Raw genomic sequence first — 255,154 nt, forward strand, 5'->3', positions numbered from 1 at the left:
CGTTTTAATGCGCATGCACAGGTTTCATCCTCGGCCGTTATCCCAGGGAACATCAGGGCGAAGCGGTCTGCAGCCGAGCTGATGCAGATCATGCAGAAAAGGTGGCTCCTCCTTAATTCAATCCATCGATTGGATGATTCAGTCAGTGGAGGTTAATGAAATCCCTCAAGCTTGACTGTAATTCTCTCCAGCTGTCTCCTCTTCGGACTTTCTCCTCTTTATCTTCTCTACACGTCAGTCATCTGCTGGGATTCAACCTCTGGTGAATTTTTTGTTTTTGGGGAAAACAGCAGCCACTAGAGTGATAATCAGCCTCCTGCTTCCTGTTTATTCTTAAAGATGCTGTGAATTAGTTATATATAATCAAATGTTATTGTTGAGTTATTCTCAAATATGAACATTTTATGAACCAAACTACATATTTTCCATGTTGTGCAATTAGTTCTAACCATGATCCTCTCTGAGATGTGGTTTACCATGAAGAAAATCTTTAAAATGGATTACTTTTTGAATTAAAGAAAAATTATGTACATGTATGTACATAAACCGGACTGCCCCCTGTTGCTTCTTATGTCTTGACTCTTCCTCAGTCTCCTGCTCTCTCCTCACTGCCCCCCCGCCCCTTCTTTCTTCACCACTTCCTCATCCTGTATCTCATCTTACCATTTCTCTTCCGCACTTTCACTTCCCAATTCTCTCCCACATGTGGTTATTCCTTTCCCTCTTTGTCTTCCTCCTCCTCCTTTTTTTCTTTCTTGTGATGTTGCGGCTACAGCTTCCTTACATTCACACTGACAGATAATAAACTGTCAATACAATAACTGAGCAGTGTTTGATGTGACAGATGGAGCAATATCACCAATTTGTTGTACCATCATGCGACATACACACACCCCAACCCCCGCCACTATAGCTCCAAAAACAAAAACCACACACACACCTCTGGAAATATTTATAAATATTTTATGATCGCGTGTTTGTTTGTTTGCTTGTTTCGAAGTGGTACAGTTCTACTAAAAAAACATGTCTAACCTTTTACATTGATTTTTTGAAGATGTTTACCTAGTCATTTATCTCCTTTCTCTTTTCGTTTATTATTGTCCTCCTCCTCCGCCTCCTCCTCCTCCTCCTCCCCTGCTGCTCCATCACCCCACTCTCAGCTGCATTATGACACACAACCTTCTCCCCCCTCCATTTACGTTCATCTCTGTGTCTGGCTGCCTCCTCTGGTTTTTCCCCTTGCCGTCCCCCGAACCCAGAGACACATTCATTTATCTTAATTAAACCTCAAGTGTTGTTGCCCACACACACGAAACACGAAACACAAACACTTTCTCATTTTCACTTTCCTTGTGTCTTTTCTTTCTGCTCTACAACTCGGGCTGCATCCTTTTGCTGTGCGTCGCCTTTTATTTCTCTCCTCCCTGATTCCCTTCATGTCCTGACCCAACTCCTCATCGCTTAATCTCTCCTCTTGTAGCCTCAGTGGTGAAGTCTCTTAATAATTAATAAGAATCTAAAATTCAAATGAAGCACAGAGCGAGAAAGACAGGGAGAAAAAGAGTGAGAGAGAGAAAATGAGAGCGATAAAAGGAGAAGTAAGCGAGAGAGAGGTACAGTATCTTTTATTAAAAATAAGCAGTCAATCCTCTTTCCCTTTTCGTTGGTTGTTTCTACGACATCTTTGTGTCTGTAGCTGCCTCTCACTCCCTTCCCAATGGTTGCCGTGACAACACTCTCTCCCATCCAAGAAATAGGGCTTATGAAGAAATGTCAACTCCTTCGTTAGATCTCCTGCTGCGTCTCTCTCCCTTAATTTATTGTAAACAAGAATAAACCCTAAGGCTTGTGTGCAGATATACAGATGTATCATAATCTAACCCAATAACATAAGAAACCCAGGAGACGTAGCTGTAATAACCTCAGTACTAGAGTGTCTACTGATGATCATGCCACTGGGTTTAAATGTTAACACATACCTACTGTATATGTTACTATTAAATATAGTAGTATACAGCAGTATATATAGTAGTAATACAGTAGTATTTCTACTATTGTTAGATGTTCTAGTTTATTGAAGACAAAGTTTTATAATAAACCTCAAAATTAATTAATGTCAAATTGGTAAATTGTGTCATTAAGCAATATTACCAAATAAATCCTTGTTGTGTTCTCATTAATGAAACTGTAACACATCAGGTCAATCATGTGCATCACAGGCATTTGGCTTCAAGATAAAAGGATGGAGACAAAAGCTGAGTACTACAGTGTGTCAAACAAAAATATATTATGGCTCTGGGCAAATGTTATACTGTATTTGTGTATATCTGTATCTGTAATGATCCTATTACATTTTCAAACCATTACAACTTAAATGAATAAACTTGGTTTCAGCCTTGAAAACTCACATTACAGCAAAACAAAAATGCAAATCACCCACGACCACCACAGGGCATCTCACCAAGGCTTCATGAAAAAAACAGACTGATCAGCAGGATGTTACAAACGCTCCCATCAAAACCTGCGGAAAGTCAACAAGAACAACTGAAAGAGGCAAAAGCACATCCAACAAAGTAACCAACTCATGAGTGATGCTAAAGAGTCAGAGGCCTATTAGCATAGCTAGCGCTACCTTCTGCAATATTTAACGCTAAACAAACAAACAAAACCTCACTCAAATTGTCAAAAATTAATTTTCCCATAAAATAATTCACGAGTCTCAGACTTGGAGGAGGTAGTATTGAACTAGGATTTATTCCCTTCAAACATGATCAAATATTTAACATCAGTTGTCAAGATCAAGTGTTTTTGATAAATGTATTGTGTACACCCATACTCATTCTGTGTGCTTCATAAAAGCAGTCGATTTAAGGCATGCACAGGCACAACAAAAGTCCAGTGGCAGGAGAAAGCAATCGATATTGAAGGACATAATAAATCCAGCAGACATTACACTCATGCTTGCAGCATTTAAAAAAAAGCAAGCAGGAAGCAGGTTATACTGAGCATTACAAACATTACAATGGAAATACAAAAGAGACCGAGGGAGCAAGGAAGAAATGGAAAAGCTCACTTTACAAAAGAAGTGAAAATGATCAACAATAAATGTACAAAACACCACCATTGAGAGCATGTGAGAGCGTTGGATTACTTCATGATCTGTGAACATCAACTGCAACGGCAGCTGATCAGCAGGTCCAGTCCTATGTGTTTTTCAAATGAGAGTCCTGAGAAAGATTGGTCAGGACCCCTTGTACTTTTAACTTGAGATTAATCTCAAGTATGAATGCTCAAATTTATTTAGGCTAATGTCACAAATTAGAATTTGCCAATGTAGTGTGTAATGTAATTAAGAAACTGAGTGTTCTATATGCATAATACATGTGTATTATGTGTATTAATACAAGTAAATTTTAAATTTAAAATTTTAAAAATTTTAAATTTTAAATTTTAAATTTTAAATTTTAGTCACAGGGTTAAAGTTAGGACATATGATAAAATCATGAGTATGTAATGTTCTTTTAAATGTCCCTGCTGCCTGAAGAACCTTCCTCAGAATTTCCCATTTCTTTATTTTCAGACAACTTGTCTTTCTGTTTGCAGAATGTCTGCCAGTCCTTTCCTGTTTTGTGTTTACGAGTAAAACCCTGCACAATGTTAGTAGTGATACTTTCTAAAAGTAGCGCAACAAAGCAAAACAGAAAGCACAGCAGGATTTAGAGTTAACAGTCAGATACGACGATCAATGTGACGCCATGTGAGGCTTGGTTAAGAAAACACTGTAGGCAGCTCTGAGAGGTAGCGCAAGCAGATTCAATACAAAACTGTGCTTGAGGAAGCCACCGATAGCAGAACTCAAGGAAGCGAGCGGTCACACCGACACTGAGCTGGGAGCTTTTAGACCTTTTGCATAATGTGATTAGTAAACAGGCATGCTACATACAGTACTGGAGTGGGGGGGAGGAGGTGGGAGTGGATTGGCGGTAACCTCATGCAGCATTCACTTCAAATATAGTTTATGTCAACGTCCAGAGTCTCTAAGTAGATATAAATATGAAAGAATAAATAATATGGAGCTGATAACCAAACTTAATGTAATCTCTAACAATCGTTCCCAAATGATGTGAACGCTGCACTGCAGATCTGTCCACTCTTCCTCCACCTGAGCCTTACGTCACCTGGACACAGAGACACTGTCTGCCCTAAACCCTCAAGCCAAGCTTTTTTGTTCATCGCCTCCTAAAAACCTTGCGGTTGATGTGCATTTTGATCGAGAATCCGTTAGGTCTCCTTAACATTGCAAAGAGAAAAAGCGAATATCACTATATGGTGAATACATTCTCATACACTTTATTTACAAGGTGCTATTCAGTTAGCGCTGCCGCTAAAGGAGGCTACAGTCTTATGTCAAAGCATTCTGTAATAAATAGTGTAAACATGCGCAGGTTATAGGGGTTGATTTAGCTTTATAACAACAACTCAGCTCCTCAAAGTTCATCCCATAAACAAACAGCGCTCGTACATTTGTACGCAGACAGGCTAAAACGGGTCTGAGTCTGGCACAGTGTGACACCATGCCTCTGAAATCAGAGAAAACGCTGACTACACAAGGTCCACATGAGCTTTAAGAGGAATGAATCGTTCTGTTAAACAACCAAAAATGTCCACCTCTAAACTCTTTAATGGGAACAGGGTTATAATCAGAACCAACAGAATGTGAGATTATAGGCCAGAGATGACACAAACAACACCAAAAGGAACTTTTACCAAAAATGAAAAGGACCTGAGCTGAAGGCATGGGAACCTGACCACTCTGTAAATGGAACCTTATGTAAATTAATAGGGGGCTTTGAAGAATCTACAGTCCATAACCTATTGTCCATTAAATGGATAAAGCTGTACCTTGTGTGGTCAGAGACATAATAAAATATATCTGAATCAGCTGGAGTCAGTTACAAGCGAAGCGCTGCAGACAACCGCAGCTCCTGTAAGTAAGTACACAACACACACAGTCTTCTTCTGCCCCAGACACACGCTTTATCTCTCGGACACGTCACGACCTCATGATTCTTACAATTTATGAAGTCTTCATGAATTCATTGTTCATTTAAAGCTTGAAAAGAAAAACAGTTTGGTTATGTCATTAAGCAGGTCTCAGTGAAAACCTGCCTTGTAATGTACGAAATGCAGCATCTCCACCGCACCAAAGATGGCGATGAGACCATGTGCTCACTGTCGCCATTTCTGTTACTAGCAACTTTTATAAAATGCTATTTGACGTGGTCCCAAACTTCTAGGTTCTGTTGCAGACGTCTGAAAAATGTCACTGGCAACTCAAAGAAATAAAAATGTTTCTGCTTGGTACACACTTCTTTTGATCTAAACACCATTTCCCATAAGCCCTAGATGCTGTTTTCAGTTTACCTACATGTACAGATACAGCAGATCTGTGTAGGCGGTTGATGAGGTATAGTTCCAACTTCCTAGTTGCACTAGTTACTGCACTGCCAATGTTGTAACCTTCTCTAGCTTTTCTAACCCTATGTTTCTCCTACAGTAGACGAAAGTCAACTAAAGGGACATGTCTAATGATCAATCATTGATGAGACGTTTGGTAAAACAGACGTGACGTCAGGCGGCACCAGTGTTGGCATTTCTACTTCTGTGTTCATGTGCAATAAACACAACGGGAACAGGTGGCTGATGAAAAATCCTCCTCATTAAAGATTTGTCTTTTTCTTTCCTGCCTTCACAGCGATACGAGCGTCGGTTCATCCTTAGTTCAGGTTGAAGAAGCTAAACCAACATGCCCATTTCAGTTGAGCCAGAACTGTGTTGTTGATGGCTAGACCTGTGGAATTGAGACTCATTGAGCATATTAATTCCATTTCCAAGGAGACAAATGTCCATTCCCATGACAACCAATATAGTGTTCAATGGTGAACTGAAAATCTAGTGAGAGTCTGCTACCACAGAATGGAATCAGCGCTTCCCAGTGTCCTGGTCTGTGTGCAGGTGGTGCTTCTGTGTTGGGAGGCGTCACCCGTCGCGTTAGAGGTAGAGTGTCAGGCAGACCATGCTCAGCGTGCAGGAAGAAACAAAAACAGCGAGGAACAGGAAGTGATCTGTGTTCGTTTTCATCTGGTGAAGGGGCTTGCGGCGTCTCGTCGTGAAGATGCGGTCGTGAAGTCGGGCTTGTGATTCCAGGTAGATTCATCAGGATTTCAGTATCACTGGAAACAGGAGACCACACAGAATGGGATCAAGGTTTAGCACTGTTTCGGTGAGCTGATACTGAAAGCACCTTACTTACATCCCCAGTTAAGAGCGATAGCGGCAGCGATGATAGCGATACCTCCTAGGATGGACACCACGGACAGAACCATGGCATTACGGCCCAAACGGCGGGCGCCATCTATGTTGCCTTGCTGTAGGCTGTTGCGGGACTGAAAGGAAAAAAAAAAAACATGGAATAGCACCACCACTGTAATTTAATCTGATCTGAACTTGGAGCTGCAGTCATACCATCACAGAGAAGGTGAGGGCCACGATGTTGATAGGCCACAGCGGGCAGAAGCAGGACAGGATGGCCAGGATCAGGTAGTCCCTCGGCTTGGATCCGTCCACAGCGGCCTCTGTGATTGCACTGGGCTGGCGGGTGAGCGAGGGCCTGGGGGAGCCCGCCGCTAACGAGCCGGACCGGCTGCCCAAGCGAGCCCGGCCATTGGACTGGCCTCCGGGCTTGGAGTGCAGCTTGGGCGACACAGAGGGCGCTGTGGGGGAGGAGTCTCCCATGACCGGGCCGATCCCGTTACCTGGAGGGGAAGTCAACGGAGAGGATTCGTTGGTGCGTCAATGGATGCGTTACACAGGGGCAGAGTGAGCGTCGTATTTACTGGTTTCCGTATTCTCATCGATCACTGTCAGGTGGTCCATGACTTTCCCTTCCTCTGTTGCTGCGGGGACGCTGTATTGCTCAGCGCTGGCTGGTTGAGAGGTTACTGGGGCCTGTTCAGGGTCTGCACCATCCTGGGCGCTGATTGGCTGCTGGGATTCCTCCATGCTGCTGGTTTCCTGGGTAACAGTGGCACTGGTGGCCATTAGACGGTGCGGGTGAGGGGTTGAAGGAGAGCTTCTGTCTGGAAAGAGTTTAAAAACGGCTGTTGGGTTTGCTTTTTCATCAAAACCCAACGTGAGTTGAATCAGCTGGTCTAATTGAGACTCTAACCGACATGTTCAGCTCAGTGAAGCTCTTTTAATTATGCTGGCAGTCCTTCAATGTTGATGGTCAGTCTTCACTGTTACAGTGCAGACACTCTGGGATGTTGGTTATATTCAGATTTGTTTACACCTACAGTAATACCTGCTGTATTTTTAGCCTGAGGGCGACTCCAGAGATCCAAGAGAGAATATGAAAACTGCTGCATGAAAGAATATTATTACATCTGTTATTGCTCTGCTGTTTTTAAGCCACAGATAAAGTGTGTGTAATCAGATATCTAGTGAAACAACATATGACTACCGTAGTTTCACATTTAAAACACCAACAGCAACATCTTCACTTCAGGATTTTCACCTTGTGGCAATTTTGTGGCCTTCGGTGATTTCTCAAGCTGTATCTAAACTCGGGACCATCTCTACATAAGGCAAAGTTTATATCACATCAAGTGTTAAATATCTATATTCCAGATCTGTGTGTGTGGGTTGACGAGGTCGTTCATTTGTTGCTGTGACTCAACGGTGTCTCAGTGGCGGCTGCTGAGGTTTCCGACTGCAGGTCTGTGGCGTAGGTGGACATCAGCTCAGTCTGTATCTTCTCATCGCTTTGTTAAGATTGTCTTTTTAAAGTCCATGAAGTAATACTGCAATTTATCAGCTACAGACGGATTTTTTTTTAAGGAATAGAGCATATTATGTTGTCAGTCATTCAGCTGAAGCGTGGAAGTGATTAATTATACAGGAATAATTATAGACTGTGAGGTGTTACACCTCCTGAACATGGTTGTTACGCTGTGTAAAAACAGTCAATTATCGAAGCACTGTAAAAATTTTTTCATTGGGCAAGAAGACAGACATGAACTGCGAGGGGAACATTTCAAAAGTTCAAGTTTGTTTGAATTCATAATATAAAACAATTAATTAATTAATTAATTAAATCTATTCCAAAAAAATACAAGCATTATTAAACCATTGCACAGCTTGTCTACTGCCACATGTGAATGTACCTTTTTCAATTACTGCTACTTTACATCACTACTGTAAGTTACTATACATGTATATTGTCAATGCATATAATAATAATAAACCTAATGAAGCTCTGAGTAAACTGTCATGCAGTGTTTTCTTACACTTTAATACATCCTGCAGCTTTTCTTCATGAATAAAAGCCGCCATTTGATTCACGGATGTTACGAGTGCAGCAGCTCATTGATCTGATCGACAGCCTGCAGGATGAACAGCTTGTTAAAGAGCAGGTTGTGGTGGTGGTGTGTGTGTGGCGGGGGGGCAGCTCCCTTGCAGCAACTCCACACTCTCCATTGTAATGACCTGCCACGGCTCGACTGATGACTGCTACTGTTTCTCCCCCGGGGAGCGAATGCTGCAGCGCTGCCTCGCTCTGTAAGAGCTGACAGACGCAACGTGTTCTGTTACAGGGGAACGCTCTATATCACTGCACGTTTCCTGACGTAGCGTATTTCTCCATAGCCGGACTTGCAGTGTAATTCAAAACATGTGTAATCTGAAGCACGCTGTTTTTCAAAGGACCTCCAAAACTCTGGAAGAAGTCCAGTCTTTTTTGTTTGTCACCCACAGAAGTGCCCATTGCTTAGCTGTTCAAATCCATCTGCCTCCGAAAAACTTATATTAACACTGTTATACTACTGTATATACTGTAACACTGTTATATTAACAAATAGTTTCAGTTTCTTTTCATTTTTGTGGACAGCTTTATGCTGGAGCATCTGGACAGATGTACATACTGTACTGTCACAGAACCACTTTTTTCAACAACATCTTTATAAAAACCTCTAGTTTACTTAAAATGCTGGTGGACCAAGAACAAGACACTGAGTCACTCAGTGAAGTGATATCTGCACCTAATTGACTGAGTCATCACACGATATAGACATTATCATTATACTGTATGTACTGTTTTGATCGATGACCTGATTGTTGTTGTGGTTCAGAAGGATCCAGGTTAGTCAGGTGTGATGATGACTAAATGATTCATACTAAATAAAATATAGGTGATCAGAGGAAATATGGGAGAACTGAAGTTTTAAAGTCAAATGTTACATCTGTGTTACTTCTTCTATGCCAAACACACACCTCATGGTACAGAATGACAAAAGTGACAAAATTGGGGCTAAAAATATTTTTTTAGATAAAGATGCTTTTAAACAATTATCTTCTTCCATTGATTTTTATTTTAAATGAGAAGTGAACGCAGCGGTTTTACTACATCAACTGTTACAGGGGACGTTCTGCGTAGAAGTAGTGGAGTGCAAATGTCTGTATCACGTGTGCTAACTTTACGTGTGCTAACTTTAAGGGCAGAGGGCTTTAATGAAACACTGACCTGTCATTAAAGGAGTGGGGGTCTAAACTGCTGAATCCCACAGCAATTAACCTGCTGCTGCTCTTGTCCCTTCTCACTGAGTGGCAGGATTAACGTGAGCTGCGTTGGTCACTTACGAATCACTGAGGAGGAGACCATTATTAAAACTGTCAGTGTGTGTTGTTTTTAGCCACACAGCAGCAGCAGCAGCATAATGACTCACGGCCTACTGTACACTATGTTTATTTTATGTCAGGTTAGACCATTAGCCATTGGATGCAGTGACCCAACACAGAACTTTTAATAAATACTGGATAATGGCTGTGCATCTTCATGCACCTTGTTATTAGCTCATTCTGCTCGTTGGTCGTTAGGCTATAAGTCGTGTTTAACATAGTGACTCTAACACAATCTCACTTTACAGATGTTGTGAGACACGCAACAGTTTGATTGTCCTAACTTTCTTCTTTGGACTGTGAGAAGAAGAAGGAGAAAACACAACTCTTCAAACTATCAAACAATGTCCCAAAAATCTACAAACTGCAATTGTCAAATTTGTAGACAGAATAAACTGAAGCACACATACTTTGCTTTATTTGAAGCTGTTTTAAGCTCAGATCAGTTCATCTTCATGCAAGTCAACGTCGGCTGGGTCAGCTCAACCCTGCATCTCCATCATGTGTGGACCAGGAGCGTATTAGCGTCCATTATCCTGCTGACTCGTCGACTGACACACAGAGTTGGTGTCTTGGCTCTCACAACTGTCACTTCAGGTTAATCACAACTTTGACTGCTTAGCTAAACGTGGAGGTAGTATTGTAGCCGCATTCCTGGAGCTCCACAAGCTCTGATACTTCCCTGTCGACCCGGCTTTTAAAATGTAATTGAAAGTGATTTTAAATCATTTGGAGCAATGTAAATGGGTTCAAGGCTAAATTATTAGTGGATCATTCGGTGAAATCAGCACAACTAAGTGAAAATCAGGTTTAAAGATTAGTTGCACTTGAATCGGTTGAAAAAAATCTATTATCGTTCACTTCAAGCACCTGTTTCCTTCAAACAAGATGCAGATTCATTATGATTTGAATAAGTAAACTAATAAATTTTGTATGCGTCATACCATGTATCATCTTTTCAGCATGAATTCTGTCAGATTGACAAAGATCAGTAGCTTCTCTTATGGTTTTCTAGAAAAGAAGGACTGTGAAGCAGAATAATAAGATAATCATGACTTCAACATGCCGATACACATGGATCATTTTAACACATATGTCACAAACAGAGATACAAGCAGTTGGAGCATAAATGCACTAAATGCATCAGCATTAAAGGCAGACAAAGGAGGAGGAAAAATCCAGATGGAATTGTGATGCAGCCGGAGCTGAGGGAGGGAGACACACCCACTGTGGTACCTTAACGGCACCACATGTTCTACACACCCAACATGTAAAATAAACCTCCTTCTTACCACAGCAGCTGATCTCTGAGCTATTAGTTGGTCCTAGTCCACAGGAAACTGCAGAAGGATGTTCATTTTCTCCTCAAAGGAAATAAAGGCTGTACAATCCAGGGATGTGAGAAGAAAAGAGTCAAATAAAGACCAAAACCTAAAGAGATGATTCTGGAATAAATGTTGAGTTCTAAAAAATGTTTCCTGATGTTTTCCGGGCTTGTATATATGTTTTATTTTGGTTTGGTGAAAATGCAAATTGGTAGAGTATCACTGCAGCAGCTCCCTGTCTCTTCCACTGCAAGAGGTACAAAGGAAGGGAGGGGATGGCTTAGAAATGTGTGTGTGTGTGTGTGTGTGTGTGTGTGTGTGTGTGTGTGTGTGTGTGTGTGTGTGTGTGTGTGTGTGTGTGTGTGTGTGTGTGTGTGTGTATGAGCAGGAGGCAGTCCACGGTCTCTCCCACCGGTGTGAAGCTTCAACAAGGTGTAGAAATACAGGTCCTGTGTAAAGCCTTCAAAATAATGGTCCACTAACAAACTACTAGGTCTCCAGATCTGTATTACAGTGAGGGACAGTTTTATCATTCAGATGTATTCTGGATAATGATAATAATTGTATTATTAATATTTTAATTAGTTAATTTTACATGACTTATAAATATATTTGATATAATAGCAGAAATGCTGTTACATTATTCACTTGATTTTAAGTCATATTTACATGCATATCATGTTTTCATACCGAAACATTCTTCTGGGCTAAATTTCTTTCTCCATATGCATGAGAAACACTGTTCTTGTAAGAGAACACGTGGACATATGGACCTTTGTACATTAAGTACTTATTTTGAAAAACAGGTTCAGCTTCCTGTCTAGCTTTGGTTAATGATGAGTCTAACTGCACTCTTTCATAGCGCCTTCCTGCTGTATTTCTGCTGACTGAGTACAAGCCCAACAATGCTCTATAGATTCTGCAACACCACATCCATCTGTGAGGATAATACAGACACTTACAGTACAGGCCTACTTAAAAAAGTGTTAATCACAGGTGAACAGAAATCTCATTAAGAAAATACACAGACCCATAAGGTCTGTGTATTTTCCTTAAAATAACAGCTGCTGGCTGTTATCATGAATATTCAATTGACATTTTAACCTAGGCAAAAAATGAAGGCTAAAAATTTAGGCTGTTTACTGGAAGTGAACTGAGATCAGTCTTGTTACATGATGAGCAGCGAGAATATTGCAAAATAGAAAAAAAGGTCTGAATAAATACAATACAAGATGTTGTTAAAATCACTGATGAAATAAATGAAACAGAAAGAAGCTAAGCATGTTTAGACATGTTGGTCTACATACATACAGTAACTGGAACAAAGAATTTGAACAATATTAAGAAGAGGACATACAAGACTGCGGGGTTTGCTGTGCCTTTTAAACACTGAATGAACTTTAAATGCATCCAGTAGGTTAATGCCAACAGCCATAACAGTCTAAAGAAGAAGGTAAAGAAGAAAAGTAGTTTAACAGTAGTGAACAATGCTATTTAGATGGAACTCAACATAGTATCTCTATTCATAGAGAACAATATACAACATATTTCTCAATTTGCTTAAAGAACCTCTCTCTCTGTTATGCTGCCACAAATAAAACAACTAATTTACTGTTTAGTGATGAACTCTAAAATGACTCTATATTTCCACATTTGACTTTTTAGATCATATTATCAGTCACAATAAAAGGTACATACTTATATAAGTAACACTGATAGGGACACACGATTCTTACAATAATTTCAAAGAGACTCACTTCATTTTAATAAGAATGTTATGAGGCTTCTGGATTTTGTGAAGGATGAGGAGCTAAAGCATCAACAGGGGGCGCTAAAGGTAAATCTAAAAAGTAGAATACTTTTACTAATTTAAGTAAAAACGTACCTCACATAAATCTATTAGAAATTAAACTAATATAAGATGACATTTTGTTGAAGCAAAGAGACAAATAATATTTTCCACAAAATGATATGAATATAATACTATACGGCAGCTGTTTGAAACCAGCACATTCTATATTATATTATATGCTTTGACAAAACCTTTGTTAATAGACTTTGAAACCTTTCATTATTTTACTTATTTGCTGAATTTAGCATTTTGAGATCTTTGCTGAAGTTACAATTTTTTTTTATTATGACGCCTATTATTTTTCAATGACTTTTATTGTGAAGGGGCATTATTGACGCCTCAGCGAGGTTCGTTTCCCGTTTCGTTTGTTGTTGTCCGGTTCTGCTTCCGCTGTGGATACGGCAGCACATACATTTTTTTGCTTTTATGGTTCCAAAGTCAACATGACCAAACTGCAGGTGCTGAACGCCTACCTGACGGAGCGGCTCACGGTGGTGGTCAAAGAGATCCTGGACGTGGTGGAGGACACGGTCACCGAGTACCGGGAGGAGACGGCCAGGACCAAGCGAGAGAACGAGAGCCTGCGGAGGCAGCTGCGGGACATCCTGCTGCTGGAGGCCGAGACCGAGTGGCTGAGTAAGGGCCGAGCTAGCGTCTAGCTCCCTGAACGAACCGCCGTCCCGAACCGCGCTGGCGAACAGGCCCAGTTAAACTGTTTGGCGGGATTTGACCATCAGTACCGGCCAAAAACGCGCACGTGAAAGTTGTTTCGTGTTGTGAACAGCGTCACTTCACACCCGGTGTCTGGTAAAATTGATCCAGACGGTTAAGAACGATGCGGCTTTTTTGTTGCAATTCCTTGATTTCGCTTGTTTGGAAGAGGAACGTGACCGTAAACGAGAGTCAGCTGTTTAGTAATGAGATTCTGAAGTAGCACAGGACTGATCAGCGTTATTCAGTAACGTTTGCACGGACTGATGTTAAACGTTATGGGATTAGTCATTTACCTTAAGCGACGATTTATTTTCATATTGTCGCATGACGTGTTTACAGCTGTAGGGCAACTCAGTTTTACAAATCGTTTAAAGCTTAATCGATTTCCATGATTGTTTCTTGTATTTGTAGGGTCTAATTTGGTCCAACTTGAAAGACACGGCTGTGATTCATATGCAAAAGTAGTTTTAATCTGGAGGCTTTAGCCAATAGAAAATCATCCGCTAACAATTTTAGTGATCCGTTTCTTCTTTTCACAGATGTATCTTTTTTTATCTAACCTCATGAAATTTTAACCCAACTCGTGTCAAATCCGATTCAAAGTTTTAACTGGCTAATTTATTCAGCTTGATAAAAGTGTCGGTTAAGTTTGTGGATTTTTGTATCAGTTTTCTATTTTTGTATTGATTGGTAATTTGTTACGTGTGCTTCAGGGTCCACTAGGTCCAGTCTTGGCTTTTCTGCACCAGAGCAGCCGCCCAATGATCCAGAGCCAAGGCCTCGCTCAGAAGAGTCCGACTCCACCCTGAACCAGCCCAGGCAGCCTCCATCTAACCCGGCCAAGCCGAGGCATGAGCAGGTGGTGCCTGTGCAGTTACTGTCGGTCCAGAGTGAGACTCCCCAAGGGCAAGGTGACAAGAAGGCTGAGTGCTGGGAGCCAGTACTGGGGCACAGCCCTCAACAGGAGGCATTAGGGAAACCTTCATCTCAACCATCCCACTCCTCCTTGAATTCTCCCCCCGTCCCGTACCCTAAAATCCACATTGATGTTCCCGTGGTCAAAGATGAAGCACAGACCCCAGCTCATATCAAAACAGAACCCAGGGAATGCAACGTGACAGAACCTGAAGGTCTCACAGACTCACTGACATCACCTGTGGCCACTCATGTTTCTCCAGAGGAAGCGTTGAGAACGGACGCAGACAGGACAGTGTTGGTGCTCGCTGAACGGAACAAGACGTCGTCCCAGGAGACCACGACCGGTGCGGCAGACGACGGCCCCGCGGTGGGGTTCGTCGCCGAGCTCGTCCACCGCTGCCCCCGCTGCGGCGAGGCCTTCGGCCAGGCCAGCAGCCTCCGTCTGCACCTGGAGCAGAAGAGGAAAACGTACGCCTGCGACTGGTGCTGCAAGTCCTTCGCACAGTCCGCCGACCTGCGGCGCCACCTGCGCACGCACACGGGAGAGAGGCCGCACCGCTGCACCTTCTGCTCCAAGAGCTTCAGCCAGAGGGGCAACCTGAGGCGGCACCTGCGCATCCACACGGGCGAGCGGCCGTACAGCTGCCCGTACTGCTGCCGCACCTTCAGCGATGGCGACACCATGAAGAAACACAAGCGCACGCACTCGGGGGAGAAGCCGTACCGCTGCGTCCAGTGCACCAAGTCCTTCACCAGCACCAGCGGCCTGCAGATACACCTGAAGAAGGACATGTGCTACCTGGCCAATGCATGAGCAGGCGCCAGGAGCGAATGATGCTGATGCTGAGGGGACAGACCCACAGAGACATGTATCACTCTTTTAATTAAATGTAAGTGTGTGACTGGGAGCTATTGCTAGTGGGCCACAGATATGATACATTATTATAGCAGTATCTATACAATAGATACTTTAACTTATGTGTAGTTTCTTGTGCATATTATCTTGAATTCCTGGTGGAGAACCTGTTACAACCAACCTTCGCGTGCAGCTAGATGCTCCATTCATTCTTTTGGTCTCTAATTGAAAAGCAGTCAGATTTGATGGCAGGTCAATGAACTTACATGATTCTCAAGACGTTTTCACACAGGGTCAATTTAGTTTAACCTTACCTGATAACGCTACCTCATCCATCACCATTAAGCAGTGAACAGAAGGTAGTGGGTGAAGCACGATCACAGGCTTGTTTCTGATTATGGCATTAGACAAGTAATTAATTCGTTTTTGATCGTGTCATGAGTCAGGATTTGTGGGTGAAGCAGAAAGGAAGCTCACACACTGGAGCACGTACTGTAACGTGAAGTGAAACCAGAACCCAGCTCAGAAGCATCAAGATATGAGAATTGCAAGAAACTTACTTGGTGCATTAAATAAGGTACGATTCATGTTTTACTGCCCAATATTTGAATGATGTAATAGCCTTCAAAGAACACGATTTCCCATCAGCCCTTTGGCATCAGAAGAGGCATGGCCATGTGTGAGTAGACAGCTTGCAGAAAGCTGAGGCGTGTCTGGAGAACCAGCAGGACAGAGCGGATCCAACGCAGCGGGCATTGAAATGCCGACTTCAGAGGAGAGGAGAGCTGAGTTCTATGAATGTGGATGAAACTCTCAGAGTCCTTAGGCCTCATCTGAGCAGAATCAGCTACACGCTGCAAATTAATTTGGTCAGTTGGTTAAAAGCCAATCTTCCGACAGCGTGACAGAACCAATATTTATTGCTGCTTTACCTGGACTTTAAATTATTATAACAAAAGGCTACTATATAAAATAAATATAAGTCAATAGTAAGATGAAACCAGCGGATGTTCCAGTAGAAGCAATAATGATCTACGTTAATAACATGCTCGAGACTCTACATGTTTGTTTCCTGCTGGCTATTAAGGAAGAGTCCTTCTGCATATGCATCCTCAATATTTATCTATTTATTTGTTTTTCTTTCTCAAGTTTTACAATGAAGGGAATGATCTGACAGAAATCTGAAGTCTCAGAGATCAGGCTGCGTCTCTTTGCTTTGTCCCTAAAAAAGCAATTGAAACTAAACTTATCAGACCACTAGCATCAGGCTGCATTTGATTCAATCAGCCGTGTTGAAAATGCTTGTGGTGGTGGTTAGAAAAGTGAGCAAGGCTCATCCAGCGCCTGTGACATGGAAAGAGCTCATTTACTAGAATACACAGAAGTAATGAATTCTCTGTTTCCCTTCAGCTCCTCACAGACTCGGGTTTGTTCCTGAGTTCAGGAGCTGTGCTCATCATCAACTCTGTGATTGTGGAAATCATCTAGTTACATTGTCATAAACATTTCTAAAATAATAGCACATTTCATTGAGTTGCCAACATGAAGCTGTGAGAGTTTGTCATAATAGTGAATAAGAATAATGGAGCGCTTGTTGTTGGTCAGCTGCCAGAGAGACGATGCTTCATCTAATCAGTATTAACAATGATTCACTTTCTAACTGAAGATCATTGCCGTTCTTGATGAAATGGTACATTAAGAAGTGGTATTAATAGTAGTAATAATATTTCAAATACAGGCTAAATATTTCTTCCAGTGAAGATTCAAGAAGCAGCTGTAAAGAGTCACAACCAGCCTTAAAAAGTCACCTTTTAAAGGTGTTTGTTTGTTTGTAGTTTTCAAACTTAATGAGCTTCCTGCGTCGTAGAGCAGACACACACTGACACAGGGTGCTGCATGTCACCTTATGCCTCCTCCATCTGAGCCAACAGTGGCCCATGAACCCACTACCAACACTACAGCCAAGTAGTTGACACCTATAATGTAACTAGTTCCTTCCTTGAAGGTTGTTGAGGTTAAACTCCCACAATGTTGAAGTAAACGCCGACCCTGAACCAAGAGTTTGGTTCGTCCGAGTTCCTCCTTGGTTACTGCAGTTGAAATGTTTTTGTGGTTTTGAAATATGTTTGTGTCAGTCACATTAAAATAAGAAATTTTCTCATTCCATGGGCCAAGTTGAGGCACAAGTAATGGTATGAGAGGAGAAGATAAATAAGCTCAAAGCTACATCTTCTAATTATTGTATTTGACTACGTTAGATGTCCAGTTAAACTGCGCTGATGAACAAATCAACAAAGTCTGAGTTTAGGGGATAAAGACAAATAGTACAGAACACAGGAGGCTTCAGTGCAGAGTCTGACTTCCTGTTTGACGTCTCTTGTTGCAGATTTGAATCTCAAGTGTCTCAATTAAAAGTCTATGAAGTGAAAATATACTGACGTGGCTGCTCACTGTTGTTCGTATCGTTCCCATCTTTCTGGGGCGATTACAAAGAAGAGAGCGATGCGTTGGCAGTTTTGAGTGGAATGTGAAGTTGCTTGCTGAGTCTTGTTTTTGCACGATAACACACTGCGGTGAAGTGGAGCAGGCCGCCGTTTCCTGCCCAGGTGACAGGTGTGTGTGTGTGTGTGTGTGTGTGTGTGTGTGTGTGTGTGTGTGTGTGTGTGTGTGTGTGTGTGTGTGCGCGCGCGTGCGTGCGTGCGTGCGTGCGTGCGATCGAGCCCCGAGAGAACAGAGATAGACGAGAGAAACTGTGAAATCTATTCAGGTTGTTGTGTTGTCGCTCTGCTGTGATTCTGTGGGCTGCTTAAAGCCTGGCTGCTGTGAAACTAATGATCTAAGTGAAGCACCCAAATCCGGTTCCAACAGGAAACTTTAAAGACAAAATAAAATACTTGTTTTCCTATTTTTCAAATCAATGTAACAAGGCTTTAAACAAAGTCTGTTGTAATCATTGGAAACTTCTAAACAGCTGATCCTTTTATTTTGTCTTGATTTACAACATATCTCAGAAGTGAAGCTTGTAAATATGTAGATCATGTCTGCAGAGCCTTTCTCAGTGTCACTGTCAGTGTTTTGTATTAATGTGTGTAAAACATGTTGGGTTTTTTAGACAAAATAAATGTTAAGTGAAACTATTTGATGATTTTGTTTTTGTTATCACTTATAATATTATAAAAGTTTGCAACAGCTGCACTTATCAGATGTTGCACTTGTGATTTGGATTTCATTGTCACATTGTTTCATTTCACGCTGTTTCATTGTAGGACAAGCGTAATCATTAGTCCCCTTTTTATCTATAAATAAATGTGATGTCAATTCACAATTTGTGACAATTTGTGTTAGACTTTAGCAGCACTGCTAGACTTGAACACACTGTCGTCGTGTTTGTGGGCGAACGGTGAATTTGGGCCGTCACCAAGGGAAAGAAAAAAAACGTGTCTGACCGCAAAGACTTCCGATTCTGAGAAGTCACTGTATGGTAGGAGTGAAGATCAGATCAGGGTCAGGCAGAGGTCACACAAGTCGCTGTTTGTTTGCTGGATGCTTATGTGGATCGGAAATGTACACCCGAGCTAACATTTGTCAGTTTAACAGGGACCTGTGTGTGCGGCCATGTCCCCTTCTTGTAGATGTGATGGATGTGAATGAACATAGTTTAAAAGGTACAGGATGAATTCCATTTATTATAATTATCAAAGGTTGTCTGCTTAAAATATATTTAGAAAAAAATATTCATCCATATACGTACAGTAAGTCATATCAAGTCAAGTATTGTTGTATTGTGTGACTATACCTTTGTATAAAGGTGAGAAGGCAAAGATTGATACTAGCAGTTGGTTACATATATGCAGATTTTTTATGTGTAGGCTAGCACAATTGTGCATGATCTATACTGGAGTACTGGACTTCTGACCACATTTGTCTTTGTGTAAAAATATACTTCCGTGCCAGCAGGGGGCAGCAGTGATCTACTGCTGAAGGCACTCGGGGAGACAAGACAACAAACCAAATCTGTTGCATTCCAAATTTATTGTTGCATTGTACATAAAACACCGAATAGAAATGTAAGAACAGCTGTAAAGCACAAGGTCAGTGTAAACAACGGTCCAACACTACTGTATAGAAAGCCACATTCATACATTCAGTCGTGCATAAATAATCAACGATAGCACTGTAAACAGAAGATTTGTTGTATCTTTTAAACGAACTGTACCTGAATGTTTCATTATGTCTCACTTCATCACTTTGAGTTAGAAAACAGGCAGGGGGAGTATAGAGATATAAAGAAGTATATCAACATATTGCATCATGCAACAACAAGGAAGAACCACTTTGATTGATAGAATATCAACATCATCACCACCACCACCATCAGATGTAGAGAATTATTGTAGGCTTTTTCACAGTCTTTTTACGGAGTGCAATAGGAATGGAGTCCATGTACTGTGGACATAACACAGAAATTTTATGCGGGGAATTTTGATATGCGCTGTATTTATACAGTATATCAGTATCTCTACTCTAGTGCTATTTCCTGATTAATGAACCCCCGCTCCCATCGTAGCTCAGTAACCCTGACTCATCTCAGCACTGTGTCAGCGTTTGAATTTGCATTTGGCTGTAAGAAAGTCAAGTGTAAGTGATTAGCATAAATAACGCACACACGCACACACAGATTAACTTGTTATCTGGCCCTCAGCAAAGTTTAGTTCCGGACTCTAAAGGATCATCCCTCATTCTGGAAATGTAGCCAACTCCTCCAGGTTCTGGATGGAACTGGATGAACTTCGCTAAAAATATTAACATTATTACTGCACCTTTAGAGCATAATGGTTGATCAAACACACTGCCCTCGTTACACACATTCAAACATTACACAAAGCAAGTTTAATTTAAGCGAGTGTGACGTTTGGATTGTTTAATAACTGTTTGGTCCCTTTTAGGTTTTTCCAATTATTGAGCTACATAAGTAATAACTAATTTAAGTTATATTAATATTTATAAGTTATATTTTACTTCCATTGCTCAGTTACTGTATGTGTAACCTTTTAATTTGTCTAGTTTCATATCTCACGCAATGTCACGGTTCAGTTAAGTCAGCTAAAAAACATACTTTCTTAATTTCCCCAGATTGAAGATATTGTAATCTTTAACAATCAGTTCACATAAGTAATGTACTCTCTGGCAAAGAGCCAGGTCAGTAACTCAGCTTTCAATACACGACACACCATAGCGCATCTGTTGCTAAAAAAGGATTCAACCCGGAGCAGTTGATCACTTTTCACGCTTGACAATGTAAGATTGTTGTGTTATGGAGATGCACATCACAGTTTGAGGGGTACAGGGAGTTTACTAGTTTACTGTAGCACAGTCTCACAGGCTTCAAGCTTCATCAAACCTATATTGCAGGATGTGGTGTATTTAATGATTTGGTGCATTTTATTAGTCAGACAGAGATGAGTCCAACCTGGAACATTAGTCTAACTCAAAGGAATGGTTGGGTAGAAGAATTACACCATGTTTTATTTTTGCCAATAAAGAGTAGCTTGTTTAAATCAGTGTGTACAGTGTGTATTTGATCTTTCCACAGAAACACACACGTGCGCACACACATGCGGGCGCACACACACACACACACACACTGGTATAACTTTCTCATAATTAACACCTTTCAGTGCCAGCTGACTCATCACCTCTGATGCTTCATAGACACTTATTGACTTGATGCTCTATGGGAGGCTGTTTGTCATTACATAAATAAGATATGTTAACATTTGCAACATTGAAGGATAATGTGAAGGAATCTGTGCCAGCCCAGCCTTAAGTGACCACTGGATCTTCCAGGAAGACATCCATGAAGACTAGATTCAGATTCGGCCAAACCTTTTTGAAGGACACTAAAATCAAGGAAGTAAAGTAAATTACAAACCTTGCAGCAAATTTGTCTTGTTTTTTTTTTAAGGTAATAAACTATAAAAAAATTAATTCTGATTATTTCCATAGAAATGTTCATTTTTTAAATATTTTTTATGAAGGGGGCTAATGAAAAATATAATGTTTTACATTCATCAGGTAGACAAAAACAACCCAGAAAGGATGCTAATCACACTAATTGTTCACTAGCCATAAATATCCTTCAGACACTTTCGTTGCAGGGCTTTTGTTCGTCTCCTCTCGTCCTCTGAGGTGATGGAGGTTTTAGCTTCGCAGCAGGCAGCCCGGCGTATGTTTGACATTAGCATTGAATGCTTTTGTGTTGATCATTCAGCGAGTCAAGGCGCAACACGATCATGCTTGGAAATGAAATCACAAAGATGTTTTCTTACATTCTGAATTCTCTGACTCCTGTACAGTAAACCTTGTATGACATGCTTTGGCAACACTGGTTTGTCAGGTCATCATAGTCGCTTTTGAACTGAACTCCTGAATAAAAAATAGGACATAAGGGACTATGCGAACGTGGCTGTGGCTCATCTGTGTGAAACAGATGCTGAGCTCTGGAACAACTATGTCACATCATGGCTATGTAGAGAGAAAACTGGTCATCAACAGACATACAGTAAGGAAAAATTAATGACACTAAAAATCTAATTCCAGAGAGCAGAGGACATATGATTAACTAAACAAATCTGTAAAAACATGCCTGTAAATTATGTCTACATCCATTTCATTTTCGTGTGTTCCACCCATCATAAGCGAAGAGACCCCATTTAGGCCTAGTGTTTACTGTGTTGTGTGTGTGTGTGTCTTAACAGAGCCAACAAGTGTTTTCCTTTTGTACGACTCACTGATTTGTAGTGAAGGCACACCACCATGCTGCTCCGGCTTCTCTCCACCCTCCAGCCTCCATGGTGGCTCTTTGTAATGACACATCTAGTCTTTGAATAAGCGCTCGTCCCTGTGATGATGTTGCTGAAGTCCCATGAAGAAGTCAAGAGGATCACAGGGAAGCCCGGGATCCCCGTGCATGGACGGAGCGCAGGGTTAGTCGTGGCTGAAGGTTCTTGGTAACTCGTTGGTCAGGACGTGCCAGCGCTCCACCCTCTGGCCCGTGTTCTTCAGGCAGTCCGTCCAGTGACGGAGGGCGTCTCCCTGAGACTGACAGCTCAGACAGACGCCACCTAAACAAGGTGAGCACAGAGTCTTTAGCAATTGGGGGGGACCAGGGGGAGAAATGGATTTACAGCTGGTCCTTTGGAGAATAAACCAGCTAGAGTTCACATTTCACTTTAATCAAATTTGTCAATAAATAGACGCAAATATACAGTAATCTGCCTTTTCTCTGCTGTGCTTACTAAGGCTCAAACTTTAAAACCTATTGATGATCAAAGCTCCGTGCAGTGGGTGCTGCAGTTCCACCCTGCAGGACAGAACTGGGTTTGGTTGCTCATAATGCACGTCCGATGAAGACGAAGAGTCTTATGTACATGTGTGATGTGTACACATTGTTTCTCTTCTTCTTCTACATGATACTGAGCCCATATCAGAACAATGATACAATCACAGGCTAGACAGTAATTAAAAACAGGGGGAGAGATGTGTAAGAGATGGGGATTTGCAGAAATAATAATACGCATACATTAGACTCTAGTTCACAGCTTTGGCAACACTGATAACAAGCATGTGTTAGATTTATTAATATTTATACTGTAGCTGTAGTATTTCCTCACAAATGACTCAGAGGGGGACCTGTCATAATAAATTCAATATATTTTGTGATTCTTTCCATTGAAGGGCTCTAATCCACTGTTCTGTGTCTTTTAGTTTTCTGTTGCTCCTCCAGCGGGTTGGCAATGTGGTCAGCCTCTCACCTATGAAATCATTGGAGCGTCCCAGGTCATAGTCCCACACCGTCACCTCCAGCGTCTTATTTGCCAGTTCCGACAGGGAGATCTCATAGAAAAACTCCTGCAGCGACAAGCACAAGCCACAGTCACAAAAAGACACTGACATGGATGTCTATTAAAATGCAGAGTGCTGAATGCCAGTGGCACTTGGGGGCAGGGTTTGAGTCCATAACCCTTAAAGGCATGTGGTATTCTAGTGTCTGCTGGCTGGAGCAATAAAGTCACATTCAACAGACAAATCTCTGGACTTACAGTGATCCTGGGACTCTGTTGTTTATTCTAACGTTCCTTGTGATATCGTAACTCTTAGCACTTCATCTTTAATAAACTACACAGGATGGCAACACGATCAATCCAGGGACTATATTCACTACATACAGGAAATGTAATTGTGCTTCCAATGAAATAGAATTATCTTATACTACATTCTTAATGTAATATAATAATAATAAAAAAAACACATGAAAGGTATGACTCAAAGTTAAGTCAGTCTTTTTCCAAATTAAATGTGTGGAAATTCATCAGCTTGTCTCACCGAGATCATGTCGCTCTCAACTGGAGGAATGTCTCTAAAAACCACCTTTAAAGACACATTCAGTTTGAGATTAAAATGTCCACTTGTGTTTAACGGTGAGCTGTCTCAGGGTTTGATCTTCTTAAGGGGGTGAGGAAGTTCGACTCTAGCCCAAGAGAATCACAGCTTCTATGCGACTGCTTACATGAAAAAAAATGAACCCTTGTTTTCCACAGAGAGGACGACAGGTGTTTAGAGAGGAAGAAGCGATGGAGCAGTGCAGATTGGGCCACAGAGCAGCGCTACTGCCTGCGAGCAGCGGGGAGCTGCACATGAGGAGGAATTTCAATAAAACAATGCCTTTAGAAGTGTACTGAGAGAGGATGAGCTGATTAGCATGGCTCCTCAGAGAGAGACCGGCCGCTGATGCGAGGCCTCTGCTCTGGGGCCTGAGGGGAGCAGCGGGGGGTCTTACCTCGTTGAATTCGGGGTTGAGGGTTTTTTTCATCACCGACGTTTTGTGCTTGGATTTCTTCTGTATGTCAGGCTTCAGGTATCTGGCAGGAGGGGGAGGGAGGATCACATCAGTGTATTCGGCCATTCATTTACACATGTAATGGTTTACCTGGTCAGTGGAGACCTTCAGTTCTGTGGTTTGTCTCAGAACATGTTTTAGAAGCATTTGGCTTTGCTCTGCTTGTGTCATCGCTTGGATCAGGATGTGTGAACGCACACATAATCTAACCCTGCAGCACGAGCTTGACAACGGACGTGCAGCGCCGCAACCCCTACCAAAACTTCTGAGTGTGTTTGTTATAGCACAAGTCGATGTGTGGAATAATGAGATTGTGGTTCACCTGCAATATTAGAAAACAACAACAGCCACAAAGTATTCTAATAAAAAATTCATTGCCAAACTTCGACCAGTCCCATTTTGTCCAACAAAAACAAAAAACATCTCTAAATGTTTCAGCCTCAGGTCTAAGACCTTTCAAGTATTTAAATGCTTATTGCAGATGGTTTGTGCAAAAAGCATATGTCAGCATCCTACTGTATGTCAGCATTTATACAGTATGACTCAGAGGGTTGTAGTTCATATCTACTTTATTACTTACAATAGGCAACAGGGAGACGGTGCACAGCAGGATGCAAAGAGCTCAACAGTATGAACAGTATTTGTTTCACTCCATTGTAACATTTATGGAAATTGTTATTGGTTCTGACCAGTTACTTTACATGATGACACACAGTAATAAAGGCAAGAGGAAGGCTGGACCAACACATTGAAACATACTATACTGCTCCGTGCTAAAAGCAGGAGAAAGCAGATCGAGGTAATTTTTTTGTCAAAGTAACTGATGTTAACTGACGTGCAGGAAATGTAACAGCTGGAACCTCTGGCTGGAATATTGGATCTGCTAGATTTCTCATTTCCTCTGACTCCAGTGTGACTCTGGAGATCAGTCATCTGAACACGCTGTGACCAGAGCAGCGATAGCTGGACAACAAGCAGAGCAGAGGTGGTGAGAACCAGTTCTCCTCAATAAAACACACCAATGTGTCTCTGAATATACAGACAGACACATATCGAAGCAGAGTAGGTAGACGGCACTGACTGGACCACATCTATAGCCAATACTGACCAGTTTAAACTAATTGGCTGGCAGTGAGCCAATATCGATACCGGATGCTGATATTAGACACGCTGCATCCATTCTGAAATGGGTAAATCTTTGAGCTCACATGACCCTGCAGCTGTCAGTTGCCTTCATGTTCTGATTCAGACTCAGTTCACATTCTGACAGCGTACAAATAAAAAAAGAAAATCCCCTTCACTTCAAAGTGTGCGCCTTTCACATACAAAAAGACACACTAAGATGATTTAAGGACTGCATCATTCATTATTTTGTGGTTTATTAAGAGCTACTCATCCATGTCTGTTCCTGTACAGGGCGGTGAATAAAACTACGATGTAGCAGCTGTACGAACGGATCGTTGTGGAAGTTCTGGGTTCTTACATTTTGACGTAGGGGTCAGAGAATCCATTGACATCCATGGCTGCCAGGTGAGCGCAGCGCCTCACTCCAACACAGAGGCCCCCGGCGCGACCACCTTCACCTCCCTCTGTGTCTCCTTCCTCAATACTGACCGGAGGCAAAAACTGCAGGGAGAGAAGAAGTCGGCCTCTCTCCTCCAGGCTGTGAAGCTGCTCGTTCTCCCACTGTGCACAAAAACAAAGTAAGTATAGGAGGGAGGGGGTGCACAGTGGTGTAGGAGTTAGAACTGTTGCTTCACAGTAAGAATGGCCAGGGTTTAATTCCCTTTCCATGGGGTTTGCAAGGCATCATGGGAACAAACAATTGAAAAGCACTGCGTTGCACCTTCACAAGATAAATTACCCTTGAACAAAAACGATCTTTGCAAGACAATGGTACTTAACATGACATGACAAAATGCTGGATCAGTGTGCAGCATGCTAACAAAATGAGCAGGAAGGAGTATTTATATGAAAGCTGGTGAAAATGATCGGCCGGTCAAACCAGGAAATTGGGTCGAAATTGGAGTAAATGGCGGTAGGGGGGTGTGGCTAGAGAGTCAGGAAATAAATATTCTTTACAATTCTTTCTGTCTTTGTGTTATTGTTCTAAACCATTGTTTGATCAGTGTCAACGATAATATGCGATTTTATTTGAAATCATTTATTAATTTAAATTCATTCTACTCTGCTATTAAACTCTCAGAACACATCACACACATCTGATCACCTTCATCTGATTGCTGTCATTTATATGTGAAAAAGGATGATGTTTTTACTGCCATGTGATTGTTTCTAGATCCAATATTGAAGCCAGCCTCTATTTATTCATATTGTGTATCAGAAAATAAACCCCTCTTCTTAAGGTGCCCACTGTCACCCAGATATAATTAATGAAGATTTGTTGCATACAATATTCTAATAAAATATCTGCACGTTGCACAGACTCAGTCAATCTAACAGATGTTAATCTGAGACAACTGTGCATCACAGACTGCAACAGGCAATATAAAGACACCAGCACATTCATCGCTCAGAGGTTCAGACCTGCATGATGGAAAATCTAAACTAAACAGAGAGAGGCCTCAAATGTGCATCTGACAATTCAAAATAGTGCATTATTTTTATTTATTGTTTTTGACTCTATGCCAATATGACATTCCTAGTTCAGACTTCAGTAAATAATAAAAAATAGGATGTTTGTTGGCTTCTCAGGAGACGAGGAAAAACAATTGTGAGCTTTGCCGCTTTCCTCTGTGAAAGTGTCAGCTGTGACTGGATAATGAAGGTATTAGCTCTGAATTTAGCTCCCTGTGGAAATAGAGCAGCGCTTTGTGGGAGTCATGTGCACCTAAACCCAGTGAGGTCAAGGATAAAACCATCACCATGTCCTCCTTCATGGTTTGTGTCCATCATAACTCTTTTCATCATATGTGTCTGATTTGATATTTTTAATTGTGACACAGCAAAGTGTGAGGAGATCGATCATTAAGTCCTCCATCTTTGTCTCACCCACTCTCCCTCCTCCCACCTTATCTGGAGTGATGCTTCCTGTTTCCATTAGCCCCCTCATTACGGACAGACTGTCTGAGCTCCCAGTTTAGAACCTGCCTCTCTCGCTTTGATCAGCTCGTCCTTCTTCACACTTTGACTTTTCTACAGTACATGTCTTTAAAAAGTTTTAAAAGATTTATTGTGATCTGTTTGAGCTTGAAGAGGGGAAAAAAAATTGAGATTTCTGTTTTAGCAGGTTTTTCTACAGATTCAGTTGGTATTCAGCTCCAGAGAACATGTGTCCCACCATCCTTCACAATGAAACCGCGGCTAAAAATGGAAAAAAAGGTCAGAAAATAAACAGATCGATGGCTTTTAGTGGGAGTCAGCACAGCTTGGCCGGATTTATTCACGCCCACCTGCAATTGGTGGGAGAGGCGTTTTGTGTGCTGCACAGGATCAGCTTCCAAGCATTTACAAAGACAGTCCAACTCTGGGTATCTGCACCAATCCACACCTAAATGAAAGATCTTCCCCTGCTGGAGGCAACTGGAGCCTGCAGGTTTAGGTTCTAGGTAAACAGATGATGGACAGCTGCTGCACATTACCTCACACGTAATCTGGAGCTCAGTTTGTTAAAGAGAATCCAGGAGACAGATTGGTCGTTGTTTAAAAAAACAATGACCAAAACAAAGATGAAAGGGTTAATCCAGTGTCCAGCCAAAACGGGAAACATGGCTCTCAAAGCCACATGAGGCAAGTAAGTGAAGTGATGAGAGCTGCTCTAACTAATTATCTCTGACTAATCAGGTATAATAGATAATAGATATAAACTGCCTGTCCTGTTATTGATTCTGTTGGTTGGCTCACATTCAGTCTAAGATTTCATCCAGGAACACATCCATGGTTAAAATCCAAATTGTCTGGGAAATTACACTCTGATCTTTGATTAAAGCTAGCAGCACATTATCAACAACAGAACGCACATTAACAGCTGTTTTACGAAGGTGATAATGACGATTATTGCGTGAACACAGGATTAAAGCTTTCATTGCCTTTTGTTAATCCACAACAGCCTCCTCTTGCTTTCTGTTATGGGCTGTGGGTTTTGTTTGTTTTTCTTTCTCTTTGTTGTTGGTACAAGTACAAATGTGTTTTACTACGTATTATTTATATATTATGTGTATTATGACTGTGATGGGTGACTGTGCTATGGGTGAGTCACACGTTTCGTTGTGTGCCGAAATTTATAACTAGAACTGAGTATGTACTGTATCAAAGATAGAAATCAGGGATACTATGAATACATCTACAGTAGCAGCTCATAATGTCACGTCTTTATCAAAGATAAACTGTGTGTTTATATTTAAATACAAGTAATATGCAGTCTAGGAAACTTCATAGCTTTCATACAGTATATAACCAATCCAGCCCTCCAGCTATTGGAGGTTGTTGTCTTTGTTCTGTGTGGTTTCTGTGCTCACTCTTGCTTCTCTTTGTTGGTCTAGTATAACGCTGATCACCTCCACCTGTGGCTTGTGTTATTTAAGGTTCTCTCCCTCATGGTTCAGTATCAGTTTCAAATGGATGTCACAATTGTTGGAAAGGTGCTGTCCTGTGTTGTTTGGTTATATGTGTAAGATCTGTTTGCTGTTTGTGTTCTTATCAAATTGAGTTAATTATTTATCTTGTTTACCTGTCTGTGTTTGTGCATTTAGGTCCTCCTCTCCTCTCCTGTCCTACTGGTCTGGTCAGAGTTCTAGGTTGAGCTGGCGGAGTTTTAACATTTCCCATTGAGGGTTAAATGTAGCTGAGGCCTTAGTAGCCTCCCTGGCGCGTGACAGCTTGTGACAGATATTGACTTGGGAGTTTTTCCACTTTCCTGTGCTTTTTGGTTTTTGACTCGTTCAGCAGAGGAAATGATAAATAATAAATATGCACAACAGAGGATGCATTAAATGTTAATTAGAATAGGCATCATAAATAAAGATGCTCTGGGACTGAAGCTGCTCATTAGACATACTTTGTGCTGCTATCGGTTTGTTTAATTAGAATTTTTGTCAGGGTGGAAAACCCCCTCAAGGGGCTCCAGTAGAAAAACCCATTCACAACATTTGTATGTGCTGTATCTTTATCCTGGAGTTCAGAGTAACAGTTCCCTCCAAATCCAATTAACCTCTTCATTTTTTATCACATCAGCGGAGAATATGTGAAAAGTGACATGGACCGTGCTTTTTCTGAGTTATTGCAAAAGGACAGAAAGGCTGAGATTTGTCTATTGTGTTTTGCATTAGGCTGCTCTCAGATCAGCAGACAAAGGAAGCAAAATAAACAAAGGCCAGTCATTAAGTAAAGACTTTTGCTTTACCGAGCAAGGTCAATTGACTGATACCCACCGGAGGCACTGCTCACACAATAAAACCTATAGCCTACGTACCTTCACCTGTGTTACCCGCTGCTGTGGTGAAGGGAGGCAGCTAATGAACTCACAGCAGGCTACAACTGCAGCACATGCTGATAAACCAGCGGGAAGCTTAGTGCTGCTTGCATCATTCTCACCAAACAAATCTTTAAAGGGGTCTAATTGGACCCCGAAGGGTCATGTCACGGCTAAAAGACTAAAGCAAAGCACCAGGGGCACTGCAAATGATGGACATACAGGAGCTTTGTGGTACCCTCGTAGATGGATGTTGCCTTACAATGACAGAAACAGACAAATCCCTGACTGAGACCTAAGTCAACAGGTTTAAATTCAGACCAACAATTGCAAAATGAAATTGAACTAGTCGTATGGTAAAAGAATCGTTGAGTTTGGTTGAAGCGCTAACGAAGGTTTTAAACCACCCAGTAAGTGAAATAATACATAATTTAATGAGACGAAATGAGTCCTGGATTTAAATACTGTACTTTAACTCCACAGCATCAACCAAAACAATATAAGTTTTTCTCTCTCACTGACACTGAAATTCGCCCTTTGATATATGTGAGTGAAAAATTTAGCTATTCACCACACTGACTGTACTTAGAGGCTACAAATCATCCAATACCCAGAAATAAACACACACAGGTCCATTAGTCGTCCCTGTAGACAGGCTGAGCTGTAGTTTGGTAAATGGATGTGACAGACTCATAACCGAGTACCGGGTTCTGTCATGGGGATGATTTCCCAACCCGCGGTTCAGAGACTCCCATAGGTCTTTAAGAGGTCCACGAGCCCTTCAGAAAAATGAGCCGTGGTTTCTTCTCATGACGGTTTAATGATCTCAGTTAGCAAGCACATAATAAAGGCTAATTCAGATAATGACTTTCACTCCATTCTGCCACTATTATCTGCCCACATGGAGTGGAGGACGTCTCAAGTGATGACAACAGATGCTCCTTCTGGGGATCACAGAGACTAAAAATGGAAATTTGAAAATAGTCTGTTTAGGCCATTTTTATCTGCTTTGATCCAGTTCAAACTTCAGTGATAATAGGTGCATTTCTCTTTACTTAATACTAGTGTTTTGAAAAGTATGCTAACTGTCTTTCTTTGTTTCTGGATGAGATTTCAGACATGCCTTAGGTTAAAACACAGAAGTTCACTGAAACCCGACTATAACCCAAATGCAGGAAAGACAAGTAGACAAGAAAATGACTTGATGTAACAAAAAGAAAACACAGCAACACTCAAAACCAATCACTAATAGTAGTGATTAGTACATAGGAAGGGCATTGCCCCCAGGAGGAAGGAGGGGTGAATTGTTAGGCATAAAACAAGCATAATCGAAATATTGTTGATTAAACATCCATCCATCCATCTTCCATTTCGCTTAGTCCCGTACGTGGGGTCGCAGGGGGGCTGGAGCCTAACCCAGTTGGCTATGGGCAAGAGGCAGGGTTGTCAGTCATAGGGCAACACATAGACAAACAACCATTCCCATTCACACACTTACACCTATGAGCAATGTAGAGTGACCAATCAACCTAATGCATGTTTTTGGACTGTGGGAGGAATTTGGAGAACCTGGAGAGAACCCATGCGAACACGGGGAGAACATGCAATCTCCACACATAAAGGCACCCTGTCCGTCTCCAGGAATCTAACCCAGGACCTTCTCGCTGTGAGGCGACAGTGCTACCCACCGCATTACCGTGCTGCCCGCTTTGAATAAACATTTTTTTCAATATGAGTTTGGTCCCTGTTATAGTTTAATGGACTTGTTTTAATATGGTATGTTGTTACTGTCTGGATGCTGACTGTAGTCTGACAGAGAGCAGATGGAGCCGACCGTCCGCTTCTAAAAGCCATCTGCTACTTCTCGTCCTTTATCTTCATGATTCCAGAGTATATTTTCAAAAACAATCCCCAGCCCCAAAGATTGGAGACTCCACCTCAGCATCTCCTACTTTTCAGGCTGTCAAGTTTGCTTGCATCATATCTGTAAAGTGACTAAACCCTAAACATGTGCTCACTGACTGTATCTAGCAACCGGTGCTCCAGCTATTGACTCTACACGTGCACTGAGCTGGAAAAGCAAATTATTGCTTCCTTTTCTGTTTGAGTACAAATTAAAGAAACCAGAGGCAGTGTGTTGGTCAAAGAGCTTTATGTTTGTCTGTACAGTAGGTGTATTATTAAACGTTTGACTGACAGCTCTGTACTTACTGAAAGCAAATAAGTGAATCTCCCAGAGTCATCCCTTCAATACTACACAGTGTCGTTCATGTACTGAAAGTGAAGCGCACTACAGTTAAATATAGACACCAAAGGGTGCCTGCATCTTTTTCTGGGGACAAGGCTCTAGGACAATGCTTTACGAGAAGAGTCTGTGTGGATGCCACTTTTTACCACCTTCCTAAATGTTGCTTCAGAAGTAGAACTCGTTCGTGATGAGTTACCGTCTGGTATCGGTCTGATCAATGTGTGTGATGTAGTGGACGTCAGATACAGTATGTGATATGATGTTGCATTCAAATGTGCAGAAGAAAAACAATAAAGCTCACTTAAAATTTAATGAAACCGAACCAAACAAAAGAGAAAAGTTGATTCTTCCAAGATTATTCTAAAACTACAGTCAGTCTCTATTCCCTCCTAAATCATCACAGAACCGGCCTGTGGGAGACATTAAGGGCTTCAGATTCTTGACTTAAGGTGCTCTAGAGTGTAGAGCTGTGATGCAGTGTCACCCCTTGACTACTACAACAGTTTTACATTAGATGTTTTTATCATAACCATTAGTTAATCTTCCTTTGGTGAGATTTGGACCTCTTTCAGAGCATTTTGAATGTTTAGGGTCCGGTAACTCGAAAACTTTTTTCCCCTCTGTCCTTTGTTGAGTTAAAGTTTGTAGCTGTCTTTTTAAACTCATCCCAAAGGACCCTTATTCATTTTTCTGTTTTCCTTTTGCTCACAGTTGTGCAACTTTTTGGTTAGAATGTTCAGCATTATGCTCTAAATCTCAGATTTCTTTCTAAGACAGCAACCCTAACAGGCCACAGCGGTATCTTCCTGTTTCACCAGCTCACTGATGCGATATAAGCTTGACTGAAAAATCAAAATCCAGACTGACGTGCTGTTTAAGCTCCTCTTTGCCCTAGACATCTATACAGCCAGACAGCAAAACTGCATATTTTTTACACGTTAGTTATTTTCTCATATTCCTGACCAGTTATTTAATTAAACTAGCTTTATTGAAGACGCCAGCCTCTGAGTTCTATCCCTTTCCCGACTCCAGCGTTGGTTCAAACTCCTTTGGGCGGGTCATCATCTGTCATTTCGTCACCCATCTGTCTCCTTCGGCTGTCACTCACTCCTCCTTTAACAAGCTATCTGTCATTTTTCCAGATGCCTGTCTTCTCCAAATTTGTGCTCTCTGACCCTGCTCTCATTTTGGAGGAGTATGTTTCTTTTGAAACTTTTTCAATGGCCTACATCTTGTGTCATGTTTGTTCTAAAGTCTGACAGTAGAAACAGTGTGTGTGTGTGTGTGTGTGTGTGTGTGTGTGTGTGTGCGTGCGTGCGTGCGTGTGTGTGTGTGTGTGTGTGTGTGTGCGTGTGTGTGTGCGTGTGTGTGTGCGTGTGTGTGTGTTAGCAGGTGGTGGAATTCCCTGACCTCCCTGGCATGTTTTTCTAGATTAGCGTCAGGACTGTGAGCAAGTTCTTTTTTTTTCTTCATTAGCATCGCACACTCCTGTACAAAGTGAGCTTCGTAGGCAGGATGATGGTCTTAATGGATGTGTGTGCAGTTTTAACCACATGTAGAGCACATCTGGATAGCAGATGCCAAATTTAGTCCCAGCCTCAGACCTTTTGAGTCTGTCGGTTACAGTACCTGTGTCCCCTGTGAATTATTTTCCTGTCATGAGTGGGTTTTTAGTAGAATCACATTAGCATCCACTGAGATTGAGACATATTTAGTTAATGGCCTTCAGGAAGGTTCAGCACTGCTGCTTCACAGCACAAACTCTTATTATGGGTTTTGCCATGTGGAGTCTCACACTGTTTAGTAAAAGCGACCCTCCGAGTGGGTGTCTCCCTATGAGATGGGTCCAGTGAAATGTTAGGTTTCATTTGATACTGCAAGTTTGGAGAATGTGAAGAGAAGTGAAGGATGCATGTATTATCTGTACAGTTCCACACTAACAACAGTAACACTGGGAGCATTTTCTCAGACGCTCTGATCTGTCAGACAGTGAATCTTGGATTGTGGTTTGGACTGACACCAAAATGTTTCCACATTAGCAGCTGACGTGGTGCCTGAAGTGAGTCAGGCCCTACGCTGACGCATCCTATGTAATGTACAAAACAACCAAATGACACAGAAAGCTGTCTACTGAAGAAACTGACTCACAAACTAATTGAAATGTAAATGTTAATTAACCTTCAAGAAGACTTCCCTACTTAATGTCAGGCTGTTTAAGAATGATACATGAAGAAAGTGACCCTGACGTCAACCATTTTATAAAGATTTTGATAGTTTAGACTTATTTAGACAAAATTATGAATGTACGGTATATGTACTGTATATCAATTGATTATAATTACTACATTACTAATGTTCTGTCGTGTTTGCATTTCAGTAGAGGTTTGATTTGTTATAGGTCCCAAGAGAAACAAAACCACCACAGGGAAGCATGATCCGTGCTGGGATGTGAGGAACAACGCTGCTGACTGTGGATAAGCTGGTGACCTTTCACTGCTCTGATTATGACTGCCTGTCCACTCACAGCAAACCCAAACACAGAAAGAAGCATGTATGGAGCCTTACTTCTCTTAAGTAGCAAGATATCCCTCGAAGGGCTTCACCCATGGCGGTAGGAGAAGGGAGCTGGATGAGAGAAGGTGAGAGAGAGAGAGAGAGAGAGAGAGAGAGAGAGAGAGAGAGAGAGAGAGAGAGAGAGAGAGAGCAGATGAAGTGAGTCCGTTCTTATTGAGAAGACAGGTGCGATGTCACACTTTCTCTAAATGTACAATTAGGGTTCTTTTGTAATTGTTTTTCTAATTGGGTTCTGTAAAGTAATCAACCTCAGTGGGAGCATGCCATGTAACATATGTAACACTTAGGAGACTATAATTACTTCAGCCACATCATGTTGAAACTAATCACGCAAAATAAGGCTAAAATAATCATGTTCTGATTTAACAGTGACAAAGCAGCCTGTGTTCTACCGGAGGCGGATGCTCCAAGCAGGTGTGGAAATGTTTGGTCTGATCAGGTTTCACACGTTTCAGAGGCACCCGGGACTCTCCAATTAACTCATTGTGAGTCAGCTTGTCCTCGTCGCACACAGACAACCTGCACGTAGAAACAGAGGAGACGTCAGTGTGGAACAAGCTCAGGATGTCGGTAGAATAATCAGCCTGCAGAGCAGATTAGGGCTGTATTAGTTTCATGATCACATGCTGTAACAGGCTGATTCATTTTCAGTCATGTGGGATTTGATTAATTAATACAAATAGAAGAAAAACAATCTCACACAACACAACATCTGGATTTCTGAGCCTGTAAGGATGAGACTTTCTCTGCATCTTCCACTCATAGCCTCCATCAGCCGCTGCAGGAGGCGAAGGAAAGTCCTTCTCCTGCTGCACACAAGCTAATAGCGGCGTCGATAAAGGTCACAGACGTGATGACGATCAAACGGTATCAGTGACAGTTGTAGAGCCAAATGTCAGATACTGTTCTGGATGTAGGATCAAAGGAATCTCCAAAGCCCCAGCACAATACAGTTCTCCATTACACTCATAGAGTTCCATCACAGTGGAAAGTAGTTGATAACAAGTGAAGTGAGCCAGACAGAATTTCAATTATTAATAGCGAAAGACATGTACATATGTAGGGTCTTGACATTAATAGTTATATATCTTTTTGTAAATTATGGAAAAGTAGGATCTTATGAAGGAATAGAACAATGTGATTTGTCCTAAAAGAGTTCTGTGGAATGATAAAGGCATTTACTGTATAGAACGTGAGGAACTATAAAAGTGAAGATCATTATATATGACAGGACATTCCTGCTAAGAGACTTACAGAGGACATGGGTCATAACTTAGAGACATTATGAGTAGAAAAAACAAGCATGGGTGTAGAAATAGTTCTTGTCAGCAGACAAATTTGTGCCTGTGAGGATTCCCTCAAGTGCAGAAGTGAATATTTACAGTATAACTAGGAGCAGGCTTCCCTCTCCCTGTCACTGACGTTGACCTCAAGTGACAGCTTGAAATAACAGGGGGAGCCCACGTCTTTCACACAGCAGCCACACCGAATGACAACAGATACGTTTCTGCATCTCAATAAACGAAATAAAACAGAACGGATGCAGCTCGCGTTTGTCTGTGGAGGAAGCGCCACGCCAGAAACACACATCCGCAGTAGACACAGGCTTGTTTGTAACAGGGGGCAACGCAGTCGAAGGTTTGGATTGAAACGAGCACAAACAGCATATTAAATGTGGAGGTAAACAAAGCGGAAGCGCTGGCTGGGAAACAGGCAGGGATGAGGGAGACGAGACGAGAACAGTCTGAGCTGAGAGCTGGGGAAAAATAGAATGTTCGTACTCAACAATAAATGAAATCACACAAAATATCATACTGTAAAACCTTCTTGGTACAATAATAACCCAGAGTGAGGGTGAGTATCAAAGTTGACCACTAAACCACATCCAGTTTACTTTTATTATTCATGAAGTGAATCATATTAAGATGTGCAGCCATTCATAGCGTGTGTTCGCTCCTTTCTCCTTCCACATCCATTCATTTAAAGGCTTTTACTGCAGCATTCTGACCCACAGTCTTCCAACTATTTATCTGGACACTATGTGTTCTCACACCCTACGAGCTAAACCGCGTCCGGGTCCCGTGTTGGAAACCTTTAAACACCATTTTAATGGAACGAGTCCCCGATGAAATGTCCTTATGTGCGAAAGTCCGTCTTAGAGTCTAAACCCGCTCCTTCAAGGACAGAACCACAGCGACCCTCACACAAACACCGGGGCCTTGGGGAAAGACCATGAAATGCCTTTTTTAGTCTGCTTGTGAAGCCAAAGAGGAGCGAAAAAAGTCCAATCCCAGTTGAAATCTGGTTTTCACCATGAAGGTTAGAGGGAGCACTGAAGCCCGTCACAGAATAATGTCCATTTCCTAATTAAATCTACCGCTCATGTTCTGAAAGGAGATGACCGTTTCATTTAACCATAAACAAATCATTGTACAACGTTAATGTTCATTGATTTCTACTTTGACAACCCTTGCATTGACTGAACAACAGACCTTGTGCTTCCTGTTCTTAATTCATCATAACCTGCACTGAAAACCTGCTTTGTAGCGACTCAACGTTTTACAGTTTGCTGCAACAATGAACATCAAGAAGGTTTTGGGGTAGAGAATGTTTTGCCAGAAACTGGTTTCAGAAGGAATCACTCCAGGAGAAGTCTCAGCAATTAAAATAGGGAGAGTTTTGTGATGCTTTGCCAAGACACATACACTTTTGTTTTTCCCTTCGAGGTTCGTTCATAATTACCCGCTGGCTCTGTGACATGTTTACTTGAGATTAAATGCTGTAATTAAAGAGTTTCTGCCATTTTATTTCTCACTTCTTTTGATTATTGGTCTTGTGTGATGCACCCACTTTCTTCACACCTCAGAGTCCGCTTAGGATCATGTGCATTCATGCCCGCTGCCTATTTTTGTCTGCCTATACGTTTGTGTGGTCAAGGGCAAAGATCTGTAATTCAGTGACAATTCAAGTCACAGCCGGGGTTCTGTCATGTCACCTTCGTCCCGCCTCATTTGCTCTGACATCCCATGTGATTGCACATCACCTCCAAACACTCTCAGGCTGCTACAGCACAAGCTGCTCGAGGTGGGAAGGATTCTCTGGATGACATAAGAGTTGCAGGAAAACTGTGTTTGGCTGCTTTTCTGCAATAATTGCACATTGTAAAGAAGCTTTGTTGATTGACTTTCAATTGTGTTGTGGATCTGAAACACAATATCATCAAACACTCAAAATTGGGTCCAAATGTGCAGTATGTTGTGTTTCACATGATTGTATCTCGTTTACAGAGAGAGAGGTGGGAAGAAACCGTGCTCTGGTGTTGAATTCAGTGTTAGCTTTAAATTAATTAAAGACATGACCACTGAGGTTCATATCTGAATGTCAAGACGTCCCTGTGCTTGATTAATGGCTCTAAGTGTAATCAGTTCAAAATGAGATCCAATGAAACCAGGCATGAATTATTCCTGATCTCACGCACGCACACACACACACACACACACACACACACACACACACACACACACACACACACACACACACACACACACACACACACACACACACACACACACACACACACAGACCTGAGCGTCTTCCTGTGCATGTCTTCCTCCGTGATGCCGACATAAGTGAGCGTTTCATTCCACACCGGATTGAGAGAGTTACGGATTGTTTTCGTTTTCAGCTTATTGGCCTGAAGGACACACAGATGGTGACACATTTCAATTTCAGTTTGGCATTTGACACTGCAGCAAAATACTGCAAAATACAGTGCGTTATAATAACTTTCTGTGTTTTGATCTCTAAGTCAAAACTTACATGCATATAATGAATGCAGATAAATGATATACAGCATTATATCAAGACTAATAAACATAGCGTGACATCTAGTTACAGTTGTGAAACCCCCCCGGTCAGCTCTCACCTTACAAGCTCCAGGCAGCAGGTGGAGTTTGACGTATGGATCAGACAAACCGTTGAAGTCCATGGGCTTCAGACCCTGCAGAGAACAACAGGAATCTGCTTAAATCAGTTCCTTATCAAGTCAAAGGGGCTCTAGCTGCTGCAGCGTAATGATGATTTAATACTGTCATTTCACACGACAACTCAGCTGGACTCAATAAGCAATTTAACAAAGTTAAAAAGGGAAATAAATGGTTGAAAACTGAAGCATCAGGGCCTGAAATGTACAGCATGGTTTTACTCCACACGTACATCAAACCACCTTATTATTATGACACTGTATGAATTAAACAGAGGATGACGGTCCAGGTTAGTGTGACCTCCTGTCTGTCTCATTCCAGTCAGTTCTATCACTATTGCCACAAATGTGTATTTAGACATTTCTGACAAACTCTGATCAACCCACTTTCTTGAGCTTTCATAATGACTTTCATTAAACCCTCTTTATTTACTCAGGCAAAAACCTAAAACCTAATTGCATAGAAAGCTCAATGTGTATGATGTGTACTGTATGTATGATTTGTATGATGTATGTATAATGTAAAAGAGAGATTCTGGTAAAAGATGACACCAAGCTTCCTCACAGTAGATTCTGAAGCTAATATTATGCCACCCAGGGTGGCTGTCTGACTCTATAGGGTCTGTCTGTGATTTTTAGGCCCAACAGGTTTTATCTGTATGCAGTTGAAGGAAGTTTTGGGACATCCAGGATTTCATGTCTTTTAAACGACTGTGACTTTTGGCTAGTTGATCTGTTTCATTTGGTTCCAAGGACAGATATAGCTGAGTATCATCTGCATAACAATGGGAATTTATACAGTAGAACGCTTCTTAATAATACCACCTAGAGAAGATATGTATAGACTGTAGACAGTATTGGACCAAGCACAGAACCCTGTGGTAGTCCAAAGCTAATGCTTGTCCATATGGAGGATTTGTCATTAACATGAATAGAATCTGTTCAACAAATAGGATTTAAACCATCCCAGTGCTGTTCCTTTTATTACGATGCTATGTTTTGGTCTCTGTATTAGAATGTAGTGATCAATTGTATCAAATCACCACTACGATCTAACAGGACAAGGACAGGAACTAGACCATTGTCTGAAGCTAGGAGAAGATCATTAGTGACTCTAACCAGAGCTGTTTGTTGTGCTATGATGTTTTCTAAATTCTGAAGAGAGTTCTTAGTTTTGACATCTGCTCTACAGATGTATGTCTTCTCTCATCTATCACTGTTGTTTTGGCTGCTGTTTTTTACTTTTGTCAAATATGAGCCACCAAGTTTGTCAGTCTATGAATATAAAAGCCAGTTACTGTAAATGAACCATAACGGTCTATACTATTAAGCGCGTGCTGATTTATTACTGTATCATTTCAGATTGAAGTCTCTGGTCAGAGCTGCCATCAGGTAGAGCCATGGAATCACTTTGCTCACACCAGAGGAATTTGGTTTTATCTTGTTCAAAAATTCCGTGTTTGAAGGAGCCATTGTTCTTGCTGCGCCTTTAAGGCGCCAGAAGACATCGATGCATTAAGCTTGGCAAATAATAAGCATCTGCCTCTTCAAACAGCCATGCTTTCATGCTTTTAGTGAATGGTGTGTCAGGTACTGTATCTGCAGTACCAAGGCATGTTTAGAATGTCTTATTTTGTAGCCTCACTGGTAAATTAGCCTTCATTTTTATTTTCAAAAAGCAGCCATCATGTAAAAAAGTCACTTATTTCTGATTTAATCTTCTGCACATGAATATGATTGTGTGTAGGTAGACTGCTAAATGAGAACGGCTTATTTCTCCACATACACATCTACGAGTCTTCACCCGAAATTGCAATTTAATAGCGTTGACATTTTCAGTGATGACAACCTTTCTTTTGGCAGCATGTTTACCACAGGACTGATGCACAACTATATCATAATTTGAAAGTGTATCTGTTATTAATTGAAGTGATGAATGGATGCCTGTTAATGATGCATCCCATGAGACTGACTGTAGCTACAGAGCTTACATGTATGCAGACATGTTATTGTGTCTAATAAGGATAAACATTTAGCCTCTTTGTGGGCATTTTCTTAAGTTACAGCGCGTTTAGCTCACATAAAGGCATCATTATCTGTCAGAAGCCCTGAAGCTTGTACTGTACTTCTCGTGTAGCAGGTGTGTTTATGCACCGGCTTCCATTAATTCCCATGTTTAGCGAAAGCAGGACTTACTGTATTTTCCACTCTTCGTAGCGATGATGCTCAACAGAATCTACACAGGTTGTTGTGAATCTTTCACAACAACCAGGTCTGATCTAATTCACCTCTTTATGTCGGAAACCGATTCGGGCCCCAGCGCTTGAACGAGTCAATGCCAGGAGGCAAATCATTGACATTCAAGTAGGCACTCAAATGATGAAAACATGTGGGGAAACAAAGAATACAAAGCTCAGTGTCAGCAGGAGCTCAGATTATCTGCCATTGCTGAGTTAATGAAACAATTTGCACCTGACGTCTCCTCTGTCTGTGTGCTTCTCTCTAATGTTCTCCCTCTTGCGCTCAGTCTGAGTCTGAGTCTTAGAATACGCTGGTCCAGTTATTAAATGTGTTATATTAAAAACTGAAATTGCCCCCAGAAATCCCTGCATGCAGGACATTAACAGGGTGGATCCAGCTACAGCAGCCTTTTATTTTGCTGCAGATCAGCTTTTGCGTTCACACCCCCCCTCCCATGGAGCTCAGTAGATTCATAGAGTGCAGCCACTCTGCAGGAGAGCTTTATGGTGCATTCACACATACTGTACGTGTGGCAGCAGCAGAGTTGACACACTGCCCTGACTGGATAGATGGATGGATGCTGTCTGACGGATCTGCCACTGTCTAAAGTTTTTTATGTCATGACTCTCACAAAACACATTTGATTAACTCTGAACTCCCAAAGAATGGTAGTTCCAGCAGACCGGAGAATAAAGCTGTTTACTACGAATGTACAATGAAAGGCAGAAAAAGCTGATCACTGCAATATGATCAAATCTTAGTCTTATGATATACAAATTTTATAAAATGTCAGATGGTTTTGGTTTGGAGTGATGCATGGAATCCCATAAAGTACAAACACAAGTCATGTAGAAGAAATGACCAACTAACTAAATGTCACTGAGTGGGAAAAAAACAATGGCACGTGAAATGATACATACTAACAAAAAACACTTACCAAAGTGAATGTCACTGTTTGAGTAGGATTGCTTGTCTAATAATGTCTAGGACAATCAGAAAAGCATTTACAAATGGAATACTAATGCAGTAAACCACACAACTCAGGACAAGTACAAGTACAGATTACAGAATAAAAGAAGCTGAGAGACAAACAAACTAGAAAGGCACAACTGACAAACTTACTAGTGGAAGAATCACACAGTGAACTGAAGTTGGAGCAGAAGTCTTTAATAGCTAGTCTGGGCACAGCTGTATGGAATTAAAACTGTCCAAAGAGCAACAGAAACTGGTAGTGATGTCAAAGTGAAGGTGACAGAAGGAGCTTCTACTCCTGGCATTATATCCCACAAGCCCCTGGTCTAGGTGGAACTAATAGGAGCCTTATGACATCACCAACTGTTGGCAGTTCTATTTAGGAACTTTTAAGTGAGCAAACTGGGCTGTTGTGACATTTTGTGAGGAATTACTGGAGTGGAACAGATTAAAATCAATAATGGTAATTCCGCCAGTTTTATTTTGATGCTCATTGCGTGCGACATGGCTGAAGATGACGCTTAGTGTAACGTATAGATCATTTCAGCTGTAACGGATAGAGACTGTCAGGCTAGGAACCGTTGGGCCTCTCCTGAGTTGCTGGAGTCCAGCGTCTCGCTGACCTACTAACGCTGAGCCAAAGAGCAGGTGTTAAATGTTGGGAGGTGAGATACGAAGCGGCGGAGCCTCGAGCTGCTGTGTGTTGTGTGTGAAGAGCAGGTGTTGAGTTGGCGTTGACAGGAATCGGCCCTGAGCCTCCCAGATCCTGTCGCAGCAGAACAAACACACACTCGCTAACAGATTGGCTGTCTGCTGAATTGTCTCCTATGGACGTACAGAGCCGCAACCTGTTGAGTCTTCCAGCCCCCAGTTGCGCTTTAGATATTGTTACTGACACTCAACTGGCTTCCTAACTGACTCCTTGACAAAGAACTGTAATTCTTGTCAATAACTTCATTTTTCCGTGTGGAAGAGGACCATCTGCCCCCACAGAGACCCTTCAGTGGAATCCAATGGGTCAAAAAGAGCACATCATTACCCTGCACCTGAAAGAGACATCCCAAACCAAAAGCTTCTTGCTTTAGAATTCTGAAACTACATAGAGTGAATTTAGATAAAAGAATTTTAATGGCCTATTAGCACCCCTGGAAGAAGGTCTGCTGAAAATCTTAGGTTGAAAGAATTTTAAAAGCCCATAAATTTAAATAATGAATGAGACGTCCCAATCAGCGAGAACCTGTGCTGTCTGGGGCGTGTATAACTATCTGTAAATGTCACATGATGACTGATGGTCCCGCTCTGCTCCATCTGGACATGAGAGTAACCGCATATGTGACATATACATGACAAAAGGGGCCATAAAGGTAAAGTGAGCATTAATGGCCAGGTCACGAGCTGGGTTGAAGCAGAACATCAGGTCATTGGCTGGATAGCTAACTGCTATATAGATATAGAATCTGTGAAGTTTTATTGTATGCAAATGTCCTCGAAGGCACAGAAATGAGAACTATTATGGAAAAACACTTAGGAATGTCATCGAGCTAAACATCTCCATTGTCAGCCTCACGGTCCTCCACAGCTGTTCAGAGGCATTTACCAAAATAGTACATTTATCCAGACTAAACCCAGAGGCGCTGTGAGTGCCAACGCAAATGTCAGGACTCACATTGTCCAGGCAGATCCCTGACACAGAATGTCCGTGTCAGGTCCTTTAGAGCCCATGCACAGTGTGAGAACAGCAGGCAATTGTGTGGAAAATCCAGCATGGCCACCAAAGCGCGTCTGCATCAGGGAACTCCCGCTGCCTGCTGTGACATCCGCCTGCCCTGACGCTGTCACGTCCATCCTGTTCCTCGCTCTGCAGGTGTGGGGCTTTTCTAGTAAGTGAAAATGGCGTCTGATGCAGACGAGGGCGACTCCTGATTCACCAAGCCAGCGCGGAGAATGACAAGAAGCAACTGCTTGAAGGCCGAGCGACCACTTTGACATGAAGGAGGAGCGCTGGCTCACAGTTCATTGAAAAAAGGAAATTGTAAAATGGCCATTATATGTGATCACACTGTACAACGTATGAAGGTTGTTTTCTCACACAATGACTGTGCAGCATGTTTGGTCTCCACTCTGGTGTCTGTTTGGGCCTGTGTGATCCTGTCCCACTGCACACCATGACATGAAGCAGCTGGAAGTGTTAAAGTAGCTGGGGGAACATGTTGAGCTTCTTCTAAACTTGGCTTAAAGCCGAGACTGAGATCATGTGATAAATTATAGCCAATACATGAAGACGAGTTAAGTTTCCGTGTGAAGTGGCGAGGTTCTGGGTGAAAGGATGGATTCTGAATTCTGCCATCGGACCTGCTGAAGGATGGGGGTGATGTGGTGAAATGAGGGGCTTAGAAATGTAACTGAAGGGTCCTCTCCAATTTATTTAGGTATATGAATTTTGCGTTCATGTTTTTGCACCACTGTACAATAGGTCTGACAGGGTGGAGAAGGTGGGCTGAGAAGGGTCAGCAGCATCTGCAACTGATGTAGAGCGCTTGGCTGAGAATGCTGCACATCCCAGGACTGACAAACTGAAAACGCACCAAGAGACGCGAAAGGCTGAGCTTCATGCAAATATCCTGACATGAGTGACAGCCACGTGAAAGCCAATCGTGAACGTCCAGCAGAGCTTCTCCGGCTCTGAAACGGCCAGGTTTCACCCACAAACTTCTGATTTGAGACAGTGACCAATACAAAGTCGTTCTTTCCAAATGAAGACAATATTTGTCCATGTTTGCTTACCTTGGCCCGGATCACGGTGCAGTGCAGCTCGCTATTGCTTTGCTCGTATCTCAGCTCGAACTCCAGCGTTCCCAGAGCAGCTGGGGGAAGCAACACACGGAGGCGGAGGAAAGAAGCACAATTATCATAACATCTCATAAAAGAAACATGATTTACAAACGCCGCATCAGTGGACACATTATTCTCAGAATAAATTGAGAGCATGCAGGAGGAATATTCCAGGTACTGCAGCGCGCTTTTGCAGCATCCAAATCCAATTTGTTGGAGCGTCTCCCGTCACATGAATCTAAACACAACACGTTACAGGAAAGAAGCCCTTTAGGAAGAGCAGCGAAGGCATTTGTCAGGGCAGACAGTGTGTGTGTGTGTGTGTGTGTGTGTGTGTGTGTGTGTGTGTGTGTGTGTGTGTGTGTGTGTGTGCGTGTGCGTGTGCGTACTGTACAGTGTGAATAATCAAGGTCCAGCCGACCCTACAGACATCGGCGCCAGAACACGTTGACACTGCTCAGTAGAAGCACCATACTCTGCTGCACACAACTGTGCTGTTGAGCCATAATTGCAGCCTCCCATTAAAGTGGCTCTGCAAGGCTCGGATCATGTCCACGGGACTTGTTTTCTCAGTAACTAAACCCTTCGTTTCATATGTATTTTCCGGAAAGCATTTTTGTCACATGCAGCTTGTCGCCGGTTGGTGAACCTTTTCCCACTTTTACAGTCGAGAGGCTCCGACTCACTGACCTTTTGACCATTGATCTAATTAGATGTCCAATGTTCCACCATTTGTTTTTGATTTGCACCAATTACCTATCCAGTCTTGTGGGGCCACGAATTATGCAGTGGCTCAAGATCAGTGCTTTTTGGTGTAATAAAGGCCAAATGAGTGGATTTTGCTTCTAACCAGGGTTCTGTCAGACACATGGTATGAGTGGTGGTGCCCCCGATTTACTTACAGTAGTGGTTTATTTTGAAATATATGAAATTGTGTAATCCTGGAAAAGCTGCGCATCTCTTTGGGTTTGCTAAGAACGTCCAGGGTCAAGGGTTCATAGCATCTGTTCAACAAGGAAGTTATTGTTTTTCATCTAAAATGTTGAAAGTAGAAACATCCTAATCCACAATACAGAGTGAGGAGATCAACAGAAGTAATGTTATTTCATGCATGTCTTCTCTCTGCAGGCTGCAGCATACTTCTCCGGCGCTCTGTAGAAATGAACGAGCTTTCTGTGCACTTTCCACTTGAATGTTTTCTGCCGGTTTGTCGGAATGTTTACGGTTCTCATTCCACCCACCTCTACTGACTTACAGCAGCCCGGGGCATCGACAACTGCCTGCTGTAATATCTCAGGAAAAGCCTACTCAAATACAGTCCTCTGTGTTCCAGCGCTCTGCAGTAATAAAACCTGGGCCTGTGGGTAAAACCTCTGTGGGATTTATCTGTGCCGTTAGGACAGATTCTGATAGGGGCGGGAAAGAGTGTTCATTGTTAATGAAAATGCCTTTTATGTTTGATCAAAGCCTGGAGTTTTAGTTACACGAGACAGACTGTCAAACTCTGACACTCTGCTCCTCCCTCAGGCTTTTCCCTGAACCGCTGCATCTAAAGTCTCATCATTAAGAAAAATACAATCCACAACCAGTGACTAAAGGACAAATCTGATGACAAATACATGTTGATGAGGAAATAAAAATGGTAAAAACACATAATTAGTGTGGACGTGAGTCACAGAGGAGCTCAAAAACATGTCAGCAAAGCTCTGAGGACGGCGTTCAGCCACACTCATTTCTCACAATTTGTCCCCGTTTTGCTGTTGAGGGGACGATGTACTGTAGGACATGAAGGAGAGAATCATTTTGATGTCCTTAACCATTAAAAAAGTCAACATCTATTACCACATGTTATTATTTGTTGTAGCTGGTGAATCAGAATTAGTTATTGCAGCCTGAATTCAATAGACCAATTTGTACAAACTGACAACATTCTTCTTTTTGTAAACCTTCATAGGATTGAGGAACAAATCCTATGTGCAGATACAAATTAGCATTTTAGCAGGTACGTTTTCATCAGGGAGGGAGAAGTCACCATGTTTCCACAGCAGAACATGTAATTACTGCAAAGTTCTGTCTGCTGTCGTTGGTTTAGCCTGTGCAAATATAAATGACTGTGCAAAACTGTAGCTGTGACAAACAATCCGAAATGAAACCTATACACCATGACAACGTCCTGTACTCTGTGTTTGCATCAGCAGTGAGAATGAAATGGCTTTGCCAACGTCAACAGTCTGAAAGCTAAATGTCAGCGTCGCTCTGTTTTCTACATAAAACAAGATAGCAGCAAATGAATCTGGAAGTTAACTCAAGGCAGTAGAACTGAACAAAGAAACTTTTTCCTCCTCACTAAAGTGGTTTAATTTGAACTGATAAAACCACTTGAATTAGCAGTGAAACGTTTCAACCCAAATGAAATCCACAAATTCACCTCACCTGGATGAGCTTGAATGTCCATGAACAAGTCAAGCTTCGTTTATGCATCATGTGATCTCCACCCTTACAAATGCAGACACTGCCTTGTTCCAGGACATGCACTTGGGGAAGGTAGAAGCTGGGATGATAAATGCTCTTGACCAAAAACCACTAAACGTTATTGCTCAGTTTTTACTGATGCGTAAAAACCAGCAAAATGGACTGATGTTCTTCATACTTCAGGTCTCGACATCACTGGAGAAGATTTACTTTGGATGAAGATAAAATACAGTATGCGCTGTTGCTTTTTCCACAACATGAGGTGTTTTTTCGACTCAACTCAAAGTGGAGGCGCTCCATCGTCGCTAATTGGGAGGTCATACAAAGGTAAAAATGAGCATGTTAACTGTGAGGAAACGCTGAAAGCCAGGCAGGATACCAAACAATCCACCTGTGGGAGTGGTGGCTGTCAGGCTCAGATGGCTTTGTGGAGACGATTTCTGTCCCAGTGACCATTAAATTAAACCGATGCAGCACATATTTAATCAGAATTCAACTTTAGATGTGATGTGAGGACGTCTAAGTCGTTGTATCTGACCCCAGGGTTCATGCTGTGTCATGCAGTAAGCACCTCCACCTGCAGCTACGGGCCTTTTACAGATGTGTACAGTCGCACAATAACACAGACACACAGACACATGCCAACAGCGAAGCTCACTGCAGTCGTCACTGTCAGAGCTGTTGATCTCCACCGATGTGTCCACGCTGCTGGTCAGGGACAAGGAGCCGCCGCCGCCCGCTCGCCCGTGGGCCAGCAGAGGCGACAGGAGGTGAGCCCGTCCCATCCCGGAGGCCACAGAGCCAGGGCTGAGGGCCAGAGGGGAGGAGGCCGGGTTCGGGGAAACCGGGGTGGGGGAGGTGGGGGACAGGCGGGGGAAATAGGCAGAGATCTGTTGGATGGGTCTGATGGGGCCGGGGCAAACGTCAATGGCCATGTGTTCCTGGATGGAGATGCTGAGCTTCTTTCCTCTTTGCACCGTCATAGAGTCTGAAAGTTGGAGAGAAAGGTTTCATTTACAAAACAGCCACAACAATGTGACTCCTGATTACAGTAGGTCACATTGTTGTGGCAGACCAAGAACAGAGAATAAGCTTTTCATTTAGTTTCAGTTCATTCTCTCATTTTAATTTAGTTATTTTTCCCTTTTGCTTTGCTTGAGCTTAACCTCATTTCCCCATTATCTTAGTAGAGTTAAAGTTTAGTAGTTCATTTAAATCACTGAGTTTGGTTATATATTATGCCATATTAATGATTCAGTCAGTTGCTAATCTACGTCAGACCTCTGACACTAATATATTAACATTAAAGAGTCAAATATTGTAGAGTTGACCCTAAATAAACCTGTGAATAATCTATCTGTATCCAATGTGTAGAAATTAAATAATTAAACAAAAGACATGAACGCATGAATATAATTGTACCCTGTTCAGGAGGCAGTGGACCTATTTAAACGCAACCACAGAGAGAGCACGCTAACGCTCCACCCGGCTGATGGACTGTAAGACACGCTGAACACTTGTAATTCATTAGCACCAGAAGGAGGCGGAGCATCCGATCAGGAGGGAGTAAACCCACGTTGATGCAGGTGAAGATAAACGACAGCATCAGACCGTGTCTGCAGCGGTTGGGGGTCATTACAGACAATATGTGCTGCACTGAGGCTATGGAGCCGTCCTCATTGTTCTGACCACCAGGAGTGACGCAATTCTCCCCCCCGCTGCAGGCTGCTGACAGCCGACATTTAATGAGGAACGTGCATGTGTGAGAATGCGCCGCATCAAACTGGAAAATGAATTGAATGTGCGTTAGGCAAAGCTCGGCTGGGAAGGAATCACGTTAGAGCCGGAGCACGCAAAAAAACAGAAAAGGTCTGCGACAGTGACTCGTGGCAGAATTCAAATAGTATTTCACAGGTTTATATGTCACAGTGGAGCTGCTGTGAGTTTCTGGTGTACAGTATTTGATTACAGGTTAAAGAAACTGAATCATCCATCCACCTGCTATTTGACCCCACCACCTTTTGGGCACTAGTTTCTATAATAAATTTATTTTGTGAACATTGCTGAAAATCTTTTATTTGTCTTTGATTCAACCACAATTCAGGGACAATGATGTAAGAAGGCGCAAACTTCTGAGTGACAGGTGATGAGCCTTTATGGTCTGACACCTGTACCTGTTCACCCCACATCACTCACATCGCTGCTGAATGGATGAAGCAGAGCAGCTGATGCTTCAGGGTCTGAATGTGACCTTTCCAAAGTGAATTTACTGGTCAAATCTGACATCAAGGACCTCACATCTTCACACATGAAAGAGAGCTGCTGCTGCTGTTGTTGCTGCAGGCTCGAAGGGACCGATCCGACGCTGAGTGACGAAAAGCAGATTTGTCTGAAGCGTCTGAGTCACAAAGTAAGAAACTACACAAACCAAGCTCATACAATATGACATCTTATACTGTAAACATCACTGGAGCAGGTTCTCGTGCACTAGTGGTCTATTACACCAGACAAAAATATTTGATGATTCCTTTATGACCTTATTCATAGTTTTTTAGCTGTTTCTTCCTTAAGAAATACTGAATTCCTCTGCTAGTAAGTTTTACATTACATACATTCAATCAATACTGTAAATAAATATTATTAACTATTTGAAATTCCCATAGGTTAGAAGGATGACTTCAAATTCCTTTGAATGAGCTACAGTAACGTCAAACTCTGACAAAACAACTGCGACAACAGCAGCTCTAACATGAGCAGCTTCAACGCCATCATCAGACGCAAACAGCCAAAAGTCCTGCACCTTCTCCCTCTCTCTCTCTCCCTTTTGCGTTGACGTCTGCCTCCTGTGTCTCACAGCTGGATACGCCAGCCTTCACGTTCATTCAGCTTCTTCCTGGTAGGTGCTATTCAATAAATAGTTCCCGCTATAATCTGCGGCTTGCTGCCTGTTGTGTTCTCTACTTGGGATCCCTGTTCTGGTGGTTTTTAGCAGTCATGACAAAAGCAGTAAGCTGCTCCATGATTTAGTATGGATGGAACTTTCAACACTATTGACTGAATTCCACTGTAGCACCACCATTCACCCCTTGAGGGTTTGAATACAGTAGAATGTCTTCAACTATTGAAAGAATTTCCATTAAAAACTTGTTCATACCTTCATGTTCCCTTCAGTATAAACAGCTATAACTTTAGTGATTCATTGTTGGCACCAATGCATATAATCATAATAATTGTGAGGTGCTGAGAAACATTGCCAAGGTTTCAATGTGGCCTCACTGGCTGACTGACTATTACCAACACCCATGAAGACAACCAATCACCTTCAGGACCTTGTTTTCATCTGCACTGACAAGTTTAGATTTGAATACATAAAGTATTTATTTATATAACAAACTTTACTGAAGTATCATTACATTCAGCAGTGCTTTTAGCTGCAAATTTAAATAGTTGTGGCATTTTACAGAGTGAGATGGGAAACGAACAACGCTCTGTTGCGTTCAGTGGCAGCTGAGGAAATGTCAGATTCAGCCACTGTAGCAGCTTAGAGTCTGAGCTTCTCAGCCCCCCGCACAAGCTGGACAGCCTGAACGTACATATTGACCACCCAATTGTCCGTCTCACCCAACAGAAGCAGCTCGTTTTCCATCCCTCACCGTAGCTTTGCTGGAGGCGAGGCATAAAACATGATCCAATCATTTCACAAAGTGACTATTGCTGAAAATGATCGTGTTAAGTGTCCAAGATGCAGGTGGACTTTTATTGGTCATCCTCAAATGTCGAACAGTTGGTTCACATTTTTCAAATAATACATTGCTGGAATTTTCTGCGAAAGCCCACACAGCTTCATTGGTGTTAACTTGCAGGAGCCGGGGATCTCAACTGAAGACGTTAATCAGTGGGAGAGCCTGATATTAGATGAGATATGTGGAAGTCTCTCCACTTTAGAGAGCTCCGCAGGGCGTCCGTGATGACACCCAGGCAGAGCCTTATGTCTAAAATAAAAAGAATGAGTGGGCTGAACAAACTGCGAAAAAGCACAACTTTTCACGTTATTGTCGTATTATACGAGTTTGAGATCCACTCCTGCTCATCCTACACTTCCCTGCACTCATTTGCTTTGTGTGGACAACTTGTTTTTGCACTAACTCTGAACTCTGTTTTTTAAAGCTCAAAACTTTTTTTTTCTGTTTGGGCCCTCAGAGAATTTAAAACTGCTGCTGTGAGCAGTAGGTAAGAGCTGATTCATGCATGAATCCTTTTGGTGCGCTCAGAATAAAGTCACGAAAATAAATTCTCCGATCTTCATATTCCAGTGGGGTTAAGTACCTCTGTATGAACAGCACATGCAGAAACAGGGTCTCTGAGAAGGCAAAGGGCTGCAGGCGTGGGGCTCCAGGTCCTTCACAGATAATGAAGTGGAATGAAGAAAGTCCGGTTTCAGTGACAGAACTATTTATTTTATGGTTCCACATGCTCCTAAAACCCTGCACAGCAATCTAGTTCACTGTAAAAAGGGACTTTACACATCAAAACTTTAGTGACAGTCATTTCATCTTGTCCTTGACTTCCTTTAAACTTATCAAAAACTAATTTCAAAAGATATTTAAAAAAGTGTGGTGCGGCGCTGGCTTCTACAGTAGCTGCTGTATGAGCAGGAGAAGAAATTCACCCAGAATTTATTGTGAATTTCATTTGCCTTCCACATATAGAAAATTGTCCTGAGGATCGGCTCAAGATCAAACCATAAAATACTGTAATAGAATAGACAAGACTTACAGTAAAGGGCCTAATTCTGAAGTCTATGTGATACACATATACAGTATAATGTTCTTCCCTTCATGATTGTAGTATACCACCAAGGTTTGATTGGGGTTTCATAGTGTTGCCTTGACAGGAAAGGACTGGTAGAGCTCCTTCAGCAGACACCCGCTGCCATAGGGTCTCTCACACCATCTCTGTGGACGAGCCTGCTAGTCACCGTCAGAGAGCTATTGCAACAGACATGTGACATGGGAACGACTATTTCAAGAGCTGCTCCTGCAGGTCACGGAAGAAGGTGGGGACAAAAGACCTCTGTGGATGCTGAGGTTGGATGACACGCTGGGATGTGTGTGCAATGCTTCACATGACTCCAGGTTCTGATTTGAAACACTAAAATCAAATTGCCTTTTTATTTCACTTTACGAAACTCGTGAACGAACATCTCACTGAGCGAGTTAGAGTCATCCAGAGATAAATTATATTTAATTATGATGATGAGATTTTTAGCAATAAATACCCTGCTGTAAAATATAATAAATTATTATTTTATACTACTGACTACTAGCAGATTAGTTTGGATATTACTGTATTACTAATCTACAGCCATATATGACTTTCCTGTCATATTATTCATGTTTATGTTAGTGTGTACGTTTATTTCATGGCTTTTGGGCCAAATGTAGAGAAATATAATCATGAAGAAATTCATAGGGAAGCTGCGTTTATCAGTGGAAACATACTCCCACATGAAAGTGGAGGCTGGCACATGTCCAGTGACTGATATTCAGTCACAGTGGGATTACTAGCAAGACTTCACAGTGGAGAGTCGAGCTGAGGAAAGGCACAGTGCAGTTTGCTTAGGACACGTAAAATGCTCCTTTTTGTGTCTCCCCACTCACTGTCCTCTTCTCTGTGCTATCTCACCTGGCCGTCACTCTGGCCGTTTTATTACCATTGTGGCTTCTTTAGATGGAAAAGGTGACGAGAGGCGGTTAGAGGCTGTAATGGATGGATGGATGGATGGATGGATGGATGGATGGATGGATGGATGGATGGATGGATGGATGGATGGATGGATGGATGGATGGATGGATGGATGGATGGATGGATGGATAGATGGATGAAGCTTGCAGCATTTGTTGAATCTATAAAACTTCAACTCCAAAGAACATGCATCAAAGTACAAACTGCAGCTATTAAGGGCAGGACGCCAAGGGGAACTCTCTGATCGCCTGACGGAACAGCTGTACCGAGAGCTGAGATCTTGACTAATACTGGATCGGTTTTGTTTGTGTCAATGGAGGAATTAGGCTGAATGTGTCTAATTTGGATATTTAGGCCTCCTTCCGCCAGCAATAGTCCAGCTGTGTGAAGATTTTATTCTTCACACAAAATCTGTCACTGTCATCTGCATGACGTTTGCCTTTTATTTGTTATTAATTCCATTTAATTCTGTTTTTTCTACAAAGCAACCCAAACGTTTCAGGTAACGGTCTGTTTGCATCCAGCAGACTCAGAGCTGCATGGTCGCTTATTTGCCGTGGTGCTTGTGTCCATCCATGAATTTAATTGGTTTTAGGTCTGTTTTTGGTCTCTACTAACTCCTGAAGGAAATCAGAGGCTCTTAAAGCACTAAATGCTTAAGCACAGATTGTATCCGTGTCTGGCAAGTCACCAAACAACCAAATGATACAGCTGGTGGGAAGAGTCCTGAATCTGCCACTTCTGGCAACTTGAACAACCGTAACACCAAGAGAAGGTCGCCTCCAATAGCATGCAGTCAAAGGTACTTTACTTATGGTTATGAGTAAATGCCAAAAATAAACAGTTTGCAGTGTCGTATTTATTATCAATGTCTTGTACTATTTATATATATTCATATTTAGCTACCGTTTAATTCTTTCCGAAATGTGCCACCCATCTTCCAGCAAGTACCCCAGAAACCTTTCTAGACTCACCATGTTCTACGTGTTGTTCTGTGATTTGTGTGACATTTTGCGTTGGATCAGTTCTTTTTCTTATTATTTATTGTTGTTGTGGGGATGCACTTACTCTCCCCACTTGTGGCATTGCATGATCAGTAAGTTTGGAGGGAGGTACTGTATTTAGTGAAGCAGCAGTGAAGCAAGGGTTCTATAACAATGTTTTGCTGGAGAGGCTGCTTTTTATCATTTTTATTAGACTAGGTCTAGTTTCAGTTCCTCATTAAAATTATGTAATTTGACTGTTAACACTGTCTAATGCTGTAAAATATTCACATACAACTGGAAATTTTGAATATCTGACTCTTCTCTCTGCTCCGTCCACCTCACCTGTTTACATTTGAACTTCACTGGGTCTCCATAGCTGCAGCTGCTGATTATTGAGCAGACAAATATTCATTTTTATGTTTTTGACTCCTCTTTCTTTCTTTAAATGCAAATCTCCCTCACAACTGCCAGCAACATCAGGTCTGTGTCAGCACTGAAGCAGTATCGATTTACATGCAGCTGTTGGTGGGTATGAATTATAATGTGGAGGCTCAATGAGAAGCAGAGAAACATTTTGGCAGCAGTGAGATAAACAGTTGTTCTTCCTAATTTCTGCAACACATGGTTGATTAGGTTGCGTGTTAAACCAGACAGTGAACTGTGTTAGTGTGGAGCCATGTGATGGGGAGAAGCTCTACAAAACTGAGTCACAGCCTTTATGTATGTACTGCAGGAAACATACACACAGTGATGAACATGTACATCACTACTGTCTGCAATGTAGTGGATACTTAACTGTAATCTATTCAAAATAAAAAAGCCTCATTATTTATGTGGAGAGTTTTAGAAGAATCATTATAATCCTAAAAGCAAATCTCAAATCAAGGAGCTCATAAAGCTCAAGCTGTCAAACTGTCCAGATGTTAGCTCCAGCACCTACTTATAAAATAATGTTTTTCTAGAAACACTGAGTGATGGTCAGCTGGTTGACTGGTTAGCTCTGCCACTGTAACAAGGATACTGGACTAAGTATGAGCAAAAGACAAGCACAAAAGGCTGTAGAATGGCTGCTCCAGCCTCATCCCACTGATTCCAGTGGTGGATGGAGCCATTAACCCCAGTCTTTACCAGCAATAGCTACTGCTTATGTTTGCTAATTATCTCTTGCTTATCCTTGGGGTCACAGCGGTGCTGGGTTAAATCCCGGCAGCGACTGAGGTCAGTGCTGCGCCCTGGACAGGTCACTAATCTATCCCAGGTCAGACAACCACTTGCACATGTGAGCAATTTAAAGTCAGAGAGAAGCCAAGCAAACACGGAGAACATGCCAACGCCACAGGGAGCTGGGACCCAAACCCAGGTCTGTGGCAGCTACTGCACCAACAGAACAAAATAGTTCATTGCCTCAAAGCACAACACTGACACAAACATCTTAAACTGTAAAGCTACAGATTATGGAATTGTGTTATACAGTATGTATTTACAGAACTGTAGATTAAATCCTGATATTAATCAAAAACGACTTTTATGAAGTCCATTTAAATAGCATACTTACTACTTTTCTCATATACAGTAGTTTATGCATATTTACTTTTTAATTATAAATATCTAAAACGCCTGACCTTAAAATGCCAATGATGCGTAGTGGAGCTGAAGTCCAACATAAAATGAAAAGCAAAACCATCGTCATCATCATGTAAAGCAGAAGTAAATTAGTTCAGTATTTGAGGAAATCTTGTTATTTACTTTCCACCACTGACGTGCAGCAACAGTGCAGCAGCATTGTGTACAGAAACCAAAAGAAAAGAGAGGAGAGAATAAGTGAATAATAAGAATGAAAGAAAAAAAACACACACCAGTGGGAGCAACAACTGCACCAGTATAAAGAAGACAAAACACAAGAGCACATAGAAGCGTAATATGATCTTCTTCTTACCTTTGATCGTGGGAGTGGAGGAGATTCCTACACAAACAAGTGGATGTCACTGCATGAGGGGTCCTCACTAACAGGTGGTGAGAGAGGCAGCGAGCAGCCGAGTGGTCGAGAGAGGTGGGGGGGGCAGGGAGAAAAGAGAGAGAGAGCGAGCGAAAGATCTCCCTGTTATAGATTTGGACTTTTAACCCTTTCTGCGCCCTCTTCGTCTGCCTTGTTTCCTGGCGCGTGTTTTGAGTGTGTTTCATATCCTTCCGCTGAGCTTCACATTCATCTAAAATGTCAGCAGCGATGAAGCTCGTCCTTTAATCACACTACACGTGTATTAGATTAACTCTCCCTCGCTCTCTTTCCCTCCTCCATCCCTCCTCCTTCTCCCTCTGCTCCTCTTTTTCCTAGAGCTGCAGATTGCAGGGGGGAGACTGGAGCAAAATAATGTGCCAACAGCAGCATCTGTCTTTCTCTTTCTCGCTGTATAATTTGTGGTTAATGATGCCTAATGATACGTGCGTGCATCCAACACACATATGTATATATGTGAAGCTGCGGGTTTTGTTTTCGTCCTCCCATCCAGGAAAAGGGTGTAAATGATGTGGCCTTCATTTTCCTTCTTTTATTTCACTTTTTTTGTTTTCTTCTTCTTCACCCCTCACCCTCCCTCCCTCCTTTTGTTCCTTCCTTCATCTTTTCTCCCACCATCAGACACAGAGGTGTCCCTAGGGCGAAGGAACCCCTTGTTAAAAGAAGAAAATCCCCCACCCCACCCATTTCATTCACTCCCGCCCTCTACCCTCCTCATCCTCCTCGCCGCGTCCTCTCCGCATCTTATCCACCCACTCTCCTCTCTCTCTACCTACCCATGCATGCAAAAATGGATGCGGAAACCCAGATATGATTTTCTTTTCACCCATACCTCTGCTCTGTCTCCATCTTTTTTTCCCCAACGTTGGCCGTAATATGCTTTAATACCCTGCAGGCCAGTTCAATACAATATAAAAAACACCATGGCTGTGCTGGTGATTGTTCCTATGCTGTTTTCGGTCTTTTGGAACTGTTTCCCTTTTTTTCAGCTGACTGTGGAGTCTAAAGGAAACCCAAGCCAAAGGAAAGCCAGTGTTGACATCAGTTATTCAGCAAACTTGCTGAAATAACTGAGTACACGGATAGTACATATTAACAGCAACTGCAGCTGTGGCACAGTTTTCAATCTTCTCTGCACAATTCATCCAAAACATATTTGGAATAATTTTGCAGATTGTATAAGTACTTTATTAGGTTTAGGTTCTCATGAATCTAATCATCCATCATAATTCATAAATATTCATAAATGTTTATTAAAATGATTAGCTTATTGATCAGTTCAGATTATTCACTCATATTTTAAATGAGCTGTCAAGCTGCTTGTCACTTATATTTTGCACATTTGTCTGACACAGAATCATTTATTCAGACAAGGCACCACAGCTCATCTGTATGAGCCATGTCAGGTCCTGAGCCAGTGGAACCAGTCAGGCACCAGCAGGACATGGAAAGAACCAATGAACGAATGAAAGGCTCCCCCACTCTGAGCACCCTCCACTGTGTCTGTGTGATCACATTCTTCATCAGTAGCATTTGCTTGTCATCTTCTCTTCCCCCATGCTCCACAGATAAGAACACAAACAAGTTTTAAGTACCATTGACTTCTGTCTTTTACATATTTATCATCAGAATCAAATCCTTAGATTTTAACTTTTGACCTTTTGACAGACCTTCACTCTAACGCGCCAACTCAGAATAATGTTATGAAATTACTGTTTATTACACTGGTCACGCTGATCTACTGTTTGATGACAACGGTTTAAAAATGAGTTCCACTGGTCATTTTTTATCAGGCAGAGGAACAAAGTTTATGCTCAACCAAACCCTTGGGATCCTGTTAATTATTAATGATAATGAGTCACATTTGAATTGAGTAGAAAACCCTCGACTCCTTCATATTTTCTAATGCACATTTGCTGGTTAAGACATTTATGTCATGTATTATGCAGATTTGATATTAACCCCAATGACCTTCAAAAATGAAACAACAACCACTTGTTGTAATTTTAGACTCCGTTCCTTTCTTTATAATAGTGACCTTCTATGAGGGAGTGTATGTTATCATACACTGCTTGTCAAATACTCTACTAAAACATGGTTTAATTTAAATGAGTGCGAACATTAACTCACTGTCTCATGGAATGAGGGAGTCACCTCTCAAGCAGGATTGTATCTAATCATCTTGGCCCTTGATTCCCTTAGTGATCAAATTAGTGTAAATTAAACCATGATCATTATTTAATTAAATCTAAATATGCTTATTCATTGTTAACTAGCAATTAGAAGTTGTAAGTGTTTTTTTTATTAAACATCAATTCATCCACTTTCTCTCCAGGGATAGAAATGACTGAGGAAATGATGATGTCGCTTTGAGTTTCCGTTTAATGCTGCTCACTGGCGACAGTGAATATAAACAAGCTGAGCTGCATTTGTCGCTCAGCTGTGGACTTATTGCAGATGTAGCTCACATCTCCATCCACTGTAACAGAACACTGGCTGTCTCATCTCTACATCTTTGAATGTTTCATGTTTCCACGCTTCAAATGTGCCTCTTTACTGGACTCAGTGAGGCATTCTAACTGAAGCGTTGCTCCCCGAGCTGGCATCCAACAACAGCAGCAAAACATCTGTAACACTTAAGCTCTGCTGGACATCATTAGCTATCCATAACATTCTCCTCATGCTGCATAGAGATTGCACACGACAGGAAGCAGCTCTCTCATCAGATGACCTAAGTATGTATGTATGTGTGTTACGTATAGAGTTCTGTTGTTTGCTACACTGCCATCAACAGTGTCAACCCGATGTGAGGAGGAAATTCCACCTCCTGCATAGTTCATCTTTATATAGGTATACGATCGATACCAAACCTGAAATTATTGCTTACTCGTACCCTCGATCTATATTTAAAAAACATTCAACAACATTGAAGAATTAAGAAAGAAAAAATTAAGAAAAGAAAAGAAAAAAAAGAAGGCTATAATGTATATTATATTTTATGTACTGTATTGGACTATAGTGGATTTTTTTTCTAGATAATGAAGACCAGAGCTACTGGTATTTCTGTATGAATTATGAACATTCATCAAATGAAAAGAAAAAAATAAATGGTGTGAGATAAAAAAGTAAGCAAAAAATGAAACAGTGAAGGAAAAAGACAGGAGGAAAGATGTTCTGTTGTTCTGTTTGATTGTCAGATTACCTCCCAGTTCGAACATCAGAAGCGAGTCGCAGGGTTGGGGTTTAAATCCTGTGAAAGGCAGGACTCCTCCATTTATCCTTCTTCGTGTGTGGTGGGCCCACAGAGAAGAAACCCCATGGGGCAGGGCTACTCTACCAATTACTGCTGAATTCTTGATATTCCTGGCTCATACAACTGGGAAGACACCTGAGGAAAGATCCAGAGCCTGTCCCATCTGGCTTGTAATTAAATAAAAGGAAAACGAATGGATGGATTGCGATGACAGAGCACATACTAAGAGAATTATTTGTTTTTTCTACTCTAATGCTTATTAGATTGATAATAAATACAATGATGAATATAGATAGTGCTCATGTTTGTGAAGGACTCATCCACTCAGATCTCTCTATTGTAGTTTTAGCCATGACACCAGAAAAATAATTATACAGGCATTAACACACGTCTTCTCTGTTCTCATCACTTTGTAGACAAAGGATTAAAAGTGTCTAGAAATATCCTGCTGTTACTTTCTAAATCTCTTAAACCCGTTGCTGACGTCGTAATGCAAATATTCTGATGGGCTGTAATGTTTCTATTAAGAAGAAGCATGAGTTCATTGACAGGCTTATGTGGATACGTTCAAACCAAATGCTCGCTATTGTGGTGAAGCTTCACATCATCTGCTCAGGCTTGATTGGATGTGGTGTCAGGCACGAGTCAGAAGGCGCCTGCTGGAGTTATGTGTGGCACAATTTAAAAAAGCAGTCCAAACATGTTTCAGTTCAGTTTGAGTTTTTTACACCAAACCAGTTTAAAATGAATAGATAGTTTAGCAACATTACCACAACTGCAAATAACAGCTGGCATTCCATAAAAAAATGTCAGGCATGACCCATTTTCATGATTGCAACGGCAGAGAGGAGTCAAACTCCGGCTTCCTGTGTGAAGGTGCAGCACTGTGTGGACCCAGCCATCTAGCCTGACCTCTCTACAAAGGTTCAGGGAAACGAGTCATGTTTACAACAGCTGCTTTTCTCTGGCAGCTGAGACTTCCAGCAAAGAGAACATGGCAGCTCACCCCCACTGAAATGTCTGGTCAATGGACATAAGTGAAGTTTCATGTTCTTCAATATTGTGTCAGATGTTTCAAAACATTATTTATTCATTCACAGTCAAACCTCAAGCTTTTCCACTTTGTCCCTCCTCCTTCCGTGATGGTGTCTGGATGCTTTGCCCTTTGCTGATTAAATTGGTGCTAATGATCTGAGGAACCTCTAATTCAGCTACCATCACTGGTTACCAATGTGATGTGTAATTATATACTTGTGTGTAAGTGATGTTTACAGGAGCCGTCTGAGGAGCAACGTGAGGATATGAACAGTGTCTGGGAACATTCCTGACTGTTTATGGCGACTAATCGCTGCCGGACCAGGAGCTGAGGTCATTGTGGGATAACGAGCCTGGTCCACTTTGATGTTTGCTCTCTCCCTGTGAGCCTCATTATATTATCCTCAAACTGTTCAGCTTCTGTTGCGTTTCTGTTCCCTTTCTTTCCACTGTAACTTCACAGGTCTATGCAGAGGCACAATGGTACCTCAGGGATTTTAATTTAGGGCACACTGGGATATGTTGTTGTTTTGTTATATTCTGACTTATTGCAGTTTTTTATTGTTTCTGTACAGAGACAAGCTTCGTAGGTAGGTAGGATTTGTATTGTGGAAAAACAACACCACAAGTTTTAGGATGGACTGAAAGAAGGTAGGTGCCCTCGAATGATGTAATCGAGTGATGTCTAAATTAATCTGATTATATGATACAGTGTCAAAATCACTGCAATATAATAATAAACCTCAGAAATATCAGCCTATTTAGAGATCTCAAGTGACTGTGGCTCAGTTTTACATTCCTCTCATGTCACTGTAAGATCGTACAGTTGCACAGAGGTTTGGTACTACACTAGCACTACTCTAAGACATCTAGAGTAGCCCCTCAAAAGAAACCAGCCGAGCTGCAAGACTGTTATCAGGCTGCAGAGTGAGTGACAGCAAGAGAGACCTCACATTGTTGCCATTAGTCCAATATGTGTGTTAAAAGATACAACATTTGTTTGTTTCAACATTGTTACACTTAATTTCCAACATCTTGACAAAACGCCCACCTGAACGTTTTCGTAGCATGCTTCCTGTGTTGACAGGTGGTTTCAATGCAGTGCACTAGGTCACTAGGTTAAAGCAATGACAATATCATAGTAATGACAGTCTGAGGTCTCTGATGGTGGTGTCTTCAGGACTGAGGACAGCTCCCTCTTCTAACTGGAATCCTTGAACATTGTTGGTATGAAGTATGTTTGATCATTTGTAAATAGGATCATGACAGAAAAACATTAAGTAATTTATGACAATTTTAATTCAATTTTATTTATATAGCGCCAAATCACAACAAGGTTATTTCAAGGCACTTTACAAAGTAAGGTTGAAGACCTTACAACAGATCCCACATACAGCAAGCATTTAATTTGACAGCAACAGTGGAGAGGAAAAACTACCTCTCTAACGAGGAAGAAACCTCCAGCAGAACCAGGGTGGATGTGGGCGGCCATCTGCCTCGACCGGCTGGGGTGAGGGGAGAGAGAGAGAGAGAGAAAAGCACAGCAACAACAACAAGCAACAACACGCAACAACAGAGCACAGACAGGATGGTTGGTTGGTTGGACCAGGGACTGGATACAGGCAGGATCCGCAGCTGCCCATCACAGACACATAGCTCTGGGTCCAATGATACCTGTAGGTGAGGACAGAGAGGGAGAGAGAGAGAAATCCGCGGAGAAGCACAACTACTGAAGAGAAAGAGACAAGGTTACTTGAACACAGAACAATGATGGGAGGTTAGTGGACAGAAAGGTAGAAAGAAACAGATAAGCTCAGTGTATAAATTAAGTCCCCCAGCAGTCTATGTCTATTGCAGCTTAACTAAGAGATAGTTTCTGAGACTAACAATCATTATCAGTGATCTGAACCATCTCTAACTATAAGCTTTATCAAAAAGGAAGGTTTTAAGCCCAATCTTAAAGGTGGAGAGTGTGTCAGCTTCTCAAACCTGAAGAGGGAGCTGGTTCCAGAGGAGAGGAGCTTGGTAGCTAAAAGCTCTGCCCCCGTTCTACATTTAAAGACTCTAGGAACCACAAGTAGCCCAGCGCTCTGAGAACTAAGTGTTCTGCTGGGAGCATAAGGAACTATGAGGTCTTTAAGATAAGAAGGAGCTTGATCATTAAGTACTTTGTAGGTGAGCCGGAGAATTTTAAATTCTATCCCACATTTTTCAGACAGCCAGTGCAGAGAAGCTAATGTAGGAGAAATGTGTTCTCTCTTTCTAAGTCCTGTCAGAACTTTGGCTGCAGCATTTTGAATTAGCTGTAGGCTTTTTAATGAGCTGTTAGGACATCCTATGAGTAAGAAGTTACAATAGTCCAGCCTAGAGGTAACAAATGCATGGATCAGTTTCTCTGCATCGCTCTGAAAGAGGATGCTTCTGATTTTAGCTATATTTCTAAGGTAAAAGTAGGCGGTTCAGGAGATTTGTTTAATGTATGATCCTAAAAGATCCTGGTCATAGATGACACCAAGGTTCCTCACAGTAGAATCTGAAGCTAATGTTATGCCATCCAGGGTGGCTATCTGACTCAATAGTGTCTCTCTCTGATTTTTAGACCCAGCGATATCTGTTTTATCTGAATTAAGTTGAAGGAAGTTATGGGACATCCAGGATTTGACGTCTTTTAAACAACTTTTCACTAGTTGATCTGTTTCATTTGTTTCCAAAGACATATATAGCTGAGTATCATCTGCATAACAATTAAAATGTATAGAATGCTTACAGAACCCTGTGGTACTCCATAGCTAATCCTTGTGCATGTGGAGAATTCCTCATTAACATGAACAAACTGGAATCTGTTCAACAAATAGGATTTAAACCATCCCAGTCCTGTTCCTTTAATTCCCGATTCTATGTTCTAGTCTCTGTAATAGAATGTTATGATCAATTGTATCAAATGCAGCACAAGGATTTAACAGGACAAGGACAGAGACCAGACCATTGTCTGAAGCTAAGAGAAGATCATTAGTGACTCTAACCAGACTGAAAATCTTCATACAGGTTATTCCCACTCAGGTGGTGAGATAATTGTTTATCCACTGCCGCTTATTCCCATAGGGTCGCGGGTGGTGCTGGAGCCCATACCACTTGTCTTTGGCGAGAGACAGAACGACAACCATTCATACACACACTTTCACCTAATGGGCAATCCAGAGTGACCAATCAACCTAATGCATGTCTGTGGACCATGGAAGAAAGCCAGAGAACCCGAGAGAACCCATGCGAACATGGGGAAAACATACAAACTCCACACAGGAAGGTCCTTAGTTTGATTCCCGGGGATTGCTGTAATTTATCACCAATTAGTCTTATTATTCACAGTTAAATATATATATATATATATGTATATATATATATATCCAGCGAGCTATCCAGCGAGCATATATATATATATATATATATATATATATATATATATATATATATATATATATATATATATATATATATATATATATATATATATATATATATATATATATATATATATATCTCATATCATGAGAGACAATGAACCACATGAGATACCGGCTCAGACGTCGCCCGGTCTAACAAGGTCTGCGTCAGGTGTTGGGGAACCAGAGCACCTTGGCGAGAAGTGGGCTACTGGAACAAGAAAGAAATGGCTGAGATGCGAGAACAAGGCTCTGTTGGAATGCTACTACTCAAGTAACCCTAGTCAGAGGGGTTACATGCAAAGAATGTGCGGTGAATGGGAACGGAGAAACCCACATTCAAGGCTGACGGCGAAGCAACTAGTAGCTCAGTGTTCCAACATCCACAAACGGCAACTGCTATCACAACTTGAGATTGACGAGATACAACACAAATGCTACGGCAAGGGGGAGCCAGGACGCCAGGTCAGAGGGGAGATTTCACCATCTCCCCAACCGGAAATTGGGTACGAAGCCCCAGTAAGCACAGATACGCTGAGCGAGGCAGCAACTGACCTGAAAGATAAGATCATGGCGAGACTGAACAGGCAACCCCGAACCCCACTACAACGGCTAAGTGAAGTACCATCAGAAAGTCTCATGGAAGATGTGAATGCAGCATTGAGAGCGATCCCTACCACAACAATCACAGAAACCAATGAGCTGATATACGCTTCAGCATCAGTGATCCTAGGGGTGCTTGGCTATAGGAGCAACCATGGGAGCCATGAGAAACAATACCCACCATGGAAACGAAGGTTGGAGGCAAAAATCAAGGCAGCTCAGAGGGAAGTGAGCCAAATGACAGAGGCCCAGAGAGGTGCAATGAAAAGACCGATGCCCAAGAGGTACAGTCAGATGCCCATACCTGAAGCACTCGAAACTGCCAAGCAAAGCCTACAAGCCTTGGCCAGCCGCCTAAAGAGATACACCAGAGATAACGAAGCCAGACGAATAAACCGGCTGTTCGCAACACAACCTGCGAAAGTGTACTCTCAATGGCAGGATAATAACAACAGAGCAGACCCACCAAGGCTGGAAACTGAACAGTACTGGAAGGGTATATGGGAAAGGGAGGCATCACACAACAGTGATGCACAGTGGCTGGTGGATCTGAGGGAAGACCACAGCAACCTCCCTGAACAGAATCCAGTGACTATCACAGTGGCAGACATCCAACATAGAGTCTCAGGTATGAAAAACTGGACAGCACCTGGCCCTAACATGATCCACGCCTACTGGCTAAAGAAGCTCACTGCAATCCATGAGCGCCTGGCAGCACAAATGAACCAGCTGCTAAGGGATGGGACTCACCCTGAATGGCTAACCGAAGGGCGAACAATCCTGATAATGAAGGATCCCTCAAAGGGCACAGTCCCATCCAACTACCGGCCAATAACCTGTCTCTCCACAACATGGAAGCTCATGTCAGGCATCATCGCAGCTAAGATAAATGGGCACATGAGTCAATACATGAGCGAAGCACAGAAGGGCATTGGTAAGGATACCAGAGGAGCCAAACACCAACTCCTGGTAGACAGAACAGTCGCCCAAGACTGCAGAATGCGACACACCAACCTGTGCTCAGCCTGGATCGACTACAAGAAAGCCTATGACTCAATGCCACACACATGGATCACTGAATGCTTGGAGCTGTACAACATCAACAGAACTCTAAGGGCCTTCATTGCAAACTCAATGAGGTTGTGGAGAACCACCCTTGAAGCCAATGGGAAGCCACTTGCCCAAGTATCCATCAAATGTGGCATATACCAAGGAGATGCACTGTCCCCACTGCTGTTCTGCATAGGTCTGAACCCCCTCAGCCAAATAATAAACAAGACTGGCTATGGATACCGACTCCGGAACGGGGCCACCATAAGTCACCTCCTCTACATGGATGACATCAAGCTGTATGCCAAGAGTGAGACATCGACTCGCTGATCCACACCACCAGGATCTACAGCTCGGACATCGGGATGTCATTCGGACTCGAGAAATGTGGGAGGATGGTGACAAAGAGAGGCAAGGTAATCCACACAGAAGGGGTCTCACTCCCAGAAGGAAGAATAGCAGACATTGAGGACAATTACAAGTACCTTGGAATACCACAGGCAAACGGCAACCTTGAACAGGCAACAAGGAATGCGGCAACAGCCAAATACCTCCAACGAGTAAGGCAAGTCCTAAGAAGCCAGCTCAATGGCAAGAACAAATCCCGGGCAATAAACAGCTACGCTCTGCCAGTGATCAGATACCCTGCGGGAATAATAAGGTGGCCAAAGGAAGAGATATAGACCACAGATGTTAAGACACGAAAGCTCCTCACCATGCATGGAGGGTTCCACCCCAAATCCAGCACCCTGAGACTGTACGCTAGCCGCAAGGAAGGAGGCCGAGGACTAGTGAGCGTGAGAGCCACTATCCAGGATGAAACATCCAAGATCCATAAGTACATCAAGGATAAGGCCCCAACAGATGACGTGCTGAGTGAATGTCTCAGGCAGTGGAGAACAGAGGATGAGATGCTGGAAGAGGGACCATCATGGGAGGACAAGCCCTTGCACGGGATGTACCACCGGAACATAACTGAAGTGGCTGATCTCAACAAATCCTACCAATGGCTTGAAAGGGCTGGGCTGAAGGACAGCACAGAGGCACTCATCCTGGCTGCACAGGAGCAGGCCCTGAGCACCAGAGCCATAGAGGCCCAGATCTACCACACCAGACAAGACCCAAGGTGTAGACTGTGCAAAGAGGCCCAAGAGACGGTCCAGCACATAACTGCAGGGTGTAAGATGCTGGCAGGCAAAGCATACATGGAACGCCATAACCAAGTGGCTGGCATAGTATACAGGAACATCTGCGCGGAGTATGGACTGGAAACCCCAAGGTCAAAGTGGGAAACACCTCCCAAGGTGGTAGAGAACGAGCGAGCCAAGATCCTGTGGGACTTCCAGATACAGACAGACAGAATGGTAATGGCGAACCAACCAGACATTGTGGTGGTGGACAAAGAGCAGAGGAAAGCCGTAGTGGTGGATGTGGCAATACCAAGCGATGGCAACATCAGGAAAAAGGAACATGGGAAACTAGAGAAATACCAAGGGCTCAGAGAAGAACTGGAGAAGGCTTGGAAGGTGAAGGCCACAGTGGTGCCTGTGGTGATTGGAGCACTAGGGGCTGTGACCCCCAAACTGGAGGAGTGGCTACGACAGATCCCTGGAAAAACATCAGAAATCTCAGTCCAGAAAAGTGCAGTCCTAGGAACAGCAAGGATACTGCGCAGAACCCTCAAGCTCCCTGGCCTCTGGTAGAGGACCCGAGCTTGGAAAGTGGATGAGACCACCCGCGGAGGGTGAGAATAGAGTGTATATATATATATATATATATATATATATATATATGGACAGTAACGTTTCTCTGCCACTTTAATGTCGTTCTGCTTCTTCGATCCAGCCGACGCAGACCCACAGGAATCTTGAAAAGGTTATTTATATTTATAAATATATATATATATATATATATATATATATATATATATATATATATATATATATATATATATATATATATATATATATATATATATATCATATATTATAAAACTGACATTTGTTCGGTAAAAACAGTAGGATAAATACACAGTATTTAAAACAGTAGGATAAATATATATATATATATATATATATATATATATCTATATATATATATATATATATATATATATATATATATATATATATATATATATATATATATATATATATATAGTGCAGGGGTGGACAATCCTGGTCCGTGAGGGCCGGTGTCCCTGCTGGTTTTTCAACTCTTCCTGCTGATCATCTTCATCAGGTGTGCCAGTTAGCTTTTTCAACTGACTAAACACACCTGGTCGCGGTAATCAACAGTAACTGGAGCAGGGAGAGTTGGAAAATCAGGAGGACAGCGGCCCTCAAGGACCAAGTTTGCCCACCCCTGATATAGTGTATACTGTAAAATCTGGACACTGAGTGTGTTGCATGTCTGTACCAAGCAATACTTCATAAAACATGCTGCATTTATACTTTCAGTTCTTACTAAGTTTCTTAGAAATGACTATTGTATCTTACTACATTGTATATTCTTTATCCCGGCTTTCCTCTGACATCATGCAAACAAAGTCAATGATAACTTCAAAGCATCAATGCAGCTGCACTTTTGACACACGTCACTGCTGTGACTACAAACCTTCAGGGAATGACAGGAAACACCTGCTCAGCCATGATCTAAAAGCCACAGTAACTGGTTTCGATGTCGCATTAGCAATCTGATGTTCCATAGAAACTCATATCCCACATCATCCTTGGTAGAAGAAGAAAACTAAAGAGCAGATTGGTAGCATGTGGTAACAGCGGTGTCACAGCAGAGGTTTAACAACGGACTGAAGCATCATTTCGGCTGTGACCATCATTCGGCTGTGTAGCATATTTAGCAGTGCCAAATACGTCTGGCCATGTTCCGTTTTCATGCAGTTGTTTCACCTGCAGCATCACCTTCATACAAAGACCTTTGCACACTTTGCTTTCGGACTTGTTTGACATAAATGGGTCGACTCACAGCACTGTTGTTTTTCTCAGCACAGTGATTCAATAAATTGTAGCTGCAGTTTCCGTTGCATCAGTTATTGCACTGTCACTAATCAGCCACAACATTGACTCCACCTGGCTGTTTAAGCGTTGTGGTGGACTGGTTAATCTCTAATGGTCCGATACTGGGACAGAGCGCAGGACAAACAGCTGTCAGAGGCTGAGCATGCCCTACATAGTGGTGAAGGATAGAAAGAGAAGTTGTGCCTCTGGTTTATGTAGTATAAATTGGTGTCATCTGTTCTATTTGATGTCATTGTTTTCCAGTTGCAGATTTATGTTTTTAATATCGTGTCCATATAAAGGCAGCAAATCTCTGCTAAGCACTGGTGTAAAACATTATTATCCACATGATTAGATATTTGTATCTTTCTCCATTCCTTCATTCATCCCTCAGCGATGCATTCAGGGACCAATTTATGACTTTTCAAGAATGTATGTACAGTATAACCAAGCGACAACTGATTCTCATTCACGTGAGCAATTCAGTTCAGATAAACTGTGCATGTGTCACATCAGCTTCACAGCCACTATTCATCTGAAGCCCTTTTTAATGTTCTCCTTTGGTTGTAATTGTGTTTTCATGAGGTCTCTGCTGCCACGAATGTTATGTTTTGGCGCGTGTTGATTTTTTGCTTTAGTCCAAGAAAATAAAAGTCACAAGCCCTGCATGTACTGTAGCACATGCTCAATTTAAAGGGTCAGTACAGAAGCTATTTAAAGTGAGAGAATCAGATTTAAACTGAGAGAATCAGAGTCTTGGATGAGCCTCATTTCTGTCTCTAATGTTCATTTTGCAGTGCAAAATCCATTTTTTCTGAAATTTAATTCAAAAAGCTAAAATGAGCCCTGTATGCCAAGTAATTATTGAGGGGGAGTCTGTGCAGGAAATAATTCCTGGTTTCAGGTTTGAAATAGATTATGACCTTAATAAAGCGTTTGCAAGCTAAAGACCTATAATGATCACTGTTTAACAGTTTAAATTAGGAGCCTCTAAGCGCTGACAAACTTACTAGAAGGAAATTTGCCCATTGAGCACTGTTGAAAACACACATTCAACTTTATGAGCTTTTAAAAAATAAAAAACAAAAAACCTCCTCCTTCTGTACTTCCTCACATCGCGATCTGCTTGTAACAAACCTGCTTGTAACTTGTGTGTGTGTGTGTGTGTGTGTGTGTGTGTGTGTGTGTGTGTGTGTGTGTGTGTGTGTGTGTGTGTGTGTGTGTGTGTGTGTGTGTGTGTGTGTGGCAGTGCCTCTGTTTATTGAACAGTGACATGCTTGGTGTGCTTGTGCAGGATCAAGGATCAGATCTCTTGCAAGTGTTCCGTTTATTAAAGTTTTTGTGCAGCTGTGAGGCGTTGACCTCTGTGTGAAGCACATTGCACAGACACACACAGTTGTACAGATCTAGTTATGACTTGATGTATAATGTGTCTGTTGGTTGCTGCTTTTCTTATGTTGGTCCTCGGCCAAAACGAAAACTCACAACTGGAATGTAACCAGCATTCTGAGCACACATGGATCACTGAATGCTTGGAGCTGTACAACATCAACAGAACTCTAAGGGCCTTCATTGCAAACTCAATGAGGTTGTGGAGAACCACCCTTGAAGCCAATGGGAAGCCACTTGCCCAAGTATCCATCAAATGTGGCATATACCAAGGAGATGCACTGTCCCCACTGCTGTTCTGCATAGGTCTGAACCCCCTCAGCCAAATAATAAACAAGACTGGCTATGGATACCGACTCCGGAACGGGGCCACCATAAGTCACCTCCTCTACATGGATGACATCAAGCTGTATGCCAAGAGTGAGACATCGACTCGCTGATCCACACCACCAGGATCTACAGCTCGGACATCGGGATGTCATTCGGACTCGAGAAATGTGGGAGGATGGTGACAAAGAGAGGCAAGGTAATCCACACAGAAGGGGTCTCACTCCCAGAAGGAAGAATAGCAGACATTGAGGACAATTACAAGTACCTTGGAATACCACAGGCAAACGGCAACCTTGAACAGGCAACAAGGAATGCGGCAACAGCCAAATACCTCCAACGAGTAAGGCAAGTCCTAAGAAGCCAGCTCAATGGCAAGAACAAATCCCGGGCAATAAACAGCTACGCTCTGCCAGTGATCAGATACCCTGCGGGAATAATAAGGTGGCCAAAGGAAGAGATATAGACCACAGATGTTAAGACACGAAAGCTCCTCACCATGCATGGAGGGTTCCACCCCAAATCCAGCACCCTGAGACTGTACGCTAGCCGCAAGGAAGGAGGCCGAGGACTAGTGAGCGTGAGAGCCACTATCCAGGATGAAACATCCAAGATCCATAAGTACATCAAGGATAAGGCCCCAACAGATGACGTGCTGAGTGAATGTCTCAGGCAGTGGAGAACAGAGGATGAGATGCTGGAAGAGGGACCATCATGGGAGGACAAGCCCTTGCACGGGATGTACCACCGGAACATAACTGAAGTGGCTGATCTCAACAAATCCTACCAATGGCTTGAAAGGGCTGGGCTGAAGGACAGCACAGAGGCACTCATCCTGGCTGCACAGGAGCAGGCCCTGAGCACCAGAGCCATAGAGGCCCAGATCTACCACACCAGACAAGACCCAAGGTGTAGACTGTGCAAAGAGGCCCAAGAGACGGTCCAGCACATAACTGCAGGGTGTAAGATGCTGGCAGGCAAAGCATACATGGAACGCCATAACCAAGTGGCTGGCATAGTATACAGGAACATCTGCGCGGAGTATGGACTGGAAACCCCAAGGTCAAAGTGGGAAACACCTCCCAAGGTGGTAGAGAACGAGCGAGCCAAGATCCTGTGGGACTTCCAGATACAGACAGACAGAATGGTAATGGCGAACCAACCAGACATTGTGGTGGTGGACAAAGAGCAGAGGAAAGCCGTAGTGGTGGATGTGGCAATACCAAGCGATGGCAACATCAGGAAAAAGGAACATGGGAAACTAGAGAAATACCAAGGGCTCAGAGAAGAACTGGAGAAGGCTTGGAAGGTGAAGGCCACAGTGGTGCCTGTGGTGATTGGAGCACTAGGGGCTGTGACCCCCAAACTGGAGGAGTGGCTACGACAGATCCCTGGAAAAACATCAGAAATCTCAGTCCAGAAAAGTGCAGTCCTAGGAACAGCAAGGATACTGCGCAGAACCCTCAAGCTCCCTGGCCTCTGGTAGAGGACCCGAGCTTGGAAAGTGGATGAGACCACCCGCGGAGGGTGAGAATAGAGTGTATATATATATATATATATATATATATATATATATGGACAGTAACGTTTCTCTGCCACTTTAATGTCGTTCTGCTTCTTCGATCCAGCCGACGCAGACCCACAGGAATCTTGAAAAGGTTATTTATATTTATAAATATATATATATATATATATATATATATATATATATATATATATATATATATATATATATATATATATATATATATATATATATCATATATTATAAAACTGACATTTGTTCGGTTAAAAACAGTAGGATAAATACACAGTATTTAAAACAGTAGGATAAATATATATATATATATATATATATATATATATATATATATATATATATATATATATATATATATATCTATATATATATATATAGTGCAGGGGTGGACAATCCTGGTCCGTGAGGGCCGGTGTCCCTGCTGGTTTTTCAACTCTTCCTGCTGATCATCTTCATCAGGTGTGCCAGTTAGCTTTTTCAACTGACTAAACACACCTGGTCGCGGTAATCAACAGTAACTGGAGCAGGGAGAGTTGGAAAATCAGGAGGACAGCGGCCCTCAAGGACCAAGTTTGCCCACCCCTGATATAGTGTATACTGTAAAATCTGGACACTGAGTGTGTTGCATGTCTGTACCAAGCAATACTTCATAAAACATGCTGCATTTATACTATCAGTTCTTACTAAGTTTCTTAGAAATGACTATTGTATCTTACTACATTGTATATTCTTTATCCCGGCTTTCCTCTGACATCATGCAAACAAAGTCAATGATAACTTCAAAGCATCAATGCAGCTGCACTTTGACACACGTCACTGCTGTGACTACAAACCTTCAGGGAATGACAGGAAACACCTGCTCAGCCATGATCTAAAAGCCACAGTAACTGGTTTCGATGTCGCATTAGCAATCTGATGTTCCATAGAAACTCTTATCCCACATCATCCTTGGTAGAAGAAGAAAACTAAAGAGCAGATTGGTAGCATGTGGTAACAGCGGTGTCACAGCAGAGGTTTAACAACGGACTGAAGCATCATTTCGGCTGTGACCATCATTCGGCTGTGTAGCATATTTAGCAGTGCCAAATACGTCTGGCCATGTTCCGTTTTCATGCAGTTGTTTCACCTGCAGCATCACCTTCATACAAAGACCTTTGCACACTTTGCTTTCGGACTTGTTTGACATAAATGGGTCGACTCACAGCACTGTTGTTTTTCTCAGCACAGTGATTCAATAAATTGTAGCTGCAGTTTCCGTTGCATCAGTTATTGCACTGTCACTAATCAGCCACAACATTGACTCCACCTGGCTGTTTAAGCGTTGTGGTGGACTGGTTAATCTCTAATGGTCCGATACTGGGACAGAGCGCAGGACAAACAGCTGTCAGAGGCTGAGCATGCCCTACATAGTGGTGAAGGATAGAAAGAGAAGTTGTGCCTCTGGTTTATGTAGTATAAATTGGTGTCATCTGTTCTATTTGATGTCATTGTTTTCCAGTTGCAGATTTATGTTTTTAATATCGTGTCCATATAAAGGCAGCAAATCTCTGCTAAGCACTGGTGTAAAACATTATTATCCACATGATTAGATATTTGTATCTTTCTCCATTCCTTCATTCATCCCTCAGCGATGCATTCAGGGACCAATTTATGACTTTTCAAGAATGTATGTACAGTATAACCAAGCGACAACTGATTCTCATTCACGTGAGCAATTCAGTTCAGATAAACTGTGCATGTGTCACATCAGCTTCACAGCCACTATTCATCTGAAGCCCTTTTTAATGTTCTCCTTTGGTTGTAATTGTGTTTTCATGAGGTCTCTGCTGCCACGAATGTTATGTTTTGGCGCGTGTTGATTTTTTGCTTTAGTCCAAGAAAATAAAAGTCACAAGCCCTGCATGTACTGTAGCACATGCTCAATTTAAAGGGTCAGTACAGAAGCTATTTAAAGTGAGAGAATCAGATTTAAACTGAGAGAATCAGAGTCTTGGATGAGCCTCATTTCTGTCTCTAATGTTCATTTTGCAGTGCAAAATCCATTTTTTCTGAAATTTAATTCAAAAAGCTAAAATGAGCCCTGTATGCCAAGTAATTATTGAGGGGGAGTCTGTGCAGGAAATAATTCCTGGTTTCAGGTTTGAAATAGATTATGACCTTAATAAAGCGTTTGCAAGCTAAAGACCTATAATGATCACTGTTTAACAGTTTAAATTAGGAGCCTCTAAGCGCTGACAAACTTACTAGAAGGAAATTTGCCCATTGAGCACTGTTGAAAACACACATTCAACTTTATGAGCTTTTAAAAAATAAAAAACAAAAAACCTCCTCCTTCTGTACTTCCTCACATCGCGATCTGCTTGTAACAAACCTGCTTGTAACTTGTGTGTGTGTGTGTGTGTGTGTGTGTGTGTGTGTGTGTGTGTGTGTGTGTGTGTGTGTGTGTGTGTGTGTGTGTGTGTGTGTGTGTGTGTGGCAGTGCCTCTGTTTATTGAACAGTGACATGCTTGGTGTGCTTGTGCAGGATCAAGGATCAGATCTCTTGCAAGTGTTCCGTTTATTAAAGTTTTTGTGCAGCTGTGAGGCGTTGACCTCTGTGTGAAGCACATTGCACAGACACACACAGTTGTACAGATCTAGTTATGACTTGATGTATAATGTGTCTGTTGGTTGCTGCTTTTCTTATGTTGGTCCTCGGCCAAAACGAAAACTCACAACTGGAATGTAACCAGCATTCTGAGCATACTTAAAACTTACTTACTTACGATAATTAAAAAAATAAATATTTAGCCTGTAGTATTAATATTGTAACTCTTGCACTGCAATGTAATTGATATAACTACAAATACATTTAGAAAATTTGAAAAATCAAAAATATATAAAAAAATATAGAAAAAATATAGAAAACAACTGCAACTGTTTATTATATATTTATTGAAATTTACTGTAATTTGGTGATATTTGTGTCATAACATTCATAAAATCCATTCACTGAAGTATATATTTTAGTTTTAAGTAAAGTAAATTATGTTTATTATACTAAAAATGACTTTGTTGCAATGTCTGTTTAGTTTTGATAAGTTTCCGCTGCCTCCACCTCTCCCATATCCTGTAATATGACGCACACATGTCACATATCAGATAGGATCTCCTTTGGCTGCGGCAGGATGTTGCTCTGAGCTCAGCAGTTTTCATTCATTTCATTGATATAACGTCATCTTCTGTCTTCTGTCTAACATTTCCTGATATAAACCCTGGGATATACTGACTTCTTTGTGTTGTTATTGTATTGTTTTGAATCCTGCTGTTTGACAAAGGTTTAAAGTTATTGATTTTCATTTTAACCTGCCTGCTCTGGCCTTTGAGTCTGGCTGGCTGTGACTAAACTGTTTCCTTTCAGCTGCCAATAAACAAGAGGGAGAAATTAGCTGCTGAAAGCTCAGAACAATGCGCAGAAAAGGTCGGTTTGTAGCTTCTGGGAGTTTCTCATGTTCTGTCTGTTGGCACTGGTACAGTATTAAAAGGCATCATGTAACTCAGCAAACTTGTCATTCTGATAAATGAACAATACTTACATTTCTGTTTGTGTCACTCAGCACTCGACTTAAAATGATGATGTGTTCACAGCCCGACAACCCAAGCTCCCACAGAAACCTCTCCTGTCATTACAGCTCTCCTGTCACCCTAACCCTCAGACGCTCAGCTGAAGCTACTGTACACGCTGCTGCTTCCAAGCTTTCCCAGCTTTGTCAACTTCCAGCTACCAGCCTCACACTTTCCCTGGAGACCCTGGAATCATATCCTGAACTTAAACTAGTCAGCGTGATGAAGATGTTGCAGAAGGTTGTATATTTCCCTGGTAGCAACAGAGCAGCTGTAGAATAATGTCAACTCACGTTTTATGAGCATAGCCCATCATGAAGACACTGTAGATTTCACAACACACTCATTAATAAAACATCACAAACTTCAGTGTTGGAAACTCTGTGCAGGTTCTCCTCCATCACGGCCGTCTGTCTACTTTCCCAGCTGTCAGCTGTGTCGCCGTGAATGTGTCCACTGTGAGGCACCATCCACATACCATCACAGACCCTGGACCCACACACACACAAACACAAACACACACAGCTACACAAACACACACTTACATGATATCATGAGATACACAGATCACAGACAAATGATCTGTGGTTTCTTGTGCCAATCTTGAGGAGTAGTTGCTAGGCAACCAGGGGAGTTTCTTAAAGCACTTGTATCTCCTCTGCAGAGGAGGGACGGGATGGGGGAGGACGGGGAGTGGAGCACAGAAACACTGAATAGGATGTTGTACGCTGACGATGGTTATGTAACACCGACTTGAAGTGTAGGATTGTCTCTATAAATATTCTTGATCCCCGCTTTCACATCAAAGCCAAATCCTGCCGGCTTGTGCACTTAGGCTACAGGTGTACAATGCATACAAACCATTCTGCTTCCTGTTTGTCAAGCAACAGCAGATTTACTTAACAGCATTAGCGCATTACTCTGCCAAACACCGAGAACCAAATGGTAAGTCAGGATTACCCAGAAATAGACGGTCGGGCTCTGTTCACATCACATGTAGCTGTTGTCGAGTACTCAACATGGTGGGATAATGTTTTCAGTTACAACCAACAGCTGGGGCTTGGACAGGACGTCCGTTGATTTAAATATGCAACCCTGTGTCACTGGGAAGTGAACGAGTAAAGTTAAGACTGTGGATGCTTCCACACATAGGCTGAGAGCAAATGCTTGCAATTCTCCTCATATTTAAGTCACAGTGGATTCATAGTGTGCTCAGACAATGTAAAGTCTTTCCATATCACACACAGCCATGGAATCACTGTGAAAGCATGTGGGCATCATTCAGTGTGTCTTACTCTTCCTTGAAGATTATAGTCTTTGGTCTACGTAGTCAGTGTTTTAATTTTTCTTCAGTATTCAGTGATGGTTTGTGGCACCAATGCAAACAGAAGTAGGAATAATTCAGCGCTCTGGTGATAACAGCGTTTTACCAGCTGTAAAACATAAAACAGGGCAAATCATAGCGGCCCATTTGACTTTTATGCGATCCTGCTCATGACTTGAATAACGTTTGTACTTGTACTGGTTTTTCCCTTTGTCAGATTGGCAGATCACAATAAACATATTTCATTTCCACACAGCAGGTCAGATTTTACACCGAGCTGATAAAAGTGTGGTGGGGACAAGCGTCTCTTTCTGCCGATAACAGAGATCTCCTTTAAATTACAAGGACGTGGCTCCAGACGGGATTTAAATTACAGAGGGACCAGCGACTTCACTCAGCACGCTCGGTCATTTTAGCAGTAATTGTTACTGGGGGAGGAAGTGAAAATTACCCACATCCGCACCCTGGACAGGATTTAAACCACTAGCCGAGCCAAGTAGTAGTGACATCACCACATCAACAACGCTGGAGAATATTGCTTCTTACCTGTAAGATCTTGGGGAGTATTGAAAGTTGGCCTCAGTTGATACAGTTTGATCAAAATGAAATAGCATCAGATAAATCCCTTTAATTCAGACTGAATAAAACGCTCTAGCACAGCACTTTAATAAATTCTGTGCTTAGACATCGGATAGAGGAAAGTACAGATGAGAATCTCTGGACACTATGACAGGCTCATATCAACAACATACAGTATATAAAGTGAGCAGTGGTATCGCTCTTCTTGCTGCCGAGGCCTGACTGATCTAAAGCTCTGATATGAGAGACGATAGTGTCAGCGAGCCTCCAAGCTGCAGCGGCCACTCTGCCGAACAAACCAAGTGAAACGTCGCATCGCTGCTCCTCTATCTGTCCATGTGAATCGAACACCTCGGGTCCACACTGCAGTTCATTTACATTCAGCTCCTGTGTACTGAGAACAGGCTGCTGCGGATAAAAGCAGGCTTCCCTCAGATGCTGGAACGTAGGCGAGTTCCCTCAGCCTGTGTCCAAATAGCTTTATTACTTTTGCTCAACCTCTTCATGTGAATAATTGATTAGAGTTTTTTAAATGAGATGTGTTAAACATTCAACATGATTTGTTGTAACAGAAATAGAAAAGTTGGGACTTTCTTCTAAAATATTTCAGTTACGTATCCTTTATTAAACATGTGGGTTGTTTTTAAATTAATTTCTAATCTTTAAAGTAAATCTTGTAAATAATAATAAACAAGTAATTCTTGAAGTGTTATTTTAGAGCTCTGACTATATTACAGTATGATCATCAGATTGTGCTGATTGACAGACCACTCAATTATAATACAGCTAATCTCCAGTCAGCTTTTCCTCTGATGGTGATGAATGAGAAAAAGAAAGAAAGCAAAAAAGTTAGTTTTACCCAAATAAGCTGCTCTTAATATAGAAAAAACACTGACACTGATTTATCTGCAGTTTTTTCCTTCACTGTGTCGTTTGATGAGCAGGAAACACGAAGAGAGATGAAAGCTGACGCTTTATTAGAACCATCTCCTGATATAAAAGTGGTGGCTGGCGCTCAGGCTGAGCTCTGCGGTCTGTTGCATAATCGCTTTCAGAAAACTGCAGTTCTGATACAGCAGAATGTAAACTCACAGTAGAAAGAACTTTGCAAAAGGTCTGAGTCAGTTCAATGTCAAATTAACCAGCACTTTCGTTACATCCTTTAAACTGACTTCATTACATCTTCAAACTGACTAGACACTAATCCATTAATGCTTTTAGGATAGCGTTTAGGCTCCTGCTCACTGTACTGGCTTCAGACCCTCACAGCCCCGGTGCACAGTTGACAGCTGCTACCACCTGCTGGTCAATACACATATCACCGGCTCCGATCGGATTCATAAACATGGTCCTTACAAGGTACGGTACTCAGCAGCTGTGTGTGTGTGTGTGTGTGTGTGTGTGTGTGTGTGTGTGTGTGTGTGTGTGTGTGTGTGTGTGTGTGTGTGTGTGTGTGTGTGTGTGTGTGTGTGTGTGTGGCAGTGCCTCTGTTTATTGAACAGTGACATGCTTGGTGTGCTTGTGCAGGATCAAGGGTCAGAGCTCGGTTGCAAGTGTTCCGTTTATTAAAGTTTTTGTGCAGCTGTGAGACGTTGACCTCTGTGTGAAGCACATTGCACACACAGTTGTACAGATCTAGTTATGACTTGATGAACAGCCAAAAAGTGTTTTCCTTTTGTACAACTCATTGATTTGTAATGAAGGCACACCACCATGCTGCTCCGGCTTCTCCCCACCCTCCAGCCTCCATGGTGGCTCTTTGTAATGACACATCTTGTCTTTGAATAAGCGCTCGTCCCTGTGGTGATGTTGCTGAAGTCCCATGAAGAAGTCAAGAGGATCAATGTGTGTGAAACTAGCATCTAGTTTATTTTCCTTCAGTTGCAGTTATTTTGGTCACTTTCACCTGCTTTAAGAAATTAGGTTAACTATTAGATTATTGTAGTTTCTGTAATATTTACAGTATTTCAGTTTTCAGCCACAGGTTTTTAAAAAATGATTGTCACGGATTCAATAAAAACAACATCAAAGCATTTCTTGATCTGGATCCAATTCTTTGCAAAAAGGCAAATTTGAAATTTGAAATTAGAAAGACACCAAATAGCAACAGGCTGCAATGACAATCAATGATGCACTGATTCACACTGAGATCAGTGTTTTGTATTTTGTTGTCCACTGTGTAATGACTGATTGGACGTGTTTATATACATTACAGTACATTTCTGCAAGTTGTGGTGTTTGAATACAAAATTACCTTTTGTTGCATATTTTATTTTCATTAAAAATGGACTTACTGTTTAGGCCTGTGTGTTAACTGAAAATGTGCAGTTTCAGTTGACAGCTCCATCAAGAAAAAACTGTAATCTGTCATGATTCATGTTACGTGTCACATCCTGTTTTATTTTGTTAACTTCCTGTCACGCTCCGGTTCTCATCATCCACACCTGTTGCTAATTAGTAATCAGCACCTGTACTTAACCTCCACCTCTCACCCACACCAGTCGCCAGATTGTTAGTTCATGTACTCTTTCCAGCATTCTATTGTAGCCATTCGTGTTTTGACCGTGACCGCCTCGACCTTAGAGATGGCGAAATCGAAGCCTCATGAATCACTGAGCAACTATGATACAGTTGGGCTGAAATCGACACATTGCTCGACACCATCACGACACAGTCACAACAGCGACATCTGCTGGTTGTGCGTGAGAACTGCTTGAGCAGACTGACCATCAAACCCTCGCTGATACGTGGTTGTTCAGGACCACAGTCTATGTTTTATTGTCAAATAAAACTTATTTAATCAAAGGTGTGTAATTGTGTTTCTCTCTGGATAATAATGTATAAGTAGCCTTGATGTGGCAAACATGTTTGATGTCCGATGTTATTAGAGCTGTATTTGTTCTTCTGCAACTCTGTTTATTACTACATTGAGGAGACATGTTTGTCAGTTAGTTTAATCAAAGACCTTTATTTCATTTTATTTTTCCACAGAACATGACTTTAATCACATTCTCACCACCTCTCCAGCTTTAGAGAGGAGCCGTTTGCACTGATGTCTGACTAATAAAGATATTTGTATTGGAATTGCGACTTGTCAAAATGTAGTTTTAGTCTTTAATTACATTTTGAACTTGTCATAAATACATTACAGAATGTAATGTGAAACCTGTCCATCTTATATATCGTCTATCATCTGATAGATCATCTCCGGACCGCTTGCCACGTTTGTAAAGCTCTGACATATTAAAACAACCGTCCGTTCATACTGCACTTAAGCCGCTCGGCAGTCACGTGACGTATCGACACCTCTCGCTCTCATTGGTCACGTGATTCGGAACGCGCTCGAGATTCTGCTTGACGACACTTCCGCTTCAAAAGATCGATGCTGAGTCGAGCGGGAGGTCTCGAGTTGGACATCTCTACTCGACCTTTGATTCTTGCCTGAACCCTGTTGATCCCGCAACCTGTGAAAGACCTGTGCCTGATAATCTGACCGTGAGTTTTTGCCTGATCCTTGTCTGTACTGTCGCCAAGTCTGCTCGTGTACCGAACCCTGCCTGGACCTTGATTCTGAGATTGCCTGCTCCTTTGTATATTGCCTACTGGAACGTACTGTGTTTGACCTGGACTGCCTGACTCTGATTCACCGAATAAACCTGCACTTAATCACATCTGTGTTTCTGCGCCGTGCATGTGGGTCCGACACCTGCCCAAGCCTGACAGAACAATCTGGCCAGAAATGGACTCCGCCGGTGCAGAGAACCTCCGTGCTCAGCTCATGGCTCAGGAGCAGCGCGCAGCAGAGCAGGAGGAGAAAACCAACGCCGCTCTCCAGAGATTGGCCGAGTGTGTTTTGCGACAGGAGACGGCGATGGCAGGATTAACTGAGGCAATGAATCGCCTGACCCAGAGCTCGACGGGAGAGACGAGACCGACCCCGAGCGCCACTGCCGCGGCAGCGCCCCTGGCAGCAGCGGTTCCCATGGCCGTCGCTCCAGACGCCAGGTTAGGCGCCCCGCTACGGTTCTCTGGTGAGTCAGGAGACTGTCGAGCATTTCTCACACAGTGTGAGATTCATTTTGAACTGCATTCACCCGCGTTTCCCTCGGAGCGCGCTCGGGTGGCATACGCTATTTCGCACCTGACGGGGGACGCGGAAGCATGGGCGACAGCGGAGTGGCAAAACGGCTCTTCCTGCGTGTGCACCTTCGCCGCCTTCGCCACCGCATTGAAACAGATCTTCCAGGAAGTCACCCCGGGACGCGAAGCGGCTCAGCGGCTGGTTAATATTCGACAGGGCGGCAGACCGACGGCGAAGTACGCAATCGAGTTCCGCACGCTAGCCGCAGAAGCCGGCTGGGACGCCACCGCACTGGGTGATGTATTTATCCGCGGACTCTCTCGGCGAGTCAAGGACTGCTTGGCAGCGAGGGATTTGCCCAGCAGTTTGGACGCTCTGATCGCCCTGGCGATACAAATTGACCGCAGGCTGGGGAGCAACGAACGGGAGCACCACCGAGAGGAAAGCCTGCGGGAGAACCGTCGACTTCGCACCACGAGCCCCAGGAGGGGGCAGCGTGAGCCTGGCGGTCAGTCCGTTCCTCGGAACCCGGAAGTGGGACCGCAGCCAGAGGAACCGATGCAGATCGGCCGCGCACGGCTGTCAGAGGAGGAGAGGCGACGCCGACGCTCCCATGGACTGTGTTTGTATTGCGGTCAGGCCGGGCATCTTGCCCTGCGCTGTCCACTAAAAGACATGGCTCATCGCTAGCACGGAGGGTAGCGGTGAGCCGAACAATTTTAGGTAGCGCCTCCGCTCGCTCATTGCCTACGGTAACACTAGTCTCCAGTACCCGATCCGTCCAGCAGGCGGTCCTCATTGACTCCGGAGCTGATGCCAGTCTGATGGACGCCGGACTGGTGGAGCGACTGGGCATCGCGGCCATTCCCTTGGCGTCTCCCGTGGAAACGGCCGCGCTGGACGGACGACGGCTCTGGAGAGTCACGCATCGAACTGAACCGGTAATAATGACTTTTTCTGACACGCACACCGAGAAAATCACGTTTTTGGTCGTGGAGTCGTGCTACCACCCGGTGGTACTGGGCCACACGTGGTTGAGGCTACACAACCCCACACTGGATTGGCGCAAGGGGGATGTGAGCCGATGGGATTCAGACTGCATGAACACTTGCTTTCAGCCCGCAGTCTCCCAACAGGCACCTGCAGGGGCGACGGCGACAATCGGTGAGGAGATCGAGCAGGCCGATCTGACGGGAGTCCCCGATTGCTACCACGACCTTCGCGCTGTGTTTAGCAAGGTCCGTGCGACCTCCCTTCCGCCCCACCGAAAGCATGACTGCGCGATCAACCTGCGCCCAGGGACCACGCCTCCCAAGGGGAGGTTGTATCAGCTTTCTCCCAAGGAAACCCGGGCCATGAAGGAATATCTGGACTCCGCGCTGGCCTCGGGTATCATTCGTCCCTCATCCTCTCCTGCAGGCGCAGGTTTCTTCTTTGTGGGGAAGAAGGACGGTTCCCTGCGGCCCTGCATTGATTACCGGGGCCTCAATGACATAACTGTAAGAGACTCCTACCCTCTTCCCTTATTATCCTCCGCGTTCGAGTTGCTAGCAGGAGCTACTCACTTTACCAAGTTGGACCTCCGTAACGCCTACCACCTGGTTCGGATCCGAGAGGGGGACGAATGGAAGACGGCCTTCAATACCCCGAATGGACACTATGAGTACCTCGTCATGCCCTTTGGTCTGACCAACGCGCCAGCGGTCTTCCAGGCGTTTGTAAATGAGGTACTCGGCCCCATGATAAATGACTTTGTCTTTGTATACCTTGATGATATCCTGGTCTTTTCCCGCTCCGAGGAGGAGCACATTGCTCATGTCCGCCAGGTCCTCAGGAAATTACTGGAACACCGATTATATGTTAAGGCAGAAAAGTGTGAGTTCCATGCAGACCAGGTCTCGTTTTTAGGATTTATCGTCAGCAGGGACAAGATCGAAATGGACCCAGCCAAGACCCAGGCAGTTCAGGAGTGGCCGGTCCCACAGAGCAGGAAGGAGGTGCAGCGCTTCCTAGGATTTGCCAACTTTTACAGAAAGTTCATCAGGAGGTTCAGCAGCATTGCCGCTCCATTGCACGCACTAACCTCATGTAAGACTGCTTTTCAGTGGACAGGCGAGGCAGAGGAGGCGTTTCAACGTTTGAAACGCAGTTTCGTCACGGCACCCGTGCTGCGGATGCCCGACCCACAGCGGCAGTTCGTGGTGGAGGTCGACGCGTCCAACTCCGGAGTCGGGGCCGTGCTGTCCCAGAGGAATCCCACGGACGGTAGGATCCACCCATGTGCCTTCATGTCCCGCAAGCTATCTCCCGCGGAGCGGAATTACGACATCGGGGACCGAGAACTGCTCGCGGTAAAGGTATCCCTAGAGGAGTGGAGACACTGGCTGGAGGGGGCAGACCAGCCTTTCCTAGTATATACAGATCATAAGAACCTTGAGTACCTGACAACGGCGAAGCGGCTGAACTCACGCCAGGCCCGATGGGCACTGTTCTTCAGTCGCTTCGATTTTCACTTGTCGTACCGTCCTGGATCCAAGAATGTGAAACCTGACGTTCTGTCTCGTCTGCATGACGCGCAGCAGGAACCAGCAGAACCTGAGTCCATCCTACCGCCGGGATGTCTGGTGGGGGCAGTCACCTGGTCGGTGGAGCGTCGGGTACGGGAGGCCAACCGCGACCGTCCGGTCCCACGCGGCGCCCCGCCCAACCGGCTGTTCGTGCCACCCGACCTCAGGGGAGAGGTCATCCAGTGGGCTCACGCCTCACTAGTAAGTGGACACCCCGGGGTGGCTGGCACTCTGTTTAGGCTGGGGGAAAGGTTCTGGTGGCCGACGGTGAAGAAGGACGTCCAGGAATACGTCGCCGCATGCCCCACGTGTGCCATGGGCAAGGCGTCGCATCAGCGACCGGCCGGTCTGCTGCGTCCTCTGCCGGTGCCGCACCGCCCCTGGTCACACCTAGCCCTGGATTTCGTCACCGGTCTACCACCCTCCCAGGGGAAGACAGTCGTCATGACGGTGGTAGACCGCTTCTCCAGGTTAGCCCACTTTATATCCCTACCCAAGTTGCCGTCAGCCAAGGCTACGGCCCAAGCCATGCTCGAGCATGTTTTTAAACTCCACGGCTTCCCCTCAGACATTGTGTCGGACCGAGGGCCCCAGTTCGTCTCGCGATTTTGGCGAGAGTTCTGTTCTCTCCTAGGGGCTGAAGTTAGCTTATCGTCAGGGTACCACCCCGAGTCCAATGGACAGGCCGAACGGGCCAATCAGCAGTTGGAGGTAGGATTGCGGCTCCTCGCCTCCAGAAACCCGGGGTCATGGGCCAGCAAACTCGTGTGGGTGGAGTTCGCCCACAACACGCTGCCCTGCGCCTCCACCGGACTGACCCCGTTTCAGTGCGCCTATGGGTTCCAGCCGCCATTATTTCCGGCTTCGGAGGAAGAGGTCCGCGTCCCGTCGGCGCACGCCCTGGTCCAGCGTTGCCGTCGCACATGGTTGCAGGCACGGCGCACCATGTTGCGGGCACGGGACCAGTACAAGCGGGCGGCCGACCGTAAGCGGATACCGGGTCCAGAATACAAGGTGGGCGATCAAATCTGGTTGTCCACCAGAGACCTCAGGTTGCAGGCCCAGACCCGTAAGTTGACTCCGAAATTCATTGGTCCATATACTATATCGCAAATTATTAATCCTGTTTCTGTGAGGCTCTCATTGCCCAGGACAATGAAGATCCACCCCACATTCCACATCAGCCGCCTCAAGCCCTATCGATCGTGCCCCATGGTTCCTCCACATCAACCGCCTCCTCCTCCTCGGATCGTGGACGGAGGGCCTGCCTACACGGTTCGGGACCTCCGCGACTGCAGACGTCGGGGGCGGGGCTTCCAGTATCTGGTCGACTGGGAGGGCTACGGGCCGGACGAACGCTCTTGGGTGCCGGCCCGGGACATACTGGACAAGTCCCTTATCAGAGACTTTCATGCAACACATCCTGAGGCCCCGTCCCCGGACGGGATGGGGCAACACAGCCACGGCTCTGCGGACGAGGAGGATTCCGGCGCTGGACCCTCCTCCTGATGTCCTCCCTCCCCCCACCCTGCTTCATCGCCCGGGCGAGGGGGGGTGATTCGAGCCCTCCTCCTGTTTCCTCCCTCCACCCGCCCTGGGCGGAGGGGGGAGGGGCTCGTTGGCGCCGTGGAAGACGCCATAGGGGGGGGGGTACTGTCATGATTCATGTTACGTGTCACATCCTGTTTTATTTTGTTAACTTCCTGTCACGCTCCGGTTCTCATCATCCACACCTGTTGCTAATTAGTAATCAGCACCTGTACTTAACCTCCACCTCTCACCCACACCAGTCGCCAGATTGTTAGTTCATGTACTCTTTCCAGCATTCTATTGTAGCCATTCGTGTTTTGACCGTGACCGCCTCGACCTTTGATTCTTGCCTGAACCCTGTTGATCCCGCAACCTGTGAAAGACCTGTGCCTGATAATCTGACCGTGAGTTTTTGCCTGATCCTTGTCTGTACTGTCGCCAAGTCTGCTCGTGTACCGAACCCTGCCTGGACCTTGATTCTGAGATTGCCTGCTCCTTTGTATATTGCCTACTGGAACGTACTGTGTTTGACCTGGACTGCCTGACTCTGATTCACCGAATAAACCTGCACTTAATCACATCTGTGTTTCTGCGCCGTGCATGTGGGTCCGACACCTGCCCAAGCCTGACATAATCATATCAATCATCAGTACAAATATGTATGATAAAAGTAACTACTGTACACATGTCCAGTTTTTATTTGTAATGACTTTTTTATTTTACAAAATCCACTAAAACCAGTCAACATCCTCTACCACATCCCTGGGTGCACCATCATGTTCTGAAGGGGAACCAGGTACACCCCACCACAGGTGAGGGCCTCACAGCACATACAGGCTGGGGAGCCACAGCTGGCTGCCCTTGACTGAAGCTGCAGCTGGAACATCTGGATCTGTGGACTCCCCTTCACGCCCAGGTTAAAACTTCGCCCATCGGAGCTTAAGACGCTCCTGCCGTCTGCACGTCTCGTTATGTCAGCCAAGGAGGCCATGGTCGGTGTCCGGGATAAGCCGTCCGGGTTGCCTGGGTTAAAAAAACATAAATCAGCTGAAAGTTGACCCTTCACACCTCCACCTCCTCACAAGATCCTGCAGGCTCATACACAAACAGCTGTTAAAATACTTTTTCAGTTATAGGAATGAGAAAGTTCATCTTGTTAAAATTGTTTCTCATGAAATAAAAATGATCATTAATCATTTCTCAAATATAAAACTGCTGCATTGCGGCAGAAAAACTAGGAGCACCTCAGTATTCACTCCTTGACTTTCTTCTCGCTGTTTTGGAGTTTTTCCACAATCTTGCGCTCATGTCCTGCTGGGTTGTGTCTGTTCGTGTTTTCGCTGGCCTCCTTCTTCGTCCTGCCTTTACGGGTTGAGCCTTCTGTAACATCACAAAAACAAAAACATCACAAAAAACACGTGTTTATTAATTTGGAAAGAAACTGAGCAAAGAAAACGTTCTCTCACCTGCATATTTATCGGTCAGGTTATAATACTCATATTCATCATAATACTGGTCTTCAAAACTGGTCGGCTTCATATTTTTCACGTCGACGTGACTCATGTTTGGTCCTCTGAAGTTTCGTCGACAAAAATCTGAAGGAAAAAAAGCAGCAGAACTCTTATTTGAATCTCTTTCTTCCCTCTGTTTCTAGAAACACGAGACATGTGTTTTCCAGACTCCTCAGTGTTTTTATAAAGATGCATCCAGCTCCTCCTCCTCGCTCAGAAACACTCCTCCTCCTGCTGCCCACCCACTTATTGCATCATGCTGTATAGAAGCAAGGTTTGCACATAACCATCCAAAATAAAGTCTTTAAAAACTTGAGTCAGATATTATTTATAGCTTAAATACAGTAGGTTTCATTTTCGTGATGGTATTTTTATAACAGTTAATAAATACTGTTGTTGGTCTTAATGTTGTTGTTGCACTAATTCACAACTAATGTTATCTCAAGGTTCTTTACAAGGTATGTTTAAGAGCTTAGACAACTAAAAACTCAATATTTTCATAAGGTCTGACCTTAGTTCCTGCAGCTGTGTTTCAGTTCATCACATGCTGCAGTATTCACACAGTTCTGACCTCATTTTTTATTTGTCCAAATACAACTGTAAAACCAGGACACAGTGTTTTCACGTGAGTAGGTGTGGTGTTATCTTAGTATCACAGTCACCTGTCGTGTTATTACGACACTGTGATAATACCTTTGTATTAAACTTGAAACATGACATTCAAAGGTCGAGGTTTTATTGTGTTTTGCAGGTAAACATGTCTCCAGTTAAAAATATTAGCATTTGAAGATTTTACGTCGCATTTTTATGCTTATTAGAATGTGCAAAAAAGGCCCTGCTTATGAATTACTGAGAGAAACAGAAAAAGGCAGTTTTTTTAAATTAGGTCCAAATGCATTTCTGTTTGGAAAAGTTTATGATGCCATGCTGAGTCTAAACCCCACTCACCCTAAAACCATTGCACTGTAATTACAGGCATCAAGTGTCTTCCATCATGATGTTAAACTATATTTCAGATGTTAAATTGAGTCTGGCTTGTTGAGCTGGAGAGGAACAAAACGAAATAGTTTTACTTTGTGATTAAAGCAGCAAAGTATCAAAATTAGTATTTCCAAGAAAGAATGCTGTTTTTTAGAAAACGTCTGTTTTCCAAGGACAAACAACATAATCACAGTGACATTGTGGCTTTGTGATTAAAACTGCACATGGTTTCTCCCCTGGGTCAAACGGTCCTACAGTTAGGAGAGAGAATTAACCAAGCTGCTGTGAATGGAGAGAATAAATGCTGTCAGACAGGTGGTAGTATGCACTGACTAATATGCACTGACCACCACCAAAACACAAGTGAAAGTTTTTTCCTCAATGATTCTGTGAGTCATTGAGGCCTTTTAACTTTTGGACCTCAACTTTAACCTACTGTTGTTGCTTCTGCTTCAATCGATTTTCTTTCTTGCAGACACAGATTTTAGTCATTTGACACAACAGCTTATAAACACAACAGGAGCAACTTGAGACATTTAGTGACATTACTTCTCACTGTAAAAAGAAAAAATATTCCTAAATGAAAATCATCTGTACATCTTGGACAACATGTCCTCAGACCCTTATGGGACTACATAGTGAGTCCAGCACTCACTAATACAATGTGTCAATAAAGTCAGCCAGAGCAGAGTCCACGCCAGTGCTGAAAAACGTGCTCACATACTTTTTTTAAACATAAAATGCAAATATTTCATGACTTTTGTACAAGACCAAATTTTACACGACTACATATAGGCCCACAGTTTTCGTTTCCACTGTTGGTAAATTACACAAGATTACACACGATGAGCCAAGGACTAAATTAAATTCTCTGACTCAAATGTCACCACCTCATCTAGTGTGCGTTTATGGAGCAGCTTCTGGGACTTTCCTGCTTTTCCTGCAGACTCCTCCTCTGCTCTGGAAGATTCCATGAAAACCTCCCTATTAGTGCAACATGACTCTTTGCAAGCAGAATGCTGTGTGAGGAGAAACCACTGCTGGCACAGTTCACTGAGTCACAGCCTGTCATAAACAAGACAAGAAAACAAGTTGCTCCCTGCGTATTACAATATGTCTGCGAGGATGTGGCCTGTTTGGTCTATTCCTCTGTTCATGGCATTGTAAATATTTGCAGAAATATGACCCAACCAATCTGAGTTATTACAGAATAACCTTGTGTCAGGTTGTAATGAAACTTGGCTTGTACACACAAACTTGTTATACAAAAAACATGCCCAGTGTACACACTGGAGATAAGATATCATCCATCGGTTATATGCTTCATAAACTGAGCTTTACTGAATAGTTTTAATTGAGCTACGCATGTTTAATTCACAACAATAGTTCCAGCTTAAAGCTACACTCTCATAACCCTCCCTCCTGACTCATTTCAGTAAAATGTTTTTTTATTAGATTTGTATACACTGGCCTCTGTTTGTCACCTGACCATGATAACAGAGCACATGTTGATCATTAATGCACAGGCTGGTCTCAAAGTGTGATGACAGTACAGTTTGTACAGCACATCTGGCACATAGGCCCTAGGTAGCACTGTGCACTTGTGTTATTCAAACATAAGAAAAGTAAAAGTAAACAGGACAAAATAAATAGAAATATGAATAGCAGCCACTGTCTAAAAGAGCTACTTTGGCAGACAGTATTGTTCTGAAATCAGACTTTCCACAAAGCGATGCCAGTTAATGTCTAGTTATACAGTAACAAAAATGTAGTTTGGGGGGGTTTGTATCAAAAGCAGTGGGTCAGTGCTGCAGTTCCTCTTTCGTCCGCCGGCGGCAGTGTGAACATTACAGTGAGCTTGTCATGTTGGGAATTACATCAAAGAAAAAGAATCTGCGTCGCTATTAATTCAGAATAAATAAACAGAAGAACTAGCGCGGTAAGAAGCTCTTGTGTCCGAATTAGACACGAATTGAAGCATTTGTGTGGAGTGTTTCCATAATATATATGTATTAGTGCTACTGTTGTGGTTTATCAGCACACACCCACGAGTTAGCTAACAAGTCCGCTAACGTTAGCGAAACATCCCAGATGCTAACCCAGTTAACTAGTAGCTCAGGAGATATGTTCCTCAATCGTTTGTGATGTTAAATATTTAAACTATTAAACTATTCTTGTGGATCTTTCTGAAACACGTTTTAGCTTTGGACTCAAATTCAATAGTAGAATTGTACCAAAGTGGATGCATCATGCTTTTAGCAAAACACTGTGCTGTTTTAATCAAGACATGTCTTAATGCAAGCTGTTACAGTCGTGGATGTAAAAGTTACAGATATGTCGGCGGATACCAAGATTGCCGAGCTGCTCACAGAGCTCCATGAACTCATCAAACAGACTCAGGTAAGTTGGGGACATTAGTTTTAACCAGTAAGCAGTAATAATGTAAATAATGTAAAAGCCAGTTGAAGGGAGCAACATCACTGGAGGGTTACAGTAATTTTTCCCTGTACACTTTTCAGGAGGAGAGGTCGCGCAGTGAACACAATCTGCTCAACATTCAGAAAACACACGAAAGGATGCAGACAGAAAACAAAAGTCAGTCAGCACATCGTTAACAGTGTTTTCATTTTCAGATTTTGTGTGTGGAAGACAAGGTTTATTTACAGTGTTTGTGTTGTTCCACTGTCTTCTCCAGCTTCTCCATACTACCGGACCAAGTTAAGAGGATTGTACACAACAGCCAAAGCAGATGCTGAGGCAGAGTGCAGGTGAGTGATCATATATTCCCCGTTTTCAAAATGTTACCAACACACTAAAGGCCCTGCGTGGATCAGTGGAGACACAGCAGCTAACAAGTTAAAGTAACATCCTGTTTTAGACATAAATTACATACATTTTTATCCTCACTTAAACTTTGCCATTGTTTTTTTTGTTGCTTTGTTTTTTTCAAAATTCTTCATTTCCCTGCAGTATCCTACGTCATGCTCTGGACAAAATAGCGGAGATTAAATCTTTGTTGGAGGAGAGGAGAATAGGTGAGTGTGCTTTAGGGTTTTTTTAAACCTTGTCAACTCCACACGTTAAAAAGGATTTCTTAAATTATAAAGTATTACACTCTAACATAGAGATTTTCTTGTTTCGCAGCTGCTAAGATGGCAGGCGTTTATAGCGACAGCGACCCTCCCAGGAAAACAATGAGGCGTGGTGTCCTGATGACCCTCCTCCAACAGTCAGCCATGACGCTTCCTTTGTGGATTGGAAAGCCAGGGGAGAGGTAGGTGGTGGTAATCCACTCAGAGAATGAGGAAGGGTTTCCTTCACTTGCTTGCACTGACATATTTACCAGATTATTCAATTCATATTACATTAAACAGCATTCTATGCAGGCAAAATGTTTAGTATTTATCTTTATCCTCTTATCTTTATCCTACAGCTGAAATATTTGTCATCATGTCATTAAAATGTGAAATTCTCCCCTATCTTAGCCCTCCACCTCTGTGTGGGGCGACCCCAGCTAGCGGTGACTATGTGGCCAAACAAGGAGACAAGGTGGCTGCCAGGGTGAAAGCTGTAGACGGAGATGAGCAGTGGATTCTTGCAGAGGTGGTCAGCTACAGCCACTCCACCAACAAGTAAGTACATCACACAGTTCAGACACAACCAGTGTAAAATATTACTGAAGATTTAGGCTTCAGGATGTGAGACCACATTTTAAGAGGATTATAAGAAAAATCAGATTTCACTATTATTTTCCTTTCCCTGTAGATATGAAGTAGATGACATTGATGAAGAGGGCAAAGAGTGAGTTAATTCTTCTCATTTTGTCAAATTTTTTAAATGTTCCTAACTTGCATCTTTTGTTAATGTGTTTGTTGCCTTTTATCATTTTCCCCTTTTTACCATGCATCTTTCAAATCCTAAATCTTCTCCACTAAGCATTTCAGCTGTGGTGGTAATTGTTTCTCTGTGTGATCAGGAGACACACTCTCAGCAGACGGCGAATCATCCCTCTTCCTCAGTGGAAGGCCAACCCAGAGACGGACCCTGAAGCCCTCTTCAGTAAGGACCAGCTGGTGCTGGCCCTCTACCCCCAGACCACCTGCTTCTACCGGGCCCTCATCCACACACCACCACACAGGGTGAGTCTTAGATTTAGATGTTAGACACCCTGCTAGAGCAATATTCTCTTCTGTGATGTCACAGATCTGTCAGGTGACATCACAGAGGTCATTTAGACCAAGAACCAGTGTCTGCCAGGCTAATGTAAAAAAATTAAGCTGTCCTAGAGAAGATTTGAGAGCCACACTATATGGCATGAAGAGAATGAAGAGCACCATTTATGAAAATATTTCTAAATTACAGTTTGTCCAGTATCTGTTTGTGAAATAACGTTCCTTTAGCCTTTAACCCCCAGCGTGTTTTTCTTGCAGCCACAGGACGACTACTCAGTGCTCTTTGAGGACACATCATATGCTGATGGTTACTCCCCACCTCTTAATGTGGCTCAGCGATACGTGGTTGCCTGCAAAGAGAACAAAAAGAAGTGATGAACAACCAGATATTAGGATCAAACTTATACCAAACCACTGCATTAAAGCCTCTTTGGCAGTATTCTTATATTTACAGGTGACATTGGTTTCAATTTTAATATAAATTATGATAATAAATTTTGTTAAATCAGAAATCTCTAAGCATTTGTAGCAGATAAACAAATATTCATCACTGCTCTAAGCCATATTGTACAAATTCAACAGGTTTTAAGTATATACAAAAATATATTGTAGCAGTTTCCTTAATGACTGAACATTTATTTGCAGAAGCATCCAATGGGAGGAACATTTCCACATATCTATATTTGCAACTGCTGTTTGTTTATTTTGTTATGAAGGGTAAGACCCTAAACTGTATTTTTTATAAGTTTTATATGTGTCCTGTGAAACAAAACAAAGATGAGAGATGAGGTGTTGAAAAACTGTGTTCAGTCTGTCTTGCTTCTTTCAGACACTAAAAAAACAACAAAAAAGTATTTAATGGGGATTTTCTGCAATAAAATTTAAACAGGTGGAGTGATTTTAGAAGTTCATCTTCTAGAAATATAGCATGTTACTGTTACATAGTTTGGATTTACAAATAAACATTTGTTTAATGCAATACATAAAATAATTTAATACAATTCTTTCTAAGTGAATATTGAAGAAAGGTAATAGTTTCCCAGCAATGTACGGAACGGAATTCAGGCTGCACAGGGCACGGGAGATGGTTTTATCCCTCAATCCTATGTCAGCCAATACCATGAGTGGCTTCTCGTAATGCAAAGTAAGACCGGTGGAGCCTGTCACAGACAACCTTCAGTAGTTGTTTTTCATTCCTGTCTAGCCAGACACAACCTAGACAAAACTATTACTGTATTGCTGCTGCACAGCGGATATTGTTCACAAACTTGTTTTTACAGTAATACAAAATAAAAGATCAGAAACTCTCTAACTATTATAACCACACTACTTTATGATTAAGATATGCCTGACTTTCCATCACGGTGCCGCGCTGTTTCTATTGTTTATAGTGCTCCATAGTGCTTCCTAGGCACCTGCTGTATTTCCCCACAGTACATGAAAGCAACCATGTCCGTGGGAAATTAATTCATGATATCCTACAGCCCGTGAAGGCAGCAGAAACGCGCGGAAACAATCATGGCTGAAGCAGTAAGTATTCACCTGCTGGGTTCATCATTAAAACGTTGTTTCTGTAAGATGTGTCCAAAAAGAAAAAGTCTAATTATTACACTTGACCATGATACCACCAGAACGGCTCAAACCGTCTTCTACTGGGAACAACTAACTAGCTAGCAGTTGTAGTTGGACTAGCTAGCTAACGTCACGTTCACTTTCATCTTCAAACCAAAGCTTTCAAAACGTCCACTATTTTTCTTGCTTTCACTTTCTTCTTTGCTTTCAAAGTTAATATGTGAAACGATAGAGAAGTTAAAGCTATTATCTAATGTTTTGGGGTATGTGATGTTAGCTAAGTCAACTTAAAGAAGCAGTTGCGTTGTTGAAACGGAAAGCTCCTCTGCAGCCAGTCCAAGTGTTCGCCGTAAAGTTGCGAGGCATAAGAAAATGATTCCACCCTTTTACCGTTGATCTGCAAAAGTGATTGGATTTCCTACTGATTAATGACTCAGGAAGCGCTCGTATTGTTGTAGATAAGACAGTGATGTGTTCATGAGGTTTGATTTTTGTTTGGTTGAAAATTAACAAAAAAAAACATTTTATAAACATCTAAACAGGTCTTAAAACTATTTGAAAAACATCTTTGTCAGCTTTAGCTTATAACCTGTATATATCAGTCAGGAAACAGTTGCAAGGAATCACACACAAAAAGTGTAATTGCAAAAGTATTATTTTCTGGTTAATAGTTTTCAATTACAGTCAAGACCCATAAATATTGGGATAGCAACACAATTCCAACATTTTTGGCTCTGTACAGCGTCACAATGGAATGAAACAAACAAGATGTGCTTCAACTGCAGGCTGTCCGCTTTAATTTGAGGGTATTTACATCCAAATCAGGTGAATGGTGTAGGTTGCATATATGCCTCCCACTTTTAATTAATGGCAAAGGGACAGAAAAAAACTCATAAATCAAACTTTCACTTTAATACTTGGTTGCAAATCCTTTGCTGTCAATTCCTTTTTCTGCTCTTTGGATCTCATCTTGAGAGTTGCAACAATGAATTCCAAATGCATATAGCACACTTGAAATGAACGCTGGAGCTATTATCTGTTCATTGTAATGGGGATAATGAGGGAATAACACACACCTGGCCATGAAACAGCTGAGAAGCCAATTGTCCCATTATCTTTGGTCACTTAACAAGTGGGAGGCACATATGCAAACTGTTGTAATTCCTACACCGTTCACCTGGTTTGGTGTAATGTGCAGTTGAAGTACATTTTGTTTGATTCGTTTCAAATCCGTTGTGGTGGTGTATAGAGCCAAAAATGTTGGAATTGTGTCACTGTCTCAATATTAATAGACCTGACTGTATTTTGATTCAGACACAGTCAGGCAGCAGTTAGTATAACTGTGAGCACTGTCTATTTTTTTGTGTTTTTTTGTTTTTTTGGTTGATTTGACTTTCAAGCAAGAAATATTGCCAGCACAGATCAGTACATCTGTCCTCTTTGTCCCCCAAATATCACAGTGTGAGGGGCAGGTTGTAAACCCACCACCCAAGCGCAGACGTATCCTGAATGCAAAAGCTATCAAGCCAGTGCCAGTCTACTCAAATAAGGTAAAGCACCTGTGCCCCATGATGAGATGATGATCTGGCCTTTTCCAAAAAGTGAAATTATGTGTTTTAGATGATTTAAATGTTTTTTTTAGGTTAACAGCAGTCTGCAGCTTAGACCGGTGGCATCAGCTATAAGTAAAAATGAAGAGACAGGTAAATCAGAGTTTGATAAAATTAAAGGCAGCAGGAGGTGATTTTTATAATATGCGTTTATCTTTGTGTTCAGATGATGGTGCAGACGACAGTTTGTGGTCAGAGTTTCCATCTAAAGAAAAATCTGCAGCCGTTGTCTACCTCAGTGAGTCCGAGGAGGATGAAGCAGGCTATGCAGCGAACCAAAGACAACAGAGGCAAATGTAAATAGTGAAGCTGATTTCTAATAACTGATTTACCCCCCCCCAACAAAACTCTCTCTACACATTTACTGTAAAACACTAGATTGGAATGGGTAACTATTCATTCCTTTTTTTCAAATTATATTCGAATGGTAAATAAAATATTGAAAATAAAAGATTTTATGGGCACTAAATTTCACTTGGACTTTCAAAAGAGCCAATTTTTTTAATTCCTGAATGTTAAAAAGTGATCTTTTTTTTCCAACTGATTATAGTATAATATTATAAATGTACCTTCATGCAGCTAGACATAATTTAATAAATGTACATCTTATTAAGATGAAAATATTATGCAATTATTTAAATTGAACTGCTGTGTTTCAGAGAGACTGTAAGCTGCCCATCTCCTCCACCTCTAAGTCCCATTCAGAAACAGTCCAGAAAGGTTAAACAGAAGCTCAGGTGAAGCTTTCTTGGTTCATTTGTTTTTTTTACTAAATGAAGACGTGTTTATACTGTAGTTTATTCACATTAATTACACCTGTATGATAATAGTTATAATAAATTGTAGACTGCAATGGTTACAGTAGTAATAATGGTAAAAAGTTGGTGCAGCTAGTTGTGCTGTAGTACTTGAGGAGTCAGGTGGTTTATGAACAGTAACAGTTGAAGTCAGAGGTAGTAAATTTCACATCTAAAACTATGTCTGTGTTTGTCTCCCACAGGGAACTCGACAGGAATCTACGTGCAGTGAACTCCCTCCTTTCTCCTGTGTGTCAAAACAGGACGAGCTCCAGACACACCCAAAGTTGCACGTCTTTGATGTTAGAGGAAGAACAAGATGATGAGGATGTAGTCATAGTTACCCCGGGGTCTGACACTTTCCCATACAGCTCATTGGTTCGGGAGATCCCTCTCAAGATCCGTTGCAGAACAGACATCCACAAGATCCCTGTGTTATCTGTAAGTATGAAGACATGCCACTTAAATTTAAGAACCTGTTTAAGAATGTGTTTTTTTGTCATTCTTATAGTCAACGCCTTTAAGTGATGTAGTGACTCAGCTGTCGGTCATCCTGAATGTTCCACCCCCTCGCCTCATGTTGTTGAGAGAGGAGCTAGAGCTGCCAACACAGTCGACCGTCAGTGAGCTCGGCCTCAGCATTGCAGATATTATAGGTGGGTCACGTAACATGACAAGTTTCTTTTTCTGTTATTGTATTACTTTTTATAGTATCATAAAATATTGCCACATAATGAATTTATAGCATAAGAACACAAATGCAGTGTACTGCACCATTATTAAGCTAAATGCTGTTCTACGCAACTAAAAGGAAGCTGTTTCACACTTACTGTATTATCACAATGACTGAGTCAAATGTTTGTAGTTTTTCATTACGTCACCAGAGGAAGACAAAGCACTGTTCATGTGATCGAACCATTTAACTGCAATCTCATTATCTAATTTTCTTACTTTTCTGCACTGTCTGTATTATTATTATTATTAGTATTATTATTATTATTATTAGTGTTGAATTTAATTTCATTATAATATTTAATTTCATTTATAATAATATAAACAGTAAATGTATGTACAATGTATATTGCTTGTAAACATGATTAAACTTGAGCAACCAATATAAACAATTTGAAAGCTGTCTAGGCAAGTTTCTGGACCAGACAGTGTTGCTTTCAGTGTAAATATAGTTTCAAGTGGAATAGAAGAAAGTTTCTTAAAATAGCTCAGATGTCTGCGAATTCAGATCTTTATAACAGACCACTTTGAGCACCTTTTTCGTTTTGCTTTTTCGTCTAGAGTGTGTTGTCATGGCAGCAGAGGATAGAAGTGAAGCTGATGAAGGCAGTAACATCACTCTGAGACTTCATGGCAAAGACAGAGACTCATCTCAAGAGTTTTCATTGCACAAAGTTTGTACCTTCTGTTTTTCTTTGTTGTGTATATGTGTGTTTGTCCTTGAAACAGATAGAAACTTAAACCTTTTGCATTACAGGATGCACCATTGGGCTCCATCTTCTCACAATACTTGTCCAAGATGCCTGTAAGCGTCCAGAGAAATGTCCGCTTCCATTTTGATGGCTCAAAAGTTACACACAGCCAGACGCCAGCTCAGCTCAGCATGGAGGATGGAGACATAATTGAAGTTTGGACTTAAAGATTTACATTACATGATCATAGACACAGCTTGAACAGAAGCTCCAGTGTACACCCATGTGCTTCTTTACTGGAGGTACCTGCATAGTTTGTGTAATTAAAAACTTCATAAAATGATTTACAGGCTTCAGTTATGAGCCTAAAGTTCAAATCTAATTTACACACTTAATTATTTAATTAGTAATAATTTAACATAAAATACAAAAGACACAGACCTGATTTCAGTGTAAAAATATGACTGAATGTTACTCATTCAAAAATATGACTGAATGTTATTCATTCAGTCATATTTTGTAAAATGTTACTTGGTTACTTTATTTGTATATTTTGAAAATGCAATGTTATTTAAAAGTGTTTTAGCTGCCCTGAAAACAAAAAAACAAAAAATGTCAGGACCTTCCATGGTTTATTCTAAACTTGTTTAGCATTTTTCATTGTAAAACATCCTTGTCTTATTACTTCTTGCATGTAACATGCTTGTGTAAATAATAAAATGAGTGCTTGATAATAATGTGAGTGGTGGACAAAGTATTGCATCTGTTTTTGATGCGTTTTTCTACTAATTTCACTGCGTTACACGTATTTACGTTGCCTTTAATCAAACGATGTCATGTGACTGACAGCTAACAAGTCATGTGAGCTGCCGACCGGAAGTTAGTCCGTTTCCATCATGGCGGCGCTAAAGATGCTTTATGTTTGAGTCCTTTTTCGGTTACTAGTGTACATTTGGCAGACGGTGTTCACGGGAGAACTATTTAGCACAAGCAGTCAGTATGAGTCTCGAGTAGCATTTATAGCTGTGTGTGAGACGGAGAGAAGCTTTGCAGCGAAAGAAGAAGCGTCCGTCCTGACTCATCCTCTCAGGTAAACATTACCAACCAACAACAACAACCGACGCAACTGGACGTAACGTTACGGTCGTAGAGTGTGAATTATTCTGACTTCAGTTTTCCCAAAGGCTTGTCAGGAAACGTTTGGGAAATTAATTAGTCACAGAACGTAAGCAGTATTCTTGTCAGTAGAAAGTGAGTGTAAGCTGATGCTGATGTTAAACTGCTAGCAAAAGTATGGGTTAGCTCATGTAGCGCAATAGTAATAATAGCTGTGTTACATGTATTTCATTTACCTATCTACATATACTTTATGTTCTGTTAAGACCGTTTCCACAAACCTGCTGTAGATACCGAGCCCTTATGTTGAGAACGCTGAGATTCCATCTAACGCTTCGTTTTGTTAAGCTATATGCGGCTAATTCTAAATAAACAGCCTGTGTGTAAAGTTTTTTGCAAAGCACCTAAAGCGGCCACATTTCTGAATGACGTCCCCAGCGCTGTTCTCCCAAGGCGTCTCTCCCTCTTTCACAGATTCATAGATTCATCCTAACACGTTGTAACGTCTCGTTGTGAAGAGGTAGAACAGTACACTACACACACACACTACAATTGACTTGGATTCTAACTAGTGACACGGAGACCGTGGTTGATTTCCCTAGCGGCCAAATTAAAATTGACATCATTTTAATCAAAACGAAACTCCGTGAAAACATTATTCTGCTGTTGTTTTTATTTAGTCGAGCTTGAGCATGAGTTAAAGCAGATGAGGAGCAATGTGGGTTTAGGAAGGGTTTGATTATTTGTGGAAAGCTTCCTGATCGGTGTGTTTGTTTACAAGGAGGCAAAGTCCAGGAAACTTGTTTCTTTTTTTGACGAGTCTTTCACTTTACTTCTGATGTTGTCTTGTCTTAAGTACACAATAATTCCAAGTAGGAACATTTTAGGAAGCTTCAATAACAAGACATTCATTCACACTTTCAATACGTTTCTAAACATTCTAAACATTAGTATGAGAATGTCATGGTAATTTGTTACCACAGCAAAATAATGCGAGAGGAAAAGAAGAGCAGCAGCAGTGAATGCAGGTCAGTGTCTCTATATATTTGCTGATGTCGTCAAACCTCCCCCCCCCCATATGTGAGTGTGACAATGAGCAGCAGAGTAAGTTCCTTTGGTGGAATGTGCCCACAAGTGTGAAACAGCTGATAATGTCAGACATTCAGCCACTTCCCAAAAGTCCTTTTTCATCACTACACAGTATCAGTCAAAAAAAATGTAACCTCTTTTAACCTCTCTGTACATGAAAAGTTTTAATGTGAACACACTGTGGAGACGAGCGGACCATAGATCAGTCATTGATTTGACTTAAGAAAGTTGGTTTATTCAGGTCTTTGCATGATTAAGTACACATAGCTCACAGCGTCAGCAAGTCTGGACACAGTTCAGTCCCTCGTTGACCCACATGTGATTGTGATCACATGGCATCAGTTTCACACAGTCATGCCTTCTCCATTCTAACTAGCTTCCTCATTTCTTTAGGCTCCACAGCTTTAATCTCTAAAAGTAATTGAAAGTGATTATTAGCCTCCTGCACTTGTCTTAATGAGTAGTCAACTTTTGTAAACTGACTATCTGTAGACGTTTAGTCTAAAATGTCTGACGGTGTCGACAACCCCATTGTGACAGATAATAAAGATTGTCATGGTTCATGATCTGATCAGGTCATTGTTAGTCGCAGCAATCAGTGTGTCCTTTGAGCAGCACTCAGGTGTCAAATGCAAACATGCACCATTAAAATGCAGACATGAAACACGCTGTACCTACAAATACACTTTCGATATCACTGTTACGGGAGACTGGGTGTTTACTCAGGTTTCTGATAAACCAATATGATCCCACATGACCAGACTGCTGGCAGGGCAGAGACTGAGAACTAGATTTTCCAGATCTAGAGTTGCTGCTCTCATGCTTGTATTCATGACTTAAAATTGTTTTTGGTTCAGTATATTAACTAACGTGGTACACATCATGCTCATCCTCATCAGTTCTAGGTTTATTTTTAGGACATATTTTTGATCTCATGATCCTTAAAGTTCTGTAAGTATTAAATAATAAGATTTAGGTCAATTAATTGAGGCTCTTCTCAGTGTTATTTATTGCTGGGGTTTCCGTTATTCTACAAAGATTTAAAAGTTTTGGTGATGAAATGTATCATTTGAAGTATAACAAACATTACTCCCATTTCCTCATTTACTCTTAAAACCTCAATTTCACCAGGGACATGGAACCAAGCTTGAATACAGGACAAAAGTACATTTAAATGACACCATTATGGTGGTGATGGTGCTGTGTGGACTTATTGTGCTGATCCCTCTCCCCAGCACCAACCATGTCTCAGCCCCTGTCTGACTCGGCGCCGTTCTTCTCTGATGACAGCGAGGCGGAGGGTCCAGAAGAGCAGGACAGGGTGGCGGGTCATGGGTTGGAAGAGGAATCGGCCAGTGGTGTATCTAGAATCCGAGCACTGCTGACCGTTCTCATCCTCTGCTACATAAACCTCCTCAACTACATGGACCGGTTCACTGTGGCAGGTACAGCACCACTCCAGTGGCCACACAGGAACCGATCAGCTGTTTTTCCAGTCTTCATATTTAAGATCTGTCCTAGATAAACTCAGGAAACATTACTGCATACACACACATTATTCCTGTTTACCCTAAGCTGGGGTCCACACAGTCTTCTGTCTGTTTATTTTGCTTGGTGTAAAATTAATGCCTTTTATTGACCCCCAACAGGTGTTCTGCCCGACATTGAGCATTTTTTTGGGATAGACGATGGAAAGTCTGGCTTGCTACAAACAGGTAGGAGAATTAAACCCACTGTGTAGATTATTATTTTGAGGAATCATTTTAATTGCATTTTTTAATGCTTTTAAAATCACAATGGTTGTCCTCCAGTTTTTATCTGTAGCTACATGTTCCTGGCTCCCTTGTTCGGATACCTGGGTGACCGGTACAACAGGAAGGTCATCATGAGTGTTGGCATTACATTCTGGTCCTTGGTGACACTTGCAAGCTCCTTTACCCCTAAAGAAGTGAGTTGCATGTTTTTAGCTGTGTCCACAGTGACATGATCACCTTGGACTTATGTATATTATTATTATTTAACCTTTTGAATTGGAGTCTCTTATCTAAAGCGTCTCGTTCTGTGTAATCCTGCAGCATTTCTGGGCCCTGCTGTTGACGCGAGGCCTGGTTGGAGTCGGGGAGGCCAGTTACTCCACCATTGCGCCCACTATCATCGCTGACCTCTATGTGAAGGAGAAGAGGACGAATATGCTCTCAATATTTTACTTCGCCATCCCTGTCGGCGGGTGAGGAGAGAGGTTCTCTTTTAATAATAGAAAGTTTCTCCATCTGAGTTCTTTTTCTTTCTTTTTTTTAAGTGGTCTTGGATACATTGTGGGGTCACAAGTCAGTACTGCAGCAAAAGACTGGCACTGGGCTCTACGGGTGAGTCAGGGAGGTTTTATTCTCCCGGTCTATTCACGCACAAGCCTGTGGAGTGTGTTTTACGTTTGTTTCTCCTCCAGGTGACTCCAGCACTGGGGCTGATCGCTGTGCTGCTGCTGATGTTCGTGGTGAAGGAGCCTAAAAGAGGAGCTATTGAAGCTCGTCCAGAGAATCATCTGCACCAGACCAGCTGGGTAACAGACCTGCTGGTCCTGAGCAAGAAGTAAGTTCACTTAGTCAGTCAGGGACTTTTTTTCTACAACTTTATTACACATTCTCCACCAAGTAGCTAAAACGAAACTAGTTTGGTTTGGTTTTAGACACCTTTTAACCAAAGAGTGTAAATTAAACATGTATCCAAATAGTTTATATTGCTCTCTTGACAATTTATACCAACATTCAGTAGGGCTCAGGCTTTTTGTTTTTTAAAAGGCTAATTTGGAGTCGACATGACAGTCATAAGTCCACATTCACTGAACCTTTGTAATTAAACTGTCTAACCTGTTTGACAAGGTGAGATCTTTGCTGCTGACCCACCAGGGTACTGTTTCACGCAGTCCACTATGTGATCATGTTTTTATTGTCTGACTTAAAGCCATACCAGCAGCTCGTATTTGAGCCGACTAGAGCCAAAATGTGCAGTTTCTAGTCACATGGTGCCATCCTCTGCAACATGCAACTCCAGCAGAAGCCTGCTGTCAAGCTGCCCCCAGGTGTGAAATACTGTGTCGACTCTGTGGCTCTACATGTAACCACCAGCTCATGTCTGAGTCACTTTGGAACGTTTATGTAGTGGAGATGTCAGAAGATTGTCACACAAGTCAAGCGGCCCGAGAGTCTCACATCTGACTTGAGGTGCTGTGGACTGAACTTAGCAAAATGTTCTCAAGCTGCTGGAAATTTTAAATCTGCATTCGGAGGTGTTATCGCACTTCAGCGACTTCTCAAACTCTGGAGGCCCCCCTTGTCATAACACCTTAAAACCTAAGTGCCCAAGATGAACTGTCCAATGACTCAGTGAGGACTGCAGTGGAGCTGCTGCTGATAAATCTTGTTTATTTTGCAGCTACAGCTTTGTGTTGTCCACTTTCGGCTTCACGGCGGTGGCATTTGTCACCGGCTCGCTGGCGCTCTGGGCGCCAACGTTCCTCTACAGAGCGGCCGTGTTCAGCGGGGAGAGAGCGCCCTGTGAGGACGGTCAGTGCGCCTCCTCAGACAGGTAACGTTTGTGTGCTCGTACAGCTGAGCATCCCATTCCATGGTTACTTGAATGAGCGAGCCCCATGTCTTTTCCTCTGCCCGCAGCCTCATTTTCGGAGCCATCACCTGCATCACCGGTATCCTGGGCGTGGCCAGTGGCGTGCAGGCCAGTCGGCGGCTGAGGACAAGGACGCCGCGAGCCGACCCACTGGTCTGTGCTGCGGGTTTGCTCCTCTCGGCTCCTTTCCTCTACCTGGCCATTGTCTTTGCTGAGGCCAGCACTGTGGCCACATATGTGAGTTCTCATCCTCCATATCCTATCACTGTACTTCTACTGAACACTAACACTGCTTTTCCATCTTCACTCTTATTCCGAACTCTTAAAGCAACAAATACCATAAATCAGAGATGTGAGAACTGATGAATGGGAAGAGTTGAGCTATGAACATGATGTGTTTTCTGCATTTCTCCAGATCTTTATTTTCCTTGGAGAGATGTTCCTGTCCATGAACTGGGCCATTGTCGCTGACATTCTCCTGGTGAGTCACCAGTTACTACTTGTTTCCACAGTAGTTCTTTGATTCATAAATTTTCCTTTGTGTACATGCAACAATATTGAAAATTCAGTAAATTAATGACCATTTTCTCAACTGTTTCTCAGTACGTGGTTGCTCCTACTCGTCGCTCCACGGCGGAGGCCTTGCAGATCGTCATCTCTCATCTACTGGGAGACGCAGGAAGTCCATACCTGATAGGAGTGGTAGGTGTAATTTGTGGGGTGATGAGAGGAGGGAGGTGGATGTCACTGGAGGCTGCAGAGGCTCCCTGTGGTATAATATATAAACCCTGTCCTCATCCTTCTGCCTGTCTTAGATTTCAGACTCCCTGAGGAAGTCAGACTCGTTCCTCTGGCAGTTTCGGTCCCTGCAGCTCTCTTTGCTGCTCTGCTCCTTCGTGGCCGTGGTGGGTGGCGGCTTTTTTCTTGCCACTGCACTCTTCATTGAACAAGACCGTGATCGGGCTGAGCGCTACGTCCCCACAGGTTGGAATCCACCGCTTATGTTTGATGAACTCCACAAAGTACCATTCTATATAAGTTTAAATGTCTGTAGCAAATAAACAATTGCTTGTTTGTCTTCAGATCGGAAACGGTCTAAATTCTTTCCTCGTTTATCTCCGGTTACAGATGACGAGCCGATTGTGGTACCAAAAAGCGGACGATCCACTCGGGTACCAGTCTCCAGTGTTCTGATCTGATTTGCTTCTTCTTGTACTGAGTCCAAGGAGGTTTTTTTTTTCTTGTGTACAGTTTGGACTATCTGCCATGCAGAATCTTTTAGAAGCCTTCTTTTGAGGTTTTGGCTTAATAATTACATTTATAACTTGCCAAGGGATGACGGAAAAGGAGCATTTTCTATTATGCGCTGCACAGAGTATGCAGGACCTGGTGGAGTCATGACGTTACATGCTAGCCAACACTGGTACACCTGACTTCTATAGCCTTTACATTATGTCAGCATCAAAACCAAATGATCTGGTAAAGCCAAGACAATATGGTCCATGTTCTTAGTATAACCACAACCAAAAACAGGAGTTTTATATGCAGATTTATTGATCAGTTTTCCTCTTTGGGTACGTTTGAGCTACTTTTATTAACACTAACCATCAAACAGTTTTGGATGTCAAGTGATGGCCGTCCTGAATATGGGAAGAACCTCACTACCTTTTATTCATTTTATGTTACTATTGTTTTGCAATCTGTCTTTTCATTTCTATAAAACATGTCCAGTCTTTTTATTGGAAATTTTCTTTTTAAGAACTAAGATTTTGCTGTTAGTCTGTTTTCAGGTGTCATCGCATCCAGCTCAGAGCGCTTCACTAAGTCCAAGTAGCTTGTCAGTTTGTTTCCAGTGAGGTTAGGCACAGCCTGTGCATAACATGTAAACTTTTATTTAAACTGAAGGGAAAAAAGCTTTTAAATGAATGTTAATAATTAAAATTGTTTAACTTTGCATTATTTTAGCAAATCACTTTGGTGAGGCATTAAACTATATTATTTTCAGATTTAATTGTGTAATTGTATTGATTTGGAGATAAAGTGTCTGCCAATAATTAACATGTTGCTGAACTAATTCTTTACAAATAATAGTCCTCTAATATTAGAAATATAAGAAACACCTGAGGTCATAACCTATGACTGATTGATGAGGTACAACACAACATAAATGCTACTGCAAGGGGGGGCCAGGATGCCAGGTCCGAGGGTGGACCTGGAGTCATCATCCTCCCCACAATCAGATTGACTTCCAAGCCCCAATAATAATAGAATTTAATGTGAGAGCAGGTGACCTAAGAATGAAGATCATTCACGGACACCAAGAATAAGTAAAGCACCTTCTGAAGCAGAGAATGAGCAGGCACATCTTAGCCGCTTCCGTTAACCGAAGGCTGAACAGTCCTGATCCCGAAGGACCCCAGAAGGCAAGAGTCCCATCTAACTACGGCCCAGTAACCTGCCTCCTGCTCCTGTCAGGCATCATAGAAGCCAAGATAAGGCACATGGATCAATATATAAGACATGCCCAGGAAGGCATTGGTAGCAACACCAGGGGAGCAAAACACCAGCTACTGGCAGACAAAGCAGTCCAAGACTGTAAGACCAGACGTACCAACCTATGCACTGCCTGGATTGACTACAGAATGCCTAATACATGAATCATGGAATCCTTGGAAATATACAAGATCAATTCTTAAGAACCTTCATCCAGGACTCAATGAGAAAGTAGAAAACTACAGGCCAACTACAAGCCAATGGCCCAAGTCAACATCAAGTGCAGCATATACTAAGGAGATGCTCTGTTGCTCTGTCCACTGCTGTTCTGTATATTCCTGAACCCCCTCAGCCAGATCATCACCAAGACTGGTTACGGGTACCTACTATAGAATAACGCAACCATCAGCCACCTCCTCTACATGGGTGACATCAAGCTGCACTGATACATACCACCAGGATACACAGCCAAGAAATCAGAATGTCATTCTGACTGGATAAGTGTGGTTGGATGGTAGCAAGGAGAGGAAAGGTAGTCAGGACTGAGGGGACAGAATTGGCAGAAGGCAAGATAGCAGATGTGGAGGATAGCTACAAATACCTTGGAATCCCACAGGCAAATGGTAACCAGGAAGATGCCGCAAGGAAAACAGCAACCATTAAGTAGCTCCAAAGGGAGGCAAGTCCTGAGAACTGGATGGGAAGATGAAATTCCAGGCGATCAACACCTACGCCCTCCCGGTCATCAGGGACCCCACTGGCATAATAAGCATGTCGACAAATCCTACCAGTGGCTGGACAAAGCTGGGCTAAAAGGCAGCATAGAGGCATTACTCCTAGCAGCACAGGAGCAGGCTCTAAGTACCAGAACACTGGAGGCTGGAATTTACCATACCTGGCAGGACCTCAGGTGCAGGCTGATGCAAGATGCTAGCAGGCAGGGCATACATGGAATGCCATAACCAACCATAGTGTACAGGAACATGCACCAACAGGCTGAAAACCCCAGAGTCCAAATGGGACACACCTCCAAAGATGATTAAGGATGACAGAACTAAGATCCTGTGGGGCTTCCAGATACAGACTGACAAACTGTCCAACCAACCCGACATAGTAGTGGTGGACAAACGATAGAACAAGGATGTAGTGATAGATGTAGCAATGCCAGGTGTCAGCAACATCAGGAAGAAGGAGCACAAGAAGGTCGAGAAGTACCAAGGGCTGAAAGAAGAGAAGAAGATGCGGAGAGTGAGGGCACAAGTGGTACCCGCAGCGATAGGAACACTAGGGGCTGTAACACCCAAACTGGAAGAGTGGCTTCAATAGATGCCAAGAAAAACATCCGAGATCTCTGTCTAGAAGAGGGCAGTTCTAGGAACAGCTAAGACACCGCGCAGAACCCTCAATGAAAAATGAAATGTACTGTATCACAATCTTTCTAGAATCTCCAGTCTTGTGTTTTCAAGCTGACAGGAAATAGGTTGGGGTAATAAAATAATCTTTCAGCATCTCTGCAAGTCACTGTTGAACCATAGACTTAATCCAACAGCAGTATACATGTTAAACCACGTAAATAGGTTCTCTTGGGCACCTATCAGCTGTTTACATGTAGGAGAAACCTCCAAGCCAAATAAAGCATTAACTGTTACAGTAGGTTACTTAATGAAACAATATTCTGTACATGATAAAATGATTGTGGTTGATCTTCCCACAAATAACATCCACCAGCTCAAATTTAATGAGTTCGCAAGCATTAAGGAAAACAGGTCAATTAATCCTGGTTAATCAAATGGTACAAGGACTTAAACACCCAGGTAACTACTTATCACGTATTACTGTACCACTTAATATACAGTGTTTATAATGAACCCATTTTAACCAGTGTGAAACTTTAACAGTAAATCAAGAACATTTAATGCACCACGACATCAGTAAGATAAAATTGGTCATTCTTATTATTATATACTCACTAAAATGAATATGTCTTATTACTGATACTAGTAATAATGTTTAACTTTTGATTTAAATTAGTTTGCTGATGATGTTTGTCTAATGTGTGTACTGTGGTGTTTTCCAGCCTCTTCCCCACAGGTGCCCCCTCGTTCTCCCTCGCGTACAGGGGCTTTCTCTCTTTCTCTTTCCCTCTCCTCTTCTTGCTGAATCTTCTCTTGACAGCAGGAGGAAAGAGGCCTAGTGAAGACACGAGAGGAGTGAAGAGGAGAGGACTACTCTACCGCCTCTCCGTGTGGTTTCCTGTTTGTAGGTGGGAGGATGTAAAGACGGTTGCTGCAGCGTTCGCAGAGTTGCAGCTTTTTAACACCCGGCAACAAACTGAGATGTCACATTTGCGTGTCCTGATTGGTTCGGGGTGTTTGTGTGGAGCTTTTTTTCTGACATTTTGCTGCTGTAAGCTGCAGGGCCCCCCTTTTCCAATTTCCACCGCCAGTTGCAAGTTGCAGTTGAGTGACTGAGAAAGGGCAGTTTAATCAACCCACACACCTCGTTCCTCACGAGAGAGATGTGAGCTTTTACGGTAGTTGTTTTGGTTAGTGACTCACCTTGTTGGTGAGTCATTCAACCTTCACAGAATGACCCTGAATAACTTGTTTTTAAAATCTTTGTCTTGTATCAAGTGACTTTTGATGATTCTCTCTCTCTTTTGAGAGACTGGAGCTTCCTCTGTTTGAATGCTTAATCTCTTTTCTTAGAAGAATCACTGAGGAAGACGAACTATCAGAGGATCTGTGGCGGGAGGCAAAACGAAACCCATCATCTCAGCTCGGGAGGTGATTGGGTGCAGTGCTGACGAAGAGGGAGGGAGGAATCGGCCAAGTAGGTTGCTGAAGGTGCAGATCAGACACCAGAGCAGCTAATCGACGAGTCAAAGTCGAGGTGCAGTGTAAATAGGTCCAAGGTGAGCAAAGACGTCCTCAAACATGACGGATGACGGGCTACATTAGGCGTCACATGTGGACCAGATACTGTGGGGGGACACGAGACCAGCTGCAGGCCCCAGAACTTCACCAATCCTCTGTCGTCCGCCTAATCGTGTCTTCAGTCCAAGGTTGTCCTCAGGTGTAGGTGAGTGTTTGGTTACATTGTTCCTTAACGTTGTAGCATCTCATCAGGCAGGAGATGGTTCCTAGCATGAACAGGGGGAGGTTCAGTTTTCACACTGAGGCCAAATGGGCCAAACCAAGCCAAGAGGTTGATGCTACACAGAGTGACCTCAGGCCATGCGACCTCTGGGTTTATCTTTGGCAGAAATCACACGTCAGATGAGTAAATGTCTGTAAATTCATGTAAATCATGTTAGATTTCAGAAAGTTATCAACTGCATGGTTGATCAACAGGCTTGTGCATTCTCAGCATTTTCATATGCAAATTAAAAATGTGAATTGAAAACAAATTAGCTGCTCACAGCTCTTGCTTTATCTCATGCACATTTGCTTTGGCTTTAAACAAGCTTCTCCCTCTGTTTCTATGACATCACCTGACTCTGGTCCTAGTTTCATGTGGGGTCGTGGGTGTTCTTTACCTGTCATCGCTCTGTGTAGAGCCTTCAAAAGCATATTGGCAAAAAACCTTTTTGTGTCATTGTCTAAAACTAAAACACATTTGTGGAGGGAATCTATTGATATTCATGAATAAAACTTTCTATTACATTGCATGTACTAAACAGGACTTGTTTGTTATTAATTTGTTACTTACTTAACATCCACCAACACAGATAAATGTTGTTTTAGACTTGAATTATATTTTTTATATTATATTTATAATATATTATACTATACAATTATTATTATATATATTAAATATTGGATAAAGACTTTTTTTTATAATGGCAAGACTAGAGATTTTGAATATGACGCTCAGCTGATTTGTCTATTAGATATTTTTCTGTCTTTCCCATCTTCCCAACCTATTTTCTCTGTGTTTGACCTATTCAATTTGGGGGGTTGGATTAATATATAATAATTTTTGTAATCTTTGAAAAGCTCAAAGTAAGTTTAAAGATGGAGGCCAATCTCACAAGATGGCTGCCTGTGCCTCAGTTGCGTCACTGCAGAGAATGTGCGCGCTTGTGGTGTTTATCTGGAGATTTCCATGTTCACGTTGTGAGTGGGTGCAGGTATTTCCTGTCAAGTGTGCGTTTCCAGGCCTCGGACTCAGCTGCACGTTGTTCAGAGGAGAGTTGAGTGTTACCAAGGAAAGAACGAGCTGAACCAGTCGGCGGCACCACGTGTTAAATGGTTTTCCTTCCTGTGCAGCACATCTCTGTGCTCAGGAGGTAGATTATTATCATCATGCAATAAAAAAACTAAGTTAGTTAATAAAACACAGCAGGTGGCTTCATCCTGTTTATTACTTGATCTGAGAATGTGTTCACGAATGAAAAGTGCAGAAGTTTTAGTGTGACTTTGTAAAGTGGGTCAGAGCAAACTGGTTGTTAACATTTATGGACTGTTTCCTTCCTCTCGGTCCCTAACCAACTATCTGTCCTCACCTCGTCACTGATCAAGTCTGACTGGTGGATGCTGTGGTTGTGGGTATGTCTGAATGAAGCCGTTAGGTCAGTCATAGTGTTATTTACCACAGAGACCTGTTGTCGTTTAGCCGACCATGTGGCTCAGAGGCTGTTCGTGTGTCTTTTAAACTGTAGCGTAGATACGCTTATTTGGCTCCTGCATTTTTACCTGATCTCGTGGTTCTTTCAGGAACATGTCATCTTGTTAATTTCAGCTGTGATGCTGTGAACCATGGCTTGTTCCTACAGTTTGTTCCCCGTGTCCCTGCTCATCTCAGTGATGATGGCTCTTATCATAAATACACATTTGTCTGTAAACGTTTTACCGTTTCTTAAAATTGAAATTTCCAGTTGTTGGTGTCTAAAACAGGAAACCCCCCAGATCGAAAAGCACCAAACATTTTGTTCACATTTAACAGGAAAGATTGTTATGGTGGATAATTGACAGATGTTTTTGAACACTGGGTTTGATTACACTTCCTGCTTCACTGTCAGATCAGATGAGACGCTGCTGATGATTCTGAGAGTAGAAGAGAGGAAGAGGAAAGGTTTGCACAGTGAAACGCAGAAAACTGGGCTGTTGTTTTCCTCTTTATGTATTTTTAAAACTGTGGTGGGAAAAGAAGGAACCCGTCCACCTAGATACTGGAAACTTTGAAACTTTGAACACTTTGTACACAAAAGCAACATTAGGGAAAAATGACCTGTAAAATGATTAAAAGCTGCGATTTAAAACTAATAATTGTTCAGTAAATGCAGAAATTTGAGGATATGCATCATAGAAAATCAATATATTCTCAGAAATATGACCTGAATAGAAGCTCCTTCATCTCACTGTACTCTCTTTTGTCCTTCTCAGATGAGCCATGGACGCCTCCTGGTTCCTCCTGGTTGTGTCTGCCGCCCTTTTGGTGTCCATGGTCCTGCTGGTCATCATGTGTCTGGACTGCAGGAGAAAAGGTCCCCTGGGTGAGATGCTTCAGTACAGACACTTAAAATGTAGTTTTAGAAAACAAATCATGTCATGTCCAGTATTTTCTGTTACTTTCACTGATTCCTCTTTGCACACATGGTTAATAGCTGCTTGACTTCACGCCCTGTGGTTGAGAGGAAAACTCTTTAACTGAACTCATGGCAACATTTTCACTTTTTGCGATGGTCAATATAGACTCTGTTATAAGATGTGAAATGTTAAGATATATTGTTTCTGTTTGATTTCAGTCTCCATCAGAGAAACAGATCCCTCAGATGAATACATAAAGTAAGTCGTCTAGCCTGAAGGCTTTGCTTAAAAATGTTACATAAATTAAAAGTTTATGAAAACTTTTTCTTCTCTCTCTCTTTCAGTCCCCCACCAATAACTCATCCATGTAAGTCTGAACCAACTTATTTACCAATAATAATACGATTTATATCAAAATAATACAGTAAACATTAATCCATTAATAATCATTTAATATGTTTTGAAATTTGAACAGTGGTGACTTGACTTTTGTTTGGGCGGTTTGCTTTGAGTTTATGCTGTTGACAGCGTAGTCACTGGCTGTAACAGTGTCTTTCTCTCCCGTTAGTTGGCGTCCAGCTAACCACCGATCTGAGATCCATCCGTTCTCCCTCCAGCTTGCTGTCCCCTTTGTGAGTTACCTTTTAATCACAAAGATCATTTGACAGTTTTAGCTCAGTTTGTTTGTGGGATCTTCAGTTTATTTAAATGCATGTTTCTCAGGTCTTCAGCCGACGCTGGCTCTCACTGGCTACACAGATCCGTCACCCCAACAGAGACAGGTGAGATCCTCTGTTTCCTTTTAAAGTGTGATTGATACATTTTATTTGTGTACAGTTGTATTCTTCAAGCTGATGTAGACAGTGGCCTTTGTCCTTTCTATCCAACAGAAAGTAATCCAAGTTATGAGAATCCAGTTCAAGACGGTACGATCACATCTTTTACCTTTTTTACCACACAACACACACACAACCTTCTTTTACTTTATTTAGTAAAGTTTAGATTATTATTAGACTTGAGAATTACCTGAACAAAATAACCTTTCATGTTCTTAACTTGGGCCATGTTTGCTGTAACATATGGACTGATTAATGATGGCTCATGTTCATCTTATACTTGTTGTCTTCATATTCATAGTTGTGGATGTTGGCATGAATCCTGTTTGTTTGCACATAAAAAGCTGGAAGCAACCAACTAAACAGAACAGAGTTTGTAAATGATTTGCCCCTTTGGTGCTTTTATCTGCAGGACCTGTGGACAGCGATGTAGAAGACCCTGGATACATGTAGGACTCCTGTTTCACATTAATTTATGGCATTTTGTTTCCCTGAATATATTTAAAATTATCTCTTTATATTTTTCTTGCAGAATCGTGTTGCCTAATGAAGACGTTTCTCCTTCGAACAATCAGAGCCGAGCATCAACCCCCAGTTTAGGTACAGATAGAAAATCGAAATGAAACCATCAGCTCAGTGGCGATTAGAGGTGTGTGAAATGATCCACTTTTTTTATCCACAGATCAACACGATTACGAGAACGTACCGGAGCAGAAGGTTCCATGTCCAGACTCTGAAGAGGACAGAGACTATCTGAATGTGGTACCGCTGCACTTTCAAAGTAAGACTTCCTTCATGTTGTTTCGTACAGGAAGCACTGCTGAGCATCTCAATATATCATCTTGACTCAGTGAATACACATGGTGATATTGTGGTGTACGACTTCCAAATGAAAGGCTTCTTTGTGATTATGTCCTCAGATTCAGCTCAGAGCTTCAAAACATTACAGAAGGATGAAGGTTGGTTTTGTTGTGGCTCCTAGACTTTACATTTTAAATGTGCAGTTATTGTTTAGGAAATTTTACTTTTTTGGCATCACTGCATGGCTGGCCAGCGTTGAATGTTTCTCATGTAGTCGTTCCCACTCGCCACGCTGCAGATAGACGCCTCTCATTTACTGGGAGATGAGGAATTCAGTGTCTGACAGGAACATATATTACACGGGGAGAGAGAGAGCTCACTTCCTGCTGTCGTCACCATTGACTTCATGATTAACTCAGTACAGTTACAGATACGCTGATAGATATGGTGAGACACAAAAAAAAACACCAAGGTAAAGAGAAAATGTGAAGACTCACCTTAAATATATCAAGTGAACACAGAATATAGCAAGGGCTTTTTGACAGTTGGCTTGATGCAGGAGATGTTGAATTGGCTGTACACTAGGTAACTGAACATTTCTCTAGCGCTAGTTAGTTTGAGAAAAAAAATTGTGTGAAACAGAGGAACAGACAAGCACTGATGAACTCGTCTTCAGGCGCCAAAGCCAAATCTTTGGGGTTTGATTCTGGGGCGTCAACCATTACGAAATTACAGTTAGTCTAAATGTCTACTTGATTAGCCAAAGGGTTTTCCAAATCCGTTATCTTCTAAATAAATAATATTTAAACTCTAGTTTTTACACGCTCAATAGCAATATTTAATTTCTAATTTTGTACAAACCACAGAATCACTGTCTCAAAGCAACACAGATGATGAGGACGATGAGAGTGATGATGACGGGGGGAACTACGTCAACGAACTACCAGTAAATTAAAGTAACCTACAGATATTTGAGCTTCTTGTTTAATGCCGGTCGTCTGAGTTTGACCTTCTTTTTTTTCAGATTTGTCACGCTCACTCCAGTGCATGACCAGCACAGATGAACCGAAACGTGTGATTGGCTTCTAGCAGCCTGACCACATTACAACCACCATGGCAAATTTCTTTGCCTCCACCACTTCTAACAATCTTTGACAATTACTATTTCAGGTTTTTTTAAACGGAGAAAAGAGACCACTTAGTTCTCTGAACTGAAAATCTGTGAGGTTTCAGTTTTATCAAGCCTCTGAAAACAAGAATCTGATGCCAATGTGTGTAGATTTATGGCCCAAACTGCTGAATTTCCGCTCCCACAACAATAATTACACCTTCAGTTACAGTATATGTGTACAAATGACTGGAAGTACAGCTTAAACCAAAACTGAATACTATCACCATATTGATGTAATGTGATATTTGATGTCCTTTTAGCTAAACTACAGATTTATTTCTTACTGTTACTAAACCAGACTCATCTTCAGCAAACTTCAAACCATTCTGAAACGATTAGAAGAATATAAATCCTCTAGGTATTATTAAAACATTTCACCCATAGATATCTTCATTTGCATATCGATTTCCTTCTTCCTCTGACATTACAAGAGGTTAATGAGCTTTAGTCCAATTTTACTGACAACTCCTGAGAATGTCTGAATTCACAGAATATTTTTTACAGTATATTTATATGTTGTTATGTCTTTGTGATGTGTAATCAAATTGTCTGAATTAGAAATGTTGAAGTAACTACAATTAAAATCTAAAACAACCTAGCAACCATCTCATTTTACTGACTGTACCAGTGTATTTTACACTGTCTATTTTATTTAGTATTTTATTTTACTAAGTCACTTCATTGGTTGTGAAATGGTGCCCTTTGGTCACATCCTCTGCCCAGATGAGCACATCAGACAGCAGAGAGGACAACTCCTGGCTCCAGGCCATGTCCAGCATGTACATTTAACTGGCTGATCTATCAGAAGCTGCTAAACCACCCTCAGCTGAAAGTCACCCATAATGTTCCCATCAAAGACACTTTTTTGTTGGGGTTTTAACATTATTTAACATTACGATTATGAATTACAAACACAGCTAAAATTGCAGTTTCTTTTTCAATGGTTTTATTATTAATGAACTGGTTTTGTCTGTAAAAGGTCAGAGGTGGAATCGTGAGAAAAAAATACAATTTTTACTGCAGTCAGTTTAAAGTTGTCACTTGTTTGTCTTCAGCTTCATGCCCATGTATGAAAACAGTCTGTACTCGCATATTAAAATCCTGAAAACTTTCAGTTTGAATTAGACTGAAACTCCTCCTTTGAGAACTTTCAGGTTTCTCACAGCTTCTCTAAAAGAGCTGGGCAAAAAATGAGGATGTGTTAATTTTGTGTCAGGAGGAGGTGGAATGTTTGAGATTCAATCAGGCAGCAATGCTGTTGTCCGGCATGAATCCAGATGTGATGAGGCTGTTTCAGTTTGCAGAGGGATGGAAGGACAGTTGCTGGGTCGGGTGAGGCTGAACCTGAACAGCTATAAACAGACACAGAAAGAAAAGTTATATTAAATTGTGACAGAACTATTAGAAACTTCTACCAGATTAAGAAAGGTGGGTCACACAATTTTTTGCGAACCAGATATGTTAACTGAAGTGGATATACAGATAAACACAATAGAGAAACAGGTACAATAATGAAAAAAAACAGAGGACATGGATGAAAGAAGCCTAAAAAAAGTTAATTTTAAGATATTATTAAGTTAACTATGATTTTGTCCATTTTGTTATTACATGACATTGGTGGTGTTCATAAAAGAAAATGATGAATTTATTTTAACAAAACTAGCTTATTTTATTTATTCATTATTTGTCATGTTTAATGCTGATCATTTCAACAGCGAAAAGCTGCTGTGCCTTACCTTGAGGAGGCCCTATGTAGAAGTGCTGTGGCGCTCCCTGTTGGGGTGGTGGCCCGTGCTGAGGGTTGGAACCACTGCCCTGCTGAGGAGGGCCATAATGCAGCATCACAGGAGGATGACCATGACCAGCCGAATGGTGAGGTCCCGACATACCTGCTGTGACATGAGCCTGCACGGGTCAAAACGGCAGAGTCAAGCTTCCAGTCATTCCCATAGGAATTTTAAACTACTGCCAGAAAACGTGTTAAAGCTGTTGGTGCTATAAAACTACTTTAGCAGATAAAGGCATAATAAGACCAGGCAACTAAGTTCACTAGATGGAAAACACAATGAATGATTACACAATTAACTAATAAAAATGTCAGATTTGGTTATTACATTAAATAAAATCTATTGTCCTCAGATGCTAACACAAACTCACTTTGAGCCTGATATTTGATAAAAACAAATATCAGTGTAATGAAAATAATGAATAGTTTTTGGTCACATATGCAAGTTAAAATTTTAATCTTTTACACCAGTTTCTCTTAATGCTAAACTGATTTGTGGAAGACAAAGTGAACCTGTGCGAGCTGGCTGATTGACGGGAAGCCATGTGGGAGAGGCTGGTGGGCGGGCAGGCCATATCCCTGCATGGTGTAGGAGGTCTGTGGAGAGCTGTGGCCCGTTGGCAGGTTAGGAGGAGTGTGAGCTGACAGTCCTCCGGTGTGGAACATAGACTGAGGCTGGGGACCACCCTGGTTTGTCTGAGAATAAAAGTGTGTGAAAACAATAAACAAGCCACCAAAGTAACCTCTTCGAGAAACAGACCAAAAATCCTGGCATTACTGAGATGTAACACTAAAATTTGCAGCCAGTCAAAGAAATGTCTGCAGCCACACAAACCTGGGCGTGTCCTGGACTTGGTGCAGTGTGGGGCTGACTCCCAGTGGGGGTGCTGGAGGGCTGAGGGGGATGAATGGAACCCGAGTGGTGCGAGAATGACTGAGGGGCTAACAGTAAGCAAGGACCGATGATCAGACAGACATCAAATGAAATTAACAAAAACAAACATTAGGTTTAGGTTGGATGTTATCATGCTCCTTTTTACTTACTATACATGGCCTGCGGTGGGCCTGCTGGGCCCTCAGTCTGACCAGGATATTGAGGACCAGGGGGACCCATCGGCTGAGGAGGGGCTCCAGGAGTCAACAACCTTGCACCGCCTTGGAGGACTGAGTAAACAGGCTGTTAATAAAATAATAGAAGAAGAAATTGAAAAAATAAAGCACAACAAGGATTTTATCAACTAAAAGACAGACTAAGAGGAAGATAACTTTTTCTATTACTTTCATATATCTATTATTACAATTCATTCTGATTTAATGTTTTTGATGTTTAATAATCATGTATAACTTTGCCTTTGACTTGATCAAAGTGCTTTGCATCAGGTAACCACAATGTTTCCGTGTATTTACCCACTTCTCTTCCTGTGTTTCACATGGGTAAACAGTGCTGTCACACTATCACCCCCCCCCACACACACACACACACACAGAAAAGCCCATGTCAAAGAGTCAGGTCCTGTCCAAAGTGAGTGAGGGACAAACAGTCACATGTACACAAAATAATGCAATAACCTACAAATCAATAAAGCAAAAAATGTTATTGCCCTAAAATTTTTTATAAACATCTTTCCAAAAAGCTGTACTTTTCTGTCAATTGTCATGTATCTGTCTTTAATAATTTAAAGATGTACCTGGCCATGGTAGTGTGGGGGCATTGCCTGAATCACTTGACCATATGGCAAATACGACTGTGGGTACGGTGAAGCCACCAGAGGGGGTCCCGCTGCTGACGCTGCAGCTGAAATCATGGGGGAGGCTGGGGACGTGTGGTGATCCAGCCGGGGTCCCACCACCGGGCCTGAAACAGCAGAACAGGAGTTCACTGACTTAGGCTCATTCTTTTCACACTGAACACTACTATAATGCTTACAAGGACATAAACAGGTGCTGAAGTTAAGCAGACCTCTTAAGTTTAAACTTAGCAGATATTCATTATTCAATTTTGTGTTTTTTAAAATGTATTTATGACTTAGAATTAGGCACTTGTTTGTGTGCACTGTGTACCTTTGGCTCTGGGGTATTTGCCCTGGTTAACGGTTGACACCGTGTACTGATACATTTGTGGAGCCTGAGGAAATGATCAAAGGAGTGACATCAGTCTTTACTACTATCTGACTACTGTTGTCAAAGTACATTATTCAAACAAATGTCATGGTTTCAAACCTGGATTGAGTGTCCCTGGATGGGTATGGGGGAGACGTAGGATAGGTAGTGTCCAGCTGGGCTGCTATAGAGGGCTCCAGGCTGGCCTGGAGGAGGCAGAACCACAGAGGGAGTTGGGGGAGTTGGCCGAGGAGGTGTGGGGGTTGAGGCAGGCTTCTGTCACAACAAAGAGACCATTCATCATTTTGTTAAGAAGGTATAAACTTTTAGGTAAGGTTTAGGTAAACCTTACTGAACTGTAATAATATTAATACAGTTTAAAATCAGTACTCAGTGCTCATTATGAGCACTTAACAAAGTATTAAATGCTGATAAAACACACTAACCAAGATAGAGTTTCCTTTTATGGGTAGAAATTCCTTTGCGTTCGGATTCAGTGTAGAGTTTTTCACTTGCCTGAAATACAGAAAATAAAGGTTATTAAGAGGTTATAAAAAACATAAACACACACACACATGCAGTCCCATCTGGAGGAACTGAAACAGCAAACTAATTAGTTTGTTTTTCATTTACAGGAAAGACATTTTGCCTCCTAGTGTGTTCATCTATTTAGTTATTTCAAACAATCTATAGAAATATATAAAACTCAAAAAGACTGAATGAACCATTTGATGATATGCCCCACAAGGTGCAGGTAACCACATTTGAACCAAATTTTTGACTATGGTAGACAAACTGAGCAGGGGCCATAGCAAGAATACTAGTTACTTACACCACAGCGGCAGTCACAGCCTCTGTCCGTTCACTGCTGTGTGGACAGGGCTCCTCGCCGCTGCTTGGGGTCAGGGTTGATTGCATTGCTCCAGGCTGATCTATCTCTGACCCTGAGGATTGGGGGCCAGCTTGAGCTGGGGGAGTCAGGGCAGAAGGAGAAATGGTGGGAAGAGCTGCCTCTGTAGATAGTTGCAATTCTGCAGCAGAGGTGGCAGGTTTGGGTGGGCTGGCAGAAGATGAAGAGTCTGCATGTGGTGAAGAGCTGTGCTGCAGAGGATCTGCCGAGGCAGAGCTTGCCGAAGGAGAGGAGCTAGGCTGCAGCTGAGAGACAGATAAGATGGCCAATGAAAAACTACAGTAATGAATAAAAACAAGACAAGGTAAACCCTACATAGTGCTACTAATCAAATCATATTGGAAATGAGCAGTTCAGATACAGGTAAGGACACATGTTCAAGACATCTACTGTAGCCTAAAAAAGAAATGATAAACTTTGGAAGCAACAGGTGCACCAGATGTTGCTCACAGCTGTCCTACCCTGAACTCTTTTCCAAACTTGCGTAGTTCCTCCAGCTGGGACCTCTGCTGTATTGATGAAACTGGAAAAGAGGAGAGGTTAAAATGTTGTCACCAGATTCACTACAGATATGTTTACAATGCCAGTGTTCATATAACATGGCTACCTAAAGCAAGTATTCAGATAAAAACCTACTAATAGACAGAATTCTTTTACCTCTGCTGCTCTTGCCTTCCTGTGGACTGGAAAGACTTTCTGATCGATCTTTAGTTGCTGCGCTAAGAATTTCATTTACTGTAAAAAACAAAAGTGTGAGTTTATGCATATTTGCTGCATGTAACGCAATAACATATTTAACAAATGCAATAACCCTAACCTACTCTAGAACATGAGGCTGAGTGCCGACTCAACAAGTTAAAGACAACCGCTTTAAACAATCTGATCAATTACAACATTCTCGAATATGTGTTGTACGTCAGTTGGAGTTTTACAATGGTCTCCAGATGCAGTGAGCAGAATATCCAGGTAGTCCTACATAGTGTAAATTACTTCAGTTAATATACTGTTCCTAAATGCCCCCTTGATGAGAAGCTCTGCTGTCAAAGAAAGCAAATGACCTGTGGAAATTTACTCATCAGTTACCCAATATAAATAAAATCAACAGTTTCACAGATAGTTGTGAATTGAATGAAAATGTTTTGTTTGCATTAGTCATGCTGCCAGTGTATTAGATTACACTGGTTATCACCAACTGATGTGTGAATTTAACAGTCCCAGTCCTAAAATTTAATTGTCTCACCATCCACAGGGAAGAGTGGGGTTGGGCCAGGGGGTTTGGTGGCAGGGGGACTTGCTGTTGTGTCAGCAGACATGGTAGACTCCAGGTAGGTAGAACCAAGATGGGGGAGGTCCTGATGAGGGGCATCTGGTTTTGGAGGACGAGAAGCTAATGGGAGGATTAGTAAGAAACAGAAATGAAGGGAAGTCAAAGAAGGAGTAGGAGAAGCTCCTAACGAAACAAAAAGATAAAGAGTGAATGTGGTTTACTTTATTTTACGTAGCAGTAAACCTGAACTGCTGTTGTCATTTTAAAATAAAACAGATGTAATTCAATTTTAGAAAAATGTTTCCAAGGTATAATATCATCATTAAATCGCTAACAAACTACTACAAACCAATGGAGGTTTGACGGTGACATTGGTCACATTAATACACAAGTTTTTTAGGCAGTGGATCATGGCAAAACCTATTTGTTATTATTGTAAATTAAAAAAAAATATGTCTTCTCATCTGTTCTATATTTATTACAAACCAACTATGACTATGGCTCATCTGAACTGTACAGTACTGTACTGTAAATGGAGCTTTACCTGCAGGTGAGGACTGGGAGTTTAGGGTTCGTAGATTTCTGCTGCTCTGAAGTCTTTGGGATTTTGGGGAGGTTCTCGAGGCGACTAAAAAAGAGAAATAGGAAGGCGGGACTGATACAACACTAGAAATGCACATACACAATAAACAAATGACAAAATATGTGATATATGTTTTTCTAAATCAGCTTTCATACTTCCATTAACTGCGTCGGAAAGTGCCGGTGGATGTGAAAGGGACTGTGGAAGAATGTGATTGGTGCAGGGTGGACTGCTGGCTGCAGGTGGGCTGCCCTGAGTTTGATGGGAAGAGAAGGAAGTTCTAACAGACAGAGGGCTGCTCCCATCAGCAGACGGTTTGGGTGAAGAGGAGCTAGGCGGAGGGTGTCTGGAGCTTGTTGATGCAGTACTTCGACCACTGGACACACCCCTCATGCTGCTGGCAGACAATCCCATTTCCCGAGCCCTTTGTGGAAGAGGTATGTATTTACCGTCTCTGAAAAAAAAAACACCAAAGACGAGAGGTTGTTTGAGAACTCTGATGAGACAGAGAAATCTGAGCAGGCACACAAAAAGCAGAGCACATGACAGGGTAACACTCAGACATGTTCTTGAGTACGGTATTCTATTTGGTTTGGCAGAGCAATTTTGAGGTACTTTTACCTAACTGTAGTACTATATGAAGTATTCGGGCACTTTTACCTGCTGGAGGAAGAGAATCCAGGACTGGCCCTGTCCTCTCTCTCTCTGACCACAGAGCTGTATTTTTCCTCTTCACACCTGCCTTCGTCATTCTCTAAAGAAACCCGCCGGCGGTACTGTAGGCTGCCCTCGATCTCACTGGCTAAACGAGCTGCACGTGCTTCTCGTTGTCTGTAAACCTCAGAGTTCCCTCTCTCTATAGGCATCCTAGAGGATCATGAGAAAATATAAACACAAATAATACTACTACAGAACATTTCATCATCACTCTTAAGACAATTCATCAGATTTGATTCAGCCTCAGCTTTAAATTTCATCTTTATGGATTGTTTTTGACATGTGCTGTATTGAATGGTCAGATATATGCCATCAGGTGAGTAGCACAAGTAATTAGGTTTTCCACATAGGCTCATCGCCTAAATGAAACAAACTTTGAATCTAAAACTGTGACAGATGGGGAGAAATACTCACGTGTACATGGAGAGGCTGGAGTCATAAGTGGACTTGACGCCATAAGTCTCCTCATTAAACTTGAACATCTCATTAGCATCCCAGCCATTTGACTAACAGAAGAAAAATGCTAAAGTTAAACACATAAAGCCACTAAATGCCTTTAAAACATAAAAATGTACAATGATACACCAGCTCAGCTGATTAACCATTCCGAATCTGAACCCTCTGGTTATTAAAAGCTAACTTAAACCAAAGTGAGCGTGTATGTGTTTGTGTGTGTTCTCACAATGTCTGACTCCAGCTCAAAGTTTTCTCCAATTCCATCTCCATCCCATCTCTGCAGCACCTTCTCTCTGTGCTCCCCATTCAACCGTGCTGAGCTAATGGCTGAGTCAGTGAACGTGTCTGTGCACACAACAGTAAAAACAGAGGTATGAACAATTCAGACCAGTAAAAAAGCAGCATTTATTTATAGGACACCTGTACTGAACCTGAAGACATTTTTGTTTGTACCTCTTACAGCAAAGTTGAGGTCAACATCCCGGCATGTCATAGTGACTAGTTCAGCTGGGCTGAAAATCATGGTGTCAGTGATATCCTCAATTCTGGGCAGAGATGATTGGTTTTCTCCCCCTCCTTCGTCACCTCCTCCTCCTCCATCTCCATTACCGCGCTTATGAACAGCATCCACAGCCAGCTCACACTAGGAGTAGAACCAGCCAAGTACATGCAAATAATTTTTACAATAATGTCCCAAAGTTTTAACCTGAGAAAATGTTTAAACAATGAGCTTCTACCTGTGAGCTCAGAGTCTTGAATATGCCCTCATACACTGTTCCATTTTTCACTCTCACATCACAGGTGGAACCCTGGAAGCAGTAGTGAAAAAGGTGTCAGTTCATCTTAAAGGATTGTACTGGGATCTGCCTTCAAGGTAGGCTAGATGTAAGACAGGTAGAAGAGTGCAGTGCTCACCACAACCGCTGTGAGAAAATGCAGCATACGGGCATTGTTGTAGACACCTTCAAATACCTACAAAGTAAAGGACACATGAGCAGTGAACAGATGTCCACATCAAAGCCATGTTTTGAATAAACCTGTTAAAATTTTAATGTTTATTTGGCTACAACCACATTTCCTAACAGTTTGTTTAACTGAGCAGTAAGAACTGTAAAGCAAGTAATATGGTATAATAAAACTATAATATGTCTGTATGTTGTAAAGTATATGTTTTGATAGGAAATTCTTGGAATTTTAACAGGTTATTAAATTAGTATAGGCATGTGTAAATTGGTAATCTTTTACAAGAGAATATGGATCTAAATAGAGAGTATTAAGTCAGAAAGTAGTAAAGTAGTACTAAATTATTTAATACTTAATGTAACAATGTGGCAGCAGTTACAGCTGACAGACGAAACTGAAACGTTAAAGCACAAACATGCAAATGTTGACAGAACTGAGAACAAGCAGTGAACAGGATGCTCATTATTCTTCCTGGCAACACAAATCACTTTCAATTTTAAAGGCGGACAAACAGGAGAACACCCAGCTCGAGTGAACGATTTAACAAGGGCTACCAATAATTACAATACAATAATTACTCACTAAACTGCGCACATGAGATGACTGAGCTTGTGATGGTGGTCTCATTGTGTTCCTTGTCCTGTAAAGGTTAAAAACACTGTCAGTTTGGAGCTGGTGATATCAGCTGCTCCTTCACCGAGAACAATAAACACAAGCTTCACCCAGGCAGCACAGCAACATTTACAGCTGACATGCAACTTAAATGTCGACATGGCATGCTTAGGGGGAAAATAAATTAACTACCACAATGTTAACTGGTACTATTGGAAATACAATATAAATGAGAAAATGTTTGATGTTGTTTTTGTCACAGAAGAGAAAAATTAGCTAGCTAAGCTAACGCGGCTAGCTTGGCGCAGACGACGAAATTTAGAAACGGACACAGACAACCCGCTTAAATGATGTTGGCAGCGCACTACATACTGACAGGTGAACAAATCCAAAAGTGAAAATTATACTTTTTAGTCATGTGCATCCCTCTTATCCCAGTTTCGTCTCTTCCAGGGAAAAGCCACACGATTTGACAGGCCAAACACGATACACCGCTGAAAAACAACAACAAAACACAGCAGCGAGTGCGTTTGATTTGTCAAAACCCGGTAACTGCGGTGCATGTGACAGGGCTTAGCTCTAGTGGGCGGACTGGATGTGATAATCCAATTACAGTATACACCTAATTATTTGTAATGGTACGAGCCATCAGGCTCTAAATTAAAGTTAAACATTTTTAACTAGTGTTGTTAGCAGGACATTTAAAAAATATCTCACATCTGTAGTACGTCAAAAGCCACCGCGCATAAACGAGCCTTGCAAGTAAACGCACCCATCGCAAATCCCGCCTATTGTTAAACCTGATTGGTTGAGACCCTGCCAATAATCTCTGACCTTTTATATTATAGGTTTACTCTCCTATCAATCTAAAACAAACAAAACTATATAATTTTCAACAAACTGAAACTACATCTATGCCAACATTTGTATTTGTTTTGGTGTTGTTTGATGTGAACCTGTTTGCTAAAAGGAAAGGAAAAGAAATTATATGAATCTCTAAACTGATGGTCAAACTCCTCTCTATTCTAAACAACACCTCCCACCCCCTACACAGTGCGCTGGCTGGACAGAGGAGCACCTTCAGCCAGAGGCTCATCAGTATTAGGTGCTCCACAGAGCGCCTTTGGAGATCCTTCCTACCGTTGGCCATCAGCCTGTACAATTCCCCCCTCTTTCTGTAAGGGTTGATCTTCATCTGGGCAATAACATGTATAATAAAACTTTATTTAGTATTTAGATGTGACTGTGTAAAGATGTGTTAGCATTTTTATTTTTAATCTCCCTACCACCTTGTGTGTACCTCTAACTGTGACAGCGATCAAAGGGTGCAAAATAATTTCTCTCTGGGATTAATAAAGCATTTTTCATCCATTTCATCATCACACATTTTAACTAATTGTAACTTTAATTCTCACACAGACTGAAATTTGAGACAAGAAAACAAAAAATTCCCAAATAGAGAATGTTGATCTTTCTCAATTAAAATATTTCAATTGTGTATTACATTTAACAAATAATTGATCATACTTTTATTTTAGTATCAAGTATTGATACATTATTAAAGATAAGACATTTAAAACCTGGAGAAAAAATGACCACAGAGAGACCATTATGTTTCACTATATTTATATTATATCATTATCATTAAATTCAATGTAGTACCTGAAACTAACCACAAAGGGTGGACAGACAACACTGCCCACCCTCAACACACGGTCCCAGCAAAGAGAGAAAAGAGACAGAGAAAGGCACAAAGAGTTTTGAAACTGAAAAAAGGACAAAGAACATGATGGCTAGGAGGAAAGGTGTATACAGACAAATACATAGAAAATGTGCTTCGTAAAGAAACAGTAAAGTCCTAAACTTAATGATGACATTGAAGACAGCATTAACGCAAAGGCAGGCAGAGGCGGATGATGAGATGAAAGACACAGAAAGGCACAAGTAGAAATTAAAATTAAAATTAGGTATTTTCATTGACATTTTCTGGTAATTGTATATATTTTTACTCTTGATGAATGGAGAATGAGGTAAAGGAGGAGAAGACAGCATGAAAAGAAAGTGACGAATACTATATAGACATGAGAATGAGGCATTATTACAAATATTACATTTTTTTTCCTTCTTTTATCTCAAAATAAAAAGGCACAAGACATTTCAACTGAAGTTGGAACAAGAGTTACATGGAGTAAGCATAAAAATTAAAAATTAAAACCAAATAAAATTAATACTATTATTCTGACCATCATTATTTCCATCAATATTATTGTTATTGGTATCATCATTAATTTCTCTCTGAAAGAAAACATCTCTACCAGTTCAGTTTTTTGTCTCAGAGAAAAAGAGAGAGAAAAAGCAAGAGAGACATACTGTGAGTGTGACTGAGGTAACTGTTTCCCGCCTGCTGTAGTCCATGTCTCACTTGGACACCAGTACATCACATTCTCCGCTGTGTCTCAATAGCATGGCAAACTCCGTTTAAAAACTGGTTTAATGTCATGGTAGCGTGCAAACAACCTTTAGATCTGCATATATTCAGCAGATAATAATCTAATTTTAATAATAACCCAAGGTCTTGCTCCTCTAAAATACACAGTGATGGCAAGAGGGCCTGCAGCTAATGGATATTTTGTTACAGGTAATGCTTTTTCTAGCATAGACTAGATATAAATCAAATATCCTATTAATATAAAAATATCCTGGAGCTTTATTTACAAAGGTCTCAGTATTGCTTATGTTGTCCAACCAAATAATGGGACAAGTTCTGATAATAAACAGAATAGTACAAAAATATGTAAGAAATTAGGATTGATCATTTACAGGTAAATGATTATCAACATTTTGTGATTAGCTTTCAGCTGATCAACAGATCCATCATCGAATTGTTTCAGCATTTTTGGTAAATACAGATGAATAGGTTTTGCAAAATGACAATTAAAAAGTGAGTGAGTTAAACATTATTCATCCTTTTAGCAATGCTTTAAAGATCGGTAAAGCAAAAATGCTGATTTTTAAGATCTGTTAGGTGTTCTGAAGTTTATAGTTAATTACCTAAGCAATAATGACAACTTTATAGTTGCATTACCATGCTGGCCAAGACTCATTTTTATATATGGACTATGAGTGACATAAAATCTAAATAAATGACAAATCAATAAATCATTATTAGGCACTTTAGTTGAATAAATAAATAAATACACCGAAGGTTCACCAAAGTGGCAGTACCGTTCTACACAAATCTAAACCTAAACCTGACTACAACACCTTCTTTTTCACTGAAGTTGAGTCCTTTGACCATCTGAAGTTTTAAGACTATTTATACATACTGTTATACATACATCTCTTTGCATTTTTCTTGCTAGTTCAATCTGAAAGGTACAATGGAATTTTGGATACAAGTGATTATATTCTGTAAATGCATCTCTTTTAGTGACAAAAATCTCAGTACCTGTTAGTTCTCTGAGCTACATGCAAATCAGTCCTACGCTGGTCCAGGTGGTGGACAGGTGATAATACATCCAATGCTGAACTCAGTAACTCGTGATTTAGCAGTGAACTGATCAAGCATTATGTAATAACAGCGTGTTAGTGTTTTTGTTGGCACAGGAACAGCTTCATAGTGTTATTTTAATGTAAATCCAGCAACCGTTGAAATTGAGCCTGCAGGCCATTTGCCAGAAATGCTTACTGTGCAGATAGACTTGGAAAGGTTGCAGAGATGTTTTTGAGAGACAAAAGCAGTAAACAGACTTTGAAAATATGCCTGTGATGCTTCCCACATGCATTTACACAGGGTCTCAGTTACTCACATGATGATTAAACGTAGCACATGTGGCAACAAAGCAGCAAACAGAAGTACAGTAGAACAACATCCTTTCATTAGCGTTTGTACTAGTACACATTCAATAACATAGTGTTTATAGCAGTTTTTAAACTAACATTTGTTTGGTGTTGTAGTTCATGTAAATCAAATGTAATTGTAATCAGTGTTTTAAATTGTTTTTTTTAAATGGAGTCTGCTGCAATGTTGTTCCTAGACCAATCAGAGTGTAACGTACTGGGTCAACATGCCACAGCAGAAATGTCTGTAGAGTATGTTTGACCTCTGGCTAGCATGTGCCGTCTTGGCAGGACCACTAAGAGGTATTGAACTGCTGGCTTCACAGGGATCAAGCTCTGACTACTGTTCACTTGCACAAATAAGAATGAGCCTGCTGTGAGGCATACAGGCAAAAACAAAGCTTATCGGACTAGAAAAATAAAAAAGTAAATGTACCGCTAGTTAGTGTTGTAAAGCTGCTTTCACCCGTCTCTCCGTCTGCTCCATTTTCTCTCTCTCTCTCACATAGTGTTAGTACTTTTACACTTTATACTTCCCCTCTTCTCCTCCACCTTCCTAACAAAAAATAAAAATACTGGTTATAAATGGCTATGATGCACTCCACCTCACCCAATCTTGTTTTCAGTCATACACACTGTGGGATGCACACAATGACGCACGCATATGCTCCTCCTCCACCTCCTTGATTTCCCTTCATCAGAAGAAGGAGTACTGGTTATCGATGGCTCTGGGCGCCCTTGACCCATCCCTGTCTTCTCCCTCCACAGCTTCAAGTTGGTGGAGAGGAGTGTCCCTGTCCCTCTCCTCCCAGTCCTCGACTCCTCCTCCCCCTCCACTGCTTCCACTTCCTCCTCCACTTGCTGCCATCGGCATTACAGTCACAGCGCTGCCTCCTCCTGGCTCTGTCTCAATTCCTCTCTCCTGGGGTGGAGTTGGGGGCGGCGGTCGGCCAGGCGGCAGGGGTGGAGGCTGAGGAGGACTACGGGGTCTGCTGGTCAAGTCTGTGTGGAGAAGACACAGGTGAGTATGGGAACAAAAGGAAAACAGGGGGGCAATGACAAGTGTAATAAAAGAAAAGAGGGGTTTGGGTAAAGTGTAAGAAGTAAAGTAAGGGCATAGAAGACACAAATAGAGAAAAGGACACTGAGTGGACAAACAGGCGATAGAAGTCATGGTGTATGGTCATGGAGTCCATGGCAGTCATGGAGGCAGTCCAATTAAAGGAGGCACACGCGCGCACGCACACAGACACACAGGCACACAGACATTGTGCCCTCTGTCATCACTTCACTTAGCTAAAGTGGGGTGATACCATAATCATCAGTTATCTGTGGTTTCCGGAGGTGTGAAGAAAAATAAAAGCCTTCAGTCAAGTAGACTGAGTTTAATTCAGCTGAGTTCAGGAGACATATTACTCACATTGTTTCAAGACTTGTCTTTGCAAGATGGGTTTCCTACTATAAAAAGTTAATGGCTTGACACAAACTTTTTACAATTACTGAATTATTTGTCAAAAATTCTAGAACAATTTGTTTGACGGTTAGCAGCTTGTAACCATTATCTTTTAACTTCAAGTGAATCTGTAGTCACTGTAGAACCAAAATACTTACACAACAGAGTGTAGCCAGACTCATTCAAAATGCTCCTACTTCCATCTTTGACTCTGTACTTTGAGGACAATGGATCTTCATTTTAATGACAACTTACAGGTTTACTTCCTGACTTACAGTATATTCAGCAGGCAGGAGGTGTTCCCTTGTGACGAATTGTATGCGTCAGTGCGTTCAGTTTGCACATTAAAATCTTAATACAGTAACTTACACCTCGTTCTCACAGAAACACTCCCACTCTTTCAGCCGAGTCCGGTCTCACTTACACACAGTCAGAGATGGGGGTTGATGGAGAGTCAGGATGACGCGTGGTGATGACATCACAGACTGTAGGCCGACTGCCTGCCCTGTCTCGGCCTGCAAAGGATGAGCCAACGAATACAACAAGACAACAACAGAGAGGTCAGAACCAATGGGTGCAGCAACACGGTGGGCAGATGAAATAGCCTGCTGGGAAATGAGTGAAGATTGCCACCAAAATGTTTACCGTTGTGGGCATTGTGGCCAGTCAAGTACAAAAACATGTAATACGATGAACTCTGGCAATCTTGTGTAAGATAAATGCATTTTAAGTCATCTAATAATTAAGTTAGCCTAACAGATAAAGGAAAACTGAAGTTAAAGAAGGCAGAATAAGTAAAAATAACTCAAACACAAAATGGCCAACATATATGCAAGCCGATACACAGGCAGTCATGAATGTACACACACATCATCACAAGTTTGTGGTGACCGTCCAGGCTTTTGCAGCTCATGTAGAGCAGTCTTAACCTAATTATTTGAGAACCAAGTGAGTTGCATACACTCTAAACCAAACTCCTATTCAGATGAGAATTATGTGACACTCAATTGCTCTCGGTTTCCGTTCTTTCTACTTCAGCTTAAAAAGAAGAGTCAGTCAAATTCTGACTTATTGGTTAATGTTACAGCCTTTCCTTTTTCTTGCTTGCAAGCACAAACCTTTTAGGAGAACATGTTTTACTGCTCAAAATCCTCAGTAATTTTGTGAGTTTAGATAGTGATACCCAAGTATTCAAAACTGCTCAAGTATTTGAGAAATCTGCAGGCTGTTGTATGAGGTCTAATCAACAATACAGAAAAAAGTACAAAGTCACCTTAGAAACTCAAACTAAAGTTATTTTTATCATTTGATGTTGTATGATGTGTAAAAGACATGATTGAATCCACGTTAAGTGTTACAGAAACAAACGACCACTACCTTCAGATATAAGATTAAATACAACATGCCATCTCATTTGTTTCCTATATGGTTACCACTGGTCTAGTAGCTAGCTTTGATGCTTCTTGTTAGATCTGACAGTTGGGGTCACGCATACCTGGCTGGCGAACAGTGGTGGCACCAACAAAGCTAATAAGCGTTACATCTGAGGCACCGCCAGATTCTAGGGGGATCGGGTGAACACGGAAGTGCTCCAACATGTCAAAAATGGACTGAAACCAAAGGTGCTGCACTCGACACTGACCATCCTCATTCAGGGACAGACGGAGGTGCTGAAGAGAAAAAAACAGTCAGGCAAAAAGCACATCTTTCCTACTGGAGTAAGAAATGTGTTTGTGTCATACAGTCTACAGTGCAAACCAAAAATACTGGACAAAACACAAAAGGGCTGTACACTGAAGAGCGGTGTATGCAGATAAATATCAACAGAATTTAACTTGAAGCATAATTTTTCAAATTGTTAATCCAGAAGTACTGACAGACCCACCTTGGCCTTGCCCTGAAAGTTAAAGGTAAGGACATATTCCCCACGCCGTGTCTCACTCTGGCGAACCAGAAAAACCCCGTGGCTTGCTGCACCTCCAGCCAACACCAGCTGAGCAGCTTTGAGGCGGGACAAGGTGCCGTGAAACCATTGACACTCACTGAGAGGGTGCTCTGCTGCCTCACCAGATGGTGCCTCAGAGAACAGAAAGGACCCTGGAGAGCATATAATGCTGTAATGCTCTATATGTTCTAGTCATTTATGATTCTAATCATTCTAACATGGCTGTTTTAGAAGAATGTGTTTCTGAGAAAATATTTACACACCTGTGGCATCTGGTGTCTCAGCAAAAGGTGTGCCCAGACTAGCTCCGCCTACCCCAAGAATACGACTGTCTGGTTCGTCGAGTGGGGCTCGAGGAGGCAATTCGGGAGGGAGAGGATCCATTAGGGGTGAGGAGCCTCCAATTCCTCCATAGCATACTTATATACAGGAGTAAGGTAAGAAATCAGAAAGTGAATTATAATGATGAACATGAAGCATGATACATAACATACAGATTAACTACTGCTCTAGGTCTTATTCACAAACATATCAAAAAATGACTGTTGATTGTTTTGATCACTTCTCATCTGAAGAGACTCAGTGCAGCTGTTAATTTCCTGTTCACATACTCAGTGAGATCTTGTTTCCTTCATTACATGGATTGCCACATCCGAGTTTGATGACACTGAAAACACTGTAGCCCTGTTGTGTGTTGCTGTTGCTGTAACAGTCAATATAACACACATACCTTGAGAAAAACGGTCAACAATCTCAGGTGTCCCACTGATGTCTAATTGTCCACCACACACACCTTCTACATCTTCCTGTTCACTGTTTGAGAAAAAAGTCTTTGTGATTAAGTTATACAAGCCTAGTCCTTATTCCAAATGCCATCAAGCCTAACCAAAAAGGAATCTATACTTTTGTCCGACCTAGAGCCAATACTCAAAAATTAATTTATAATTAATAAACATTATAAGTTGACCTCCGAAGGCAGGAAGTTAAATAAAAACACTACCGCAACTTTATCAAACTAATACACACAGAGCAACACACACAGGCTATTTGGACAGAAAAAAAAATGTTGAAATAACATATTGTCCCTTCATTACCTGAGACAGATGCCATTCCTGATGTCACTTAGCCAGGCTCTCATCTGAACAGCGTCTCGCGTTTCAATGACATATTGTGCCGACCCTTCAAGCTTAGAGGGAACAACAGCAGATATTTGGCACATGTGAACTGTACTAGATATTCAATTCTATTATTCATCTTTGTGGACAGAACACTAAGGCTTAGGGAGGATGAGCCAATGCAATACACAGAACCCATAGAGATGCCAATGAATGTGTTGGCCTTATTTATTACTATAGCTACAGGTAACGGTAACAGTTGCAGCAATCAAAGTGGATTTAGAACAGAATGTCAAAGAATTATATGGGTGATTACCTTTAGATTCTAATTTGTGAAGAAAGTTAGGGCAGAGCAACTCAAATGAAGAAGTGATTACCTGCAACAAAAAGGTGTTCTCCTTGTCAGGGACCTCCAATGCAGTGGTGCTCCTCACATCCACGATTGAGCAGCAAGGAACAGTCAGTCTAGGCTTTGAAGACTAGTAGGACAACCCAAGCAAGATCCAAAGATAAAAAATTGTAGCATTAGATATTTATATTCAATATCATATTATCTGCATTATATTATACTGTTTAATGAAAATATGTACTTTAGGTGGAATGAAGAATTCCAGGTAGTACTCTTCTCCTCTCTCACCACCCTCTCTGTCCCTCTCTTTGAGGACCAGACGACACTTGTGCCAGCGCCCTCCTCTCCAGGGCACATTTCCTCCACTGGCCAGAGGCTGCACTGGACTTGGCTGAGCTGCTGCTAATGAAGCAGACGCTGTGGTGTTGTTGTCTATACTGTGATGCAGTAGACTGAACGAGAATCCAGAAAAGCTGTGGTTCCCACTTAACTCGTCATTCGATGAGCTGACACTCACCCCTCCCTCCCGCACCAGCCGGCCAACCTTTCTCTGAGGTATTATGGCAATGGCAGAAGCACTGCTTGGAGGCAGCATGGAGGAGGTGGAGAGAGAGCCAGCTGTGGCTGGGGACAAGGCAGGAGGCGGCGATCTGGAGAGTCTGAGTTTCTCCAGACGGTGACTCCACTTCTCTTTCTCGCTGCCTTCACCATTGCTTCGCCGCCTATCCCGAGCTGCCTCTGACAGAGACAGAGAGGTAGCGCTACTTGATGATGAGGGGGGCAGAGAGGAAGATGAGGAGTGGGGAAGTGAAAGGGGCATAGACAAAGATACAGGCATGGAGGAGGTGGGGGTGGGAGGTTGGGTGCCAGAGTTCCTCTTTGATGCTGAAACCAAGTTAGCATCCTGTACACCCATAGTGTAGCTGTAGCTGGAGGGCAGCTGGTTCTGAGCTGAGTCACTTGAGGAGCTTCGCCAGTGCAGGATTCCTCTGACACTCCCCCGAACACTACGACCCACACTCCTCAGTGAAAAGCGCTTCTTTAATTTGTTTTTAGAAGAGTTGGGTGTACTGTTACCTTTAGTTCCAGGCAGAGGAGTGACAGAGGAAGGCAGAATCTGAGAAGTGTTGGAGGGCTCATTATTATCGAACTCTGTGGACTGTCCTTCCTGTTCATCTGGCTCTGCATCTTCCCCTACGGATGTCACTCCGAGCCAGCCGTCCTTCTCTTCCTCAACCGGTGCTTCCTCATTTCCAGGAGGAACCATAGTCCCTCTATCTTCACGCCTGCCATTGTTTCCTCCCACTGAAGAACAACATGATGATGATGAAGATGGAGGCAGCACTTGGCCATGAGCATAAGAATCTTGAAACCTGTCCCCACTACGGTTCTCCAACACTAGCCGTGTTGGCGCAGGTTTCGATGAGGCCCGTGTTGTGTTAGTCTGGGGACATGCAAGGACTGCTCCCCCCGACGTTGACAGGGGAGACACTGCTTCCTCTTCCAAGGAAGTAGCATCTGACTGGGGAGCCCAGATTACCATTTCGTCCCTTCCAGAAGCACAGCTTGGTGGGAGGGGCCCTTCCAGTTCACTCTGAAAGTGCCGAACGAAACGGTCAGTAAAGCGCCGGCAAAAGGCAGCAGCTGAATCTGGGGAGTAGTGAGGGTTTTCCAAAAGAAAAGCCCGAAAATGGCGTGCAAAGTCACCAGCTGCAACACGGGCATGGAGCTCACAGAATTCGGTCCAGCTAAGAGAAGGAGAGGGGGATGGTGTGGGGGTGTCTGAGAGGGAGGATGGATGAGTCGGGGGTGGAGGGCTCACTAGAGGTGGGAGAGGAGGTGGTCGAGGAGAAAGGGGTAGCAGAGATGGAGATGGAGGAGATGGAGATGGGGATGGTGAGGGAGGTAAAGGAGAGGAGTTTGCCACCCTTGGGCTAGGAGGGGTTAAAAGAGAGCCGTTCATTCTCTTAATAGAATTTATGGTTTGTCAAATCACTTCAAACATACAACAGAAACCTGAAGTGATTGCACAGCTGGGGCAAATGACTTGGGAGCAAATACAGCACATTGGTCTAATAATTCACAAATGAGTGTGAACTGAAGTGTTGCACATAGCCCCATCTAAAATGAGGAGTTAAACAACCCAGCAAAACAAGTTTGAATCGGTTTGTCAAACTCTATTTCTTGCTACATTCTATTGTGCTGGGACATATGTATCTATATTAATAAGGAAATATGAGTTTAAGAAACGAAGTGGATGAAAGGTTAGAAGGTCTAGAAGAGATAGATGGGATTCACTTGGTCAGTTCCTTCTTCACCATCTGTCACATATTTAGAGAAGCGTGGCCACAACCTGAAACACACACACACACACACACACACACACACACACACACACACACACACACACACACACACACACACACACACACACACAAATGTAAGCTCATTGCGCAGAAACCAGCATCCTAATGTTGTATGTTAAGGTAAAAGCTTAGTAGCTTGTCTGCCGTTTAAACATATGGTCCTAAATCTTATCTGAGTGCATTTAATCCTTAAAGAGAGTGTTAATATTATTCAAAGTAATTGACACAGCTGTATCTAGATAATATCTGTACCTGTATACAGCTACATCTAAAACAAAAAAACCTAAACTTCAAAGCCTAAATATTATGCCAACATGTTTGGCAACATTGCATTTTGTAGGTCAAGAAAAAAAATTGTATTACTACCTATATTAATAATTAGGTATGAGAAAGAACGTGTTTTTTAAAATTTAGAAGTTGGAAAAATTTATTATTACAAATGTTTTACTTTACTTAGATTATATTGAAACTAGTACACGTAACAGTGTATTAATACACAGAATACTCACAAAAGTTTTTATTTTATACATCGAGTGTAATGTTATTAATGCTTAGATAACATTTTCCTAGTTTCACATTAACAACATTAAAGGGATGTCTTAACACTTTTTATTGAATTACATCGTGACTTGCTGTTACTATTTACATCGTTAGCAAAAAAAACACTTCCTGAATTGCTTTTGGTGACGAGGATTTATCTTATCTTGACTATTTATGCCTTAGTGACACTTTCATATTACAGTAGACACAGTAATAATGTTTACAATATATATTACAATATGTTGCAACAGGGAAAATATTGCTGCGTGTACCTAAACATATCTAAAAGTATCTCTAAGAGCTGTAACTAAACACTGTATGGACTTGCTTTTAACGCTAGCAAGCTAACGTGAACTGGCAAAGTGTGTCTTGCTCATTCAGCTTTCTTAAAAACGAGTTACGTTAGCTAGCTAACAATAGCTAACCAACGTCTCCCTGCTTACAGACAAATTATTAGTTAAGATCTTCGCTCAACAGTATTACTTAAATATGTCTACATTCGCTATGTTTATGGTAACGTTTCTCTTAGATGACAACATTTCCAATCACCCAACAGCAGTAAACGCCAAAAATTCTTTGCAAGCTAAGTTAGCCGTTAGCCACTTAGCTAACCTAGCTATTAATAAACCACCTAGCTAGCTATCAATATTGTTTAGGCACAACGTGTAGGCGTTTCTCTACCTGTAAATCACGGTGTGGCGATCTCATCTTTGTCTTTGGGTGAAGCTGGCGCATATTCCATCATTCGTGTAGTCTACATAACGAAACAATAATTTTTGGAAAGATTGTTGTTGTTGCTAAATATGAATATTGCTATGCATTGCCTGGACCCCGTTCCTCTCGCAGTGCCCTGGTTCTCGCGATAGTCCGTGGGTCGGCGGGTGCAGTTTCGTGACAGCTGCAGATTAACGACTCAAGATTTTGATAATTGAAAAGTTATCACAATCACGAGAAACTAATGCGTAAAACACAAGCAGGCACCTTCCAGCTGGGATTTCAGGCCACCCCTTTACACAAAACAAACAAGCCAACCCACATTTATCCACCAGAGGCACAAACCCTGACGGGGTCCCAGTTCACTCAGTGCGCCTTTCAAGCTGATATTTACTCAGTGAAATCTGTCTATTTAATAATTACTACTGCATGGAGCCTAATAAAAGCCTAAGCCCTAATTAACAGTAAACGAGTGAAACGTGACAGGAGAGACATTTATCTAGAATAAGTTATGATTTTAAATGGTAAATATTTATCTTGATTTGATTAAAAAAAATCAATTCAGAGGCATTTGCGAAAACACAGTTTCTCTGGTGAAACACTGCAGCGGACAAATGTGTCACAGAAATGGTGACACAGATGTCTGAAGGACATAAAGAACAAGCCTCTATATTTTTCTTTTTCACTGTCCAGTGTAAACCTCATACTACAAAAACAACTAAGGTCACATGCTCTTGCTCAATGACACACCATTAATATCTGGTTAGGATTGTGTTCAGTACTCAGCTGTAGTCAGACTTGTCTACTACTCAGTGTACAGATGGATCTTAGCATCATCATTTATAGTAAACTGCAGCCCCTTTTCAAAAATAAATGAATTTAAAATATAACCTTGAAGCTAAAAAATAGAGAACTAATAAGGTCGGCAAGCAGACAGTGTAAATTTACAAATAAAAAGTAGTCGTTATTATAAAAGTTACAATGAAAAAAAGGAATAGGCATACTTACTTTTCAGGTCAAAAATGGGATGGCACAAAATCGTTTTACAAAATATATATTAAATAAAATAGCTCAAAATATAATAAAGATTATAAAGATTAAGGACTTGCACAAGACAATTGAACAGCCAGTGACCAAGGGCAACACTGCCCATGTATCGCTGTATCAAAAACAGATGCTAATGAGCCGCTATTTTAATATTGTTTGTACTATATCATTCTCACTTCATATTTATTTAATATTTTCTCTGACTTTCTTTTCTTTATATCTGAAGAGGAGATTTATTGTAACATAAAGCGATGGTACAACAAACATCCCTAGTCGTCTAATGCATTTTTGTAAATTTAAGCAAAGAAGTTTTATTGTAATGTAACTGAATGAATTCAACTAGAAGAAACTGTACACATAAATTTAGATACTTACATTTACTTACATTTAAAGAAAGATAATAAGAGTGCAAGTGTTCAGCCAAAAAATCATAGACCACTTTAGTCGACATGTTCAACGGTGGGTCCCTCAGCTCCAGCTTATGCCTGTTACCAGGCATTCCAGAAAAATGTATTTATTAACCTAAACATCTTAGAAATACAAACTTATATAGTGTATAGGCATACATATTACGTAAATTTATACAGTAGATTTACTTCTGGCAAATGCTTTGTCCTTCTCCATAAAAAGCTGGAGGACACTGGAATGAACAGATGAAAATAAACTGTAATCATGTGATTACAATAAACAGCAACACAGCAGCACAAATACTGCCAGTCACTATACTGTAACAAATGATTAATGCCTCAATACTTTGGAAACAGGAAATACTAATGGGCTTTAATGATGCAATTAAACGCATTGCAATACCAATAGAACAGGATCCCACACACCCACTTGATGAACATTTGATGTAGCTCCACTGACCTCCGTCCGCCCGCAGACACAGGGCTCTGAGGTGTAGGAGAGCATGCTTTGGACGAAGCCTAATCCCCTCAGTCATCACTTCACAGAATCAAAGACCCAGATGAACTATACTGTTTTTGCTGTGGTCTATTGTCTTCATTGTTATTATTGTCACTTCTGTTACGATCGTGGGCGGCATGGTGGTGCCTCACATCGGAAAAGGTCCTAGGTTCGATCCTTGGGTTTTGCATCTTCTCCCTGTGTTTGTATGAATTCTCTCAGGTTCTCTGGTTTCCTCCCATGGTCCAAAGACAGGCAGTCAGGTTGATTGGTTCCTTTACATTGCCTGTGGGTGTGAGTGTGTGTGTGTGTGAATGGTTAAACAGCCACAAAATGCTGTCTGCTGCAGCTCTGCCTGGGGGGCTCTGTGTGGGCAGCTTGGGTTGCAACACCTGCCCTCCTGGAACTGAAGATGTGTGGGCTCCCTGGCTGCTGGGAATTCCTTCCTCTGCTTGCTGGATGGGCGTAGTGGCGGAGCCCCTCACATCACCCTGGCTTCCACAAGTGGCATTGTTCATGCACCAACGTCTGCCTCACCCTTTGGGTGAATAATGTTAAGCTACAGCCTTACTAACCTTGTAGTGGGACACTTTCCAAATCCAACTGTAAGTATTACTGATACTTATCACTACTAATATGAATAATGTGTGAATATGGAATTTGTGGTGTTGTATGTCATGACTTTTATTAAGTAGTATGGGATATGTATAATAATGCACATATGTATGTATATTGTATGTATATGTTTGAATTAGTATGTGCACATACCTTATTGGTATTAGTATTAATCTCCAAGGTAAACCACAGTACAAAAATTGTTTAGTTATGAATGTGTTAGCCTAAGGTACATCCATGCTTCTTATTTAATTTTATTTATTTATTTATTTTTTTGCTCCGATTGTTTACTTAACAGATTTGCTTGGTTTCAGCAGCTGGTTGCTGACACCAATATATATATATATTCTATATATACTCTTCTTGTTAAAGCAAAGCTGTCCATCACAATGTGGCATTCAGCGTAATATATGCTGCTTGCTAAACTGCTGGACAGAACGAAAAAAAAAAAAAAAAAAAAAAAAAAAAAAAAAACAGCCACAAAATACCGAGAAGATTTCTTAATAAAATAGCTTTATTAAAGTCTTCAACATGGCGCAAAAGAAATGTGTATTTACATATTTAAATAGGTTAGACATACATTACAATCTGAATCAATAGTAGAGACACAAACAGCCACAATACCGTTCTTTAAATCAACATTCCTAAATCTGTGGAGGTTTAAAGGACATTCACATAAAAACAAAAACATGTAAACCGTTTCTTTAGGGCTGAACTATAGCATAATATGAGCAAACGTATAACGTTTCAGTTAATCATCAACACAGTCTCATTGATGTGAGTCCACAGGAAGAGCCAGTTCAGTCAACCTCTTCGATCGTGGGGCCCTCAGCGCCTCCTCGTGCCTGCTCTCTACAACTACCAGTGGGCATTCCTCCCTGATACAACTTGCTGATGACGGGGCTGCACACTTTCTCCAGCTCTTTCTGCTTGTGCTGGTACTCGTCTTTATCAGCCAGCTGGTTGTTCTCCAGCCAGGCGATGGTCTCGTCACACTTCTCCATCACCTTCTTCTTGTCCTCCTCACTAATCTTGTCCTTCAGGTTCTCATCCTGCACACTGCTCTTGACGTTGAAGGCGAAGGACTCCAGGGAGTTCTTGGCAGAGATTTTGTCCCTCTGCTGCTCGTCGTCAGCTTTGTACTTTTCGGCGTCCTGCACCATCCTCTCGATCTCCTCTTTGCTCAGTCGGCCCTTATCGTTGCTGATGGTGATCTTGTTCTCTTTGCCGGTGCTCTTGTCCACGGCTGACACGTTGAGGATGCCGTTGGCGTCGATGTCGAAGGTGACCTCGATCTGAGGGACCCCTCGTGGTGCAGGAGGGAGTCCTGTCAGCTCAAACTTGCCCAGCAGGTTGTTGTCCTTGGTCATGGCTCTTTCCCCTTCGTAGACCTGGATGAGGACTCCGGGCTGGTTGTCAGAGTAGGTGCTGAAGACCTGGGTTTGTTTAGTGGGGATGGTGGTGTTGCGTTTGATCAGGGACGTCATGACTCCTCCGGCCGTCTCGATACCCAGGGACAGAGGTGCCACGTCCAGGAGCAGCAGGTCCTGAACGTTGCCTGAGGTGTCACCCGTGAGAATGGCGGCCTGGACGGCAGCACCGTAAGCCACCGCCTCATCTGGGTTGATGCTCTTGTTCAGCTCCCTGCCATTGAAGAAATCCTGCAGGAGCTTCTGGATTTTGGGGATTCGAGTGGAGCCTCCCACCAGTACAATGTCGTGGACCTGACCCTTGTCCATTTTGGCGTCCCTCAGGGCTTTCTCCACAGGCTCTAATGTTCCCCTGAACAGGTCGGAGCACAGCTCCTCAAAGCGAGCTCTGGTGATGGAGGTGTAGAAGTCCACGCCTTCGTACAGAGAGTCGATCTCGATGCTGGCCTGGGAGCTGGAGGACAGGGTCCTCTTGGCCCTCTCACATGCTGTGCGCAGCCTCCTCAAGGCTCTCTTGTTCTGGCTGATGTCCTTCTTGTGTTTCCTCCTGAACTCCTCGACAAAGTGGTTGACCATGCGGTTGTCAAAGTCTTCTCCCCCCAGGTGAGTGTCTCCAGCTGTGGCTTTGACCTCAAAGATGCCGTCTTCAATGGTCAGGATGGACACGTCGAAGGTGCCTCCACCCAGGTCAAAGATCAGGACGTTGCGTTCTCCTGACCTGCCTTTGTCCAGGCCGTACGCGATGGCGGCTGCCGTCGGCTCGTTGATGATCCTCAGGACGTTCAGTCCTGCGATGACGCCTGCGTCTTTGGTGGCCTGTCTCTGGGAGTCGTTGAAGTAGGCTGGGACTGTGATGACTGCGCTGGACACCTTGTGGCCCAGGTAGGCCTCAGCGATCTCCTTCATCTTCACCAGGACCATGGAGGAGATCTCCTCAGGGTAGAAGGCTTTGCTCTCTCCTTTGTGCTCTACTTGAATTTTGGGCTTGCCTCCATCTGACACCACATTGAAGGGCCAATGCTTCATGTCAGCCTGCACCATGGAGTCATCAAACTTTCTTCCAATCAGTCTCTTGGCATCAAAAACAGTGTTGCTGGGGTTCAGAGCCACCTGGTTCTTGGCTGCATCTCCAATGAGCCTCTCTGTGTCAGTGAACGCCACATAGCTGGGGGTGGTCCTGTTGCCCTGGTCGTTGGCAATGATTTCTACTTTTCCATGCTGGAAAACCCCCACACAGGAGTAGGTGGTGCCCAGGTCAATGCCGATCGCCACACCTTTAGCTGCAGACATTTTCTCTGGAGGTGGTTGCCTGTCAAACAGTGAAACTATAGATTAGACCCAAGATGAAACTGAGCAACACACAACTGCATCAGTAAATTGCCTCACAGCAGCAGGGATGTTTTTTTAATTTTTTTTATTAGTGCTCCTTTTGAAAAGTTCTCAAAGTTTTAAAAACAGTGTTTAAATATTCTGTCTGTCAAGTAAAAGTAACGTAGAATTTATGAGAGCAAATATTGTTTATTCATTTAAACATCAGTATCTCAATCCAATAAAAACATACAAATATTTACACTAAGAAGTATTTTGCATTTTTAATTATGCCACTTGAAACTATCGCATTACTGAATCAACCGTTCGTTCACTGTCATGTCTCCTGATAAAAATAAAAGTTGAACTTACAGTTGGCTGCTCTGTGTTGTAGCTGGAGCCTCTCCGTCTTCCTCTCTGGCGCTTCTGCTGCTCTCTGATCAGATTCTGTCTCTGTTCTCCGAGGCGCCGCCTTATATCTGTGGGAGCGACATTCTGGCTGCTTCCAGACGCTTCACACAGCTCATTGTCAAGTCGCAATGTGTCGCAATAATAGCTTCCGGTTTGTTGTTCCACAATAAACTATTATACCTTTTACAGTTATACAGATATGGACCTTTTCTATATTACATGGACGTGCGTTTACATGTAATACATGCTCTTATGTCTGTATGTGTGTGTTGGGGGGGGTTCAGATATATTTTACTTTTTCGACTTTGAACTGAATTACTTAGCAAATCCCATATTGTGAAAGCACAACCGGAAATAAGGATAACTACAGTACCACGAGAAGTTTCTCGAATTAACCGGAAAAATTCGGGCAAATGCCAGAGACTTCGAGACAGAAAAAAAGTTCTAACCTTACTGCTTGTAAATTATACATATACTGTACACACAATTTATGTTTGTGTTCTATAAATAGTAATGGGCATTAAGTATTAAAACGTTTTTATAGAAGTTTTTAAATTGTTATTTTACAACTGAAAAGAGATTGATGGCAGCACATTTTCAAATGCTGAATAGCTTCAATTGTAGATGTATTTTTGTGATTTTACATGCAGAAAGGTTTTTTTTAGAAAGGATCTTAAAGGTGATGTAGTGAACTAGACGGCTACAAGACAAGATGGAAAGATCCTAAAAAATCCTTTTGACTACATCAAAGCTGTAGATGTCTGTCAGCCAGTCCAGTGATATAGTGAGATTGGTTGTTTGCACACACTCACCTCATGCTGTTTCATTTTCAAATTTGATGGTAAACGTTTCACTCACTCTCCAGAGAAGAAGATATATTGATGTACTAACATCACCACCATGTAACGTAGAAAGAATCATAAACAAGTCAATTATGTTAAATATGTTAAAATAATAATTTATTGTGAAAGTAAATCCAGTAAATTCAGGGGATGGAGATGATTGTAACCTATAAACGCAGCATTAAGCAAACTGTCATCTAATAGTGACAAAACAAAGTGGGCTGTGTATTAACATATTCTGAGATGATGTAAGAGCTCTGATCTATGATAAATATATCATTTATTTTATATGTTAAATATAAAAACACTACAGCCTAGACATGAGTTGCTACTAATAGCTACTGAGTAGTAAGTGCCCGTTTCTATCTCATTTTGAATGGAACATTGTTTAAGACTTTTTTAACACACACACTCCATCCTTTTTATTTTAGCTGAAGTGACCAATCAGAGCAGGGTGCGCATCCTCATGCTGGATGGAGTATTAGTCAGTCCTCTACCCTGCAACAGAAACTTCTAGAACACAGAAACTTCTACATTTCATCGTCATCAGCAGTTCAAAACATTATTACATTTATTTGTGGTCATTGGTTCATGGTATCATGTTCACTCTCACCTCCACTTTCACATGCATTCACATGATCCTCATTACCCGTTATTACCCTATCCAGTACTTAAGAGCTAGTACCCGATACATTAAATGGACTCATCCTGCCCAGTTTAATAAGGCTGTAATACGTATAACTATAAATCACTTCCTTCATGATGGGAAGCCACACTGGGAACCAGTTTGGAACACTGGGCACATGTGTTACGACTGAAAACTACAGCTCTAGTATTTCAATAATGAAAGAATGTGGCCCAGAGACGACTCGCGTAAAAGGTCCTAAACTTAGCACGCCTACGCTAAAAAACTCTTAAATATATGTTTTCAAGTTTATCATCTGAATGTTGTGTAGTTGTTTAGGATGACTCTATACTGGAAGCAATGGATCAGCAGGACCGACCTGTTACTTGAGTGGATTTATAACTGTGTGACTCTAAACTAAGAACACTACTGTTATGATTGTAGATAGATTATTAATCACTTGACAACAAACATGAGTTTAGTATTATTACTGTTGGGCATAGCTTGGGCATATACAGAATTGATATAATGTATAGGGATACATATTATGCAAAGTGATACAGTAGATTCACTTCTGCCAAATGCTTTGTCCTCCTCCATATAAAACTGGAGGTGACTGGAATGAACAGAGGAGCATTCACTGTAATCATGTGATTACAATAAACAGCAACACAGCAGCACAAATACTGCCAGTCACTATACTGTAACAAATGATTAATGCCTCAATACTTTGGAAACAGGAAATACTAATGGGTTTTAATGATGCAATTAAACGCATTGCAATACCAATAGAACAGGATCCCACACACCCACTTGATGAACATTTGATGTAGCTCCACTGACCTCCGTCCGCCCGCAGACACAGGGCTCTGAGGTGTAGGAGAGCATGCTTTGGACGAAGCCTAATCCCCTCAGTTATCACTTCACAGAATCAAAGACCCAGATGAACTATACTGTTTTTGCTGTGGTCTATTGTCTTCATTGTTATTATTGTCACTTCTGTTACGATCGTGGGCGGCATGGTGGTGCCTCACATCGGAAAAGGTCCTAGGTTCGATCCTTGGGTTTTGCATCTTCTCCCTGTGTTTGTATGAATTCTCTCAGGTTCTCTGGTTTCCTCCCATGGTCCAAAGACAGGCAGTCAGGTTGATTGGTTCCTTTACATTGCCTGTGGGTGTGAGTGTGTGTGTGAATGGTTAAACAGCCACAAAATACCGAGAAGATTTCTTAATAAAATAGCTTTATTAAAGTCTTCAACATGGCACAAAAGAAATGTGTATTTACATATTTAAATAGGTTAGACATACATTACAATCTGAATCAATAGTAGAGACACAAACAGCCACAATACCGTTCTTTAAATCAACATTCCTAAATCTGTGGAGGATTAAAGGACATTCACATAAAACAAAAACATGTAAACCGTTTCTTTAGGGCTGAACTATAGCATAATATGAGCAAACGTATAACGTTTCAGTTAATCATCAACACAGTCTCATTGATGTGAGTCCACAGGAAGAGCCAGTTCAGTCAACCTCTTCGATAGTGGGGCCCTCAGCGCCTCCTCGTGCCTGCTCTCTACAACTACCAGTGGGCATTCCTCCCTGATACAACTTGCTGATGACGGGGCTGCACACTTTCTCCAGCTCTTTCTGCTTGTGCTGGTACTCGTCTTTATCAGCCAGCTGGTTGTTCTCCAGCCAGGCGATGGTCTCGTCACACTTCTCCATCACCTTCTTCTTGTCCTCCTCACTAATCTTGTCCTTCAGGTTCTCATCCTGCACACTGCTCTTGACGTTGAAGGCGAAGGACTCCAGGGAGTTCTTGGCAGAGATTTTGTCCCTCTGCTGCTCGTCGTCAGCTTTGTACTTTTCGGCGTCCTGCACCATCCTCTCGATCTCCTCTTTGCTCAGTCGGCCCTTATCGTTGCTGATGGTGATCTTGTTTTCTTTGCCGGTGCTCTTGTCCACGGCTGACACGTTGAGGATGCCGTTGGCGTCGATGTCGAAGGTGACCTCGATCTGAGGGACCCCTCGTGGTGCAGGAGGGAGTCCTGTCAGCTCAAACTTGCCCAGCAGGTTGTTGTCCTTGGTCATGGCTCTTTCCCCTTCGTAGACCTGGATGAGGACTCCGGGCTGGTTGTCAGAGTAGGTGCTGAAGACCTGGGTTTGTTTAGTGGGGATGGTGGTGTTGCGTTTGATCAGGGACGTCATGACTCCTCCGGCCGTCTCGATACCCAGGGACAGAGGTGCCACGTCCAGGAGCAGCAGGTCCTGAACGTTGCCTGAGGTGTCACCCGTGAGAATGGCGGCCTGGACGGCAGCACCGTAAGCCACCGCCTCATCTGGGTTGATGCTCTTGTTCAGCTCCCTGCCATTGAAGAAATCCTGCAGGAGCTTCTGGATTTTGGGGATTCGAGTGGAGCCTCCCACCAGTACAATGTCGTGGACCTGACCCTTGTCCATTTTGGCGTCCCTCAGGGCTTTCTCCACAGGCTCTAATGTTCCCCTGAACAGGTCGGAGCACAGCTCCTCAAAGCGAGCTCTGGTGATGGAGGTGTAGAAGTCCACGCCTTCGTACAGAGAGTCGATCTCGATGCTGGCCTGGGAGCTGGAGGACAGGGTCCTCTTGGCCCTCTCACATGCTGTGCGCAGCCTCCTCAAGGCTCTCTTGTTCTGGCTGATGTCCTTCTTGTGTTTCCTCCTGAACTCCTCGACAAAGTGGTTGACCATGCGGTTGTCAAAGTCTTCTCCCCCCAGGTGAGTGTCTCCAGCTGTGGCTTTGACCTCAAAGATGCCGTCTTCAATGGTCAGGATGGACACGTCGAAGGTGCCTCCACCCAGGTCAAAGATCAGGACGTTGCGTTCTCCTGACCTGCCTTTGTCCAGGCCGTACGCGATGGCGGCTGCCGTCGGCTCGTTGATGATCCTCAGGACGTTCAGTCCTGCGATGACGCCTGCGTCTTTGGTGGCCTGTCTCTGGGAGTCGTTGAAGTAGGCTGGGACTGTGATGACTGCGCTGGACACCTTGTGGCCCAGGTAGGCCTCAGCGATCTCCTTCATCTTCACCAGGACCATGGAGGAGATCTCCTCAGGGTAGAAGGCTTTGCTCTCTCCTTTGTGCTCTACTTGAATTTTGGGCTTGCCTCCATCTGACACCACATTGAAGGGCCAATGCTTCATGTCAGCCTGCACCATGGAGTCATCAAACTTTCTTCCAATCAGTCTCTTGGCATCAAAAACAGTGTTGCTGGGGTTCAGAGCCACCTGGTTCTTGGCTGCATCTCCAATGAGCCTCTCTGTGTCAGTGAACGCCACATAGCTGGGGGTGGTCCTGTTGCCCTGGTCGTTGGCAATGATTTCTACTTTTCCATGCTGGAAAACCCCCACACAGGAGTAGGTGGTGCCCAGGTCAATGCCGATCGCCACACCTTTAGCTGCAGACATTTTCTCTGGAGGTGGTTGCCTGTCAAACAGTGAAACTATAGATTAGACCCAAGATGAAACTGAGCAACACACAACTGCATCAGTAAATTGCCTCACAGCAGCAGGGATGTTTTTTTAATTTTTTTTATTAGTGCTCCTTTTGAAAAGTTCTCAAAGTTTTAAAAACAGTGTTTAAATATTCTGTCTGTCAAGTAAAAGTAACGTAGAATTTATGAGAGCAAATATTGTTTATTCATTTAAACATCAGTATCTCAATCCAATAAAAACATACAAATATTTACACTAAGAAGTATTTTGCATTTTTAATTATGCCACTTGAAACTATCGCATTACTGAATCAACCGTTCGTTCACTGTCATGTCTCCTGATAAAAATAAAAGTTGAACTTACAGTTGGCTGCTCTGTGTTGTAGCTGGAGCCTCTCCGTCTTCCTCTCTGGCGCTTCTGCTGCTCTCTGATCAGATTCTGTCTCTGTTCTCCGAGGCGCCGCCTTATATCTGTGGGAGCGACATTCTGGCTGCTTCCAGACGCTTCACACAGCTCATTGTCAAGTCGCAATGTGTCGCAATAATAGCTTCCGGTTTGTTGTTCCACAATAAACTATTATACCTTTTACAGTTATACAGATATGGACCTTTTCTATATTACATGGACGTGCGTTTACATGTAATACATGCTCTTATGTCTGTATGTGTGTGTTGGGGGGGTTCAGATATATTTTACTTTTTCGACTTTGAACTGAATTACTTAGCAAATCCCATATTGTGAAAGCACAACCGGAAATAAGGATAACTACAGTACCACGAGAAGTTTCTCGAATTAACCGGAAAAATTCGGGCAAATGCCAGAGACTTCGAGACAGAAAAAAAGTTCTAACCTTACTGCTTGTAAATTATACATATACTGTACACACAATTTATGTTTGTGTTCTATAAATAGTAATGGGCATTAAGTATTAAAACGTTTTTATAGAAGTTTTTAAATTGTTATTTTACAACTGAAAAGAGATTGATGGCAGCACATTTTCAAATGCTGAATAGCTTCAATTGTAGATGTATTTTTGTGATTTTACATGCAGAAAGGTTTTTTTTAGAAAGGATCTTAAAGGTGATGTAGTGAACTAGACGGCTACAAGACAAGATGGAAAGATCCTAAAAAATCCTTTTGACTACATCAAAGCTGTAGATGTCTGTCAGCCAGTCCAGTGATATAGTGAGATTGGTTGTTTGCACACACTCACCTCATGCTGTTTCATTTTCAAATTTGATGGTAAACGTTTCACTCACTCTCCAGAGAAGAAGATATATTGATGTACTAACATCACCACCATGTAACGTAGAAAGAATCATAAACAAGTCAATTATGTTAAATATGTTAAAATAATAATTTATTGTGAAAGTAAATCCAGTAAATTCAGGGGATGGAGATGATTGTAACCTATAAACGCAGCATTAAGCAAACTGTCATCTAATAGTGACAAAACAAAGTGGGCTGTGTATTAACATATTCTGAGATGATGTAAGAGCTCTGATCTATGATAAATATATCATTTATTTTATATGTTAAATATAAAAACACTACAGCCTAGACATGAGTTGCTACTAATAGCTACTGAGTAGTAAGTGCCCGTTTCTATCTCATTTTGAATGGAACATTGTTTAAGACTTTTTTAACACACACACTCCATCCTTTTTATTTTAGCTGAAGTGACCAATCAGAGCAGGGTGCGCATCCTCATGCTGGATGGAGTATTAGTCAGTCCTCTACCCTGCAACAGAAACTTCTAGAACACAGAAACTTCTACATTTCATCGTCATCAGCAGTTCAAAACATTATTACATTTATTTGTGGTCATTGGTTCATGGTATCATGTTCACTCTCACCTCCACTTTCACATGCATTCACATGATCCTCATTACCCGTTATTACCCTATCCAGTACTTAAGAGCTAGTACCCGATACATTAAATGGACTCATCCTGCCCAGTTTAATAAGGCTGTAATACGTATAACTATAAATCACTTCCTTCATGATGGGAAGCCACACTGGGAACCAGTTTGGAACACTGGGCACATGTGTTACGACTGAAAACTACAGCTCTAGTATTTCAATAATGAAAGAATGTGGCCCAGAGACGACTCGCGTAAAAGGTCCTAAACTTAGCACGCCTACGCTAAAAAACTCTTAAATATATGTTTTCAAGTTTATCATCTGAATGTTGTGTAGTTGTTTAGGATGACTCTATACTGGAAGCAATGGATCAGCAGGACCGACCTGTTACTTGAGTGGATTTATAACTGTGTGACTCTAAACTAAGAACACTACTGTTATGATTGTAGATAGATTATTAATCACTTGACAACAAACATGAGTTTAGTATTATTACTGTTGGGCATAGCTTGGGCATATACAGAATTGATATAATGTATAGGGATACATATTATGCAAAGTGATACAGTAGATTCACTTCTGCCAAATGCTTTGTCCTCCTCCATATAAAACTGGAGGTGACTGGAATGAACAGAGGAGCATTCACTGTAATCATGTGATTACAATAAACAGCAACACAGCAGCACAAATACTGCCAGTCACTATACTGTAACAAATGATTAATGCCTCAATACTTTGGAAACAGGAAATACTAATGGGTTTTAATGATGCAATTAAACGCATTGCAATACCAATAGAACAGGATCCCACACACCCACTTGATGAACATTTGATGTAGCTCCACTGACCTCCGTCCGCCCGCAGACACAGGGCTCTGAGGTGTAGGAGAGCATGCTTTGGACGAAGCCTAATCCCCTCAGTTATCACTTCACAGAATCAAAGACCCAGATGAACTATACTGTTTTTGCTGTGGTCTATTGTCTTCATTGTTATTATTGTCACTTCTGTTACGATCGTGGGCGGCATGGTGGTGCCTCACATCGGAAAAGGTCCTAGGTTCGATCCTTGGGTTTTGCATCTTCTCCCTGTGTTTGTATGAATTCTCTCAGGTTCTCTGGTTTCCTCCCATGGTCCAAAGACAGGCAGTCAGGTTGATTGGTTCCTTTACATTGCCTGTGGGTGTGAGTGTGTGTGTGAATGGTTAAACAGCCACAAAATACCGAGAAGATTTCTTAATAAAATAGCTTTATTAAAGTCTTCAACATGGCACAAAAGAAATGTGTATTTACATATTTAAATAGGTTAGACATACATTACAATCTGAATCAATAGTAGAGACACAAACAGCCACAATACCGTTCTTTAAATCAACATTCCTAAATCTGTGGAGGATTAAAGGACATTCACATAAAACAAAAACATGTAAACCGTTTCTTTAGGGCTGAACTATAGCATAATATGAGCAAACGTATAACGTTTCAGTTAATCATCAACACAGTCTCATTGATGTGAGTCCACAGGAAGAGCCAGTTCAGTCAACCTCTTCGATAGTGGGGCCCTCAGCGCCTCCTCGTGCCTGCTCTCTACAACTACCAGTGGGCATTCCTCCCTGATACAACTTGCTGATGACGGGGCTGCACACTTTCTCCAGCTCTTTCTGCTTGTGCTGGTACTCGTCTTTATCAGCCAGCTGGTTGTTCTCCAGCCAGGCGATGGTCTCGTCACACTTCTCCATCACCTTCTTCTTGTCCTCCTCACTAATCTTGTCCTTCAGGTTCTCATCCTGCACACTGCTCTTGACGTTGAAGGCGAAGGACTCCAGGGAGTTCTTGGCAGAGATTTTGTCCCTCTGCTGCTCGTCGTCAGCTTTGTACTTTTCGGCGTCCTGCACCATCCTCTCGATCTCCTCTTTGCTCAGTCGGCCCTTATCGTTGCTGATGGTGATCTTGTTTTCTTTGCCGGTGCTCTTGTCCACGGCTGACACGTTGAGGATGCCGTTGGCGTCGATGTCGAAGGTGACCTCGATCTGAGGGACCCCTCGTGGTGCAGGAGGGAGTCCTGTCAGCTCAAACTTGCCCAGCAGGTTGTTGTCCTTGGTCATGGCTCTTTCCCCTTCGTAGACCTGGATGAGGACTCCGGGCTGGTTGTCAGAGTAGGTGCTGAAGACCTGGGTTTGTTTAGTGGGGATGGTGGTGTTGCGTTTGATCAGGGACGTCATGACTCCTCCGGCCGTCTCGATACCCAGGGACAGAGGTGCCACGTCCAGGAGCAGCAGGTCCTGAACGTTGCCTGAGGTGTCACCCGTGAGAATGGCGGCCTGGACGGCAGCACCGTAAGCCACCGCCTCATCTGGGTTGATGCTCTTGTTCAGCTCCCTGCCATTGAAGAAATCCTGCAGGAGCTTCTGGATTTTGGGGATTCGAGTGGAGCCTCCCACCAGTACAATGTCGTGGACCTGACCCTTGTCCATTTTGGCGTCCCTCAGGGCTTTCTCCACAGGCTCTAATGTTCCCCTGAACAGGTCGGAGCACAGCTCCTCAAAGCGAGCTCTGGTGATGGAGGTGTAGAAGTCCACGCCTTCGTACAGAGAGTCGATCTCGATGCTGGCCTGGGAGCTGGAGGACAGGGTCCTCTTGGCCCTCTCACATGCTGTGCGCAGCCTCCTCAAGGCTCTCTTGTTCTGGCTGATGTCCTTCTTGTGTTTCCTCCTGAACTCCTCGACAAAGTGGTTGACCATGCGGTTGTCAAAGTCTTCTCCCCCCAGGTGAGTGTCTCCAGCTGTGGCTTTGACCTCAAAGATGCCGTCTTCAATGGTCAGGATGGACACGTCGAAGGTGCCTCCACCCAGGTCAAAGATCAGGACGTTGCGTTCTCCTGACCTGCCTTTGTCCAGGCCGTACGCGATGGCGGCTGCCGTCGGCTCGTTGATGATCCTCAGGACGTTCAGTCCTGCGATGACGCCTGCGTCTTTGGTGGCCTGTCTCTGGGAGTCGTTGAAGTAGGCTGGGACTGTGATGACTGCGCTGGACACCTTGTGGCCCAGGTAGGCCTCAGCGATCTCCTTCATCTTCACCAGGACCATGGAGGAGATCTCCTCAGGGTAGAAGGCTTTGCTCTCTCCTTTGTGCTCTACTTGAATTTTGGGCTTGCCTCCATCTGACACCACATTGAAGGGCCAATGCTTCATGTCAGCCTGCACCATGGAGTCATCAAACTTTCTTCCAATCAGTCTCTTGGCATCAAAAACAGTGTTGCTGGGGTTCAGAGCCACCTGGTTCTTGGCTGCATCTCCAATGAGCCTCTCTGTGTCAGTGAACGCCACATAGCTGGGGGTGGTCCTGTTGCCCTGGTCGTTGGCAATGATTTCTACTTTTCCATGCTGGAAAACCCCCACACAGGAGTAGGTGGTGCCCAGGTCAATGCCGATCGCCACACCTTTAGCTGCAGACATTTTCTCTGGAGGTGGTTGCCTGTCAAACAGTGAAACTATAGATTAGACCCAAGATGAAACTGAGCAACACACAACTGCATCAGTAAATTGCCTCACAGCAGCAGGGATGTTTTTTTAATTTTTTTTATTAGTGCTCCTTTTGAAAAGTTCTCAAAGTTTTAAAAACAGTGTTTAAATATTCTGTCTGTCAAGTAAAAGTAACGTAGAATTTATGAGAGCAAATATTGTTTATTCATTTAAACATCAGTATCTCAATCCAATAAAAACATACAAATATTTACACTAAGAAGTATTTTGCATTTTTAATTATGCCACTTGAAACTATCGCATTACTGAATCAACCGTTCGTTCACTGTCATGTCTCCTGATAAAAATAAAAGTTGAACTTACAGTTGGCTGCTCTGTGTTGTAGCTGGAGCCTCTCCGTCTTCCTCTCTGGCGCTTCTGCTGCTCTCTGATCAGATTCTGTCTCTGTTCTCCGAGGCGCCGCCTTATATCTGTGGGAGCGACATTCTGGCTGCTTCCAGACGCTTCACACAGCTCATTGTCAAGTCGCAATGTGTCGCAATAATAGCTTCCGGTTTGTTGTTCCACAATAAACTATTATACCTTTTACAGTTATACAGATATGGACCTTTTCTATATTACATGGACGTGCGTTTACATGTAATACATGCTCTTATGTCTGTATGTGTGTGTTGGGGGGGTTCAGATATATTTTACTTTTTCGACTTTGAACTGAATTACTTAGCAAATCCCATATTGTGAAAGCACAACCGGAAATAAGGATAACTACAGTACCACGAGAAGTTTCTCGAATTAACCGGAAAAATTCGGGCAAATGCCAGAGACTTCGAGACAGAAAAAAAGTTCTAACCTTACTGCTTGTAAATTATACATATACTGTACACACAATTTATGTTTGTGTTCTATAAATAGTAATGGGCATTAAGTATTAAAACGTTTTTATAGAAGTTTTTAAATTGTTATTTTACAACTGAAAAGAGATTGATGGCAGCACATTTTCAAATGCTGAATAGCTTCAATTGTAGATGTATTTTTGTGATTTTACATGCAGAAAGGTTTTTTTTAGAAAGGATCTTAAAGGTGATGTAGTGAACTAGACGGCTACAAGACAAGATGGAAAGATCCTAAAAAATCCTTTTGACTACATCAAAGCTGTAGATGTCTGTCAGCCAGTCCAGTGATATAGTGAGATTGGTTGTTTGCACACACTCACCTCATGCTGTTTCATTTTCAAATTTGATGGTAAACGTTTCACTCACTCTCCAGAGAAGAAGATATATTGATGTACTAACATCACCACCATGTAACGTAGAAAGAATCATAAACAAGTCAATTATGTTAAATATGTTAAAATAATAATTTATTGTGAAAGTAAATCCAGTAAATTCAGGGGATGGAGATGATTGTAACCTATAAACGCAGCATTAAGCAAACTGTCATCTAATAGTGACAAAACAAAGTGGGCTGTGTATTAACATATTCTGAGATGATGTAAGAGCTCTGATCTATGATAAATATATCATTTATTTTATATGTTAAATATAAAAACACTACAGCCTAGACATGAGTTGCTACTAATAGCTACTGAGTAGTAAGTGCCCGTTTCTATCTCATTTTGAATGGAACATTGTTTAAGACTTTTTTAACACACACACTCCATCCTTTTTATTTTAGCTGAAGTGACCAATCAGAGCAGGGTGCGCATCCTCATGCTGGATGGAGTATTAGTCAGTCCTCTACCCTGCAACAGAAACTTCTAGAACACAGAAACTTCTACATTTCATCGTCATCAGCAGTTCAAAACATTATTACATTTATTTGTGGTCATTGGTTCATGGTATCATGTTCACTCTCACCTCCACTTTCACATGCATTCACATGATCCTCATTACCCGTTATTACCCTATCCAGTACTTAAGAGCTAGTACCCACAACATTAAATGGACTCATCCTGCCCAGTTTAATAAGGCTGTAATACGTATAACTATAAATCACTTCCTTCATGATGGGAAGCCACACTGGGAACCAGTTTGGAACACTGGGCACATGTGTTACGACTGAAAACTACAGCTCTAGTATTTCAATAATGAAAGAATGTGGCCCAGAGACGACTCGCGTAAAAGGTCCTAAACTTAGCACGCCTACGCTAAAAAGTTGTAGTAAAGGAACTATACTGTTTTTGCTTTGGTCTATTGTCTTCATTGTTATTATTGTCACTTCTGTTACGATCGTGGGCGGCATGGTGGTGCCTCACATCGGAAAAGGTCCTAGGTTCGATTCTTGGGTTTTGCTATGTTATGTTCTCCCTGTGTTTGTATGAATTCTCTCAGGTTCTCTGGTTTCCTCTGTTGTGTAAAAATTCATAAAGTTTATAAAGTAATTACTGTTGAGATTCCAGGAGACAATGTTACAAAATAATATGGCACCTGCTGTACTACAACAGAACCCAACAGCACCCACTCTGGCAGGTGTGGATAATAGCACTCACGGGGTAATGTGTGTAAGGAGGAGACCCTGTTATGCAACAGAAGTGTAGTAGCACCAAGACCATTAAAACTACAGTGTGTTTTACTGACCTAGATAAGGCAGGTGGGAGGAGTGCAGCTTCTGCAGCAAGCTCCTGACCTAGAGTAACCTGACCTTGGGAAAGTAAAGGTTTGGAGGGGAGCTGCCCCGCCCGGGGAGAAAAGGGCAGAGCAACAAGTGTCTTCACTTTGTTTGGGATTATGATTGGGTAAAAATATAATAAAATAATGGTCAAAAACACCCTAAAAGGTCAAGATGATGATCTAACGTCCGGGGAGCTGAATCCCACCCCGTGAGCAACAGGTATATAATGTGATGTTGTGACCAAAAATCCTCAGTCTGTCTTGTCTTCTGTCACTTTTCTGTGGAATAAACGCTTTGTCGACCCTGGATCTTATTGCTCTGGACTTAGTCATTTTTTGAGACCCTGCGGTTGGGACTTAGAATAATTTTAGGATCTGGCTACTGGGACTTAGAATAATTTTAGGATCTTGCTTTGGACTTAGTTTATTTTCCACACTTTGGGAGTTTTATTTCTTCACCTCTTTGGGAAGTTACTAATTTTCTGGAACCTTACTATTGTGCATTTTAGTTCATTTTTCTTCTTTTTGGGATTTACCATTTAATCTCTGGAATTTATATATTTAGAATTTTATTATCTCAATAAAGGATAATTTACACCTATTGGATTTATAAAAAGCTCAGTCAGATTGGAATACAAAATTTAAAGGCTTTAGTGTCGGACACGACATTTTGGCAAGCCAGCCAGGAGGATCGACTGGGGGAGAGACGGCGAAGCTCAGGGGCCCCAATCCACCATTAAGGTGAGCTAAATTTTCTTTTATTTATCTAATTTATGAGTCGAGCTGTCTACTCCTTCCAGCCCAAGGCCAACAGATAGTGTGGGCCTTTCCGAAAAAACCTAGAAATAAAATAAAACATTAAAACATATTTTTTAGAGAACAAGCAGTGTACTCCAGGACAGGCATTTAAAGGTGTTTGTCTGTGTTTTTGTGTGCAACTAACAATTTATGTTTGTCTGTATGTGTTTTAACTAACCACTCGTAGCGTCCTTATCTATGTGTGTGTAACCGAGTGTGACCGGATGTGAATGGGAGTGTGTGAGGCCTGTCATGATCAGTGTCTTTGTCTCTAGTTGTTCCCTGTTTTCACGTCATGTCCTCCTTGTCTTATTTTGGTTCCAGGTTCCAGTTCCGGTTTTATTTTGGTAGCACTCCCAGTTTCTGTTTCCGTTCTTGCGTTACTTCCTGTTATCAGTTCTGTTCTCCCTAGTTCATTACCCACACCTGTCGGTAATCAGTTAATCAAATCACTGTATTTAACCACCACCTGTGTCCTTAGTTCGATGCCAGATTGTCGTATTCTAGTTCCCTGAGTGTTCGTGTTTCCCGTGTCCTGTTCCTGCCCGTATCATGTATCCTGCCCGACCTTGGATTACCTACTTACCGTGAGTTTTTGCCTGTTCCCTGTCTGTACTTTCGCCGAGCCTTTTCTGTGTATGACCTGGACCGTCTGACCGTGCCTTTGAGAATAAACCCTTTTGTGGATTATAATATCGCCTCCGTGCTGTGCATGTGGGTTCGCCGTCTGCCTGCTTCGAGTTCCTGACAGAACAATCTGGCATGACTTGGACCCAGCCAGCACTTAGCCTCCGGTCAGGTCAGTGACTGTTTTTCCTTGTTTTTTTTACGGCGAATATAACTCTCCCGCGGAAGTATGGAGTTTACCTGCGCCGAGCTACCCAGCGACCTACATAAGTATTTCGAGATCCTTGCGGAGGATTACCGACGGGCTAGTAACTCGGAGGATCAGCGCAGCGCCGTAGAGGTGGCAATAGTGACGCTGGAGGACGATGACACCGCGTTAGATCACCCCAGCGTTCATCGCCTCTACGAGCGACTATGCGCGAAGTTTGATGAATTAAGCGACACGCTCTGTACCACGCCAGCGCCAGTCGCACCGCCTATGGTTTCGGTTTCCTCCTCCCCGCCCCGTCGGATCGTCGTGCCTGCACCAACCTGCCCAGCTCCATGGTTATTTCCCTGGGAGGATTTCCTGCTCTCACGCGGCCCTCAGTCTCCAGTTCCGCCGCGCGCTGCTCAGCCTCCAAGTCAGCCGCGCGCTGCTCAGTCTCCAGTTCAGCCGCGCGCTGCTCAGTCTCCAGTTCAGCCGCGCGCTGCTCAGTCTCCAGTTCAGCCGCGCGCTGCTCAGTCTCCAGTTCAGCCGCGCGCTGCTCAGCCTCCAAGTCAGCCGCGCGCTGCTCAGCCTCCAAGTCAGCCGCGCGCTGCTCAGCCTCCAAGTCAGCCGCGCGCTGCTCAGCCTCCAAGTCAGCCGCGCGCTGCTCAGTTCCCAAGTCAGCCGCGCGCTGCTCAGTTTCCAAGTCAGCCGCGCGCTGCTCAGTTTCCAAGTCAGCCGCGCGCTGCTCAGTTTCCAAGTCAGCCGCGCGCTGCCCAGACCCCAGTTCAGCCGCGCGTTGCCCAGGCCCCAGTTAAACCGTGTGTTACTCATGCCCCGGTGCAGCCCTGTCGTCTCCAGGCCCCAGCCCAGTCAAACCTAGTCCAGACCCCAGATCAGCCGTGTGTTGCCCAGACCCCAGATCAGCCGTGTGTTGCCCAGACCCCAGATCAGCCGTGTGTTGCCCAGACCCCAGATCAGCCGTGTGTTGCCCAGACCCCAGATCAGCCGTGTGTTGCCCAGACCCCTGATCAGCCGTGTGTTGCCCAGACCCCTGATCAGCCGTGTGTTGCCCAGACCCCAGATCAGTCGTGTGTTGCCCTGACCCCAGTTCCGTCCTTGTCCCCGTCAGAGGGCGCTGTCCGTCTGACGACTGTTAACCCCACCCAATCAGGCCCGACGTCTCCCCCGTCGAGCTCGGCAGCTGTAAGCTGTCATGCCAGCTCCGGAGGGGACGCCGCTCCAGTCCCTGTCGGCCATGTTGCGGCCGTTCCAGTCCCTGTCGGCCATGTTGCGGCCGTTCTAGTTCCTGTCGGCTCCTCAGAGGAGGACGCCGTTCCTGTTCCCGTCGGCCATATTGAGGCCGTTCTAGTTCCAGTTCCTGTCGGCTCCTCAGAGGAGGACGCCGTTCTAGTCCCTGTCGGCCATATTGAGGCCGTTCTAGTTCCAGTTCCTGTCGGCTCCTCAGAGGAGGACGCCGTTCTAGTTCCTGTCGGCCAAGCAGAGGCCGTTCCAGTTCCTGTCGGCCATGTTGCGGTCGTTCCAGTTCCTGTCGGCCATGTTGCGGTCGTTCCAGTTCCTGTCGGCCATGTTGAGGTCGTTCCAGTTCCTGTCGGCCATGTTGAGGTCGTTCCAGTTCCTGTCGGCCATGTTGAGGTCGTTCCAGTTCTTGTCGACCAAGTTGAGGTCGTTCCAGTTCCTGTTCCTGTCGGCCATGTTGAGGTCGTTCCAGTTCCTGTCCCTGTCGACCAAGTTGAGGTCGTTCCAGTTCCTGTCCCTGTCGACCAAGTTGAGGTCGTTCCAGCTCCTGTCCCTGTCGACCAAGTTGAGGGCGTTCCCGTAGGCCAAGTAGAGGGCGTTCCCGTAGGCCAAGTAGAGGGCGTTCCCGTAGGCCAAGTAGAGGTCACCCCTGTCTCTGACCCCGTTCCTGTCGGCCCTGTAGCGGTCGTTCCATTCCCCGTTCCCGTCGGCCCTGTAGCGGTCGTTCCAGTCCCCGTCACCCTTGGAGCCGCAGCGCCCGCCGGCCTCCAGGAGGAGGCAGCACCTGCAGTTCCTGCGCACCTCCAGGAGGAGGTCGCGCCAGTCGCAGTTCCTGCGCACCTCCAGGAGGAGGTCGCGCCAGCCGCAGTTCCTGCGCACCTCCAGGAGGAGGTCGCGCTAGTCGCAGTTCCTGCGCACCTCCAGGAGGAGGTCGCGCCAGTCGCAGTTCCTGCGCACCTCCAGGAGGAGGTCGCGCCAGCCGCAGTTCCTGCGCACCTCCAGGAGGAGGTTGCGCCAGCCGCAGTTCCTGCGCACCTCCAGGAGGAGGTTGCGCCAGCCGCAGTTCCCTGCGCACCTCCAGGAGGAGGTTTGCACCAGCCGCAGTTCCTGCGCACCTCCAGGAGGAGGTTGCGCCAGCCGCAGTTCCTGCGCACCTCCAGGAGGAGGTTGCGCCAGCCGCAGTTCCTGCGCACCTCCAGGAGGAGGTTGCGCCAGCCGCAGTTCCTGCGCACCTCCAGGAGGAGGTTGCGCCAGCCGCAGTTCCTGCGCACCTCCAGGAGGAGGTTGCGCCAAGCCGCAGTTCCTGCGCACCTCCAGGAGGAGGTTGCGCCAGCCGCAGTTCCTGCGCACCTCCAGGAGGAGGTTGCGCCAGCCGCAGTTCCTGCGCACCTCCAGGAGGAGGTTGCGCCAGCCGCAGTTCCTGCGCACCTCCAGGAGGAGGTTGCGCCAGCCGCAGTTCCTGCGCACCTCCAGGAGGAGGTTGCGCCAGCCGCAGTTCCTGCGCACCCTCCAGGAGGAGGTATGCGCCAGCCGCAAGGTTCTGCGCCACCTTCCAGGAGGAGGTGGCGCCAGCCGCAGTCCTGCGCACCTCCAGGAGGGGGGTCGCGCCCGCCGCAGTCCGGCGGACCCCCAGGAGGGGGGTCGCGCCCGCCGCAGTCCCGGCGGACCCCCAGGAGGGGGTCGCGCCCCCCGCAGTCCCGGCGGACCCCCAGGAGGGGGTCGCGCCCCCCGCAGTCCCGGCGGACCCCCAGGAGGGGGTCGCGCCCGCCGCAGTCCCGGCGGACCCCCAGGAGGGGGTCGCGCCCGCCGCAGTTCCTGCCGACCTCCAGGAGGGGGTCGCGCCCGTCGCAGTTCCTGCCGACCTCCAGGAGGGGGTCGCTCCCGCCGTAGTTCCTGCCGACCTCCAGGAGGGGGTCGCTCCCGTCGTAGTTCCTGCCGACCTCCAGGAGGGGGTCGCTCCCGTCGTAGCTCCTGCCGACCTCCAGGAGGGGGTCGCTCCCGTCGTAGCTCCTGCCGACCTCCAGGAGGGGGCCGCTCCCGTCCCGGCTCCGGCCGCACCAGCATCGGTTCCTGGCGGTCCGGCTCCGGCCGCATCTGCATCGGTTCCTGGCGGTCCGGCTCCGGCCGCATCTGCATCGGTTCCTGGCGGCCCGGCTCCGGCCGCATCTGCATCGGTTCCTGGCGGTCCGGCTCCGGCCGCATCTGCATCGGTCCCTGGCGGTCCGGCTCCGGCCGCATCTGCTTCGGTTCCTGCCTCTCGTCGCGGTGGTCCAAGGAGGACGCCGCTGGTTCCTGCCTCGTCTCTGCCTTTGCTGCCGGACTGGTGGCCTCGCCCTCGGCGCATCCTGCTGCTGGGATGGCGCTGCCTCCTGCGGCGCCGTCCGCCTCGACTCCTCAACCGCCTGGATCAGCGTCCGCCTGGAGGACGCTGCCATGCGGGGTGGTCCCCGGGGACATCGTCCCAGCTCAAGGGCACTAAGAGTGCCATCCTGGCTCAGCGGCTGCTGGGCAGGGTCTCGCCACGCCATCACCCTCCGTGAGGGAATCCCTGAACTTCATGTTTTCTTGGTCATGGACTTTTGTAGTGTTTGTGGACTCTTGCTTTGGCCCTCCTCCGGTCCTCCCTCCACCCACCCTGCTCATGTACCTTGAGGGGTGGGGATTCGGTCCCTCCGCCTGGGACCCCCCTCCGCCCGCCCTGGTTTGGGGGGGGAGGCTTCCGTAGGCGCCGTGGAAGGCGCCATAGGGGGGGGGGGTACTGTCATGATCAGTGTCTTTGTCTCTAGTTGTTCCCTGTTTTCACGTCATGTCCTCCTTGTCTTATTTTGGTTCCAGGTTCCAGTTCCGGTTTTATTTTGGTAGCACTCCCAGTTTCTGTTTCCGTTCTTGCGTTACTTCCTGTTATCAGTTCTGTTCTCCCTAGTTCATTACCCACACCTGTCGGTAATCAGTTAATCAAATCACTGTATTTAACCACCACCTGTGTCCTTAGTTCGATGCCAGATTGTCGTATTCTAGTTCCCTGAGTGTTCGTGTTTCCCGTGTCCTGTTCCTGCCCGTATCATGTATCCTGCCCGACCTTGGATTACCTACTTACCGTGAGTTTTTGCCTGTTCCCTGTCTGTACTTTCGCCGAGCCTTTTCTGTGTATGACCTGGACCGTCTGACCGTGCCTTTGAGAATAAACCCTTTTGTGGATTATAATATCGCCTCCGTGCTGTGCATGTGGGTTCGCCGTCTGCCTGCTTCGAGTTCCTGACAAGGCCCAGTGCTATGCTAAAGACGCTAAGTTAATTTGTCATATAAGAAAGTAAAAAGTGAAGATATGGAGAATAGTGATGGAAAAGTTTGAGAAGTGCTTGTTTAATGTTGTAATTGCCATTTGGCTAGGGCTGTGTTTTGCCTGTTTAGGAGGAATAATATGGTGTTTTGTAAAATACGAAAAGTGATTGAGAGCATTTGAAGCGTGTTCAGAAAGAATAAAATAGAACGGAGACGAATAACGAAGCGAAGTGTGAATGCAAACCCAGTGAAGGGTAGAGAAGTTTAGATAAGAAAAAGAGCTCATTAGGACCCGCGCCAGACAGGGGGGTCAAGAGGCGAGTCTGAATAGAAATCACTGTGCCCTCTCAGGAGTGATACAGACTTCGAAGCCTGAAGGCTCAAGTGTGACTACACGCCACCGTGCCCTCTCAGGGGTGGCACACACTGGTTTTAGCCTTGAAGTACAGCGCCTGGTTCAGGGCTGGAAATAGTAGCTACAGATAACAGAAAACAGAAAACCCTAAAAAAAAGGCCTTGTATATGTGTACAAAAAATTATAATAGTCCGTAGTAACAAGCATATAAAAGGGTGGTGTGAAGTAATTGAGGGTATATTATTGTAAATAATAATAAGAAAGTCAACGATAACTATAATAATTATACTATCACTAATAATAATAATTGTAATAATCATAATAATAATTGTAATTACAATAGTAACTATAGTATATATGAAATATATATATAATATAATATATAATATATATATACAATAACAGTAAATATATAGTAATATAGTAATAAAAGTATTAATAGTAATACGTAACTAAAGTAAAAGTAAAAAGTAAAATAGTATAATATATTGTAAAAAAAAAATAGTAACAATAATTGATAATATTGAGGTGCAAAAGTTGGGTACACTGAAGAACACCATAGATTGTGCTGACCATCTTATTTACGCAAAAGTGACAAAGAAAATGACAAGAAACATCAAAAGAAAAAGATAAAGAATGATGAACAAAGAGATGTTTTACAATATTTTAGAATAGAAGGAGCTCATAAGGAGATGATAGCTCAGAGCTCTATCAAAATAAAACCAACGGCACCCGAAGTTGAGACACGGCCGCCACCTTATGCCCAAATGACGGGGAGTGGACAGCTTCCCGTTATGACTGATAGGGAAATAGGAGGCCAATTTAGAGGAACTACACGAGACAGAGATAGACGTAGATGACACACCACATAACATAACACAGCACACTACACAGACAGTGCTGACCAGGAGCAACGAGAAAGAACAGTCATTCAGCATGACAAAATATCCAGACTTGTCTCAGAAGGGTGAAGAAGGCGACTTGCCCCACCACTATACAGACTTGAGTGGAGATGAACAGACAGTAGCTGAACTGCAAAGCAGGTGCAGGAAAGGGAGCCTGCACCAAAGAGGCGAACTCAACCTTGAACACCAGCCAAACGATAGATGTGAGCTGCAGCTGCTGCACGCACAAGGAAGATACAGCAAAGAAAGAGATATATTTAATTGCTGTGAGAAAGATCAAGAATCAAGAAGAGCGTATGGGAGTAGCCACTCCTGTCCTCCCACATGTGGGAAAGAAAACACAGGAGAGTGTGAGCGAAGAGACCGGGACCTGCTGCTGGCCCCCAGATCTGCCTGCAAATTAAAACAAGAGGCTGAGAGAAAAGCAGCACAACTTCAGCAAGAAATAAGAAAGTGTGAACGAGCAATAATGGAAAATGATGCCTTGCTGAAAGATTTCAAGGCCAAAATAAGTGGCGCTGATCAAAAGCCAACATGGGATAGGATTATCAAACAAGTTGAGAAAAATAAAGAAACTCAATCCATGAGCCCACAAGATGCTGCTAAGTGTCTTGAAGAGCTGCAACGTTTAGTGGCTCAAGAAGAAATAGGTAATGAACAAAGAAGAAAACCAAAAGGACTTATCAGAGTTGAGATGGATGGTAAGTTCCAAGCTATCCCTGAAAGGGAACAGAAATCTATGAGACTGCGGTCCCGAACACTTTCAAACTATTACAGAGACACAGATGAATCAGAGCCTGGGTCTGACAGTGAAGAGCCGGACAACTACATGGCACCACTGCTCAGTAAGGGACCTCACCAGCCAAACAGGTATGTGCCATGGAACTTTATGGACATGACAGGACTGGTAAACCAACTCCCAGCCCTAACAGATGGAGCTGACAAATGGATTACAGCTCTGGAGGAAAACACAAGTGGCATAACTTTGGCAATGGGAGACATTAAAGCATTGTTGATGCAAATAGCAGGACAGCAGACAACAAAAGAAATCCTACAAGAAGGAAGAACAGGAAAGGTTTTCTCAAACAATGACTATGATGCAACACCATTTGGACCGTACCGTCCAGGAGTATGGAAAGCTCTCAGAGCTAAGTTTCCTGCAAAGATGGATTCCTCTAAGCTGGAGAAAGAGACTCTACAAGATGGAGAGAGTCCCACACAGTTCCTATATGACTTTCAGAGAAAGTGGAAAAATGAGACTGGAAGTGAATGGAATACAAATGAAACCACGAAAACCCTCTTCAAATTAATGGTAAAGAAAGCCATGCCAGAGGAGGTCAGAAAGAAACTGGACAATGTTGTTGGACTGATGAGGATGGAATGGCCGATGTACTCTGAACACATTGTGCACTATGTGGAAACATACAGAGCTGAAAAACAAAGCTTGGAAGAACAAAACAAGATGCTGGCTGGAAGACTCACATAGCTTCAAATAGGAGAGCTGACAAAGCAGAAGAAAGACAGAGAAAAGGCTAAACTGCATGCACCAGTGACCACAGCAGCAGTGGAGCCTAAGTGTGAAACAGCACAGGAATCAAAGCCTAACACTAAGAACGATACAACAATGTTACAGGCCCCAGTTATTCCTGCCACACCAGCAGCACAGCCAGTATCACAAATTTTTCCACCTGCACAGCATCAATCCTATCAACCAGCAGGGGCTACACAGTTGCAGCAAACCCCTCCAATACATGTGCATCTAAATCAAGGCTACCCAACACAGGGCAGGGGCAGAATGAACCTAAGAGGAGGGTCCAATCAGAGAGGAAGATGGAGGAGAGGGCCCCCACTGATGCAGTACCAGACCCCACAACAATACCAAACAGGCCAGCAGTACCAAACTCCACAGCCGCTTGCAGGCCCACCTGGGCAACCGAGAGCAGCGCAAGGAGAGTGCTGGGGATGTGGGCAACCAGGTCACATGATGAGAAACTGTCCGACTAATCCCTGGATAGGCCCTGCAGCACAGTGGCCATAGGGAGGCCCAGAGAAGCCTAAGGGGGAAGTCATTACACCTGTCATCACTCAGCAACCGCAGCATGAACCAACCATTGAAATAACAATACAAGATACTAAACATCGTTTCATGGTGGACACAGGGGCAACTTATTCATGCATAGGAAAAGAAGGAGCTGGACTTCCCCTGTCATCATCAAAGATCCGAACTGTTGGCTTCTCTGGGAAAACACAAGTGATACCATTAACGGAACCTATTCCAATAAAGGTTGCTGGAAAAACAATCTATGCGCCCCTTCAATATTCCGCAGATACGCCAATTAATCTGTTGGGAAGAGACATATTATGCTCTTTAAAAGCAAGAATAATGTGCACCCCCGATGGGGTTGCCTTTGACATACCAGACGATAAGCTGAACACCATGATGACACTGATAAGACCGTCTGGAGATGAAGAATGTGAAACAAAAATCAGAGAAGCACTAGTTTACTGGCTGAAACTAACATCACCTGACTCACACCTGAAACAAGAATGGGAAGAATGGAAGCTGTTTGTAACCAACTACTGTGAAAAGGCACAAGAACCAACTCTCTCTCTCCACTGCACTATGCTGTATGATAACAACCAGAGCCAAGAGGATTATGGGAAATGCTGGGAGGAACTAATGAATAACACCACTACAGCAATCCAATATGATGACATCATCATAGGCCCTCAGGGAGCAGCAGCCATGGTCAAGCTTCCTGAGAGACTGCAAGGATGGTTTCAAGTTTCTGGTTCAGCACCACACATCACACTACTCATAGCAGAAGGGCATGAATCACATGAGTTAGGATCAATGATAAGAGAAGCCCAACAGGTCAAACAATGGATCCCCACTGATTGTGAGTTTATTCAACACTCCCCAGATCAACGCTTTATAAAAATTATTAGTAGACAAGCTGATGAGGTGATAGCAGAAAAAGTACAATTAGAATATGAAACCCAAACAATCATGACACTAACAGATGAACATGAAGAATTATTAAAACAGGTTCCCCCACATTTGTGGTCAGCCAGCAAAACAGACGTAGGATTAGTTAAATCAGCTTCACCTCTCCAATTTAAAGTTAAAGCAGGAATGAGATTACCATACCAAAAACAATATCTACTTAAAAAAGAAGCTATAGAAGAATTAGAGCCTATAATACAGGGACTAGTAGAGGCAGGAGTACTGATCAGGACTAGAAGCATGTGTAACACTCCAATCTTTCCAATAAAAAAGCCAAACACCAATGATTATAGATTAGTGCATGATTTAAGAGCAATAAATGCAGTAGTACAGGAAGAAACCCCAATTGTCCCAGACCCCCACACACTGCTGTCCAACATCCCACCGGGAACTAAGTGGTACACCGTGATTGATCTCTGCTCAGCATTTTTCAGTGTGCCTGTACATCCTAATTCTCAATTCTTATTTGCCTTCACCTACCAGGGTCAGCAATACACATATCAACGGCTGCCACAGGGCTTTGTGCATTCTCCCTCTATTTTAACAGAGTGTTAGCAGAAGATCTTCAACATTTAGACATCCAATCAACCACATTAATGTATGTAGATGACATTCTGATCTGCTCAGAAACCAAAGAACAGTGTGAAAAGGATTCAGTTGCAGTGTTGAACGCACTGGCAGCTGGAGGTCATAAGGTCAGCAAGAGCAAGTTGCAGTTCTGTCAACAGACAGTAGAGTATTTAGGACGAAAGCTTAGCGGCGAAAAGAGGCACATTGCATTGCTTCTTGGGCATGGCTGGATACAGCAGACCCTGGATCTGTGATTATGCCATAAAAGCAGCTCCTTTAAGAAATATGATACGTGCAGCTGGACAAAATAACCGTTCAGCACCTCTGGTGTGGACAGAGGAAGCAGAAGGAGCATTTCAAATTCTAAAAAGAGACCTGCAGACTGCCCCAGCATTTGCTAATCCTGATTATTAGAAACCATTTCATCTTTATTTGGCTGAGAGACATGGCTATGCATGTGCGGTTTTGATGCAGAATTCCCCTACAGGGAAACAACCGATAGCCTACTATAGCACCAAGCTTGATAACATTGAAGAAGGGCTGCCGCCTTGCTATCAGGGCTTGGCCGCAGCTGCGTTTGCTTACAAAAAGGCATCAGTTCTAACAATGGGACACCCAGTGACATTGTATACGTCACATCAATTGCATGCAATGCTAACCAGCCCTCGATTTGTATTTACACAGGCCAGAAGGACCGGTTATGAAGTTTTACAGTCAGGAAAAGAATTAACAATTCAACGGTGCACCACAATAAATCCAGCAACTAGAATTGTGCTACCAAATGAAGGAATCCCACATGACTGCATTCAGGAGACAGACAGATTTATGCAAGTACGAGAAAATTTGCATAATCAACCGATCCCATCAGAATTAACATTATTTGTGGATGGGTCTTGTATACGAGATGAATTTGGCACCCGTGCGGGCTATGGTGTTGTTCAGTTAAGACCTGATGGCACATTTGATAAAATCCAGTCGGTGAGCATTGATCAGCCATGTTCTGCTCAACTTGCTGAGATAAAAGCTCTCACTGCAGCCTGTAAGCTGGCTGCAGGAAAAACAGCCACTATCTACACTGATAGTGAGTACGGGTATGGAGTGTGTCACATTCATGCCTGCATCTGGAAACAAAGAGGCTTCATCCGTGCAGACGGCACACCGGTTGTGCATGGAGAAGCTGTGGCACAATTAATTCAGGCCATGCAACTACCAAAAGAGTTGGCTATCGTGAAATGTCCAGGACATCAAAGAAATGGCACCTTCATATCTAGAGGTAATAATTTAGCAGATGAAGCTGCAAAAGAAGCAACAAAAAGTGTAATACAATCTCCTGTTTTGAATGATGAAGATGCTATACCCATCACCAACTTAGCATCACTAATAAAAGCTCAGAACTCTGTTCCAGAGGCAGAGAAAAGGCTCTGGGTCCAAAGGGGGGCCATTAAAACAACCACCCCACATGCAGATTTATGGAGGAGTAGTCAGGGACATTTTGTGTTGCCGTTGTCACTCTTACCTTTTGCTATAAAGAAAATGCACGAGCCAGATCATTGTTCACGAGGCCAAGTGTTAAAGAAATTACAAGCTGTGTGGTGGTCACCTTATATGGCACCAATGGTGGATAGAGAACTGGCTTTGTGTCCACAGTGTCCTAAATATAATGTGAGAAAAACCTTCACCCACCCAATAGCTCACATACCAGTTCATGAAGGCCCTTTCAGACATCTGATGATGGATTATGTGGACATGATTCAATTCAATTCAATTCAATTCAATTTTATTTATATAGCGCCAAATCACAACAAAGTTATTTCAAGGCACTTTACAAAGTAAGGTTTAAAACCTCACACAACTAAACCCAACAAATCCCACATACAGCAAGCATTTAATTTGACAGCAACAGTGGAGAGGAAAAACTCCCTCTCTAACGAGGAAGAAACCTCCAGCAGAACCAGACTGGATGTGGGCGGCCATCTGCCTCGACCGGTTGGGGTGAGAGGATAGAGAGATAGAAAAGCACAGCAACAGCAACAAGCAACAACAAGCAACAACAGAGCACAGGCAGGATGGTAGGACCAGGGACTGGATGCAGGCAGGATGGTTGGATCCGCAGCTGCCCATCACAGACACCAAACTTTGAGTCCAATGATACCTGTGGGTGAGGACAGAGAGGGAGAAAGAGTGGGGGTGGGGGGGGGAGAGAGGAGAGAAGCACAACTACTGGACAGAAAGAGACAAGGTTAGTTAAACATGGGACAATGATGGGAGGTTATGGGACAGAGGAGGTAGAAGGAAACAGAGGAGCTCAGTGTATAAATTAAGTCCCCCAGCAGTCTATGTCTATTGCAGCTTAACTAAGAGATGGTTCCTGTGACTAACAATAATTGCCAGTGACCTGAACCATCTCTAACTATAAGCTTTATCAAAAAGGAAGGTTTTAAGCCTAATCTTAAAGGTGGAGAGTGTGTCAGCTTCTCGAACCTGAAGAGGGAGCTGGTTCCAGAGGAGAGGAGCTTGGTAGCTAAAAGCTCTGCCCCCTGTTCTACATTTAAACACTCTAGGAACCGCAAGTAGCCCAGCGCTCTGAGAACGAAGTGTTTTGCTGGGAGCATAAAGAACTATAAGGTCTTTAAGATAAGAAGGAGCTTTATCATTGAGTACTTTGTATGTGAGTAGGAGAATTTTAAATTCTATCCTACATTTTACAGGCAGCCAGTGCAGAGAAGCTAATGTAGGAGAAATGTGATCTCTCTTTCTAAGTCCTGTCAGAACTCTGGCTGCAGCATTTTGAATGAGCTGTAGGTTTTTTAAGGAGCTGTTAGGACATCCTATGAGTAAGGAGTTACAGTAGTCCAGCCTAGAGGTAACAAATGCATGGATCAGTTTCTCTGCATCGCTCTGAGAGAGGATGCTTCTGATTTTAACTATATTTCTAAGGTGGAAGTAGGCGGTTCTGGAGATTTGTTTAATGTATGATGTAAAAGAGAGATCCTGGTCAAACATGACACCAAGGTTCCTCACAGTAGAATCTGAAGCTAATGTTATGCCATCCAGGGTGGCTATCTGACTCAATAGTGTCTCTCTCAGATTTTTAGGCCCAACAATAAGAATCTCGGTTTTATCTGAGTTTAGTTGAAGGTTGATGATAGACAGAGTGAGAGGTAAGAGGTACCTGTTTGTGGTGGTCTGTCGATTCAGCAGGTGGATAGAAGCTTGTCCAACAGCCAATCCAGACCACAAAGCAGCAGCTAAGTTCTTGTGTACAGAAGTCTTTCCCAGGTTTGGAATGCCAGATACTATATCTTCGGATAATGGTCCTCACTTTGTGTCAAAAGTTATAAGAGAGATGTTTTACATCTTAGGAGTTAAGCAGAAGTTTGGATGTGTTTATCACCCTCAGTCACAAGGTTCAGTAGAACGAGCGAATGGAGCGCTTAAAGCTAAAATCTGTAAAATAATGGCAGACCGTAATAACAAACTGACATGGGTGGATGCATTACCACTGGCATTGATGTATATGCGCTCACAAACTAACCGACTAACTCATCTAACACCTCATGAAATGCTTACTGGCCGACCAATGCCTCTTCCACAGTATCGTAGAGGGACCAACACTGCACCAGCTTGAAAGAGAACTGGGAGATTATTTAAGGGGTTTGACTAAAATCCACAGACTTATCTTCCAACAGGTGAAAGAGGCCAACGGTACAGGAGAGAACAGAATACCACTGGATGTGAGAAACACCCAAGTAGGAGACCAGGTGTTCATACGCGTGTTCAAAAGGCAGTGGAATCAGCCTCGCAGAGAGGGGCCGTTCAAGGTTGTGTTAACCACACCCACTGCTTTAAAAGTAGAAGGTAAGGACTTCTGGTACCACCTTAATCACTGCACGCGTCACCGACCACCTAACCCGCCGGGGAACCTACCAGCCCCAGTGCATGCTGAAGGGGATGCGGACAGCACCCCACGAAGTAGAATACCAGCTTTACTTCCTTCTAACGGGGAAAGACTAAGATTAAAAGCAAGAAGACAAGTCACGCAAACCTCACAAAGGGAAATACCAGACCACACACATAGTAACACTGACTTTAATAATGCAACATCCACAGCTACAAGTGAAGGGTTCTCAGTCGAAGATGCTGCTTCCCTTGCTCCTGACCAGTCTGACGTACCTCTACACACACCAGCATGGGAAGGAGACGTGTCGGAGGAGCCTGAATAGCCCCCGCCGCCTTTCTCTCTCTTCTCCCTCTGTTCTTCTTGTGCTAACCCTTTTAGGCTTAGCAAGGGGGGAGCTACTACTGCTACATGACACTGCGTCTGAGCTAACCAGTACTGAAAAAGAGCTACTACTGCTACATGACACTGCGTCTGAGCTAACCAGTACTGAAAAAGGCCAACACCCACTAGCTGGTTGTGCGCTGGCCATGATTACACTAGCTGTTCATAAAGGCATAATAGAACCACGGAGCAACCGCCACTACACATATGTAAAGTCTAATGCATATGAGTTCACACTGACCACTAGTTTTTCAGAAACGTATTGGCTGGGAAATCCACACACTGATGACTGCCGAGGAGAAGGGATGATGACCATACAGGAGGAGAAAACACCTGTATAATGGACTTCCGGGGGACTATGGACACAGTAACTCCATAACCTGCATATTAAGAAGGACTGCTATTGATGGACACAAACCAATGTGTGATGTAATAAAAATAAACTCTGTATGATAAGGCTGTGCAGAAGGAAGGTACAAATGGTTAACAGTAGAGCTTAAGAGATCATATAAAATTAATTCTGAAAATAAGTAATTGGACAAATCCAAAAGGTGCAAATTAAAATTATTCAAATATTATTCAATAATGCTGAATAACATATATAAACATAAACAAACATAATAAACATACTATTATAAATTAACACAACTAGTAGAGACAGGAAGTTTACACTACCTGTGTGATGTTGTCAAAATGTAGTAGCATTCTGACCAGAACGATTAGGAGAAAGGACTAAGTAGGTCTGTAAAGACTGAAAAGTCAGGAAGGTTTCTTTGATTATTTTAAAAGTACTGGGCATTTAGAACCCAGTACTACACCTAAAGTGTTGAGCATGTAGGCTTGAGGCATAAGGTGTAAAGCTGCTCTGAGAGAGAACAATGTTGGAAACTTCTCTATAAAAAAAACAAGGTAACTGGTACTTAAGGAAAACTCCTTAGAAAGTTAAACCTAAAGTTCTGTGTAGCTTTATGAGCCAAAGATGAGTATTCTTGTTTTTGTTTTTTTCACTTATATTAAATAGCATATTTGAAGACTAGATGGTAGTAACCTGAGCACATACACATATTATGCATGTTTACTTATAATCTGTGCTCATAGATACACTTCTCCACACAAATATATATATTATGCGTGCTTATTTCATTTTCATTGAACATGTGTGTGAGACATTTATTCACTAGATTAGATTGAAATGTGTTTAGGGATCCGGACCACATGACGTGGCAATTTACCTCTCATGAGTGACATTGAAAGTGAGGGGACGTTTCCCGAGTCATGTTGTCCTGTCCATAGGTGTTCTGTCAGTGACGGCACCTGGGTGATCCATTTTGTACAGGTAAGTGCCTGGGATCACTTTTAGAAGTGCCTCATAACTGTTTTATTGATAGTTGTGACACATTCATTAGGGAGGCCCTCACTGTAGAACTCACATATCAACTGTCGTGTGCGACACTAAAGCCTTTAAATTTTGTATTCCAATCTGACTGAGCTTTTTATAAATCCAATAGGTGTAAATTATCCTTTATTGAGATAATAAAATTCTAAATATATAAATTCCAGAGATTAGATGGTAAATCCCAAAAAGAAGAAAAATGAACTAAATGCACAGTAGTAAGTTTCCAGAAAATTAGTAACTTCCCAAAGAGGTGAAGAGATAAAACTCCCAAAGTGTGGAAAATAAACTAAGTCCAAAGCAAGATCCTAAAATTATTCTAAGTCCCAGTAGCCAGATCCCAAAATTATTCTAAGTCCCAACCGCAGGGTCTCAAAAAATGACTTAGTCCAGAGCAGTAAGATCCAGGGTCGACAAAGCGTTTATTCCACAGAAAAGTGACAGAAGACAAGACAGACTGAGGATTTTTGGTCACAACATCACCTTATATACCTGTTGCTCACGGGGTGGGATTCAGCTCCCCGGATGTTAGATCATCATCTTGACCTTTTAGGGTGTTTTTTGACCATTATTTTATTATATTCTTACCCAATCATAATCGCAAACAAAGTGAAGACACTTGTTGCTCTGCCCTTTTCTCCCCGGGCGGGGCAGCTCCCCTCCAAACCTTCACTTTCCCAAGGTCAGGTTACTCTAGGTCAGGAGCTTGCAGCAGAAGCTGCACTCCTCCCACCTGCCTTATCTAGGTCAGTAAAACACACTGTAGTTTTAATGGTCTTGGTGCTACTACACTTCTGTTGCATAACAGGGTCTCCTCCTTACACACATGACCCCGTAAGTGCTATTATCCACACCTGCCACAGTGGGTGCTGTTGGGTGCTGTTGTTGTAGTACAGCAGGTGCCATATTATTTTGTAACATTGTCTCCTGGAATCTCAACAGTAATTACTTTATAAACTTTATGAATTTTTACACAACATTTCCCCCCTTTGGTCCTAAAAGGACCATCCATCAGTAACATACATGCAATTCAACAACAAAACATAGGATTATATGTCGGTATGTTGATATGTGAGTTCTACAGTGAGGGCCTCCCTAAAGAATGTGTCACAACTATCAATAAAACAGTTATGAGGCACTTCTAAAAGTGATCCCAGGCACTTACCTGTACAAAATGGATCACCCAGGTGCCGTCACTGACAGAACACCTATGGACAGGACAACATGACTCGGGAAACGTCCCCTCACTTTCAATGTCACTCATGAGAGGTAAATTGCCACGTCATGTGGTCCGGATCCCTAAACACATTTCAATCTAATCTAGTGAATAAATGTCTCACACACATGTTCAATGAAAATGAAATAAGCATGCATAATATATATATTTGTGTGGAGAAGTGTATCTATGAGCACAGATTATAAGTAAACATGCAAAATATGTGTATGTGCTCAGGATACTACCATCTAGTCTTCAAATATGCTATTTAATATAAGTGAAAAAAAACAAACAAAAACAAAACAAAAACAAGAATACTCATCTTTGGCTCATAAAGCTACACAGAACTTTAGGTTTAACTTTCTAAGGAGTTTTCCTTAAGTACCAGTTACCTTATTTTTTTTATGGAGAAGTTTCCAACATTGTTCTCTCTCAGAGCAGCTTAACACCTTATGCCTCAAGCCTACATGCTCAACACTTTAGGTGTAGTACTGGGTTCTAAATGCCCAGTACTTTTAAAATAATCAAAGAAACCTTCCTGACTTTTCAGTCTTTACAGACCTACTTAGTCCTTTCTCCTAATCGTTCTGGTCAGAATGCTACTACATTTTGACAACATCACACAGGTAGTGTAAACTTCCTGTCTCTACTAGTTGTGTTAATTTATAATAGTATGTTTATTATGTTTGTTTATGTTTATATATGTTATTCAGCATTGTTGAATAATATTTGAATAATTTTAATTTGCACCTTTTGGATTTGTCCAATTACTTATTTTCAGAATTATTTTTATATGATCTCTTAAGCTCTATTGTTAACCATTTGTACCTTCCTTCTGCACAGCCTTATCATACAGAGTTTATTTTTTAATACATCACACATTGGTTTGTGTCCATCAATAGCAGTCCTTCTTAATATGCAGGTTATGGAGTTACTGTGTCCATAGTCCCCCGGAAGTCCATTATACAGGTGTTTTCTCCTCCTTGTAGCATCCAGTTATCTTCTGGGGTCTCTGTCACACTAATAATACACATGATTATGTGGTTATACAAGTTCCAATATGATGTCGATACTAAGTGGTTACATATGTTCATATATGAAGCAAACACTGATGGTAGTGTCAGTTTTCATGGATAAGGTTCTGATAACCTTGGGAGCAATCGTGCCCTCTCCATTTCCACATGTTCATCACGAAGTATGTTGGGCCCATGGAAGTTTCCCTCTTGCATGTCACTTATTCCAGAAAGGAGCACGATTGTGTAATTGCAGCAGTGGTTGTATATACAGTTAATAGCTTGCCTGTATCGTTCCGCATCCATCCTGGCCCGGTTCCTTTCGTTCTCCATAGTGGCCAGTGATCTTTCGGCACGTTGAGCCCGCGCTCTAAGCTCCATGTTCTTATTCCGCTGTCGCGCTCTGCTCCGTATTGCCTTAAGAGCCCTTCTTCCCTCCTGTGATAGGTTCCGAGTAGTAAGAAAAAAGGTGTGGCGTGACATTGAGGCAATCTCCTCCTCAAAGTCACGTGCCGTGGTATAGGTATTCCATGGGCGCGACAGGTATCTGCCCATTAGGTTACCATCTCCCTCAGAAATGTGATGACGTCGTGAGGGAAACAGCCGTCTGTTGAGGTCCTGGTTGGCCAGCTCAGAAGATTCTGCTGGAGATGTTGGATTGGATGATGGCTCCTCCTCATCATCATTCTCTGGATGATTCACTGCTGGGTCTGGAGGCAAGTTGATCTGCTGCCATGGGTCGTTGTTCTCCTCTGGATGCTGGGGTTCCTCTAATGTTGATGTCGCCGGTGTAGGTGGTGGTGGTGGTGGTGGTGGTGGTGGTGTCAGTACTGGTGGCAATGGTGATGGTGGAGTCAGTGCTGGGGATGGTGGAGGTATGGTCCTGCGGTGTGGTCGAACCTGGGCAATGGCCGCTCCGAATGGTGTTGGCATCAAAGGTGGAAGTCGATGCTGGTAAAAGGATTGCTGCCTCCCTCCTTCACCGTTAGATCCTGCCTGTATCATGGTGGTCAGAATAGGTGTTTCCCTGGATGATGTGGCTATGTGATAAGGTGCTGCTAACATGTGTGATGGGCCTGGTCTGTCGGTCCCATCGTCCTGACTGCCAGACGCCATGGCTGCCTGCCAGGTCCAGAAAGCCTCAGCCATTGTATAGTCTTTATGGAAAATGAATAAAATGGTTATAGTTGTGTATTTACATATGTACATAAATATGTTGCTTTTGTGTTGTTCACATTCTTTTCTACTGATTTTGAACACTGTACATACCTTAATGGAGAGGGATGATGACCTTGGTTTTTAGTTTTTAATCATCTATATCCCCTGTGCTGTTACTGAAGTCACTAATGCTATCGTCAAATTCGGTCAAAACAATTTCATCACCATCTCTTACCTGTAATGGGAACTGCCCTGTCACACTTTGCAGCACTTTGGAGATCAGGATGCGTAGCAGGGGCAAGATGCAGCAGATTATTATTAAAATCAACACAAAGAATCCTCCTATTGTCACTCCTATCATTTTAAGCCACCTCAGCCAGCTCATTTTGCTAAGCCAGTCCCACAGACTTGCCAATCTTGTGTTCCAGTTTGAGTTATTAACGTGTTCGTCCCGCACTTTCTTCATGGCATTTAATACTTGTGTCAAGTCACCCTCCTTTGCTGTGTGGAGAGGTATTACGGTACAACACTCCTTTCCAAACTCTTCACATACTCCTTGACCTGTGGCCATTATGGACTCAATCACAAATCTGTTTTGTAATGCCATAACTGACGTGGGATGCAGTTGGTCTTTTACCAATTCAAAGCCTAACAGGGTGAAATTAAAAGGTAAAAGGATTGCTGCCTCCCTCCTTCACCGTTAGATCCTGCCTGTATCATGGTGGTCAGAATAGGTGTTTCCCTGGATGATGTGGCTATGTGATAAGGTGCTGCTAACATGTGTGATGGGCCTGGTCTCTCGGTCCCATCGTCCTGACTGCCAGACGCCATGGCTGCCTGCCAGGTCCAGAAAGCCTCAGCCATTGTATAGTCTTTATGGAAAATGAATAAAATGGTTATAGTTGTGTATTTACATATGTACATAAATATGTTGCTTTTGTGTTGTTCACATTCTTTTCTACTGATTTTGAACACTGTACATACCTTAATGGAGAGGGATGATGACCTTGGTTTTTAGTTTTTAATCATCTATATCCCCTGTGCTGTTACTGAAGTCACTAATGCTATCGTCAAATTCGGTCAAAACAATTTCATCACCATCTCTTACCTGTAATGGGAACTGCCCTGTCACACTTTGCAGCACTTTGGAGATCAGGATGCGTAGCAGGGGCAAGATGCAGCAGATTATTATTAAAATCAACACAAAGAATCCTCCTATTGTCACTCCTATCATTTTAAGCCACCTCAGCCAGCTCATTTTGCTAAGCCAGTCCCACAGACTTGCCAATCTTGTGTTCCAGTTTGAGTTATTAACGTGTTCGTCCCGCACTTTCTTCATGGCATTTAATACTTGTGTCAAGTCACCCTCCTTTGCTGTGTGGAGAGGTATTACGGTACAACACTCCTTTCCAAACTCTTCACATACTCCTTGATCTGTGGCCATTATGGACTCAATCACAAATCTGTTTTGTAATGCCATAACTGACGTGGGATGCAGTTGGTCTTTTACCAATTCAAAGCCTAACAGGGTGAAATTTATGAACCTCTGTTGATTGTACCATAAGTAATTAACCCATCGACTATTTCTTGCTATGTATTGAGCATTGGGTATTTGACCAGTGAGCGGGATGCTTCCTGCCACTCTACCTGACTGTATCCAATCTGAGCCTATTGCCTCATATTCACCTGGGACTCCACTTGGTACCTGGTCCCATGTGATATATACTTCTGCTGGTTGGTATGTCCATGTCCAATTGGCTAGGGTGTACTGCTGTGGTGTATTTCTTTTTGGTCGGGAACTAGCTGGTGCAGTTTTCTGGGTGATTAGCGTCAGTTGTCCAGTCAGCATTACTGGGGCACATATGCCCGTCCAATTTCTTGGTAATTGAGGCATTATTGTGGCATTGTTTTCACAGGTCCAGAAGATGTCTCCTAATGGAGCTGTGCCTTCAGCAAAATCTAATAGTCTATATTGTGAGATTGTAGTAAGGTTTCTCTCATATATTACATGTGCTCCGTTTGAAACAACTTGGGTGCATTTCATGCGGGCTTTTGGGCTGGTGGTGCACATTTTGATGGTGGCTGTCACATTACTTGTTGCTGTTCTTGGGTACCATGTTTCCTTGCTGCATTTCACCAATCCTGCCGCATCCTTCATCTTTGGTGTTCTTCTGCCTGTTGTCATGATTCATGTCATCTAGTACATCCTGTTTTATTTTGTTAACTTCCTGTCACGCTCCGGTTCTCATTATCCACACCTGTTGCTAATTAGTAATCAGCACCTGTATTTAACCTCCACCTCTCACCTACACCAGTCGCCAGATTGTTAGTTTACGTACTCTTTCCAGCATTCTCTTGTTAGCCACTCGTGTTTTGATCTTGACCGCCTTGACCCTCGATTCTTGCCTGAACCTTGTATACCCTGCTACCTGTGAGAGACCCGTGCCTGATAATCTGACCGTGAGTTTGCCTGATCCTTATCTGTACTTTTGCCAAGCCTGCTCGTGTACCGAACCCTGCCTGGACATTGACTCAGAGATTGCCTGCTCCCTTGTGTATTGCCTCATTGAACGAACTGTGTATGACCTGGACCGTCTGACCCTGCTTCATCGAATAAACCTGTACCTAATCACCATCGTGTTTCTGCGCCGTGCATGTGGGTCCGACACCTGCCCAAGCCTGACAGAACAATCTGGCCAGAAATGGACTCCGCCGGTGCAGAGAACCTCCGAGCGCAGCTTATGGCTCAGGAGCAACGAGCAGCAGAACAAGAGGAGAAGACCAACGCCGCTCTCCAGAGGTTGGCCGAGTGTGTTCTGCGACAGGAGACGGCGATGGCAGGATTAACTGAGGCAATGAATCGCCTGACCCAGAGCTCGACGGGAGAGACGAGACCGACCCCGAGCGCCACTGCCGCGGCAGCGCCCCTGGCAGCAGCGGCTCCCATGGCCGTCGCTCCGGACGCCAGACTGGGCGCCCCGCTACGGTTCTCTGGTGAGTCAGGAGACTGTCGAGCATTTCTCACACAGTGTGAGATTCACTTTGAGCTACATTCACCCGCGTTCCCGTCGGAACGCGCTCGAGTGGCATACGCTATTTCGCATCTGACGGGGGACGCGGAAGCATGGGCGACAGCGGAGTGGCAAAACGGCTCCTCCTGCGTGTGCACATTCGCCGCCTTCGCTACAGCGCTGAAGCAGATCTTTCAGGAAGTCACCCCGGGACGCGAGGCGGCTCAGCGGCTGGTGAACATTCGGCAGGGCGGTAGATCGACGGCGAAGTACGCAATCGAGTTCCGCACACTAGCCGCGGAGGCAGGCTGGGACGCCACCGCACTGGGTGACGTATTCATCCGCGGACTTTCTCGGCGGGTCAAGGACTGCTTGGCAGCGAGGGATTTGCCCAGCAATTTGGACGCTCTGATCGCCCTGGCGATACAAATTGACCGTCGGCTGGGGAGCAACGAACGGGAGCACCATCGAGAGGAAAGGCTGCGGGAGGATCGTCGACTCCGCACTACGAGCCCCAGGAGGGGGCAGCGTGAGCCTGGCAGTCAGTCCGTTCCTCGGAACCCGGAAGTGGGACCGCAGCCAGAGGAACCGATGCAGATCGGTCGCGCACGGCTTACAGAGGAAGAGAAGCGGCGTCGACGCTCCCAGAGACTGTGCATGTATTGCGGTCAGGCCGGGCATTTCGCCTTGCATTGCCCGCTAAAAGACATGGCTCATCGCTAGCGCGGAGGGTAGCGGTGAGCCGAACGGTTTTAGGTAGCGCCTCCGCCCGATCACTACCAACTGTAACATTGGTTTCCAGTACCCGATCCGTCCAGCAGGCGGTCCTCATTGACTCTGGAGCTGATGCCAGTCTGATGGACGCCGGACTCGCGGAACGACTAGGCATCGCGGCGCTCCCCCTAGCTTCTCCCGTGGAGACGGCAGCGCTGGACGGACGACGGCTCTGGAGGGTCACCCACCGCACAGAGCCGGTAATAATGACATTTGCAGACACTCACACCGAGAGAATCACGTTTCTGGTCGTGGAGTCGTGCTACCACCCGGTGGTACTGGGCCACACATGGTTGAGGCTGCACAACCCCACGCTTGATTGGCGCAAGGGGGAGGTGAGCCGATGGGACCCAGATTGTCTGAACACGTGCTTTCAGGCCTCAGTTTCCCAACAGGCACCCGCGGAGGCAGCGGCGACGGCCAGTGAGGAGACTGAGCTGGCCGATCTGACTGGCGTCCCTGATTGCTACCACGACCTTCGCATGGTGTTCAGCAAGGCTCGAGCGACCTCTCTACCCCCCCATCGGAAGCACGACTGCGCCATCAACCTGCGCCCAGGGACCACACCACCCAAGGGGAGATTATATCAGCTCTCCCCAAAGGAGAATCGAGCCATGAGGGAATATCTGGACTCTGCGTTAGCCTCAGGTATCATTCGCCCGTCATCCTCTCCTGCGGGCGCAGGGTTCTTCTTCGTAGGGAAGAAGGACGGTTCGCTGCGTCCCTGCATTGACTACCGGGGTCTCAATGACATTACGGTTAGAGACTCCTACCCTCTTCCACTACTGTCCTCCGCTTTTGAGTTGCTAGCAGGGGCTACTCACTTCACGAAACTGGATCTCCGTAACGCGTACCATCTGGTTCGGATCCGAGAGGGGGATGAGTGGAAGACGGCCTTCAATACCCCGAATGGACACTATGAGTACCTCGTCATGCCCTTCGGCCTCACCAACGCGCCAGCCGTTTTCCAGGCCTTCGTGAACGAGGTACTAGGACCCATGATTAATGACTTTGTGTTCGTTTACCTTGATGATATCCTGGTCTTCTCTCGCTCCGAGGAGGAGCACATAGCACATGTCCGCCTGGTCCTCAAAAAGCTTCTAGAACATCGGTTATATGTAAAGGCGGAGAAATGTGAATTCCACGCAGACCAGGTCTCCTTCCTAGGATTTATTGTTAGCAGGGACAGGATTGAGATGGATCCGGCCAAGACCCAGGCGGTCCAGGATTGGCCGGTTCCCCAGAGCCGCAGGGAGGTGCAGCGCTTTCTAGGATTCGCCAATTTCTATAGGAAATTCATTAGGAGGTTCAGCAGTATTGCCGCTCCACTGCATGCGCTAACCTCTTGTAAGACTGCTTTTCAGTGGACGGATGATGCAGAGGAGGCGTTTCAGCGGCTGAAACGCAGTTTCATCACGGCACCCGTGTTACGGATGCCCGACCCACAACGGCAGTTCGTGGTGGAGGTCGACGCGTCCAACTCTGGAGTTGGGGCTGTTCTATCCCAGAGGGACCCCACAGACGGTAGGATCCACCCATGCGCGTTCATGTCCCGCAAGCTATCCCCCGCCGAGCGTAATTACGACATCGGGGACCGAGAACTGCTCGCGGTGAAAGTAGCCTTAGAGGAGTGGAGACACTGGCTGGAGGGGGCCGACCAGCCCTTCCTAGTCTACACGGACCATAAAAACCTTGAATACCTCAGATCGGCGAAGAGGCTGAATTCGCGCCAGGCCCGATGGGCACTGTTCTTTAGTCGTTTTAATTTCCACCTGTCATATCGCCCTGGGTCTAAAAATGTGAAGCCTGACGTTCTGTCTCGCCTGCATGACGCACAGCAGGACCCAGCGGAGCCAGAGCCCATTCTACCACCTGGATGCCTGGTGGGAGCAGTCACATGGTCTGTGGAGCGTCGAGTACGGGAGGCCACCCGTGGCCGTCCAGCCCCACGCGGCGTCCCACCCAACCGGCTATTCGTGCCACCCGACCTCAGGGGGGAGGTGATCCAGTGGGCCCACGCCTCACTGGTAAGTGGACATCCAGGGGTTTCTGGCACCCTGTTTAGGCTGGGAGAGCGGTTCTGGTGGCCGACTGTGAGGAAGGACGTCCAGGAGTACGTCGCAGCATGCCCCACGTGCGCCATGGGCAAGGCGTCGCATCAGCGACCGGCCGGCCTGCTGCGTCCTCTGCCGGTACCGCACCGCCCATGGTCGCACCTAGCTCTAGACTTCGTCACCGGTTTACCATCCTCTCAGGGGAAGACCGTCGTCATGACGGTGGTAGATCGCTTCTCCAGGTTAGCCCATTTTATTTCTCTACCCAAGTTGCCGTCAGCCAAGGCTACGGCCCAAGCCATGCTCGAACATGTATTTAAGCTCCATGGCTTCCCTACAGACATTGTTTCGGACCGAGGGCCCCAGTTCGTCTCGCGATTTTGGCGAGAGTTCTGTTCTCTCCTAGGGGCAGAAGTTAGTTTATCGTCGGGGTACCACCCCGAGTCCAATGGACAGGCCGAACGGGCCAATCAGCAATTGGAGGTGGGATTGCGACTCCTCGCCTCCAGAAACCCGGGGTCATGGGCCAGCAAACTCGTGTGGGTGGAGTTCGCCCATAACACGTTGCCCTGCGCCTCCACCGGACTGACCCCGTTTCAGTGTGCCTATGGGTTCCAGCCACCACTGTTTCCGGCCTTGGAGGAAGAGGTCCACGTTCCGTCGGCGCACGCTCTGGTTCAGCGCTGCCGTCGCACATGGTTGCAGGCACGGCGCACCATGTTGCAGGCACGGGACCAGTACAAGCGAGCGGCCGACCGTAAGCGGACACCGGGCCCAGAGTACAAGGTGGGCGACCAGGTCTGGTTATCCACCAGGGACCTTAGGTTGCAGGCTCAGACCCGTAAGTTGACTCCTAAATTCATTGGTCCATATACGATATCACGTATCATTAATCCTGTCTCTGTGAGGCTCTCATTGCCCAGGACTATGAAGATCCATCCCACTTTTCATATCAGCCGCCTCAAGCCCTATAGATCGTGTTCCATGGTCCCTCCTCATCAACCGCCTCCTCCTCCTCGGATCGTGGACGGGGGTCCTGTCTACACGGTCCGGGATCTCCGCGACTGCAGGCGCCGGGGACGGGGCTTCCAGTATCTGGTCGACTGGGAGGGCTACGGGCCGGATGAACGTTCTTGGGTGCCGGCCCGGGACATACTGGACAAGTCCCTCATCAGGGACTTTCATGCAACGCATCCTGAGGCCCCGTCCCTGGACGGGATGGGGCGACGCGACCACGGCTCAGCAGACGAGGAGGATTCCGGCGCTGGCCCCTCCTCCTGATGACCTCCCTCCGCCCACCCTGCTTCGTCGTCCGGCCGAGGGGGGGGATTCGAGCCCTCCTCCTGCTACCTCCCTCCACCCGCCCTGGGCGGAGGAGGGAGGGGCTCGTTGGCGCCGTGGAAGACGCCATAGGGGGGGGGGTACTGTCATGATTCATGTCATCTAGTACATCCTGTTTTATTTTGTTAACTTCCTGTCACGCTCCGGTTCTCATTATCCACACCTGTTGCTAATTAGTAATCAGCACCTGTATTTAACCTCCACCTCTCACCTACACCAGTCGCCAGATTGTTAGTTTACGTACTCTTTCCAGCATTCTCTTGTTAGCCACTCGTGTTTTGATCTTGACCGCCTTGACCCTCGATTCTTGCCTGAACCTTGTATACCCTGCTACCTGTGAGAGACCCGTGCCTGATAATCTGACCGTGAGTTTGCCTGATCCTTATCTGTACTTTTGCCAAGCCTGCTCGTGTACCGAACCCTGCCTGGACATTGACTCAGAGATTGCCTGCTCCCTTGTGTATTGCCTCATTGAACGAACTGTGTATGACCTGGACCGTCTGACCCTGCTTCATCGAATAAACCTGTACCTAATCACCATCGTGTTTCTGCGCCGTGCATGTGGGTCCGACACCTGCCCAAGCCTGACACCTGTTACCTGCTCCAATTCCTCCCCCCGTTTTATACAGATAGGAAAGGTCATGGAATCAGGTTTTCTTACAATTGGAGGTATTATGGTTGCTATGTCAAACTCTCTATGCTTTCGAGTATATCTAGATGGGCAAACTGTTAGTACATCGCTCCATTGCTGCAAATCTCCTGCCATGTGTAATGCACAGTGTGCGAAACATACTGACAAATCAGGACAGCTTCCTATTTCACTTCCTGGCAGTGGTTTAATTTGGGGTATCTTTTTGGCATTATAGCAAGCAATACAGTCTTGCTTTTTTCCTCCTTTTGCATTGAACATTGCTTCAGCCGAATATTTTAGCCACTGTTGAAATAGATTAGTGTCCCATTTGGACGTTTTTAATTTTTCTACATCACGTTTCTCTCTCCCATGTATTAAGTGGAATAATTGATTAGCTTCTAACACTGTCATGGGCTCTCCTGCATCAGCTTCCTGACATATCGTTTTCGTGCATGTTACCTGTATGGTCATCATCCCTTCTCCTCGGCAGTCATCAGTGCGTGGATTTCCCAGCCAATACGTTTCTGACAAACTAGTGGTCAGTGTGAACTCATATGCATTAGACTTTACATATGTGTAGTGGCGGTTGCTCCGTGGTTCTATTATGCCTTTATGAACAGCTAGTGTAATCATGGCCAGCGCACAACCAGCTAGTGGGTGTTGGCCTTTTTCAGTACTAGTTAGCTCAGACGCAGTGTCATGTAGCAGTAGTAGCTCCCCCCTTGCTAAGCCTAAAAGGGTTAGCACAAGAAGAACAGAGAGAGAAGAGAGAGAAAGGCGGCGGGGGCTATTCAGGCTCCTCCGACACGTCTCCTTCCCATGCTGGTGTGTGTAGAGGTACGTCAGAGTGGTCAGGAGCAAGGGAAGCAGCATCTTCGACTGAGAACCCTTCACCTGCTGTTCCAGGACTTGTAACTGTGGATGTTGCATTATTAAAGTCAGTGTTACTATGTGCGTGGTCTGGTATTTCCCTTTGTGAGGTTTGCGTGACTTGTCTTCTTGCTTTTAATCTTTCTGATCGTCTTTCCCCGTTAGAAGGAAGTAAAGCTGGTATTCTACTTCGTGGGGTGCTGTCCGCATCCCCTTCAGCATGCACTGGGGCTGGTAGGTTCCCCGGCGGGTTAGGTGGTCGGTGACGCGTGCAGTGATTAAGGTGGTACCAGAAGTCCTTACCTTCTACTTTTAAAGCAGTGGGTGTGGTTAACACAACCTTGAACGGCCCCTCTCTGCGAGGCTGATTCCACTGCCTTTTGAACACGCGTATGAGCACCTGGTCTCCTACTTGGATGTTTCTCACATCCAGTGGTATTCTGTTCTCCCCTGTACCGTTGGCCTCTTTCACCTGTTGGAAGATAAGTCTGTGGATTTTAGTCAAACCCCTTAAATAATCTCCCAGTTCTTTTTCAAGCTGGTGCAGTGTTGGTCCCTCTATCGGACCACGATACTGTGGAAGAGGCATTGGTCGGCCAGTAAGCATTTCATGAGGTGTTAGATGAGTTAGTCGGATAGTTTGTGAGCGCATATACATCAATGCCAGTGGTAATGCATCCACCCATGTCAGTTTGTTATTACTGTCTGCCATTATTTTACAGATTTTAGCTTTAAGCACTCCATTCGCTCGTTCTACTGAACCTTGTGACTGAGGGTGATAAACACATCCAAACTTCTGCTTAACTCCTAAGATGTAAAACATCTCTCTTATAACTTTTGACACAAAGTGAGGACCATTATCAGAAGATATAGTATCTGGCATTCCAAACCTGGGAAAGACTTCTGTACACAAGAACTTAGCTGCTGCTTTGTGGTCTGGATTGGCTGTTGGACAAGCTTCTATCCACCTGCTGAATCGACAGACCACCACACACAGGTACCTCTTACCTCTCACTCTGTCTATCATGTCCACATAATCTATCATCAGATGTCTGAAAGGGCCTTCAGGAACTGGTATGTGAGCTATTGGGTGGGTGAAGGTTTTTCTCACATTATATTTAGGACACTGTGGACACAAAGCCAGTTCTCTATCCACCATTGGTGCCATGTAAGGTGACCACCACACAGCTTGTAATTTCTTTAACACTTGGCCTCGTGAACAATGATCTGGCTCGTGCATTTTCTTTATAGCAAAAGGTAAGAGTGACAACGGCAACACAAAATGTCCCTGACTACTCCTCCATAAATCTGCATGTGGGGTGGTTGTTTTAATGGCCCCCCTTTGGACCCAGAGCCTTTTCTCTGCCTCTGGAACAGAGTTCTGAGCTTTTATTAGTGATGCTAAGTTGGTGATGGGTATAGCATCTTCATCATTCAAAACAGGAGATTGTATTACACTTTTTGTTGCTTCTTTTGCAGCTTCATCTGCTAAGTTATTACCTCTAGATATGAAGGTGCCATTTCTTTGATGTGCTGGACATTTCACGATAGCCAACTCTTTTGGTAGTTGCATGGCCTGAATTAATTGTGCCACAGCTTCTCCATGCACAACCGGTGTGCCGTCTGCACGGATGAAGCCTCTTTGTTTCCAGATGCAGGCATGAATGTGACACACTCCATACCCGTACGCACTATCAGTGTAGATAGTGGCTGTTTTTCCTGCAGCCAGCTTACAGGCTGCAGTGAGAGCTTTTATCTCAGCAAGTTGAGCAGAACATGGCTGATCAATGCTCACCGACTGGATTTTATCAAATGTGCCATCAGGTCTTAACTGAACAACACCATAGCCCGCACGGGTGCCAAATTCATCTCGTATACAAGACCCATCCACAAATAATGTTAATTCTGATGGGATCGGTTGATTATGCAAATTTTCTCGTACTTGCATAAATCTGTCTGTCTCCTGAATGCAGTCATGTGGGATTCCTTCATTTGGTAGCACCATTCTAGTTGCTGGATTTATTGTGGTGCACCGTTGAATTGTTAATTCTTTTCCTGACAGTAAAACTTCATAACCGGTCCTTCTGGCCTGTGTAACTACAAATCGAGGGCTGGTTAGCATTGCATGCAATTGATGTGACGTATACAATGTCACTGGGTGTCCCATTGTTAGAACTGATGCTTTTTTGTAAGCAAACGCAGCTGCGGCCAAGCCCTGATAGCAAGGCGGCAGCCCTTCTTCAATGTTATCAAGCTTGGTGCTATAGTAGGCTATCGGTTGTTTCCCTGTAGGGGAATTCTGCATCAAAACAGCACATGCATAGCCCTGTCTCTCAGCCACATAAAGATGAAATGGTTTCTTATAATCAGGATTAGCTAATGCTGGGGCAGTCTGCAGGTCTCTTTTTAGAATTTGAAATGCTCCTTCTGCTTCCTCTGTCCACACCAGAGGTGCTGAACGGTTATTTTGTCCAGCTGCACGTATCATATTTCTTAAAGGAGCTGCTTTTATGGCATAATCACAGATCCAGGGTCTGCTGTATCCAGCCATGCCCAAGAAGCAATGCAATGTGCCTCTTTTCGCCGCTAAGCTTTCGTCCTAAATACTCTACTGTCTGTTGACAGAACTGCAACTTGCTCTTGCTGACCTTATGACCTCCAGCTGCCAGTGCGTTCAACACTGCAACTGAATCCTTTTCACACTGTTCTTTGGTTTCTGAGCAGATCAGAATGTCATCTACATACATTAATGTGGTTGATTGGATGTCTAAATGTTGAAGATCTTCTGCTAACACTCTGTTAAAAATAGAGGGAGAATGCACAAAGCCCTGTGGCAGCCGTTGATATGTGTATTGCTGACCCTGGTAGGTGAAGGCAAATAAGAATTGAGAATTAGGATGTACAGGCACACTGAAAAATGCTGAGCAGAGATCAATCACGGTGTACCACTTAGTTCCCGGTGGGATGTTGGACAGCAGTGTGTGGGGGTCTGGGACAATTGGGGTTTCTTCCTGTACTACTGCATTTATTGCTCTTAAATCATGCACTAATCTATAATCATTGGTGTTTGGCTTTCTTATTGGAAAGATTGGAGTGTTACACATGCTTCTAGTCCTGATCAGTACTCCTGCCTCTACTAGTCCCTGTATTATAGGCTCTATTCCTTCTATAGCTTCTTTTTTTAAGTGGATATTGTTTTTGGTATGGTAATCTCATTCCTGCTTTAACTTTAAATTGGAGAGGTGAAGCTGATTTAACTAATCCTACGTCTGTTTTGCTGGCTGACCACACATGGGTGGGGGAACCTGTTTTAATAATTCTTCATGTTCATCTGTTAGTGTCATGATTGTTTGGGTTTCATATTCTAATTGTACTTTTTCTGCTATCACCTCATCAGCTTGTCTACTAATAATTTTATTAAAGCGTTGATCTGGGGAGTGTTGAATAAACTCACAATCAGTGGGGATCCATTGTTTGACCTGTTGGGCCTCTCTTATCATTGGTCCTAACTCATGTGATTCATGTCCTTCTGCTATGAGTAGTGTGATGTGTGGTGCTGAACCAGAAACTTGAAACCATCCTTGCAGTCTCTCAGGAAGCTTGACAATGGCTGCTGCTCCCTGAGGGCCTATGATGATGTCATCATATTGGATTGCTGTAGTGGTGTTATTTATTAGTTCATCCCAGCATTTCCCATAATCCTCTTGGCTCTGGTTGTTATCATACAGCATAGTGCAGTGGAGAGAGAGAGTTGGTTCTTGTGCCTTTTCATAGTAGTTGGTTACAAACAGCTTCCATTCTTCCCATTCTTGTTTCAGGTGTGAGTCAGGTGATGTTAGTTTCAGCCAGTAAACTAGTGCTTCTCTGATTTTTGTTTCACATTCTTCATCTCCAGACGGTCTTATCAGTGTCATCATGGTGTTCAGTTTATCGTCTGGTATGTCAAAGGCAACCCCATCGGGGGTGCACATTATTCTTGCTTTTAAAGAGCATAATATGTCTCTTCCCAACAGATTAATTGGCGTATCTGCGGAATAGAGAAGGGGCGCATAGATTGTTTTTCCAGCAACCTTTATTGGAATAGGTTCCGTTAATGGTATCACTTGTGTTTTCCCAGAGAAGCCAACAGTTCGGATCTTTGATGATGACAGGGGAAGTCCAGCTCCTTCTTTTCCTATGCATGAATAAGTTGCCCCTGTGTCCACCATGAAACGATGTTTAGTATCTTGTATTGTTATTTCAATGGTTGGTTCATGCTGCGGTTGCTGAGTGATGACAGGTGTAATGACTTCCCCCTTAGGCTTCTCTGGGCCTCTCTATGGCCACTGTGCTGCAGGGCCCATCCAGGGATTAGTCGGACAGTTTCTCATCATGTGACCTGGTTGCCCACATCCCCAGCACTCTCCTTGCGCTGCTCTCGGTTGCCCAGGTGGGCCTGCAAGCGGTTGTGGAGTTTGGTACTGCTGGCCTGTTTGGTATTGTTGTGGGGTCTGGTACTGCATCAGTGGGGGCCCTCTCCTCCATCTTCCTCTCTGATTGGACCTTCCTCTTAGGTTCATTCTGCCCCTGCCCTGTGTTGGGTAGCCTTGATTTAGATGCACATGTATTGGAGGGGTTTGCTGCACCTGTGCAGCCCCTGCTGGTTGATAGGATTGATGCTGTGCAGGTGGAAAAATTTGTGATACTGGCTGTGCTGCTGGTGTGGCAGGAATAACTGGGGCCTGTAACATTGTTGTATCGTTCTTAGTGTTAGGCTTTGATTCCTGTGCTGTTTCACACTTAGGCTCCACTGCTGCTGTGGTCACTGGTGCATGCAGTTTAGCCTTTTCTCTGTCTTTCTTCTGCTTTGTCAGCTCTCCTATTTGAAGCTGTGTGAGTCTTCCAGCCAGCATCTTGTTTTGTTCTTCCAAGCTTTGTTTTTCAGCTCTGTATGTTTCCACATAGTGCACAATGTGTTCAGAGTACATCGGCCATTCCATCCTCATCAGTCCAACAACATTGTCCAGTTTCTTTCTGACCTCCTCTGGCATGGCTTTCTTTACCATTAATTTGAAGAGGGTTTTCGTGGTTTCATTTGTATTCCATTCACTTCCAGTCTCATTTTTCCACTTTCTCTGAAAGTCATATAGGAACTGTGTGGGACTCTCTCCATCTTGTAGAGTCTCTTTCTCCAGCTTAGAGGGATCCATCTTTGCAGGAAACTTAGCTCTGAGAGCTTTCCATACTCCTGGACGGTACGGTCCAAATGGTGTTGCATCATAGTCATTGTTTGAGAAAACCTTTCCTGTTCTTCCTTCTTGTAGGATTTCTTTTGTTGTCTGCTGTCCTGCTATTTGCATCAACAATGCTTTAATGTCTCCCATTGCCAAAGTTATGCCACTTGTGTTTTCCTCCAGAGCTGTAATCCATTTGTCAGCTCCATTTGTTAGGGCTGGGAGTCGGTTTACCAGTCCTGTCATGTCCATAAAGTTCCATGGCACATACCTGTTTGGCTGGTGAGGTCCCTTACTGAGCAGTGGTGCCATGTAGTTGTCCGGCTCTTCACTGTCAGACCCAGGCTCTGATTCATCTGTGTCTCTGTAATAGTTTGAAAGTGTTCGGGACCGCAGTCTCATAGATTTCTGTTCCCTTTCAGGGATAGCTTGGAACTTACCATCCATCTCAACTCTGATAAGTCCTTTTGGTTTTCTTCTTTGTTCATTACCTATTTCTTCTTGAGCCACTAAACGTTGCAGCTCTTCAAGACACTTAGCAGCATCTTGTGGGCTCATGGATTGAGTTTCTTTATTTTTCTCAACTTGTTGTTTGATAATCCTATCCCATGTTGGCTTTTGATCAGCGCCACTTATTTTGGCCTTGAAATCTTCCAGCAAGGCATCATTTTCCATTATTGCTCGTTCACACTTTCTTATTTCTTGCTGAAGTTGTGCTGCTTTTCTCTCAGCCTTTTGTTTTAATTTGCAGGCAGATCTGGGGGCCAGCAGCAGGTCCCGGTCTCTTCGCTCACACTCTCCTGCGTTTTCTTTCCCACATGTGGGAGGACAGGAGTGGCTACTCCCATACGCTCTTCTGAGTTCTTGATCTTTCTCACAGCAATTAAATATATCTCTTTCTTTGCTGTATCTTCCCTGTGTGTGCGGCAGCTGCAGCTCACATCTATCGTTTGGCTGGTGTTCAAGGTTGAGTTCGCCTCTCTGGTGCCGGCTCCCTTTCCTGCACCTGCTTTGCAGTTCAGCTACTGTCTGTTCATCTCCACTCAAGTCTGTATAGTGGTGGGGCAAGTCGCCTTCTTCACCCTTCTGAGACAAGTCTGGATATTTTGTCACACTGAATGACTGTTCTTTCTCGTTGCACCTGGTCAGCAGTGTCTGTGCAGTGTGCTGTGTTATGTTATGTGGCGTGTCATCTACGTCTATCTCTGTCTCGTGTAGTTTTAGGGTAACAGTTCCTCTAAATTGGCCTCCTATCTCCCTATCAGTTATAACGGGAAGCTGTCCACTCCCCGTCATTTGGGCATAAGGTGGCGGCCGTGTCTCCACTTCGGGTGCCGTTGGTTTTATTTTGATAGAGCTCTGAGCTATCATCTCCTTATGAGCTCCTTCTATTCTAAAATATTGTAAAACATCTCTTTGTTCATCATTCTTTATCTTTTTCTTTTGATGTTTCTTATCATTTTCTTTGTCACTTTTGCGTAAAGCCTTTTCCACTGTGTCGCAGTGCACTGGATCAAAGGTGCCTTGAACGGGCCACTTTGCACTCCCCGATGTCATCCTGTTCCATCTGTTCATGCACTGCTGGATTTTACGTTTCTTTGTGGGATGTTTCAGCATTATCAGTTCCACTGGGGTTAAAGTATCTCGTTGTTTACTACTGACGGCTCCCATTGCCCTTCTCAGAGCGTTAGCGCAACACCCCAGACCCGTGACTGTAATCAACTGTTTTCAGACTTTTCTCCAATTTGCTTATTTCAGCAGACTTGTGGCTTTTCTAATTACTTTACACTAATGGTGCTGTTTTGTTCTTAATTTTACGCTATTTAACTTTTTAGAGACAAATAAGATCACAATCTATGGTGTTCTTCAGTGTACCCAACTTTTGCACTTCAATATTATCAATTATTGTTACTATTTTTTTTTTATATATATATATAGTAGTAATAGTATATATTATACTATTTTACTTTTTACTTTTACTTTAGTTACGTATTACTATTAATACTTTTATTAACTACTATATATTTACTGTTATTGTATATATATATTATATATTATATTATATATATGTCATATATATTATAGTTACTATTATTATTACAATTATTATTATGATTATTACAATTATTATTATTAGTGATAGTATAATTATTATAGTTATCGTTGACTTTCTTATTATTATTTACAGTAATATACCCTCGATTACTTCACACCACCCTTTTATATGCTTGTTACTACGGACTATTATAATTTTTTGTACACATATACAAGGCCCTTTTTTTTTTTAGGGTTTTCTGTTTTCTGTTATCTGTAGCTACTATTTCCAGCCCTGAACCAGGCGCTGTACTTCAAGGCTAAAACCAGTGTGTACCACCCCTGAGAGGGCACGGTGGCGTGTAGTCACACTTGAGCCTTTAGGCTTCGAAGTCTGTATCACTCCTGAGAGGGCACAGTGATTTCTATTCAGACTCGCCTCTTGACCCCCCTGTCCGGCGCGGGTCCTAATGAGCTCTTTTCCTTATCTAAACTTCTCTACCCTTCACTGGGTTTGCATTCACACTTCGCTTCGTTATTCGTCTCCTTTCTATTTTTTATTCTTTCTAAACACCCTTCAAATGCTCTCACTCACTTTCCGTATTTTACAAAACACCAAATTATTCCTCCTAAACAGGCAAAACACAGCCCTAACCAAATGGCAATCACAACATTAAACAAGCACTTTTCAAACTTATCCATCACTATTCTCCATACCCTTTCTTTTTTACTTTCTTTTATGACGAATTAACTTAGCGTCTTTAGCATAGCACTGGGCCTCACACACTCCCATTCACTCCCGGGCACACTCGGTTACACACACATAGATAAGGACGCTACGAGTGGTTAGTTAAAACTTATACAGACAAACAACATAAATTGTTAGTTGCACACAAAAACACAGACAAACACCTATAAATGCCTGTCGATCCTGGAGTACACTGCTTGTTCTCTAAAAAAAATATGTTTTAATGTTTTATTTTATTTCTAGGTTATTTCGGAAAGGCCCACACTATCTGTTGGCCTTGGGCTGGAAGGAGTAGACAGCTCGACTCATAAATTAGATAAATAAAAGAAAATTTAGCTCACCTTAATGGTGGATTGGGGCCCCTGAGCTTCGCCGTCTCTCCCCCAGTCCGCCGCCTCAGACACGGGCCGATCCTCCTGGCTGGCTCGCCAAAATGTCGTGTGCGACACTAAAGCCTTTAAATTTTGTATTCCAATCTGACTGAGCTTTTTATAAATCCTAACTAAATCCTAACTAAATGCACAGTAGTAAGTTTCCAGAAAATTAGTAACTTCCCAAAGAGGTGAAGGGATAAAACTCCCAAAGTGTGGAAAATAAACTAAGTCCAAAGCAAGATCCTAAAATTATTCTAAGTCCCAGTAGCCAGATCCCAAAATTATTCTAAGTCCCAACCGCAGGGTCTCAACATACATACCGACATATAATCCTATGTTTTGTTGTTGAATTGCATGTATGTTACTGATGGATGGTCCTTTTAGGACCAAAGGGGGGAAGTGTTGTGTAAAAATTCATAAAGTTTATAAAGTAATTACTGTTGAGATTCCAGGAGACAATGTTACAAAATAATATGGCACCTGCTGTACTACAACAGCACCCAACAGCACCCACTGTGGCAGGTGTGGATAATAGCACTCACGGGGTCATGTGTGTAAGGAGGAGACCCTGTTATGCAACAGAAGTGTAGTAGCACCAAGACCATTAAAACTACAGTGTGTTTTACTGACCTAGATAAGGCAGGTGGGAGGAGTGCAGCTTCTGCTGCAAGCTCCTGACCTAGAGTAACCTGACCTTGGGAAAGTGAAGGTTTGGAGGGGAGCTGCCCCGCCCGGGGAGAAAAGGGCAGAGCAACAAGTGTCTTCACTTTGTTTGGGATTATGATTGGGTAAAAATATAATAAAATAATGGTCAAAAACACCCTAAAAGGTCAAGATGATGATCTAACGTCTGCGGAGCTGAATCCCCCCCCGTGAGCAACAGGTATATAAGGTGATGTTGTGACCAAAAATCCTCAGTCTGTCTTGTCTTCTGTCACTTTTCTGTGGAATAAACGCTTTGTCGACCCTGGATCTTATTGCTCTGGACTTAGTCATTTTTTGAGACCCTGCGGTTGGGACTTAGAATAATTTTGGGATCTGGCTACTGGGACTTAGAAAATTTTTAGGATCTTGCTTTGGACTTAGTTTATTTTCCACACTTTGGGAGTTTTATTTCTTCACCTCTTTGGGAAGTTACTCATTTTCTGGAACCTTACTATTGTGCATTTTAGTTCATTTTTCTTCTTTTTGGGATTTACCATTTAATCTCTGGAATTTACATATTTAGAATTTTATTATCTCAATAAAGGAGAATTTACACCTATTGGATTTATAAAAAGCTCAGTCAGATTGGAATACAAAATTTAAAGGCTTTAGTGTCGGACACGACACCTCCCATGGTCCAAAGACAGGCAGTCAGGTTGATTGGTTCCTTTACATTGCCTGTGGGTGTGAGTGTGTGTGTGAATGGTTAAACAGCCACAAAATACCGAGAAGATTTCTTAATAAAATAGCTTTATTAAAGTCTTCAACATGGCACAAAAGAAACGTGTATTTACATATTTAAATAGGTTAGACATACATTACAATCTGAATCAATAGCAGAGACACAAACAGCCACAATACTGTTCTTTAAATCAACATTCCTAAATCTGTGGAAATTTAAAGGACATTCACATAAAAACAAAAACATGTAAACCGTTTCTTTAGGGCTGAACTATAGCATAATATGAGCAAACGTATAACGTTTCAGTTAATCATCAACACAGTCTCATTGATGTGAGTCCACAGGAAGAGCCAGTTCAGTTGACCTCTTCGATAGTGGGGCCCTCAGCGCCTCCTCGTGCCTGCCCTCTACAACTACCAGTGGGCATTCCTCCCTGATACAACTTGCTGATGACGGGGCTGCACACTGCCTGTCTTTGGACCATGGGAGGAAACCAGAGAACCTGAGAGAATTCATACAAACACAGGGAGAAGATGCAAAACCCAAGGATCGAACCTAGGACCTTTTCCGATGTGAGGCTCCACCATGCCGCCCACGATCATAACAGAAGGGACAATAATAACAATGAAGACAATAGACGACAGCAAAAACAGTATAGTTCATCTGGGTCTTTGATTCTGTGAAGTGATGACTGAGGGGATTAGGCTTCGTCCAAAGCATGCTCTCCTACAACTCAGAACCTTGTGTCTGCGGGCGGACGGAGGTCAGTGGAGCTACAGTAAATGTTTATCAAGTGGGTGTATGGGATCCTGTTCTATTGGTATTGCAATGTGTTTAATTGCATAATTAAAGCCCATTATTATTTCCTGTTTCCAAAGTATTGAGGCATTAATCATTTGTTACAGTATAGTGACTGGCAGTATTTGTGCTGCTGTGTTGCTGTTTATTGTAATCACATGATTACAGTGAATGCTCCTCTGTTCATTCCAGTCACCTCGTTTTATATGGAGGAGGACAAAGCATTTGGCAGAAGTGAATCTACTGTATCACTTTGCATAATATGTATCCCTATACATTATATTAATTCTGTATATGCCCAAGCTATGCCCAACAGTAATAATACTAAACTCATGTTTGTTGTCAAGTGATTAATAAGCTATCTACAATCATAACAGTAGTGTTCTTAGTTTAGAGTCACACAGTTATAAATCCACTCAAGTAACAGGTCGGTCCTGCTGATCCATTGCTTCCAGTATAGAGTCATCCTAAACAACTACACAACATTCAGATGATAAACTTGAAAACATATATTTAAGAGGTTTTTAGCGTAGGCGTGCTAAGTTTAGGACATTTTACGCGAGACGTCTCTGGGTCACATTCTTTCATTATTGAAATAATAGAGCTGTAGTTTTCAGTCGTAACACATGTGCCCAGTGTTCCAAACTGGTTCCCAGTGTGGCTTGCCATTATGAAGAAACTGATTTATAGTTATACGTATTACAGCCTTATTAAACTGGGCAGGATGAGTCCATTTAATGTGGTGGGTACTAGCTCAAAATACTAGATAGTGTAATAACAGGTCATGAGGATCATCTGAATGCATGTAAAAGTCGAGTTTAGAGTGAACACAACACTATGAACCAATGACCACAAAAAGGATGATGTGTTTAACTGCTGATTACAATGAAATGTAGAAGTTTCTGTGTTCTAGAAGTTTCTGTTGCAGGGTAGAGGACTGACTAATACTCCATCCAGCATGAGGATGCGCACCCTGCTCTGATTGGTCACTTCAGCTAAAATAAAAAGGATAGAGTGTGCGTGTTACACAGGTCTTAAACATATTTTCTTTCAAAATAAGATAGAAACATAAGCTTTCCAAAATATATTTAAAGCCAAATGCAGGTTTCACTTTTATTTCGAAAGTCTTAAACGGAACTTCTTCTCCTCTCGGGCTTTGACTTGACTAGGTAACTCTTCTGAAACGTCTAGAAACAGCTAGAATGCGATGCCTGGAGTATAAAGCAGCTGGTGGAAGGACAGAGAAAGAAAGAAAAGAAAGAAAGACAGCACCAGCACCAGCAGCGGCACGGGCACCGAACCGAAACGAACCGAACCGAACCGAACTGAACTGATGTGAACTGTGAGTACAAAGCGCTCGAGTTGTGATTCTACTTTAGCAGTAACAGCAGAGTTGAAGCTTCTTTGTTGTGATTTGGGGGAGTTTTGTATTTGCTGAAAACGTGTTTTGTTCATCGCAGAAATCCTCCCTGACGCAATGATGTTTCATATGAAGATAACCTTTCAAACGCTTCAGTCACAGAAGTTCGCAACAGGCCTGACGCACACAGCTTTCGGGGTTAATATTGATTTTTTCTGACTTAGCTAAAGCAATGATGGGAACGTTTTATTCGACATCGCTGTAAACGTGTGGCGTAATTTAGGAAGTGGACGGAAGAAGGAAGTTTTTTGAGCCGCTCTTTTCAATTAACTGATGAGATGTAACACACATTATATGCAATGACACGTGTTCATCTAGCGAGGTGATCGACTGAGCATCTGCAGCGTAGTGACATAAATTATTTAATACTGACTTATGAAAACTAAAAAATGTATTAGAGTGTGCAGGTTGACAAACAAACAACAACTTTGCCAGTTTGCAGAAAAATACAAATGAATAAGATAAATTGATACGATGACATAATAGGCTAGCTCATTGGATTATACTGGGTAATCAATCTTCATGTTCCATAAAGAGATTTTATAAATATAAAAAGCCTGTAAATATTTTATACATATTTTCTTTATGAAGGCAACTAGGACACAGAGCTTTTACCTGGCCTGATCCGATGTCACTCAGCCTCTCAGCTTTTGTGTTTTTAATTTGAGATGCACAAAGATGAACAAAGAACTGGTTAAAGTCTGAACAGAGCATCAGGTTCACATGTGTAGCCCTTACAGGTTATCTTTCTAGTTTATCATGTTGGTTGTATGTTACGTTGCCAACAGCTGAAGGTATGGTGAATCTGTTTACAAAGCTGAAAAAGCTCCCCAGACTTAGTAAACGGGCTGTCGGTATCACTGCTGCTAACTGTTCCTCCCTCTAGCAGGTGCTTCCCACAAGATGTGAGGTGAACTCACATAAAGTAAGGACTCCAGAAAGTAGAAAGTAGTAGTAGCAGCAGCAGTAGTAGTAGTAGTAGAGATAAGACGGAGTCAGACCATATCAAATTCCTTGCTTGTCCTGTGCAAACTTGGCTTAGGCTGATGCTAATTAAGAAAAATCTATTTTAAAACTAAACCACTAAAACAATCTCTTAATTTTATTTCACTTTTGTTTTTCTACTGACATTATTCTCCTGCTCGTACATTTTCGAGAGCAGCGTTTTAATAAATACCAAGGTTAAACAGTGACATCTAGTGGTCGTAACCAAATTAGAGGCCGCAGTCAAACGTTTTACGGTGAAAAGGGCATTCCAGCTGTTCAGTACAAAAGATCCAGTAAAAATGTATGTCAGTCTAGAATAAAAGTTTTCTGTTTTAATTTTTTCACTCGACTTTTTCAAAAATTAAGTCTGGTCAGTAGCTTTTAATTTTAGTTTGGTCAGTTAACATTTATATTGTGGTGTAAAATAAGGTGCTTAGCTTTGTCCATCTTAGCCAAGTGTCCTATAAACAGTTTAGCTGTGGAAGGGAAACAAGTACATTTTTTCATTTGCATGGTTGTATTTTTAGTATTTACAGGGTTAGCAGTCATGTGCTGCTCTTTAAGCTAAATCAAAGGAATTTTTAAAATATGCCAAATGTAGTAAATGTGTGGTTTATAGGTGGAGCTTTGCTATGAATTCAGAATATTCATATTATAAGGGTTATACTCTAGGCACATTGAGTCTTTCCATTATAAAGTCCTAATGCAGATATAGATTTGGTACCTGAAGCAGTAAAATGTACACGTGAAAAATAATGTAAACCTGAAATAGTATGATAAATATACCTTAAGATGCAATGAAAAATGCTAAGCTATATTTCTTCTACAGAAATAATAATAATAATAATTATTATTATTATCAGGTCCAACAAGGCATCACAAAAAAATCCAACCATTTAGTTTGCAAAGAATCAAGTATAGTTAAACAGTATAAAGCAACTCTGAGTAATTACAATAATTCACTTATTATAGTCTGCTGCTGGACTGCTACAATGTAAATAATGTCATATGAGTGAAAATACAGCCTACCATTACAAAACTGTTTTTGTATTGTGTGGTGAATTTACAAAGTATCTAAAGCAGTTACATATCAGAAGTGGAGTAAAAGAGAAATAGTTTCCTCTAATTCATAGCTGACCTGCAGAACCTAATCTAAAAGGCAAATGCTCCAGTAAAGTATCAAAGTCAGGCACTGAGGTACAGTATATGAGAAAATTACTTCCCATCTCTCAGGACTAGACACTTGCAGTATAAGTACACACATTGGCTACATGTAGTTCTATAAAGATGAAGCTGCAGACAGGCAGTAAGACTTCCAACCATCAAATATTTCTTTATTTTTTTTAATCTGCTTATGTTTGTTTTCTTTTAATCATTTGATGAGATCTGCAGGTGGCCTTTGAAATTCTATTCACTTATGATGAGAAGAGCAGACATTTGAACCAGTTAGTTACCAAACTGCCATTTGACAATATGAAATTGATTGATGGGTGAATTCAACTTGACACATTTGGGAAAACATGACTCTTTAACATAATTAGATTTTACAATCTGGCTATTTAGAAGCAATATTCATCCTACTAATAATTTTGATTACAACAGAAGTTAAGTAAAAACAAAATTTGAAACAAAATGACGTGATATAACTTTAAAGTTAAAAATCAGTAACACAATATACACATATCTGACATAACACATAAGTTTATAAGTTCTCATTTTGTATTAACAATGACTAAAAATATAAGTGTTCATGTCTTTGTCTTCCTCATTACTTTGGAAATTTAATTTTATAAATTAAGTAATTGTGTTTTTTAAAGTAGCCTGACCTTTTATTTGAAAGGTTCCAGCTTCAGACCACAGGCCAGTTAGTCTTAATTTACTTCTGGTGTCCATGCTCATCACTTAAATATTTTGAATTTAGAATAAATTGATTCTCTGGTAGGGCGGCACGGTGGTGCGGTGGGTAGCACTGTCGCCTCACAGCAAGAAGGTTCTGGGTTCGATTCCCGGAGGCGGCCCTGGTGCCTTTCTGTGTGGAGTTTGCACGTTCTCCCCGTGTTTGCGTGGGTTCTCTCCGGGTTCTCCGGCTTCCTCCCACAGTCCAAAGACGTGCATTAGGTTGATTGGCTTCTCTCCATTGCCCGTAGGTGTGAGTGTGTGAGTGAATGGTTGTCTGTCTATGTGTTGCCCTGCGATGGACTGGCGACCTGTCCAGGGTGTACCCTGCCTCTCGCCCGTAGCCAGCTGGGATAGGCTCCAGCACCCCTGTGACCCCGCACTAGGGAGTAAGCGGTTAAGAAAATGGATGGATGGATGATTCTCTGGTACTGTTTTGTTATAATGTCTAAAACTGTTGCTGCTGATATGCTGTCACCATATGTTGTAAAGCTATGAACAGTGACTTGATGATGATGATAATGATTTTTAACAGCTAAATAAAAGGTTTTAGGACGTTTTCGGTTCACTGTTGTTTACCTGTTTAAGACGTTCTAACACGGCCAACCTCTACTATAACGACCTGCCTGATCTAAAGAAAGCATTTAACTCTAATGCAAGACCTGAGTGACAAATAGCAGTAAATCCAGATACTACAGAAAAACAGTAATTCCACCACTAACTGAATAATGATCCCAGTTGTCTTATATTCAGGAAGGAGTTCTATTCCTAGTTTAGTTGTTGGACTGAGATAATTTGCTGAGAGGAATTCACACAGAGGCAGTAATACAGTTTTAATAAATGTATCTGAACTTACTCTAAATCTTGGGTCAAAATGATTTTTGAACGCAGAGATACAGAAGCGCGCGTGTGCGTGTGTGTGTGTGTGTCCATCAGTTCCCTTTCTTTACTGAACCTGAGAAGTGAGAGTAAAAAGGACAGAAAACACGCACAAGAAGAAAAACGATAGACACATCTGGGAACATATATGTTTATTACTTTTAATCATTATCGACAGCTATAAGAATTAAGTCACAGTAACATGATTTAATCAGAATCAAATTAAAGACTGACTAGTGATTGTTTATTCTTCATGCATATGAATGTGTGTATGTTTGAGAATACAAGTCCATGAAGGATATCTGTCACTTCTCTAGTTCCTCATCTTCATCTCCATCCAGTGAATCCAGTCAGACAAAGGAAATAGGTCACTTCTTCACTCCTCTGTTTAACAGCTGCATCCATAACATCTGTTTCATCACCGCTGTGAGGACCAAACTACCCTTCTCCTCTTTACACAAACCTCTCTCGTATGTCTGTTTGCTCTTAGATAGCACAAACTAACTTAACAGCTTTTCAGCTGAAAAACTAACAAGGTCCCTAAAATGTACAGTAAAAATATAATGTTGACCACGCTCACTAAACCTAATGAAAAGGAAGATGACCCAAAAGCAACCCTCATAATAATGTAATCAGGAGGCACATGCATAGAAACAACTACAAACAGATAAATAGGTAAGTTAGTGATTAAGCAAAACTAACAAGAACCCAACCTGGAAACGTGGGAGCAGAACATGAACACACCGAGCAGAGAGCTATTCAGTCAGAACGAACAAAACAAACAAACTAGGCACACAAATGACACAAGAACAATGCACTGAAATGAAACGGTGATCTCTGATCACCTAAAATACACAAACTAAACACACTATGTTTACCAGACCCAGACAGGAGACGACACCAAACTAACAGACTCCAGGCGAGACAAAAGATGACAGTGGACATAACATGTTGCTCATCATGTGATGGAGATCAACAACACTTGGCCGTTTCCCTGTGAGCCTCCTTGATCTCCAGTGTTTCTGCTCCTGACCCTCGTGATGAGTCATCTGCTTTCAGATGGTATATGGCTCCAGTGCTTGGCCTTCGAGCTGCAGCTTCAACCTGTGGGCGGATAGCTGAGAGGCAGAGAGACACAAACCATCCTACAGAGCCATAGTTAGAACACTGAGGAGGATTAGCAACTGTGGGCTTATTTGTTGCACACAGGTAAAGCACATTGACAGCCACACCCTCCTCTCATACCGACATGATCTGTGGAAGGTTATAAGAGCTGGAGGTCAGCAGATAGAGAGTAAAATCAGCTTCTGCTACTTCGTGTGCCACAGTCAGGGACTTCAGCTGTGCAGAGCAATGTTGCATTCCTAAATAAGCACCACCCTCATGTTATCACTCTTGTCTTGCAAGACTAAAAATCCTGCTTTGGGGGCATCTCTCTCTTTGCAGCAGGAGCCATCTTCAACAAGGACTGCACCTTGTAGGCGAACAAGCATGTAGCAAGTCACATCCAGACACTTCACTAGTCTTTTACAGTCACAGAGGCACGTGCTGTCAGCACACACTTACCTCTCTCTGTTTCTTGCCACAAACTACTGAATTTAACAATCTCAGTGGGAGAGTCCTCTATCATTGACGCCTTCTCAAACTGTACAATAAATGTTTTTCAGCCAAATGATGATTACAGGTAGAAAGTCATAGTTCAACCCATGTTAAGCTACTAGCTGTTCATGTGTTTCAACACCGGCCTTTTGAGCCATGTGAACAGACATGGTCTTGTTTCCATGGAGCTTACTACAGTAATGTTTTCTCATAGACATTGAGAGTCAAAGCCAGAAAGTAGCAAGTATTAGTATTAGTATTAGTATTAGTATTAGTAGTAGTAGTAGTAGTAGTAGTAGTAGTAGTAGTAGAGAAAAGATGGAGTCAGACCATATCAAATTCCTTGCTTGTCCTGTGCAAACTTGGCTTAAGCTGATGCTCATTCTAATTAAGGAAAGTCTTTGTTAAAACTAAACTACTAAAACAATCTTTTAATTTTGTTTTACTTTTGTTTTTCCACTGACATTATTCTCCTGCTTGTACATTTCGAGAGCAGCGTTTTAATCAATACCAAGGTTAAACAGTGACATCTAGTAGTCGTAACCAAATTAGAGGCCGCAGTCAAACGTTTTACGGGGAAAAGGGCTTTTCAGCTGTTCAGTAGAAAAGATCCAGTAAAAATGTATGTCAGTCCAGAATAAAAGTTTTCTGTTTTGATTTTTGATCAAGTCGAGTGAAAAAATTATTTAAGTCTGGTCAGTAGCTTTTAGTTTTAGTTTAGTCAGTTGACATTTATATTGTGGTGTAAAATAAGGTGCTTAGCTTTGTCCATCTTAGCCAAGTGTCCTATAAACAGTTTAGCTGTGGAAGGGAAACAAGTACATTTTTTCATTTGCATGGTTGTATTTTTAGTATTTGCAGTAGTCGTGTGCTGCTTTTTAAGCTAAATCAAAGGAAATTTTAAAATATGTCAAATGTAGTAAATGTGTGGTTTATAGGTGGAGCTTTGCTATGAACTCAGAATATTCATATTCTAAGGATTAGAATACATAAAGACGTAGGTTCATATAATATGAACTGGGATTAAACTCTAGGCACATTGAGTCTTTCTATTATAAAGAGCTAATGGAGATATAGATTTAGTACCTGCAGCAGTAAAATGTACTTGTGAAAAAAAATGTAAACCTGAAATAGTTTGATAAATATAGCTTAAGATGCAATGAAAAATGCTAGGCTATATTTCTTCTACAGAAATAATAATAATTATTATGATAATGGTATTTTAGTTCACACTGGACAGCTATGAATTATGGATTTAAAACACTCACATTACTTAAGTAAGCCTTTGCTCTGTCACCTTCCTGTTACAGACTAAGGGCTCAGGTCCAACAAGTCATCACAAAAAATCCATCCATTTAGTTTGCAAAGAATCAAGTACAGTTAAAGAATATAAAGCAACTCTGAGTAATTGCAATAATTCACTTATTATAGTCTGCTGCTGGACTGCTACAATGTAAATAATGTCATGAGTGAAAATACAGCCTACCATTACAAAACTGTTTTTGTATTGTGTGGTGAATTTACAAAGTATCTAAAGCAGTTAAATATCAGAAGTGGAGTAAAAGAGAAATAGTTTCCCCTAATTTATAGCTGACCTGCAGAACCTAATCTAAAAGGCAAATGCTCCAGTAAAGTATCAAAGTCAGGCACTGAGGTACAGTATATGAGAAAATTACTTCCCATCTCTCAGGACTAGACACTTGCAGTATAAGTACACACATTGGCTACATGTAGTTCTATAAAGATGAAGCTGCAGACAGGCAGTAAGACTTCCAACCATCAAATATTTCTTTATTTTTTTTAATCTGCTTATGTTTGTTTTCTTTTAAACATTTGATGAGATCTGCAGGTGGGCTTTGAAATTCTATTCACTTATGATGAGAAGAGCAGACATTTGAACTAAGTAGTTACCAAACTGCCATTTGACAATATGAAATTGATTGATGGGTGAATTCAACTTGACACATTTGGGAAAACATGACTCTTTAACATAATTAGATTTTACAATCTGGCTATTTAGAAGCAATATTCATCCTACTAATAATTTTGATTACAACAGAAGTTAAGTAAAAACAAAATTTGAAACAAAATGACGTGATATAACTTTAAAGTTAAAAATCAGTAACACAATATACACATATCTGACATAACACAAGTTTATAAGTTCCCCTTTTGTATTAAACAATGCCTAAAAATATCAGTGTTCATGTCTTTGTTTTCCTCATTACTTTGGAAATTTAATTTTATAAATTAAGTAATTGTGTTTTTAAGTAGCCTGACCTTTCTTAATTTACTTCCTGTATTTATGCTCATCATTTAAATATTTTTATTTAGAATAAATTGATTCTCTGGTACTGTTTTGTTATAATGTCTAAAACTGTTGCTGCTGATATGCTGTCACCATATGTTGTAAAGCTATGAACAGTGACTTGATGATGATGATAATGATTTTTAACAGCTAAATAAAAGGTTTTAGGACGTTTTCGGTTCACTGTTGTTTACCTGTTTAAGACGTTCTAACACGGCCAACCTCTACTATAACGACCTGCCTGATCTAAAGACAGCATTTAACTCTAATGCAAGACCTGAGTGACAAATAGCAGTAAATCCAGATACTACAGAAACAGAGTAATTCCACCACTAACTGAATAATGATCCCAGTTGTCTTATATTCAGGAAGGAGTTCTATTCCTAGTTTAGTTGTTGGACTGAGATAATTTGCTGAGAGGAATTCACACAGAGGCAGTAATACAGTTCAAATAAATGTATCTGAATTTACTCTAAATCTTGGGTCAAAATGATTTTTGAACGCAGAGATACAGAAGCGTGTGCGTGTGCGTGTGCGTGTGCGTGTGTGTGTGTGTGTGTGACCATCAGTTCCCTTTCCTTAATGAACCTGAGAAGTGAGAGTAAAAAGGACAGATAACACGCACAAGAAAAGCGATACACACATCAATGATTACTTTAATCATTAACGACAGCTATAAGAATTAAGTCACAGTAACATGATTTAATCAGAATCAAATTAAAGACTGATTAGTGATTGTTTATTCTTCATGCATATGAATGTGTGTATGTTTGAGAATACAAGTCCATGAAGGATATCTGTCACTTCTCTAGTTCCTCATCTTCATCTCCATCCAGTGAATCCAGTCAGACAGATGAAATAGGTTACTTCTTCACTCCTCTGTTTAACAGCTGCATCCATAACATCTGTTTCATCACCGCTCTGAGGACCAAACTACCCTTCTCCTCTTTACACAAACCTCTCTCGTATGTCTGTTTGCGCTTAGATAGCACAAACTAACTAAACAGCTTTTCAGCTGAAAAACTAACAAGGTCCCTAAAATGTACAGTAAAAAAAATAATGTTGACCAGGCTCACTAAACCTGCTCCTGACCCTTGTGATGAGTCCTCTGCTTTCACACACAAACCATCCTACAGAGCCATAGAACACTGGGGAGGATTAGCAACTGTGGGCTTATTTGCTGCACACAGGTGAAGCACGTTGACAGCCACACCCTCCTCTCATACTGACATGATCTGTGGAAGGTTATAAGAGCTGGAGGTCAGCAGATAGAGAGTAAAATCGGCTTCTGCTACTTCGTGTGCCACAGTCAGGGCCTTCAGCTGTGCAGAGAAACGTTGCATTCCTGAGTAAGCACCACCCTTATGTTATCACACTTGTTTTGCAAGACTAAAAATCCTGCTTTGGGGGCATCTCTCTCTTTGCAGCAGGAGCCATCTTCAACAAGGACTGCACCTTGTAGACGAACAAGCATGTAGCAAGTCACATCCAGACACTTCACTAGTCTTTTACAGTCACAGAGGCGCGTGCTGTCAGCACACACTTACCTCTCTCTGTTTCTTGCCACAAACTACTGAATTTAACAATCTCAGTGGGAGAGTCCTCTATCATTGACGCCTTCTCAAACTGTACAATAAATGTTTTTCACCCAAATGATGATTACAGGTAGAAAGTCATAGTTCAACCCATGTTAAGCTACCAGCTTATGTGATGTGTTTCAACACCGGCCTTTTGAGCCATGTGAACAGACCTGGTCTTGTTTCCATGGAGCTTACTACAGTAATGTTTTCTCATAGACATTGAGAATCAAAGCCAGAGCTGCACCACTGTTTTGATGGTTTCAAACACCATGTGACCCTTTGGGCTCCACATGAGCTTCCTCTGGGGTTTGCATCCCCTTCAGACCTTACCTTATCCCTTCAGGGTTGCACAACAGTGGAGTAACTAAATAACTCTGCATAAAAGGTTAATTTGACATAAGCAGTTACAAAGAATTGGATTCAACTGAAGAAATGCTGTGGTGCAATTTTTATTGAATCCATGACGATCATTTTTTCAAACTGTGGCTGAAAACTGAAATACTGTAAATGTTACAGAAAATGCATGTAAACCAACATACAGCCAAACCTATTAGGATAAGACACTATTAATACTCAGTTTCTGCTTTAGACCTCCTGCATCCATGCTGGTAAAGAACAACAGACCTGGCACCTGTTTAAAAATCTGAAGACTAATGCTGATTGAAGATTTGTATGAAGGAGAGTCTTCTATAAGCAAATGCAAAAATGTGTCAGGTGCCATCACTCACCAACCACAAGTCAATCGCTTTTAACCACTATTAACCACTATCACCAGAAAGAAAAAATTCAACAGCAAAACAGAGGGTGAATGCAGAACTTTGCCTTGAAAATTAAACCCTAACAGCAGTCACCAACCTATAATTACTTTTATCATTGACAGAATTATTGCTGCAAATGTTTTTTTTTTTCTTCAGCAGACAACAATGACCATCCTGCCTGTGCTTCTATTGATTCTGTCTCTCTCTCCCCTGGTTCTGATGACGGTTTCTTTCTAGTTAGAGAGAGAGGGTTTCCTCTCCACTGTTGCTGTCAAAATTATAATCAAATTAAGCTCTTTCTGAGCTGGTAATGTCCAGTGTTTTCAGGCTGGATCCTCGTTGGATAGCAAAATCTCAGCTCTCCATCATGAGCTCAGTCGCCCTGCTCCGAGGACCCTTGTAACCCCAGATTTTCCTTTGGCCTTCAGTGAGGACTCTGACACCTCCTCCACCTGCTCATGTCTCACCACAACCTCGTTCCTCATTCGTCTCAGCCCCTGCAAAGATTTCCCTGCTCTGTTGTGCAGTAACTTAGATGGCAGGAATTTACACCTGAAATTAAACTTTAGGCAGGTCTAATAACTAATCTCATCCCTAGTATCTAATTCCTTTGATCTTACCTGACTTACTAATTTTTAACAGTGTTATTCTCAGAAGACGTCCAATTAGAGTTTTAATTTTGTGTTAACTTTTTTCAAATTCTCCCTTAACACTGTTTATTTATATATTTGTTTTTCTCTATTTTTTTCACACTTCTTCAGATTTCATGTTCCCTTAGACCTCTGCACTCCGCTATGTGATGTGATTATGATTGGATATGTTTGACCTGAAAAATAATGATCTACAGTAATGAATTAGATGACAACCAAAGAGGTAAAACAGTGGAGTGTTTGATTATTGTTTATTTTAAGCAGCTTCAAGTCTTTTAACTTTAATTGTCTCAGTTGCATTTTTGTAAATTCTCATACTTTTCCTACTGCTAAACTTCAAATACAGTTATTAAGTTCCACAACTTCAGATGCTCTAACTTCCTGATTAAACCTTTCTGCAGCCTCTTATTGGTGATAATTTTGGAAAAAAGAGGCAAGATTCATCCAAATACAGTCACCTTTAGATCCATCCATTGTCTAAGCCGCTTGTTCCCTAATGCGGGGTCACGGGCGTGCTGGAGCCTAAACCAGCTGGCTATGGGCGAGAGGCAGGGTACACCCTGGACGGTCGCCAGTCCATCGCAGGGCAACAGAGAGACATACAACCATTCACACACACACACTCAAATGTACGGGAGAGAGTCCAATCAACCTAATGCACGTCTTTGGGAGGAAGCCGGAGAACCCGGAGAGAACCCACGCAAGCACGGGGAGAACGTGCAAACTCCACACAGAAAGGCCTGCCTCCGGAAACGAACCTAGAACCTTCTTGCTGTGAGGCAACGGTGCTACCCACCGCACTGCCGTGCCACCCCACCTTTCGATCAATTCTCTTAAAACTAGTGGAAGACACGCACGCAACCACAATCAATAATCAATTAAACACAATCCAATGGAACACATCTTAAACACCCAAACACAATGGTCTGTTTTTATACAAACAAGCTGCAGTTTGGGATCAGAGCCTCTGCTCCGTCCTCCCAATGATGTCAGAAAAAGATTTAAAAAAGATCCAGCACTCTCTCTTATTAGTGGTGTTCGCAGCTGAGGATTTTCAGCAGTATGCAGTTAGATATTTAAATGCACTGTATGGCTTTTTGGCAAATTAGAGCTTTGTTTGTAATTTACAGATATGATCAGATACAAATCAGTTGACCACTACATCATAATGTTGTGGGTTAGGGTTGTCCAGAGCCGCTGATGTCGCTCTTCCTGTGGCACCATGAAAAACAAGGCTACTGCTGGTTCCATAGTTGCCCAGTGCAGCATTCAGGCTGTTCCTCCAACCTTCTTCAGGGACAAAAACAAGTACAGAATTTTAAAAGTACAAGATATGATCTTTAGTTATTAAAAGCATCAAAATTACAGAGCTTGTACACAAGCTGGTAAATGTAAGTTTTGAACTAAGTTTGGCTAAGCCAAGTTTTGAACTAAGAGGTGGTTAGTCCATAGTAATACATTGTCACATATGACCTGTACAGTGGTTAGAAAAATTAATGGAGGAATAAATTACACATTTATGGATGAAGTTATTTCATATGTTTCCTGCTGTTAAAATTAAATAGATCATCACAGAGTCCGTTAAATATAAAGCGTTCAAAGAGCTAATTTAAAAGGTCAGGACCAGTTTGTGACCTCTGCATTCTCCTTCCGTCCTGGTTCTTAAGCCTTTGGTGAAAACTCTGTAGACGTTCCAAAGGCATGACTTTAGTTTTAATTAAGCTTCTGATAAATATAATGCTGATAAGTAACAGTTCTACTGTGTCAGCTTTAATCAAGGCAATATATATAAAAAACATTGTTGACATCTCTGTTCTGACTTGTTTCCAGCCACCAAAGACTTGATCAGCAGGAAAATACTTACAAATCAGCTGTTAATGACAGACACGTAGGTCATGGAATGGAGGGAGAAAACCAACAGCAGGACTGGATGGATGGACGTTCAGATCAACTGTTAAAGTATGACAGTGTCCTTGTTAAGGCAGATACAAGGTGTAGCTGAGACTGTATTTCATAAACCACAGAACAAATCAGAGAAAACACACTGTGACTGTGAAGCACAAAGCATCACTTTTTTAGAAATGTAGCAGAATTATGCAAAGTACTACAGTTAACATTAAATTATGTTCATAAACAGTCAAGCTATATTTTACAACCTTGTTTCTTTTATGTATTGTACCTGACCCTTTGTATATTACTGTGGGTTTGAAGCGTTAAATGCTAAAAATGAGTCAAATAAGAGAATAGTCCTGAAGTCAAACCAAACTTCATTTTATTTACTGTACCTGAGAAACAATGTGTGAGGCAGACATGCTCACACTATATGATAACCTGCTTATGTGAAAATGTTAGGAGCTAAACAAAGCAAGGAAAATAAACATTAAAATTATTAGACAATTAAAAAGGTGTGGATGGGAGAAGGGTGTTAAATTAAACGAGCCAAGATAATAGAAGAAAAGTTAGGCAGCTATTTGTCTGCTAATGAAATTGCAAATAAAGGTCATAAATTGTCATCCCCGGTAGATGGGGGTGGGGTGGTGGAGTGGCCCTTAAGGTCCGGGATCAAAAGATGAACATACAAAACAAATCAAATAACAAATAAAAACATTTGGAGGAGCAGAAACGACGACAACTGTTTGGTTGTGACTCCTGATTATTAAAAGGGTGCGTTCACGAGACCGACACTTAGGTCTCATAAAAACAGAAAAACAGAAAAGCAAACAGTATACATCCCCACTATATAAAGTATACAAAGCATTGACAGTATCAGACCCTCGGTTCATGTGTCTGTGTATAAGTAAACAGCTGAGGTAGAGAACTCTGAAATGATCGTGAGTGAGTTGCTCCTAGAAAAGGCTTTTTATCTTTTGAACATACTTGGTCATTTGAGTTCCAGTTTGTCTACCTAATAATAGACACACACTGTTTGCTTAATGACCTGAATGAATTCACCATTTGAAGTTGGGTCAGTGCTTGACCACAACTGCTTCTTCACCAAACAAGGACACATCTTCTGGTTCTTTTTCACTGCACTCAGAGAACTCTTCTTGAACTTTTCCTCACTTTTGGCAGCAGCGTCTAGTCGACTCATGTCATGTGTTGTGACGCCATGACTCGGGCTCTGACAGCGCCGGCTTTGGGCGTCCTCTGAACAGGCGAAGGGCTCCTCTGCAGATCAGTGTGAACCAGTAGAGCTGGAGAGGCCAGAGCAGAGCAGCTCCCAGGTTACACTGCCACGGAGCCACAAGAGGCACTGCGTACACCGGGATGGACGCGTAGCTGTGGCAGACATAGGCAGAGAGCTCAGTCCAAACATAAAAGGAGGTCTGAAGGGATCACAGATGGACAGACAGGGATGTTACCTGCTGTAGGCGTAGTACAGGTAGGGGAAGAGCAGCACTCGACAGCTGAAGAACGTGAGCAGCATGAGGACTCCGTTCACCTTGTGCAGGACCGTGTTCTGCTTCTTATACTGGTGAGATGAAGCGTCAGAGTCAGTCATTGATGAAAGGATGAATTTATCATAGTCAGGACGAACAGCGGAGTCGGTGACGTCTGCCTCCTGCATTTAGCTTAGCTCTGCATGCTCCAGCTGCTTAAACAGGACTTGTCCACCGTCATCACGCTTACCTGTATCAGGACCTTCCCCAAAGAGACGGACGGGGTGCTCAGCTCAGCTAGAAACAAAATGCCCTGGAAGTAGTCGCCTTTGCCCTGCCTCCAGAGCTGTCACACGGAAGGAGCAAATCAAATGAGAAATGTTGGAGGAAAAAAAAAGATATGTTCTTTATTCATTTTTCCATTATTTCCTCGAATGGTGAAATAGGTCAATAAACCGCTTATAACTGACAATAAAGATATAAAAATATATGTTATATTGTGTATTTGTAGTTTGTAGAAATACATATCACATCTGTATTTTTCTGCATTAATAACTGTACTTATTATGTACTAAAGATCAAGGATACAACCAGTATATGTCAGAGGCTCCACACAGGTAAACTCAAACATTTTAAACCTAGATGATAATGTGAAGGCATTCGCATGCTTGCCATATTTACCAATGAGGCCGGGCAGCAGAAGGCCACCATGAAGACGTGATGTAGCACCATGAACAGCTCCTGACGCAGGTAACCCCCCACGGCCACTCCCAGGGACCTGGCACCGCCCTTCTCCTCCTCGTGACCTTTGACCTGCTGCTTGTGCCAGTAACACAGGAACATGGCGTAGATGTCGTAGGCAAAGTAAGGTGTGGCAAAGAGGATGTAGCTGTCGGTCAGCCAGTGTCTGAGGAGGAAACCAGGCAATGAGTGGCAGGTTTTCACCAGACACCTTAGACCCGCTAATTAATGGAGGAGTGATGAATCTGGAAATAATGCGCTAAAGAGAGAGCATGTGGCTTATAGGAGCATGAAATAGCACAAACAAATGCTCCCAGTGTTGCACATTCGCTGTGTCTGGGTGTGATTTGATAAACAAATGCGCCTCAGTGCTCGGACAAACTTCCTCTCCGCTTTGACTGGGAAATGAAGGAGCTGGTTGAGGAAATCAGGGATTTGCTGAACCCACAATCACCCATCTGTCACCTGCCTCATCATTTCACCTCCCATCATCCTCCATGCGGAGGATTAGTGCTCTGCGTCTGAAATAGCTGCACTGCTGCTCGGCTCAGCAGACGAATTAGGCTCAGATTGTTAATTAGATTGTAGACTAAGGTTTTGTTACAAGAACCAGGCCACAGTGTGTTTATGTAAACAGAGGCAAATCAAAATGTATTAACATGATGCTGAATGAAATGACTGACAGGGAATACTCCAATAACATTTGCTTGATGCATTGCATTGCTAATTGTTTTTAATTATTAATTATCAATTATTATTATCATCTGGCGACTATGAACACAGGTTGCATAGCTAAAAAACTTTATGTACTGGACAAGAATAAAAGCTTCATATATATTTGTCTGTAGACAACATTTCTGACTGTCCTATGTTTACTGTTATATTATAACACGTTTATCTGGAAGGAGGATATTTTTATACTGGAGTATTGCTGCTTTTACACTTGTTGCTTACCTGTCCTCTATGACGTCCCGGCAAGACGTGATGATGATGCACCCGGCTGATGAGGCCATTATGGCTTGAATGGACGACACCAATCTGAGACAAGTGAAACAGTTACATCTGTCTGAAACATCATGTGTCAAATATGTGCTGAGCAGTTTGTAACAGAACCTAAATAGAGCGTAAGGAAACTTTTTTCACCTCTGTAAATCTGTTTCAGTACCAAATGCTGATTTTTAACATAATCAGGAGCCGCTGCTCAAACGCTTAATACCAGCGTCCTCTCAGCTATTCAAGTGTTCTGGTGCTATTTCTTACCTTGTGGACACAATGGCAGCATCCCCCTCGCTCCATCCCATCATGCGCTTCAGCATCTGTTTGGACAGCAGAAACAGTCCAGGGAAGACGAGGGAGCCGGCAGCCACGAGGTACAGCATGGCCCATGGGTTCGCTCGTGTGTGTGAATGAGTGGAGCAGAGATATTTGTGTGTGTGTGTTCTACCCTGCGTGCCTCGTCTGTTAAACAAGGGCAGGTTGTAGGAGCTCAGCATAGGGGATCAGCAGGGTGGAGTCAAAGCAGGAACTGGACATGGGCTTAACACGTTTTCATTCTCTAAGCAACTGAAATGTAACTTCTAGTTTAAGTAACACTGTGAGTTTCCCCTTGTGAATAAAGTCTCTTTCTTCTGTCTTCACGTGCTAATATACAAGCTTCTTTCCCACAGCTGTTGAAATGCTGAAATCTCAGCAGTTACTATATACATTGTTTATCCTGAACTTTCTGCTTATTGTACTTCTGGTTGGATGCTGAACTGCATTTTGTTCTTAAGTATTTATTTACATGTATAATGACAATAAATATGAATCTAAATGCTTTAATAGAACCTCTTCATGGTAAAATTACTAAGCTGTGGCTTTAAGCGAAAGTGAAAGAAAATTAGGACAAATGGAAACGGTTTGTAGAATCTGGATTACACAATTTCATATTAAATATAAAATTAAACTCATTAAAACCAAGTTCAAATGTGACTTAATACTGCAATAAATGAAAACAATAACAATGTGCATTAATGTTTTCTGTGTCTGTTGTAAATCCTGGTGAGAAAAGTACTGACTGCTCAACAAAGAAGAGGAATATTATCCAGTGTCCATTTATTTATCATTCACTACTTCAGGTCTAAACATTTTTTTAAGAAATTCAAGTATTTGTTGAAAACACAAGTCAAAAAAAACCCAAACTTTTTGCTAAAACAAAGACAAAAACATGTTCAAAACATCAGTTTCATATATATATTTATATATATGTATATATAATAAACATCAAGTTTTTTTTTCATAGAAGAAAACAAGTCTAATCTCTACAGATGACCAGCCTTGAGAGACTTGAGACACACTCGTCAGCTGATCTCAGAACAGAGTGCAGGGGAGGAAAGAGACCAAACACAGGTCATCTAGTTCAAAAACTGTTCCTAACCTGGAAGGAGCTCTACTAACACAACAGCAATAAAAAAAGAAAATCAAATTGAAACAAAGAATTTTAATGTAAATAACGAAACGAAAGGTTTTGATTAACTGTTCAATAGATGTCAAGATGTGCCTCGAAGTAACACCATCAAACACACTAATCACTTTATTAAAACTAAGTGTGTCACTCAAAATGGCCACGTCTCAGTGCTGATAATGTACAGAACAATTATCAAAACCTTTGCATCTCTGACTCTAAAAGGTCTAATTAGATCACAACAAAAACAAAGCAATAAAACAAAGTCACTTCCTAAGATTAATTAAATAAAAATTACCACAAAATGTACGTTTTTTTTTTTTTTTTTTTTTCCGCAATCGTTAATAAACTCAATCATTGCACAGCATTCAAACCCAAATGCTCTCCAGGGGGTAATAAATATACACATGCAGATATACAAGTTGGTCTGTGTGTTCCTGTAGAAGAGGAGCTGAGGTTCTAGGGGTTAAACTCTTAGGGGCTCAAAGAGGATGCTCAGGGGCCTCAACACAGCTTCACCAGCTTTCTAACACATGATCCAGAACTAAGCAGGAGCTAATGGTTCCTTCGGTGAGTTTTAGTTTCTGCCACATCACACAGAAGTGGATTAAAAACAAACAGCGTGATTAGAGACATAACGGTAGCACATCAAGCGTTTGTGGCCGCAGCTCCTAAGTTGTGTTTGCAGAGCGTCCAGCAACGTTTTCACTAGTGACCCATTTCATAAAGTTCCTGAGATCCTATAAAAGGCTCTTAGTAAAGTTCCTGCAGTTAAGGGACCGTCGCATCTGGACCACATGGAACCTGGAAGGGCCTCCCAAGCAAAGTTAGGTGATATAACAGGTTTTATTCTGAAACATTTCAATTACTCAACATTACTAAGATAGTTATATTCCACTTTATACATTCCACCCCCTCAAAACACTCATCGGTTTATTAGTATGAACATCCACTTTCAGAGACGGGAAGCTTCCAGATGTTGGTCTGTGGGTTTGCAGGTGATCACGAGCAACATTTGTAATCAATCCAAGAGACCAACAAACTGATGACTGATGTTTTAGGGGTTCCTTGTTTTTAACATGTGTAATAACTGAAGCTTGTATACAACTGACATGTGTGACATTAAAGTCAATAAAATTGTCCTGTAAAGATTTTTCAATTTTCTCTTTGATTAGAAATATCTGGGTTTTGCTCAAAAACTCCAATGAAATCATCTGGGGGACTTCAGGTCACATCATCAAGTTGCTCACAATCCAGAGTCTGCAATCTCAGTAGATCTGCTTCTCAGACACCACTGAAGTAATTGAAGGACTGTAACATTGACAAGTGATTATCAACAGGAAGCTTCATGTCTCTGCAGGTTTGGTTCATCGGCATCAGGGACAATTTGAAGCTGTAAACAGCAAAATTTGGACAACTTGCATTTTAAGGGCTGCACACGGAAATCTCACTGCTATGCTTCACTTTCACCTGAGGAGATCATCCCACAGACAGAAACCTTGGATATACTGTAATTCACATCCCACAGACAGGGAGCAGGAGCATCTGATTTCCCACAATGCAGATTCTGATGCAATTAGCTATTTCGGCTGGATCATCGCCCTGACAAGGGATCAATACTGGTGCATCCTTATGTGGCTTTATACAATTCAGTCTATGAGAAGAAACCTGAGCCTTTAACTGAATAGGGCCTAACAACAAACTAAGAAAAAAGAAGAAACAGCAGCATTTCACTGACAACATCCTCTCTGAGGGGCGGGGTGAGAGATGAGGAGTGAGCACGAGGTAAAAAGGAGTCACTGAAACTGGAGGAATGACATTAAGGTTGTGAAGGGAGGTTTTCAGATCACCAACATGCACTAACGTGGGGTCTGTGGTCTTCAGTTACTTTGCCCCCACCCCCCCATTCTTCAGGGTTTTAGGTAACAGAAACCACCACAGGTGGTCAGGTCACTTTAAACCAGAGGGGCTGAGACACACATTCTTCAACATACACTCAATAAATTAGAAATTTAAAAGAAAAAAAAAATATCTCCTCTGTCCACTGGCAGGGTCAAAGGTTAGAGGAGGTAAGTTGGTGAAATCATCCATAAGCTGTTCAGGTTCAATTTAACAAAGAATGTTGCCAAATGTTACATCTGCAGAAAAGTATCTTGTCAAACACACTGAAAGTCAATTTGCTGTCTTAATTAAAAAAAGGTCAACCTTCAACTCTGTTGAATGAAGTTTTTTTTGTGATCCACCCAAACTATACTCCATTCTCCGCTTCACAACGTGACCCTTCGTTTTCTAAAAGGAGGTCAAATACTGATCCACCACCAAACAGCTCACATCAAAGAGTGAAACTGAAAATGACGACAACAAAAGGTAAATATGAGTGAGGAAACCTGGGAACTGTGGTTAAAACCTGCTACATCTGTTAGATTGCATTATTACTGCTGCGCAGACGCACAGAGGCACAGCACATCCAAACACAGTGAGTGATGTTTCTTTAAAGGAACGGGAGCACCTCGGCTGGTGCAGGTGCCAGAGGCAGGGAGTTTGGCGGATGGTAACTTCTTATCTCATCGGAGCTGGGAGCTCTCGAGTGTCTGGCAACAACATTGTCCTGCCAGTTCAGCTCTCCCCGTTTGCTTTTTAAATTAAACCATATTGCACAGGAATGAACTGGAATGACTTCAAACTTAATTAAGCAACAATTCTACCAAACAATTAAAATCCTTATTCCTTAATGTCTCTACAAACTGAGGTGGAAATCCAATCAAGTACCAAGTTCAGCTTTTTTTCATCTTTCTTATTTCTCATCAAGCTTTTCAGCAGCATTTTTGTTTTTTTGTTGTTGTTTTTTTTTTGTTCAGCACCGAAAACCGTAAGCATCAGCTGTTTGGGTCATTTCAAAACATTAAATGATAGTTTCAACATTTAAGAAACTATAATATTTGAGGGTTCTCTGGTGGGTAGCTAGTTGATGTCCCACCAGTGTTGGTGGCTGTGTTTCCTGTCCACAGGTTTGACAGACACGGGGAGGAGAAAAAAAAAAGAAAAAGACCCAAACTCTTCGGTATTTTCAGATGCCATGGCTGATGAAATCCCGCCTCACGCTGTCGCTCCGCATCTTGAAGAGGAGGACTGTTCATCTCTCCTCCTTCCTGGACACCTTGGAGGAGTGCCACGCAGTGGACCTGAGGGAAAACAACTAATCTCGTTAGGCACAAAATGCGTGACAGAGCTGGCTGAAGCAAACTGACTTGTAGTATGTAGCGAACTAAAGGAAAACATTTAAAACCCCTTTTTCTCACCTGATGAAGGTCTTGAACGCAGCACTCTGAGGGTTGATGCACAGCGGCACCCGCTTTCCCTGCTGGTGCTCCGTTATGAAGCGGTGGATTAATTCTGATGTTGAGGGGGAAACAAATCTTTGGTCAATGTTTTTAAATTGTATCTCTCCCCATTTATCTTAAATGTGACACTTTTAATCTACAGCCGGTTCCCAATATGAACATAGAACATTCTAATTCAGCCCATTGGCCTACCTTTTCCCTGCCACACAGACAGCAGGCTGTTCTCGTAGCTGTGGCTGAATGGACGTTCGGCTACTGGCTCAAAGTCCCTGGTGTAAACGCGACCGCTGGGAACGGAGTAGCAGCACTGACACATGCAGGTGTGGTACCGCAGGCGACCTTCGTCCAGGTATGGGTGAGAAAGAGCGTCACTGCCAGAAATCCTTTTAGCCTGGAAGAGAACAACACTGATCCAGAAACAGCAACAAGGTTTGGCTTTTTATATGAAGCCTATACTTGAAGGCACGATAAGCTACATCTGAACCTGATACAGAACACACCATCCTTTGTGGTTCTGTTTTACCCTCATTAAGTTGTACCTTATCTAATCTAAACAACACCGCTTCACCATCAACAGTGACAAGAAGCAAATTTGCGTTACCGGATCAAAGACCAGCATCCGACAGAGCAGGTGCACAGCCTCGTGTGTGGCTCCGTCAGATAGCATGTAGAGCACAGACAGCGACGGCTGAGGAAGGAACAAGAGACAAGGAAAAATGCACTTCATTAGTTTGTCTGAGCTTTTTTTCTTTTGATGAGGTTTGTCAAAGTCATGATTCTTCTCATCATGTCGAAGACTTGCTGAGCTGATGCAACTAGTTTAACACTGTTAAAGGTTTTAATGCATGTATGTTTTTGACACAAGAACACTTGTCGACTGCCAAAACTCATTAACGTTGAGTCATTCAGTGCAGATCCCACTCTCTGCTCTGTTATTAGGTGTATGTTCCTTTCAGGCTGCCAAAGACTATAAATGTGACAACAGCAAATAACTGAACAGTCCAGGCCTTGAAATTTCTCACATCTATATTGTTCTACTCTGTTCTTTCTTGTTCACTGCGGAACACCTTGTTCCAGCAAACTCCTTCTAACCACTTCTGTGGTGATGATATTCACAATACTGTTTTCTGAACTGTACACAAAAAGTGTATAATATTGCAGTCATGTTGATTGACAGACTTTTTAATGTTGGGCTCATAGCTAACAATTTAAGATCTGAACATTTCTTCTGAGGTAGACTGTGGCCAAACCTTGTGGCTGCTGAGAGAGAGCAGATCATATAGTCACGTACCGGCTTGTGCGGCCCCCTCAGGATGTGGGCTCTAGCACCTTCACAGGCCGACGCCAGGGCTGACAGAGGAGGAGTTCCTAGCAGATCTGTGATCAGATCCAGCTAAAGCAGAGAACAATGTTATAGAAAGCGATACAGTGAACAACCATGAATGTTTTCTTTCCATCACAGCCATTAAACAATATGGTTCTGTGGTTCAGACCTGTACAACTTTAGACCACTGTTCCTAAATGAACTGCTTCAGATCAGCTACTATATATTCTTAGGACATCCAGTTTAACAAGAACATCATCAAGGGTTACAGTTTTATCTCCTAGAAATGTTGTGTTTGTTGACTTGGTGAACACCTAATCATCTTTCATGACCAATCTATACAGAGAATCAGGAAACTGACATTTTCCTTGTAACTGTATCTGACCTAATGCATCCTTCACCAGAAGGAAGAAATAAACAGGTATATAGATCATACTGAAGCAGTTTGTTAGAAGTAAACTTCCCCTGAAGATAAAATTTGAGCTGTTCCCTTGACAACCCCACCTGCTGAATCGGGCTCTGAGCTTGAAAGAGGATGCGTCGTCCCAGCAGTTCTGCAAAAATGCAGCCAACTGACCAAACGTCAATGGCTGAGCCGTAGTGCCGGCAGCCCATCAGCACCTCAGGTGCTCTGTAGTACTGAGTTACCACCTCCTGGGTCATGTGACGTGATGGGTCGGGCTCCTCCACGCGTGCCAGGCCAAAATCACAAATCTAACACAGACACAGAAAATGTTACATCATTGTGTTGCGCTGTTGGTCATGGGGGACACAACAAGAGACAAACTTACTTTAAGCAGGCAGTTACTGTTGACCAGCAGGTTTCCAGGTTTGATGTCCCTGTGCAGAATGCCAGCAGAGTGCAGGTACTTCAACCCTGAGCAGGAACAGAGTGTAATGTTATTTTTAAGAGAAACTCACTTTTCCAGAACACTTTTTTGTCTTTCTAAACAATGTTGTTACAATACACAACAACATGAGCCCTGAAAGTAGCCCCTCACCTCGAAGGATCTGATAGAGGAAGACCTTGATGTGGTCAGTGGTGAGAGGCTGTGGAGACACGATCACTTTGTGGAGGTCGCTCTGCATCAGTTCTGTGATCACGTAGCTGCGGGCGGCTTGTCAAGGGAATAAAAAGCTCGCCCGTGGACTGACCTCAACCCACATAAACACGATGCATCTCAGAGCACAGGTCTCATTTTCAGTAGCTGTGAACTGGACACGGTTGCTCAACAACAAGTGTTAATGCTTTTTCCTTTTTAAACCAGTCTCACCTCAACTACGCACATTAAATATTCAATATTAACTGGGCTCACGACTGCAGTGATGAGCTGGATTTAGACCAGAGACAAGCCGCTAAATTAAGCGAATAAAAAAAAAAAAGATGACGTACAGGACAGTCAAAGAAGAGAAACTGGGACAGAAACAGGAGGAGTTTGATGTATGGAAGGGAAGGGGAATACTAGGAAGTGCATTTAGTGTTAATATTAAACAAATGTTGAACTCTATGACTGCTGATTCAGTTTTATACAAAAAAAGGATACATTTCCTCAAAGCAGTCAATTTGTGGAGGTTGCAAGATGTCCAGAGCCGACAACACCTTCATGAACAGGAAGAAAAAAAAAACCACACACTTATCAAGTCCTTTAAGTCCCCTTTTAACATCCTTGATGTGTTTAAATGCCACATTGCCCCTTTGCTTAGTCCTTACATTGTCATGTTTGAAGAAGCACAGCATCCTCAGCTCTCTGAAGACCCTTTTACAGGACACCAGGTTCTGGAAGACATTAGGCATCTTCTTCAAAGCCACCTTCCGACCGTCACGGGGATCGGTTACTGACCTGTAAGAGATGGGCGGTCATATGATGGCTTTAAGAATCAGATTTCCCTGTAAGAGCTTGTTTCGTGACTTTTGTAGCATGCCTTGTACAAGATAATCCAAGTAGAATTAAAAGTGAAGCAAAAGTGATTCATCAATTTATGGCAAAACGATTTTTGGTCTGTTCAGAAGGCAAATGTTTCCAAATGTATAAAAATCAACTTTGCAAGCATTTGGGGGTTGTAGGTTTGGTGAAAACGAATCAGAAACCTCATCTTCTCTAGCTCTGCTCTCCAACGTGTATTGCATTTAAAGCCCACTCTAGAAGTGACAGCCAGCCGTTTAAATACTTCATATCAGATTAGGTCATATATTTTTTCAGTTCAAGGTGCGAGATTACATGTGAAGATGGTTTGAAGCCGGTTTAATGTGCAATGACACCAAACGGAAATGATATCTTTACGATCAGGAGCTACGCAAACTATTTGTAAGCGACAGTAAAAACTCGCACATCACAGGTTCAGGCCTTGGTCTTGTTCACGTACCAGACGACACCGAATGCGCCATAACCTATGGGTCGGTCCGGCTCCATCTCTGCGGGGCTGGGGACCTCGCTGGCCGGGTTGCTGTAGGGCTGAGGCACCGCTGCGCCGCCGCCGGTGCTTCCTCCGAGGGCTGTGGGGTGACGAGGGGGTCCCGGCTGGGGGCAGTGGGTCCGGTTAGGCACGATGTGGCGCTGAGGCCCGTAGAAGGGGCTCCGCAAGAAGAGTTGACACAAAAATACTTGTGGCCCAGCTCGGAGCCCGGAAACAAGTCTCCACAAACAGTCTTGCCGGCCTGCGCCGTGAAATGCCATCCCCGATAGAGTCCACTTCTTCTGAGCGGCACCGAGCTACGGCTGGCCGGTTATGCGAGGAGGAAACACGGCTTCTCACTCAGCATGGCCCTTTAGTTCCCTGTGTGTGCATATAGGGAAGACTGAGCATCAGATGCATCGATGTAAACAAGACACCTCGCTGTCGAGATAAAGAAAAGCAATAATGGTGTCAACGTATAATCCACGCAACCAGACAGAAGCGCGACTATTTAACCAACGTGTGAAAAACAATAAAAAGAATAAAGCATGTTGGTGAAACCGCAAATGAAGTCAGGCTGCGACTCTTCTCTTACACCCAATCAATGGTTTTAAAACTCAAATGTTTTAATCAGCGAGCTAAGCTACCTTTGTTTGTAGCAAGCTGCATTAACCTGGTTAGCGCAGTTGCTCTGTTCATTCAGCTACCGGTATCTGGCTAGCTAATGATGAGTAAAGACGTTCCAAAACGTGAAAAAAACGAATTAGCCGACTCCTTTTCCCCATAACCCGAAAAACGCTGGATCACTGATTAAAATATACAGAAGCATTTAAATATTCGTTGAACGCGACAGAAGTGTTCGCTAGCTAGCTATATTGCTAACCAGCTGTTGCAGCTAATACGTTAACCCAACAATGTCTGTGACCCACATAGCTATCATCGGTTCGGTATAGTGACCTACATACATCACAGAAAATGTTTCCCTGTGATAAATGATTAAAACGAACTTACAAATCAAGCTCGGATAAACCAGTGATGACATGGCTTCAAAACTGATTTTAAAAGGGCGAAAAAGCCGAGTTGAATTGCTCGTCCCCGGAGCTGCTGCCCCGGCTCTTGGGGCCAGCGGGGTTGTTAGCTACCAGCTAGCTGCAGCTAGCCTTGATTGCTCGCTAGCTGGCCATCGTGTCACATAATCCACCGCACGAGCGTCCCATGAAGGCAGTCTCGTGAGTTTTCCGTGTGGAGTCTCATCCAGCAGCTCAGCGCTATTATCAAACAGACTAGGTTATGGTCGCGTTTTCAGCGACCGCTAGGGCTAGCCTGACTGCGGTCAAGTGAGCCGTCGTTCGTTCATTCCGTCGTTCAGCCAGCCGCGCTTCAGAAACGTCTTGCGCCCGTATTACGCGCTTTACAGCAGAGCACAAAACACGCTCGTCGCGACTTTCTCTTTTCATAGCGACACGTCTGGTCTGTTCAAAATATTGAAAAATACGAAACAAACTATTGCATATATAGAAAAACTGTCGCCTAATAAAGATCTGTATACTTTTACTGTAAAATTAAGCATTTATTAGTATTTAAAACTACCATGTCATACTGTGAAACTTTAAATTAATAACTTAACTTTGGTGCATAGTTCCAGGCTCAGACCACTTTCCCCTTGTTCTACTAGAGATGTACTATTACCCCACAAAGATCTGTATATTTTTACTGTATAGTTTTGGATTTATTAGTATTCAAAACTACCATGTCATACTGTAATACAGTCAACTTTGATCATTAATAACTTGACTTTGGTGCATAGTTCCAGGCTGAGACCACATTTCCCCTGATCTACTAGAGATGTACTATCACCCCACAAAGATCTGTGTACTTTTACTGTATAGTTTTGGATTTATTAGTATTCAAAACTACCAGTTCATACTGTAACTGTATAGGCCGTATAGTCAACTTTAATGATCAATAACTTGACTTTGGTGCATAGTTCCAGGCCCAGACCACTTCCCCCTTGTTCTACTAGATGTGTACTATCACCCCACAAAAATTCATGTATTTTTACTGTATAGTTTAGGATTTAGCAGTACTTGAAAGTACTATGTCATACTGTAATACAGTCAACTTTGATAATCAATATCAAGATCTGTGTACTTTTACTGTATAGTTTAGGATTTTAGTAGTACCATGTTATGCTGAAATATGGCCCTTACAGTCAAGCATAAAACCAATAAGTACTGCACTACAAACAGTGTAGTGTGTAACTTTCTTTTTTATTGTTTTAAGTCTGTATTGTGAAGAGAGAATAATTGCATTAAATCTAATCCTGAATATTTGGTTATATACATTTTGTATTTACAATTTTAGTGTTCAAAACTAGATATTACAATGTGTAAGAACAGAGACGGCAATAACTTTGATAAAACAAACTTCAGACATGGGAAATGGTTTAATGAGAACAAATAACGATTTCGGTATCCATCCATTTTCAACTGCTTTTTCTTGGGGCGGGTCGCGGGGGCAACAGTCTAAGCAAACTCCAAACTTCCCTCTCTCCGGACACTTCCTCCAGTTCAGCCCAGCCCAGGACCTGTTTGCCTTGGGAGACATTTAGCCCCCGACAACATAGCTCCTGGGGTCATTCAGGCACACAAACTCCTCCACCACGTTAATGTATGTTTCACACATAAATATTCAGTTTTTGACTGTTCAATGACTTTACATTAAACAATAAACATTTAGTTTCAATATTAAAAGTCACACTTTGGAGTCCTAACAGATGGTAATAAAAGGATTTAATGTGTGTGTGCTTAGCCTCACTCACAGTTTTTATATGAAAAGTGACATAATCTGGGCCTGGCATTATGCACTAAAGTCAAGTTATTCATCATCATAGTTGAATATAAGTCCCATAGAGTATTACAGTATGACCTGGAAGTTTTGAATACTAATAAATCCTAAACTATACAGTAAAAATACACAAATCTTTGTGTGGTGATAGTACACTTCTAGTAGAACAAAGGGAAAGTGGTCTGGGCCTGGAACTATGCACCAAAGTCAAGTTATTGATCATTAAAGTTGACTATACGGCCCATACAGTTACAGTATGACTTGGTAGTTTTGAATACTAATAAATCCAAAACTATACAATAAAATACAAGAATCTTTGTGTGGTGATAGTACACTTTTAGTAGAACAAAGGGAAAGTGGTCTGAGCCTGGAACTATGCACCAAAGTCAAGTTATTGATTATCAAAGTTGACTGTATTACAGTATGACATAGTACATTCAAGTACTGCTAAATCCTAAACTATACAGTAAAAAATACATGAATTTTTGTGGGGTGATAGTACACATCTAGTAGAACAAGGGGAAAGTGGTCTGAGCCTGGAACTATGCACCAAAGTCAAGTTATTAATGATCAAAGTTGACTGTATTACAGTATGACATGGTAGTTTTGAATACTAATAAATCCAAAACTATACAGTAAAAATACAAGAATCCTTGTGTGGTGATAGTACACTTCTAGTAGAACAAAGGGAAAGTGGTCTGGGCCTGGAACTATGCACCAAAGTCAAGTTATTGATTATCAAAGTTGACTGTATTACAGTATGACATAGTACTTTCAAGTACTGCTAAATCCTAAACTATACAGTAAAAATACATGAATTCTTGTGGGGTGATAGTACACATCTAGTAGAACAAGGGGAAAGTGGTCTGAGCCTGGAACTATGCACCAAAGTCAAGTTATTAATGATCAAAGTTGACTGTATTACAGTATGACATGGTAGTTTTGAATACTAATAAATCCAAAACTATACAGTAAAAATATACAGATCTTTGTGGGGTAATAGTACACCTCTAGTAGAACAAGGGGAAAGTGGTCTGAGCCTGGAACTATGCACCAAAGTCTAATTATTAACGATTAAAGTTGACTATACGGCCCATACAGTTACAGTATGACTTGGTAGTTTTGAATACTAATAAATCCTAAACTATACAGTAAAAATACACGAATCTTTGTGTGGTTATAGTACACTTCTAGTAGAACAAGGGGAAAGTGGTCTGAGCCTGGAACTATGCACCAAAGTCAAGTTATTGATCATTAAAGTTGACTGTATTACAGTATGACATGGTAGTTTTGAATACTAATAAATCCAAAACTATACAGTAAAAATATACAGATCTTTGTGGGGTAATAGTACATCTCTAGTAGAACAAGGGGAAAGTGGTCTGAGCCTGGAACTATGCACCAAAGTTAAGTTATTAATTATAAAAGTTTCACAGTATGACACGGTAGTTTTAAATACTAATAAATGCTTAATTTTACAGTAAAAGTATACAGATCTTTATTAGGCGACAGTTTTTCTATATATGCAATATTTTGTTTCGTATTTTTCAATATTTTGAACAGACCAGACGTGTCGCTATGAAAAGAGAAAGTCGCGACGAGCGTGTTTTGTGCTCTGCTGTAAAGCGCGTAATACGGGCGCAAGACGTTTCTGAAGCGCGGCTGGCTGAACGACGGATGAACGAACGACGGCTCACTTGACCGCAGTCTAGCACTGGTAGCTTGTCAAGTAGGAGGAGCAGCAGAAGCCGGGGTGGGGGAGGGTCGACGCTTTTTCAGTCCGCTGTAAATAATGCTAACACGACCTAGCAGGGGACCACCACCACGGACAACGTGCATCAGTGCTGGCAGAGGTTGTAGCTCTGATCCTCCACAGGATCCGCATGATGAAAATGACGATCACAATAAATCACATAAATATGTTATAAGATCACATTATTATCCACAAGAAAAGCCAAGCCCCCAACAATATTTATCGTTATACTTAAAAGGACGACAATCGGCGTACTGATGTTCTCATTCGTGTATGAAAGTTACTAAACTTAATACAGATATATTCAACATCGGACAAAGGACCTTTTATATCGTTTACATGCACACACTAGCCAAATCCACATCCAAATAAATAAAGTCATATTTATAACAATATATAATTAAAACTCTGACGACTATGTTTTTATAGAGTACAATACCATGGCGGCTTTGCAGTCTGTACAAATAATAAATACAACTCTCTTCCTGGATTCATCCTCCACAGAAAGGCAAGTTCTAAACCTTTTGTCCTCAAAATTTACTAATGCGTGTTACTCCCAATGGTCAGGGGTTACAGGTACAACTGGAGATGTTGCCATACCATTAAACTACCAAGCAGTACTGAGTAAATGGTTACATGGTACCTGGTTACGTTCCACTCTTGTTTTGGATAAGTTGTACCACCAGCAATCACCCAAGACAACCATGAAGATGATTTTAACTTGAATCCACACATGCATTTTACTGCCTTTTAATACAGTAGTAACAAGGCGCTATGCACTATGCATCAAGTACAATCAATATGCACAGCCACAGAAAATGTGTCACCAAGGTAGCTACAAATTACATGGCAATTGTTAAGAATTACAAACCAGCATCCAGAGTAAGAACAAATCATATGAAGCAGAGAAGTTATGCACATTCAATGTTCATGGGGAGAATATACACAAACTATTGGTTTGCCTTTATCAGCTGTACAAAGGTGTGTCACTGTACATGATGGCCCATCTGAAACTGCTGTGCCCATGTCCTGTTAGGAGTCCATAGTCTATAGTATCTGACAAAGGCAAACTGGAGACCAATGGTTTGTAATAAATTAAGGGGACAACTGAGATAAGTCACGTTCTTAAGGTCTTAAGGTCATCATAAACAAACACTGATAACAGGGAATATAAATGTAATATGATGTAAAAACAGCAAAGGCTTTACAAAATCATAACAGGCTGTGCAAGTCAGTTATAAATCGAACAATGACGTGATGGTAAGTCTTCTGGCTTTTACCCTTTAGGTTTGTATCTGGAGTGTGCCACATGTACAATAAGCATGTTTTGTACTATTGGAGACATGTTAGTGGGTTTTATGCTACTGACAGAGCAGAAAACAAAAGTCTGCTGTCCTCATGTAGCCATGGTCAGCACTGAGGAATTCCACAGCAAGTCATCCTGGTCGTGGCCCACTGGTGGCAGTCTGTTATGAAATAATCCTAAAACTGAAAAACATCATCAACATCAATTGTTCAGTTAGTTTTCTGTCTAATTTACTGTAAACCATCAATACACATTATTTCTGTTTATACTACATGCAGATAAATAGCTCTCACACCTGTTTTGGCGCATATCTTTCCATGCCACTTCTCCAGGTATCCTTGTTTAACCTTCACCTTACACCCCCCGCCTCCATTCCCACCCATCCCACCCCCGCAAACCCCCTCGCCCTCCCAGCATGCTAGCTGTGGGGCTGGGGGGTGATACTGGAGCAGTCAGTTACCAGCAGTCCCACTGTGCTAGTACTGGACACAGTGACAGCCACGCTGGTGGTGCCCACGGGGCCTGCGCTTGTCGGGTCGGGGTTGCCGTCACCCTGATTGGCGTGGGTTCCCATGTGACCCTGAAGCTGTGTGGCCGTTTTACATTGCACCCCACACAGCTGGCAGAGCAACACCCCACCGGCCCCGGTGCCCCCAAATCCGCCCCGGGCCCCTCCGCTTTCCTTCCACTCCTGGCCATGGTGTTTCTGAGCATGAACACGCAGGTAGGTGAGGGTGGTAAAGCCTGAAAAACACAGATTAAAAATACTGTTGGTTTGTATACTAATTAGTATAAGTTTTTTATATTTCTTTAAACCTGTTAATAGTAATTCATAACCAATTAAGACGTATAAATATGCTGTTTGTCCACTGCAGTACAAGGTAAGCTAAAAAGCTAAGAGGACTGAAAGTTGAACAAAGAACAAATGCTGTGCAAATTTGAATTGTTTTGAATAGTTGTGTTTTTCCGTTTTTCCTCCATCTTACTGCGGTTGCAGAGGTGGCAGGCGTGGTGCTTGCGACTGGTTGTGGACCCTCATGTGGTCGGTGATGTAAGCAGCAGACAGCAGCTTCCCACAGATGTGACACGGGTACCTTCTCCTCATGACGGATCAGGTGGGCACGGAGGCGATCGCGTGTGGCAAACGCTGAGGTGCACGTCTGTGGAAAGCGGCAGGCCAAGCATGAATACAGTGCATACTCTAAGAGTAACAAAGAATGCAACAATAAAGTGAGTACATGCGTCAAATCTAACTATTTCAAGCAGTCCTTAAAGAATTAGGTGCTAATGAACTGTATCAGTTCATCCAAATTTAAAAATGCAAGTACTGGTGCTAAAATCCAATATGCAGTAACAGCAATAGGCCAATATCATGAAGTCTTGTTCACTGAAAACCCTGGATACTAAAAGAAACATGTCAGTCATGTTTTTATATGTAAATACCAGGAAACAAAATCTATGTATGTAGTTATATGTATGAGAAATGTAACTTTTAATTGCCCAGCAAAAACAATTAAACTGACCTTTACTTTGTGCCACTCTAATAGTTTTAAATGGGACTTTCATCTTTCCCTGATTTTCATACACAACCACACTCCGATTAAAAGGTAAATGGCTTTCTTCAAATTTGAGTGCTATTCAAAACGTGGTCTATCATAATGACAATCGCTATCATCTTACAATGTTTATGGCTCTGTATGTTTCACAAATCCATATTAGCTGAACAGACAGATGAAGTTGTTACCGTGCACTTGAACGGTCTCTCGGTGGAGTGCACCTGTCGGACGTGACTGTTGAGGTGGTCTGGCCTAAAACCAGAAAACACAAGCAACACAGTTTTTTTACAAATCATAAAAGATCTTGTCTCTACTACTTATACTAAAATACTAGTTCAAATATGGCTATGTACTTGTATGTATTTACTCATTATGTGTTTACGTAATGTAACACAACCACGGTTGAGGGGTCTTGTAAACAAGATGAATGAATGTTCTGTTGCATGACACCAGATTAGAAGAGAACTTGCTACATGTCTTTGCGTATCTGGGTTGCTACCTGGAAAAGGCTTTCGCGCAGTGAGGACAGATGTAAGGTTTCTCCACGCCGCCTTGATGTGAGCGGACATGATAACTCATCCTGTCTTTCCTCTTGAAGCGCTGCTGGCAGATGGGGCAGGAGTAGGGCTTCTCGTCTGAGTGGGACAGTCGGTGGCGGTTAAGGTGGTAGACGTCTCTGAAGGCCTTTCCACAGGCTTCGCAGGCGTGGTTCTTCCTCACCTGGTTAGTGCTGGGATTAGGAATTGGATTTGGGCTCTATCAAGCAAAGTAGACGCCTTTCAGTTAGGGATACCTTTGTGTGTTTCAGGTTGGTGAATGAGGCAAGGGCAAAGACCTGGAATCATCTTGTCCACTCTGAGCTTGTGTTTGCTGCTAAAGTAAAACCACCTCCTTTAAATGAAGTGTAGCTCTGGAGTTATATTGGTACACAGATGACAGAAGTGGAAAAATATCCAAACACAGTCAATACTAGTGGTGAAACAGGAAAACCCCTCAGAACGATGCCAGGGTCGGCTGCCACATCAAACTCCCTCCATACATTTTAAACACAATGACTCTCTTCTCCATGAACCCACCTGCTCCATGGATCCAACAACAACAACAGCTGCTTGGATGGGTTGAGGCGGTGCAGCCATGGTTACAGTTGCCGGGGGGATAGACACAGAGACCACTTGGCTCTCTTGGTTGGCGTGCTGACCAGGCTGGGGGAGGGTCTCCGGGACAGGGACAGGAGGAGGGAGAGGAGAAGGCTGTGGAGGTAGGGTGAGGTGGAGAAGCGAAAGGGGAACTGTCTGCTTCTCCACTCGCGCTCCCTTCCCTCCGTCCTCCTTCTCGCGACTGGCTCGGTCCTTCATTTTGATGCCCGTGTGCACCGACTGGTGCCGCCGCAGGTTGTAGCTGTTCTTGAACTCTTTATTGCAAGTGGCACAGATGTGGGCCGGCCGGCTCGGTTTAATGAGTGGTTTGACTGCACAAGACAAAAATTCAACATTAATTTTGCAATGCTATTTAAAAGATATTTTCATACAAGTTACCACGGCCCTTTACCACTGCTTGTTAGATATGATGCTGTTTCTGTATGTGGAGGAATGTATCCATCAAAACACTTCTGCACCTTGTTTAGTTATTTTCAAACAAATAGAATTATTCTATATAATAAATGTGTTGACCAAAGTAAATAAATTCAAGATACATCGAAACAAAAAAAAAAACAAATCAGCACAATAACTAAATTAATTCTCCCAGAATGAAGGTACCTTGAGACTTATCAATGCAGGGTATACGTATGTGTGTATTTTCTATTCCCAAACAGATCAACAGAGTATTGGTTATTTTACATTTACACCAGTGTGCATCCTGGCTTAATGGTTTACCAACCCTGGTTTAATTAATTTAAAAAAATCAATGTACAATACAATCAAAACTAGGCATGTTTCATGGTAAACTACAACAGAAATCCTCCCTGGCTCACCAGGTAGAGGCTCCTCACTCAGGGCGGCCGTGTCAACAGTAGACGGCGGCGTCACAATGTGCTCTTCTGAAGGACTCTGTGCAGCTCCTGTCAAATCAGGCAGCAGTTCAGACTGAAGGGGCGTCTCAGGCTGGCTCTGAGTCGACGGCGTCTGCCACAGTTAAACAAAACATGTTGGTTTAATCCCCAAGAAGCAGACAGGTTCCCTACGTTGAGGCTACTTCTGCTTACTTTTAATGATTCAACTGAGGATTGAACTACAAAGTTTAAAAATAGGACAAAACTTGATCTGAGATATCAGTACTGGAAAAACACTGTAGTATGGGAGCATTTCGGCCTTGTTTCAGTTGCTCATTATACTCTGTCTAAACTATCAAACATCTGGCAAGATTTGACATATAGAAGCAGAATCTGGGTTATCAACCTCTGACTGATTAATAGAAAGTAACTAAAGAAATTGTTTTTTTTTAATATTTCACTGCTTTTTGTCTGTGAAGTTATTTTTTACAGCCTTTAAATAAGTTACTTTATGCTGCACAGACATAGGCTTATTATTCCAATTCTAAATAACTGCTCCTCCTGATACCTCGTGTATCAGTAAACATCCTGCCATTAAAGTCCTATGCATTAACCTTCAAGTGAGCTGCTTTGAGCACAATATAATGTACAGAAATATGGAGGATGGCGGTGCAACGTTAGCTGAGCATTAAACACAAATTTATATGATCAGTGCCAGTGAAGACACTAGTAAAAAACAGCACAGAGCCCCCTCGTTTCAGTTTCTGTTGTTAGTGAATTTGCGCAAGAAGTGATCTAATCTAATACAGCCAAATATTTGATAAACATGTCTGCGTGTCCAGAGTCCTCATCCAAACCACAGCTGAGGAGCCAAGGTTCATCCTGACCCCTCGGTGACCTCCACCCTCCCGCTTTAACCCCATGCAAGAAATTAAAAAAAAAAGTCAAACACCCCGCTGTTTTCTCCTCATAGCACCCCCACCCCCTCCACAAAACCCCAAAGCTCCTCAAGCATCAATCAACACTTACCTGAAAGAGGAAATTGCTCCAGGAGGTATCCATCCTGCCGGACTAGACGCTAACCTGGCTGGGACTAAAGCAGGGGAGGGAGGAGGGCAACAGAGCCGAGGAAAGGAACGCTCCAGCTGCTGCTATGAAAACCAAACGTGAGGCCTGTACGGCTGCTCTGCTTCACCTGCCTGGCTCAATTAATGGAAATCTACAATGACACCGGACGATGTTTGGCGTAAATTATCTACGACTTATTAATAATTAGACCTCTGTGAGTTATGCACATCTGTTGGCAATATACAGACACTGTCAAGATGCTTTTGTAAATGCGACAAAATGGTTGGTATGATGCTTGCTTTAATGGTGCATTTTAATAGAATTTGCTTATGTCTACTGTAAAGACATTTTGCGAATTGCATGCAAAAAAGATATAATTTTTATGCATATGATGGATGAGTAATCGAGTCGTGCTAATCATAGTCAGCAGCTGGCGAGAAGGCATTTAATTTTGCCGTAGCTCCGAAAAGGCCGCAGCGTCAGGTCCCGAGCCTCGGCGTTGAGTAGAGTACGTCCCCTAACTAGAGAGCTCCTGGTCGGCCGCGGTCCATGGCTCCGCCTCGGTGTCTCAATCGACAGGATGACATCTTTCTCTTTTTTTTCAAAGTCTCTCCATCGCTCTCCCACCCTCCCTTTCTGTCTTTCTTCCTTTTCTTTTTTTATCTCTTCTTCGCCCCCTCTGTCCCTCTCCGCTTTAAAGGGAAAGTATTTTGTGTATGCACCCTCCTCTCCTAGCGGACCCCGTCTCCTCCTCTCCTCTCGTCCCGTCCCTCTCGCCCCCGCCGCCGCCGCCAGTTGTCGGTAGGCCGACAAATAATGAAATCGCACATTTACCGAATCGCTCCCTCCGTCAGTTTCCCCGTACTTGACAGCAAAGAAAAAAAATCCTTTTAGCGCTTCTAAACATCCGTCACCTGGACCGGGTTTGCCGGACACACCGAACTCTTAGCTAAAATGGTGTCGCGTTTAGCTAAAACAAGGCTTTATCTCAGAATCTTAAAGGTAACGATGCGCGCAAGTGCAACAGCTGGATATTGGCCGACTACGCGTGACGTCCAAACCAAACTCGGTTCAGAAATTATACATTTCAGGTTCGCCTGTTTGTTGAATGCTTATGTGATTAATTACGTTGACCTACAAGGAAGAAGGTATTTGTGAGAAACATCCCAATATTCGTCCTAGATTAGTTTCATTAATAAAAAAATAAACACCAGTTATTTTCCCACCTAAGGGTGAGCAAGAAAATGTGATGAGGTACAGTAAATGCACCATAAAGGGCATATGAAGGGTCTTTAGCAAAAACTGTAAATAAATGAATACACAACACTGAATGTTTGATAATTTTATGACTAGTTTATGGCTAAAGAATGCAAATATAATAAATCTTTCTGACTACTTTTTAAAAACACGACCATTTCATTTATTATTAAATAAAAGACATTTAATAGCAGCACAGCTCCTGGATTTAGGGGAACTAGGTAAAGAGGGCCTGAGTTGATGTGGGTTCGGGCTAAACAGGACTGGTGAACTGGGCTAAAATGTGGCCGGAGTGATGTTGAAATTACCTTGTGTATAAGACTGAGACAAAAATTCAGATGTTTAGTACAATATTATGTTGGCATTTTGGAATTATTTTAATACCTAGTAAAGTCTACAAAATGAGAAGCCAACAAACCTCCATTCAATTGTTCATTGTATTTATTTTGCAGATACTTTTAAAGTGAATTCAAACAATGTGAACACTTCATCCACTATTAATCTCTATCTTAACTAAAATACCAGTTTACATATAGTTTAAATATAACATTGTACTTTTTAAGATCACATTCTAGAACATGAGTTCCTTCCAAAACAAAGTAATATTTATATTTCAACACATTCTGCAATAAAACATTTTACATTTCATCTAATATAGCAGCACACAGTTCATCGACTTAACTTTAATACTTGGTACTCCTCATGTGAATTACAACTTTCATAACTGTTTCTAAGTAGATAAAAAAACACTCCTACCACCTATCTCGTCTGCGAGCTGACTCCCCCCCCTGAGCACAGGGTATATAAGGTGATGTTGTGACCACAAATCCTCAGTCTGTCTTTTTCTCTGTCACTTTTCTGTGAATAAACGCTTTGTGCGACCCTGGATCTTATTGCTCTGGATTAGCGTCCTTTTTGAGACCCTGCGTTGGGACTTCGAATATTTTGGGATCTGGCTACTGGACTTCGAAACTTTTTAAGGATATGCTTTGACTTAGTTTACTTTCCACCTTTGGGGTTTTTATTTAATTTTCTTCACCTCTTTATGGCAGAGTACTCATTGTTCTGGAGACCTACGTATGTGCAATTTATGAGTTCATTTTCTTCTTTTTGGGATTTTTACTATTTAAGTCTCTGGAATTTACATATTTAGAATTTTTTAGTTACTCTCAATAAAGGAGAAAAATGTTACACCTATGTGATGTCTATACAAAGCTCATTCAGATTGGTAAATACAATTTAACGGCTTTAAGTGTCAGGACACGACACCATCCCTATGGTCCAAAGACAGGCAGTTACGGTTGATGGTATCCTTTACATTGCCTGTGGGGTGTAGTTGTGGTGGTTAATAGCGTTAACAGCACAAAAATGACCGAAGAAGAGTTTCTTAATAAAATAGCTTTATTAACTAAGTCTGTCATACATGGCACAAAAGAAAGTGTGTATACATATTTAAATAGGTTAACATACATCATTACAATCTGAATCAATAGCTAGTAGACACAATAAAGCCACATACTGTTTTTCTTTAAATCAACATTCCTAAATCTGGTGGAAATTTAAAGGACATTCACATAAACAACCAAAAACATGGTTAACCGTTTCGTTAGGATAGCTTGAACTATAGATCAATATGCAGCAACTATAAACGTTTCCAGTTAATCATCACGACGTCTCTCTATTGGATGTGAGTCCACAGGAAAGAGCCAGTTCAGTTGACCTATTCGCATAGTGGGGCCCTCAGCGCCTCCTCGTGCATGCCCTCTACATAGACTCCCAGTGGGATTCCTCCCTGAGACACTGCTGATGACGGGGCTGCACACTGCCTGTCTTTGGACCCATGGAGGAGGAAACCAGAGAACCTGAGAGAATTCATACAAAACACAGGGAGAAGATTGCAAAACCCAAGGATCGAACCTAGGACCTTTTCCGCAATGTGAGGCTCCACCTGCCAGCCCCACGCATAACAGAAGGGACAATAATAACTAATATGAAGGACAAATGAACGACAGCAAAAACAGTAGTATAGTTCTTCTCTGGGCATCTTTGGATTCGTGAAGTGATGACTGAGGGGATTATGCTTCGTCAAAGCATGTCTCCTACACTCAGACCTGGTGCTGCCGGGCGGACGAGGGTCATGGAGCTACAGTAAAATGTTTATCAAGTGTGGATGTAATGGGATCCTGTGTTCTTAGTTGGTATGCAATGTTTTAATTGGCATAATTAAAGTAGCCATATTATTTCCTGTTTCAAAGTATTGAGGCCATTAATCATGTAGTGTAGATTAGTGACTGCAGTAATTTGTGCTTTGCTGTGTTGCTGTTTATTGTAATCACATGATTGACAGTGAAGCTCCTCTGTACATCTCCAGTCACCGTCGTTTTATATGAGGAGGTGACAAAGCATTGGCAGAAGTGAATCTACTGATTCACTTTGCATAATAGTATCCCTATACACCTTTATTATTCTGTATATGCCTAACGCTCATGCCCAACATGTAATATACTAAAACTATGTTGGTTGTCAAGATGAGTATAATGCTATCTACATCATACACGTAGTGTTCTTAGTTTTAATAGCGTACACAGTAGTTATAAATCCAAACTCAAGTACAGGTCCGGTCCTGCTGATCCATTGCTTCTCAGTATAGAGTCATCCTAACAACCTACACACATTCAATGATAAAACTTGCAAACAATATTTAAGAGGGTTTTTAGCGTAGGTCGTGCTAAGTTTAGGACATTTTACCGCGAGACGTCTTTGGGTCCACATTCTATTCATTATTGAATATAGACAGCTGTGTTTTCAGCTCGTAACACTGGCCCAGTGTTCCAAACTGGTTCCAGTGTGGCTTGCCATTATGAAGAACTGATTATAGTTATACGTATAAAGCCTTATTACACTGGGCGGATGAGTCCATTTAATGTGGGTGGGTACTAGCTCAAAATACTAGATAGTGTAATAACGGTCATGCGATCATCTGCATGGCATGTAAAAGTCACATTAGTGAACACAACACTATTAAGACCAACAAAACAAGGATGATGTGTCATTACTGCTGAGTTACAAATGAATGTGAAGTTTCGTGTTCATAGAAGTTTCTGTGCAGGGTAGAGACTGGACTAATTACTCCGTCCAGCATGGATGGATGCGACCCTGCTCTGTGATTGTCTTGCATCTAAATAAACAAGATAGATAGTGTTCGTGTTACAGATCTTAAACATATTTTCTTTCAAATAAGATAGAAACATAAGATTTTCGAAACAAAAAATATTAAAGCCAAATGACAGGTTTCACTTTTTATATTTCGAAGTCTTATAAACGGAACTCTTCCCTTCAGTCGGGCTTTGACTTGACTAGGTAACTCCTTCTGAAACGTCTAGAAACAGCAATTGAGTAAAAAGATGCGTGTCCTGGAGATAAAGCGCTGGTGAAAGACAAGAGGAAAAGAAAGAAAGAAAGTAAGTACAGCACCATCACCATCAGCGGCACGTGGCACCACCGAACCGAAACGAACCGAACCGAAACCGAAGCTGAACTGATGTGAACTGCTGAGTACAAAGTCGCTCGATTTGTGATTCTACTTTAGCAGCCTTACACAGCAGAGTTGAAGCTTCTGTGTTGTGATTGGGGAGGTTTTGTATTTGCATGAAAACGTGTTTTGTTCATCGACAGAAATCCTCTGACGCAAGATGTTTCATATGAAGATAAAACCTTTCAAACCAGAGCTTCAGTCACACGAAGTTCGCATAACAGCCTGACGCCACAGCTTTTCGGGGTTAATATGATTTTTTCTGACTTACTAAATCAATTGATGGAACGTTTTATTCGACACGCTGTAAACGGGTGTTTATGCGTAATTTAGGAAGGGACGGAGAGAGAAGTTTTGTTGAGCCGCTCTTTCAATTAAACTGATGAGATTGTAACACACTTATATGCAGATACACTGTTCATCTAGCGAGGTGTCGCACTGAGCATCTGCCAGCGTAGTTACATAAATTATAATACTGGACTTAGAAAACTAAAAAATGTATTAGAGTGTGCAGGTTGACAAACAAAACACTTGCCAGTTTGCAGAAAATACAAATGAATAATGATAAATTGATAAGATGACATAAAGGTACGATCATTGGATTATACTGGGTAAATCAATCTTCATGTTCCATGAAAGAGATTTTATAATATAAAAAGCCTGTAAATATTTTATACATATATTTCTTTATGAAGGCAACTAGGACACAGACTTCTTACTGGCCTGATCGATGTCACTCAGCCTCTCAGCTTTTGTGTTTTTTAATTTGAGATGCACACAGAGACACGAACTGGTTAAAGTCTGAACAGAGCTCAGGTTCACATGATGTAGCCCTTACGGTTATCGTTTTAGTTATTCATGTGGTTGTATGTTACGTTGCCAACCATGCTGAAGGTATGGTGAATCTGTTTACAAAGCCTGAAAAGCTCCCCAGACTCAGTAAACGGTCCTGGTCGGTATCCACTGCTGTAACTGTTCCTCTCCATCTAGCAGGTGCTTCCCACAAGATGTGAGGTGAACTCCACTAAAGTAAGGACTCCAGAAAGTAAAAGTAGTCAGTAGCATGTCAGTAGACAGCAGTCAGTAGTATCTAGTAGAGAATAAGACGGAGTCAGACCATATCAAATTCCTTGCTTGTCCTGGTCAAAACTTGGCTTAGGCGCTGATGCTAATAAGAAAAATCATTTTTAAACTAAACACAGCTAAAACACTCTTAATTTTTAATTTCACTTTTGTTTTTCTACTGACATATTTATTCTCCCTGCTCGTACATTTTCGAGGTAGATGCGTGTTTAAGTAACTACCAACCATTAAACAGTGACTCTACGTGGTCGTAACCAAATTAGATGCGCAGTCCAAACGTTTTACGGTGAATAAGGGCTTCAGCTGTTTCAGTAACAAAGATCCAGTAAAAATGTATGTCCGCTAGATACAAAGTTTTCTGTTTTAATGTTTTTTCACATCGACTTTTTCAAAATAATCTGGTCGTAGCTTTATTTTAGTTTTGGTGCAGTTGAACATTAATATTGTGGGTAAAATAAGGTGCTTAGCTTTGTCCATCTTGGCCCAGGTGTCCTAGTAACCGTTTATTTGCGTTCGGAGGGCAATCCAAAGTCCATTTTTTCATTGCAGGGTGGTTGATTTTTAGTATTACAGGGTTAGCAGTCATGTGCTGCTTTTAACGAAGCTAAATTCAATTAGGATTGTTTAAAATATGCAAATGTAGTAAATGGTGTGGTTATGGTGGAGCTTTGTTAGATTCAGATATATCATTATAAAGGGTTATACCTCTAGGCACATTGAGTCTTTCCATTAAGGATCCTAAGCAGATCTATAGATTTGGTACCTGAGCAGGTAAAATGTACACGGAAAAAATCATGTAAACATTGAAATAGTTGATAAATATACTTAAAGATGCATGGAAAAATGCTAAGCTATATTTCTTCTACAGAAATAGATAATAATAATAATTACTATATTATCAGGTTTCCAACAAGCGATCCAAAAAAATCAACCCTTTAGTTTGGCAAAGAATCAATGATGGTTAACAGTATAAGCACCTCTGAGAATTACAATAACTTCACTATATTATGTCGTGTGGCTGGATGCTACAAATGTAAATAATGTCATTGATGGAAAATACACGGACCATACAAAAACTGTTTTTGTATTGTGTGTGAATTTACAAAGCAGTTACTAAATCAGTTACATATCAGCAAGTGGAGTAAAAAGAAATAGTTTCCTCTAATCTATAGCTGACCTGCAGAGCCTAATCTGAAAAGCATGCTCATTAAAGTATACAGGTCAGCACTGGAGGTCAAGTATATGAGAAGAAAAATACTTCCCATCCTCAGGACTAGACACTGCAGTAAGTTAGCCAATCATTGGCTACATGTAGTTCTATAAAAGACTGAAGCTGCAGACAGGCAGTAAGACTTCCAACCATCAAATATTTCTTTATTTTTTTAATCTGCCTTATGTTTGTTTTTCTTTTAATGCATTTGATGAGGATCTGCAGGTGGCCCTTTGAAATCTATCAGTATGACCATTGATTAGTACAATGCTTACATTGAGGTATCCCTTGACTGGGAACATGACTCATTGTTCATCTGGCTGTAACATTTCTATATTTGATACATGAAGGAAGTAATTGAAATGACGTGAACTACAGTAAACGTACCATACACCTATTGCCTAATAAGTTTATAGTTCCATTTCAATACTAAATCTGTGTACTTTTCCATACTTTGAATTTTTTTAATTATGATTGGGTGATTTTTAAAGCTTACACTTATTTGGAAAACGGTCATTAGACCACAATTATCTCTAAATATTACTTCGGATTATCACGTAATCTTTGGCTATTTAGAAGCCAAATTGATTCATCTAGTAGGGCATGAATGGTTGTGATACAACAAGTAAGCTACATACAGCAAGAAGTTTTGGTGAATCCCAAAGGAGCGCTGGGACTATACTTAGTAAAGTACAAGAGAGCACTTCGCATCCCCTGTAGTTTAGCGTAAGGTTCTCTCCGGGTTCTCTGCTACCTCCTCCCCCAGTCCAAAGACTGCATTAGGTTGATTGGCTTCTCTCCATTCCCGAGGTGCGTGTGTGAGTGAATGAGTTAGTCTGTCTATGTGTTGCCCTGCTGGACTGGCGACCTGTTCCAGGGTGTACCCGCTCTCGCCCGAGCCAGCTGGATAGGCTCCAGCAGCCCTGTACCCCGCACTAGGGTACGTAAGAAAATGATGATTGATGAATTTCTCTGGTACGTGTTTTGTTATAATGTCCCTAAAACTGTTGCTGCTGATATCGTCACCATATGTTGTGAAAGCTATGAACATGACTTATGATGATGATAATGATTTTTACTAAACAGCTAAATAAAAGTTTTAGGACGTTTCGGTTCACTGTTGTTTACCTGTTTAAGACGTTCTAACACGGCCAACCTCTACTATAACGACCTGCCTGATCAAGAAAGCATTTCTCTATGCAAGACCTGATGACAAATAGCAGTAAATCCAGATACTACCGAAAAACAGTAATTCCACCACTACTGAATAATTGCCCAGTTTCTTATTTCAGGAAGGAGTTCTATTCCTAGTTTAGTTGTGGACTGAGATAATTTGCTGAGAGGACTTCACACAGAGGCAGTAATACAGTTTGAATAAATGTATCTGAACTTACTCTACTCTTGTCTGGGTCAAAATGATTTTTGAACGCAGAGATAACAGAAGCGCGCGTGTGCGTGTGTGTTGTGTGTCCATCGTTCCCTTCTTTACTGAACCTGAGACCGTGAGAAAAAGGACAGAAATCCACCACAGAAAAAAACGATAGACCATCTGGGAACATATATTTTATTACTTTAATCATTATCGACCAGCTATAAGAATTAAGTCACAGTAACATGATTTAATCATGAATCAAATTAAAGACTGACTAGTGATTGTTTATTCTTCACTCTATGAATGTGTGTATGTTTGAGAATACAAGTCCTGAATAAGATCTCTGTCACTCTCTAGTTCCTCATCTTCATCTCCATCCAGTGAATCCAGTCAGAACAAGGAAATAGGTCACTTCTTCCACTCCTCTGTTAAGCAGCTGCATCCATAACAGCTGTTTTCATCAATCACCGCTGTGAGGACCAAACTACCCTTCTCCTCTTTCACAAACTCTCTCGTATGGTCTGTTGCTCTAGATAGCACAAACTCCAACTACAGCTTTTCAGCTGAAAAACTACAAGGTCCCTAAAATGTAACAGTAAAATATAATGTTGACCACGCTCACTAAACCTAATGAAAGGAGATGACCCAAACAACCCTCATAATAGTTCAGGAGGCACAGCATATAAAACACTACAAACAGATAATAGGTAAGTTGTGATTAGCAAAACTAACAGAACCCAACCTGGAAACGTGTGAGCAGAACATGACACCCCGAGCATAGAGCTATTCAGTCAGAACGAACAAAACAAACAACTAGGCACACAAATGACCAGAACAATGCACTGAAATGAAACGGTGATCTCTGATCACCTAAATACACAAACTAACACACTATGTTTACCAGACCCAGACAGGAGCGACACCAAACTAACAGACTCCAGGCGAGACAAAGATGACAGTGGACATAACATGTGGCTCATCATGTGATGGAGATCAACAACACTGTCCCGTTTCCTCTGGAGCCTCTTGATCTCCAGTGTTCTCGCTCCTGACCCTCGTTGATATCTCTGCTTCAGATGGTATATGGCTCCAGTGCTTGGCCTTCGTAGCTGCAGCTTCAACCTGTGGGCGTATAGCTGAGAGGCAGAGAGACACAACCCATCCTACGAGCCATAGTTAGAACACTGAGAGAGATTAGCACTGTGGGCTTATTGTTTCACACAGGTAAGCACATTGACAAGCCACACCCTCCTTCTCATACCGACATGATCTGTGGAAGTTATAAGAGCTGAGGTCAGCAGATGAGAGATAAATCAGCTTCTGCTACTTCGTGTGCCACAGTCAGGACTTCGCTGTGAGAGCTGTTGCATTCCTAAATAAGCACCACCACTCTGTTATCACTCTTTTTGCACTAAAATCCTGCTTTGGGGCTCTCTCTCTTTGCCGGCGACCATCTTCACAAGGACTGCACCTTGTAGCGAACAAGCATGTAGCAAGTCACATCCAGACACTTCACTAGTCTTTTACATTCACAGAGGCCGTGCTGTCAGCACACACACTTACCTCTCTAGTTCTTGCCACAAACTACTGAATTAACAATCTCAGTGGGAGAGTCCTCTATCATTGACGCCTTCTCAAACTGTACAATAAATGTTTTTCAGCCAAATGATGATTACAGGTAGAAAGTCATAGTTCAACCCATGTTAAGCTACTAGCTGTTCATGTGTTTCTACACCACCGGCCTTGTGAGCCAGGTGACAGACATGGTCTTGTTTCCATGGAGCTTACTACAGTATGTTTTCTCATAACACTTGAGAGTCAAAGCCAGAAGTAGCAAGTATTAGTATTATTTTGTAGTAGTATTAGTAGATAGTAGTAGTAGTAGTAGTAGTAGTATAAGAAAAGATGGAGTCAGACCATATCAATTCCTTGCTGTCCTGTTGCAAACTTGGCTTAAGCTGATGCTCATTCTAATTAAGGAAAGTCTTGTTAAAACTAAACTACTAAACACTCTTTTAATTTTGTTTATTACTTTTGTTTTTCCACTGACATTATTCTCTGCTTGTACATTTCGAAGCAGCGATTTTAATCAATACCAAGGTTACACAGTGACATCTAGTAGTCGTAACCAAATTAGAGGCCGCAGTCAAACGTTTTACGGGGAAAAGGGCTTTCAGCTGGTTCAGAGTAAAAAGAGTCAGTAAAAAATGTATGTAGTCCAGAAATAAAGTTTTCTGTTTTGATTTTGGATCAAGTCGAGTGAAAAATTATTTAAGTCGGTCAGTAGCTTTTAGTTTTAGTTTAGTCAGTTACATTTATATGTGGTGTAAAATAAGGTGCTTAGCTTGTCCCTCTTAGCCAAGTTTCCTATAAACAGTTTAGGCTGTGTAGGTGAACAGTACATTTTTTCATTTGCATGGTGTATTTTTTTTAGTATTTGCAGTAGTCGTGTGCTGCTTTTTTAGCTAAATCAAGGAATTTTAAAATATGTCAAATGTAGTAATGTGTGGTTTATAGGTGGAGCTTTGCTATGAACTCATAATTTCATATTCTAAGATTAGATACTAAAGACGTAGGTTCATATAATATGACTGGGTTAAACTCTAGGCACATTGAGTCTTTTCTATTATAAAGAGCTAATGGAAGATAGATTTAGTACCTGCAGCAGTAAAAATGTACTTGTGAAAAAAAATGTAAACCTGAAATAGTTTGATAAATATAGCAAGATGCAATGAAAATGCTAGGCTATTATTCTTCTCAGAAATAATAATAATTATTATGATAATGGTATTTTTAGTTCACACTGGACAGCTATGAATTATGGATTTTAAAACCTCACATTACTTAAGTAAGCCTTTGCTCTGTCACCTTCCTGTTACAGACTAAGGGGCTCAGGTCCAAACAATCTCACAAAAAATCCATCCATCCTTTAGTTTGCAAAGAATCAAGTACAGTTTAAAGAATATAAAGCCAACTCTGAGTAATTGCATAATTTCACTTTTATATAGTGCTCTCTGGCTGCTACAATGTAATAATGTCAGAGTGAAAATACCAGCCTACATTACAAAACTGTTTTTGTATTGTGTGGTGAATTTACAATAGTATCTAAAGCAGTTAAATATCAGAAGTGGAGTAAAAGAGAAATATTTCCCCTAATTTATCTGACCTGCAGAACCTAATCTAAAGGCAAATGCTCCAGTAAAGTATCAACTCAGGCCACTGAGGTACAGTATGGAGAAATTCTTCCCATCTCTCAGGACTAGACACACTGCAGTAATAGTACACACATTTGTACATGTAGTTCTATAAAGATGAAGACTCAGAACAGGCAGTAAGACTTCCAACCATCAAATATTTCTTTATTTTTTTTTAATCTGCTTATGTTTGGTTTTTCTTTCAACTATTGATGAGATCTGCAGGTGGGCTTTGAAATTCTATTCACTTATGATGAGAAGAGGGAACTTTGAACTAGTAGTTACCAACTGCCATTTGAACAAGGAAATTGATTGATGGGTGAATTCAACTTGCCACCTTTGGGAAACACTGACTCTTTTAACATAATGAGTTTTAACAATCTGGCTATTAGAAGCAATATTCATCCTACTATAATTTTGATTACAACAGAAGTAAGTAGACACAAATTTTGAACACAATGACGTGATATAACTTTAAAGTTAAAAATCAGTAACACAATATCACCATATCTGACATCACACAAGTTTATAAGTTCCCTTGTTTGTATTAAACAATGCCTAAAAATATCAGGTGTTCATGTCTTGTGTTTCCTCTTACTTTGGAAATTTAATTTTATTAATAATTAGTATTGTGTTTTTATAGCCTACCTTTCTTAATTTACTTCCGTTATGTTATGCTCTCATTTAATATTTTTTATTTAGAATATTGATTCTCTGGAACTGTTTGTTATAATGTCTAAAACTTTTTGCTGCTTATTGCTGTCACCATATGTTTTAAAGCTATGAACATGACTTGATGGGATGATAATGATTTTTCCACTAAATAAAAAGGTTTTAGGACGTTTTCGTTCACTGTTGTTTACCTGTTTAAGAGACGTCTAACACGGCCACCCTCTACTATACGACCTGCCTGATCTAAAGACAGCATTTAACTCTAATGCAAGACCTATTGACAAATAGCATAATCCAGATCCTACGAAACAGAGAATCACACCACTAACTGAATAATGATCCAGTTGCCTTATATTCAGGAAGGAGTTCTATTCCTAGTTTAGTTTGTTGGACTGAGATAATTTGCTGAGAGGAATTCACAAAAGAGGCAGTAATACAGTTCAAATAATGTATCAATTTACTCTAAATCTTGGGTCAAATGATTTTTTTGAACGCAGAATACAAAGCGTGTGCGTGTGCGTGTGCGTGTGCGTGTGTGTGTGTGTGTGTACCATCAGTTTCCTTTCCTTAATGAACCTGAGAAGTGAGAGTCAAAAGGACAGATAACACCACAGTGAAAGCGATACACACATCAATGATTACTTTAATCATTACGACAGCTATAAAATTAAGTCACGTAACATGATTTAATCACAATCAATAAAGACTGATAGTGATTGTTTATTCTTCATGCATGAATGTGTGGTATGTTTGAGAATACAAGTCCATGAAGGATATCTGTCACTTCTCTGTTCTCATCTTCATCTCCATCCCAGTTGAATCCAGTCAGACAGATGAATAGGTTACTTCTTCACTCCTCTGTTTAACAGCTGCATCCAATAACTCTGTTTTCATCATCACCGCTCTGAGGCACCAAACTACCCTTCCTCCTCTTTACACAAACCTCTCTCGTATGTCTGTTTGCGCTTAGATAGCACAAACTAACTAACATCTTTTCAGCTGAAAAACTAACAAGGTCCCTAAAATGTTCCAGTAAAAAATAATGTTGACCAGGCTCACTAACCGCTCCTGACCCTTGTGATGAGTCCTCTGCTTTCACACACAAACCATCCTACAAGCACATAGAACACTGGGGAGATTAGCAACTGTGGGCTTATTTGCTGCACACGGTGAAGCACGTTGACAAGCCACACCCTCCCCTCATACTGACATGATCTGTGGAGGTTATAAGAGCTGGAGGTCAGCATAGAGAAGTAAAATCGGCTTCTGCAACTCTCGTGTGCCACATCGGGGCCTTCAGCGTGACAGAGAAACGTTTCATTCCTGAGTAGCAACCACCCTTAGTTCACACCACTTGTTTGCAGACTAAAAAATCCTGCTTTGGGGCATCTCTCTTTTGCAGCAAGCCATCTTCCCAGGACTGCACTGTTTAGACGACCAGCATGAGCAAGTCACATCCACACTCTCACTAGTCTTTTATTACAGTCACACAGAGCCGCTGCTTCAGCACACACTTACCTCTCTCTGTTTCTTGCCACAAACTACTGAATTTAACAAATCTCGTGGGGAGAGTCCTCTATCATTGACGCCTTCTCAACTGTACAATAAATGTTTTCACCCAAATGATTGATTACAGGTAAAAGTCATAGTTCAACCCCATGTTAAGCTCCCAGCTTATGTGATTGTGTTTCAACACCGGCCTTTTTAGCCATGGTAAACAGACCTGTCTTGTTTCCATGGAGCTTACTACAGTAATGTTTTTCTCATAGACATTGAGATCAAAGCCGAAGCTGCACCACTGTTTTGATGGTTTCAAACACCATGTGACCCTTTTGGCCCACATGAGCTTCCTCTGGGGTTTGCATCCCTTAGACCTTACCTTATCCCCAGGGTTGCAGGTGGCACAAACGGGGAGTAACTAATACTCTGCATAAAGGTTAATTGACATAAGCAGTTACAAAGAATTGGATTCAACTGAAGAATGCTGTGGTGCAATTTTTATTGAATCCATACGATCATTTTTTCAAAACTGTGGCTTGAACCTGAAATACTGTAAATGTTACAGAAAATGCCAAGTAACCAACATACAGCCAAACCTATTAGGATAAGACACTATAATACTCAGTTTCTGCTTAAGACCTCCTGCATCCATGCTGGTAAGAACAACGACTGGCACTGTTTAAAAATCTGAAGACTAATGCTGATGAAGATTTATGAAGGAGAGTCTCTATAAGCAAATGCAAAATGTGTCAGGTGCCATCACTCACCACCCACAATTCAATCGCTTTTAACCACTATTACCCATATCACCAGAAAAAAAATTCAATATCAACACAAAACAGAGGGTGAATGCAGAACTTTGCCTTGAAAATTAACCCATAACAGCAGTCACCACCTTATATTACTTTATCATTGACGAATTATTGCTGCAAGGTTTTTTTTTTCTCTTCAGCAGACAACAATGTACCATCCTGCCTGTGCTTCTATTGATTCTGTCTCTCTCTCCCCTGGTTCTGATGACGGTTTCTTTCTAGTTGAGAGAGAGGTTTCCTCTCCACGTTGCGTCAAATTATAATCAAATTAAAGCTCTTCTGAGCTGGTAATGTCCATGTTTTCAGGCTGGATCCTCGTTGGATAGCAAATCTCAGCTCTCTCATAATGACTCAGTCGCCCTGCTCCGAGACCCTTGTAACCCCAGATTTTCTTTGGCCTTCAGTGGGACTCTACACCTTCCTCCACCTGCTCATGTCTCACCCACACCTCGTTCCTCATTCGTCTCAGCCCCCTGCAAAGATTTCCCTGCTCTGTTGTGCAGTACTTAGATGGCAGGAATTTACACTGAAATTAAACTTTAGGCAGGTCTAATAACTAATCTCATCCCTAGTATCTAATTCCTTTGATCTTACCTGACTTACTAATTTTTAACAGTGTTATTCTCAGAAGACGTCCAATTAGAGTTTTAATTTTGTGTTAACTTTTTTCAAATTCTCCCCTTAACACTGTTATTTATTTTTGTTTTCTCTATTTTTTCACACTTCTTCAGATTTCATGTTCCCTTAGACCTCTGCACTCCTATGTGATGTGATTGATGATTGATATGTTTGACCTGAAAAATAATGATCTACAGTAATGAATTAGATACAACCAAGAGGTAAAACAGTGGCGTGTTTGATTATGTTTTTTTAAGCAGCTTCAGTCTTTTAACTTTAATTGTCTCAGTTGCATTTTTGTAAATTCTCATACATACTTTCCTACTGCTAAAACTTCAAATACAGTTATTAAGTTCCCCAACTTCAGATGCTCTAACTTCCTGATTAACCTTTCTGCAGCCTCTTATGGTGATAATTTTGGAAAAAAGGAAGATTCATCCAAATACAGTCACCTTTAGATCCATCCATTGTCTAAGCCGCTTGTTCCCTAATCGGGGTCACGGGCGTGGCTGGAGCCTCAACCAGCTGGCTATGGGCAGAGGCAGGTACACCCTGGACGTCGCCAGTCCATCGCAGGGCAACAGAGAGACATACAACCATTCCACACACACACTCAAATGTACGGGAGAGAGTCCACTCAACCTAATGCACGTCTTTGGGAGGAAGCCGGAGAACCCGAGAGAACCCACGCAAGCACGGGAGAAGTGCAACTCCACACAGAAAGCCTGCTTCCGAAAACGCCCCTAGACCTTCTTCGGTGAGGCAACGGTGCTACCCACCGCACTGCCGTGCCCCCGACCTTTTCGATCAATTCTCTTAAAACTAGTGGAAGACACGCACGCAACCACAATCTAATCAATTAACCACATCCATGGAACACATCTTAAACAACCCAAACACATGGTCTGTTTTTATACAACAAGCTGCAGTTTGGGATCAATCCTCTGCTCCGTCCTCCCAATGATTGCAGAAAAAGATTAAAAAAGATCCAGCACTCTTCTTATTAGTGGTGTTCGCAGCTGAGATTTTCAGCAGTATGCAGTTTATTTTAAATGCACTGTATGGCTTTTTGGCAAATTGGAGCTTTGTTTGTAATTTACAGATATGATCAGATACAATCAGTTACCACTACATCATAATGTTGTTGGGTTAGGTTTGTCCGAGCCGCTGATGTCGCTCTTCTTTCCTGTGCACCATGAAAAACAAGGCTCTGCTGTTCCATAGTTGCCCAGTGCAGCATTCAGGCTGTTCCCCAACCTCTTCAGGACAAAAACAGTCAAGAATTTTAAAAGTAACAGATATGATCTTTAGTTATTAAAAGTATCAAAATTACAGAGCTTTACCAAGCTGGTAAATGTAAGTTTTGAACTAAGTTTGGCTAAGCCAAGTTTTTGACTAAGAGGTGGTTATGTCCATAGTAATACATTGTCACATATGACCTGTACAGTGGTTAGAAAAATTAATGGAGATAAATTACACATTTATGGATGAACTTATTTCATGTTTCCTCTGTTAAAATTATAGATCTCACAGAGTCCGTTAATATAAAGCGTTCAAAGTCTAATTTAAAGGTCAGGACCAGTTGTGACCTCTGCATTCTCCTTCCGTCCTGTTCTTAAGCCTTTGGTGAAAACTCTGTACCGTTCCAAGGCATGAACTTTAGTTTTAATTGCTTCTGATAAATATAATGCTGATAGTAACATTCTTACTGTGTCGCTTTAATCAAGCAATATATATAAAAAACATTGTTGACATCTCTGTTCTGACTTGTTTTCCAGCCACCAAAGACTTGATCAGCAGGAAAATACTTACAAATCACGCTGTTAATGACAGACACTTAGGTCATGGAATGGAGGAGAAACAACGCAGGACTGGATGGATGGACGTTCAGTCAACTGTTAAAGTATGACAGTGTCCTGTTAAGGCGGATACCAAGGTGTAGCTGAGACTGTTTTTTCATAACCACAGAACACAATCAGAGAAACACACTGTGACTGTGAAGCACAAAGCATCACTTTTTTAGAAATGTAGCAGAATTATGCAAAGTTACTACACGTTAACATTAAATTATGTTCATAAACAGTCAATCTATTTTTACAACCTTTTTCTTTTATGTATTGAACCTGACCCTTTGTATATTACTGTGGGTTTGAAGCGTTAAATGCTAAAATAGTCAAATAAGAGAATAGTCTGAAGTCAACCAATACTTCATTTTTTTCTGTCCTGAGAAACATGTGTGAGGCGACATGCTCACACTATTGATAACCTGCTTATTGAAATGTTAGGAGCTAACAAAGCAAGGAAATAAACCATTAAAACTTATTAGACAATTAAAAAGGTTGTGATGGGAGAAGGGTGTTAAATTAAACAGCCAAGATAATAGAAGAAAGTTGGCACTATTTGTCTGCTAATGAAATTTGCAAAATAAGGTCATAAATGTGTCATCCCGTAGATGTGGGGGTGGGGTGGTGGAGTGGCCCTTGAGTCCGGGTCGGGATCAAAAGATGAACATACAAAACAAATCAAATACAAAAAAACATTTGGAGAGTCAGCAAAACGCACGACAACTGTTTGGTTGTGGAACTCCTGATATTAAAGGTGCGTTCACGAGACCGACCCTTAGTGTCTCATAAACAGAAAAACAGAAAAGCAAACAGTATACATCCCCACTATAATAAAGTATTCAAAGCATGACAGTATCAGACCCTCGGTTCATGTGTCTGTGTATAAGTAAACACGAGCTAGGAGAACTCTGAAATGATCGTGAGTGAGTTGCTCCTAGAAAGGCTTTTTATCTTTTGAACATCACTGGTCATTTGAGTTCACAGTTGTTGTCTAACCTATAATAGACACACACTGTTGCTTAATGACCTGAATGAATTCACTCACCATTTGAAGTTGGGTCAGTGCTTGACCACAATGCTTCTTTCAACCCAAGCAAGGAACCATCTTTCTGTTCTTTTTTCACTGCAACTCAGAGAACTCTTCTTGAACTTTTTCCTCACTTTTGGCAGCAGCGTCTAGTCGACTCATGTCATGTGTTGTGAGCCATACTCGGGCTCTGACAAGCGCCGGCTTTGGGCGTCCTCTGAACAGGCGAAGGCTCCTCTGCAGATCAGTGGTGAACCAGTAGAGCTGGAGAGGCCATAGCTAGCAGCTCCCCGTTACACTGCCACGGAGCCACAAGAGGCACTGCGTACACCGGGATGGACGCGTAGCTGTGGCAGACCATAGGTCAGAGAGCCTCAGTCCAACATAAAAGGAGTATCTGAAGGGATCACATGGACAGACAGGGATGTTACCTGCTGTGGCGTTAGTACGGGAGGGGAAAGCAGCACTCGACAGCTGAGAACGTGAGCAGCAGGAGGACTCCGTTCACCTTGGTCAGCCCGTGTTCTGCTTTCTATATCTGGTGAGATGAGCGTCAGAGTCATCATTGAAATGAAATTGGTTATCATAGTCAGGACGAAACCGGAGTCGGTGACGTCTGCCGTCCTGCTTTAGCTATAGCTCTGAGGCTCCAGCTGCTTAACAGGACTTGTCCACCGTCATCAACGCTTACCGGTATCAGACCTTCCCCAAAGAGACGGTGTGCTCAGCTCAGCTAGAACAAATGCCCTGGACAGTAGTCGCCTTGCCCTGCCTCCAGAGCTGTCACACACGGAAGGAGCAAATCAATGAGAAATTTTGAAGGAAAAAAAAGATATGTTCTTTATTTCATTTTTCCAATTATTTCCTCGAATGGTGGAAATAGGGCAATAAACGCTTATAACTGACAATAAATAATAAAAATATATGTTATATTGTGTTTTGTAGTTTTGTAGAAATACATATCACATCTGTATTTTTCTGCATTAATAAACTGTACTTGATTATGTAAAATATCAAGGATCAACCAGTATATGTCAGAGCTCCACACAGGTAACTCAAACATTTTTAAAACCTAGATGATAATGTGAAGGCTTCGCATGCTTGCCATATTTACCAGTAGGCCGGGCAGCAGAAGGCCACCATGAAGACGTGATGTAGCCACATGAACAGCTCCTGACGCAGGTAACCCCCCACGGCCACTCCCAGGGACCTGCAACCGCCCTTCTCCTCTCCTGACCTTTGACCTGCTGCTGTGCCAGTAACACAGGACAATGGCGTAGATGTCGTAGGCAAGTAAGGTGTGGCAAATGGATGTAGCTGGTCGGTCACGCCGTGTCTGAGGAGGAAACCAGGCTGAGTGGCAGGTTTTAACCAGACCCTTAGACCCCTATTAATGGGGAGTGATAATTCTGGAAATAATGCGCTAAAGAGAGAGCATTGGCTTATAGGACATGATAATCACACAAACATGCTCCCAGTGTTGCACATTCGCTGTGTCTGGGTTGTATTTTATAAACAAATGCGCCTCAGTGCTCGGACAACAACTTCCTCTCTCCCTTCTTTGACTGGGAAATGGAAGGAGCTGGTGTGAGGAAAACAGGGATTTGCTGAACCCCCAATCACCCATCTGTCACCTGCCTCATCATTTCACTCCTCATCCATCCTCCATGCGGAGGATTAGTGCTCTGCGTCGAATAGCTGCACTGCTGCTCTCTCAGCAGACGAATTAGGCCTAGATTGTTTTAATTAGATTGATACTAAGTTTTGTTACAGAGACCAGGCCACAGGTGTTTATGTAACAGGCAATCAAAATGTATTAACATGATGCTGAATGAAATGACTGACGGAATCTCGAATAACCCTAACATTTGCTTATGCATTGGCATTGCAATGTTTTTAATTATTATTATCACATTATTATATCATCTGGCGACTATGAACACAGTTGCATACTACAAACTTTATGTACTGGACAAGAATAAGCTTGCATATATATTTGTCTGTAGACAACATTTCTGACTGCCTATGTTTACTGTTATATATAACACTTTATCTGGAAGGAGGTATTTTTATACTGGAGTATTGCTGCTTTACCTGTGTTGCTTACCTGTCCCTCTATGACGTCCCGCGCAGGACCGTAATGATGATGCCCCCGGCTGATGAGGCCATTATGGCTTGAATGGACGCACCAATCTGAGACAGTGAAACAGTTCAACATCTTCTGAAACATCATGTGTGTCAATATGTGCTGAGCAGTTTGTAAACAGAACCTAAATAGAGCGTAAGGAAACTTTTTCACCTCTGTAATCTTTTCAGTACCAAATGCTGATTTTAACATAATCAGGAGCCGCTGCTCAAACGCTTAATACCAGCGTCCTCTCAGCTATTAAGTGTTCTGGTGCGATTTCTTACCTTGTGGCACAATCTGCAGCATCCCCCTCGCTCCATCCCTCATCGCTTCAGCATCTATCTGTTTGGACAGCAGAAAAACGTCCAGGAAACGAGGGAGCCGGCAGCCCGAGTCAGCATGGCCCATGGGTTCGCTCGTGTGTGAAATGAGTGGAGCAGAGATATTTGTGGTGTGTGTGTTCTACCCTGCGTGCCTCGTTGTTGAAACAAGGGCAGGTTGGTAGGAGCTCAGCATGGGGATCAGCAGGGTGGAGTCAAAGAGCAGGAACGGGACATGGGCTTCACACGTTTTCATTCTCTAAGCAACTGAAATGTAACTTCTAGTTTAACTAACACTGTGAGTTTCCCCTTGTGAATAAGAGCTCTTTCTTCTGTGTCTTCACGTGCTAAATTCAAGCTTCTTTCCCACAGCTGTTGACAGCTGAAATCTCAGCAGTTACTATTATACTTGTTTATCCTGAACTTTCTGCTTATTTGTACTTCTGGTTGGATGCTGAACTGCATATTTGTTCTTAGTATTTATTTACATGTATAATGACCATAATATGATCTAAATGCTTTAATGAGAACCTCTTCATGGTAAATTACTAAGCTGTGGCTTTAAGCGAAAGTGACAGAAATAGGACAAATGGAACGGTTTGTAGAATCTGGATTACACAATTTCATATAAATATAAAATTAAACTCATTAAAACCAAGTTCAAATGTGACTTAAATACTGCAATAAATGAAAACAATAACACGGTCATTAATGTTTTCTGTGTCTGTTGTAAATCCTGGTGAGAAAAGTACGGACTGCTCACAAGACGAGGAAATTATCCGGTCCATGTATTTATCATTCACTACTTCAGGTCTAACATTTTTTTAAGAAATTCAGTATTTCGTTGAAAACACAGTCAAAAAAACCCAAACTTTTTTGCTAAAACAAAGACAAAAACATGTTCAAAACATCAGTTTCATATATATTTTTATATATATGTAATATAATAAACATCAAGTTTTTTTTTCATACGAATAAAACAAGTCTAATCTCCAGATGACAGCCTTGAGAGACTTGAGACCACTCGTCACTGATCTCAGAACAGAGTGCAGGGGAGGAAAGAGACCAAACACAGTCATCTAGTTCAAAAACTGTTCCTTCCTAACCTGGAAGGAGCCTACTAACACAACAGCATACAAAAGAAAATCAAATTGAAACCAAATGAATTTTAATGTATAACGCACTAAAGGTTTTGATTAACTGTTCAATAGATGTCAAGGTGCCTCGAAGTACAAGAACCCTCAAACACACTAATCACTTTTATTAAAACTAAGTGTGTCACTCAAAATGGGCCACGTCTCGTGCTGATAATGTACAGAACAATTATCAAAACCTTTGCATCTCTGACTCTAATGTCTAATTAGATCACAACAAAAACAAAGCAATAAAACAAAGTCCACTTCCTAAGAATTAAAGAATACAAATACCACAAAATGTACGTTTTTTTTTTTTTTTTTTTTCGCAATCGTTAATAAACTCAATCATTGCACACATTCAAACCCAACATGCTCTCCAGGGGTAATAATATACACATGCAGATAACAGTTGGGCTGTGTGTTCCTGTAGAAGAGAAGGCTGAGGTTCTAGGGGTTAAAACTCTTAGGGGCTAAAAGAGAATGCTCAGGGGCCTCAACACGCTTCACCAGCTTTTTCTAAAACATGATGCCAGAACAAGCAGGAGCTAATGTTTCCTTCGTTGAGTTTTAGTTTCTGCCACAATCACCACGAAGTGGATTAAAAACAAACAGCGTGATTAGAGACATAAACTGGAGCACATCAAGCGTTGTTGGCCGCAGCTCCTAAGTTGTGTTTGCAGAGCGTACGAGCAACGTTTTCCTAGTGACCCTTTCATAAAGTTCTGAGATCCTTCAAAGGCTCTTAGTAAAGTTCCTGCAGTTAAGGGACCGTCGCATCTGGACCACATGGAACCTGAGGGCCCCAAGCAAAGTTAGTGATAAACAGGTTTATTTTCTGAAACTTTCAATTACTCAACTATACAGATGTTATATTCCCCTTTATACATTCCACCCCGCCTCAAACACTCATCGGTTTATTAGTATGAACATCCACTTTCAGAGAACAAGCTCCAGATGTTGGTCTGTGGGTTTGCAGGTGATCACGGCAACATTTGTAATCAATCCAGAGGACCAACAAACTGATGACTGATGTTTTAGGGTTCCTTGTTTTAACATTGTGTAATAACTGAAGCTTGTATACAATCCATGTGTGACATTAAGTCAATAAATTTGTCCTGTAAAATTTTTCAATTTTCTCTTTTGATTAGAAATATCTGGGTTTTGCTCAAAACTCCAATGAAATCAATCTGGGGGACTTCAGGTCCTCACTCAAGTTGCTCACATCCCGAGCTCAATCTCAGTAGATCTGCTTCTCAGATCACCACTGAAGTAATTGAAGGACTGTAACATTGACACAGTGATTATCAACAGGAAGCTATTGTCTCTGCAGGTTTGGTTCATCGGCATCAGGGACAATTTGAAGCTGTAAACAGCAAATTTGGACAACTTGCATTTTAAGGGCTGCACACGAAATCTCACTGCTATGCTTCACTTTCCCCTGAGGAGATCATCCCACAGACAGAACCTTGGATATACTGTAATTCACATCCCACAGACAGGATCAGGAGCATCTGTATTTCCCACATGCAATTCTGATGCAATTACTATTTCGGGCTGGATCATCGCCCTGACAGGGATCAATACTGGTGCATCCTTATGTGGCTTTATACAATTCAGTCTATAGAAGAAAGCCTAAGCTTTTAACTGATAGGGCCTAACCAACAAACTAAGAAAAAAGAAGAAAACGCAGCATTTCATGACAACACCCTCTGAGGGGCGGGGTGAGAGATGAGAGTGAGCACGAGGTAAAAAGGAGTCCGAACTGAGGAATGACATTAAGGTTTTGAAGGGAGGTTTTTAGATCACCAACATGCACTAAGTGGGTCTGTTTCTTCAGTTCTTTGCCCCCCACCCCCCCATTCTTCAGGGTTTTAGGTAACAGAACCACCACAGGTGGTCAGTCCCTTTAAACCAGAGGGGCTGAACGACACACATTCTTCAACATACACTCAATAATTAGAAATTTAAAAGAAAAAAAAATATCTCCTCTGTCCACTGGCAGGGTCAAAGGTTCAGAGGAGGTAATTTGGTGAAATCATCCATAAGCTGTTCAGGTTCAATTTAACAAAGAATGTGCCAAATGTTACATCTGCAGAAAAGCTCTTGTCAAAACTCCTGAAGTCAATTTGCTGTCTTAGTTAACAAAGGTCAACCTTCAAACTCGGTTGAATGAAGTTTTTTTTGTGATCCACCCAAACTATACTCCCATTCTCCGCTTCACACGTGACCCTTCGTTTTCTAAAAGGAGGTCAAATACATGATCAACCACCAAACAGCTCACATCAAAGAGTGAAACTGAATGAGACACAAAAGGTAAATATGAGTGAGGAAACTGGGAACTGTGGTAAAACCTGCTACATCTGTTCGATTGCATTATTACTGCTGCGCAGACGCACAGAGGCACGCACATCCAAACACAGTGAGTGATGTTTCTTTAAGGAACGGGAGCACCCTCGGCTGGTGCAGTGGCCAGAGGAGGGAGTTTGGCGATGTACTTCTTATCTCTCGGAGCTGGGAGCTCTCGAGTGTCTGGCAACAACCATTGTCCTGCCAGTTCAGCTCTCCCCGTTTGCTTTTTAAATTAAACCACTATTGCACAGGAATGAACTGGAATGACCTTCAAACTTAATTAAGTCAACAATTCTACCAAACAATTAAACTCTTATTCCTTAATGTCTCTACAAACTGAGTGGAAATCCAATCAAGTACCAATTTCAGCTTTTTTTTCACTTTCTTATTTCTCATCAAGCTTTTCAGAGCAGCATTTTTGTTTTTTTGTTGTTGTTTTTTTTTTTGTTCAGCACCGAAAACCGTAAGCATCAGCTGTTGGGTCATTCAAAACATTAAATGATAGTTTCAACATTTAAGAAACTATATATTTGAGGGTTCTCTGGTGGGTAGCTAGTTGATGTCCCACCAGTGTTGGGTGGCTGTGTTTCCTGTCCACAGGTTTGACAGACACGGGTATGAGAAAAAAAAGAAAAAGACCCAAACTCTTCCGGGTATTTTCAGATGCCATGGCTATATAATCCCGCCTCACGCTGTCGCTCCCGCATCTTGAAGAGAGACTGTTCATCTCTCCTCCTTCCTGGACACCTGGAGGAGTGCCACGCAGTGGACCTGAGGAAAACAACTAATCTCGTTAGGCCAAAATGCGTGACAGAGCTGGCTGAAGCAAACTGACTTGTAGTATGTAGCGAACTAAAGGAAAACATTTAAAAACCCCTTTTTCTCACCTGATGAAGTCTTGAACGCGCACTCTGAGGGTTTGATGCACACGGCACCCGCTTTCCTGCTGTGCTCCGTTATGAAGCGGTGATTAATTCTATGTTGAGGGGGAAACAAATCTTTGGTCAATGTTTTTAAATTGTACTTCTCCCCATTTATTCTTAAATGTGACACTTTTAATCTACAGCCGTTCCCAATATGAACATGAACATTCTAATTCAGGCCCATTGGCCTACCTTTTCCCTGCCACAAACATGCAGCAGGCTTTTCTCGTACTGTGGCTGAGGACGTTCGGCTACTCTGGCTCAAAGTCCCTGGTGTAAACGCGACCGCTGGACGGAGTACAGCACTGAACTGCCAGGTTTGGTACCGCGCGACCTTCGTCCAGGTATGGGTGAAAAAGCGTCACTGCACAGAAATCCTTTTAGCCTGGAAGAGACCAACACTATCCAGAAACCAGCAACAGGTTTGGCTTTTTATATGAAAGCCTATACTTGAAGGCACGATAAGCTACACTCTGAACCTTAT

General features: G+C 42.5%; 16 protein-coding genes, 2 long non-coding RNA genes and 1 pseudogene across 28 annotated transcripts; 5 read left to right on the forward strand and 14 right to left on the reverse strand.

Annotated features, from left to right (window-relative positions):
• Positions 1–2,735: 2,735 nt before the first annotated feature.
• LOC114861024 (proline-rich transmembrane protein 2) lies at positions 2,736–11,336 on the reverse strand. 2 transcript variants are annotated; one of them, XM_029160000.3, is made up of 5 exons: positions 11,028–11,336; positions 6,897–7,135; positions 6,526–6,815; positions 6,314–6,446; positions 2,736–6,233 (listed from the first exon to the last, which is right to left on the reverse strand). In XM_029160000.3, the coding sequence occupies exons 2-5, from the start codon at positions 7,099–7,101 to the stop codon at positions 6,217–6,219; spliced, it is 645 nt and encodes a 214-aa protein (XP_029015833.1). In that variant the 5' UTR covers positions 7,102–7,135; positions 11,028–11,336; the 3' UTR covers positions 2,736–6,216. The 2 variants fall into 2 exon arrangements, with proteins under 2 accessions (XP_029015833.1, XP_029015831.1); XM_029159998.3 differs by having other exon boundaries at positions 6,897–7,139; positions 11,028–11,334.
• Positions 11,337–13,257: 1,921 nt separating this feature from the next.
• On the forward strand, positions 13,258–15,992 carry LOC114861018 (zinc finger protein 768-like). The gene is made up of 2 exons (XM_029159987.3): positions 13,258–13,548; positions 14,340–15,992. Exons 1-2 carry the CDS (start codon positions 13,356–13,358, stop codon positions 15,356–15,358), a joined length of 1,212 nt encoding a protein of 403 aa, XP_029015820.1. The 5' UTR covers positions 13,258–13,355; the 3' UTR covers positions 15,359–15,992.
• Positions 15,993–19,413: 3,421 nt separating this feature from the next.
• doc2a (double C2-like domains, alpha) lies at positions 19,414–56,067 on the reverse strand. 2 transcript variants are annotated; one of them, XM_029159983.3, is made up of 11 exons: positions 55,719–56,067; positions 47,710–48,039; positions 44,532–44,611; positions 38,478–38,552; positions 38,137–38,246; positions 34,945–35,071; positions 34,544–34,603; positions 25,783–25,985; positions 24,240–24,321; positions 23,215–23,311; positions 19,414–22,524 (listed from the first exon to the last, which is right to left on the reverse strand). In XM_029159983.3, exons 2-11 carry the CDS (start codon positions 48,032–48,034, stop codon positions 22,388–22,390), a joined length of 1,296 nt encoding a protein of 431 aa, XP_029015816.1. In that variant the 5' UTR covers positions 48,035–48,039; positions 55,719–56,067; the 3' UTR covers positions 19,414–22,387. The 2 variants fall into 2 exon arrangements, with proteins under 2 accessions (XP_029015816.1, XP_029015817.1); XM_029159984.3 differs by lacking the exon at positions 55,719–56,067 and adding an exon at positions 55,405–55,534.
• A 29,749-nt stretch (positions 56,068–85,816) lies between these two features.
• On the reverse strand, positions 85,817–86,802 carry nupr1b (nuclear protein 1b). Its single transcript, XM_029160073.3, has 3 exons — positions 86,601–86,802; positions 86,379–86,514; positions 85,817–86,157 (listed from the first exon to the last, which is right to left on the reverse strand). Exons 1-2 carry the CDS (start codon positions 86,695–86,697, stop codon positions 86,387–86,389), a joined length of 225 nt encoding a protein of 74 aa, XP_029015906.1. The 5' UTR covers positions 86,698–86,802; the 3' UTR covers positions 85,817–86,157; positions 86,379–86,386.
• Positions 86,803–89,438: 2,636 nt separating this feature from the next.
• On the forward strand, positions 89,439–92,692 carry sgf29 (SAGA complex associated factor 29). 4 transcript variants are annotated; one of them, XM_029159232.3, is made up of 10 exons: positions 89,439–89,565; positions 89,929–90,026; positions 90,146–90,221; positions 90,322–90,394; positions 90,597–90,661; positions 90,771–90,900; positions 91,112–91,258; positions 91,392–91,427; positions 91,603–91,765; positions 92,057–92,692. In XM_029159232.3, exons 2-10 carry the CDS (start codon positions 89,961–89,963, stop codon positions 92,171–92,173), a joined length of 873 nt encoding a protein of 290 aa, XP_029015065.1. In that variant the 5' UTR covers positions 89,439–89,565; positions 89,929–89,960; the 3' UTR covers positions 92,174–92,692. The 4 variants fall into 4 exon arrangements, with proteins under 4 accessions (XP_029015065.1, XP_029015066.1, XP_029015067.1 ...); XM_029159233.3 differs by having other exon boundaries at positions 89,460–89,565; positions 89,953–90,026; XM_029159234.3 differs by having other exon boundaries at positions 89,483–89,565; positions 89,959–90,026.
• Positions 92,058–93,880, reverse strand: LOC129604451 (uncharacterized). Its single transcript, XR_008695312.1, has 2 exons — positions 93,341–93,880; positions 92,058–92,148 (listed from the first exon to the last, which is right to left on the reverse strand). It is a non-coding gene; the product is annotated as an uncharacterized LOC129604451 (long non-coding RNA).
• Positions 93,210–97,938, forward strand: nfatc2ip (nuclear factor of activated T cells 2 interacting protein). 2 transcript variants are annotated; one of them, XM_029159230.3, is made up of 9 exons: positions 93,213–93,328; positions 94,831–94,920; positions 95,013–95,073; positions 95,147–95,276; positions 95,640–95,717; positions 95,981–96,218; positions 96,289–96,433; positions 97,071–97,183; positions 97,267–97,938. In XM_029159230.3, the coding sequence occupies exons 1-9, from the start codon at positions 93,317–93,319 to the stop codon at positions 97,426–97,428; spliced, it is 1,029 nt and encodes a 342-aa protein (XP_029015063.1). In that variant the 5' UTR covers positions 93,213–93,316; the 3' UTR covers positions 97,429–97,938. The 2 variants fall into 2 exon arrangements, with proteins under 2 accessions (XP_055366716.1, XP_029015063.1); XM_055510741.1 differs by lacking the exon at positions 95,640–95,717 and having other exon boundaries at positions 93,210–93,328.
• Positions 97,939–98,075: 137 nt separating this feature from the next.
• On the forward strand, positions 98,076–105,036 carry spns1 (SPNS lysolipid transporter 1, lysophospholipid). Its single transcript, XM_055510740.1, has 14 exons — positions 98,076–98,291; positions 100,642–100,851; positions 101,056–101,121; positions 101,218–101,354; positions 101,482–101,633; positions 101,706–101,772; positions 101,853–101,995; positions 102,839–102,991; positions 103,078–103,267; positions 103,446–103,511; positions 103,634–103,732; positions 103,846–104,014; positions 104,159–104,202; positions 104,821–105,036. The coding sequence occupies exons 2-14, from the start codon at positions 100,650–100,652 to the stop codon at positions 104,884–104,886; spliced, it is 1,554 nt and encodes a 517-aa protein (XP_055366715.1). The 5' UTR covers positions 98,076–98,291; positions 100,642–100,649; the 3' UTR covers positions 104,887–105,036.
• Positions 105,037–107,895: 2,859 nt separating this feature from the next.
• On the forward strand, positions 107,896–114,460 carry LOC114860760 (uncharacterized). Of its 2 annotated transcripts, XM_029159587.3 has the most exons (14): positions 107,896–108,043; positions 108,232–108,604; positions 110,911–111,020; positions 111,273–111,312; positions 111,399–111,421; positions 111,623–111,686; positions 111,778–111,836; positions 111,945–111,980; positions 112,303–112,339; positions 112,423–112,490; positions 112,573–112,671; positions 112,811–112,849; positions 113,558–113,637; positions 113,716–114,460. In XM_029159587.3, exons 3-14 carry the CDS (start codon positions 110,918–110,920, stop codon positions 113,740–113,742), a joined length of 675 nt encoding a protein of 224 aa, XP_029015420.1. In that variant the 5' UTR covers positions 107,896–108,043; positions 108,232–108,604; positions 110,911–110,917; the 3' UTR covers positions 113,743–114,460. The 2 variants fall into 2 exon arrangements, with proteins under 2 accessions (XP_029015420.1, XP_055366875.1); XM_055510900.1 differs by lacking the exon at positions 107,896–108,043 and having other exon boundaries at positions 108,211–108,604.
• Positions 114,461–114,785: 325 nt separating this feature from the next.
• atxn2l (ataxin 2-like) lies at positions 114,786–123,816 on the reverse strand. Of its 2 annotated transcripts, none has more exons than XM_029159586.3 (23): positions 123,664–123,816; positions 123,227–123,284; positions 122,597–122,653; positions 122,419–122,490; positions 122,135–122,324; positions 121,908–122,026; positions 121,640–121,731; positions 121,169–121,375; positions 120,664–120,962; positions 120,470–120,553; positions 119,899–120,024; positions 119,316–119,393; positions 119,120–119,181; positions 118,581–118,903; positions 118,195–118,264; positions 117,869–118,024; positions 117,710–117,773; positions 117,337–117,503; positions 116,693–116,825; positions 116,484–116,590; positions 116,162–116,344; positions 115,599–115,767; positions 114,786–115,214 (listed from the first exon to the last, which is right to left on the reverse strand). In XM_029159586.3, the coding sequence occupies exons 1-23, from the start codon at positions 123,678–123,680 to the stop codon at positions 115,156–115,158; spliced, it is 2,892 nt and encodes a 963-aa protein (XP_029015419.1). In that variant the 5' UTR covers positions 123,681–123,816; the 3' UTR covers positions 114,786–115,155. The 2 variants fall into 2 exon arrangements, with proteins under 2 accessions (XP_029015419.1, XP_029015418.1); XM_029159585.3 differs by having other exon boundaries at positions 119,899–120,045.
• Positions 123,817–124,865: 1,049 nt separating this feature from the next.
• Positions 124,866–135,883, reverse strand: sh2b1 (SH2B adaptor protein 1). 3 transcript variants are annotated; one of them, XM_029159259.2, is made up of 10 exons: positions 135,546–135,883; positions 133,036–134,311; positions 132,200–132,696; positions 131,987–132,088; positions 131,589–131,680; positions 131,225–131,307; positions 130,758–130,913; positions 130,435–130,646; positions 130,045–130,219; positions 124,866–128,098 (listed from the first exon to the last, which is right to left on the reverse strand). In XM_029159259.2, the coding sequence occupies exons 2-10, from the start codon at positions 133,919–133,921 to the stop codon at positions 127,794–127,796; spliced, it is 2,508 nt and encodes an 835-aa protein (XP_029015092.1). In that variant the 5' UTR covers positions 133,922–134,311; positions 135,546–135,883; the 3' UTR covers positions 124,866–127,793. The 3 variants fall into 3 exon arrangements, with proteins under 3 accessions (XP_029015092.1, XP_029015090.1, XP_029015091.1); XM_029159258.3 differs by adding an exon at positions 128,974–129,064 and having other exon boundaries at positions 127,925–128,098; positions 132,200–134,311; positions 135,546–135,882; XM_029159257.2 differs by having other exon boundaries at positions 132,200–134,311.
• A 2,759-nt stretch (positions 135,884–138,642) lies between these two features.
• On the reverse strand, positions 138,643–141,422 carry LOC114860670 (heat shock 70 kDa protein 1). Its single transcript, XM_029159429.3, has 2 exons — positions 141,257–141,422; positions 138,643–140,885 (listed from the first exon to the last, which is right to left on the reverse strand). Exon 2 carries the CDS (start codon positions 140,864–140,866, stop codon positions 138,947–138,949), a length of 1,920 nt encoding a protein of 639 aa, XP_029015262.1. The 5' UTR covers positions 140,867–140,885; positions 141,257–141,422; the 3' UTR covers positions 138,643–138,946.
• Positions 141,423–144,019: 2,597 nt separating this feature from the next.
• LOC114860658 (heat shock 70 kDa protein 1) lies at positions 144,020–146,760 on the reverse strand. The gene is made up of 2 exons (XM_029159407.3): positions 146,599–146,760; positions 144,020–146,227 (listed from the first exon to the last, which is right to left on the reverse strand). The coding sequence occupies exon 2, from the start codon at positions 146,206–146,208 to the stop codon at positions 144,289–144,291; it is 1,920 nt and encodes a 639-aa protein (XP_029015240.1). The 5' UTR covers positions 146,209–146,227; positions 146,599–146,760; the 3' UTR covers positions 144,020–144,288.
• A 2,600-nt stretch (positions 146,761–149,360) lies between these two features.
• On the reverse strand, positions 149,361–152,101 carry LOC114860656 (heat shock 70 kDa protein 1). The gene is made up of 2 exons (XM_029159404.3): positions 151,940–152,101; positions 149,361–151,568 (listed from the first exon to the last, which is right to left on the reverse strand). Exon 2 carries the CDS (start codon positions 151,547–151,549, stop codon positions 149,630–149,632), a length of 1,920 nt encoding a protein of 639 aa, XP_029015237.1. The 5' UTR covers positions 151,550–151,568; positions 151,940–152,101; the 3' UTR covers positions 149,361–149,629.
• A 29,948-nt stretch (positions 152,102–182,049) lies between these two features.
• On the reverse strand, positions 182,050–191,614 carry LOC129604493 (uncharacterized). Its single transcript, XM_055511015.1, has 3 exons — positions 191,609–191,614; positions 191,256–191,369; positions 182,050–183,391 (listed from the first exon to the last, which is right to left on the reverse strand). Exons 1-3 carry the CDS (start codon positions 191,612–191,614, stop codon positions 182,837–182,839), a joined length of 675 nt encoding a protein of 224 aa, XP_055366990.1. The 3' UTR covers positions 182,050–182,836.
• A 16,191-nt stretch (positions 191,615–207,805) lies between these two features.
• On the reverse strand, positions 207,806–211,095 carry LOC114860654 (ceramide synthase-like). The gene is made up of 6 exons (XM_029159402.2): positions 210,932–211,095; positions 210,626–210,709; positions 209,612–209,837; positions 209,181–209,276; positions 208,913–209,022; positions 207,806–208,829 (listed from the first exon to the last, which is right to left on the reverse strand). Exons 1-6 carry the CDS (start codon positions 211,048–211,050, stop codon positions 208,643–208,645), a joined length of 822 nt encoding a protein of 273 aa, XP_029015235.1. The 5' UTR covers positions 211,051–211,095; the 3' UTR covers positions 207,806–208,642.
• Positions 211,096–211,746: 651 nt separating this feature from the next.
• LOC114860653 (serine/threonine-protein kinase NLK2-like) lies at positions 211,747–220,523 on the reverse strand. Its single transcript, XM_029159401.3, is given in 14 exon segments — positions 211,747–215,296; positions 215,414–215,507; positions 215,648–215,846; positions 216,057–216,143; positions 216,747–216,848; positions 217,284–217,493; positions 217,571–217,656; positions 217,781–217,887; positions 218,324–218,379; positions 218,491–218,620; positions 219,144–219,295; positions 219,298–219,429; positions 219,431–219,554; positions 220,185–220,523. Coding segments are annotated over 13 exon segments (1,428 nt in total). The 5' UTR covers positions 219,455–219,554; positions 220,185–220,523; the 3' UTR covers positions 211,747–215,247.
• Positions 220,524–224,507: 3,984 nt separating this feature from the next.
• Positions 224,508–225,491, reverse strand: LOC129604471 (uncharacterized). Its single transcript, XR_008695374.1, has 2 exons — positions 225,375–225,491; positions 224,508–225,261 (listed from the first exon to the last, which is right to left on the reverse strand). It is a non-coding gene; the product is annotated as an uncharacterized LOC129604471 (long non-coding RNA).
• Positions 225,492–225,497: 6 nt separating this feature from the next.
• LOC114861049 (myc-associated zinc finger protein-like) lies at positions 225,498–230,699 on the reverse strand (annotated as a pseudogene).
• Positions 230,700–255,154: the final 24,455 nt, after the last annotated feature.

This window comes from Betta splendens, chromosome 8 (genome assembly GCF_900634795.4).
Source record: "Betta splendens chromosome 8, fBetSpl5.4, whole genome shotgun sequence".
NCBI lineage: Eukaryota > Metazoa > Chordata > Actinopteri > Anabantiformes > Osphronemidae > Betta > Betta splendens.

What these genes read in the sequence shown, in the direction of transcription:
- LOC114861024 (XM_029160000.3), bottom strand. Translation starts at nt 7,101, where the DNA reads ATGGCCACCAGTGCCACTGTTACCCAGGAAACCAGCAGCATGGAGGAA. An exon ending in CGATGAGAATACGGAAACCA is followed by an intron (nt 6,816 to 6,896) that starts GTAAATACGACG and finishes CTTCCCCTCCAG; the next exon opens with GTAACGGGATCGGCCCGGTC. An exon ending in CCCTCACCTTCTCTGTGATG is followed by an intron (nt 6,447 to 6,525) that starts GTATGACTGCAG and finishes TTTTCCTTTCAG; the next exon opens with TCCCGCAACAGCCTACAGCA.
- LOC114861018 (XM_029159987.3), top strand. Translation starts at nt 13,356, where the DNA reads ATGACCAAACTGCAGGTGCTGAACGCCTACCTGACGGAGCGGCTCACG. An exon ending in GGCCGAGACCGAGTGGCTGA is followed by an intron (nt 13,549 to 14,339) that starts GTAAGGGCCGAG and finishes CGTGTGCTTCAG; the next exon opens with GGTCCACTAGGTCCAGTCTT.
- doc2a (XM_029159983.3), bottom strand. Translation starts at nt 48,034, where the DNA reads ATGACGGTGCAAAGAGGAAAGAAGCTCAGCATCTCCATCCAGGAACAC. An exon ending in ATGCACAGGAAGACGCTCAG is followed by an intron (nt 35,072 to 38,136) that starts GTCTGTGTGTGT and finishes TTCTACGTGCAG; the next exon opens with GTTGTCTGTGTGCGACGAGG. An exon ending in TCAACCCCGAATTCAACGAG is followed by an intron (nt 23,312 to 24,239) that starts GTAAGACCCCCC and finishes TTGTCGCTGCAG; the next exon opens with GAGTTTTTCTATGAGATCTC.
- nupr1b (XM_029160073.3), bottom strand. Translation starts at nt 86,697, where the DNA reads ATGAGTCACGTCGACGTGAAAAATATGAAGCCGACCAGTTTTGAAGAC. An exon ending in CCTGACCGATAAATATGCAG is followed by an intron (nt 86,515 to 86,600) that starts GTGAGAGAACGT and finishes GTGATGTTACAG; the next exon opens with AAGGCTCAACCCGTAAAGGC.
- sgf29 (XM_029159231.2), top strand. Translation starts at nt 89,922, where the DNA reads ATGCAAGCTGTTACAGTCGTGGATGTAAAAGTTACAGATATGTCGGCG. An exon ending in GATGCAGACAGAAAACAAAA is followed by an intron (nt 90,222 to 90,321) that starts GTCAGTCAGCAC and finishes TGTCTTCTCCAG; the next exon opens with CTTCTCCATACTACCGGACC. An exon ending in TACAGCCACTCCACCAACAA is followed by an intron (nt 91,259 to 91,391) that starts GTAAGTACATCA and finishes CTTTCCCTGTAG; the next exon opens with ATATGAAGTAGATGACATTG.
- nfatc2ip (XM_029159230.3), top strand. An exon ending in TGCCAGTCTACTCAAATAAG is followed by an intron (nt 94,921 to 95,012) that starts GTAAAGCACCTG and finishes TGTTTTTTTTAG; the next exon opens with GTTAACAGCAGTCTGCAGCT. An exon ending in CAGCATTGCAGATATTATAG is followed by an intron (nt 96,434 to 97,070) that starts GTGGGTCACGTA and finishes TTTTTCGTCTAG; the next exon opens with AGTGTGTTGTCATGGCAGCA.
- spns1 (XM_055510740.1), top strand. Translation starts at nt 100,650, where the DNA reads ATGTCTCAGCCCCTGTCTGACTCGGCGCCGTTCTTCTCTGATGACAGC. An exon ending in CAGTGCGCCTCCTCAGACAG is followed by an intron (nt 102,992 to 103,077) that starts GTAACGTTTGTG and finishes CTCTGCCCGCAG; the next exon opens with CCTCATTTTCGGAGCCATCA. An exon ending in AAAGCGGACGATCCACTCGG is followed by an intron (nt 104,203 to 104,820) that starts GTACCAGTCTCC and finishes GTCTGTTTTCAG; the next exon opens with GTGTCATCGCATCCAGCTCA.
- LOC114860760 (XM_029159587.3), top strand. Translation starts at nt 110,918, where the DNA reads ATGGACGCCTCCTGGTTCCTCCTGGTTGTGTCTGCCGCCCTTTTGGTG. An exon ending in TGAGAATCCAGTTCAAGACG is followed by an intron (nt 111,981 to 112,302) that starts GTACGATCACAT and finishes TTTTATCTGCAG; the next exon opens with GACCTGTGGACAGCGATGTA. An exon ending in AACATTACAGAAGGATGAAG is followed by an intron (nt 112,850 to 113,557) that starts GTTGGTTTTGTT and finishes TACAAACCACAG; the next exon opens with AATCACTGTCTCAAAGCAAC.
- atxn2l (XM_029159585.3), bottom strand. An exon ending in CCCACCGCAGGCCATGTATA is followed by an intron (nt 116,591 to 116,692) that starts GTAAGTAAAAAG and finishes GCTTACTGTTAG; the next exon opens with CCCCTCAGTCATTCTCGCAC. An exon ending in CAATCAGCCAGCTCGCACAG is followed by an intron (nt 115,768 to 116,161) that starts GTTCACTTTGTC and finishes TGACCCGTGCAG; the next exon opens with GCTCATGTCACAGCAGGTAT.
- sh2b1 (XM_029159257.2), bottom strand. Translation starts at nt 133,921, where the DNA reads ATGAACGGCTCTCTTTTAACCCCTCCTAGCCCAAGGGTGGCAAACTCC. An exon ending in TGAGACACCAGATGCCACAG is followed by an intron (nt 130,647 to 130,757) that starts GTGTGTAAATAT and finishes TATGCTCTCCAG; the next exon opens with GGTCCTTTCTGTTCTCTGAG. An exon ending in ACTTTCAGGGCAAGGCCAAG is followed by an intron (nt 130,220 to 130,434) that starts GTGGGTCTGTCA and finishes TTTTCTCTTCAG; the next exon opens with CACCTCCGTCTGTCCCTGAA.
- LOC114860670 (XM_029159429.3), bottom strand. Translation starts at nt 140,866, where the DNA reads ATGTCTGCAGCTAAAGGTGTGGCGATCGGCATTGACCTGGGCACCACC.
- LOC114860658 (XM_029159407.3), bottom strand. Translation starts at nt 146,208, where the DNA reads ATGTCTGCAGCTAAAGGTGTGGCGATCGGCATTGACCTGGGCACCACC.
- LOC114860656 (XM_029159404.3), bottom strand. Translation starts at nt 151,549, where the DNA reads ATGTCTGCAGCTAAAGGTGTGGCGATCGGCATTGACCTGGGCACCACC.
- LOC129604493 (XM_055511015.1), bottom strand. An exon ending in GGCCCCAATCCACCATTAAG is followed by an intron (nt 183,392 to 191,255) that starts GTGAGCTAAATT and finishes ATCTTCCAACAG; the next exon opens with GTGAAAGAGGCCAACGGTAC.
- LOC114860654 (XM_029159402.2), bottom strand. Translation starts at nt 211,050, where the DNA reads ATGCTGTACCTCGTGGCTGCCGGCTCCCTCGTCTTCCCTGGACTGTTT. An exon ending in GCTGCCATTGTGTCCACAAG is followed by an intron (nt 210,710 to 210,931) that starts GTAAGAAATAGC and finishes CACTTGTCTCAG; the next exon opens with ATTGGTGTCGTCCATTCAAG. An exon ending in TCTGCTGCCCGGCCTCATTG is followed by an intron (nt 209,277 to 209,611) that starts GTAAATATGGCA and finishes TCCGTGTGACAG; the next exon opens with CTCTGGAGGCAGGGCAAAGG.